At 49.7% G+C, this 280,885-nt stretch overlaps 8 protein-coding genes across 31 annotated transcripts; 4 read left to right on the top strand and 4 right to left on the bottom strand.

The window, feature by feature from the left end:
* Positions 1–6,740: 6,740 nt before the first annotated feature.
* IFNGR2 (interferon gamma receptor 2) lies at positions 6,741–33,141 on the top strand. Of its 2 annotated transcripts, XR_009207576.1 has the most exons (8): positions 6,741–6,897; positions 13,178–13,304; positions 16,122–16,297; positions 21,067–21,215; positions 22,753–22,906; positions 23,589–23,743; positions 30,785–31,020; positions 31,062–33,141. XR_009207576.1 is itself a non-coding variant. In XM_040056232.2 (7 exons), exons 1-7 carry the CDS (start codon positions 6,780–6,782, stop codon positions 30,935–30,937), a joined length of 1,032 nt encoding a protein of 343 aa, XP_039912166.1. In that variant the 5' UTR covers positions 6,741–6,779; the 3' UTR covers positions 30,938–33,141. The 2 variants fall into 2 exon arrangements, 1 of the variants encoding a protein (XP_039912166.1); XM_040056232.2 differs by having other exon boundaries at positions 30,785–33,141.
* Positions 33,142–34,732: 1,591 nt separating this feature from the next.
* Positions 34,733–45,865, bottom strand: TMEM50B (transmembrane protein 50B). 3 transcript variants are annotated; one of them, XM_040056534.2, is made up of 7 exons: positions 45,768–45,865; positions 40,796–41,048; positions 39,960–40,072; positions 39,327–39,394; positions 38,564–38,656; positions 37,097–37,154; positions 34,733–35,453 (listed from the first exon to the last, which is right to left on the bottom strand). In XM_040056534.2, exons 2-7 carry the CDS (start codon positions 40,892–40,894, stop codon positions 35,408–35,410), a joined length of 477 nt encoding a protein of 158 aa, XP_039912468.1. In that variant the 5' UTR covers positions 40,895–41,048; positions 45,768–45,865; the 3' UTR covers positions 34,733–35,407. The 3 variants fall into 3 exon arrangements, with proteins under 3 accessions (XP_039912468.1, XP_039912469.1, XP_039912470.1); XM_040056535.2 differs by lacking the exon at positions 45,768–45,865 and adding an exon at positions 45,537–45,671; XM_040056536.2 differs by lacking the exon at positions 45,768–45,865 and adding an exon at positions 45,533–45,628.
* Positions 45,866–49,189: 3,324 nt separating this feature from the next.
* DNAJC28 (DnaJ heat shock protein family (Hsp40) member C28) lies at positions 49,190–52,604 on the bottom strand. Of its 6 annotated transcripts, none has more exons than XM_040057227.2 (3): positions 52,477–52,604; positions 51,229–51,436; positions 49,190–50,529 (listed from the first exon to the last, which is right to left on the bottom strand). In XM_040057227.2, the coding sequence occupies exon 3, from the start codon at positions 50,477–50,479 to the stop codon at positions 49,382–49,384; it is 1,098 nt and encodes a 365-aa protein (XP_039913161.1). In that variant the 5' UTR covers positions 50,480–50,529; positions 51,229–51,436; positions 52,477–52,604; the 3' UTR covers positions 49,190–49,381. The 6 variants fall into 6 exon arrangements, with proteins under 6 accessions (XP_039913161.1, XP_039913157.1, XP_039913156.1 ...); XM_040057223.2 differs by having other exon boundaries at positions 51,285–51,436; XM_040057222.2 differs by having other exon boundaries at positions 51,285–51,436; positions 52,363–52,483.
* A 5,119-nt stretch (positions 52,605–57,723) lies between these two features.
* On the bottom strand, positions 57,724–171,376 carry ITSN1 (intersectin 1). 4 transcript variants are annotated; one of them, XM_040056773.2, is made up of 40 exons: positions 171,261–171,376; positions 144,850–144,909; positions 143,659–143,751; positions 142,953–143,016; positions 136,242–136,402; positions 134,731–134,907; positions 134,054–134,147; positions 131,093–131,193; positions 130,363–130,426; positions 128,121–128,258; positions 127,194–127,309; positions 124,402–124,664; positions 122,629–122,778; positions 122,310–122,450; positions 117,443–117,530; positions 117,175–117,314; positions 110,559–110,683; positions 109,370–109,590; positions 108,368–108,489; positions 102,183–102,427; positions 100,653–100,812; positions 99,168–99,373; positions 98,391–98,473; positions 96,826–96,992; positions 92,947–92,992; positions 91,245–91,366; positions 89,661–89,775; positions 86,145–86,336; positions 77,703–77,824; positions 76,072–76,178; positions 74,964–75,147; positions 74,046–74,144; positions 72,476–72,559; positions 71,271–71,354; positions 69,197–69,409; positions 65,054–65,175; positions 63,857–63,939; positions 63,674–63,757; positions 63,074–63,247; positions 57,724–62,049 (listed from the first exon to the last, which is right to left on the bottom strand). In XM_040056773.2, the coding sequence occupies exons 2-40, from the start codon at positions 144,875–144,877 to the stop codon at positions 61,901–61,903; spliced, it is 5,127 nt and encodes a 1,708-aa protein (XP_039912707.1). In that variant the 5' UTR covers positions 144,878–144,909; positions 171,261–171,376; the 3' UTR covers positions 57,724–61,900. The 4 variants fall into 4 exon arrangements, with proteins under 4 accessions (XP_039912707.1, XP_039912708.1, XP_039912709.1 ...); XM_040056774.2 differs by lacking the exon at positions 171,261–171,376 and adding an exon at positions 157,090–157,140; XM_040056775.2 differs by lacking the exon at positions 134,731–134,907.
* A 239-nt stretch (positions 171,377–171,615) lies between these two features.
* Positions 171,616–188,571, top strand: CRYZL1 (crystallin zeta like 1). 4 transcript variants are annotated; one of them, XM_040056456.2, is made up of 15 exons: positions 171,616–171,747; positions 172,538–172,613; positions 173,289–173,360; positions 174,196–174,273; positions 174,695–174,767; positions 175,152–175,196; positions 177,011–177,079; positions 178,213–178,346; positions 180,996–181,107; positions 183,962–183,985; positions 184,907–185,005; positions 186,087–186,208; positions 186,438–186,543; positions 187,937–187,982; positions 188,362–188,571. In XM_040056456.2, the coding sequence occupies exons 2-15, from the start codon at positions 172,602–172,604 to the stop codon at positions 188,459–188,461; spliced, it is 1,092 nt and encodes a 363-aa protein (XP_039912390.1). In that variant the 5' UTR covers positions 171,616–171,747; positions 172,538–172,601; the 3' UTR covers positions 188,462–188,571. The 4 variants fall into 4 exon arrangements, with proteins under 4 accessions (XP_039912390.1, XP_039912389.1, XP_039912388.1 ...); XM_040056455.2 differs by lacking the exon at positions 171,616–171,747 and adding an exon at positions 171,971–172,076; XM_040056454.2 differs by lacking the exon at positions 171,616–171,747 and adding an exon at positions 171,992–172,136.
* Positions 188,572–190,288: 1,717 nt separating this feature from the next.
* Positions 190,289–195,220, top strand: DONSON (DNA replication fork stabilization factor DONSON). Its single transcript, XM_040055931.2, has 10 exons — positions 190,289–190,561; positions 190,823–190,903; positions 191,757–191,960; positions 192,044–192,222; positions 192,623–192,801; positions 192,882–193,005; positions 193,107–193,214; positions 193,589–193,787; positions 194,552–194,746; positions 194,920–195,220. Exons 1-10 carry the CDS (start codon positions 190,289–190,291, stop codon positions 195,055–195,057), a joined length of 1,680 nt encoding a protein of 559 aa, XP_039911865.1. The 3' UTR covers positions 195,058–195,220.
* A 1,574-nt stretch (positions 195,221–196,794) lies between these two features.
* On the bottom strand, positions 196,795–233,844 carry SON (SON DNA and RNA binding protein). 3 transcript variants are annotated; one of them, XM_040056464.2, is made up of 12 exons: positions 233,635–233,844; positions 232,129–232,292; positions 217,802–227,092; positions 216,529–216,689; positions 214,953–215,093; positions 213,516–213,707; positions 209,387–209,497; positions 208,773–208,889; positions 201,941–202,088; positions 199,234–199,302; positions 199,044–199,159; positions 196,795–198,366 (listed from the first exon to the last, which is right to left on the bottom strand). In XM_040056464.2, exons 1-12 carry the CDS (start codon positions 233,694–233,696, stop codon positions 198,208–198,210), a joined length of 10,731 nt encoding a protein of 3,576 aa, XP_039912398.1. In that variant the 5' UTR covers positions 233,697–233,844; the 3' UTR covers positions 196,795–198,207. The 3 variants fall into 3 exon arrangements, with proteins under 3 accessions (XP_039912398.1, XP_039912397.1, XP_039912399.1); XM_040056463.2 differs by lacking the exon at positions 233,635–233,844 and adding an exon at positions 232,935–233,084; XM_040056465.2 differs by lacking the exons at positions 196,795–198,366; positions 199,044–199,159; positions 199,234–199,302; positions 233,635–233,844 and adding exons at positions 202,895–202,974; positions 232,935–233,066 and having other exon boundaries at positions 201,946–202,088.
* A 1,672-nt stretch (positions 233,845–235,516) lies between these two features.
* On the top strand, positions 235,517–270,568 carry GART (phosphoribosylglycinamide formyltransferase, phosphoribosylglycinamide synthetase, phosphoribosylaminoimidazole synthetase). 8 transcript variants are annotated; one of them, XM_040054831.2, is made up of 24 exons: positions 235,524–235,619; positions 240,248–240,305; positions 240,476–240,510; positions 244,622–244,770; positions 249,437–249,532; positions 250,151–250,325; positions 250,960–251,071; positions 252,192–252,260; positions 252,995–253,120; positions 253,681–253,768; positions 254,066–254,151; positions 254,707–254,875; positions 255,385–255,616; positions 258,707–258,801; positions 259,715–259,824; positions 260,341–260,539; positions 261,556–261,804; positions 262,113–262,265; positions 263,508–263,711; positions 263,954–264,085; positions 264,639–264,769; positions 266,558–266,699; positions 267,637–267,752; positions 269,390–270,568. In XM_040054831.2, exons 4-24 carry the CDS (start codon positions 244,626–244,628, stop codon positions 269,570–269,572), a joined length of 3,012 nt encoding a protein of 1,003 aa, XP_039910765.1. In that variant the 5' UTR covers positions 235,524–235,619; positions 240,248–240,305; positions 240,476–240,510; positions 244,622–244,625; the 3' UTR covers positions 269,573–270,568. The 8 variants fall into 8 exon arrangements, with proteins under 8 accessions (XP_058275236.1, XP_039910765.1, XP_039910761.1 ...); XM_040054827.2 differs by having other exon boundaries at positions 240,476–240,546; XM_040054828.2 differs by lacking the exon at positions 235,524–235,619 and adding an exon at positions 239,114–239,156 and having other exon boundaries at positions 240,476–240,546.
* The last annotated feature ends 10,317 nt before the right edge of the window (positions 270,569–280,885 follow it).

Here is a 280,885-nt window from a genome sequence, read left to right as displayed (position 1 = left end):
GTGGCCCTCGGGGACGGGCTCTGGGTCACTCTGGGGCTGGGTTTGCTGGTACCAGAACCAGGCTTCAGGCACAGAAGGTGCCCTGGGCACGGTTCCTGCAATTCGTGTTTTCATTTCCTGCTCACTGCCCGGAAAACTCCGCCACCAAAACTGATCCCTGAGGGATCCTGGTCCCGAGGAGCCTCTGGAGCCAGGCTGGGAGAGCTGGGGGTGCTCACCTGGAGAGGAGAAGCTCCAGGGAGAGCTCAGAGCACCTAAAGGGGCTCCAGGAGAGCTGCAGAGGGACTGGGGACAAGGGACAGAGGGACAGGACACCGGGAATGGCTCCCAGTGCCAGAGGGCAGGGCTGGATGGGAGATTGGGAATCAGGAATTGTTCCCTGGCAGTGTAATAGACTATGAACACGAAGAAAAGTTCCAATAGGAATTTATTACATTACAGCAGGCAAAGCAAAGGCAAATACAGTGCTGGACGGCAGGGGAGTCTCGCTCCACCAACTGCCGTGAATTGGCAGGTTTTTCAGTCTTGCTTTTATCTTGCTTCTTTCCTCCGATGATGTATGTGTGACCTGTTGCTGGGAGGGTCTCTTTCTGTCCCTCGGTGGTCGCAGAGATGAAGGCTGTAGTTGTAAGCTGGAATTCCTGAAACTTAAAGCTGATTAAGCAAGTAGAGAAGGAATGGGCAAGGGTCTGTTTGCCTATAAGCTTAGATAGTGACATAGTAACTTCCTGTTATCTTGAGTTATTTGATCTCCAGTGAACAAAAAATAGTTAATGTTTATCACAGGCAGGGTGCTGAGGCCCTGGCACAGGGTGCCCAGAGCAGCTGTGGCTGCCCCTGGATCCCTGGCAGTGCCCAAGGCCAGGTTGGACACTGGGGCAGTGGGAGGTGTCCCTGCCATGGCAGGGGTGGCACCGGCTGGGATTTGGGGTCTCTCCCAGCCCAACCCAGGCTGGGATTCTCCCTAAATGTCTCCATTTGAGGAACCGGCTTCCTTTGGCCGCTGTGATCTCCTTGTTCCTCCGGCTGCTCTCCGCTCTCAGCGCCCCGCCCAGACACCCCAAAGGGAGGATGGATCCCAGCCTCCAAGGCAAAGCTTTTCTCAGAAATCTGACCAGGCAGACGAGTGCATTCCTGCCAGAAGGAGCTGTTTATCTCCCCACAGAGGCAGATCTGTGTTTGCTCTGCTCAGGCACTGCCTGACTGCACTTCCTCTGTCTCGGGGACACTCGATTTCATCACAGATTTACTGTAAGTGAATCACTAAACCCATTTCTTTCTTTCTCTTTTTTTTTTTTTTTTTTTCAGTTGAAGCCTGACCACATGTTGAAATTCACACACACAGCGGCCCAAAGGCTCTAGGAGAGCCTGGCCCAGCTCTGAATTCACCAGCAATCCCCAAATCCTGCTCTAGCTCAGAACACAGAGCATTCAGCACAAGCCAGGGAGGGAGCAGTTGCTTTTTTTCCCTTCCTGATCTCGTTGTGAGCTCTCCCTTTCACAGGCACAAACTGTGTCACCTGAGCCTCACGAAACCCCAGAATCCCAGACTGGGCTGGGCTGGAGAGGACCTTAAAAATCATCCACTGAAACTCCAGTCTTTTCCTGGGGTGACATAATTCCCTTAACCCTCTCTGCCTTCACGTGTGGCACCTTGCAGGGCCTAAAGGGGCTCCAGGAGAGGGGCTGGGGACAAGGGACGGAGGGACAGGACACAGGGGATGGTGTAGGACTGGAAATGGGGACCGGAACGTCTGTATCTGAATTGGAGATGCCTCTTCACACATCTAAATCATTTCCCATCTACCTGCAAGAGGCCCCAGCTGGCACACGAGGGTCCAGAGCATCCCAAACCCTCAGCAGAGCCGCCACGGCCAAGTTTGCCGTGGGAGGTTTGCAGCTGACCAGACCAATTCTGTAGGAATTCTTTTCCTTCTCGTGCCAGGCCACTATCAAACAACTCAGTTCTGTTTCCCCTCCAGGAAGAAGGTCGAAAACCCAAGCAGCAAACACCAGGAGTGGCAAGGAATAAGGTCAGAGCTCGAAGAGCTTTCAGTATCGTGAGTTTGGAATTTGTTTAAGGCTTTCTGAAGTGTAACTTGAATAGGGCAGGGGATCCCTCTTGCTTTTCTTTCTCCTTTCGGTTCCCTGACCGAGTTACCTGTGGCTCTTTGCACTAACAGAGGGACAAATGAGGAACACGAGGCAGGGGCTGATTTCCCTCCCAGACCTCTGTGGTCCTGAAATTGTTCACATCCTGATCTGCCTGATGTGGAACTGCCCCTGGGGCTGGCAATGGATTCATTTCCCCTCTCTCTCGGCGTTATTTTTGGTCACCTTCCTTATCTCTTTGTAGATTCAATTTTTTCTTTCAAGATTCTGTGCCAGAAATTCGGCTGCAGGAAAACCATGGGATCGTTTTTCCCTCACTGTCTGATTCGACATTGACCCTGCCTCTTTCTCCCGGGGCTCAAAGACAAGAATCCAATGCACAGAACTACCCCTGAACTCCTGCAGGTTCTGCAGATTTCCTGGGCTGGTGATATTCTTTTCTTTCTGATTGGATGCTGCAGTAAATCCAGCTCTCTCTTCCCTCTGTCCTCATTAAATCACTTTATTCTCCGTTCTCCCCATTCTCCTCAAGCTCCCAGGTTTAATAAATCACCCCTCATCAACCGATGGTGGAAACCACATCTTCCATGAACCTCTTCTCACTCTCACCTCCCTCCTACCAGGCAGGGCTCCAGGACAGTCATTTCCTGGGCTTTGACTTGTCAGGAAGCTCCAGATAAGACAGAGCTGAGTCGAAAGCTCTGCCTGGGGAGAAACCAAAACCCTGCCCAAGTTTCCCGTCTGGTCTGGCAAAGGGCAAACAGGCATGACAGGTTCTGGGATTTCTGTTAAAAAAACGCATCCTTTAGCAGAAGGGAGGAGGGAAACCCCGCTGCATCAGTCACAAGTGGAGTTTCTTCAATTTTAACTTCCTCCACAGCTCCTTCCTTCTTGGGACCCCGAGAATTTCAGGCTTTCTGTGCTGCCAGGCACCGAGCCCCCAGCAAACCCTGCACTGACCTGAGGCCGTGGAACAGCTCCCAAAATGGAGTGACAGCACTGGGATTGTGGCTGTGCAGCTGGGATAGAAGTGTGTGACAGCACAGGGGGCAAAACTCAGAGCTGAAGGGTTTAGAACACAGGAACAGAGAGAAAGCAAGGTGGAGGATTTAGGGCAGAGGCTGAGTCCTTCTTTTTCACCTTCTTCTCCATGGGCTGGGTGGGATTTTGGAATTGGGTGGAAAAGTCCCCACTGCGGGCCAGGGGTGGTTGGTTATTGGGTTAAAGTCAAAATAATTTAGGTGTCATCTCACAATTGGATAATTCATTCTCTCTTGTAGAGAGACAGAGACAGAGCCATTTTCTACTTTGTTAGCCAGAACTCACAGCTTATATTCTTAATTTATAGATATGAATTAATAAACATATGAGTCCGAACACGAAACATCTCTCAAACATTTAATCCCGGCTCTAACAGAAGAAAATAAGATAAACCCCCCACACTTTGCCAATCAAAATCTCATCAGCTAAGGTGCCCCTCAGACTGAGGTGCCCTCTGAAGGCTCTGTTTTGCTGGTTGATGTTCCCTGCAGAAGCCTGGCGGTGTCACAGCCTGTCCCTGCCCCGGGGCCGGGATTACAGCACCTCTGTGCCAGCACAGGCACCGCTCCAGGGAAATCCCGGAGCCTGAGAGGCTCAGCAGAGCCTTGGGAGAGCTTTCACCTTCCGTGCTGCCTCTCAGGCAGCTCAGGCAGGGTGGCAGCAGACTGTGGCTTTTTTATCTTCTTTTCTTCTGTTAGAGCCGGGATTAAATGCTCTAGAGATGGTGCTTCATGTTGGACTCATTTGTTTATTAATTCTTATCTACAGCACAATCTCACAAGCTGTGAGTTCTGGCTAACAAAGTAGAAAACGTCTCTCTCTCTAAGGCCTTTTAAGGATAAACTCTCCAATTAAGAAATGACACCTAAATTATTTTGACTTTTAACCCAATAACCAACCACCCCTGGCCCACAATGGGGACTTTTCCACCCAATTCCAAAATCCCACCCAGCCCATGGAGAAGAAGGTGAAAAAGAAGGACTCAGCCTCTGCCGTAAATCCTCCACCTTGCTTTCTCTCTGTTCCTGTGTTCTAAACCCTTCAGCTCTGAGTTTTGCCCCCTGTGCTGTCACACACTTCTATCCCAGCTGCACAGCCACAATCCCAGTGCTGTCACTCCATTTTGGGAGCTGTTCCACGGCCTCAGGTCAGTGCAGTGTTTGCTGGGGGCTCGGTGCCTGGCAGCACAGGAACTCTGCAATTCCCAGTGCCCGGGGCTCCAACCCCAGACAGGCTCAGACCATTTTTTATGCTCCCTCCTGGTGTTTGCCCTTTGTGCCAGGGTTAAAGGCTGTGACATTCACCTGCTTTATTGCTGCCCTGCCCTGCCCAGGCTCCGAGAACCCGGGGCCGAGAGAGAGGCAGAAATCTCCCCTGGACCGAGCAGGAGCTGAACCGTGAGCTCCAGGCACTGATCCATGGGGAATCAGAGCTGCCGCGCCCTGCCCCAGGCTCCCAACACGAGCTCCTCTGTTCCTGCCGCTCTCCTTTGGTCAGAAACCCCGCGGCAGCGGTGCTGCCTCTGCTCAGAGACTCCTCAGGCCGTCGGATGTAATTTGTATTAATTAAGAGATATTTGAAGTACCCTGACCTTGCTCGGTTTCCTCTGTTGGCAGTCCTGCCAGCCGCAGTCCTGCTGACATACTACTACTACTACTACTACTACTACTACTACTATTAATATTATTAATAATAATAACGATAATGATAATAATAATAGTAGGCAGCTCTTAATTTAAGGCTCTTAGCCCACCCGATCCCTGCAGGTGAATTGTTCAAACACCATCACTTTGTGTTTTTATGTCCCTTTCCAGTCCTTTGGCAGGGTGCAGCGCCTGCAGCGTTTTCAGTCACAACCTCTGCTGTCACCGTCACCAGGTGATGAGTTTGTGTCACCAGGGGCTGCAGGGGTGTGTCACTGTCACCAGAGGCTCTAGGGGTGCATCACTGTCACCAGGGGCTGCAGGGGTGTGTCACTGTCACCAAGGACTGCAGGGGTGTGTCAGTGTCACCAAGGGCTGCAGGGGTGTGTCACTGTCACCAGAGGCTGTAGGGGTGTGTCACTGTCACCAGAGGCTGCAGGGGTGTGTCACTGTCACCAGAGGCTGCAGGGGTGTGTCACTGTCACCAAGGGCTGCAGGTGTGTGTCACTGTCACCAGGGGCTGCAGGGGTGTGTCACTGTCACCAAGGGCTGTAGGGGTGTGTCACTGTCACCAGGGGCTGCAGGGGTGTGTCACTGTCACCAAGGACTGCAGGGGTGTGTCACTGTCACCAAGGGCTGTAGGGGTGTGTCACTGTCACCAGGGGCTGCAGGTGTGTGTCACTGTCACCAGGGGCTGCAGGGGTGTGTCACTGTCACCAAGGGCTGTAGGGGTGTGTCACTGTCACCAATGGCTGCAGGTGTGTGTCACTGTCACCAGGGCCTGTAGGGGTGTGTCAGTGTCACCAGGGGCTGCAGGGGTGTGTCACTGTCACCAGGGGCTGTAGGGGTGTGTCAGTGTCACCAGGGGCTGCAGGGGTGTGTCACTGTCACCAGGGGCTGTAGGGGTGTGTCAGTGTCACCAGGGGCTGCAGGGGTGTGTCACTGTCACCAGGGGCTGCAGGGGTGTGTCAGTGTCACCAGGGGCTGTAGGGGTGTGTCACTGTCACCAAGGGCTGTAGGGGTGTGTCAGTGTCACCAGGGGCTGTAGGGGTGTGTCAGTGTCACCAGGGGCTGCAGGGGTGTGTCACTGTCACCAGGGGCTGTAGGGGTGTGTCAGTGTCACCAGGGGCTGCAGGGGTGTGTCACTGTCACCAAGGGCTGTAGGGGTGTGTCACTGTCACCAGGGGCTATAGGGGTGTGTCAGTGTCACCAGGGGCTGCAGGGGTGTGTCACTGTCACTAGGGGCTGTAGGGGTGTGTCAGTGTCACCAGGGGCTGCAGGGGTGTGTCAGTGTCACCAAGGGCTGTAGGGGTGTGTCAGTGTCACCAAGGGCTGCAGGTCACTGTCACCAGGGGCTGCAGAGGTGTGTCACTGTCACCAAGGGATGCAGGTCACTGTCACCAAGGGCTGCAGCTGTGCCCACTGCAGCTGGAGAAACTCGGGGCAAGATGTCCTCACATCAACCACAGGGACAGGGACAGGAGAAGGGGCAGGGACCGTGGTGGGGACAGGGACAGGGACAGGGACAGGGACAGGGATAGGGACAGGGACAGGGACAGGGACAGGTACAGGGATGATGGGATAAGGATAGGATCAGGGATAGAGACAAGGGCCGGGGAGGGAGGCGGGGGCAGGAAGGGACAGGGGCAGGTACCCGGACAGGACAGGAGAAGGCTCCGGAGCCGGACAGACACAAGGACAGGGCAGGGAGCAGGACAGGCTCAGGGACCGCAGCACACCCTCCCGAGCGGCGATCTCAGCTCCCCCCGGAGCCTCCAGGGCTCTCCGGGCGGGGCCGGGCCGGGCTCAGCCCCGCGGGGCGGTGACAGAGGCGGTGACACGGGCGGTGACAGAGGCGGTGACAGAGGCGGTGACACACACAGGCGGTGACTGAGGCAGTGGCAGTGCGGGGTCGGAGCGTGCGGCCGCCCCAGCCCGGCCCGGCCCGGCCTCGCTCGGGGGGAGCCGCGGCCGAGCTGGGCCATGCGGGGCCGGGCCCCGCTCCGCTCCCCGCCGCTGCAGCTCCTGCAGCTCCTGCAGCTCCTGCAGCTCCTGCAGCTCCTGCCGCTCCTGCCGGGCTCCGCGCGGGCCGCGGCCGCAGGTGGGTGCGGGCCCGGGGGGACGCGGGGAATGCGGGGTTTGGGGGATGCGGGCTCTGCGTGTTTGCGGGGCTCTGCGTGTTCTTGGGCTCTGGGTGTTTGCGGGGTTAGGGTGTTTCCAGGCTCTGGGTGTTTTTAGGCTCTGTGGTTTTGCGGGGTTATGGTGTTTCCAGGCTTTGGGTGTTTCCAGGCTCAAGGTGTTGTCAGGCTCTGGGTGTTTCCAGGCCCTGGGTGTTTTTAGGCTCGGTGTTTTTGCGGGGTTTTGGTGTTTTCAGGCTCTGTGTGTTTCCAGGCTCTGGGTGTGTGTTCCCAGGCCCTGGGTGTTTTTAGGCTCTGTGTTTTTGCGGGGTTATGGTGTTTCCAGGCTCTGTGTGTTTCCAGGCCCTGGGTGTGTGTTCCCAGGCCCTGGCTGTTTGCGGGGCTCGGTGTTTTTGCGGGGTTTTGGTGTTTTCAGGCTCTGTGTGTTTCCAGGCTCTGGGTGTTTCCAGGCTCTGGGTGTTTCCAGGCCCTGGGTGTGTGTTCCCAGGCCCTGGCTGTTTGCGGGGCTCGCTGCCCGCGGGCTCTGGTGGCCCCGCTCTCGGAGCTCGCCGGGCCCGCTGGTTCCTCTGCCTTTCCCCGCTCGGGTTCCCGGGCCCGGAGCGGCCGCAGCCCCCGGGGCTCAGCCCGTGCCCGTGCCCGGGGCCGGCCCTGCCCAGCCCGGGGATGCTGCTCCCGAAACCCCGCTCTGGGCTGGGCCGGGCCCGCTGGAACCCGTGCTGGGGAGCGGGGCTGGGAGGTGGCGCCGGGTCATTCAGGAAAGGCCGTTTAAATGTCTGCATGGGGTTTAGGCTTGCTGGAAATGCTTTGCTGTTTTTGCTCTGCAGGCTGGGTCTGGGCTGGAGCCCAGTGATCCAGGTGTGTCCCAGGGGAGCCGGGCTGGGAGAGCTGGGGGTGCTCACCTGGAGAGGAGAAGCTCCAGGGAGAGCTCAGAGCACCTAAAGGGGCTCCAGGAGAGCTGCAGAGGGGCTGGGGACAAGGGACAGAGGGACAGGACACAGGGAATGGCTCCCAGTGCCAGAGGGCAGGGCTGGATGGGAGCTTGGGAATCAGGAATTGTTCCCTGGCAGGGTGTTGAGGCCCTGGCACAGGGTGCCCAGAGCAGCTGTGGCTGCCCCTGGATCCCTGGCAGTGCCCAAGGCCAGGCTGGACACTGGGGACAGCCTGGGACAGTGAGAGGTGTCCCTGCCATGGCAGGGGTGGGATGAGATAATATTTAAGATCCCCTCCCAACAGCAACCATTCCACGATTGAATGAGGTGTGCACGGAGCGTGGTGCTCACCCTGGCCCTCAGGTTCTCCATGAGTTCAGCGTGTCCCATTGTCCCATCCATGTCCCGTGTCCTGGTGGTGGCCAGGGCCTGGCTGAGCAGCCTGACGCTGCTCTGATTGTTCCAGACCAGTGTGGCTGGACTGAGGCAAACCAGGGCAGGGCCTTCTGCAGCCAATTTCATCCCATCTGCAGCCTCGGGACTTCCCAGGGAGCTCTTGGGATCCCAGAATGGATTGGACTGGATTGGATTGGGTTGGATTGGGTTGGATTGGGAAGGACTTTGTAGCTGGTCTCACTCCACTCCCTGCCATGGATAGGGATCTTCCACTATCCCAGGTTACAGGATGAGAAGCCACTTTGGTGCACTGCAACAGCAAAAATCCACACAAAATCCCCCAAACCACAGATTCCTCTTTTTGCCGGCGTGGCAGAACGTTTGATTTGGGGCTGATGCAGGGAGAGGGATCGGGAATCCCTGAGGAGCAGCAGGAGCTGGGGCATGGATGGGTCACCCAAGCCAAGCTGCTTTCACTAGCTGTAATTGTGGCTTCACACTCTGCTGTGTGAAAGCTCTGACTTGTGCTGTGAAGCATCAGGAAGTCCCTGCACAGCAGGAAAAAACAATCTGAGCCTTCTTAGGCGGCTTCTCCGAAAGAATCAGCCCAGGTTACAGGTGGAAAGGAAGGAACCAGCCCAGGTTCCGGGTGGAAAATCCCTTCCAGGTGGAAAGGAAGGATGTGACCTCTCTGTCTTTTTCCCTGGCTGATGGAATTTGGGGTTTTGAGGGTACTTGGACCTGTGGGTGCTGTGTTTGAAGAGTTCATTTTGTTATTTTAGGTCACGCAAACTGGGGATCAGTAGGAAGTTGGGGGTGTGATTTCAGCAGTTGCAGTCGCTGCCCTGTGAGGGAGGGATCTGACAGGAATTCCGATTTCCCTCGGTGTTGAGAGAGCAGCTCCTCGGCCTCGTGGCACCCTCGTGGCAGCGCTCAGCTGCGGAGACAGAGGGCTGGTGAGCCCTGCAGAGGCTTTGATAAGCTCTGCAGGGTTTTTGGCAGGGGAAATGACTCATTTCTGAATGCAGAATAAACAGTGTGCAGTCATGGGATCCCAGGCTGGGCTGGAGGGACCTCAGAGCCCACCCAGTGCCACCCCTGCCACGGCAGGGACACCTCCCACTGCCCCAGGCTGCTCCCAGCCCCAGTGTCCAACCTGGCCTTGGGCACTGCCAGGGATCCAGGGGCAGCCACAGCTGCTCTGGGCACCCTGTGCCAGGGCCTCAGCACCCTGCCAGGGAACAATTCCTGCCCAAAATCCTACCTAGCCCTGCCCTTGATTGCTCTTTATTCGCTTCTAAGGTGTGGTGGGAGTTGCTCCTCTGGTGTTTTGTTCTCAGAGCCTCCTGGGGTTGTGCAGGAGGAGTGTGTGACAGAGGTCTGAGGGCACAGATGGTGTGAGATACCTCACCACGTGCCAGACCAGCAGTGAGAGTGCAGCAGAGCATCCCCGTGACTGAAAAGTGAAAATTTCTCACCAGTTTAGAGAAAGCTCCTTCGGGGCCTTCAAGACACCTGGGAGATGAATGGTTTAGGGGGCTGTGAGGAACCTCCCGTGGGTTTGCAAAGCTGAGCAAGCCCCTTGTGGCCTAAGGCAATGTGTGTGTTCAGAGACCGCTGCTGGAGAGCTGAGCCTAGGAAATTAATAACAGGCCTGATTAAAGCTTTGAGAGAAACTCAGACTGGCTGTGGTTGGGAGGGATGTTTGAGGTCACACTGTGCCACCCCCTGCCGTGGGCAGGGACAGCTTCCACTGTCCCAGGCTGCTCTGGCCTGGCCTTGGACACTTCCAGGGATGGGGCAGCCACAGGTTTTCCTGGAAAGCTAGAGCTCCACTCATTATTTGGTATTTTGGACTTAGTGTTTGGTGCAGCTTGTTGTAGAAATCAAAAAACCCCAAACTTTTTAATGTGACCCCCAAATTCCCAAGGAAGCCCGGGCGGGCCGGAATTTGACTCCAGTGCTCGATCTTCGGATCTCACTGATGTAAAAATGAACAAACCGTGTCTTAGGAGAGAGACTCTGTTCTTCAGAGCGAAAAATTACCTGCTGAGATGTGGGATATTTTGCCACAGTTCTTTGCCAGGCCAGGCTGGAAGGTGGAAGGTGGAAAGTGGAAGGTGTCCCTGCCGTGGCAGGAGGTGGCACTGGGTGATCTGTGAACTCCCTTCCAACCCACACCACTCCCTGATTCTCATGGTGGGAGGGAATCGTTCCAGAGAAGCACATGGAGGAAGGAAAACCTTTCTCCCTGCTGGGACAGTGACGCTGGGCAGGTCCCTGGAGGTTCCAGGATGTGTCTGGAGAGATCCCTGAGCAGCCAGGGCTGCTGGATCTCCCTGCTTGCAGCCCGGGCCTTGTCCTCCAGGTTCTGCTGTTCCTCCCTGCCTCCAGCTCCCCTCCCCTCCAGCTGCTCCCTCCCTTCTCCTCAGCCTTTCTTCCTCTCCACAGCCCCCACTTCCCTCCTGGTTCTTTGCCTGTGGCTTGGCTGCCCTCCCTCCCCCCCTCCCTCCCTCCCTCCCTCGCTGCCTGCCCGGACTCGCTCTGTCCCTCCTGGGCCCTGCTCCAGCACCAGCAACTTCCTCCTCCTCCTCCTCCTGCCTGGGCTGTCCCTTTTTTTGTCCCATTTTCTGTCCCTTTTTCGGTCCCTTTTTCTGTCTCTTTTCCCGTCCCTTTTCCTGTCCCTTTCCCTGCCCCTTTTCCCGTCCCTTTTCCTGTCCTTTTCCCATCCCTTTTCCTGCCCCTTTTCCCGTCCCTTTCCCATCCCTTTCCCATCCCTTTTCCCATCCCTTTCCCGTCCCTTTCCCGTCCCTTTCCCATCCCATTCTCATCCTATTCCCGTCCCTTTCCCGTCCCTTTCCCGTCCCTTTCCCATCCCTTTCCCGTCCCTTTTCCCGTCCCTTTCCCGTCCCTTTCCCGTCCCTTTCCCGTCCCTTTCCCGTCCCTTTCCCGTCCCTTTCCCGTCCCTTTCCCGTCCCTTTCCCGTCCCTTTCCCGTCCCTTTCCCGTCCCTTTCCCGTCCCTTTCCCGTCCCTTTCCCGTCCCTTTCCCATCCCTTTCCCGTCCCTTTCCCATCCCATTCTCATCCTTTTCCCGTCCCTTTCCCGTCCCTTTCCCGTCCCTTTCCCGTCCCTTTCCCATCCCTTTCCCGTCCCTTTCCCGTCCCTTTCCCATCCCTTTCCCGTCCCTTTCCCATCCCTTTCCCGTCCCTTTCCCGTCCCTTTCCTGTCCCTTTCCCGTCCCTTTCCCGTCCCTTTCCCATCCCTTTCCCGTCCCTTTCCCATCCCTTTCCCGTCCCTTTCCCGTCCCTTTCCCATCCCTTTCCCGTCCCTTTCCCATCCCTTTCCCGTCCCTTTCCCATCCCTTTCCCGTCCCTTTCCCGTCCCTTTCCCATCCCATTCCCGTCCCTTTCCCGTCCCTTTCCCGTCCCTTTCCCGTCCCTTTCCCGTCCCTTTCCCATCCCTTTCCCGTCCCTTTCCCGTCCCTTTCCCATCCCTTTCCCGTCCCTTTCCCATCCCATTCCCATCCCTTTCCCGTCCCTTTCCCATCCCTTTCCCGTCCCTTTCCTGTCCCTTTCCCGTCCCTTTCCCATCCCTTTCCCATCCCATTCCCGTCCCTTTCCTGTCCCTTTTCCCATCCCTTTCCCATCCCTTTCCCGTCCCTTTCCCTGCCCCTCAGACCCAGCTCTCCCCTCGTGTCCTGTCCCTCGTGTCCTGTCACTGCAGGCCCGCGGTGGCCTGGGCACGGGGCTCCTGCAGGGCCTGGCCCTGGGCACATCCCCACTCACACAGCTTCTCCTGCCTCCTGAAATCATTCCCAAGCCGGCAGAAGGTGAGGTTCTCCAGGGCCACTGCGTGTTCCCGAGGGTTTTTTCCCTCCAGCTGCCCCCTGGAAGGTTTCACCTCAGCGTTCTCGGAGCTGGCAGGAGGCGGATGGGTGGGAGAAAGCGCTCGGCGTTGTGCAGAGGTCAGACGTGAGCTGCAGGTGATTGAGACACATCAGCTGCTGTGGTCGCCTCTGAGAAGGGGCAGGAAAACCTTGGAAGGTCTGGAAAACCTTCCAGAAAAAAAGAATGTCCTGTGAGGAGAGGCTGAGGGAGCTGGGAAGGGGCTGGAGAATTCCTGAGGGAGCTGGGAAGGGGCTGAGCCTGGAGAAAAGGAGGCTCAGGAGGAACCTTGTGGCTCTGCACAAGCCCCTGACAGGAGGGGCAGGGACAGGAGGAGAGGAAATGGCCTCAAATCGCACCAGGGCAGGCTCAGGGTGGAGATTGGGACAGAAAATTTCCCTGTCAGAGTGCTCAGGCCTTGGGCTGAGCTGCCCAGGGAGGTTTGCAGTCACTGTCTGTGGCAGTGCTCAGGAGCAGTCTGGATGTGGCCCTTGGGGACAGGGTTTGGGTGATGCTGGTGGCACTGGGGTGGCACTGGGTGATCCTGAGGGGCTCCTCCAGCCCTGGTGATCCTGGGACCTTCATTTATGGCTGACTGAGTGGGGTTTATGGTTTTGTGCTGAGCTTGGTACTTTCAGCTTTAGTTCGTTATGGAATGAACAAAATCAGGGAGTTGGAATTCATGGATACAGAGAATCCCAGACTGGTTGGGGTTAGAAGGGTTAAATCCCACCCAGTGCCACCCCTGCCATGGCAGGGACACCTCCCACTGCCCCAGGCTGCTCCCAGCCCCAGTGTCCAACCTGGCCTTGGGCACTGCCAGGGATCCACAGCTGCTCTGGGCACCCTGTGCCAGGGCCTCAGCCCCTGAATGTGCCAGAGCTCCTGGAAGCAGAAGGAGAAGGAGGGGAAATGGTTTTACCTGCAAAGCAGTGAAAATTTAATATATGGTGATGGAATTTGGAAACTGAGATTTGGTTACTGTTCACTGAAATGTTTCAATAATTATTTTTTATTCCTCTTCTTCCTTTAGAAGCTTCTCCCCATTTACCAGCACCAGAAAATGTAGAGATTTATTCCTACAACTTCCAGAGTTTGCTGAGGTGGTCTCCTGTTCCAGTGGAGAATGGCTCGGTGTTATACACAGCCCAGTACAAAACGTGAGTAAACAGCTCCAAAACCAGCTCCTTTTCTTCTAATCCAGGATAACAACTGGCTTTAAAAACCCCAGAAACGCTAAAAATGAAAAAGCACAGGATGAAGGGATGTTCTTTATCACAGATGTTTTTCTGTATCTCCAAGAGCAGCCCCTGGTGAGTGGCAGGCCCTTGGCCCATGCTGTGCCCTGGGAGCTGAGGAGAGAGTGAAGCCCCGAGGACAAACAGAAACCCTGCACAGTCCCCTGCAGAATTTTCACCTTTCCTCATTCTCTCTGGCCAGTTCAAAGTGCCCCAGATCTCGAGGGGCTGGGAGGGCCCTGGGGTTGAAGCGTAGAGTAAGGACTTTACAATTAGAAAATTTTTAAGCAGGTATGTTTTATTTCCAGCTAGGACTCACGGGGGGATATCTCCTCCAAACCGTGCATAGCTGGTCAAGACAAGGTCCAGGTTTAAATACACATCCATCCCACAGACCCAGGTTTAAATACACATTGATCCTGCAGACCCAGGTTTAAGTACATCTTGATCCCACAGACCCACACCTCCCAAATTTAAATACACATCCATCCCACAAACCCTGGTTTAAATACACATTGATCCCACAAACCCACACCTCCCAATTGAAATACACATTGATCCCACAAACCCACACCTCCCAAATTTAAATACACATCTGTTACCCTGGTTTTTCTGAGTTTCTTTGTTAGCCTTTTGATTTTCATAAATGGAGTCAGATCTTTCAGTTACTGTACAATATTAAGAGCAGTTTTCTACCTTTCCCACAGAAGTAATATAAACAAATCCTTTGTTTTTCATTCTCTGTCCTTTGTTTGCATATTTCTAACCTGAAAACAATTGTAACTGACAATTGGTCTGGCCACTGAGGCTGAGGGGTGGAAACCCCAAAAAGCCAACTTCTGCTAGACCCACAAATGTATAAAAAGTAAGAAATAAACAAAGGGTCTCTTCTTCTCTCCGCTCTCTCAGCTGGGAGCTGGATCGGAAGGACCTCTGCGAAAATCTCTTGTCTGCGTGTGACTGCTTTGTGTGTCTCGGTGACACACATCGATCCCACAAACCCACACCTCCAAAATTTAAATACACATCAATCCCACAAACCCACACCTCCAAAATTTAAATACACATCGATCCCACAAACCCACACCTCCAAAATTTAAATACACATCGATCCCACAAACCCACACCTCCAAAATTTAAATACACATTGATCCCACAGACCCACACCTCCCAAATTTAAATACACATTGATCCCATAAACCCACACCTCCCAAATTTAAATACACATTGATCCCACAAACCCACACCTCCAAAATTTAAATACACATTGATCCCACAAACCCACACCTCCCAAATTTAAGTACACATTGATCCTAAAGACCCACACCTCCCAAATTTAAATACACATTGATCCCACAAACCCACACCTCCCAAATTTAAATACACATTGATCCCACAAACCCACACCTCCCCACCTTCTCTGGCTTTCTATTCTAATTAGCTGCCACCCCTCCTGGTGCTCCTGAGCTGGGCTCTTGGGAGGAAGGCCGATGTCTTCCTCAGGCTGATCCTTGCTTCTGGGCAGCCACAGCGGAGGTTTGGCTCTTTTTCAGGTCACTTTGCTCTTGCCAAAGATGAGGAGCTTGACTTAGCTGGATTCAAGCCACAAAGTTGTGCTTTATCGATTTTTGACAAATACCCAGGTCCCGCTTTGCTGAGTTTCAACATTATCCCTCTTACCCGTATGACTTCTACTTAGCAACTACCTAACAACCAAACTTAACAGCTAATCTTCCGTGTGCTCTCAGTACAAGCTGTTTCTCTACTTTTATAAAACCACCAGAAGCTGAAAATACACTTCCCTCCAGCCACCCCCCGGCTCTCGCTAGCTCAGTTATTCAGGGGTTTTAGGGAAATATATTTCAGAGAGACAGAACAGAGATTTCAAAAGAGTGGCTCTCACCCCCAGCTTCCGTCCAAGCTTTATTCTCGATGTGATGTTCCAGGAGGCCGAGGAGAGAGAGAGAGAACCAGGAAGAAACAGGGGTATATCTAGTTTTGGGCCAAGGAAAGATATTGGCCCTGAGCCAATAGGGTCAGGAGTAGGTATGACGGGGAAAAAGGGTTGAACTACATAGCACAGGCTTCAGGGGGACTCTGAGGGGAAAAACCATTCCTCAGAGGAGCACGACAAGAAGCTGCTTCTAGGCCGCTGTATTTTTGTAGGCACAAAGGCCCCCGAGCGGGGCTGTGAAGCCAGGGCTGTGTGCCACGTTCGTTTCTGCCCGGGCCCGGGAGGGAGCGCGGCGCTGCAGTGCCATGCCCGTGGGCCGCAGTGCCCTGCCCGTGGGCCCGTGGGCCGCAGCGCCCTGCCCGTGGGCCGCAGCGCCCTGCCCGTGGGCTGCGGCGCCCTGCCCGTGGGCCGCGGTGCCCTGCCCGTGGGCCGCAGTGCCCTGCCCGTGGGCCGCAGCGCCCTGCCCGTGGGCCGCAGCGCCCTGCCCGTGGGCCGCGGCGCCCTGCCCGTGGGCCGCAGTGCCCTGCCCGTGGGCCGCGGCGCCCTGCCCGTGGGCCGCAGCGCCCTGCCCGTGGGCCGCAGTGCCATGCCCGTGGGCCGCAGTGCCATGCCCGTGGGCCGCAGTGCCCTGCCCGTGGGCCGCAGTGCCATGCCCGTGGGCCCGTGGGCCACGGTGCCCTGCCCGTGGGCCCGTGGGCCGCGGTGCCCTGCCCGTGGGCCGCAGTGCCATGCCCGTGGGCCGCGGTGCCCTGCCCGTGGCTGACGCCGTTTGCTGTGCTCCGCAGAGGCTTCTACGACCAGTGGAGCGGCATGGGCTGTGCCCGGACCCCCCTGACGCGGTGCGCGTTCCCCCCCGAGATGAGGAGGCGGCGCTGGAGCTTCCTGCTGCGCCTGAGGGCCGAGCTGGGGCCGCTGGCCTCGGCGTGGGTGCACACCCCTCCCTTCGTGGCGGACACCAACAGTGCGTGCTCCCGGGGCTCTCCTGGGGAAGGGGTTTCCTTTCTGGCTCCCTTGGGTGGGGGGATTGAGCTGTTAACGGCGTCTCGGTTCGGAATGATGTGTGTCTGCCAGGGAAAGCCGGAGCTTCCCTTGGGATGGGGAATGGAAAACCCCCTCCCTGGGAATTGTTAGAATTTTGAAATGAAGGGGCTTTTCAGGAAAAGAGATGGGAAGAGGGGTAACGGTTCTTCGCTAGGGAAATTAAAAATGCAGTAGTACGAAAACAGCAAACAGAAAAAAAATACAAAGACAAATAATTTTTTAAAAATTAAAATAAAATAAAAAATAATAAAAACCAATAAAATAAAAATAAAAACACAGTAACGATAACAATAAAAAATAAAAGAAAAATAATAAAATAATTTTAAAAACCCAGTAACAATAACAATAAAAATAAAATAAAAATAATAAAATAATTTTTAAAAACCAGTAACAATAACAATAAAAATAAAATAAAAATAATAAAATAATTTAAAAAAACCAGTAACAATAACAATAAAAATAATAAAAAAATAAAAATAATAAAATAAAAATAAAGAACCAATGACAATAACCCCAAATCCCGTGCCGGGTGAGAGCGCAGCCGACACGCTGCTGCTCAGGGCGCTGCTCCCAGCCCAGCCCAGCCTCCTGCAGTGACAGATGTGGTTCTGGCAGCAGGGATCCTGCAGCAGGGTGCAGTTTCCCTCTGCAGCTCCCGTGGTGCTGGGATGGCTCCGGGGCTCCTCTGGCAATCCCGTGCACACGGGCTGTGCTGCTGTTCCCAGGCCAGGTGTGATCCAGCCGGGAATGCCGGGCTCCTCCTCTGGCAATCCCGTGCACACGGGCTGTGCTGCTGTTCCCAGGCCAGGTGTGATCCAGCCGGGAATGCCGGGCTCCTCTGGCAATCCCGTGCACACGGGCTGTGCTGCTGTTCCCAGGCCAGGTGTGATCCAGCCGGGAATGCCGGGCTCCTCCCCTGGCAATCCCGTGCACACGGGCTGTGCTGCTGTTCCCAGGCCAGGTGTGATCCAGCCGGGAATGCCGGGCTCCTCTGGCAATCCCGTGCACACGGGCTGTGCTGCTGTTCCCGGGCCAGGTGTGATCCAGCCGGGAATGCCGGGTGTGATCCAGCCGGGAATGCCGGGCTCCTCCTCTGGCAATCCCGTGCACACGGGCTGTGCTGCTGTTCCCAGGGCCGGGTGTGATCCAGCCGGGAATGCCGGGCTCCTCCTCTGGCAATCCCGTGCACACGGGCTGTGCTGCTGTTCCCGGGCCAGGTGTGATCCAGCCGGGAATGCCGGGCTCCTCCCCTGGCAATCCCGTGCACACGGGCTGTGCTGCTGTTCCCGGGCCAGGTGTGATCCAGCCGGGAATGCCGGGTGTGATCCAGCCGGGAATGCCGGGCTCCTCCCCTGGCTGCAGCATCTCCCGAGGGAGGATGGAATTGTCTCAGCCCTGCGGTGAGCCTGGATGGGCCAGGAACAGCAGAGATCCCTGCAGGGAGGAGGGGTCCTGGGAGGGACAAAGAGCGGTGCCACAGCTGGATTCACAGCTGGAAGCGGAACACACACTGCATTGAACCTAAGACATACATCCACAAAGCTCCAAGGGCTCCCCAGGGCTTGGTTCTGCTCTGCTCTCTCAAGTGACCCCAGAGAAACCCCTGGGGTGGTTGAGCCTTCCAAGAGCCACGGTGTCTTCTGCTGGAGGGTTTTCCATGTTCTCATCCCCCCAGTGAGCTCTGCCCACTCACACACACACAAACTCTGGGGTTTGTGGCGGTGTGAGGCAAAACCACCTCTTTCTGCTGGGCAGATCCCTTTTCTGATAAACACAAATTGTCCTGATAAATAGAAATCGTCCTGACAGGCTGTGCTGGTTTTGCATGACGCGGTGCGCGTTCCCCCCCGAGATGAGGAGGCGGCGCTGGAGCTTCCTGCTGCGCCTGAGGGCCGAGCTGGGGGCCGCTGGCCTCGGCCTGGGTGCACACCCCCTCCCTTCGTGGCGGACACCAACAGTGCGTGCTCCGGGGGCTCTCCGGGGGAAGGGGTTTCCTTTCTGGCTCCCTGGGTGGGGGATTGAGCTGTTAACGGCGTCTCGGTTTGGAATGATGTGTGTCTGCCAGGGAAAGCCGGAGGACGCTTCCCTTGGGATGGGAATGGAAAACCCCCTCCCTGGGAATTGTTTAGAATTTTGAAATGAAAGGGCTTTTCAGGAAAAGAGATGGGAAGAGGGGTAACGGTTCTTCGCTAGGGAAATTAAAAATGCAGTAGTACGAAAACAGCAAACAACAAAAAAAATACAAATACAAATAATTTTTTAAAAATAAAATAAAATAAAAAATAATAAAAACCAATAAAATAAAAATAAAAACCCAGTAACGATAACAATAAAAAAGAAAAGAAAAATAATAAAATAATTTTAAAAAGTAACAATAACAATAAAAATAAAATAAAAATAAAAACCCCAGTAACGATAACAATAAAAAATAAAATAAAAATAATAAAATAATTTTTAAAAAACAGTAGCAATAACAATAAAAAAAAAAAAAAAAAAAAAAAACATAAAAAAACCCCAGTAACGATAACAATAAAAAATAAAATAAAAATAATAAAATAAAATAAAAAAACCCCAGTAACGATAACAATAAAAAATAAAAATAAAAATAATAAAATAAAAATAAAAAAACCAGTAACGATAACAATAAAAAATAAAATAAAAATAATAAAATAAAATTTAAAAAACCAGTAACGATAACAATAAAAAGAAAAATAAAAATAATAAAATAATTTTAAAAAACCAGTAACAATAACAATAAAAATAATAAAAAAATAAAAAAAATAAAATAAAAATAAAGAACCAATGACAATAACCCCAAATCCCGTGCCCGGGTGAGAGCGCAGCCGACACGCTGCTGCTCAGGGCGCTGGTCCCAGCCCAGCCCAGTTGCTGGTTTTGCATTGATTGAAGAATGCTGTGGCCAAAACCAGTTAGTGACTGGCTTTGAACACTGACAGCCTGATTAACCAATTAAATATTGGGGATACGCCTCTGGACTGCACAGCTTAAAAATCAGAGGAAATACATAGGTATAAATTGTTAAATATAAATTGTTCAGAGATATATAAAGTGTTTACACCACGGTGTAGAAGTGTGAAGGCCACACTTTAAATCAGCGAATGGATTGGGTTGGGTTGGGTTGGAAGGGACCTTAAATCCCACCCAGTGCCACCCCTGCCATGGCAGGGACACCTCCCACTGTCCCAGGCTGCTCCCAGCCCCAAATCCAACCTTGGCCAGGGATCCAGGGGCAGCCACAGCTTCCCTGGTGTGAGCAAGCGAGCTGCTGCTGTTCTAAGATCTGCTCTTTGCCTTGCTGTGCTTGGTTTTAGGATTAGGGAGAAAAGTCAGTATTCAGGTTAAAAAGCAGCTTTGAAATGGGAACTGAGCAGAGGAGGGGATTTAAGGGGATTTTAGGGGATTTAAGGACTCCTCAGTTCCTGATCTCCCAGAGCTGCTGAGGGGCAGTCGTGGTCCAGGCTCCAGGGTCGGATACTTGCCCTGGTTCTAAATCTGGGTTTTCTCTGGCCGCAGAGCGAGGCAATGCCTGGGTCCCGCAGTGAGCACCGGTGTGTCCGCAGCCTGTGGCGCAGGATTGGCAGCGGGAGCCCCGGGAGGCTGGGACGGCTCCGAGCCCCGGGAGTGTGGGACAAAGCAGAGCCTGGGGCTGCCAGAGGAGGAACATCCTGGGGTCATTCTTGTGTCACTGCCCTGGAGATCAGTTCCCAAAAACCAGCTCCGTGGCTCCTCCTTCCGTGCTTGGATCAGAGCCACGGGGCTGGAGGCACAGTGAGGAACTGGTGCATGCAAGGGGTGATTGCTGCTGTTAGTGAGTGCTTCTGACAGCACCCTGTTGGTATTTTTCGTGATTTACACCTCGCAGCACTTCACAGAAGGAGGTCACCATGCTTCTCCTAATGGACACATGGAGACATCAAAGCAAGGAAGGGATAACTCGTTATTCCTCTTCCCATCCAGGGACCAAACAGTGGGGTTTTGGGGGACATGGAAGGTGTGGCAGGCTGATCAAAGGAAAAGAAAATGATTTTATGGCCAGTGGCTGAAGATACACTGAGACACTTCTGAGCATTGACTGTTGGTTAATATTTACTGATATTCCAGGAAAAGTTAAGCAAATGTTTTAACTGCATGAAGTAGATGAGGAAATGCTTTCCCTTTCTTGAGCAAAAGCTGATGATATTTGGGGTGTTTGCTGAGCGTGTCCAGGGCAGGGAAGGGAGCTGGGAAGGGGCTGAGGGAGCTGGGAAAGGGCTGAGCCTGGAGAAAAGGAGGCTCAGGGGGAACCTTGTGGCTCTGCACAAGCCCCTGACAGGAGGGGACAGCCGGGGGGGGTCGGGCTGTGCTCCCAGGGAACAGGGACAGGAGCAGAGGGAACGGCCTCAGCCTGGGCCAGGGGAGGCTCAGCTCGGACAGCAGCAGGAATTTCCCCATGGAAAGGAGGCTCAGGCCTTGGCAGGGGCTGCCCAGGGAGCTCTGCAGTGCCCATCCCTGCAGGTGGCACCTGGAGGTGGCACTCAGTGCTCTGGGCTGGGGACAAGGTGGGCACGGGGCACAGCTGGCACTGCCTGGGCTGGGAGGGATTTGCCAGCCCCTGGGATTTGGGGGTTATGTAGAGCTGGATCCAGCTGTGCACCCCAGGGTTCCCCTGCTCTCTCTGTTTGCTTGCAGCCACTCTGGGCCCCCCCAGGGTGAACAGTGTGAGGGTCAGCCCTGACTCTCTGCTCCTCAGCCTCAGCCCCCCCTTCACCCCTGAACCCACGGACCTCCTCCAGTACCACGTGTCCTACTGGGAGAACACCACCAGTGCCACAGTAAAAGTAAGATTTCTCTGGGATTTGTTCCCTGTCCTGGGGGCTGAGGGATGGGAGGCAGTGTCTCTTGGCAGCTGGGGACAGGAATTCAGTGTTTTCTGTGTCCTGCAAGGGTCACCACCTGGGCTCTTGGGAAAAAGCCTTCTGGCCTTGGCACAAGGATTGCTGCACTACAAACTTGGAAACTTCCTTCCAAGGAGTTGGAAAGGGATTAAATCCCTCTGCAGATCCGGGGAGAGAATTGGTGCCAAAGGTGACTTTTGATTCCACGGTTTTCTCAGGCAGTTTGGAAAACTCTGGGATCTCCCTGTGCTGGGAGCTGCAGGAGCAGCTGCTGGGGCCTGAGCCCAGGGCAGGGAGAGGAGGAGTTGGCAGGGCCAGCTGTGCTGGGATCAGCTGTTCCTCCTGAGGATGGGGATTAAATGAGGGAGATGCTATTTCTTGTCTGGTCTCAGATGTTTATTATTTCTTATCTATGGCACAGTCTCATGAGCTGTGAGTGCTACTGCACTTCTAGATAACAAAGTAAAAAATGGAGCTTTATCTCTCTAAGGCCTTTTAAGGATAAACTGTCCAGTTAAGAGATGACACTCAAATTATTTTGACTTTTAACCCAATAACCAACCACCCCTGGCCCGCAATGGGGACTTTTCCACCCAGTTCCAAAATCCCACCCAGCCCATGGAGAAGAAGGTGAAAAAGAAGGACTCAGCCTCTGCCCTAAATCCTCCACCTTGCTTTCTCTCTATTCCTGTGTTCTAAACCCTTCAGCTCTGAGTTTTGCCCCCTGTGCTGTCACACACTTCTATCCCAGCTGCACAGCCACAATCCCAGTGCTGTCACTCCATTTTGGGAGCTGTTCCACGGCCTCAGGTCAGTGCAGTGTTTGCTGGGGGCTCGGTGCCTGGCAGCACAGGAACTCTGCAATTCCCAGTGCCCGGGGCTCCAGCAGCTCAGAGCTTTTGGGATCATTTTGTGCTCCTGCTGCTGCTTCCTGGGGCCCTGGGAGTTGTGCTTGCACAGGCCAGAGGTGCAGGGGAGGTATTAAGTCAGACTTAAAAAAACCCCAAACACAAACCACAAAATAAAAAAAAAAAAAAAAAAAAAAAAAAAGAGGAAGAAGCTTGCAAATGACGTCAATCTTAGGTCAAGCAAATAAAAAACAGAAGAAAAAAAAAAAAAAATTTCAAACCTCCTTTTGCTTCAAAGTCCTTGGTAAATTGTCTCCACTTCCTTCCTGCCTTGCAGCAGCGTGTGTTTTTCTCACACACACAACACCTTCAGCTGAGAGCCAGGAAAGGGCTCGGTGTGGTTTCATTTTCCCCTCCCCTTCCCTGGGTTTTGCTCCCTGCAGAAGCTGCAGCAAAACTCCCAGAAAGACTGAAATGTTCCACTGCTCGTATCATTTGGGAAAGCTGAGCGAGGAAAAATAAAACGTGGGCTTCTTGAGGGAGAAACTTAAACGGGGGAGGGATATTTGTGTTGAAAAGCGGGCTGGTTTTTACAGTATCACCTTTTTTTGTCACGTGTGCCTTTTCGACAGAAGCTAAGTGAAAGCAAGACACTATTCCAAATTGGAAATCTGAAGGAATCGACACTTTACTGCTTCAGCGTTCAGGTGCAGTTGAAGATCTACTCGGGTCGCTCGTTACGAGGAGAGCGAAGTGCCCCAGCGTGTCACAGAACTGCCCTCAGTGGTATGGAAGGGGAATGGGATTTCTGTGTGGGCTGGGATGGGCTGGGATGGTCCTGGGCCACCTGAGCTGGTCCCTTCCACACCCAGCTCGTCAGGAATGCTGAGAGCACCACGGGGACTGTGGCATTGGTGCCACAAAAATCCGGAGTTTTCAGCCGGGCTCTGTGCGGTGCCTTCTCCTTTTCCTCCATAATCCGCTGTAAAATGGGAAAATGGAGCTGATCCCAGGGCTGAGAGCTCTGGAGCCGGGCTGGGAGAGCTGGGGGTGCTCACCTGGAGACGAGAAGCTCCAGGGAGAGCTCAGAGCACCTAAAGGGGCTCCAGGAGAGCTGCAGAGGGACTGGGGACGAGGGACAGAGGGACAGGACACAGGGAATGGCTCCCAGTGCCAGAGGGCAGGGCTGGATGGGAGCTTGGGAATCAGGAATTGTTCCCTGGCAGGGTGCTGAGGCCCTGGCACAGGGTGCCCAGAGCAGCTGTGGCTGCCCCTGGATCCCTGGCAGTGCCCAAGGCCAGGTTGGACACTGGGGCTGGGAGCAGCCTGGGACAGTGGGAGGTGTCCCTGCCATGGCTGGGGTGGCACTGGGTGGGATTTAGGGTCCCTCCCAACCCAAACCATTCCAGGATTCCATAAAGATCAACCTTCCATATATATTTGGATTTTTTTTCCCCTTCTTTTCCAGAGGCAACCCGAGCTGGCTTCATCATCCCCCTGTTTGCCTTGGGGTTACTCTTCGTACATCTGGTGACGTTTGCTTTGCTGCTTCTGTGGAAACACCGCAAAAAAGTCAAATTCTGGGCTCAGCCTCCCCTGCAAATCCCCTCACACTTCAGGGAGGTACGTGGGGCTTCTCCTGTGGAAGGGAAACTCGGGGGGGCCATCACCAAAAGCAGCAGCTGCTGAACAGAAATGAACGAGCCATGCCTCAAAATGTGCTTTTTTTTATTTTCTGATTGCCATCTCCCACTTGTTCCCTGTGCCCTGGGGCTCACCGGGGCGCAGAGGTTTTGTGAAGCGGGGTCTGAGCAGGGAAAGGATCTGCAAGAAGCAATTTATATGTTATTTATAAATTATTTATATAATTGATATAATTTATATGATTTTATTAATTTATATAAATTATATAATTTATATAATTTATATAAATGTATTAATTTATATCAATTATTTGTAAATTATTTATCATGTACAACGCCTGCTCGTTTGTTTTGACGCCTCGGGGGGGATGTTCCTGGGCATTTCCTCTTTTTTGCTTCGTTTTGTTTTGTTTTTAGCAGGACTCAGGTGCAAATCTCCCCCTGGGCCATTCTCCTGCTGCAGCTCAGACATTTCTGGGCTCAGCCTCGTGCTTCCCATGCTGCTCTTCTCCCTCTCCTCATCCTCGCAGCCCTTAAGCAGAGCTTTGATTTCCAAGTTCTCCCTCACCATAAAACTCTGATTTTTTCCCAAGCTTTTGTTTGTGTGCAGCTCCTGGAGGTGAATATTTTCCGTCTGGCAGAGCGCCGTCCTGTGGTTCTGGGAGAGAATTCCCAGCTTTTTGTAGCCGTGGGGGTGAAGGAACCCGGAGTAAATAATTCTATTTTTATTTATTTTTTGTCTTTGTGCTGCCTCGGCTGGCGTTCCGTAAGGGTCACTTGACAAGTGAAGTGCAAAAAAAAAAAAAAATCTATATCTATAGCTATAGCTATAGCTATATATCTATATCTATATCTATCTATATCTATAGCTATATATCTATATATCTATATATCTATATCTATATCTACCTATAGCTATATCTATAGCTATATCTATATCTATATCTATATCTACATCTACATCTATATCTATATCTATATCTATATCTATATCTATATCTATATCTATATCTATATCTATATCTATCTATCTATATCTATATCTATATCTATATCTATATCTATATATCTATCTATATCTCTATATCTCTATATCTCTATCTATATCTATATCTATATCTATATCTATATCTATATCTATATCTATATCTATATCTGTATCTCTATCGCTATCTCTATCTCTATCTCTATCTCTATCTCTATCTCTATCTCTATCTCTATATATCTATATCTATATCTATATCTATATCATCTATATCTATATCTATATCTATATCTACATCTACATCTATATCTATATCTCTATCTCTATATCTATATATCTATATCTATATCTATATCTATATCTATATCTATATCTCTATATCTATATCTATATCTATATCTATATCTATATCTATATCTATATCTATATCTGTATCTCTATCTCTATCTCTATCTCTATCTCTATCTCTATATCTATATCTATATCTATATCTATATCTCTATATCTATATCTATATCTATATCTATATCTATATCTATATCTATATCTATATCTATCTCTATCTCTATATCTCTATATCTCTATATCTATATCTATATCTATATCTATATCTCAATATCTATATCTATATCTCTATATCTCTATCTCTATCTCTATCTCTATCTCTATCTCTATCTCTATCTCTATCTCTATCTCTATCTCTATATCTATATCTATATCTATATCTATTTCTATCTCTCTATATCCACATGCGTTGCGTTACAATGGCAAAAAAATCCTCGTGCAGGGTATTGAAATAATTTTTTAAAATCCTCGTACAATGATTTTTAAAAATCCCTGTAATTCTAATAATTCCCTGTAATTATATTAAATAGGAAAATGTCCTTGTACAGAGTATTAAAACAGTAAAAAAAAAAAAATCATAATCCTTGTGCAGGGTATTAAAATAATGGAAAAAATCCTTGTACAATGATTAAAATAGTAAAAAAAAAACCCTTATAATTATATTTAAATAGTACAATATCCTTGTGGAGGGTATGAAACTAGTAAAAGAAAAATCCTTGTTCAGGGTATTAAAATAGTAAAAAGAAATCCTTGTGCAGGGTATTAAAACAGTAAAAAAAGAGTGTAGGGTATTAAAATAATTTAAAACTCCTTGTAGAAGGTATTTAAATAATTAATAAATAATTGTGCAGGGTATTAAGAGTAAAAAAATCCCTCTAAGCATATTAAAATGGTAAAATATCCTTGTACAGGGTATTAAAATAATATTAATAAAAATCTTTCTACAGGCTATTAAAACAGTAAAAAAAAAATTGTGTAGGGTATTAAAATAACTAAAAAATCCTTGTACAAGGTATTAAAAAAATTTAAAAATAATTGTACAGGCTATTAAAAGAGTAAAAAAAAAAAAATCCTTGTATGTTAAAATAGTAAAATATCCTTGTACAGGGTATTAAAATAGTAACCATTCTGTGTACAGGGGATTAAAATAATAATAATTAATGATCCTTGTGCAGGGTGTGAAAATAATAAAAAATCTTTTTACAGAGTATTAATACAGTAAAATATCCTTGTACAGGGTATTAAAATAATAATAATTAATGATCCTTGTGCAGGGTATGAAAATAATAAAAAATCTTTTTACAGAGTATTAATACAGTAAAATAATCCTTGTGCAAGATATTAAAATAGTAAACATCCTGTGTACAGGGGATTAAAATAATAATTAATAATCCTTGTGCAGGGTGTGAAAATAATAAAAAAACTTTTTACAGAGTATTAATACAGTAAAATAATCCTTGTGCAAGATATTAAAATAGTAAACATCCTGTGTACAGGGGATTAAAATAATAATTAATAATCCTTGTGCAGGGTGTGAAAATAAAAAGTCTTTGTTCAGAGAATTAATATAGAAAAATAATCCTTGTACAGGGTATTAACAATAAAATCATCCCTGTACTGGGTATTAAAACAGTAAAATGTTGCTTGTATAGGGTATTAAAATAATAATAGTTTTAAAAATCCTTGTACAAAGTGTTAAAAGAGTAAAAAAATTCTTGTACAGGTTATTAAAATAATAATAATAATATTTTAAAAGTCCTTGTAGAGGGTAATAAAATAGTAAGAATGTCCTCATACAGGGTATTAAAATAGTTAAAAAATAATTGTTCCGGGTTTTAAAATAATCTTAAAAATAACTGTACAGGGTCTGAATAATAAAAATAATCGTGTTTATTTCTGACGGGATCAGCCTGGGCTGGGGCAGGGCACTGCCAGGGGATGGGCAGAGTGTTTGAAATGTGGATTTGTGACAGGATCAGCCTGGGCTGGGGCAGGGCACTGCCAGGGGATGGGCAGAGTGTTTGAAATGTGGATTTGTGACAGGATCAGCCTGGGCTGGGGCAGGGCACTGCCAGGGGATGGGCAGAGTGTTTGAAATGTGGATTTGTGACAGGATCAGCCTGGGCTGGGGCAGGGCACTGCCAGGGGATGGGCAGAGTGTTTGAAATGTGGATTTGTGACAGGATCAGCCTGGGCTGGGGCAGGGCACTGCCAGGGGATGGGCAGAGTGTTTGAAATGTGGATTTGTGAAGGGATCAGCCTGGGCTGGGGCAGGGCACTGCCAGGGGATGGGCAGAGTGTTTGAAATGTGGATTTGTGACAGGATCAGCCTGGGCTGGGGCAGGGCACTGCCAGGGGATGGGCAGAGTGTTTGAAATGTGGATTTGTGACGGGATCAGCCTGGGCTGGGGCAGGGCACTGCCAGGGGATGGGCAGAGTGTTTGAAATGTGGATTTGTGACAGGATCAGCCTGGGCTGGGGCAGGGCACTGCCAGGGGATGGGCAGAGTGTTTGAAATGTGGATTTGTGACAGGATCAGCCTGGGCTGGGGCAGGGCACTGCCAGGGGATGGGCAGAGTGTTTGAAATGTGGATTTGTGACAGGATCAGCCTGGGCTGGGGCAGGGCACTGCCAGGGGATGGGCAGAGTGTTTGAAATGTGGATTTCTGACAGGATCAGCCTGGGCTGGGGCAGGGCACTGCCAGGGGATGGGCAGAGTGTTTGAAATGTGGATTTGTGACAGGATCAGCCTGGGCTGGGGCAGGGCACTGCCAGGGGATGGGCAGAGTGTTTGAAATGTGGATTTGTGACAGGATCAGCCTGGGCTGGGGCAGGGCACTGCCAGGGGATGGGCAGAGTGTTTGAAATGTGGATTTGTGACAGGATCAGCCTGGGCTGGGGCAGGGCACTGCCAGGGGATGGGCAGAGTGTTTGAAATGTGGATTTCTGACAGGATCAGCCTGGGCTGGGGCAGGGCACTGCCAGGGGATGGGCAGAGTGTTTGAAATGTGGATTTGTGACAGGATCAGCCTGGGCTGGGGCAGGGCACTGCCAGGGGATGGGCAGAGTGTTTGAAATGTGGATTTGTGACAGGATCAGCCTGGGCTGGGGCAGGGCACTGCCAGGGGATGGGCAGAGTGTTTGAAATGTGGATTTCTGAAGGGATCAGCCTGGGCTGGGGCAGGGCACTGCCAGGGGATGGGCAGAGTGTTTGAAATGTGGATTTGTGACAGGATCAGCCTGGGCTGGGGCAGGGCACTGCCAGGGGATGGGCAGAGTGTTTGAAATGTGGATTTCTGACAGGATCAGCCTGGGCTGGGGCAGGGCACTGCCAGGGGATGGGCAGAGTGTTTGAAATGTGGATTTGTGACAGGATCAGCCTGGGCTGGGGCAGGGCACTGCCAGGGGATGGGCAGAGTGTTTGAAATGTGGATTTGTGACAGGATCAGCCTGGGCTGGGGCAGGGCACTGCCAGGGGATGGGCAGAGTGTTTGAAATGTGGATTTGTGACAGGATCAGCCTGGGCTGGGGCAGGGCACTGCCAGGGGATGGGCAGAGTGTTTGAAATGTGGATTTGTGACGGGATCAGCCTGGGCTGGGGCAGGGCACTGCCAGGGGATGGGCAGAGTGTTTGAAATGTGGATTTGTGACAGGATCAGCCTGGGCTGGGGCAGGGCACTGCCAGGGGATGGGCAGAGTGTTTGAAATGTGGATTTGTGAAGGGATCAGCCTGGGCTGGGGCAGGGCACTGCCAGGGGATGGGCAGAGTGTTTGAAATGTGGATTTGTGACAGGATCAGCCTGGGCTGGGGCAGGGCACTGCCAGGGGATGGGCAGAGTGTTTGAAATGTGGATTTGTGACAGGATCAGCCTGGGCTGGGGCAGGGCACTGCCAGGGGATGGGCAGAGTGTTTGAAATGTGGATTTGTGACAGGATCAGCCTGGGCTGGGGCAGGGCACTGCCAGGGGATGGGCAGAGTGTTTGAAATGTGGATTTGTGACAGGATCAGCCTGGGCTGGGGCAGGGCACTGCCAGGGGATGGGCAGAGTGTTTGAAATGTGGATTTGTGACAGGATCAGCCTGGGCTGGGGCAGGGCACTGCCAGGGGATGGGCAGAGTGTTTGAAATGTGGATTTGTGACAGGATCAGCCTGGGCTGGGGCAGGGCACTGCCAGGGGATGGGCAGAGTGTTTGAAATGTGGATTTGTGACAGGATCAGCCTGGGCTGGGGCAGGGCACTGCCAGGGGATGGGCAGAGTGTTTGAAATGTGGATTTGTGACAGGATCAGCCTGGGCTGGGGCAGGGCACTGCCAGGGGATGGGCAGAGTGTTTGAAATGTGGATTTGTGACAGGATCAGCCTGGGCTGGGGCAGGGCACTGCCAGGGGATGGGCAGAGTGTTTGAAATGTGGATTTGTGACAGGATCAGCCTGGGCTGGGGCAGGGCACTGCCAGGGGATGGGCAGAGTGTTTGAAATGTGGATTTCTGAAGGGATCAGCCTGGGCTGGGGCAGGGCACTGCCAGGGGATGGGCAGAGTGTTTGAAATGTGGATTTGTGACAGGATCAGCCTGGGCTGGGGCAGGGCACTGCCAGGGGATGGGCAGAGTGTTTGAAATGTGGATTTCTGAAGGGATCAGCCTGGGCTGGGGCAGGGCACTGCCAGGGGATGGGCAGAGTGTTTGAAATGTGGATTTGTGACAGGATCAGCCTGGGCTGGGGCAGGGCACTGCCAGGGGATGGGCAGAGTGTTTGAAATGTGGATTTCTGAAGGGATCAGCCTGGGCTGGGGCAGGGCACTGCCAGGGGATGGGCAGAGTGTTTGAAATGTGGATTTGTGAAGGGATCAGCCTGGGGTCTCTTGTGGAATGCAGAGGCACTGAAGTGCTGTGGGAACTGCTGTGGGTTTGCAGGACAATCCAGAGCTGCCCCCGTTCCCAGCAGGATCTGAGTTCCAGCCAGCAGAAAAGCCATGCTGAGGTTTGCCCGTGCCTGCAATTGGCTGCAGTGGATTTCTTTGGGTTTTTGGAAAAAGTCATCCTTCATTAGCAGAGAAAGTGGAGCCTTAATTGAAACCTCAAATTTAATATATCCCACTTTTCTAAAGCTCCTTGCCTTGAGTGCCATCCTTTATTTGGTTTATTACCATCCTTTATTTGGTTTATTGCCAGCCTTTATTTGATTTATTCTCCTTGGAAAGCTGCTGAGATATTTTTGGAGGGAAGGGGAGCAGAAAGGGGCTCAAGGACAGAACGTCAGGGGGGATTGCTGGTGACTGCAGCTCCCATGGCCTGGCACTGATCAAAGCAGGATCCCAGTTGCTCCAGCTGCTGGATTCTGCTGCTCAGCATCTCCCACCTGGGAGATCAGCAAGTGGTTTGTTCCTAACTCCAAGGAATTTGCTTGAACTGACACGGAAAGATTGGCCAAAATTTATTAAAAAGGAAAACCCCAAACACCCTGCCAGGAACTGCAGCTGCTTTACCTCACTTGAAGGGATATTGGAGGGATAATTTATTTCTTTTTCCCCCACAGTAACAACAATAATGTTTTTTTGATATTCTCCTTTCAAGGAAGCCCAGGTTGGAATATCCAGGTGGCAGCTTCTGCTCTGGATTCTGGGCTGGAGCAATTTGTTGGCTCTGGAATTTCTAGCAGGGACCTAAACTGGTGTTTTGTGGTTTTTTTCCAGTTCCTGAGTGACCCTGGCGTGGAGCAGCTGTACAGTCCTGCTGAGGAGGAGCCCCAGGCTCTGGTGGTTGGAGAAGGAAGTGGCCTGGAGGGTGAGGAACCTTCACCAAACACCTGCAGGGACAGAGGAGCCACTGAGGGGCCACCCCAGTGAGTGTCAGCTCCCCAGGACTGGCCATGGCTGCTGGCAGGAGAATCCTGAACACGGAGCCTGGGGACAGAGGAAAATCCTGAACAGAGAGCCTGGGGTCACAGGAGAATCCTGAACATGCTGAACACGGAGCCTGGGGTCACAGGAAAATCCTGAACACGGAGCCTGGGGTCACAGGAAAATCCTGAACACGGAGCCTGGGGACAGAGGAAAATCCTGAACAGAGAGCCTGGGGTCACAGGAAAATCCTGAACACAGAGCCTGGGGTCACAGGAAAATCCTGAACACGGAGCCTGGGGTCACAGGAAAATCCTGAACATACTGAACACAGAGCCTGGGGTCACAGGAAAATCCTGAACACGGAGCCTGGGGTCACAGGAAAATCCTGAACACGGAGCCTGGGGCCACAGGAAAATCCTGAACACGGAGCCTGGGGACAGGAAAATCCTGAACATGCTGAACACGGAGCTTGGGGTCACAGGAAAATCCTGAACACGGAGCCTGGGGTCACAGGAAAATCCCGAACACAGAGCCTGGGGCCACAGGAAAATCCTGAACATACTGAACACGGAGCTTGGGGTCACAGGAGAATCCTGAACACGGAGCTTGGGGTCACAGGAAGATCCTAAACAGGAACTCCTGAGATCACAGGACAATCCTGAACACAGGCCCTGGGATCACAGGACAATCCTGAACACAGCCCCTGGGATCACAGGACAATCCTGAACAGGAACTCCTGGGATCACAGGACAATCCTGAACACATCCCCTGGGATCACAGGACAATCCTGAACACAGCCCCTGGGATCACAGGACAATCCTGAACACAGCCCCTGGGATCACAGGACAATCCTGAACACAATTCCTGGGATCACAGGACAATCCTGAACACAGCCCCTGGGATCACAGGACAATCCTGAACACAGCCCCTGGGATCACAGGACAATCCTGAACACAGCCCCTGGGATCACAGGACAATCCTGAACAGGAACTCCTGGGATCACAGGACAATCCTGAACACAGCCCCTGGGATCACAGGACAATCCTGAACAGGAACTCCTGGGATCACAGGACAATCCTGAACACAGCCCCTGCTGCTCCAGGGGCCTGTGCCCAGCTCCCCACGCTCCTTGTTCTGCCAGAAGCACTGGGAAGAAGGAACATGGAAGGGAAAGGAAAGGAACACTAAACTGCCTGCAGACAGGTGGATGGAGACAAGGGGTGAATTCCCACCCCAGCGTGGAGGAAGAGCTGCACTTCATTGATGTGGGTGAACCTGGGACTTTGCGGGGAATGAAGAGCTGCAGTGTGAGCTCCACTCAGAGTGGTTTTGTGTCTGTTGGCAATAATACTCCCATTGTACCCACCCCAGTCTGCTTTCCTGAGTCGTTTTAAGTGCAGGACAAACTGAAAAGAAGTTTGTGAGTACTTTCCTCGGGATGAAGCTGTGCCAGGAGCCCCTCCCAAGAGAGGTGTGCTCATACCTGCCTCCTCCCACGCTCCTGGAAGCATTAACCTGCTCCTGCAGCCGCAAAGGAAAGGACCAGAGTTTTGCTCTGAGTTTTTACAAGGTGGGTCAGCCACTGCCAGACACTAAAAGCTCTTGCTGACCACCAGCAGAAGATGACTGAGAGTTCTGGGTTTGGTGCCTTAAAGCAGAAGAGCCCAAGTTAAACCCCACATCAGCCCCTGTGGAGTCTGGAGCATCCAATAAAGCACAAAGAACAAGAGAACCTCCTCTGTACTAAAAAAAAATTGGATTACTTGATTTTTTTTTCCCCTGGGTTTGATATGAATTGTTTTAAAAAGCAATAAGGAATGTGTTATTTGGTGTGAAGTGCCTGGCAGAGCTGAGGTGCCGCTGTCTCAGCCTTTCCAGGAACACCCCAGGCCAGCAGCTGCCAAAAGCTTTGTCAGGTTCCTTGTAGAAGTGATCTAATCCCTTGGGATGACACGGGCTGCTGACACAGGGAGATCCAGGGAAGCCTGACTCGTGTGGGAATTGTCACGTCAGCACCAGCTCTGCTTTAAAGGGGGCAGAGGGGGAGGCACAGCTCACAGAAGGGAACAACCACACTCACCCAGAGGACAGAAATGAGGTTAAATCCCGCTGGGAATACCTGCATGCATTTCTCAGTGAACCCTGCACCGGATTTGTGTTGTTAAATATTTTCACACAAACGATTAAAAAGCATTTACTGGGAGTAACTCCAGGGTTGTTGTGACTGAGCCCTCCCTGTCCCCTTGGCTTGTGCTGGAGCTGCCAGAGGTGTAAAAGTGTCCTGTGGCACTGGGAGCCATTCCCTGTGTCCTGTCCCTCTGTCCCTGGGAGCCATTCCCTGTGCCCTGTCCCTCTGTCCCTGGGAGCCATTCCCTGTGTCCTGTCCCTCTGTCCCTGGGAGCCATTCCCTGTGTCCTGTCCCTCTGTCCCTGGGAGCCATTCCCTGTGTCCTGTCCCTCTGTCCCTGGGAGCCATTCCCTGTGCCCTGTCCCTCTGGCACTGGGAGCCATTCCCTGTGCCCTGTCCCTCTGTCCCTGGGAGCCATTCCCTGTGTCCTGTCCCTCTGTCCCTGGGAGCCATTCCCTGTGTCCTGTCCCTCTGTCCCTGGGAGCCATTCCCTGTGTCCTGTCCCTCTGTCCCTGGGAGCCATTCCCTGTGTCCTGTCCCTGGGAGCCATTCCCTGTGTCCTGTCCCTCTGTCCCTGGGAGCCATTCCCTGTGTCCTGTCCCTCTGTCCCTGGAGCCATTCCCTGTGTCCTGTCCCTCTGTCCCTGGGAGCCATTCCCTGTGTCCTGTCCCTCTGTCCCTGGGAGCCATTCCCTGTGTCCTGTCCCTCTGTCCCTGGGAGCCATTCCCTGTGTCCTGTCCCTCTGTCCCTTGTCCCCAGTCCCTCTGCAGCTCTCCTGGAGCCCCTTTAGGTGCTCTGAGCTCTCCCTGGAGCTTCTCCTCTCCAGGTGAGCACCCCCAGCCCAGCTTGCACGTTCCAAGTTCTGAGTCCACACAAGATCCTGGCACTGGGAGCAGTTGCAGGGATTAATTCCAGGCCACGCTCCTTCCTGACTTCCCAAAGAATCCAAGAAACCTGCCAGGCCTGAAGCCGAAGCCTGGTTTTACTGTGTGGTGCCAGCCCTGTGCCAAGGTGAGTTCCTGCACCAGCACCCTGTGAATTCACGATTTTGAGCTCCGTAAGTTCACTTTTATTGGAATTTCTGGAATTGCAAGCAGGGAGCTGCTGTGGGATGGGGTTACTCCAGCCAGGGTACAAGGGCAGCCCCAGAACTGGCAGCAGTTCCCACCTGGAGCAGGTGACAAACCGTTTCCAGTCTCCAGCGTTTCCTCTCAGCTCTCTGACACCTCTGAGGCAGCAGCTTTGATACGGGGAAGCTGAAAAAGCCTCGGGAGCCAGGGGAGAGGCAAACGCCGTAAAAACCACAGAGAACTCGTGAGAAGGGCTCACCCCCAGCAAATGCATCTACAGGAACGCTCCAGGGAGATGAAACGTCCTCAGCCTCCCTTTCTGTTTCACTCCACTGAGAGATGAAACTGGATTTCAATAAGTCGTTAATGGAAACAGCTGTAAAATCTAAGAGATAAATACATTTTAACTGGGGCAACAGCCGCCCTAAAACTGGCTGTGAGTCACTCCTAGAATTTATTGAAACTTGGAGTTATTTCAAGGTTGGACTGTGAGCAATAAATCCATCCATACCCCGCTTGCAGAGGGAAGAGGTCAGGAAAACTCGTTTATCAGCAAACAGCTTCCCCTGGAGACAATGACACTTGCATGAGTAGCAAGACATTGCTCTGAGTCATTTATTCTTTCTAGCAAGTACAACTGGCATCAGGTTGTTGGAGTTTTTCGTTTGTTGTTTTTTTTTTTATTCTAATATCAGGAAATACATTAAATACCAACTGGGATCTCTTACACTGAGCAGCATGAAATTAATTCCAAGGACTGTGGTGCCAGCAAATGTCCTTTGTGCCAGAGCCATCACAAGTCAGGAATACTTTGCTTTGCCATGCACAACCTGCTGAGTGTAGGGACTTGCTTAAAAACCCATAACCTTTTACCAAAAGAAGGGAAGAAAAGCTACTTTATATTTACCTGAACAATAATATAAAATTCTTAAAATCAGCTCTTATCCCAGCGCTCCGGGGACGGGCTCTGTCCTGTCTGCTCACTAATTGTTCGCTGAAGCCTCGGACACAGGTGGAGCTTTGGAAGGTGATGGAAAGCCATGGATTTGGAGGAGAAAGCCTGGAGATTCCAGCAGGAAAGGCTGGTTTCATTCCCTTTGAAATGCTGGATGCAGTCCTATGTACATATTCACAAGTGTGTCCTGGGGTATAGAGGAGCTTCGGACAGAGCCTGGAATTGTCCCAGTTCCACCAGTTTGGGAAGCAAGCCAAGGACAAAGGACTGTGAATTCTCTACATACAGGAACCACATGGCAACTGTGGAGCAGCAGTGAGCTCAGCCCCACAGCTCTTCTGTTCTCCCAAACTTGTAGATCAGAGTGCTGAGGGGAAGAAAAACAAACACAGGGAATAAAACTCAGGCCACACACGAGGTAATTCTAACAGGATCCTTAAATCTTATCCCGTGCAAATCAACAGCCCGGCCCTGAACCCCTAATCAGAACAGGATTTGGTGTTTATATTCGGTTTCCTGTGCGTGGCTGGAACTGTGGGAAGCTCAAACAAAAACCCACCCAGGTTCACGGCCCTCCAGAAGGAAAAGCCTGGGGTTTATGAAATTCAAGGAGCCCAGATTTACGAAATTCAAGGAGTCCAAGTCTCACTCTGGCACCAGGGAATCAGCTCAACATGACAGGATGTGCTGGGATAAAACCCGAGCAGTTCCACCTTTATTAACAAGACAGGAGGAGTATTTAGCCTGTGGCAGAGACTCAGATCCAGATCCCGGTTTGATTGCCAAAAGTCCACGTGTGGTGGCTGCCCCATCCCTGGCAGTGCCCCAGGCCGGGCTGTGCCGGGTTTGGAGCCACCTGGGGTGGTGGAAGGTGTCACCAGGGAATCAGCTCAACATGACAGGATGTGCTGGGATAAAACCCGAGCAGTTCCACTTTTATTAACAAATCAGGAGGAGTATTTAGCCTGTGGCAGAGACTCAGATCCAGATTCCGGTTTGATTGCCAGAACTCCAAGTGTGGTGGCTGCCCCACCCCTGGCAGTGCCCCAGGCCGGGCTCTGCAGGGTTTGGAGCCACCTGGGGTGGTGGAAGGTGTCCCTGCCCAGGTGGCACCGGATGGCATTTAAGGTCCCTTCCAACCCAAACCTTTTTGGGATGCTAAATAAAGACTAAAAATTTCAGGCACAGGTTCTGCCTTCAGCAGTTCCCCTTCTCAGTCCCAGAGGGGATTTAGGAGCTGCTGTTCCCTGCAGGAATATCCCTCATTTCCCAGAGCCCATCGAGCCAGGTCACTGCAAAGCCCCCGCTGAGGGGCTGGAAGGAAAAGGATCAGCCAGGAATTGAAAGAAGAAAGGAGACGAGATGAAACTTTCAGTGCCTGATCCTGGAAATGACACTGCTTAACACTTTCAGTGCCTTTTATTAATAAAATCCATGGATTGCAGACTGCATTCCACAGCTAAAAGGAGTTATCAGAGACTCCGAATCGATTTTCAGCTGTCACATGATGGATTTAATAATATTGTATGAAATAAATCCAGTGTGCTGGTACAAAGCACACCAGCATGCTCTTACAAAAAGGAATTATCTCACTGGCTAACTGCAAGCTCAGCCCGTGAAAGGAAATCCAGGGAATATCAAGTACCAGAGAATTGAGCCATTGGTGTGAAACAGCCTGGAAAAGGGGAATTGAATCCCTCAGCTGGCTCTGCTGGGAGGGAAGCCAAGGGATTGTAGGACAGAGGTGAATGATTGCCGTTTTCCAAAGACACTGGCAACTCCCTGTGCATCCCTGGCCACCCACGTTCCAGAGCTCTGCGTCCAGGGGGAGCAGAGACCTGGGCCAGCAGGAGTGTGAGGGGGCAAAGAGCCCGGGCAGGGCCAGATCCAACCCTGCTTCTGAGCCCTGCAGCAAAGGGAGTACAAAACACAGCTGCTGTCCCAGGAGCGTCAAGGTATGGGAGCAGGAAAGTCCCTTTGGAAGGAAGGGAATTTGCCCAGGTCACTTACCTGAAAAATATTAATGCATTCTGGAAAAACACTGCTAATCCGGGGTACACGTTGGTGTCTGCAGAGGGGGAACAGAGGAAACAGTTCTTTAGTTCTGGGAGCTGGGCTTAACAGGATATTCCAGGCACTGGGAGCTGGGTTTAACAGGATATTCCAGGCACTGAGAGCTGGGTTTAACAGGATATTCCAGGTACTGAGAGCTGGGTTTAACAGGATATTCCAGGCACTGGGAGCTGGGTTTAACAGGATATTCCAGGCACTGGGAGCTGGGTTTAACAGGATATTCCAGGCACTGGGAGCTGGGTTTAACAGGATATTCCAGGCACTGGGAGCTGGGTTTAACAGGATATTCCAGGCACTGGGAGCTGGGTTTAACAGGATATTCCAGGTATTGGGAGCTGGGTTTAACAGGATATTCCAGGTACTGGGAGCTGGGTTTAACAGGATATTCCAGGTATTGGGAGCTGGGTTTAACAGGATATTCCAGGTACTGGGAGCTGGGTTTAACAGGATATTCCAGGTACTGGGAGCTGGGTTTAACAGGATATTCCAGGTACTGGGAGCTGGGTTTAACAGGATATTCCAGGTATTGGGAGCTGGGTTTAACAGGATATTCCAGGCACTGGGAGCTGGGTTTAACAGGATATTCCAGGTATTGGGAGCTGGGTTTAACAGGATATTCCAGTTATTGGGAGCTGGGTTTAACAGGATATTCCAGGCACTGGGAGCTGGGTTTAACAGGATATTCCAGTTATTGGGAGCTGGGTTTAACAGGATATTCCAGGCACTGGGAGCTGGGTTTAACAGGATATTCCAGGCACTGGGAGCTGGGTTTAACAGGATATTCCAGTTATTGGGAGCTGGGTTTAACAGGATATTCCAGGCACTGGGAGCTGGGTTTAACAGGATATTCCAGTTATTGGGAGCTGGGTTTAACAGGATGTTCCAGGCACTGGGAGCTGGGTTTAACAGGATATTCCAGTTATTGGGAGCTGGGTTTAACAGGATATTCCAGTTATTGGGAGCTGGGTTTAAGAGGATATTCCAGTTATTGGGAGCTGGGTTTAACAGGATATTCCAGGCACTGAGAGCTGGGTTTAACAGGATATTCCAGGCACTGGGAGCTGGGTTTAACAGGATATTCCAGGCACTGGGAGATGGGTTTAACAGGATATTCCAGGCACTGGGAGCTGGGTTTAACAGGATATTCCAGGCACTGGGAGCTGGGTTTAACAGGATATTCCAGTTATTGGGAGCTGGGTTTAACTGGATATTCCAGGTACTGGGAGCTGGGTTTAACAGGATATTCCAGGCACTGAGCTGGGTTTAACAGGATGATCCAGCATCAATCTCAGACCAAAACCTGGATGCCATGGCTCGGATTTTCCAGGCTTCCATCCCTGTGGATTTCCTGCCAAAAGCTGGCAAGAAAAGCACTTTCCTAGAGGAGAAAATGCCCAGACTCACTCTGTGTAACATATGCTCCAAAGAGAATCCACATGGAAGCAATGAGTGAGCCAAACATCAACATGAAGCCGATGAAGAGCCAGATCCGAGCCCCTGCAGGAGAGAGCGAAATGTGGAATTTTATCCACAGGGCCAGGCAATGCAGCTGCTCCTCTGGGAGGATGGAATACATCACCTCACTAAAGGCACCAATGGAAAGGGTTCAACCCAAGGACAAAATCCACCTGCTGGGTCACCGGGAAGGAAAAACCTTCCTGTGCAAAGGTTCTCTGGAGCTGGATCACGAATGACACACAAAAAAAAGCACCACAGGCCACTTCAAATAGCAGTAAATCCCTCCCAATTTACAAATCCCATGGAAAAGGCTGCTGGGATCCATGTGGGAAAGAAAAAGGGAATTATGAATGGAAGCAGAGAGGACAGGGGCACCCACAGCAGTGACACAGAGGAAATGGAAATGTCTGTGACACATCCCTAGGGAATTGCCTGCTCCAGAGCCACCCCCAGGCAGGAACTGATTTCTCCCAGGATTTGCAGGAAAAGTTTAGGAGGCCAAGACATCCAGAAGTTGAATTTCACCAAGTTCCCTTTTTAACAAAGCCAGCACTTATCTCCAAGGGTTAATTCTGTGAAGAAATCAATTCACAGGAGTTCTCTCCTACTCCTTATCTTCTGATTATTTCTTTCACCACCACTTGGAATAAAAACCCAGCAGGTAGATGATCAGTCCTTCACCTGAGCAGGATCTGTGGGGTGAATTTACCTGTTCTTCCTAAGCATCCATCACTGTAGCTGTCTCCTCTCACCTGTGCATTTGATACAGCATTTATCCTGGGAGCAAAGAAAAAAGATGATTCACATCAGATCAGAGAAAACCAATGGAGAGTTTTAAGTCAAACCCCAGCTGTTCTTTTTTTTAAGATGTGACAAATTCTGGGAAAATTCCCTGGCAATCTGTATAGCCACAAAATCCCAAATCCTCCTTTTTTCCCTTGCCAGTATTGGGTGATTCAATAAAAGCTGTTACTTTTATTTACATCTCCATGACAAAAGCCAGGCTATTGTTACCCCTCCCGTTTCAGGAAGTTTTGGGCAAGGAACAGCTGGAAAAATTGTAAAAACGGAGGGAAATGCAGTCAGTTGTTTAATACTGAGTTAAGTGTTGGATTCTCCATCCCTGGCAGTGTCCCAGCCCAGGCTGGACAGGGCTGGGAGCAGCCTGGGGCAGTGGGAGGTGTCCCTGCCATGGCAGGGGTGGCACTGGGGGGGCTCTGAGGTCCCTCCCAAGCCAAAGCATTCCCTGATTCTCTGCTTTATCCATGCAGGACATATTGTCAGCGCGATGGTGCAGCTTCTGGCGGTGATGTGCTGAAGGCTCCCTGTCCCCAAGACTCACATGAAGAAGGCCAGCGTGGAGAAGACGCCGCAGGTGTGGAAGGCGTGGTTCAGCTGCTCCGGCTTGGGATAAACCACGGCAGCATCGATCATGATCCACCAGCCTGTGAAAAACTGGGCACAGGCACAGGGGGTGAGGCTGGGGGGCACAGGACAGCCAGGGGAACCAGGCCACGGCTCTGGACAGCACCGGCTGAACTGGTTTGTGACAGCACCAATTCTCCTGGGAAGCGATTTCAACGCGTCCCATGGGCAATGTCTGCGCAAACCTCAGCGTTCCTGTCCTCAGAGGAGTGTCTGGGAATCAGCCACACCTTCTGTTCAAATTAAGCAGTGGGGTACGGATAAATTCATGCCCAGAGCGGCTGTGGCTGCCCCTGGATCCCTGGCAGTGCCCAAGGCCAGGTTGGACACTGGGGCAGTGGGAGGAGTCCCTGCCGTGGGAGGGGTGGCACTGGGGGGGATCTGAGGTCCCTCCCAACCCAACCCAACCCCTTCTGGGATTCTGTGAAATTCCCTGTGCAATTTCTGTGAAATTCCCTGTTCCTTGTTCCCCTTCAGAACAAGAATCCAGACTCTAAACACACACGGGAGGGAGATGATGCAGAACAGAGCATCTCTAACAGGTCCAGTTCCGCAGGAAATCCACGAGGAATTCCTTTTCAAGAAGAGAGAACAGAAAACGGTTCGCGATCAGCGACGTCACAGGACTGTGAAAACGCCGCCGACAAGCCCACAGCGACCCCTGGAAGGAACAGGCTGGATTTGGGGAAGTGAAGAGGGAGAACTGACAGGACCTGAGGCACAAGGGTGACTCTCTGCGGGTCCCCAACTCACCAGCACCCCGGCCACGATGGAGGCGACGGCGTTGCGGCGCTCGCTCCAGTCGATGCACTCGCACTCGGGCCAGCGGAAATTGTCCAGGAACCCCGCCATGGCCACGGATCACAGTGCCCTGGTACAGCTCAGTGCCCTGGCCACGGCTCACAGCGCCCTGGCCACGGCCCACAGTGCCCTGGCACAGCTCACAGTGCCCCTCTGCCTCGCCGCTCACTCCTGGACTCTTCCATCAGCAGCCCTGCCTGAGTGCCTGAAACACAGCCAAGGGTGAGGTCAGCATTGATGCTTTAAGTTTCATATTTTCTAGAATTCTGCATTGGTCTGTAATTCTGAACTTCGTAGAAAGTGTTAGCCACTTCTCCTCGCAGCTCGGTCAGACAAAATAATCCTTTTCCAGCCCCAGAACCAAAAACACCGCTGCAGCTTCAGGCCCAAAAAGTATAAACAACAGGGAACTGAGGGGAGCAATCTCGGACTTCACAACCTGAAGTTATAATTGGACAATTAACCCCAATATAAATAAATAAACAAAAATTTATAAAAGTGGGAAAACTCATGACTCCTTGTCCATCACGGGTGTAGCCCATGCCAGGCTCTTGTGCTGCCCAAGGTGTATCCTTTGAAGGCCTTTTAATAAATATCTACTTTATTCCTTTAACACTGTCCAATCTCTATTCTAGGGAGCCTCTCAAGGCATCAGGAACATCTCGAGATGTTGGACAATTCTCGTGAGTTACAGTCTGGGGGTTTTTACAGAATTCAGGTTTCTGTAGAGAACCTTCCAGTGGAATTTCCCCTGCCCACGGCAGGAGAGGGAATTGGATTGTTCTAAAGCCCTCCCAACCCAAACCATTCCATGATAAACTCTACTGCTGTATTGAGCTATAACCACAGAACAGCCTCCCCTACACAGAACTATCAAAAGAAAATCACCACACAACCCAAAAGTTCATGGCAAAACTTGATCTTTAAGTCGTGTCAAGGAGTCTCAATTAAATACTAATATTTCCAGTCTCCAATCTAACAGATAATATGATTTAGTGCCTCTTTTAACACTGAGAAAACGAGCCCAACTCAGCAAATCAAATGATTCTGAGGGTAAAGAACTGCTCACTGCACAGACAGAAGGTCACAGGGAACTTCAAATGTGGGAAGAGGAAAGCAAAGTTAATTAACTGAGTCACAAGTGCTCTTAGGACCATTCTAATTCAGTTTAGTGTTGTCAACTTCTGCATCTCCCAGCCTGCCATAATTAATTTCCAGCCACCTGGTAACAACTAACAAAAATGTCCTTCACGACTGTGTGGCAGCACAGACTGATGGGGAACATTTTCAGGTTGGTAACAGCAGTGAGAAGAAGTGGAATAAAAATCAAATCAATAAACAGTTTGTCTATGCTACAAACGCAGGTCAGCTCCTGTGAACAAGATCCAGAAGTTTGTCCTCCAGAGTCCAGTTCCAGAAACCCACACTCGAGATGCCACTCCAAATATCAGAATCAATCGCTCAATTCCAAAGTTATTTTAATTTGTACAGCATCTGGGCTCAGCCATCTGGTTATTCTCTCAATGACACCTTTCCCTGGCAACGGTCAGATCCCACCGCTTTCACAGGGAACCCCGGTGCTGTGCTCCGACAGAATTCCAGGATCAGCAGGGTGGGAAAAGCCCTCTGAGGTCACCCAGTCCCACCCAGCACCACCCCTAAACTGTGTCCCCAAGTGCCACATCCATCTCCTGAGCGCTCCCCAGACAGCGACTCCTCCACCGCTCTGGGCAACTCCTTCCAAGGCCTGAGCACTCTGTGAGGGAAATTTGCTTTTTAATCTGCACCCTGAGCCTCCCCTGGCCCAGGCTGAGGCCGTTCCCTCTGCTCCTGTCCCTGTGCCCTGGGAGCACAGCCCGACCCCCCCGGCTGTCCCCTCCTGTCAGGGGCTTGTGCAGAGCCACAAGGTTCCCCCTGAGCCTCCTTTTCTCCAGGCTCAGCCCTTGCCCAGCTCCCTGGGCTGAATTACAACTGCTCCTAAAGCCCTTCCTCATTTTCCACTCTTAAATGGCTCCAGCTGGAGTTCCTGTGTTCCCCTTCAGACCAGAGCTGTGTCTGTCCCTCTGCTGCAGCAATTCCTGCTCTCCCCTGCCAGCTCCTCACCCACCCTCCCTGGAACTCTGTCACAGTCCCCTGCTGCTGTCCCCACTATGGAGCTGAGAGGCTTTGCCTGGGAGTGGCTGCAGGCAAACAGGGAATCATGGAATGGTTTGGGTTGGGCAGGACTTTAAATCCCCCCCAGTGCCACCCCTGCCATGGCAGGGACACCTCCCACTGCCCCAGGCTGCTCCCAGCCCCAAATCCAACCTGGCCTTGGGCACTGCCAGGGATCCAGGGGCAGCCACAGCTGCTCTGGGCACGCTGAACACAGCACAGGGACAACCCAAAAGGGATGGGCCACTCCTCACAAGGTCTTCAAGAAATCCAGCTAAAAAATCCTGGATTTAATACACCAGTGAAAAGGAATGCATTGACACAGGGGAGGGAAGAGACCCTCCCAAGGGCCCTCAGCAGAACATCCCTGTGGGAACAAAGGGCCATGAGGTGACAATGGGCACGAGCAGTCAGAGAGCCTGAGGTGTCCTGGGCTGGGGAACAAGACTTAGGAAAGGGATTGGGATCAGGGAAGGGACTGGGATCAGGGAAGGGATTGGGGTTGTGCCCCTGTGCCCCCTGGGGTGAGAGCCCAGCTGCAGAGCTGGGATCCAGCACAGGGAGCACCTGGAGCTGCTGCAGAGAGCCCAGAGGAGGCAGCAGGATGGGCAGAGGGATGGAGCAGCTCTGCTGGGAGCAAAGGCTGGCAGAGCTGGCATTGTTCAGCCTGGCCAGGAGAAGCTTTGGGCTGAGCTCAGGGTGGCCTTGCAGGGCCTGAAGGAGCCCCAGGAAAGCTGGAGAGAGACAATTCCCAAGGGCTGCAGGGACAGGACACAGGGAATGGCTTTAACCTGAAGGAAGGCAGGATTAAATGGATCTTGGGAATCAGGAATTGTTCCCTGGCAGGGTGCTGAGGCCCTGGCACAGGGTGCCCAGAGCAGCTGTGGCTGCCCCTGGATCCCTGGCAGTGCCCAAGGCCAGGTTGGACACTGGGGCTGGGAGCAGCCTGGGACAGTGGGAGGTGTCCCTGCCATGGCAGGGGTGGCACCGGGTGGGATTTAAGGTCCCTCCCAACCCAAACATTCCAAGATCCGTAATTCTCAACATCCTCAAAGAAAAAGGAAAAAACCAACAAACTGCATTTAAAAACCATCCCCTCTGCGAAGCTGAGGCTCCACAGACAGCTCAGGAGCCAGGCTGAAGTTTGTCCCCACAGGATTCACAGGGACACAGGGACAGCTGTCAGCACCTCCTGCTGCACACACACCTCTGCTGGAGGCAGATGCTTCCAGCTGGAATTCCCCACCTGGATAAAGGTGCAGAACTCGCTCTCTGGTTTAAACTCTTCCACCCACACAGCTCCCAGGGAGGAAACAAGGAAATCCCTTGGCATTCCTGTCCTTCAACGCCCTTCCCACCATCAGCCTCCTCCCGTTTCCCAAGGGCAGGCAGGAACATTCCTCACTCGTGCCCGGCACACACAAACACATCTGCAGGAACAAACTGGAGACTCTGAACTGGAGCTGTAAAAGCCACCCCTGGCAGACGGCAGCATTGAGACTAAAGCCACCGGTCTGTTATGCATTCAGAAAACACAACAGCGGCTCAACACTTTCACCTGAAAATCAGCTTTTCTCTCCCAGAAGGAGCTGATTTCACTTGAACAAAAAACTGAAAGCTGTTGCAAGGAACTACAAAAAGTCTGCAGAAAGAAAAATGCCTTAACGTGGAATGTCACAGGGTTAGTAAAGAACAGCTTGTTTCCAAAGAAGACAGGAAAAGACAGAAGGAGAAAGGGAAGAAACTAAAAGTCATGAAGAATATTCAAGTTTTCCTTGACGAAGATGCACCTTCCACAAGCAACTCATCAGAATAACCTTTAGGTTACACATTTCCCCACATGCACAGAGGATGAAAAGTGTATCAGGAGCTTATGTGAACGCTTCTGTTACACCCACGGTCATTTTCCCCATTATTTCAGTAATTTCCTGCGGTTTCACTTTCAGTCCTCCCTATTCCACAGCACTGGGCTCTGTCGTCTGATTTTTAAGTATTACAGAAAGAGCAAAGACAGGGAATCTTAAATAAATTTATACAAAACCAGGGCTGTGTGGCCAACTTATTTAAAAAAGTGATATTAATTATATTTAAATTCCTTGTGAGGCCCCTGGATCAAGGCCAGGCTGGACACTGGGGCTGGGAGCAGCCTGGGACAGTGGGAGGTGTCCCTGCCATGGCAGGGGTGGCACTGGGTGGGATTTCAGGTCTCAGGTCCCTCCAAGCCAACCCAATCCATATCCCTTCACAGGAATGTGCTGCTCAGCCCCAGAACTGCCCGCAGCGGGGGTTCTTTAAGGACCTGTTAAAGTCTGATGATTTGAGGAGGCAGGGAACAACATCTCGACCTGGCAATTCTCCAGACGCCTGCACCCAGCGCATCGCTGTGCCTGCGATGGAATCGGGGCATGACGGGGCAGGACGAGCCACGACCCCACGCTGCAGCTAAAGCCCCGCCAGCAATTCCTACGGCCCGACCGAATAAATTGCTATTTAGACAAAACAAGATTTTTTTTTTTTTTTCCCCTTTAACTTCACCTACAGATCCCAACTCTCCGCGGTGCGTCCTGAGGGCCGGACAAGCCGTGGCACACCAGGACGTGCCGGTGTCCCAGGGGACCGGCCTAGGTGTCAGTCCTGGTCCGGGTGCCGGTCGCGCTGCCCATCCCGCTCCCTGTCCATGTCCCCGTCCCGCCCCAGCCCCCGGTGCCGGTGCCGGTGCCGGTGCCGGTGCCGGTGTCGGTGCCGCCCGGCCCGGCGCGGCCGCACGTACCCGCTCCGCGAGCCGCTTCCGCCTGCGGGCACTGAGCCCCCTGACTGACGCATCCTCTGGCCAATCACAACGCAGCGCTGCGCGTCGGCCGAGCGCTGGGTGAGGGCAGAGCGCTGTGATTGGTCAATGCGGAGCCATACGCCATAATCCCACCTATTCCGCTCGGGCGGGGCGGGAAGGGGCGGGGCCAGAGCGCTCCCGCCTTTCCCTGCAGGCCCCGCCCCCTTCCCCTCACGGCAGGAGCCGCTCCCGCCATGGCCGCTCCCGCCATGGCCGCCCCCTCACGGCCGCTCCCGCCATGGCCGCTCCCTCACGGCCGCTCCCGCCATGGCCGCCCCCTCACGGCCGCTCCCGCCATGGCCGCTCCCGCCATGGCCGCCCCCTCACGGCCGCCCCCTCACGGCCGCTCCCGCCATGGCCGCCCCCGCCATGGCCGCTCCCTCACGGCCGCTCCCGCCATGGCCCCTCCCTCACGGCCGCTCCCGCCATGGCCGCCCCCTCACGGCCGCCCCCTCACGGCCGCTCCCGCCATGGCCGCTCCCTCACGGCCGCTCCCGCCATGGCCGCCCCCTCACGGCCGCTCCCGCCATGGCCGCCCCCTCACGGCCGCTCCCGCCATGGCCGCTCCCGCCATGGCCGCCCCCTCACGGCCGCCCCCTCACGGCCGCTCCCGCCATGGCGCCCCCCGCCATGGCCGCTCCCTCACGGCCGCTCCCGCCATGGCCCCTCCCTCACGGCCGCTCCCGCCATGGCCGCCCCCTCACGGCCGCCCCCTCACGGCCGCTCCCGCCATGGCCGCTCCCTCACGGCCGCCCCCTCACGGCCGCCCCCTCACGGCGCCCTCAGAGCCCAGAGCCGCCTCCCACACGGCTGTAAATGACCTCCGCTGCCCCACGGGAACAGCAAAATTATTGTCAGGCAGGTCCCATATTGGAACAGATTAACTTCACCCGTAAATGCTCCTAAACTTCACTCCGGCGTCTGGTTTAATGAAACTAAACGGAATTAAGACACATGGATAACTTCTAATTTGTAGGATCAGTCACGGAATGGTCTGGGTTGGAAGGGAACCTACTGGACAAGCAATAAGGGGGTAACAAACACGTCGATAAATTCATTGTAGAACATACCCCACAACAAATAAGTGACAAAAGGCAGATGTTGAATAAAAGCCCTGGGCAAAGGAAAGAACTGGATTCAAGTCAGCATTTTGAGGATTACAGGGCACATCTCACAGACATGGAATTGAAAGAATCAGATTGCACTCCAAGTCCTCTCTTCTTCCTGTTTTAACCTGAACTTACATGTACACACTGTTCCATCAAGTCCAGAGACACCACACACCGTTCCCTCAGAGGGGCACCTTCTTCCACTAATAATAAAGATTTATCACTTAAGTTTTTTTTTCCAAGATTTCCTGCTCCTGCTTCTCCTTTATTCCTCCTCCTCAGAGCCTTCTCCATATCTCCACCATCATCCCAAGAGGTTACTGCTCTGAAACAGAGAAATCCTCAGCAGGACTCGACATTTGCAGTTCCTAGAGATGGGAAGAATTTCTTCTCAATACTTAGGTTAAATCTCTCTTTCAGTTTCAAGCCATTCCCACTTGTCCTGTTGGGCAAGAAACAGAATCCTCACCCTCAGGAAAACTGATACCTCAAATACTGTATCTTCATACTACATAAAATTATATGTGAATAAAATCTTTTGTCTTCATATTAAGATGTCACTTGAGCCTTTCAAGCCACAAGGCATGTGGTCATTAGACCAACAAAATAGGAATTTTGGAAATAAACAAGATGGCTTTGGATCTGGGGTCAGCAATGATTGCACCCTTTTCCACAGTCATAAAATAAGGTTTATCAAATTCAAATTAACAGTCCAGTGTCAGCCAGAAAAATTCCTTCTGAAGGCCCTTCTCTCCTGGGTTTTCTGTGTGCAGTAGTTGATATTCCTTAGTATTGACTAAACACTGCTCTTAAGGTTTTGTGAGCTCAGAGCAATGCTAGACCAGCACTGAACTCCTCTACACACCTGGTGAAAATAAAAGTGGAAGTTACTTTTTCCATGGTGACTGAAAATGTTGCAGAAGTGGATTTTTGTGCCTGGCATCAGTGCAAGGCTGATTTAAAGTGCCTCGGTCAGGTCACATCTGCCCCATTCAAACCAAAGTGGTTTTAATAAGAACATAAAAATCCCTCAGTCCGCAGATTCGCCCTTTATGGCACCTCTGGTACTGAAAGCGCTGATGTTTCTTTGTGAGCCAAGGTAGGTCCTATTTCCTGCAGCCTGGTTTCTAGTTACCCTTGTGCCATCGATTCCATTTGCTCTTGAAACCTCTCACTTGATTTGTCTGAACGGCAACTCTGGTCCAATTCCCGCAGATCACAACGGGAATCAAAATGTGGGGTTTTCGAGAGGATTACGTCAAAGGGCCTTCGGAAAAGTGTCTTTAATTAACAGCTTTCATGATAAACAAGAATAAACGATGGAAATAAACATTCATACACACAGCTGCTGGAGCCAGGCTGGGAGAGCTGGGGGTGCTCACCTGGAGAGGAGAAGCTCCAGGGAGAGCTCAGAGCACCTAAAGGGGCTCCAGGAGAGCTGCAGAGGGACTGGGGACAAGGGACAGAGGGACAGGACACAGGGAATGGCTCCCAGTGCCAGAGGGCAGGGCTGGGTGGGAGCTTGGGAATCAGGAATTGTTCCCTGGCAGGGTGCTGAGGCCCTGGCACAGGGTGCCCAGAGCAGCTGTGGCTGCCCCTGGATCCCTGGCAGTGCCCAAGGCCAGGTTGGACACTGGGGCTGGGAGCAGCCTGGGACAGTGGGAGGTGTCCCTGCCAGTGGCAAGGAGTGTTTACCAATAAATAAATTTCCAAGACCTCTTTCTGTGTTAAAGATGCAAAAATGGACTTGTACACATGTACAGCCCAAGCCAAGCCATCCAGAACGTTCCATCAGAGCCAATGAATTTAACCTTAAACAGGTGAATGTACTTTTAAAAAAATATGCAGACAACCTGCCAAAAATTCTGTAAGTATTGAAATAAGAGTGCAAAGGTCAAACAAGGCACAGCAAGATGTTTGCCTCCATGTTAATGTGTTTTCCTTGTGCCTCTGTTACCCCTTTGAAGTGATAAGAAACTGCAAAAGTGATTACTGTCTGTGCTGAAGTGAAGCATTAATTTGGATTTTAGCAGAAGGAAAATGCAAGAGAAGAAGTGATTTGTTGCTGCTGTGGTTTAACCCAGCCCGCAGCTGCTCTGGGGTGGGGAGATGTGAAGGGTGCAAAAGGTGCTGTGCAAGCCCTGCCCAGCAATAAAAACACCCTGGAATGGTCTGCACTGCCTCCAGCCCAAACCCAACAGCCAAACTCCGCCCCAAGCTAATGAGGAGAAAAATTAACGCCACCACAACCCAAACTGGCACATTTCATTTAATAACATTTAAAAATAACTCAATTATTTATAATGAAAGTGCTCATCACACAACCAAATTTCCTTCAAGCAGCGTGACAGTGTGGATTTCACATTTTCAGTGAACCTGAAATTTCTCTAGTGCTATCATTAATAAAGTGCATTCAAAACCTTGACGAGAGGAATTAGTGCGAAATTATTTCGGTGCAAGCTTTAACCACTTCAAGAGAGAAGACTTCCACCCAAACCTTTTGCCCTCTTCCCCCTCATTTTCCTTCGTGCCTGAACCAGAAACCTTTTCCACCACAGCCTCGTAAGTCTTTCGCGCTCGCAGGATTTCCTTGTCCGTGCTGAAATGCACCATTTGCCTGCTCAGAATGGGCACCACCAGGTTGAAGTTGTCAACTCTCTTGTTCAGCTTCCTGATGTCTTCTGCGAACTGCTCGCAGACCCGACCCCACTGCTTCTGCTCCGACAGCGTCATCGGCTCCCCCAGCTTCCTCCTGGAGGCCACGATGCTCTTCCTCAGCCGCTCGATGGTCTCCCGGATCTCCTTCTGCAGCAGGATCCACTCGGGCTGGTACCCGTTGTCGATGAGGATCCTGTTCAGGTTGTGGGTCATGGGGTCGATGTGGGGGCTGTCCGAGAACTTCTGCAACGGTTTCCCTTTGCCGCGGAGGTTGTCGAAGTCTCCTTTGGCCATGGACTCCTGGATGAGGTCCTCCACCAGCCGTTCCACCGCCTGAGTTATCTTCACCTTCTTGCTCTGCCGCACGTCCTTGGCCCTGCTGAGGTCGCTGCCGGCGTAGCGGCTCTCGAGCCGCTGCTGCCGGTACTCCAGCACCTGCTCGGTGGCGCGGTCCACGCGGAACTGCATGTACTGCTTCTCCCGCTGGCTCGGCGTGCCGATGCCCACGCCCTCGAAGCTCAGGTAGTGTCTGTGCTGCAGGGACTTGGATTTGAACTGGTCTTCCTCCTCCTCGCCCGGGTCTGACTTCTGTTTGGCTCCCAGGTCGTTGAGCACAACCCTGTAGGCCTCCTCCACCCTTATGAAGGCCTTGGAATCGGCCACGCCGGAGCTGCTGTCCGGGTGGTATTTTTTGGCAAGGCTGTGATAGGAGTTTCTGACGTCATCGAGGGAGCATCCTTCCTCGAGCTCCAGAATCTTGTAAGAGTCCTGGACGTTGTTTTTGGGTTTGTAACCCGACAACATCCTGCAGAGAAACGGCTTCAGCTTCCTTGGAATCATGGCTCCCCGTCCCACGAAACAATGTCCCATGTTGTTGGTCAGCATGACACAAAGCCGCTGGGGATCTCTTCAGATGCAGCTACATTATAAAGAACCTACAGACACATTTGTACAAAAGTCGTGTTAAATATCCTTTTTTCTAAAGAACTTCCAGGGCACAAGTTTTATCTTTAGTCTGATATATATATATGAGAAATCCCTATTAAAATTCATCAGTATTTTTTTCTTTTACAGACGTCTACTGAAATCACAGAATCCCAGACTGAGTTGGGTTGGGAGAGACATTAAATCCCACCCAGAGCCACCCCTGCCATGGCAGGGACACCTCCCGCTGTCCCACGCTGCTCCAAGCCCCAGTGTCCAACCTGGCCTTGGGCACTGCCAGGGATCCAGGGGCAGCCACAGCCGCTCTGGGCACCCTCTGCCAGGGCCTCAGCACCCTGCCAGGGAACAATTCCTGATTCCCAATCTCCCATCCAGCCCTGCCCTCCTTAAGCTTAAAAGTAATCAATTTACATTTCTAATTAATTACTACTGAAGTAGTCGTATTAGAATGTAAATGAAAATTAATTCACAATTTACTTTTTTCCTGGTATGACAAAGGAACACAGGTTTGTTTTGCACTGCAGAATTCCCAAGAAGCATTTGTATTGCCTGTATTTTCTATTATTTATTTTACTGACTCTATTGCCTTTATTGCCTTTCAGCAAACTCATACCAGTGTAAACTGGAAATAAGCTTGATGCTGAGCAGTAACTGCTGAAACAAATCCTTCCCTTCTCCTCTGTACCTACATCCAGCAACAGCTCAACTTCCTACTCCCTTGGATCAATGCCTCAAGCTCTATGACCTGGTACGTTCGCAAAGGAGGTCATCACAGCACGTTTTCGGTATCACGCAGCAACATCTGGATCAGCACTCAGGTTACAGATTCGCTTAGTTCAGCCTTTTTATCCCAGCAGTGGCCAAACTCCTTGGCTGGTATCAGGCAGGGGAGCAAACCTGGAACTCAGAACAGATCAATAGCAGCCGGTATGTCAGCAATTCCAGTGAGTCTGGGTTACATGTCAGCGGTTCCACTGAATCTGGGTTACATGTCAGCAATTCCAGTGAGGCTGGGTTATCTGGGGACACAGCCAGGGCAATACCTCACCAGGTGACAAGGTCAGTCCTTATCTAAAATTAAAGTGGAAGAATATAGCTCTAACTGGAAACACCAGTTACACATCAGCCAACTCCTCTTTATTCACAGAAATCCTTAGGGAAATGCTGAATCAGTGGAGCTAAAGACACAACATCTCCTTTGTGCACTCCATTTTTAAACCAAAAATTAGGTCAAATTAAGGTTAATTAAAGTATAAGCAGCGTTTACGTCTCCTACACATACCACACTGCCCTTGTGCCCGAACCCAGAGAAGGAAAAGGACAAGTACTTGGGACTGGATCAATCCTCAATGTTTTCAGCTGGCTTTGATCTGTGTAAGGTATTAAGTCATCAGCTTGTGATAACGGAGCTCATTAACACCTTGTATTTACGATCCAGTGATTTCCTTCAGTCTGGGTGGTGGACAAAGATAACAACTGATTTTCATACGGCCATAAAACCCCGTGCCGCTACTACTTAAACAGAATGATCAATAAATACACTTCAAAACTTCAATTATTGCTCCGAAAGCGACTTTCTCATAACTTGGTAGCCCCGATTTCAACAAACCTGTTCTTAAAGACCATTACGCAGAACCCTCATCTCCGCGAGGGCGCCGGCTGGGAAAAGGGGGGGGTGTTACTCCCTGGCAGTGCGAACTGAGCGATCCCCGCTGGGATTTGGGAAGCGGGGAAGGACTGCACCCCTCCAGGAGCCGGCCCCGCTGCCGCCCTCCCTGCTCCCTGGGGTCCCACACCTGCGAGCCCTGCCCGCCCCGGCTCACCTGGTGCCGCCGGCCGCAGTGCGGGAACGGGCCCCCCCTCAGGAGCCGGCCCCGCTGCCGCCCTCCCTGCTCCCTGGGGTCCCACACCTGCGAACCCTGCCCGCCCCGGCTCACCTGGTGCCGCCGGCCGCAGTGCGGGAAGGGCCCCGGCAGGAAGAGGAGGGCCGGCAGGAAGAGGAGGGCGCGCTGCGTGACCCCGCGCTCAAGGACGCGGGCAGCGAGAGAGAGGGCAAGGAAAGGGCCTGGACAGAGGCGAGAGGGAGGGGAAGAGAGGGGGCAACAGCGGAGGGTCGGGGGAACTGAGACGTTAGATTTGAAGAATTAGGGATTTTTGGGAAAGTTAAGATAATAAGTTGCTGGATTAGCTGAAGGAGATAGGCAAGCTTTGTTCAAGCCGGATCTTCGATAAGATATCCCGGATTTAGTAACTCATTGCTTGTCAGCTTTATGTTTATGTGGCTGTGCTTGTAATGAAAAACAAAATGTAGTAAATAGGACATAAGGTAGCTGCAGATTTCCTGCTTGAAGGACCCATTGAACACAGGAAACTATAAGTTCTACCAAGGATTCATTTGTCACGATTGCATTGAAAAGGTAGAAAGGTCAGGACGAGGAAGACTCATCTTACTTCCTCGTTTTGGGTGACCCCTCCCCAGAAGAGACCCGCGACTCATTTCAGGAAACAAACTACGCATGCTTAATAGCCTTTTTGCCAATTTGCATACGAAGCGAGGAATGGGAGGTGACAGGGGTATGAATATGTATTTGTATTTTGGATATTCAACACTTTTGTAAATGAAAGGCTTTGTAATTACCTGTGAATTTCGCAGTGCGTATTAGGGAAATATCCCGCCGTGCTGCTCGGCCGTAATAAACAGACACTTTCTAACTTTAAACTGTTAGAGAGTTTTTGTCCGTCACAGTTGGGTATCGATACTAGATGAATACCCATATTTTTTTTAATAAGTCAGAACGAGAAGGGAGAGAGATAGGGAAGTACGGCGGGGAGAGGGAGAGGGGAAAAAGGTGGAGAAGGAAGGGAGGAGAGTGGGAGAAGGTCCGGCTTGTCCCCGCTCTCCTCCGGGGGGCGCCCGAGAGCCGCCGCAGCCGTGAGGGGAGAAGCCGTGAGGGGAAGGAAGAAACTGTGAGGGATGGGAAGAAGCCGTGAGGGGCGGGAGTAAGCCGTGAGGGCTGTGAAGAAGCCGTGAAGGGCAGGAAGAAGCCGTGAGGGGAGGGGCGGGAAGAAGGCGTGAGGGGCAGGAAGAAGCCATGAGGAGAGGGGCGGGAAGAAGCCGTGAGGGGCGGGAAGAAGCCGTGAGGGGAGGGAAGAAGCTGTGAGAGTGGTTCCCTGGTGGGGCTGTGCACCGTCATCACGGCTCAGGTGGGCTGGGAAGCTCTGGATCGAGGCAGCAGGGAGTGGCATAAAAGACAAACTCCTTCCGTTTAACGCTGCGCTCTGCGATCAAAGTATTTTGTGAGAGCGGTGAGAACTTGTGTCATCTGTACTAAGCCGAATAAATTGGCTGCAAAGAGAGGTTTGATATCCAGCAGTTCCTGCTCCAAAATGAATCCTGTTCATCTCATGGCAGCTCAACAGGGCACGGTTTTGCTTCATGTGTGTGAGCCCAGGGACTGACAAAAGCCAGGCTGGTCTGCACGCAGAGCTGCCCCTGTTCTTTCAAACAGGAAAATGTTTCATGAAATCAGGAGGGCGCTAAGTGGTAGTTGTTCCTGTGCTGTCCTTGGGCTATCCCTGTTCCAGAAAACTGCTGCGTGTGCCTTCCTGCTGGAGGTATCTGTCTTCAGTGTCCCACCGGGAAGAGAACGAATAGTAGGAAGATGAAACAAACAGGTGTGCTCAGGGCAGATGACACCGAACTCTCCCCACGGGATAACAAGAGTGCCTTGGAGCTGTCCCAAAGGGAAAATGCCACCAAGCTCTCCCAAGGGGAAAACCAGAGTGACCTGGAGTCATTCCAGGGCCAAGACTACCAAAAGAAAGAGCTGTTCTAAGGAGAGAGTGACAGTGACAAAGAGCTGTCAGAATGGGATAACAGCAGCAACAATAAGCTTTCCCAAGACGAAGGCAAATATGACAAAGATCTGTCTTCAGGGAAGATTGTGATGTGCAAGACATGTCCCTGTGGGACAAAGGGCTCTCCCATTGGGAAGCAGATGAGGACGCAGGGCTCTGCTGAGGGACACAGGACAGTTCCCATGAACTGTCCCAAAGGAAGGCAAACAATGTCCAGGGAGCTGCTGCCTGGCGGGAGGAAGCAGCTCCCTGGATCCATCTGTGCTAGAGGATGATGGAAATAATTGAGAAAGTGGACAAGGAGAAGGGGACGTCCAATTCTCCCTTCTTTCTTGTCCACACCAAAGGAGACTTCTGCAATGGGAGAAGGAATTGTTCAAGGTGGAGCTGCCCTGAGGGGCTCCTGCCCAGAGGAGAGGCCTGGGGGACATCAGCTGTGCTCCCACCCGCAGCTTGGCACTTCCAAGCTGTGTCAGGAGTGGGAAAATTGGCGAGAGAACAGATTATCCAGAACCACACTCCATCTGTCTCCTCTCACCCACCGGACTGGCAGCAGGTTCTGGATAAACGATGCACGGCCAGCCTGTGAAATCAGGAGGAACTCTGATCTCACTCCTTGCGTGCTGCCGTGCAGCCTGGGAAAGGAGAGGTGCTTTTGTGCGCGCCCGAAGCGTGGGAGTCCTCCGGGACTCGCACATCGCTGCTGGAGCCTTGGACCCAGCTGTTGGGTTTTTCCCTCAGGTCCCTCAGTTTTGCTTCAATGCTTCCAAAATATATCAGATCACAGGGAACAAACTTAAAAGTTCAAAAAGGCAAGAACAACGAAGGACAACACCGTTTAAGTTTTCTGTAGCGTAGTTTTGCTTTTCTTAAATCTTTTCTCAGTAGAGGCATCAACTACCGCTTTATGCCTTTGGAGCCACACTTATTTTTGATTATACCTTTCTCGTGTTTGTTATGCCTTTTGAACTCCACGTAAAACAGCCGAGTGCCATCGACAGTACTTTTCTCTCCCAGACAGCCTCAAACACTCGTTTCTTTCTCCCGAGGAGACGGAAGCCCGAGTGTTCCGTGTCCCACGGCACAGCCCCGGCCCCGGTACCTGCACAGGGGATTTGGCGCTGGGGCAGCCGTGTGGCGATGCTGCCGCAGCCGAGCCCATCCCTTCGGGCCGCTGTCCCGGTGCATTCGGAAGGGCACGGACACAGCGTTGAGCGCCGTGTGTCTGTGCTCCGTGTTCGTGCCGCCCTCAGGGGCGGAGCGGGGCTGGCGGGAGCCGCGCTCCCCTCAGAGCCCCTGAGGGCGGCAGCGATGGCGGCGCCGCTCCCTCAGCGCCCGGGCCCGGCCCCGGCGGGCGGGGAGCCCTCACCTTCTAGGTCAGGGATTCGTGTAGCAGTTGTGTAGTAATTAGTGAAATTGACAAAATATTAATATATTAATAAAAATATTCGTAAGTGTTTGACAAAAGTGCTTGGGTATTTTGTGGCTGCTTCGGGTTTTATTGTTGCCTTCATCCCTGAGCATTTACAATTCTCCGGTGTTTCCTTCCCTTACGGGTGGGCGATCACAACACCTTAATAAAAGATGCTGCTTTTTTCAATTGTGCTTGTCTGTGCCTGGTCCACCTCCAGAGGCAAGGCAATTGCTGGCAGCATAAATAATCATGGAATGATGGAATATCCTCAGCTGGAAGGGGCCCGCAGGGACCATCCTGTCCCACCCCAGTCCCTGCCCAGACCCCCAACAATCCCAGCCCGGGCATCCCTGGCAGCGCTGTCCAAAGGCTCCTGGAGCTCTGGCAGCCTCGGGGCCGTGCCCATTCCCTGGGGAGCCTGGGCAGTGCCAGCACCCTCTGGGGAAGAACCTTTCCCTAAAATCCAACCTCAATCCCTCCTGGCACAGCTTCAGGTGCTCCCCAGGTGCTGTCCCTGGGCCAAGAGCAGAGATCCCAGCTTGAGGGAAGAGCGACTCATCTGCAGATTTCCTGACTCCGTCTCCCTCTTCTCCAGCTCTTTTCAGGAATGTGACAGCACACAGGTAAACGTCAAAACCCTTGCATTTATTCCCTTGCACAAGCCCAGTCTCAGCTGTGTCTGACGTTGCACTGCCCCACACTGCACCAGAACCAAACCAGGCCTCGCACAGGGGGACACAGTTTAAGGACTCTTGTTTAGTTACACCTTGTCTTTGAATAGAATTGTTTAACCAGGGGTGACTGAGGAAACAAGGCATTTGCAGCAACTGAACTAAGTTAAAATTGCATTATGAGAAACAGTGCTGCCTGATGTATACCTATTACAAATGCCTTAAAAACCAAAAGGAGGCATCTTCACAGTACAGATATTTTACTCAGGAATAGTTAAATGTGCTGTAAATGAACAATGCAAATTAATTGCATTTCCTTGAAAGAAAGAGTAACTTTTTCTCCTATTGCCAGATGACTTTTTATAATGCCTTCATAACTTTCAGGATCATACAAATGCTAGGGACAGTAGAATTTTTCTCTGGTTTTCTTGAAAGAGAAAAGCGAACTAATCCATACCATTTGTTTGGGGAAAAGCAAAATGTGCACTAAAAAGCCAGGGTGAGATGGGGAAGAGGGAGCAGCACCTCTCCGAGGGTGTTGAGGCGTTGGCACAGGGTGCCCAGAGCAGCTGTGGCTGCCCCTGGATCCCTGGCAGTGCCCAAGGCCAGGTTGGACACTGGGGCTGGGAGCAGCCTGGGACAGTGGGAGGTGTCCCTGCCATGGCAGGGGTGGCACTGGGTGGGATTTAAGGACCCTCAGAGTGATTCCCTGAAGAGCAGGGCTGGAGATGCGGCCAGGCCCCTGGCCCAGCAGTATGTTCCCACACCCAACCTTCTCCTCCTCCTGTGTCACACCACGGTCCCCTTCCCATGGAGCAGCTCCTGGAACGGGGATGGATTTCCCTTCCCATCCATCACCCTTCAGACACCCAGCCGCTTCTGGGGGACAGAGGGAGGGCAGAGCTCCTGCTGCTCACCAAGCTCTGACCTTTTAGGTGTGTCCCTGTTTCTTCTCTCTCTCCTGTGCTCCGGGCAGGGGGCTGGGCTCAGGGGGCTGGCAGGGGCTTGGAGGAACCCCCTGCTCCCTCTGCTTGCACAGCCCTGTCAGACCCCACACAGCTCCCTAAATCCAGGGACAGTGACACTCTGGCAGCTTTACAGGCAGCCAAGGAATTGACCCGTGCTCACAGCAGAGCCTTTGACAACTCTGCCAAGTGATTAGGGCCATTTAACAGACTCTCACTGCAGTTCTTTATTTTTTTAATGAGATCCTAAATATATCCTCCTACATACAGAAAAATAATTTCCTGAGGACACTCCTTTTAAAATATTTAAATGAACAAACAAAACAGGGTGCCTTTGAATGCTTTTCTGTGAGATTTACTCGGTATTTGACAATGACAACAGAGCTGTGTTTGTATACTGTATGTACAATAATCACATATATATATCTATAAGCATTTACTGAATTCTGAACAGCAATGTGCACGTAGGACAGGACTGAAGAGGCTGAACGAAGCCAGGGTAGATGTGGAATGCACACACAGAACCAACCCTCAAAGCAATTCCTCCTGATCCCCAGCTTCCCCCTGTTTCAAGGGCTTTGCTAGATTTGAATGAGCTGAGATCTCACTGTGACAAGCAGAACAGTCTGGAACCAGACACTGCTGTTGGAGTCAGAGTCTGGACTTGTCACATCTCAGTTTTGAGAATGTATGTAGGAAAAAACTCCATTACCCACAACGTTTCCCACTCCAATCCTCCTCACACCTAACAAAAAGTGACTGAACTCTTTCTAAAGGGCAAAAAAATTGTAAAATGAGAATTGAAAAAATTCCCTCAAAAAACCTCAAGTTCAGAAAATACTGAATAATTAAGAAAAAAATAGCATGTAGAAAAAAAACCTGCTGTAATTTCTCAGCTATTTGGCTCAGTGTCAGCTCAGAGCTGGGCTCTGTCCCCTCTCCCAGGTGCCCAAGTCCCTTCCCCAGCTCTGAGCAGCCCCTGCTGCCTTTCCAGCCCAGCTTTCCATCAGCTCTGCCCAGCCAGGCACTCAGCATTTCTGAGCCAAGGCCAGCCTGGGGGTGTTTTTATTTCACAGCACTTCCAAGTGTGTGGCATTGCAGGGGCTGCCCAGGGAGCTCTGCAGTGCCCATCCCTGCAGGTGACACCTGGAGGTGGCACTCAGTGCTCTGGGCTGGGGACAAGGTGGGCACGGGGCACAGCTGGCACTGCCTGGGCTGGGAGGGATTTGCCAGCCCCAGGGATTTGGGGATTCTGTGACTCCAGAAAGCACAGCTGTGTCTGGAAGCCGACAGTGCTGATGTGCCACCGAGCTCCAAGCGAAGTGACGCTGTCACCAGGGCATGGGCACAGCCTGTCCCCGATGCACAGGGACAGGATGAGCTTCCCCTTTAGGACAGGATTTAGGATTATGAGGGATTCACTGGATATCTGTGAGCCAAACTCCAGCCTTTCCTCATCAACCTTTGAGTAACCCCAGCTGGCACAGACAGGAGTTAAACAGTGCAGTGCATCGAGTGGAAGTGGGACATCCCAAGCCCCTTCTGTCACAATTCCCCAAAACGGGGCAATCCTACAGGCTGGTACTGATGCCTTCAGTTTTCTCTTTGCTGTGTTCCATGTTCTGTGCTGCCCAGGCACAGCTCTGAGCTCACACTCAGGCTCACTCAGCTCTCTGCACACAGCAGCCACACAAAACAAATCCTGCTCCTGCTGCACACCAAGGACAACTGGGACAAGTGTTCAGCCCAAAAGCACAAACAGCGGTGGCTGGGAGGAGAAAACAAGAAGGATGGGACTGCAGAACCTGGAGCTGGAATTGGACAATGAAACCCCAAGGTGAAAATGGACCCAAACTTATCAAAGTGTGAGACCTCGTGACTGGGGCTCCATTGTGTGTCCATTTTGTGTCCATTTTGTGTCCATTTTGGGTCCATGTCAGGCGCAGCCCTGCCCAGGCTCTTGTCCTGCCCAAGGTGAATTCTTAAAGGCCTTTTAATAAATCTCTGCTTTATTCTCTGGCTCTGTCCAGTCTCTGTTCCAGCTCAGCCTTCCCAAGGCATCAGTACAGCACTTCCCTGGCAGTGTCCGAGGTTGGATGGGGCCGGGAGCAGCCAGGGGCAGTGGAAGGTGTCCCTGCCCCTGGGCTTTGAGGTCCCTCCAAACTCAAACCATTCTGGGATTCTCTGATGTCCATGACGTGGGCTGCACTCTGATCACACCCCTGGTGAAGAGTCCCCCACTTCCAGCACCAGATGAGCCTCAGGCAGGGGCAGCTCCTTGGGGCTCCCCCCAAAACCCTGCCCAAGGGTCCTGCATTCCAGCCATGAGATTTTTTTGTGCTGTTGGCCACTTCCGCTGTCACTGTAATTGATGCTGGTGAAATGACACTATTAAAAAAGCGATGCTACTTGTGAAACACCGAAATGAATGTTCACCCTGCTGGCAGCACTGAGTAAAATTAGGACAGCAATAAAAGGTTAGACAATGACATTTAATGGTACTCCAGTAATAGATTTTATCACTTTTTTTTATCCTACCACAACAATGTGTATTTTCATATACATTATATTTAATAAAATGTATTGATATGGAATTAGGAAAGCATGGGTTTAGTACTATTTACATATTTTAATTGAAACAATTTTCTTAACAACATTGAAAAATAGAAACTTAAAGTTCTCTTAATCGTGTTTTCAGCCAGTTAGTGGTAAACAAATGCATGCCTAGGAAGTCACACTCCCTCTAAAATGTGGTCAGTTGAAAGTTTCTAACTAAAGTGTGTATCTCTGTTTTGTTTCAAAAAATACATAAGTATGTCTGTCATTTCTGATACAAAATTCTACACTATCTTCAATAAATAAATAATAAAGCGATTCTGAAAAGTATGAAATGTAAACTTTGTTGTCCCTCCAACATACTTTTTTTTTTTATTTTATTTTTTTTCCTTCCCATTGCTTGAAACATTACAGTGGTCTTTTAGGAAATTATAATACACGGACACTTCCCAGCACAGTTTACACTTATTACCATACTGATCTACCTACCTGTTATGGATATATCCTAATTTCCTAATGGAAACCAATAAGACTTGGAGTGCTAGAGAACACCGCCGACACAGGAGAGGTGGGAACCAGTACCGAAAGGACATGCAAGGAACACCAAAACCTAACAACAGCTCCACGAGAACGTTCACATGCGAATGACACGGGCCGGTGCCTCCCATCCGGAGCGAAGTCCTTACAAAAATACCAGCGGATGCGTGGCGGGGCGTGAACAAAAGGAATCCAAGCAGAACGAAGAGGAATTTGACTCTCAGGGATCTTTTTTGCCCCCCGAGTCCAGACTCAGCAGAGCACTCCCACGTGTGCCTGAGGGAAGGCGGACGGCGGCGCCCGCCCGGAGCCGCGAGCTTCGCCAAACTGGGATGTGGGCCTGGACGTCGTTATCCGTGGAGTGAAAGGGGTGGAGAGCCCGGCGTTCCCTCGGATGGCGTTGGGTTCCCCACCCTGCACCACCGCGAGCTCTCGGGTGACACCCAGCACCCGCCCTGGGGGAGCTGCAGGACGGGGCTCACCCAGGCGAGCGCGGCTCAGCTCCCTGCTCTGCACGCCAGCCTCTGCAGGCTGGAACCGAGCCGGAGCCATGAGTGCTTCCTCTTCCCCGCCGCAGTGACGCTCACCCCGGGAGCAGCAGCAGTAAAGGAGCACCGGGAACACCCCACAGCCAGCAGGGCTCTGTGCCTCAGCCTTGGCTTCCCGCCCCAGCGCTTACTGGGGACAACAGCAACTTCCACAGGGGCCGAGGGCTGGACTCTTCTGGAGTGCAATTCTTCTCTGTGCAGAAGGCCTGGACATCTTCCACTTTCAGGGGCAACACGAGTCATGAAGTGGTATGTTAATAGAATCTTCTCTGTTTATAGATATAGACTATTTATTTTCTAAGTCTTTTCAGTACCATCGTGAAGATCTTCAAAAAGACCTTCTTGCTGCAAAACTGCTTCTTCCATTCACTCACATTTACACACCACTCTGCTGAGCAATAGGCACGGAACTGCTGAAGGGGGAAAACCCTCAGAAAGCCTCCAAAACACACCCACACTGCCTCCTCCATGGGAATGAAAGAGCAGGGCAACTGGAGCAAGCACAGCCACCCACGTGGTGTGCCAGCCGCCCGGACTGCAGCACAAGGAACAGCAGGGCCGTTTCACCAGCCCGGGAAACCAACGCCGAGTTCCACACAGAGAGACGGAGGGAGATCTCCTCACTAAATTGGGATTCATGTGTTCAGTGAGAATTATCAAGGCACAGAGATGCTCCTGTTTGCTTTGATAACCCTCTGACGTGTGAAGGGCGAGCAGTAGTTTCACGCCGCACCAGCGAGGACTCGGTGACAGCTTCTGCAGACACCTCCTGCAGTGACCCATGGCTGAATTCCCACATCGGCCCCTCTCTCCTAAGGCTCATCAAACAACTGCAGGTCCAGGCGCACCACGATCTCCCCCGTGGGGACTTCGTGCAGAAGGAGACACTTTGTGACTGGTCCCTTGGAACCCTGGTCCTTCTTGATGTCTGCCACGCGGATCTCTGTCCTGCCCAAAAAGTCTGCAATGCAAAAACACGGCGTGCTCAGGAAAGGGGAGCCAGCGTCTGCAGAAGGACCTGAACTTCCACCCACACACAGCAGAAGAGAAAGCAAGCCTTCGGTCCGGCTCTAGTTGTGCACTGGAAGAGGGCCAAAGGCTGCCAAGCTGCACAGAAGGGGATTTAGCCAGACCACGTTAAACAGCAGCAGCATTAAAACTAAACGGGCCCACGAGTGGAAAAACCCACCATGGAATTCACAGCTGCCCCGCTTCAGGGACTTCTTGATTTTAGGAAATGTTAGCAGAAGGCCAAATGTTGTTGAACAGTTAAAGCTGAGAGCGAACCTGCTGGAGATGACAGAGCCAAGCAGGGCATCAGCCCAGCAAAGAGGTCCATGAGCCACTACCCAAACGCTGCCTGAGAGACTGTGACTCCAAAATACACCCTGGGATGATCACATGTTTATCCCAGCTTATGAAATAAGAATGAGAGAGGCTGTGGGAGCCCCATCCCTGGAAGTGTTCAAGGCCATTCTGGATGGGGCTTGGAGCAACGTGGGATAGTGGAAGAGGTCCCCGCCCATGGAAGGGGTTGGAGCTGGATGATCTTTAAGGTCCTTTCTAAGCGAAACTGCTCCATGATTCTATCGGGTTTGGAATCCTGGGCTCATTTTTTGCTACTGTTATTGCATGTAACAGGAAATCAAAGTTATTTCTTTTCCTCCTCCCTGAGCCCATCTGTGTGCAAGCAGCATCCAGAGCTTTCTGGAGTCTTAGCAGAACTACAAACCACACTTTAGTCGTTGTCAACTGCACAAGGAAAGGAGCTCTCAAACCCCAGAGGGAGCTGCATCCCTTTTGTGCTGATACTGGGGTGGAGCGAGAGGAAGTTGACTCCAAAATATGCAAAGGAGTCAAATCTGTTGTATCTTTAAAGATCATCCCCCAGCCCAGCCCATTCCCTCTGATTTCCCTCAGCAGGAATGCTCCTCCTCAAAAAGGAGCTCTGCAAATGTCCCTGGCGGGGGCAGCCCCGTACGCACCGTCCGGGGAGAACTGGTCCCGCTCGAACACCGTGATGCACAGCACGTCCTGCTCCAGGTCCTTGATGAAGAACTGGCAGTTGGAATTCCACTTGGGGTTGAGGGTGTCCTGGATGGTCTTGGTGATGTGGCACTGAGAGCCCATGGTCACCTCGCAGTAGGGGTTGCTCTTTCCTGGGAAGAACAGAAACCAACGGGGTTTTCAGCTGTGTAATCCTGCTCCTGAGCTTCCTTCTGCTCCACAGCCAAGTGAGCTGGGAAAGACCTTGGCCACCCCAGGCTCTGGCCCCACCTCAGCCTCTGTAATGGGCTACATCAACATCACAGTGAATACTGTGCTCTGCTGGGTGCTGAGCACCCTCCACTCTTCCCCTCAGGACTTTACGGCTTGTGTGGTGGAAACTAAGTCAGTCAGGAACAAAAGCCTCCTGCAGGACAACTGCAGGACCAGGCTCAGCTGCACAAATTCACCTCTGCCTCTTTTGCCTTCATTAAAGCCACGTCAGTCAACAAAACCATGTCTGGGGCAGAGCCCCTGCAGAGTCAGGGTGACAAATGGGAGCGTCTCCCTGACGGAGCAAGGAAAGCCAAGGCACTCACCGTGGGACCTGCAGGGTTTCAGCTCAATGCCTTCCACAACATTCACCATCAGCCTCCCGATGCCTGTTGCTCTCTGAGAGCGAACTGTGGTGGAACAGAAGAGCAGAGAGAAATGTCACCGAGGGATTTTCCTGCCCAGGGGCTTTTCCACAAAAGATGAGACCCCCACATCCTTTGCTGTACCTAAGTAGGCCTTTTCCCTCTTCTTCTTTTCAGTCTCTATGTAAAGTTCTGAAGCAGCTTTGATCTTCTGAACCCAGGCAGTCCTTCAGAAGGAAAGGAGAAAAAAGAGTTGCGAAATGCCATTTCCGTTTTTCCCTGCTGGAGCACAGCAGACAGAACTAAAGCTGTCCCTCCTTCCCAGCTAAGGCTCTGGCCCCATCCCAGCTCTGCCATCCCACAGCTGTCTGCTTGGAAGGATCTTACTGGAATTCACAGCACCCGCAGAATGCAAACATGCCAAGGCAGCAAACCCCACCACACAAAGAAAACTCAAGAGAACCACGAGCAGGAGATGCTTGGTGAGAAAACAAAAGGTCTGAAGAACAGCTTTGCTTTCATCCAGCCCTTTGTTTTCCTGAAATAAACTGAATTCTTTGAGCCAGGAGGTAGAAGAGGTGCTGCTGAGGTGGCCGCTGTCTTTGGTCCCTGGGATTTCTTACCCACTTCTGACTCTCAGGACTTTAAAACCGTAACTTGGGGAGTGCACGGGTGGTGAATGGGCTCCTCTGGGAAATCATTTCATGCTTAAGAATCACAGAACTTCCTGAGTTGGAAGGGACCCACATGGATCACTGAGTCCACTCCTGACCCCAGCAATCGCAGCCCGTGCCTGAAGGAGGCTGAGGGGGAAAGGTGACAGGGATAAAGGGTGGCAGAAGGGCTACTGAGTGACCCCAAGGGCTCAGAAGAACTGCTGTGACATACAAGGGAGCCTGAGTCAAGGAAACATGGGAGAGTCTGGAAGCTGTGGATCAGTTTTGGAAGCCCAGATGAAGAGCTGCTGCTCCACAGGACATCTGTGGTTTGGGTTGGGAGGCATCCTAAAGCTCATCCAGTCCCACTCCCTGCCATGGGCAGGAACACCTTCCACTGTCCCAGGTAACAGCAGAAGATAAAATTGCATCTTTTGGTAATCTTCACATTACTATAAAATGTGAAACGCAGCCTAGACATCCAACCCTGAGCCATTTCATCACCGGTCTGGCTGGAATTCAGGAACATCATTATATCTCCCTCCTTTTCAGATCATCATATTCCCAAGAAGGAATTTTCCAGTCTCATAAAATGACCAGCCTGGAGGGTGCTCTGCAAGCTCCCATCCCAGCCATTCCCATCCTACATTTGCCAGCCCTTTCAAAGGCCCACGGAGGCGCTTACCTTTCATTGATGCTCTCGGCCCGGAGCGTGTAGACTCTGTCAATGTGGGAGATGTGGAAGATGGGCTCGTCTCCAGAAGGGTCTGTGGGTAACTTTACCAGAACCTCGTTTAGGAAAATGGGCTGTAAAACATCAGCAGAGCTGGAGCTGTACTGCAGAGGCTGCACGGGGGCATTCAGCACGCGTCAGCTCTCGGCAGCTTTATTCCACGCCCCAAGTATCTCCCCCCTTTCTGCCTCCCATCTTTCTGCACAAAATTACAAAAGCTGGCAAAGACAGAGGTGCCTGCATGGCCTGGAAACGCTCCTGGAGAGAGCCAAGCACAGCAGAGTTTCCTCCCCCAGAGCGCAGCTCTCCCTCCGCTCCCTCAAACCTCATGGTGAGACATAAACTTTAGAGAATTAAGGATTTTACAGGGGTTAGGATTTTAGTTAGAGATAAGCTTTGCTGAAGTTAACTGAAGGAGATAGGTAGGCTTTGCTGAAATTAAAAGTTAGTAATTAACTAAGAGAAACTGGGTTTGGGACCACTCTTCCATATTAGAATAACTGATCACTTGTCAACTTTATGTTTGGTTAGCTGTGTTTATAATGAAGAATACAGAAACTGATGAACAGCTTTTAGGAACATAAGACAATTGTAGGCCTCCTCTGCACAGAAACCCATTGAACAGTCACAAAGACAGGAAACAGGAGTCCTACCAAGGGTTCATTTATCACATTTGCATTGAAAAGGTAGAAAGGTCAGAACGAGGAAGACTTCTTTACTTCCTCATTTTGGGGACCCTTCCCCAAGAAAAGGACCACTGACCCATTTCAAAGAACAAACTATGCATGCTTAATAGCTTTTGAGCTCATTGGGATGTACCAGGGTGTCCTAGGGTAACTTTATGATGCCTGTATCCCCAATCGTCTGTTCTGTTTGTGCTGTATATTGAGTCCTGTGCCTTTAAGACTGGTTCTAAGAGCAAGGAGAAGCGCGGAGTTTGTTTTGAGAAAACTACCTGACTCCTCCACATTCTTCTGCGGACGGGGTGTCTGGCGGAGGCTTGGAGAGACTGCAGGACAGAGATTTTTTTTTCCTTTGCTTTTAGTTAGTTTCAGCTAGCTAGGGCAGAAAATTTCCCTGGACTGTTTTTTTTCCTTTTCCTTAGAACTGTTTAAACCTGCTCTGGACTGAAAACCCAGGGGAGCACTGGGGGCTGCACCTGCGGCCCACCGGGGCCTGGACCTCAGCATTTTCCAGCAGCGCTGGAGGGACTGGGACTGGAGACGCTGAGAGAGAGAGCCGAGCTACACCCACGGCAAGGACTTTCTCAGTTTGCCATCTCACTTCAGAAGGAGAGGTTTTATTGTTTCATACTATTCATTCTTTATACTTGTATGCACTTCATTTGTTTAGTAAAATAGTTTTTTCCACTTTTCTCCAAAGAGGGTTTTGGTTTTTTTCCGGACCGGTTGGAGGGAAGGGCCACGTGGGTTTGCTTCCTTAGAGGGATCCTATACAGGGGTTTTCTCCCAAATTTGTCCCAAACCAGGACATATTTCTAACTGGCGCCCACTGCGGGGCACGAGAGAGTGGAAAAAACTTGTATTGATTATTATTAACTGCATTTTTTTAGTTGTCCTTTGGGTGGGGATTAAACAGTCAGTGGCCATGTTGCTTCTTGAATTCCTAATGTCTCTTAGAATGGAGTCTTTTCTGCATTTCTGTTCCCTAAGCTTTTTTGAGGTTTTAATACCTTTCTAGTCCCTAAGTTTGTTTTCTTACCCAGAAATAGCTCCAATATTGTCCCTAACATACAGCTTTTACATTAGGAATGCACAAATTAGAATAGCTAGAAAAGTAGAAAAAAACCAACTAGCAGCGTAAGAGAAAACCAATCTGAGCTGCAGATGAGTGGAAAGACATTGCCACTCAGGTAGAGAAGCTCCCTGTCAAAGTCCGTCATGTAAATGCCCATGTCCCCAAAAGTCAAGCTAATAAAGAACACCAAAACAACAAGCAAGTAGATCAAGCTGCTAAGATAAAAGTATCAAAGATAGACTTAGATTAGCAACACAAAAGAAAGTTGTTTCTAGCTCGATAAGCCCATGATGCCTCAAGCCATCAGGGCAGAGATGCCACCTATAAGTGAGCCCGAAACCAAAGAGTAGATCTAACCATAAACAGTATTTCTCAAGTTATCCATGACTGTGAAACGTGTGCTGCCATCAAGCAAGCCAAGCAAATAAAGCCCCTATAGTATAGCAAGCGATAGTCCAAATATAAATACAGAGAAACCTAGCAGATTAACTACATCACCCTTCCCCAAACCCGCCAAGGCAAGCGCTACGTGCTCACAATGGTAGAGGCCACCACAGGATAGCTAGAGACCTACCCTGTGCCTCACGCTACAGCCCGTAACACCATTCTAAGCCTTAAAAAACAAGTTCTTTAAAGACATAGTACCCCCAAGAAAATTAAGTCAGACAATAGAACTCATTTCAAAAACAGCCTCATCAACAACTAAGCTAAAAAACATAGCATTGAGTAAGTGTACCATATCCCCTATCATGCACCAGCTTCAGAGAAAATAAAAAGATATAATAAACTGCTAAAAACCACCCTGAAAACACTGAGTAAGAAATCATTCAAAAACTAAGAGCAGCATCTAGCAAAAGCCACCTAGTTAGTTAACACCCAAAGTTCCACCAACAAAGCAAGCCCTGCCCAATCTAAGTCCCTACATACAGTAAATAAAGAAAAAATCCCAGTAGTACATGTAAGAAGTTTGTTAAAGAAGAGAGTTTAGATCAATTCTGCTTCAAGTACAGAAAATCCCATCTGTAAGATTGTCTTTGCTCAGAGACCAAGCTGCACATAGTAAGTAATGCAGAAAAATGAAACCACACAATGTGTACCCCAAAGAAATTTAATTGTTAAGTGAGAACTGTGTGTAATTATCACTGTGTGCTGAATAGTACTGCCACTGTATGTAGCTGTATATTGCATATTGTTTTTATATAAATGTATGTGTGTGTAGAGCTGGAATATATATTAGTTTTAGTAAATTGACGATATGAGGATACAAGGAGTAGAATGTCCTAGGGTAACTTTATGATGCCTGTATCCCCAATCGTCTGTTCTGTTTGTGCTGTATATTGAGTCCTGTGCCTTTAAGACTGGTTCTAAGAGCAAGGAGAAGCGCGGAGTTTGTTTTGAGAAAACTGCCTGACTCCTCCACATTCTCCTCCGGACGGGGTGTCTGGCGGAGGCTTGGAGAGACTGCAGGACAGAGATTTTTTTTTCCTTTGCTTTTAGTTAGTTTCAGCTAGCTAGGGCAGAAAATTTCCCTGGACTGTTTTTTTTCCTTTTCCTTAGAACTGTTTAAACCTGCTCTGGACTGAAAACCCAGGGGAGCACTGGGGGCTGCACCTGCGGCCCACCGGGGCCTGGACCTCGGCATTTTCCAGCAGCGCCGGAGGGACTGGGACTGGAGACGCTGAGAGAGAGCCGAGCTACACCCACGGCAAGGACTTTCTCAGTTTGCCATCTCACTTCAGAAGGAGAGGTTTTATTGTTTCATACTATTCATTCTTTATACTTGTATGCACTTCATTTGTTTAGTAAAATAGTTTTTTCCACTTTTCTCCAAAGAGGGTTTTGGTTTTTTTCCGGACCGGTTGGAGGGAAGGGCCACGTGGATTTGCTTCCTTAGAGAGATCCTATACAGGGGTTTTCTCCCAAATTTGTCCCAAACCCTGTTATGAATATGCATTTGTGTTTTGGGTATTCAATACTTTTGTAAATAAAAGGACTCTGTCATCACCTGTAAATTGTGGTGTGTATTTGGGAGCCATCCCACACTAATCATAATAAACATAAACTTTCTAACTTTAAACTGTTAGAGAGCTTTTGTCTGCCACAGTTGGGTATCGATACTAGATCAATACCCATATTTTCTTTAATAAGTCAATGGAAGAGTTTTATTCAATCAAAACCTCAAAATCGTCTTTTCTTATCTCACTAGAGCACACAGCCGCCCTTCCTGCCATCAGCCCCCAACCCCAAAGCTTTCAAACCTCTTCTCTAGGAAGTCTCGTGCCCACAGCCCCAGAACGGAGCTCCTGAGCCCCATCCCCGTGCCAGAGCAGCACTTACAGTTTTGTACATTTTGTATTGCAGGTTGGACTTGGGGCTGAAGACCTTGTCTGTGCCCGAAGAGCCAAGAGGTTTTATGATCTGAGTGAGGAGGAGGAAGTCGTTGAAGAGAAAGCCATACAGCTCCTTGTTACTCTTGGCTTTATAGAGCTTCCCGCTGTGCAGGAACTTGCGTGGTCCCAAGCAGTTTGTAACTGAATTAAAAACGAGTTGCTGCGAAAAGTAGAAGAAGAACAACAACGCACTGTATAAAGTGAAACAATCGGGGCTGCCCTGCAAGAGACCAAATAGAGTTTTGAGTCCTGGTTGCCGTCTGTGGCACGGGGATGCCGAGCGATGCCTCGAGCAAGCGGCGCGGGTGGCGGGACGCTCGGTCGGAGTGCCCTCGGAGGCACCCATGGGGCACGGGGGCACGGGCTGGGCGGGGGGGGGAAAGCCACAAGCACTGTGCCCCCTGGGCACACACATGCACCCCCAGGAGTGGGACTGCGCCAGGGGACCTGGAGCAGCAGCTCTGCCAACGGCCTCCCCACAGGCTGAGCTTCCTGAAGGGCTGCATGCGGAACTGTGTTTGAATTTCCCCCCTTCAATCACCCCAAAGGATTCCAGACGGCCACGACACCCCGAGTCAGAGTGCTGACCACTGGGACTGGCACAACCCCAGACCCAGCCGGGGCGTGTTAGGGCTCAGCAGAGTCTTGCCCTTGCCCAAAGTGCCATTTTCAGGTGAATTTTCACCAGGGGATGGCACAGCTCTCACCACCCTGGTGTGGAAGGGCTCCTTCGGCAGGCTGGAAACCCCTTGGACAGGACTCGGGGAGAGGCTGGGCAGCTCCCTGCCGTGGCAGCAGCACCCCAGGCTCTGTCAGGCTGCGGATCTGCTCTTCTGGGGCCGGGCACCACCCACAGAAGATAACAGCAGCCACTCTCCTCCAGGCAGAGGCGGGCAGACAGCTGAACGTGCTGACATTGGCACACACGTCCTTCTCCCAGACTTCCTCGGGTAAAATGCAACTTTTCTACTTGAACTAACCAGTGCTCATTATTTTTTTACCTTCTAGAACGGCGCACAGTTTGAAAATCAAGTTGTGATCTGCCTGCCTCTGTTACCTCCACCAACAGGAAGGCCATCAGAATGTCTTCCCTCCTTTTGGAGGACATACAAACACAATACTTCTAGAAACTTATCATGTGGCCATGAAAAATAACACGGCATGGGAGGCAGGGATTCTCTCTGTAAAGTCTCCAGAGGCTCGATCGGTATTCTTGAGTTTTCTAACGTATCCAAAGCTTTATCACAGAAAATATTCCTAAATATCTGGTTTTTAAAGCACTCCAAAGGGGTCAGGTACAGCTTTGGAGTGGGACACAGCAGTCCCACGAGCACTGTACCACAAAGAACTGGGAAAACTGGGAAGTTGTGGTTGCACATTGCAGCATTGAACCCGGGACCGGTCCGGAGCCAGGCAACCAAGCAGGATTTACCCCGAGCGGGCAGGAACAGGAGCAGCAACCAGGCTGGCGTGCAGGAGGGCAGGGAGCTGGGGCAGTGGGGCAGTGGGGCAGGTGGGACAGGTGGGACAGGGCTGGCTGCTGGGACAGGTAGGACAGGTGGGACAGGTGGGGCAGGTAGGACAGGTGGGGCAGGGCTGGCTGCTGGGGCAGGTGGGGCAGTGGGGCAGGTAGGACAGGTAGGACAGGTGGGGCAGGGCTGGCTGCTGGGGCAGTGGGACAGGTGGGACAGGTGGGGCAGGGCTGGCTGCTGGGACAGGTGGGGCAGTGGGACAGGTGGGGCAGTGGGGCAGTGGTGCAGGTAGGACAGGTAGGACAGGTAGGACAGGTGGGGCAGGTAGGACAGGTGGGGCAGTGGGGCAGTGGTGCAGGTAGGACAGGTAGGACAGGTAGGACAGGTAGGACAGGGCTGGCTGCTGGGACAGGTGGGACAGGTGGGGCAGTGGGGCAGGTAGGACAGGTAGGACAGGTAGGACAGGTGGGGCAGGGCTGGCTGCTGCGGCGCCGCTCCCGTGTCCCCGTTGCGGTGCCGTGCCGGCGCTGCCCCGCCAGCCGCCGTTACCTCGGAGAGCCCCTCGCACTGCACGTGGGCCTGGATCCACTCCAGCCTGTCCGAGTTCTCCTTCTCCCGCACGCCCTCGTTCACCTGTGTCAGAAATAAATACATCTCAGGAAGTGAGAACGGCTCTGGCCTCCTCTGCTCTCTGCCAAGGTCGGGATGGATACACGAGAAATGCAGATTGGAGTTCGCACTTGGGTGTTTATTGTCTCTTCTCCATTCACAGACTCACCAGCCGTGAGCTCCAACTAGCAGCTTGGGGAACAGAGGTAAAATGGATGCCTCTGACTCTTTCCAAGGTTATTTAAGTGATAATTACCCAATAACCAGGTGACACCTCTATTATTTATATTTCTGACCCAATAATGACCACCCAAGGCCCGCAATGGGAACCTCTTCCACCCAGTTACAGAAAACCACCCAAACCCATGAAGAAGGAAGAAGAAGGTGAAGAAGAAGGACCCAGACAACGCCCAGAATCCCCCATATTGCTTCACTTATATTAGTATATAGCAAAATCTTAAAATCTAAGGTTCCAGAATTCCAGCAATAAAGTTGGCTTTTCAGGAATATTGGGATGACTGCTGTATGTATAACATTGGAATAGCTTTGCTGTATGAATATAGCTTTTATTTCTGCTTTAAACAAAACTGAGAAATGGTACTGTGATAAATATATGTATTTCTTAGGCATAATATTAAAATGGAGACTATATGACATTAAAATGCTTTTATCCATGTCACTAACTCAGAGAATGGTGAAGGCAACCAGGTGATTCCTCACACTTGTGGATTACCCTGTCTGGATGAAGATAACAGTGACAGAAACCACAACAAAGGAAGAATTTCTTGACTCTCAATTATCAGGGAGGGTAAAAACAACAGGATGGAACCATGAGGAGAAACAAAATACATTGATTTAACCTAAGGCAAGCCAAAGGTCAAAACCAAGCAAAAGAACATCTAAACTCAAAGAGATGTTTGAATAATGCATAACGCTCTATGAATCCGCAACAGGCTGATGCAACAGAAAAAAAACATTTAAAGGGTGTTTCCAGGACAATAAGTGTGCTCTTGGCTGAATGCCAAGCACCCAGCCGTAATTTATTATTATTGTTTTAAATCCCTTTGCTTTATTTCTGCCTCCTGTTGTCTTTTTGATCAAACCTTTCCAATTCCTGCCCAGCGAGTGACCCTCGTTTTTCACACCTGCGAGCACAGCTCCTCGGCCTTGTCCAGGGCGTGCCTCAGGTGGCTGTGGTCGGGGTGGCTCTCGGGGGTGTTCTCCATGATCTGCACACAGACAAAGGCAGCATCAGGCTCCTGCCAGCTCAGCTCAGCTCAGCTCAGCTCAGCTCCGCTCAGCTCTGCCAGCCCCACGCTCCCAGCAGAGCCCGACGCTGCGGCCCACATTCACTGTGCTCCTTCACGGACGTGAGAAATGGGACATGGGTGCACTGAAACCCCCCTGCCACCACCAGGAAGATGGTTTCTGTATAAGGAAAAGGGTTCTGCCACCACCAGGAAGATGGTTTCTGTATAAGGAAAAGGGTTCTGCCACCACCAGGAAGATGTTTTCTAAATAAGGAAAAGGGTTCTGCCACCACCAGGAAGATGGTTTCTGTATAAGGAAAAGGGTTCTGCCACCACCAGGAAGATGGTTTCTGTATAAGGAAAAGGGTTCTGCCACCACCAGGAAGATGGTTTCTAAATAAGGAAAAGGGTTCTGCCACCACCAGGAAGATGGTTTCTGTATAAGGAAAAGGGTTCCAGTTTCACCGTAGGACTTTGAAGGGAAAAACACCCAAAGTTTCTACGGTCTCCTGACCGTAATTGGCTCGGTGCCAAGGCAAAAAACGCTGATAATTTTCTTTAGCTGTTTCTCAGAAGTGTAGCTATTTTCTACTGAGCTGTTTGCCAAAAATACCCCACCCAAATGGTTCAATATTTAAGGAAGAGCACGAAGCTTCCCTGTGCGTTCTCAGGGTGTTGTAGCAGGTGTGTGGGACCTCTCCCTACACCGTGCACGGCTTCTGTTCTTTTGTTTCGTATTGTTTTCTTCTTAAATTAAAACCTTTTTGCTTTTTCAAGGGGAAAAAAAAACCCCAAAAGGCTCGGTGAGAATTCCAACGGGAGAGCGAGAGTGTTTGGGAACAGCTGGATTGCCTTTGCAGCAGGACACTGCTGGCTCCTCTGCCAGGAGCACACACATTGCAGCCAAAGACAGAAATGCAGCCACCACTGCTGGGGGAATCCCTGAAATGCCAACATCCAATTCACAGCTCCCTGTGAAGGTCTGGGCCATGTTCCACGGCGTTATTTGGGATGGGGAGTGCTAAGCCACACATGGAATGAGGAAAGGGCTGTCAGCGCTCCAGCAGCCTCAGCTGCTCGGGGGAACCTGCAGCGAGCCAGGCTCAGCGTCACCTCCCAGCCCGTGGGGAGGGAATGGCACGGAGGGGAAAGGCAGAGGGGAGCTCAGGGTTGTCTTGCTGCTCCTGTTGTCTGAATTTTAAATTTGCACCCAGCACTCGCTGCCTTCTGGTTCCTTGGGCGCCAGTTCCACCTCTGTTTCAAGTAGAAATATGGAATATTTTCCCCAAAGCCCAAGGAACGCTCCCATTTTTCTGTACTGGAATCGATGTTAAAGGACATCCCACATTCCCCAGCACATCAGAAACCTCACAGTGACAAAGCCTGACACAAATAAGGAGCCAACCCTGTAATTAAGGTGTAAGCAAAGCAGCACCAAACCCCTCATGTGTGCAGAGGAACGTACATTTTTAATTATTAGTGGGTATCTGGTTACCCGTTGCATAGGCTTTAGCAGAAAACTTGATAGTGGCATTCCTTTACAGCGAGGATCCATTGCTAACCTCTGAAACATTAGAGAGGTAAAATCTGGTTAGTCAGGTGGTTTAAACCCTGAAAAATGAGCTCCTCCAAGAAAGGAAAAGGGGAGGCAATAAATGAACACCAGTCCTCAGCTCAATCTGCTCTGAGATCACAACATCAGCAGGAGAACTCCTTGTGGGTTTTACAGCACTTCTTCACCTGCCTTGTCTGGAGAACCCCAGAATCAAGGCTGGAGGAGCCCTCCAGGATCACCCAGTGCCACCCCAGTGCCACCAGCATCACCCAAACCCTGTCCCCAGGGGCCACATCCAGACTGCTCCTGAGCACTGCCACAGACAGTGACTGCAAACCTCCCTGGGCAGCTCAGCCCAAGGCCTGAGCACTCTGACAGGGGAATTTTCTGTCCCAATCTCCACCCTGAGCCTGCCCTGGTGCGATTTGAGGCCATTTCCTCTCCTCCTGTCCCTGCCCCTCCTGTCAGGGGCTTGTGCAGAGCCACAAGGTTCCCCCTGAGCCTCCTTTTCTCCAGGCTCAGCCCTTCCCCAGCTCCCTCAGGAGTTCTCCAGCCCCTTCCCAGCTCCCTCAGGAGTTTTCCAGCCCTTTCCCAGCTCCCTCAGGAGTTCTCCAGCCCCTTCCCAGCTCCCTCAGGAGTTTTCCAGCCCTTTCCCAGCTCCCTCAGGAGTTCTCCAGCTCATTCCCAGCTCTATTCTCTGCCCTGGACACGCTCCAGCCCCTCCAGGTCAGGTGAGTGGCCCAGAAGTGGGCACAGCCCTCGTTTGTTCAGCAGCTTCGGCCACGTGAGAGGATGCCCAGAGCTCCCAAGGGTGGCTGCTTCTCTCACCTTGACAAACTCCTTGAACTCGGGCACTTCGTCCGTCTTCTGCTGGATGAGGGCGGCCCCGTTGAGCTGGCAGCTGCAGAACCTGATGTAGGGCTGCATGTGGGGCAGCTGCGCCGTCAGGATGTCCCCGATCATCTTCACCGGCATCTTCTCCCCAGACATCTTCTTCCTGACGCGCAGGGCCCTGGGCGGGAGCAGGGCACGGGGATGGACAGAGAGCCACTCCTCAGTTATGGAGCACAGGGGGGCTTCTCATTCATCATGGAAACCCAGAGAAGCAGAAATCCATCAGCCACAAGCTTTACTGCGAGGGTACAAGGAGCCAGGCTGCACCCTCGGCCGGCTCCTTCCCCTCTCCTGGGCATCCCGCTGCTGCTCGACTTCAGTGCAGTGCCAGGTCAGAGGCGGGAGGAAGGGGAGGGCAATTTCCCTTTCTGTTGGTTTGGAAAGAGAGCTACTGATGTGGGAGGGAGGGAGGGAAAAACCCCACACCTCTGAGTCGTTAGCCTGGTTTCCTAAGGAAAGCTTCATTGTCATTTGTCCTGTCACCGCCACAACTTTTCAGCCTGTGGGCCACTTTCAAATACATTTTACAAAAATAAAAAAAGAGATGTTACAAGGCTGTAAAATCCCCGAAGGTTCGGTGAAAATTAGCAGCTCGGCAGGGAAAAAAAATAACTTCATTAATGCTTTTGTGTTTATCCAGGTGAAGGTTTAACTGTGCCCCCACTCTGTTTCCCTGCCTCACAGCAGTGATTCGGGGCAGCAGCAACCCCGAGCCTTTGAAGAGGGATGCTCTGGGCACAAATCCTTTGGAACCAGGCAAAGTCCAAGCTCCTGCCCTGTGGGAAGCCCTGCTCCTCAGGGGAGAGGAGGATTCGCCCTCTGAGCACGGGAACAAAGTGAGTGCAAATGGCAGCGAACTGCTGGGTTCACAGCAAACACTGCCCCCAGTCTGCTTTTCCCCACGAGGAGAAACACGCGGCCCTTCTGCTCAGGATTTGGGTAATATCGGGAAATATCTTCATGCAGATAAAAGGAGAAGCAGGGGGAGAGGCCCAGGGTCATGTTTTTGTGAAGTATGGAGGGAAAAAAGAAACCAACTTACTTCAGTAGTTTTATATTGCACATAATCAGCTCCTTCCAATTAACAAAAATCATGGCGACTTCTTTTTCCGTGACCAGCTCGGACTCCATCAGTGGCTTCTGGAAGATCTGGGGAGGCAGAAGCGAGGCCATTTAGAGAGCTCAGGGGAGGTACAGACACTTCCAGCTGCTCCATGTCCAGACATCCATCGTGTTCCCGGGGATGGCTGGGACAGGGGAGACCCTCAGGTCCGAGGGGGTTAACAGGGAATACTCTGAATTTGTAGGGGTGGTGGTGGTGTTAATTCTGATCTGGATAATCTGTTTGAAACCTGGGAATTTTGGCAGAGGTCTCCTGCTAAAGATCCCAGGATTCCTTTGGGTTTTACTTTGGACTCTTATGGAAGACCTGATTTCTCCGAGAGTCCCAGGTTTGCATATCTTGAACTCTTCCTCAGAAAAGGGCTCTGCTTCTCTGTCAAAAGAATTGCCCACAGCTGTCTGCACTAATTCCTTTTTTTTTTCTACCTCTAAAGCCAATCACAGGAAGTGATAACTGAGCCCCACTGTGAGCGTAGGGAATGTGCTTCACTTCAGGACATTGCTTTAAGCTTCACAACAGCTACATGAGAAATCAACACTGAGAGTCAGAGGGAAAAGGGGGTTGCTTAAATGGTGCTTCAAACATCAGCATTTTGGTGATGGGAGCACGAGGGATTGAACCAACCCACATCTGTATCTGTATCTGTATCTGTATCTGTATCTGTATCTGTATCTGTATCTCTATCTCTATCTCTATCTCTATCTCTATCTCTATCTCTATCTCTATCTCTATGTCCCTTTCTCCATCTGTGTCCCTTTCCGTGTCTCTGTCCCTATCCCGTCCCTGTGTCCCTGTGTCCCTTGTGTCCCTGTCCCATCCCTGTTCCTGTGTCCCTGTGTCCCTGTGTCCCTGTCCCTGTCCCTGTCCCCATCCCCATCCCCGTCCCGGTCCCTGTCTCTGTCCCTGTCCCTCTTCCTGTCCCTTTCCCTGTGTCCCTGTGTCCCCGTGTCCCTGCCCCATCCCAGACCCATTCCTGTCCTCATCCCTGTCCCTGTCCCTGTCTGTGTCCCAGCACAGGCTCACGGGCACTGCAGAGCCCCAGTGCAGTGAGCCCCAGTGCAGTGAGCCCCAGTGCATTGAGCCTCAGTGCAGTGAGCCCCAATGCAGCCAGCCCCAGTGCAGTGAGCCACAGTGCAGTGAGCCACAGTGCACTGAGCCCCAATGAAGCCAGCCCCAGTGCATTGAGCCCCAGTGCAGTGAGCCCCAATGCAGCCAGTCCCAGCGCAGTGAGTCCCAATGCAGCCAGCCCCAGTGCAGACAGCCCCAGTGCAGCCAACCCCAGTGCAGTGAGCCCCAATGCAGCAAGCCCCAGTGCAGCAAGCCCCAATGCAGCCAGCCCCAGTGCACTGAGCCCCAATGCAGCAAGCCCCAGTGCAGCAAGCCCCAATGCAGCCAGCCCCAGTGCAGCCAGCCCCAGTGCAGCCAGCCCCAGTGCGTTGAGCCCCAGTGCAGCCAGCCCCAATGCAGCCAGCCCCAATGCAGCCAGCCCCAGTGCAGCAGCGACCCGCAGTGTCCCTGGCCTGCAGGGCCGGGTTGAGGAGCTGTCGCACCTCAGTCACCAGCTGCAGGTCGTTGACGTAGTTCTCCTCGGTGACGATGAGCTCGTGGATGTAGCCCTGCCTCTTCCTCTCCGTGGGGGTCAGCATGTCCAGCAGGTGCAGGTCTGCACACCCTGCAAAACACAACGCAGCCCTGCATTTATTACGGCTCTGTGCGGCGCCGCCGCCCGCTGCGGTCGCTTCGCCTTGACTCTGAGCCTCGCGTTTAGCGCCTTTGGTTCGGCTGTGGCCGAGCTCAAAGCCTCCCCCAGCTCTGCCTGCCCCATCCCCGCCTCGCCCCGGAGCCCCCCGGCCCTTGGGCTGTGTCCTTCCAATCCCACGGATGAAATGTGGGGGGAAAAGCTTCGTGCGCCAGGAGGGAAACGCAGAGAATTCCCAGAGGGAATGGGGGAAGAGCTGCAGCGACCCTAAATGCTCCGAGGGGCACTTTGGGATGATTCCCTCAGCTGATGGATGCTCCATAGTCAAAGTTCACCCTTCTGGTCAAAGAAGTCCTGCTCAAGAAGGGCCTGCAGGATTCCCTTCACTTCTTCACACTTCAGTTAAAAACTGCTCCTCAACATTTGAGGGGCTTGAGCCAGGAAATGCAAAGGTCACTGGAGATCCCCAGGTTCCACTGATTTCGGGGCCAAGCCAAAGGGGTGGATTTCCTTCTCCTTTACATTTAAAAGCACAGGAAAAGGCTGGCACTGAGAGCTTCTCTTCTATCCTTTCTCCCTGTAGATGGGAGGATTTTTATATCAATTCCACAATCTCAACTTTTGTTTTCTACTCTGAATTAGACAGAACACTTAATTCCATTTTTTTTGGTTTTTTCCTTCTGTAGGCTGTTATCTTTCAGCTCAGCTTAAATTAAGTTCTTCTGGGACTGGAACACAAGAGTGTTTTCTTCCAGTTTTTCCTACTTTTCTGCATAAAAATACAATGCATTTCAAAAAGCAAAGTTGATTTCGAGCAGATGGAAAACGTTTGGCTCTAAAAATGAGCTATTTCAACTATTTTCATACGACCGAAATTCCCCAGTTGAATTCTTTCCCTCACCCCTCAGCAAATTCAGTGTATTCCCCACAGAAACAAACTTTCCTTCTGGAAGCATCAGGCCCCAGGTAACTCTTTCAGTTCTTTGCACATAAAGTTAATACTTAGGGAGCATTTCCCGCATTTTTAGCTTCCCGAATGGAGCTCAGACAATGCCACTGGGAAGATCCAGGTGTGCCACCATTATTTCCATGGAATACCAGCAACATCTGCTTTAACTGAGCTGTGCTCCTGAAAGGGGGATGATGGATTTGACTCGAAAATAACAAAAACAAACAAAACCAGAAACGACCCGACAAATAAAAACCCAACCAAAACCAACTGAAACGAACCCAGAAAAGGAGATTCAGAGAGCCAAGGTCGTTTCCTCTCTGACTCTGAAGCTGGGAGGGGTCGGGTTGGGAGCTGGGATCAGGCTGGGAGCAGAGTAACCCTGGTAAGGCTCCCCTGAGACACAGGATGTCACAGCCCTGTGCAAAGTGCCATTGAAACTCAGCTCGGAATAAAAAGCAGATTTGCAGAAACGTCGACTTTACGCCAACGGATTTTGGCCCCTCTCAAAAGCCAGAAGTTTCATGTCTGTTGGATAAATGCCTGCTTTCAGAGCAGTTCCTTTGGTACCAAGGACACCACAGGTCTAAGAAACAGCCCCAGTTCTCCCGGTGCTTCATTAGAAGGGAACCAAGTGTTTAATTACTTTTCCTTGGGGAAGTTCTCGTTCAAAGGTGCGACGACCTTGGCCTGGAGGTGATTTCCAACCAGCAGCCCCTTGGAGAGAGCTCTGACATTTTGAATAATGAACCGTTTTAGCGGCTCCCTTGGCAGCCAGCTGGGCTCTGAACGGGCTGCTCTGAACCACGACAACCACTCTGCTTTGGGACATGAAATATTTGGGGGGAAAAAAGCCCAGATCTGAGCAGAACATCCCAAAGAGATTTTTCTGGTAGGGGATTTTCTTCCTGAGGTGCACAAGCACAGAGATTTTTCTTGTCTTTGTATTAAGAACACCAAAGAAGAACTGGAATCCTTTCCAAGTGGAAATGTCTGGCTCGTTTTTCATGGATGCCAAAGAACTCTGCGGAACTGAATTCCACTGAGCACAGAATCATGGAATGTTTGGGCTGGGAGGGATCTGAAATCCCACCCGGTGCCACCCCTGCCATGGCAGGGACACCTCCCACTGTCCCAGGCTGCTCCCAGCCCCGGTGTCCAACCTGGCCTTGGGCACTGCCAGGGATCCAGGGGCAGCCACAGCTGCTCTGGACAATTCTTTGCTTTAGTCCAGTAAAGGCAGGAAAGGATGGGGAAATGACAATAATTAACTTGGTTTGTTCTCGGGAGAGTGAATCCACGAATTTTGCCATTCTGGCTGGACTTGGAGAACCAAGAGTCAAATGTAACTGCAAATCTGTGCCCTGACCTCTTAGCACCACAGTCCCTGCAGATTAACGGGCTCCAGAAATGCAAAAACTCATTTTGTACAGAGTAAATCTCGTTGTACACAGTAAAGACTTTCTTTCAAAGTCAGCCCTGAAGATCTGGGTCTCCCAAGATAAACACTGAGCCTAAAACAAGATGCTGCTTTTGGGGAAGGGAGGTTGTGCTGTGGAAATCACTGATCCACATCCATGGCCACAGCTGCTGATTTCCTTTTCCTTTGGGGAGGTTTCCTAAGCAGTGCCAGCGCCAGATTTCCCTGCAAGCCTTATGCTGGCCCAGCCTCTGGTGACAAGGTCACAGGAGACAGGAATCTCTCCTGTCAGAGGGAACCAGGAGCAGGAAAAGATGCTGTCACAGTTTTCCTCCAAATCTGTGAGGAGAAGGGAACAGCGCACCAGGAGAGCACCCTTTCACCCAGGTAAATTATTCACAGAATCCCCAAATCCCTGATTCTGGCAAACCCCTCCCAGCCCAGGCAGTCCCAGCTGTGCCCCGTGCCCACCTTGTCCCCAGCCCAGAGCACTGAGTGCCACCTCCAGGTGCCACCTGCAGGGATGGGCACTGCAGAGCTCCCTGGGCAGCCCCTTCCAAGGCCTGAGCCCCCTTTCCATGGGGAAATTCCTGCTGCTGTCCGAGCTGAGCCTCCCCTGGCCCGGGCTGAGGCCGTTCCCTCTGCTCCTGTCCCTGTGCCCTGGGAGCACAGCCCGACCCCCCCGGCTGTCCCCTCCTGTCAGGGGCTTGTGCAGAGCCACAAGGTTCCCCCTGAGCCTCCTTTTCTCCAGGCTCAGCCCTTGCCCAGCTCCCTCAGTCCCTTCCCAGCTCCCCTCCCTGCCCTGGACACGCTCCAGCCCCTCCAGGGCTCTCCTGCAGGAGCCACAACTGGACACAGCCCTGGAGGAGCCTCTTGGTGCTGAGTTTTTTAAACCACAGCACTTCAACATCCAACTTTCCTAGCACTTCTTTCAGATGCAACCAATTCCCCTTAAACCCCCTGGGATGGACCCTCCACTGAGAGGCCATCCCAGGCTTTTGGTGAGGACATTGGGATCAAACAGATCCCAGGCCCACTGAAGGCCCACTCCCATTTCTCAGCTGTTCCCAATGATTTCGGCACATTTGGAATTTCTCAAGCAGAGCAGTGTGTCCATTTGCTGCTGGAGCAGAGCATTCCCTCTGAGGTGCATGGAAGGAGCTGGAAACGAGGCTGGGCAGTTCCACTGGCAAAACCTGAAGCATTATTTCATGGTGGAATGGCCCTAACTTTATTTTTTTTTTTTTATCAAGCACTCCCCAGCATCTCCTTGCACAGGGAATCCCACAAACAAAGGTGCTGTGCAGCCACTTCACTTGGGGCCAGGAACGTGGGGACCAAATGCAGGATTTAAAATGTTCCAATGTTTTATCAAACAACATTTTATTATTTTTTCACTTTCATTTGGCACGGGGACAGCTCCGGGCTCTGCTCCTGGCACAGGGACAGCGCCCAGGGAGCGCCTGCAGCTGGCACAGCAGGGATGGAGCTGGCATTGGAGGGAAAGGTTCTTCCCCAGAGGGTGCTGGCACTGCCCAGGCTCCCCAGGGAATGGGCACGGCCCCGAGGCTGCCAGAGCTCCAGGAGCCTTTGGACAGTGCTGCCAGGGATGCCCGGGCTGGGATTGTTGGGGGTCTGGGCAGGGACAGGAGCTGGATCCATGATCCCTGTGGCTCCCCACAGCTCAGTTCAGGTGCTTTGCTCATTAAAGTCCCCAGGTGGGCAGTGAATTCTCGGTGAAAACCATTTTCATTTTCAACAGCGCCAGGACAATGTCCTGACACCCACAGGTCACCTCAGCACCGTGAGGTTTAGCTAAGGAGAACTTCCTTACTCTGCTGTCCCTGTCAATTCAACTCGTGCTGTAATATTTGAGGATATTTTTCCTGAATCTACTGGAGTTGCCTAAAATAAAGTTAAAAACAAGTCATTTGTCACCTGAATTTACTGCCCAGAAGTTGCCATTTGACAAGTTAAATAGCTGGAGTCAATAACCACAAAGAACTAAAAAGTGCTTTAAAACCAGAATTTCAGTCATTTTGGATATGGGAATAAAATGTGCTCAGTGAGCTCATGGGGACAGAAAGTGAAGCCACTTTAGCTCCAAAAGAATTGAGGTATAAATAAAACTGATCCTGAATATAACGCAAAATGTTCTTGATAAACCCATGTGTCAGACTGAGAATTATCTTGGACAGATTTCAAGTATTGAAAAGAACAAATTCTCGTAAGAACGTCCATGGGAATTCTTTGTCAGCAGCTGAATACAGAGGGAATTCCCACAAGCAGCAAAACCAGCGAAGAATAAAATCCAGCATCTGGAATTCCAGTCTCCTCTCCATCCCTCAAGTGACAATTCCCGTGCAGCAGGAGAAGGCACCTGGCACAGGGAAGTGAACGTAAAGAACCAATTCACAGAATCCCAGGATGATTGGGGTGGGAAGGGATTTTAAGGATCTCCCAATGCCACCCCTGCCATGGCAGGGACACCTCCCACTGCCCCAGGCTGCTCCCAGCCCCAAATCCAGCCTGGCCTTGGGCACTGCCAGGGATCCAGGGGCAGCCACAGCTGCTCTGGGCAGTCACTGTCATCCTCCCTTTCTCATCTATATATTTATATATGTTTATATCCATAAAGGCAAGTAAAGCAGTCACTGCAGTGCCTTGTTCCCTGCAGCTCAGGGAGAATCCCTGGTGAGGAGGAGGAGGATGAAGATGAAACCCTCCCTGCTGAGCTACCAGAGCACCCTTAGGGACTCAGGGAGGAAATAAACATTCCAGGGATTCCAACATCTGTCACTTAAGCCACAAGGGACTGTCTTTGTCTGGGACTCTGTACATGAGATTTATTTTGCTCTTCTGCCTGAGGAGTCCTGCCACAAGCAGCGCCTCGTGCGTGCTCAGCTCGGACAGCAGCAGGAATTTCCCCATGGAAAGGGGGCTCAGGCCTTGGCAGGGGCTGCCCAGGGAGCTCTGCAGTGCCCATCCCTGCAGGTGGCACCTGGAGGTGGCACTCAGTGCTCTGGGCTGGGGACAAGGTGGGCACGGGACGCAGCTGGCACTGCCTGGGCTGGCAGGGATTTGCCAGCCTCGGGGATTCAGGAATTCCCTGAGAGTCACACAGGGACAGCTCCAGGCTGCTCCTCCCAGGTCACTGCAAAGCTGCCCCCAGGAGCTGTCAGGACTCAGCGATTTTGAAAGGCTCCAGTTCAGCCCCTGGCAGACGCAGGAGAATCTCCACCCTGCAGGGCGCTGCAGGAGCTTCGCTTTCCCTCTCACTTGATGTAAAGAGACTGGGAAAAGCAGCACCCGAATCCCCTACAGCTGAAAGATTGCAAATATTTCCCTGCAGATTGAATCTGTAGTTCTGGCCTGAAGTCACAGGACTCACAATGTCCCTGAGTGCCTGTGCTTTTAGTCGAGTCAGTTTTCCAACCCAGCAGCTCAGGATGGGAAAAGGGAGAGATCCCCTTGTTCAAGTCTCAGTTAATGCACAAAATATTGACAGAGTGGAGTCAAACCTGGCCCCAACCCCTCAGAAAGCACTGGAAATCAAAGTGGGGTGTGCTGTTCCATTTCTGCAGATGACAGCAAATGGCCATGATTAGAGAGTTATTTTTCTATGGTAGAAATGAACGATGCATTACTATTTAAATACTGTCCCGAAAAGAAGGAATATCTGTACAGTTGTACATATTTTCAGACTTGAGCATCCCAAATCCAGGCAAATCCATGGCAAACCAAGAAAGAATATTTAATTTATCTATTTAAAAAAAAATCCCACGGATTGGTACCACGCAGAAACCCTGGGTAGGGAATCAGAGCACCACAGAACACCCTGAGCTGGAAGGGTCCCACCAGGAGTCCAAGGACAGCCCAGCAATGCCCACCCCGAGCCAGAGGGGCAAAAGGCTGCAGAAAACCATGTTGAACCTGAATAATTCCAGTGAAAGCACGTTCCAAGAACCCAGGCAAGTGTCCCTGTGAGGGGCAAAGGGCTCCAGGCTGTGCTGCTGGCACATCCCTCGGTGCTCTCAGGGCCCGTGGCGAGCCCGGTGTGACCCAGCAACGAGACAACAAACACGTGTCGGCCTCTTTTGTACGAAGGATTTAATTCTCTATACATGGAACTAATTGGAAAGGCTGTATTACAGTTGTTAAAGCTGCAGGTTGTTTTTTTTTTGTTTGTTTTTTTTGTTTGTTTTGTTTTTTCTTTCTTATATATTTATATAATTTACATTCATAGTGATGAAATACTGAAGTGCAACTGAATAAAGGAGCTTCACTTGTCCTTTGCACCGCAGGACGGGTCGGGAGCAGGGAGCTGGGCTGGGGGGGCTGCCAGCAGGAGCTGGGGGACAGGGGGACACATAACCAGGACGTAACTGAGTGGTAAATGGTTAGTAGCAGGGCTCTCTTGTGCTCGTTGGGGGCACTGGCAGCACCGGGCTTTGCAGCAAGAGCCGGGCGCTAACGCTACAGGCGGACACGGCTCGGCTACGGCGCAGCTACAACTCCACTGAAAGCTCCGTTCCGTATTAATTCGGATAAATTCCACAGTCTAGGTTTTTTTTTTAAAAAAAAAAAAATAATAAATGTAAACATTGGAAATGAATGGCAGGGAGATGGTTCTATACATTCGTTCTTGTCAGGAGGAGGACTGGTTGGGAAGGGTCGGGGGTGGGACACGGGGTGGAACACGGGGCAGGGAAGCAGGGAACGCTCCTCCCATTCCTGCCCCGGGGCTGGGGCAGACCCGGGGACACCACACACACCTGTTTGCTCACTGTTTGCAGCTACAAGTAATGTGCAAAATCAAACCAACGGAGGCGGGTAAAAGAGCGCTCCGCGTTCGCCTCGGGCATTTTCCCCCTCTCCGCAGTGGGTTACACACTCAACGACAACACCTGTTACAAACAGTACAGCAACTACAACAAAACACCTGGAACCGGGCACATTTAAACTTCCTTAAAGTGATTTCAACTCCTTCTGTTCTTTTGTAATTTAAAAAAAGGAAAATTAAAATAATAAAATAATGAAATAAAAGAGACATATTGACAACACCGGACAAGTGAACAATAAAAAAAAAAAAAAGAAAGATACATAAAGTCTCCAATTCATGGACATTTGGAACAATTTTAATAGCACATGCAGCATTCCTTGATAGTGGGTCTTTTTGCACAAACGAAATTGCAATGAAGAAATTTAATTTATACTTTTCCTTTAAAAGGCTAAAATATATCTTTAAAAAATAACTTTTTAAAACTACCAAAAGCACCTGTGCGAAGGTGGAGAAATTAGTTTGGTAACTCTGAAAGCCACAAAAGGACCCACTATCCTCTGATTTATTTATTTTTGTTTTGAGCGTGCGTGCGTGCGTTTTTGCTCTGCGGTTTGTTTGTTTGTTTGTTTGTTTTTTCGTTTTGAATCGAGTTTGATTTTGCCGGTAATTAACTCAACCGTTGCGATTCCATGCAACTAAGTGTCAAATGAGGTAAAACTGCTGTGCAGTGTGTTCTTGACTCAGAAGGCAGTAGATGATCATGCTGGAAGCCACATGATCAAGGCTGCATCTCCCATCATCCCTCTGGGCACTGCTATGGGATAGTGGGTCTCTTTGAGGACTTTCAAGCCTGAGTGGGGGATGGACAACATATGATTCCTAGAAAAAGGAGGAAAACAACACATAAGCAAAACAAAAAAACAATGAGCAAATTCAAGCTAGGGAAAAAAAAAAATAAAATAAAATAAATAAATGAGGCAGGCACGGCGAAGGCATGGAGCGAAAAATGCCGGGGTCGGGAGGGCGGGGGCCGGGGAAGGAGGGATGGGAACCAGAGCAAGCCAACGGAAGCGGGAGGGGACACGAGGTCTTCGGAGAGCCCGGGGGCCGCGCGCGCCCGGCCGCGCCCGCGCGTACTCACACTGCTGGCTCGGGTCCGCGTCCGTGGTCAGCTTCACGTAGTTGGACGGGAAGAGCCCCACGTGGCCGTTGACCTCGCCCTTCCACCAGTCGGGGTCCTCCCTGTTGAGCACGGTGATGATCTGGCCCTTGTTGAAGGCCAGCTCGTCGTCGTTCTGCGCGCTGTAGTCGTACATCCCGATCACCTGGCACACTGCGGGGGACACGCGGCGTCACCCGCGGGCGCCTCCCACCAGGGCGTCCTGCCGGGGAGGGGCCCGGGAGCCCTGATCCGCCCCCGGCCCGCGCAGACCCCCGAATCCCAGCCTGGGCACCCCTGGAGCGCTGGCATTCCCTCTGGGGGAACCACTGCCCACGGCTCAGGACAGCTCCAGGAGCCCGCAGTGACCGGAGCCATCCTGGGGCTCAGCTCAGCGCCCCCAAAGTGACTCCAGGGGGTTAAAAATCCCAAAGAGCTTCATGGAATCCCAAAGGGTTTCATGGAATCCCAAAGGGTTTCATGGAATCCCAAAGAGTTTCATGGAATCCCAAAGAGCTTCATGGAATCCCCAAGGGTTTCATGGAATCCCCAAGGGTTTCATGGAATCCCAAAGGGTTTCATGGAATCCCCAAGGATTTCATGGAATCCCAAAGGGTTTCATGGAATCCCAAAGGGTTTCATGGAATCCCCAAGAGTTTCATGGAATCTCCAAGAGTTTCATGGAATCCCAAAGGGTTTCATGGAATCCCCAAGGATTTAATGGAATCCCAAAGGGTTTTATGGAATCCCCAAGAGCTTCATGGAATCCCCAAGAGCTTCATGGAATCCCCAAGAGCTTCATGGAATCCCCAAGAGTTTCATGGAATCCCAAAGGGTTTCATGGAATCCCAAAGGGTTTCATGGAATCCCCAAGAGTTTCATGGAATCCCCAAGAGTTTCATGGAATCCCCAAGAGTTTCATGGAATCCCCAAGAGCTTCATGGAATCCCAAAGGGTTTCATGGAATCCCAAAGGGTTTCATGGAATCCCCAAGGATTTCATGGAATCCCAAAGAGCTTCATGGAATCCCCAAGAGTTTCATGGAATCCCAAAGGGTTTCATGGAATCCCCAAGAGTTTCATGGAATCCCCAAGAGCTTCATGGAATCCCAAAGGGTTTCATGGAATCCCCAAGAGTTTCATGGAATCCCAAAGGGCTTCATGGAATCCCCAAGAGTTTCATGGAATCCCCAAGAGCTTCATGGAATCCCAAAGGGTTTCATGGAATCCCCAAGAGTTTCATGGAATCCCAAAGGGTTTCATGGAATCCCAAAGGGTTTCATGGAAACCCAAAAAGTTTCACGGAATGCCCAAGAATTTCATGGAATCCCAGCAGGGTTTGGGTTAGAAGGGACCTCACAGCCCACCCAGTGCCACCCCCGCCATGACAGGGACACCTTCCACTGTCCCAGGCTGCTCCAGCCCAGCCTGGAACCCCTCACCGGGACTGGTCAGCAGACAGGAAAATCTGGGACACATCCAAACTTCCACTACTGGAAGCTGCATAATCCAAAAGAAAGCCAATGGTGATGTGCTTGTTGTCCCACTGAGGTTTTCAGAACACAAAAATCATGGAAAATAAGAGAGAAAATTAACAGAACTGGACAAAAAGCAGCCCAGGTCATCCAGGCTGCTCTGCTGGCAGCCCAGGACTGGTTCCAGCAGGGATTTTCTATTTCCTGGCAGTGGAACTCATCCAGTCTCAGGATACAGCTGGTTCTGCTCACTTCTGACAAAGCAGTTCCCTGAATTCTCTGAAGCAGCAGGACTCTTTAGTTAAATAAACAATCCCCTCTGTGTCTCTGCTGTTTTCTCTTTGCCAGGCCACAGGGCTTCTGGTTTTTCCCACCAGACATCAGACTTCTATTAATGAGCCTTGCTGGCAGCTTCTCTCCAGTGGATTCATCCTAAAATTTGCTTTCATTTTCATCCTTGTACCAAGCCAGCAGCTTATTTCAATTTGCCAAACAGCTTCTCTCTCTCTTTTTTTTTTTTAATTACAGTTTAATTAAGATTTTGATGTTCTGCAGGCAATGCAAAAAGCATTAAAAATTCATTCTGTAAAATTTAGCAGGTGCGGAAAGCCCCAGATTGTCAAACCCGAAATAATTCCTAAAATTTATTTTTAAAAATCTCATCCTATTTCCTTGTAAAAGGTTGTGTTACCAACGTAACCCTGAATTCCATGAGGCTTTAGAGAAGGCACTTTGTGGATCTTTGTAACAACCACCAGAGGGGTCGGTCAGCACCAGTTCCACACACACAGCGTGGGGGACTGGCATCTGGAGAGGCCCCTCCAGCCCAGCCACGCTGCGATTCCATGGAAATGTTCACTTCTGGGCCTCCTGTGCTCTCTCATGAAGCCTGAGGGGCAGGAGGAGAACTCCCACCCCATGGGGGTTTGTCCACGGCACCGCAGGAGCCACGGGGGCACCGCAGGAGAGGAGCCCAGCCCTGGATCGTCCCGAGCCTCTCCAGAGGGATGGGATGGGATGGGATGGGATGGGATGGGATGGGATGGGATGGGATGGGATGGGATGGGATGGGATGGGATGGGATGGAATCCATGGGATGGGATGGGATGGAATCCATGGGATGGGATGGGATGGGATGGGATGGGATGGGATGGGATGGGATGGGATGGGATGGGATGGGATGGGATGGGATGGGATGGGATGGGATGGGATGATGGGATAGGATGGGATGGGATGGGATGGGATGGGATGGGATGGGATGGGATGGGATGGGATGGGATGGGATGGGATGGGATGGGATCCATGGGATGGGATGGGATGGGATGGGATGATGGGATAGGATGGGATGGGATGGGATGGGATGGGATGGGATGGGATGGGATGGGATCCATGGGATGGGATCCATGGGATGGGATGGGATGGGATGGGATCCATGGGATGGGATCCATGGGATGGGATGGGATCCATGGGATGGGATGGGATGGGATGATGGGATGGGATGGGATGGGATGGGATGGGATGGGATGGGATGGGATGGGATGGGATGATGGGATAGGATGGGATGGGATGGGATGGGATGGGATGGGATGGGATGGGATGGGATGGGATGGGATGGGATCCATGGGATGGGATGGGATGGGATGGGATGGGATGGGATGGGATGGGATGGGATGGGATGGGATGGGATGGGATGGGATGGGATGGGATGGGATGATGGGATGGGATGGGATGGGATGGGATGGGATGGGATGGGATGGGATGGGATGAGATGAAGATGGGATGATGATGGAATGGGATGGGATGGGATGGGATGGGATGATGATGGGATGGGATGAGATGAAGATGGGATGAAGATGGGATGAAGATGGGATGAAGATGGAATGGAATGAAGATGGAATGGAATGGGATGGTTTGGGGGATGCAGGAACAGCCCAAAGGTGCTGGAGCACCCCACCCCTCCCCGCTGAAGGCCCAGCACAGGCCCAGGGGGCAGGGAAGGGGTGCCAGGGGCAGGCAGGGCTCACCTGAGGGTGCTGCAGGCCTGGGCAGCTCGGTGGGGGTGCTCTTGCTGGTGCCAGGGCTCAGCAGTTTGACGTAGTTGGCCGGGAACCAGCCGATCTGGCGCTTCTTGCCCCGCGCCTGCGGAGACACCGCAGACACTCTGCTCACCCACAGCCTTGGGCACCGGGAGCTCGGCTAACAGGCCAGCTCAGGATGGGAAAATGGATTTGCTGAGGAAAAACTCAGCCTTTCTGTGGCACTAGTTGAATACTCTAATATTAACACATTAATATTCCAAATTAAATGCTCGTTCGTGATGTAAAGAGTTACATCTACGCAGATCCCCACATTGTGACAGTTTAAACAGAGATTAAGAATCTAAATTTCCTCTTTTCTTTCACCAAAACATATCCAAGCTTTTCAATGCCTTGTGTCACCAAAGCAGGAAACCTCATCCTGTTATTTCCCCAACTCCATTGTCCAGTGCAACTCAAATCCATAAAAGTTCCTTACAGTAAGAAAGGTTCTCCCAGAACTTTGAATCCCAGCTTCTAACTCTACATCAAGGATTATTTTAACTGTTTATCCTCTGTTTGTGTTAGAATAAGGTTGGCATTTTGGGCAAGGAGAATTTTGCCTCTTAAAAACAAATTGTTACCTCTGGTGGGGAAAAAGTCAACTAAAGGATTTACTATTCTTCAACTACTTTGTTCCCTGTCTAAATCTTTACTAGAAAAGAAAACACTTGATCTAAAATCTATTTAGATCTTTTAAAATATTTAGAACACTGCATTAAACCAGCAATGTAACGCTTAAAACATTTGCCTTATTTTCCCTTCACTTTGACCCCCGAACATGGAACAGGAGAATAAAAAGAACAGTCAGGGATTGCTAACAAAATAAAACCCAACTGTAAAACCACACGTAAGGCACTAAGGTGTCTAAACTTACACAGGAGTATTTACACAACCAAAATTTAATTGTTTCGGAGCCTCACAGCAGCTGCTCAGTGATAACTGTGGAAGCTCTTGCCCAGAGAAGTCTCTTTTCTGTCTTAAAATACATTTAATGGAGATTCTTTAAAGCTAAAAGTTACCAACAGCATCAAGGCTAGTGAGAGAAAACCCCAAAGGAATCCTGGAAGAGGATTTCTCCACAAAAGATGAAAAAAATATCACAGGAAAGGCAAAAAAGGGCAGGTACAAAGTGTTAAAAATAACTGAATTCGGCCTAGATCTGCAGCGCACAAATAAATCAGTGGCAGTGTTCCATCTCAAATTTCCTGCTAAAAACCCCAAACCACACAGAACCTCCTTTCAGGGGGACCAGACTGTCAGGTTCTACTCTCAGAAACACCTGGGAGGATCCAAAGCAAGCCCTGAACTCCCCTCCTTGCTGAGCTCCTGCTGCTCTCCTGCCTCCCAGCTTATCCCAAAGCCATGGTGTTCTTGGAAAAGTGTTTTATTGGCAACTGCTGCACTGCAGAACGTTGTCAAATTTATTCCTCATCTACAAATTCAGCATTTTGAACTGCTAAAAAACAATCTCTCTTTCTTTTTTTTTTTTTAAATGGAATTTTACTAGGGGGAAAAAAAAAAGGAACTAACTTGGAGCTCTCCTTCCCACCAACCACCTGGGTTCTTCTTTCTGATGAGAATCAACTGGCCAGGAGCAAGAGTCAGCTGTTCTGGGCCTGTTGCTGTGTAAGAGGCAATAACTTGGGCAATTTCTGTTGAAGCAGAGGAGGAAAGAAAAAGGTTAATTTGAAAAAAATCCCAACGCATTTTATCCAACATTAATTCTGCTATAAGGCTGTGTGATTTCTTTCCATAAAACCGTTGTGGTTTTATGTATTTCCACGAATACACGTGGTAATTGTAAAATAAATGAGAGGTTCAGAGCACTGCAGGAATGAGTAAGTAATAAAGCAGAGGTGCAGCAGTTCTATGACCAGAAATGTTTGAAATAGAGAATAACAGAGATCAAACCCTTTGAAATAGAGAATAATAGCAATAACAATAATAGGAACTGCACAGCTCTTAAAATCCAGTGTTTTCCAGCAAATCCATCTTTGCACTGAGCTCCAGAAGAAGCGGAGACACATCAGTGACAAAATAATGAAGTTACACCAAGAATTTGCACCAAATTAAGGCTGGCAGAAAATTTTTCACCACCTGACCCAAAAATGAATCTTTTCCATATGCAGCAAACAGAGTGTCTCTGGAAATCTCTATTCCATGGATGCTCTCACAGAAGTGGTGCTATTTTTTGTGCAGGGAAGATACAAAGAGAATTGAAGCCCAGCATGGAAATGATCAAACGATTGATGTGAAATTTAGAAGGAAAGGACCATTAGGAACATGAAAATTATCAGAGAAGCATTTGAGATACGAATGAGCAGCACGAGGAGGGTGAGGAGCAATGCAAGGACACTGCAAAGAGCACAGGAAGCAGCTGCAGCAGAACCTCCCTCAGGATCTGGCAGCAGGGACAGGGGGAGGCAGGCAGCTGATGGAAAGGCCTGGAGCTGACTTAGAAAGGTGCTTTAAACCTGGATCTGGGATTAGCACACAAATCCATGGAGTCATGGAATGGCCTGGGCTGGAGGGACCTCAAATCCCAGCCAGTGCCACCCCTGCCATGGCACGGACACCTCCCACTGCCCCAGGCTGCTCCAGCCCCAGTGTCCAACCTGGCCTTGGGCACTGCCAGGGATCCAGGGGCAGCCACAGCTGCTCTGGGCACCCTGTGCCAGGGCCTCAGCACCCTGCCAGGGAACAATTCCTGATTCCCAGTCTCCCATGCAGCCCTGCCCTTTCCAGGAGCAGAGCCGTGTTCCCAGCCCAACAACTCCCTGGCTTTGCCCTCACCCAGCACCGACTCTGCTCTTGGTTTTTCTCTGCTTAAACCTTCCACTCTCCCGCCAGCACCTGCTGCATTTAATTAGAAAATCCTCCTCCTTCCTCTCCAAAACCTGGAGAGGGATTTGGGACAAGGGGGAACGGCTCCCTCTGTTGTGCTGAGCAATCCATCAGGAAGTTTACATTCACTTTTGAGCAAGCACATTTTTATTCTCTAGGTACATGTTATTCAGTGATTGACACGCTAGAATGATTAGAGGATGAATTCTTTTATTCCATTATTTATGAACTGCATTTATTCCAGTTATTTTATAATTGCTTTCACCAGTTCAAACTGCTCCAAGATGACCAAGAGCAAGCATACTCTATTTTCATGGAAAAGGTTTTGTTGCCATTGAATTGAACACTTAAGAACAGAGAGAAGGTGCTGTCACAATATTTGACTCACCAGGTTTCTTCCCTAAGCTTCCTGTTTTCCCAGCTGCTCCTGGAGCCTTGAAATGGAGAAGAAGATGCAAGTTTAGCACTCAGGTTTCTTTCTCCAGTACATGAAAATGATTTACAAAGCTTCACTCAACACACTCAACAAGGATGGGAGTCAAAAACTCACAAGGAAATTCTGTTCTTACAGAAATCTTTAATATTTTAGACAGCGATAAACATCTGGGAATAAATACCAAGCATGAAGTGGATGATTTGCAAATGCAGAAGTGCAGACTTTTATTCCCTTTCATGGGCTCCAAATACCGAAGTAGATCCCATTTTTAATCCCAAAATCTAACCCATTGGTAATCCCAAGGTACATCCCATTTGTAATCCCAAAGCAGATCCCATTTGTAATCCCAAAGTAGATCCCATTTTTAATCCCAAAGTCTAACCCATTGGTAATCCCAAGGTAGATCCCATTTGTAATCCCAAAGTCTAACCCATTTGTAATCCCAAGGTAGATCCCATTTGTAATCCCAAATCCATATATCTGCAGAATGGGAATTCTGTGGAAATGAGCTGAAACAACAACAGAAGTTTCCATCCCTCCAAGTAGCTGGATTGCAAATATTCCTGAGAAACTCCCTGCACCAAGACAGGGTGAGGTGAGGGATGGACATCAGCATCCAAGGGACTGGGAAGCAAAGCCTTTGAACAGCCACCAGAAATCCAGCAGAACCTGACATCAGTCCAGTTCCTGCCCCCTAAAGGATTCCTGCAGCTCCCTCCAGGCCCCTGACAGTTCCATGTCCTGCAGTAAAGAGGTCTGAGGGGGATAAAGCAATTTAAATCTAAACTGTACTGTGACCAGAGATGTTGGGGAGCCATCAGTGTCCTCTTGCCTTCAACTCTTCCACCTCCCTCAACTTCACCTTCAGGATCCTCCTTACAAACTTGGAGCCAACACCAGATTGAAGGTTTCCACAGGATTCCAAATGCTCTGTGGAAGAGTTTCCTCCTCCATATTCTATCGACTGATGCTTTGAAAACTCGGGGATTCTGGCAGAAATGAAACTGAGGAGTAACTAAAGAACAGCTCCATGGCCGTTCAAACCCCTGTGCTGGTTCTGAGTCACCTATAAAATGGATTATTGGATACATCAGCGCTCCTTCCCTGCCACTGTCACATTAGTACAGTCACACCCCTCAGGAGCAGCAAATCTTCCTCTCCTCCCTGCGTTCCTTTGACCCTCACCCTTCCCTGCACCCCTGGGAGCTGGGTCACAGAGCAGGGACCCAGGAGAGCCCCCCAGGGGATCAGGGACAAATCCCAGGAGCTCTGGAGGGGATGAACCAAAGGACTGACAGGGAATCCCAGGAATTCCTTGTGCCCTGGGAAGTGTTTCTGGGAGGGGAACACCCTCTGCTCTCCTCAGCAAAGAACAAATGCCTGGACATTCAGGAAATGGGTAATTTCCTGCCAACATCCCTTGGTCAGCGTCCATGCTGCTGGATTAGAAACACATGGATGGACCAAACAGGCTGGGACATTGTTTTTACTGTGAAACAGAGAGATGATTTTAAAATAAAAACTCCAAAACCACCTTGACCAGACTGAATCTGAATTGTCTTTGAGGATTTTCTGAATCCTTGGTGCAAAAGCAGAAGGAACACATGTTAAAGTCCTACAGCACTTCAATAAATCAATGAATTAATAAATAACCTTTAGGATTGTCCCTGTTTCTGGCCCCACTGAGGAGATGGAGAAACATTTCCTATCCTTCTGCTGAGAGAAAACACAGCAGTGAGGACAGAGCCTGTTCTGTCCCCCCGCACACCTGAGGGCATTTTGTCACAAGGGATGAAGTCTCCTGAGCCAGCAGAGCAGAATTTGCTTTGTCAATTTAATAAACCCCAGCAAGGACTCGCCAATTGTCTTGTACCCATCAAATCCCAGCTTGAGCCGTTCAGGGATTATTTTCTCAACCCCTATGCAAAGTTTTCTAATCAGATGTCTCGAAATGGTTGTGTTTCCAAGGCTCCCCTGAGCTCCATCCCCACAGAGGGAATTCTCACCAGTGCCCACAATAAAACCCTGTACCCATCCACCTCCCCCTAAGGAAAACCCTCACAATGGGCCATTGTGCCATTGTTCCTCTGAAGAACAAAGATTTCCCCACTTTTTTAATAAACTCAACCTTGAAGGAACAGGGGATGGTTTATTTTAACCCCCTGAGGTGAATGGGCACAGCCTGGCACAGAAGAACAAATTAAAAAAATTCTTCTGCTGTAGAAACCATTGAGATTTTGAGTCATTTCTAGAAACTGTGCCCTTGCTGCCGAAAGATCACCCCCGCTTTTCTCTGGGCCTGTCACTAGTGCAGAACACATGAGATCATTGCTCTTTTCAGAACATTTTCCAGGCCCAGGCAGCTGTCCAAGCACAGCAGCACATCTGAGTGCCCAGAGAGCCAGGACTGTGAAATCCTCTGCACAAACCGGCTCTGGGGCCAGGCTGGGGAGCAAAACCCAGCCACCCACTTGGAGCCAGAGCCGTGTCCTGCAGGCACAGGAGGAAAACAACATCCCAGGAGCAGGGGCTCCACCAGCTCTCTGCTTTTTCCTCCCTCTCATCAAGAGTTGAGCTGAAGGTGGGATTTCCACCGGCACAAAGGGCACTTGGAGCACCTTTGGGTGAAGAGCAGTGAGCTGGTGCAGCCCCAGCCCAGCTGAGGTGACAGAAACCCCAAACTGAGCAAAGGGGACTCAGAACTCAACACCTGAGCTCTCCACAAGGATTTGCCAAGTGTCCCAAGGCCACCTCTCCAAGGAGATACTGAGCATCACTAGCCACAGGGTTTTTAATCCTGGCCCAGAGGATGCTGTTGGAATTTCCTGTCACTGCAGGAATTTCACTGCAGGTTTTATCCTCTGGCTTTCCCAGCAGCAGGAATGGTTCTAAGGAGTGACCCTGCTCAGGCTCTGTGCTGCAGTCTTTCACGGAGCTCTTGGGCATTACCATCCAGATTTCCACAAAATCCACTGATTTTTATTTATTTACCTTTAACCCCTTTATTCTACATTCTTCTATAACTGAAAAAACCAAACTGTACTAACCCATGACACCCCCCATTATTGCAGAGATTTAAACCAGAATCCTTCTCATCAAGAGATCACTTGTGTACACAACTCTGAATCTAAACTAATTCCTACTGGGTGATAAATGATCCCCTCAATATAAATTATCCACCCATATAAATGAGAGAACATCTCTCTTTAAAATGCCTAAAAAGAAAGAAAAAAACAACCCAAAAATAAAGAAAAAAAACAAAAAAAAATACCCCGAAACAAAACAACAACAACAAACCCAAAAAACCAAACCAAACCAAAACAAAAAAACCACCAAACCACACATTTGATGGAATTATTTCAAGATAAAAAGCGATGAAACAGAACCCCTATTATCCAGTCAAAAACTGTCAAATAAATACAGTAGTTAGCAAGGTTTTGGGGCAAAATTTATTTTCTTGATTGCGAGAAATGGTGGGAAAAAATAGAATAGACTGAAATATTACCGTGTAGATTTTTGTGGGGGTTTTTTAACTAATGGCAGTAATGTACGGCTCAGGCATTAAAAACTTACCAGGGCAATAAAACAATCACGGCTCTTTGATCAGTGTCTAAAAAACTGCCGAGTGCACTGCTGAGCTTGGCATTATCTTAATGGATGATCCCTGAAGTTAATTTTGATTTTAAGTGTTAAAACACAATCATTGTTGCTACTGTAATTATTTTTTTCCTTTCCAGTCTCAGTCAGTCAACCTGCAACGCATTTTTATTTCCCCTACCATGCCCTGGCCTTGCAGCTACCACTACAACCCCGAAGAAAACATTTCTCTACCTCAGAATCTTTGAGTCTCACATAATTAGATGGGAAAACTCCTGATTTATCACCCAGCGTTCCCGTCCACCAGTCACCATCTTTCTTTGTCACCAGGATCAGGTCACCTTGTTGGAAAGTGAGGTCTCCCTGCTCCGAGCTCTCGTAGGTGTACATGGCAATGTACTCTGCAAAAGGGAAACACAGCACATGGAGAACTCCCGGGGAGCCTCTGCAAAGCCTCGCTAACATCAGGCCTAGGCAGAAGGCAAAGTGATTGTTTATTGCTCGTGGAAATGTCAATATTTAGTGAATAAAGTGATATCTACCAGAATGGAATAGGATCTATCAAGAGGATGCCTCAGAGGGGTTTGTATGTAATTTGTTGTTACGGTTTAAATGTACGTGAATCGTTCATTTGGATATTAAACATGTTTCCCAGTGGTTTGTGGTTTGTGCTGATGAGTGGAATATTCAGAGTTTGGGATGCAAAGTCCACACAACTTCTGCACACGAGCTTTGCTTCGACCCTCTCAAGAGAAGATGTTAAATCCCTGCTTTGCTGTTTCTCAAAACCCCGGCTTTTTTGAAGCATTTGAACAAAAGTTGTGATCCTTTTTAACACAAACACAACACCCGAGATATCCCACCTGGAGGACTCTCCATGTTCACAATTCCTCCTCCTCAACTAGGAGGAAAATCAGAACAAGCAGATCCTGAAGGTCCCTTCCAACCCAAACCAGCTGGGATTTTATGGAATAGTTACTGAGCAAGAGCAGCTGGACTTTGAAATAATTGATTATCCCCCTTTTCTCTGCTGTTCCCTCCTTTCAGTTCCTGTGCTGCTCATGCCAGCCACAAATTCATTGTAAATGCCCCTAAAACTGTGGCTGGAACTGCAGTTAGGAAGTTCAGGTGTGCTCTAGGGATGACACACAAACGTTCACCCGTAACCTACATTTAGATTAATTGATTTCCTCTGCCTGGGATTTAATTAACCTACAGCTGACTCTGCACCGGAGGGGATTAAGGGTTCAGGCAGCTCATGTGGGGACATGCCCCTGCAGCTGAAGGGTGGCAAGAGCCAGGAATTACCCATTTAAAACCCTGCAGAAAAACATCTGTGAATTCTGTGGCTGAATTCTGGAGCCCCAGGCTCCACCTCTAACATGGAGCTGACCACGAAGATCCCAGAGTTCTCTAAGTGACTGGCACCGCCTTCATGAAGAGCTTTAATGAAACATTGGGGGAAATGAAAATATTTCCTGATTCCTGACACCGTGGACAGAAGTGCTTATTGGGCCCTGCGTGAAAACCCATTCTAGATCAGAAAATGTCCCCAAAAGAACGGCAAAAAAATAACAGAAATACTGGAAAAAAGCACAAATTCGTGACACGCGAAACGATTCCTCCTCTGTACGCAACACACACGAACTGTTACTCTAATAACACAAACTCTGAATTGTTCTAGAGGCAAACCGATGGGCACTGGGGTTTTAACAGCCCTGGAAGAGCTGATTTTGGCAAAAAGCAGAGTTCTTGTGTTCAGTGGCAGCGAGAGGCCGCCAGGGCCAGCCGGGACTCACCTTCCCCTGCCATCGCTGCCTTGGCTGCTGGGGATGCTACTCTTTTCAGACTAGCAGGACTTTCTGAGGAACCAGAATCCATGCTTTAGAAGAAAAGAACGGTTATTTGAGAAATTCAATCCCTTCAGAGAAAGCATCGTCACGGTTCAAACTCGAAAACGCACGCGCAAGCCCCGAGCAACTCCCTGGGTTCTAAAAGGAGAGAAAGTAAATGTGCAAAAGAAAGCTTTGATTCTAGCGGCCTGTCGTGGTCACTTTTAAGCAACTGCCTTAAATACAGCATTTTCTGCATCTCCTCTTTTTCCTCAGGGAAAAAAAAAATCATCTAAAATCATTCTCATTTGTATTCCTAATGCTAATGTTGCCTCCACATTACAAAAAATGAGATTTTAAATGTTTAATCCTCCAAGAATAATGATGAGAAGTGATTTAGATTTGAGGACTACCTTTTAATTTTGGGCAGACAGGAGCTCTGATTTACACAGCTGTACTTCAGAAAGTCTAATAAACTCCTTTTTCAATTGCAAGTCACATCAAATTAAGAAGGTTAATTAATATTTTGTTGGTGAGGTATGACCCAAGGAGAACTGAGGTCAGTTTTCTGATTGCTGACACAAACTTTCAGGATTGGAAGTCAAAAGCCTCCAGATTAAAAAAAAAACCCAAAAACCAAGGGCCCTTTTATAAGGCAGAACTTTAAAATTCAAGCGTGCAGCTCCTCCTATTTCCTCCCACCCCAGCACAGAAGTAAAGGACGAGGAGAAACCAACAAAATACCTGGTGGATTTCCTAATGGGGCCTGAAATGAGCTTGACGTAGGATTTGGGAAACCAGCCCTTGTGTCCCTGCACCTCCCCAAACCACCACATGTCCTGCTGCTCCAGCACGGTGATCACGTCGTTCTTGTTGAAGTTCAGGTGGTTGTCTTTCTTTGCTCTCCAAGGATACAGAGCCTGTGCTTGAAGCCCTTCCACTTTCTCACCCTTCAGAAAGAAACAGAGAGGAGTCAGTCGTGCTCCACCTAGGCAGAAAAAGTGTTCAGGCAGAAGTTGTGCTTCTTTTTACTATGAACACAACACTTCAGCGTAAGGAATTATCCGTGGGCTGCTTAGACAGCAACAAACACAGACTCTCTCGCAGCCAAAGCATCAGTTAAACTTCCCAAGTAATTCCAGAAATGTTTACAGTCCTCCTGCACTTCTGTCTGTTAACACATCATCAATGCAAGGCAAGATTTAATTAATTACTTTGCTTAAAACACACAGGAAATAAACCCTCATGAAGCTGCTGCAGGACTGACAGTCCGTTTTAGGGAAAATGATGATTTGCTGCACGTTGTTCACGGCACATTCCAATTTCTTTTTGCTCTGAGGTAGATATTTAGCAATTCCCAGAACACATGAGCTCCCAAGAAGAGTTTGTTGTTCCACTGAGGAAAAGGAAATGCCTGCACAGAGGGACAGACCCCAGCTGGGAAGCTCTGCCATTGCTATTCCACTTATCCCACCTGGGAGCGAAGGTTGTCATGGGAGTCAAGAGAGCCCCAAGGAAGTGACCCAAACCTGGACCACCAAAATCTAAAAAAGCCAGACCAGCAAACCAGAAAGTGCTCTGTGTTAAATCCTGCCCCAGGTTGCCAATGGATAAAAGATCATGGAATGGCCTGGGTAAGGAGGGACCTCAAATCCCACCCAGAGCCACCCCTGCCATGGCAGGGACACCTCCCACTGCCCCAGGCTGCTCCAAGCACCAGTCCTTGGGCACTGCCAGGGATCCAGGGGCAGCCACAGCTGCTCTGAGCACCCTGTGCCAGGGCCTCAGCACCCTCACAGGGAGGAAATTTTCCCTAATATCTGATCTAAACCTGTCATTTTTCAGTTTGAGGCCATTCCCTGTGCCCTGTCCCTGCAGCCCTTGGGAATTGTCTCTCTCCAGCTTTCCTGGGGCTCCTTCAGGCCCTGCAAGGCCACCCTGAGCTCAGCCCAAAGCTTCTCCTGGCCAGGCTGAACAATGCCAGCTCTGCCAGCCTTTGCTCCCAGCAGAGCTGCTCCATCCCTCTGCTCATCCTGCTGCCTCCTCTGGGCTCTCTGCAGCAGCTCCAGGTGCTCCCTGTGCTGGCTCCCAGCTGGGACCATCCCTGTCACCCCGCTGGAGGTGCTCACCCACGGCGGGTGAGTGTTCAACTGCACAGACAAGGTTCACACTTTGCTCTCCGAGCCTTTGTGCTGGCTCAGCAGCTTTGGGTGAAGGCCAGGAGCTCACCTGGCCCAGGACAGGGGAGGGGGACGAGCCTGTGACAGTGGCAGGGGTGAAGGCCGAGCGCTGCCGGAGCTGCCCCGCGCTGGGCACGGTCAGGGACGGCTGAGCTGCCCAGGCGTCCCAGTTATCACTCTCTGGCTTCTCACTGCTGTTCGTTGGCCAGCTGGAAAGGAAAAGAAGAGAAGGATGTAATTCCCACAGTTTTTAACAGCAGGAATAAAAAAACCTCATGCAGAACAAATATTTCAACAATAATGTCTAAATTAATTTCTTTTCTGCGAGCACCTTCACTCCAGGGGCAGCAGTGCAATTGCACGTGGGTTAACCACAGCTTCACCTTCCAAGGCAACCCCCAAACTGAGCTCCTTGTCCTTGCCACTGAAGGACAGGTTTTTATGTCAATTCTTAGCTGTGTCCCAACAAAGAGAAATTCAAGCAGTGCAGGCTGCATTACGTATGGGGACAGAGAAGTAAAAATAGTTTTTTCCAAAACTCGTTTGAAATCTTCCTCCCTGCACATCACCTGACCTCTCACATTCCTTTCCTTTAGACACAGAATCATGGAATGGTTTGGGTTTGGACCTTAAAATCCCCCCCAGTGCCACCCCTGCCATGGCAGGGACACCTCCCACTGTCCCAGTGTCCAACCTGGCCTTGGGCACTGCCAGGGATCCAGGGGCAGCCACAGCTGCTCTGGGCACCCTGTGCCAGGGCCTCCTATTGAGATATCAGCTTATAAACATGGATTTCATGGCCAGAGGATAAGGAATTGCAGCTGATGGAAGTGCCCAGGGAACTGAGGTAACACATCCAGGGAAGGGCACGTGTTCAATCCCATCACTTTTATTAATGCTGTGATCAGGAATTAAATCTCCTTTCCATGTCATTTCTGTATTATCCATAACAATAAGCAAGTTGGAAGCCTTCAATAAGGCTTGGTGGTAAGTAATGAAGGAAGAAGGGATTCAGGAGGTTGCAGAATCTGAAGGGGCTCCAGGAGAGCTGAGAGGGATTGTTCATTAGGAGGAGGAATGGCAGGGCAAGGGGGAATGGGTTCCCTCTGAAGGAGTGGAAATTAAGTGGGAGATTGGGAACCAGGAATTGTTCCCTGGCAGGGTGCTGAGGCCCTGGCACAGGGTGCCCAGAGCAGCTGTGGCTGCCCCTGGATCCCTGGCAGTGCCCAAGGCCAGGTTGGACAGTGGAAGGTGTTCCTGGCAACCCAAACCATTCCATGGATGGGATTTGAGGTCCCCCCCAGCCCCCCAGTCTGGCATTCTGTGACTCCAAGGGAAGTGCACTCCCGTGGGATTTCCCCCTTGCCACAGCCTCCCTTTGGGACATCTCCTGCTCACGCTGTGATTTCAGCCAGGCACGTGTGATGGCAGCAGCCTCAAATCCCACAGGGCTGCAACTTGAACTGCTTCCTACAGACAGCATCTTTCACCTCACAGGAGGGACTCTCACTTTGCACTCTGGCCCCTGAGCTCAGTGCCAGTTCCACGCACCCAGGGGCTCAGCAGCACCCAAACCTACGTGGAGCTGAAGTCTGCCCAGTTGTTGGCAGCTGCAGGAGGCTCTGGAGGGGCAGGGGCTCCCAGGGGAGCGGAGGATTCCTGCACAGACACTTTGGGAGCAGCAGAGGGCTCGGCCACGGGCTTGGCAGAGGCTGGAACTTCACTGTCCGGAATTTTCTCGGCATAGTTTGCAGGGAACCATCCAGTTTTCCCCTTGAGTTCTCCACCGAGCCACCCTGGCTCTCCAGTCTGGCTTTCATCCACCTGCAGACACAGGAAGTCAGAGAGTTAACAAACACACCCTGCAAACGGAAACTTTACTGAAAACAGCCCATCTCCTCCACAGTAATGAACTTTTTGCAATGCAAGAGGGCTTGACAGTTGTTCCTTTTGTTTGTTTGTTTGTTTGTTTTGGTTTTCCATACAGAAATCACAGAACCATGGAATGGTTTGGGTCAGAAGGGATCCTAAAACCTGTCCTGCTCCAGCCCTGCCATGGCAGGGACACCTCCCACTGTTCCAGGCTGCTCCAAGCCCCAGTGTCCAGCCTGGCCTTGGGCACTGCCAGGGATCCAGGGGCAGCCACAGCTGCTCTGGGCACCCTGTGCCAGGGCCTCAGCACCCTCACAGGGAGGAAATTTTGCCCAAAATCCCATCTAAACCTGTCATTTTTCACTTTGAGGCCATTCCCTGTGTCCTGTCCCTGCAGCCCTTGGGAATTGTCTCTCTCCAGCTTTCCTGGGGCTCCTTCAGGCCCTGCAAGGCCACCCTGAGCTCAGCCCAAAGCTTCTCCTGGCCAGGCTGAACAATGCCAGCTCTGCCAGCCTTTGCTCCCAGCAGAGCTGCTCCATCCCTCTGCTCATCCTGCTGCCTCCTCTGGGCTCTCTCCAGCAGCTCCAGGTGCTCCCTGTGCTGGATCCCAGCTCTGCAGCTGGGCTCTCACCTCAGGGGGCACAGGGGCACAACCCCAATCCCTTCTCTGATCCCAGTCCCTTCCCTGATCCCAATCCCTTCCCTGATCCCAATCCCTTCCCTGATCCCAGTCCCTTTCCTGATCCCAATCCCTTCCCTGATCCCAGTCCCTTTCCTGATCCCAATCCCTTTCCTGATCCCAATCCCTTTCCTGATCCCAATCCCTTCCCTGATCCCAATCCCTTTCCTGATCCCAATCCCTTCCCTGATCCCAATCCCTTTCCTGATCCCAATCCCTTCTCTGATCCCAGTCCCTTCCCTGATCCCAATCCCTTCCCTGATCCCAATCCCTTCCCTGATCCCAGTCCCTTTCCTGATCCCAATCCCTTCCCTGATCCCAGTCCCTTTCCTGATCCCAATCCCTTTCCTGATCCCAATCCCTTTCCTGATCCCAATCCCTTCCCTGATCCCAATCCCTTTCCTGATCCCAATCCCTTCCCTGATCCCAATCCCTTTCCTGATCCCAATCCCTTCCCTGATCCCAATCCCTTTCCTGATCCCAATCCCTTCCCTGATCCCAATCCCTTTCCTGATACCAATCCCTTTCCTGATCCCAATCCCTTCCCTGATCCCAGTCCCTTCCCTGATCCCAATCCCTTCCCTGATCCCAATCCCTTCCCTGATCCAAATCCCTTCCCTGATCCCAATCCCTTTCCCGATCCCAATCCCTTCCCTGATCCCAGTCCCTTCCCTGATCCCAATCCCTTCCCTGATCCCAATCCCTTCCCTGATCCCAATCCCTTCCCTGATCCCAATCCCTTCCCTGACCCCCTAGCTGTGCTTTCAGCCCAGGGCAGGGATGGATCCCTGTCCTTGGACTCCTCAGAGGAGCTGCTGACAAATTCCTTTGCCTCAGGCCATTTGTTGTCTCTGTGCCTCCCACTGGAATTTGCTTCCACCCTCCCCTTCTGGTGCAAACCAATCCCTTATTCCTGCATTTTTGGGTCCTCCACCTTGTCTCTCACCCCGAGGTAATCCCAGAAATAAAAGCACTTTGTGCTTGACTGCTTCCAGGCACTTTTCCTGCAGCGCAGAGCAAAATTTCCACTGCAGCAGAGATGGGAAAGCAGCAGGACGGGAGAGGGAAGGGCACAGCTGAGGGTGACTGTGGGAAAAAGGGATTACAGCACCCAGGCTGAATCACCCACACAGGGATCAGTCAGCACACACAGAGGAAACAAACAGCGCTGGAAAGGCAAATTTGGCTTGTGGAGATGCTCTAGAAAAGGGCAACGTTGAGGTGAGCCACAGGCTAACAGCAACCACTGGGATCCTTCAGACACAGGGAGGGAAAAAAACAGCCAGAAGGTTTTAGAGCCACCAATTAATGCTCCTTCAGGAGAGGAATTGAAGCTGCAATAATTCTAAAGCTGCCTCTGAGGATACTCAGATCCCTGCTTATTCAACCCAATTAAGTTCTCTCTGCACACTCATGAAAAGAACTTTAAGGGCTAATTTAAACTTCATCATTCGTATCAGCTCTGGTTTCTTCTTCACCTAAAAGACAAGTCACATCTGGTTTTGCAGTACCAAAAATTTGAAATTCTAAATAAATTCCTTTGAATATTTTTAAAGCTACTTTGTTTCAATTTCCTTAAATTTTTCCACCCACCATCCAAAAGTCCCAACAACAACCCCAGATGTTTTTTTTCCAAAATACAACCAGACTTTAAATGTACACCTGAACAGTGAATTACAGCGTGTGGGAGGTTGGGTTTATTTATTCAACTGTACTTTAGAGCCACAGCTGACAACTCCTAAATTCTCTGGATCACAAAGAAGATTGGTTCCAGCTCCAACAATCAGTAACTAAGAAAACTGATGAGAGACTGTCATTAGAATTCGTTGTGGATTTTTCAGGGAAGGATATCTGTTCCCACACAAAAGCTTGGCTGAGCTACAGCCAGGACTAGAATTGATCTAAACTAGCAGTGGAAGAAATTTAAAGTACATTGAAAGGATAAGATAATTAAAAAGCCTGAGTAATTGTGGAATGCATGGCACCAGATCCAGCGGTGCCACAGGCTTCTCCCAGCAGTCAGGCAGAGCTGAGCCCTCCCCAAATCCTCTTCCTTCCTGGATAAATCCTCCTCCTCCCTGGTCCCCTCAGCCAGGCTCTGAGTTCATGAAGGATTTACACCTTTGGAAAAATCATCCCCAAGCTCTGGGAAAGGCCCAGCTCCTGTGACAGGATGAGCTCTGCAACCCCATTCCAGGATCCCAGCCAGGATTCCAGGATCCCAGCCAGGATTCCAGGATCCCAGCCCAGGATCCCAGCCAGGATTCCAGGATCCCAGCCCCAGATCCCAGCCCAGGATCCCAGCCCAGGATTCCAGGATCCTAGCCCCAGATCCCAGCCCAGGATTCCAGGATCCCAGCCCCAGATCCCAGCCCAGGATTCCAGGATCCCAGCCAGGATTCCAGGATCCCAGCCAGGATTCCAGGATCCCAGCCCCAGATCCCAGCCCAGGATCCCAGCCCAGGATTCCAGGATCCCAGCCCAGGATTCCAGGATCCTAGCCCCAGATCCCAGCCCAGGATTCCAGGATCCCGGCCCAGGATTCCAGGATCTCAGCCCAGGATTCCAGGATCCCAGCCAGGATTCCAGGATCCCAGCCCCAGATCCCAGCCCCAGATCCCAGCCCAGGATTCCAGGATCCCGGCCCAGGATTCCAGGATCCCGGCCCAGGATTCCAGGATCCCAGCCCAGGATTCCAGGATCCCAGCCAGGATTCCAGGATCCCAGCCCCAGATCCCAGCCCAGGATCCCAGCCCCAGATCCCAGCCCAGGATCCCGGCCCAGGATTCCAGGATCTCAGCCCAGGATTCCAGGATCCCAGCCAGGATTCCAGGATCCCAGCCCCAGATCCCAGCCCAGGATCCCAGCCCCAGATCCCAGCCCAGGATTCCAGGATCCCAGCCAGGATTCCAGGATCCCAGCCCCAGATCCCAGCCCAGGATTCCAGGATCCCAGCCAGGATTCCAGGATCCCAGCCCCAGATCCCAGCCCAGGATTCCAGGATCCCAGCCCAGGATTCCAGCCCAGGATTTCCAGTCCAGGATCCCAGCCCAGGATTCCAGGATCCCAGCCCAGGATCCCAGCCCAGGATTTCCAGTCCAGGATCCCAGCCCAGGATTCCAACCCAGGATCCCAGCCCAGGATTCCAACCCAGGATCCCAGCCCAGGATTCCAGGATCCCAGCCCAGGATTCCCAGCCCAGGATCCCAGCCCAGGATCCCAGCTCAGGATCCCAGCCCAGGATCCCAGCTCAGGATCCCAGCCCAGGATTCCAACCCAGGATCCCAGCCCAGAATTCCAGGATTCCCAGCCCAGGATCCCAGCTCAGGATCCCAGGATTCCCAGCCCAGGATCCCAGCCCAGGATTTCTATCCTTTGAATATTTTTTAAGCTATTTTGTTCCAATTTCCTTACATTTTTACACCCACCACCACAAGTCCCAACAACAACCCCAGCTGATTTTCTCCCAAATTCCAACCAGACTTTAAATGTACACCTGAACAGTGAATTACAGCGTGTGGGAGGTTGGGTTTTTTACCTCCTGCCCGCTGCAGGACAGGAGCCCTGGTCCAAAACGGGTCAGAATTTGAGTTCCATTTGTGTGAGGACAGTTCTCCAAGGGATTTGGTGGGACAGGGAGCTCCCAGCTGGAGTTCAGCTGCACTGATGTCACCAGTCAGCCTCACTTCCACGCTCAGCTTGGGTCTGGCACCACTGGGATCTTTGGAACCACAGGACAAACACAGGGAGGGCAGAGGGAGGAGCCGAAGGCAGCATCAAAAGCAAACCCCGGCGCTTTTGATACCGAGCTGGGGTTTGTTCATTTGACCCCTGGTGGGCTCAGACCCCAGGAACTGCAGGAGAACCAAGTGTGGTGATGCCCTGGAGCCCCTGCAGAGCCTCCCTGCAGCACTTACCCACTCCCTTTTCACCTCCAGGGCAAGCAGGGACGCAAAGCAAGACACAGCAAGGTCATGGCTCAGCGCTGAGCAGAGAGCAGCCCTCCAAACCCCCCTGCAGGGCAGCAGAGCCCCCAGGAACCCGCTTGAATTCCGGCCCAAATCACTTCAATTAAGGCAAGGGAGAGGAGTTACCCTGCTGGGGCTGGGAGGGTTCAAATCGAGCCATAACAAGACTCAGACGGTCTCAAAGTCTCTGTTTGAAATATGTGCAGAGCTCCTCAGCATCACATATTTTGGGGGGAAATCTCATTTCCCTGCAAATCTCTCTTTAAAAATTATCGCAGCGCTCTTTAGAATTGCGTGGTTTGGGGAAAGATGTTATTTCCCTGCGAATGTCTATTTTAAAATGATTTCAGCGCTCCTTAGAATCACGTATTCGAGGAGAAATGTAATTTTCCCTGCTTTAACAGGGATAAATATGTGCAGAACTGGCTAGGACCACATATTTTGAGGAAAAAAAAAAAAAGTTATTTTCACTGCAAATCTCTATTTAAAAATGTATGAAATGATTCTTAAAATCACAGTTTTCCCCCAAAAGGTGTGATTTTCACCTATTGCCCAGGAAAATAAAGCATGCCAGCATTTCCCAGCAGCCTGCAGAGTCTCCTCTCCTGCAGCAGCTTTGTAACCTGTTGTACCCTCGCTCCGAGTCCTCGGCAGTGACACCGAGCCAGGATTCACTTGGGATTTTCCAGAATTCCATTCCAAGGTCACAAACACCCAATCAGTAAAAAGCCAAACCAACCCCAGAAGGTTCAATTTCCCAGCACGGTTTTTTTTGTTTGTTTGTTTGTTTTTAAATAATGACAATTACAATTTAGGGGAGTCCAGCAAGTGTATTGTTCCAAAACCCACTGTTACTAAACTGAGCCGAAACGTAAAAGCACTTCAAATCCATTTTGCTCACTCTCGGGAATACGCTGCCCCCAGTGAACAATATTTAAGAATTCCCCCAGGGATTTTCATTCTGCATGTTAAGAACTAATGATTAATTAGTATCAATATCCACTTAATCCCTGCAGCCACTAACCAGGGAATTATAACTTAGGGAGACAAAAGCAAACCTTGCTTCATTCAGTGCTTGACACAACACACTGACCACACCCCTGAAAAATGGAAAATCATTCTCTAGCAACACACCTGCAAGCAAATTTTTGGGATGTGAAGTTTCCATTCTTGCCAGGTAAATTTTAAATCACCCATGGCAGAAGGTGAAGGATTCTCCCAAGGGAAATCCCAATCCCTGCTTACCATGACGATGTCTCCAGGCTGGATGGTGATCTCATCGTGGCTTCTGGATTCAAAAGGATACAGAGCTCTATAATACACTATTTTTACATCCTCCTGAGCAGAAATGGTTAGAGGAGCTTTCTCTGAGCAAAGGAAACAAACACACAGATACAGAGAGAAGAAATCAAACCACCTGATTTTTGAACACTTGGAAAATGGGGTGGAAGTGGAGACAAGAATCACCAAACCTGGCAGGGTCTGCAGAAGTACCTTATGCCCTTTTTACACAAGGGAAATATAAAAATTGATTATTTAAATACAATTTTCTTATGATTTTCTCCTCTAAACAACACAAACAGAGAATGGCCTGGGTTGGGAGGGACCTTAAGGCCCTTCCAGTGTCCCAGGCTGCTCCCAGCCCCAGTGTCCAACCTGGCCTTGGGCACTGCCAGAACTGGGCAGGATTTAGTCATAAAAGTGATGCAATCCTTTGGACAAATATTTAAACCAATTTTACATCCCCAAATAGGTCTTGTGTGCATTCCAGGCCACTCGAGAGGGAAGCAGGATTCCCAGTACAGGCAAAAATCAGGACACAGTGCACAGAAAAGGCTCTCAGCTCAAAGTGACTGTGTGGGGAGCAGAAAAAGGGGGATTCAATCTTAAATTTCAGGTCCAGTGGACAAAGGAAGGCAGGAAAGGAAAAGGGTGACTAAATGACACATTGTTCCTGCTCTGAAAAATCCCAAGGCACGTATCCCACACCAAAACAAAACCGACAGAAACAGTTTTTGACATTTTGCACCTCTTCAGCCCCTTCCAGCTGAGATTGCCCTTCCCTTGCCCTGCTGTGATGCATTCTGATGATAACAGAACCATTTTTGGAGTGTGGAGCTCAAGCCTTGCATTATTTTCCTGAACAAGACTCCCAGCCCAGCCCTGAACACCACCTTGTTCTATGTTCAGTGGGAAAAGAAAAGAGAGCTGAGCTGTCCCAGAGCATTCCCTGCCGCTGGACCCTACCTGCGTTGGACCACGGAGCCTGGCCAGGCTTGTTGGGCTCCTGGTGGGGCTGGAAGAGTTTACTCAGCTTCTCCTGCATTTCCTGTTTCCCCTTATCCTCACTTTCCTTCTTCTTGGGTGGTTCTTCCCTTTTTTGCTTGTCATCTTCCTGGATTTTTTTTTGCCACTGGGGTTCTTCCTCCGGCTGTCCCCGCTCCGGGCGCGGTTTGTCCTGGATCCGCCTGCGGGGCAACGAGGGGTGGGAGCCACTCACACCAAAGCCACCAAAGCTTTTGGGTCATCTCCAGGAGTGAGGGTCCTCTTTAGGGCCTTTCCATGCCCTAACTTTATTTTTATTTATCAAGCACTCCCCAGCATCTCCTTGCACTGGGAATGATTCCCAGAAATCACAAACCCATGGAATGGTTTGGGTTGGAAGGGACTTAAAGTTCCAAGCCAAGGTAAGACTCCAAAGAGCCAGATCAGGAGGAGAAAAGCAGGAATCAGAACACATCATCCTTATCCTCGTGTTGAGGGGCAAGGAGGAGAAGTATTTGCAAGTTTTACACAGCACTCCAGAGAATTATTTGGAATATTCCCCACTCCCAACCGCCGGAGTTAAAAAGTCCTCCCCTTCCACCAGAGGACAAGACATCAAGAAATGAATAAATATTCTCAGCTGGAAACAATTTGCCCCAGTAAAGATAAGCCTGAAGATCTGAAGGATGTTCAGATTGCTGCAGTCTGTTCCATGAATTTCTGCAGAATTACAGACAATGAGAAGCAGCTGCTCCTCACACACTCGGTGTGCTACAAAGAGCAGACTTTGTCCAAGGACAACATGAATTCCTGATCAAAAACAGTGTGAGGAAAAAAAAAAAAAAACCTAATTCACAGAATCCCAGGGGCTGGCAAACCCCTCCCAGCCCGGGCAGTGCCAGCTGTGCCCCGTGCCCACCTTGTCCCCAGCCCAGAGCACTGAGTGCCACCTCCAGGTGCCACCTGCAGGGATGGGCACTGCAGAGCTCCCTGGGCAGCCCCTGCCAAGGCCTGAGCCCCCTTTCCATGGGGAAATTCCTGCTGCTGTCCAACCAATCCACTTGGGTGGCACTAGAGGACACGACCCTCAGCTGCATCCCTGGAAGTTTTGGGCAGACAGGAATATTTTCCAGGAGATGCCAGGGGAGGTGTTGTTAAAGCAGTTTGTTACCTCTGAGCTTCTTTTTGCTTTTCCAGCTCCACTGTCTTCCTTTCCTGTTCCTTCTGTTTCAACCTCTCAGCTTCCAAGCTCTTCTGCTTCTGGAGCTGCTGTTTGTTATGGATTTCTCTCAGCTCCTGGATTAAAGAAAGGCAAACATGTAAACATCAGAACTGACGGCCCCAAAGAGTTCCCTGCGAGGGGACAGCACCTGGCAGTGGTTGGGGATCTCCCAAACTCACACTCCTGCCAAATGCAGATATTTCAGGTTCATGCCCAGGGTCTTTGCACCACCTAGCGTTCTCCTATTTTTATCCATTAAAGGGTGAGGAAACCAGAAAACTTTTAAATGGGACTCTGAAAAACGGCCAAAGCCTGATCTGAACGGTCACTTCTGTTTTACTTTGTTGGTTGGTTTGTGGAAATCACTTATTAAATTCCATACACAAATCTGCCCTCTGAGCTCTCTCAACAGCAACTCTTAATCAGTTTCATTTGCTAATTAATGGTGACTTACTAAAGGGCTGGTTTATACGCAGGAGACTGAAATCCTGAAGGAATGTCTTTGGGATGAATCACGCTACAGAGAGTATTCATTCATATATAAGTCAGTTTTTCTTCAATTGCCCCCCAAAAATAGACTATAAATAATACCATAATATTTCCCTCAAAATTTGCTCTCTCTTTTAACACCTATTAACAAAATCCAGCTTTTAACTGGAATTTCTTTGCAAAACCTGGGATTTTGCATCTGAACTCCTCAGCACTACAGTAGAAAAAGGGAAAAATTACCTATGACCACTGAGGATTTTCACTGAAAATAATTCACTTCAAAAATTGGTCTCTTTTGATGAAAATATGGTACAGGTGAAATCGAAACAGTTAATCTTGGAAGTATTTGGATGGTTTGCCAGAAATTCACAGTTTACAAACCACAGGAAGTTTTTTCACGTGAAACTCTTCATGCACTGACCCAAATGAGAAAATTGCATTAAGAGACAAAAAATAAATGGAAGTGATTCAAAGCCATTGGATACAGGGATGAAAGTTTCAAAAGGGAAGCTGCTCCTTGTGGCCCAGGTCTCAGTTTTATTTCATTAATGCTCCTCCATTTGAAATTCAATAAAAACCGAGCTCAGCATCATCGAAGAGAGAATCAGTTCTCAGGGAAGTTGGATTAAAGAGACCTTTGGATAATCATTTCAGTTTTCCACAGACATTTCAACACAGCCAAGCTGCTGTGCTGGGGCCGTGTTCTGTGAAAGGATTTTGCTGTGACAGAACTGTGTGTTAAGAAAATCAAACCCAGTTTACAGTGCTGGCACCAGATGGAGCATTTCTGGAGATGAAAAAATCCCCATCTACCTCCTTTTTGGGTCAGCCAGGAGGAAACAAAGATGTGCTGGGCATCTCATGCAACAGAGATGCTCCACTGCTCTGCCAAAGGAGGATGGGGGAGGAAGAGCCAGCATCTCCCACAGCTCTACTGGAAATTCTGAGAACACTTCAAGAGCCCTGCACTCATCCTGCAGAGGCACAGCTCGCAGCTGGACATGTCCCACTCCTGTCCTGAAATTCCAGAGACACCCCAAGGCTTTGCTCGTTCCTGGGGTGCAGGACAAGGAATGCCTTACCTTAAAAGCAGAGAAATTGTTACCCTGGCATTTAAATGCAAACAGAGCAACAAGGAGGATCTGAGGTGTTACAACAGCCACATTCAGAGTACTGAATAGGAATTACAGCATTTCATAGAGCAGAGCAATATTCACTGTATACAGCCCAGTCATTTGCTACAAAAACATTCATGGCAGAGATGGAGTTGTTCTGGCCCAGACTGTGCCTTTTTGACAGAAATACAACAGCACTTGGGATATTCAGGGATTACAGTCCAAGGTTTCCATCAGATCTTCTCCCCTTGAGACAAGCAGATCATTTGATCCCAGAGGTTTTGTGCTCCCTGAGGCTTTTCCAGAGCTTCTCTGCCCCACTCCCCAGCTCCCAGAGCCTCTGCTTTGGCCTTGGCAGAAAATTCTCCCTTCACCCCATCCTGGGGGGATTGGGCAAAGGAAGGAAGCTGCCACCTCTCTCCTACCTGGAATCACAGGTTACAGTGATGTGTAGGGATGCTTCCCATCCAAGTGCTTGCTTTTTAAAGATTCTGAAAATCACGACCAAAAAGGGCAATTTACTTAAACTCTCGAAACTCCAGATAAGCAAAAGGCAAAAAATAACTCCCTAGGACTGTGCCCAAGCTGCAATTCAAGGCACACTCCTGACACAGGCACATAAGGATTAGATAAAAACCTAATGCTGAACTCTTCTCTCTGGTTTGGTTCTGGTGCTGGCACCCCTCAGCAAAGCCTGACTCGGTGAAACGCTGCACACTCATCTGCTTAGGGAAAGTGAAGCACATAACTGGAGGAGGCTCCTGACTCAGAGAGAGCTGGGTCCTGCCTGAGCAGGGCATGGAGACCTTTGGGAAGGAGTGTAAGTGCTGGATGCAGCCCAGGAGGAGTGCCAGGCACTGCAGCATTGCCTCTTCCACTGCCACTGACTGGAAGAAAGAAATGCTGAGATGTAAAGAGGAGCAGGAGCGCCCTGCTCACACTGACACACAGGCACTGACAGGCACAGGACACACACACAGCACTGGGACAGCCTCAGCCCACGGGGGGGTCACTGCTGCTGCCAGCACCGGGAGAAACGGCAGCAGAACCAGGTCAGAAACGTGAGCTCGTTGCTCGCGTGCTCTCGGGCAGGAGCAGCAGCGAGAACTTCTGGATTTTGCCATGTTATAGGAAATGGCTGCTTGGTGCTTGGAGACTGCAGGCACACGGAGCCTCCAGCTTGGAGGGTCAGTTTAGGTCCAGGGATATTGGGAAGGAATTCTTTATCCTGAGGGTGCCACAGGGTGCCCAGAGCAGCTGTGGCTGCCCCTGGATCCCTGGCCAAGGCTGGACACTGGGGCTGGGAGCAGCCTGGGACGGTGGAAGGTGTCCCTGCCATGGCAGGGCTGGGACAGGACGAGTTTTAATGTCCCTTCCAGCCCAAACAGTTCCACAATCATAAATAAACAAGTGACCAATTCCATTTCATTGATACCTGTGTCAATATTAATTATGAAATCTCTAGGCTGAGATTTTTAAAGAGCCCAGAAGCTTCACTCCTTCAACCCCAAGACATAAAGAAGTGGCCAAACTTTTAACCTTGTAACAAACTCTTTATAGTCAAATACAGCCCAATCCACAAGATTGTCAAATTATATCATAAAATGCCCCAAATATGATTTGAAAAGATACCTGAGCAGCCAACCAAGCACCAACAATCTCCTGAAACCAAGTGGTTCTACCTAAAGATATCCAACACTACAACTCAAATGACCTGATTTGAAATATTAGTAACATTTTCTAAGCCTGAAAAGCTGTGGGTAGAAATGTACCAAATTCTATTGAACACTTGAATATTTCCAACTCCAAAGGATTCATCAGAAGGAATTGAAATCAGTTGTTTTGGAGAGATGACAGAAAGATCCAACAGGGAAAAAAAAAATCTTGTTTTTCTCCCTAATCACTTCTATGATATTAGGACACACAAAGATGATGTAATTTAACACTTGTACAAAGAATTCACTTACTACAGAACACAAAAACATGGAGACAAATCCAGAGTATCCTGTAAGCTGCTGTGGTTTGGAGAAGCTGCCTGGTAAACTAAAATTGCCTTGATTAAAGGTAATTTGTCATTTCTTTGTTTGATAAAAATGTATTTTAAAAAGGAAGATTTCCATCTTTCCCACCTTGACCTACTGTCCCTTAATTTACAGGAAACCTTTATCATATTTAGAGCTCAGATGTGCTGGAACTGCTGAGACACAATTTGACAAATTTCCCATTTCATTGTGAGCATTATCCAGCTGCCTGAAAAATCACACAGATGGCACCACAGGACACAGCCAGGAACTGAGAACTCAACAAGAAATTCTTCTGCTATTCAGGGAAATTATCCCTTTAGCATTATTTACAAGCCAATTTCTACCTGTTGGCAATGTCAGTCACTTTTCCACTGGTGGTTCCTAAAAGTTGTCGCAGATATTTGATTTTTTAGGTAGCAGTATGTGAGAATGATGGAAATTCATCATGACCTGCTTTCAGTGATACGATCACCTAAGAGAGAGGTGTGTTCTCTCTGTGGGTGGAGAATTCCCACTTCACACAAATCCCAGTAAATCCAGGATTCCAGGAAAGCCTTGGGCATAAAATCCCAGGGTGCTGGGCACTGCCCAGGGAATGGGCACGGCCCCGAGGCTGCCAGAGCTGCAGGAGCCTTGGGACAGCGCTGCCAGGGATGCCCAGGGGGGATTGTTGGGGGTCTGGGCAGGGACAGGGTGGGACTGGATGGTCCCTGTGGGTCCCACTCAGGATATTCCATCATTCCATGAAGAACAGCCATGAAATCACCGCTGCACTCAGCAGCTTTTGAGTTGTTCCTCTACCCCTCTGAGCCCACAAAAAGGTCCAGGTGCCTTTTTAGAGATTTAAATCCAGTTATAAAATCCCCCAAAATACGCCTTGCACATCTTGAGAGACTACAGAAGGGAGAAATCTCTGAATTCAGCTCCCACTGCTCAGTGTCCATAGCACAGCTGGGGCTGGAGCGTGTCCAGGGCAGGGAGGGGAGCTGGGGAAGGGGCTGAGGGAGCTGGGAAGGGGCTGAGGGAGCTGGGAAAGGGCTGAGCCTGGAGAAAAGGAGGCTCAGGGGGAACCTTGTGGCTCTGCACAAGCCCCTGACAGGAGGGGACAGCCGGGGGGGTCGGGCTGTGCTCCCAGGGCACAGGGACAGGAGCAGAGGGAACGGCCTCAGCCTGGGCCAGGGGAGGCTCAGCTCGGACAGCAGCAGGAATTTCCCCGTGGAAAGGGGGCTCAGGAGAGGTTTGGTGTCCCTGTGTCTGGATGTGGCCCCTGGGGACAGGGTTGGGGTCCTGCTGGAGCTCCCTTGCCACGCTGACACTCTGGGATTCTGTGCCTGCCCCTGCTGGACTCGGCCCTGCCAAGGAAGGGAGGCAAGCTCAGAAATCCCCAGAGGCAGCAGTGACCTGCTCCCCCTGGCAGATAAATCCCCTCCAGCCAGAGGAGACTTCCTGCTCCTCCCAAGGAAGTGTCTCCACACCTCCTCATCAACGGACTGAAACCAATTTTCCTGGTAAACTGTAAAATCATTTACCTTTAGCCATGGCATTCCTGGATTCCTGGCACATGCTGATAAATCTGTGCTTAATGGGCAACTTCTATTTTTAACTATTGCCAGCTTGTTATCTGTGAAGTGCAATACTTCAGTATTTAAAAGATTGAATTTTGGGAGATTGGTTTGTTGCTTTTGGGTTTGTTTTTTTCTGCTGCTGTCACAATACCAAGACTGCTCACCCCTTTCTCATTTATGATCAAACCAAATACAGGCACTAATTCTAGAATTAATGTCCTTTGGTCCAGTTTATCACTTTTAAAGGACTCCATTAAAAAAAAATAATACCAAAGCACAACATGCTAAGGTGTATCCAAAAACCACAAATGAAGGAAAATTAAGTGAGGTTTAAACCTCAAGGATTCATTAAGCAAGGATTAAACTATTCTATTTTCTTTTAAATATAAATTGTGCCCATTTTGTTTGCTTTGTGTCTGACTCTGCAGAGATTCTCCTCTTCCATCCTCCCCGTCTCAGCCTGGGAGAGTCATCTTCAAAAGTGAGGGCCTTGCTTTTAATTTTTCCTATAATTATTAATAAATCCAATTTAAACAAGCTACTTGTTGCTTAAATTCAACCCCACCTTCCATCCTAAATTGTTTGGTTTGATCCCAGTTGATCAACTTTCATAACAACTCCACTGATGCCTGTGGATTTTCCACGGTGATTTTTTCTGCTGAATACTTGTAGCACCATTTGTGACACCTTGCAGGAAACTGAGAATTTCTGGTCAGCTCTCAGGAGAACCCACCAGTGGAATCAGCAGATAAAGTACTTGAGCACTGAAATATTTCATGAAGAAATGAGTGCTATTAGAAGTTTGTAACCACAGACTGATTTCCAGCTTCTCTGCAGAGCCCTGACATTGCTGGTGCAGAAATGCACAAAAAAATCAGAGTTTTAACAACGACTGAGCAGCAAAAGCATGAAACCACAAACCACAGGCAGCTACACTCAGGGACAAGCACGAGCACACAGAGAGCAGATAACAATTCTGGGTGGCAGAAGAAAATTGAGTCTCTTTTATTCAAGATTTCAACTTGAACTCCTGATTCCACCAGGTTTGCTGACCTTGTCCTGCACTTCTTGGATGCAAAAAGCACAGAAACTGGTAATTTCGTTTTTTGCAATCATAGATTCGGAATCAGGGCTCAAATTTCCTCCTGAAGAGACTCTGTAGAATAAATAGTTTCAAACCCTGAATTTGAAAGCTGAGCAGCATTTTCTTAAAAAGAAAATAAAAATGAAATAAACTCCTCAACAGACAGATTTGAGAATGCTCCCCAAACTGACATTCTTAATCATTTCAGTTCATTTTCCCCCCCACCACAATCAGGTTAGAAAATAATTAACTGAACATTCAGAAAGGCTTTAAGGAGTGCTGGGTTACCTTCAGCTGATTATTGAAAATATCAATTTCCTGCAGTTTGGATCTGGTTTCTTTCTCCACCTCATCCAGCTGCTCCCGGAGCTGCTGCCGTGCCAGTTCCTTGGCTTCCAAGGCTCTTTTGATGGTGAGAAGGGAATCCCCTGGTTTGGAACACATTGGCAAGTCACTGTTTCCTTCTGTGGAACAGTTCAGGTCACAGAAAGCAGCGTTTCCCCATCTGCACCTCGTAACACGCCATGGGAAGGTGTCAGCCCCCAAATCTACTCACTGTGCAAACTGTTCTGCTGGACTTGCTTGAGCTGATCGTTCAGCAGCTGCTTCTCGGGAATCAGCCTGCCCAGCGTCTGCTGGGACTCCTGGAGCGCAGACAGGGAAAACAAGAACAGAAACAGGCACAAGGCTGAGTCAGGGATCTCTCGTTTTCATTTCTGGTTTATTTTTTCTCTCACTGAATGATGTGTTACTGTTTATTTCCTGCCCCTGTGTTATTGCTTTTATCCAAGCACTGTCTGTGTGACATCCCCACAGATCCCAGAGGAGTGGATGTATCAAACTGCTTTGATTCTCAATGAATATTGAATTACCTGAAACTGAGGGCAGAGAGACGAGGCTAAATGTGAGGAAATGTTCAAACAAGCATTTACTAATTAATTCTGATTTTAATAAACGAAACACAGAGTCCCAATATCCCTGAGGCTGGCAAATCCCTCCCAGCCCAGGCAGTGCCAGCTGTGCCCCGTGCCCACCTTGTGCCCAGCCCAGAGCTCTGAGTGCCACCTCCAGGTGCCACCTGCAGGGATGGGCACTGCAGAGCTCCCTGGGCAGCCCCTGCCAAGGCCTGAGCCCCCTTTCCATGGGGAAATTCCTGCTGCTGTCCGAGCTGAGCCTCCCCTGGCCCAGGCTGAGGCCGTTCCTTCTGCTCCTGTCCCTGTTCCCTGGGAGCACAGCCCGACCCCCCCAGGCTGCGCCCTCCACTAATAGTTAATTAAAAATATTAATAACATTGCTAATGATTAGTAACCTAGGTCAGGAATAGAAAGACAAATATTAACAGGAAGAGAAAATCAAGACTTTCCTTTTAGAGGAATATAATCTGGCCAAAAGCCATGAAACACAAGCCCTGTGGGATGAGAGTCCCTCAATCCTCAATCTCAGAGCTCTTGGAAGAGGATTCTGGCCTCTCTCAAACTCAGCACGTGGCTGGAAGGTTGTGAACTGCTGTGTTACAGGGGACCCTGCAGAAGATCCTCTCCCTTTGGATATGAATATATTTCCTGTAGAACTCTGGCCCTTTCCAGAGTATGAAGTGCCACCTCACACATTTTTCTGAAGCCCTGAGTTGTCAAAATACCTTCAGCAGCACGAGGTGAAACAGCACCTGAGTATCACCATCCCATCTTTTCCACAAACCCTGTGACTACTCCAAGCAGTTCTCTGGAATTGAAGGCTTTTGAGGAATCAAGCAGCTGACAGCTTCAATTTGCCACGGAGGATTACAAATGACATCACTCCATGCTAAGAATAAATATCCCCTGATCCCTGAACACCAGAGCGAGCCCCAGGCGTGTCGTGGACTCCTCATCCCTGGCAGTGCCCAAGGCCAGGCTGGACACTGGGGCTGGGAGCAGCCTGGGACAGTGGGAGGTGTCCCTGCCATGGCAGGGCTGGCACTGGCTGGGATTTAAAGTCCATCCCAACACAAGCTCTGATCCCACAATGCCACAAAAAGTTTTCATTTTGGTTCCAAGAAGCCAGGATTGACTGCACTGCCATGGCTTTGGGCTGTCCCACTTTCCTCCTGCCAGACCTTGATGGGGCTCTGCAGTGCCCAGCTCAGCTCTGACCATTATGCAACAACTGCAGCCTGCTGGGAGCTCCTTATGTTCCACAAAACACCCCGAGACACCACGCACAGCACAGGCAAGGACTTTAGGAACTTGCAAGCAGCCAAGCAGCAAAATTCAGATAAACTACAGATTGGATTATGAGGAGCTGCATGTGTCCCTCCTGCTGCAGGGCCTGACACAGCAGAGCTTTCCCAGAGAGAAATCTCTCCCCCTCAGAGAGATCCCAAGTGCTGGATGCTCAAATCCTACCCTGCACTGGGGCAGCCTCACCTCCAGCGCCGGGGCAGCTCTGGGTGTCTCAATAAAAGATCAGAAGCTGTTGGGAAGTGCCCAGAGCAGGGACACGGGGATGGGGAAGGGTCTGGAGGGGCCCCACGAGGTCACTGGGTCACTTGAGGCCGGAGGAGGCTGAGGTCAGAGCTGCCCGGGGCTGCAGCTCCTCCCGAGGGGCAGCGCAGGGACAGCTCCGGGCTCTGCTCCTGGCACAGGGACAGCGCCCAGGGAGCGCCTGCAGCTGGCACAGCAGGGATGGAGCTGGCATTGGAGGGAAAGGTTCTTCCCCAGAGGGTGCTGGCACTGCCCAGGCTCCCCAGGGAATGGGCACGGCCCCGAGGCTGCCAGAGCTCCAGGAGCCTTTGGACAGCGCTGCCAGGGATGCCCGGGCTGGGATTGTTGGGGGTCTGGGCAGGGACAGGAGCTGGATCCATGATCCATGTGGCTCCCTACAGCTCAGGATATTCCATGACTGCCATCCTGGGATTATCATCTGCCTGGAACAAATGGGAAACAGCAATATGCACAATGTATAACTGTTGGAGCCCCGGGCACAGGGAATTGCAGAGTCCCTGTGCTGCCAGGCACCGAGCCCCCAGCAAACACTGCACTGACCTGAGGCCAGGGAACAGCTCCCAAAATGGAGTGACAGCACTGGGATTGTGGCTGTGCAGCTGGGATAGAAGTGTGTGACAGCACAGGGGGCAAAACTCAGAGCTGAAGGGTTTAGAACACAGGAATAGAGAGAAAGCAAGGTGGAGGATTTAGGGCAGAGGCTGAGTCCTTCTCTTTCACCTTCTTCTCCATGGGCTGGGTGGGATTTTGGAACTGGGTGGAAAAGTCCCCATTGCGGGCCAGGGGTGGTTGGTTATTGGGTTAAAAGTCAAAATAATTCAGGTGTCATCTTGTTGTTGGATAGTTTATGCTTAGAAGACTTTGGAAAGAGTTAGACGCATCCATTTTCTACTTTGTTAGTTAGAGCTCACAGCTCGTGAGACTGTGCTATAGGTAAGAATTAACGAACATCTGAGTCCAAACATGAAACCTGTGTCTCCTGTGCTTTAATTTCGGCTCTAACAGAAGAAGAGAAGATAAAACCCCCACATTTTAATGGTGCCCCGTGTGAGGATCAAAGTCACACATTTCAGCTATAACCTTGCTCTGGTGGGAGGTTCCCTGCCCGTGGCAGGGGCTGGAGGAGCTTTAAGGCCCCTTCCAAACCCGACCACTCTGTGCTTTTGTGATTCTGAGAATGCTGCAGAGCAAACAAGCAGCAGAGTGGATGTCAATATGAAACAGAAATTCTCCTTCTCCAAGAACAAAAAAAGCACCACAGGAAAGCATTTGAGGGTGGAATGTGATCACAACATCAGCTGCTTTGTTTGTAAAGGCCAGGACGCTTCCAAACATCCCGGATTGCTCAGTGCACCGAATAGTTTGGGGGATGTGTAAGGACAGAGAATGCCAAGGGATCCTGAAGGTCAAGTCCTGTTTCCTGAAAGCACAGACAACCATGGAATAAGCATCTAGCCAAGAACACCCACCACATGGATTCCACATCCCTTCCTCACACCGAATAAACAGATGAAAGAAATTAACAGCATCAGAAACTGGAAATTCGTGCCCCAAGAAACGGCCGAGAGTTGAGTCACATCGTGGCAGGGGAAATCAAATCCCAGCTCCTGCCCCAGGGACAAGGGAAAATTCCCTTCAAGTCAAAGTGTTCACCAAGGAGGTAAATGATGCCTGCAGGCACTGAGCAAGGCACAGAGGTGTGTCAAACACAGCCCAGGTGTGTGGAGAGCAGGATCCTTCTGAGCAGAGAACGTCCTTGATTAACTGGGACAAACGTCTTCCACGAGCTTAATGAAACTGCGTCTTGGAAGTAATTAATAGGCTGAAGAATAATTACTCCTCTGAGTGAACTCATCTTCCCATAGGAAGTGTCAGATGTATTAAATGAAACTACTTCCAATGAAGATACCTCACCCTACAAAGATAATGACAATATTGACTTTTTAACCTGTTTCAGAATTTAGAGGAGATTTAGAAAATCTCCCTTTTAAAAACTCTTTTACATCTTTAGTCTGTCCTCTACAGATGAGACAGGAAAATTTACAGGATATTTGAAAAAAAAAATATTTTTTTTTCAAGAAATAAGCTTTAAGGTTCTCCCCAGACAAAATGTGGCCTTTTCTCCTAAATAGTGACATTTTCTGGGATTACAATTGGGATAAAAACATCTCAAGTGACACTAAGAGAAGTATCAGGGGTGCAGATCAATGAGAGCAGGCATCACCACACAGCCACAGCTACTGCTGCCAAAGCACCTCAAAACCCAACAGAGAACTGCCAGGGAAAGCAGGAGTGAAGCTGGGATGGAACAGCAGGATTAGGATTAAACCAGGTTTTACACCTCAGCTCTCTAAGTGTGAGATTCTCTGTAGTGGTACAAACACACTGAGAGCGCCCATGACCAGCCAAGAATTAATTTCAAGCCTTATGGAGTATTTAATAAAGAGGAAAATTCGTAAATCAAATACTACAGCCCATTGAGAAACCCTTACAAACTACAAAGAATATTCTTTCACTACAGGCAGACACCTACTCAGCTCCAGTTCTAATGTGACAGAGAATTTTACATCTAGGAAGAATTTTACATTTAGTAAGGAAGGCAAATGCCAGGCTTAGATCAACAACTCCCTGTTTCACTGGGAACTTCCACTTTGAAAGTTCATTATTGGTTGTAATTAAATAACCATCATCAAGCCACTTCACTGCAGCGAGTTCTTTGCCCCAGCACCAGGAGGGTGAAGGGATAATCCCAGACATCTTCATGTGTAGGAAGCAGTTCCTCGACACCTCTGAAGGACATTAACTTACAGCAATGACAAATAATCCACAGTGATGCTTAAAGAGTGAGGATCAGCCCATTCCAGGTTTGCTCAGGACATTGATGCTTTTGAGGAGGTCAAAAATCAAGGCTGAGAGTAAAATTAGAGAATGCCTTCTCACCTGTAGCTGCTGCTGCAAATGGGTGATTTCTGCAATTCTCAGCTCTCTGGATTTATTTGTACTTTCGATTTCTTGTCTTTGGGTCGACAGCCGACACCTGATATCCTGAAGCTTCCCCTCCAGCTGGTTTCTTTTATCATTCTTTGAAAGAAAAATAAAACAAAATAGATGTTTTTCTTTTGCGTTTTGTCATGCACGTCTGGATCTAAAACCTGCTTTTATTCCATATTTAAAACAGAAATTAGAGAAAACAAGCACGGCCAGGGCACGGTCAGCACCAAGACGTGCTTTGAGCCGCCCCACCACCACCAGCACTCACGAGAGCTTCCAGCTCGAATTCCAGCGTTTTCTTCTTTGCCTTCAGCACCACGATGTCCTCCTGCTCCTTGTTCCTCTGGTTCAGCAGCTCCTGCCGCCGGTTGCGCTCCCACTCCAGCTGCCTCTGCCTCTCCAGCTCCCGTTTGGCAGCCTGCAGGCCCCAAAAGAAACACCTGCCACCGGGGATGTGGATACTGGGATATTCCCTGGCTGCTCTGGCCTCTGCACACGCACATTGCTCAGTGGCTGCAAGGCTCCCTGCACAGCGGAGGTGCCTGAATGGAAAAGTTCTGTTTCCCTGTTTCCCAGTTTCCCAAGATGCAGTTTGCTGGTTGTTTAATGCTGGGAGAACTCTCCAGGACATTTTCAAATCTCTTTTCTACCTCCAATATTAGACATTCCGTAGCTTTGCTTTGTTTCTGTGCTGAACCTATCATGGTTTGGCAGTGGGAGAAAAAAGGAGATTTTTGGGTTAAGCAGGGTGTGTTTCCTCTAATTAAAGGCCAGGTTGGACGGTGCCACCTGCTCTGGTGAATGTTATCCCTGCCCATGGCAGAGGAATGGAACTGTAGGATATTTAAGATCCCTTCCAACAAAAATCATTTTGGGACTCTGAAATGAACTCATCCCTGGAAAATCATGAATGCTAGAAGTTTCTCATCATTCATTCAAGCACTTCTTAACATCAAATATAATAATCATAATCATAATCAGTTATAATTATTATAATAACAATAATGTTGTAAAAGAATATAATATGCAATATAATAATGTGTAACATAATAATATGCAATAAAATAATAAAATATGGTCATAATAATCAATAGTAATGATAATATTAATCAAAAATAACAAGGATACTACAATAATTATTATTAAAGAAGTGAGAAGTCAGGAGCATGTTGTCCTAGATGTCAATGTCTCATCCATTCATTTCACAGCCAAATGAAGCAAAATCGGCCCCTTCCTTGCCTTGAACACCCCAGAAATTTTAGTTCCTGCTTTAAAAGTTTGCTCCCCACCCTGGCAGCAGCACACCTGGATCCCCCCAAGCTGGGGCACAACCCCTCCCTGCGCTCCCTTGGTCTTGGAGCCCCGGGCACTGAGAATTGCAGAGTTCCTGTGCTGCCAGGCACCGAGCCCCCAGCAAACACTGCACTGACCTGAGGCCGTGGAACAGCTCCCAAAATGGAGTGACAGCACTGGGATTGTGGCTGTGCAGCTGGGATAGAAGTGTGTGACAGCACAGGGGGCAAAACTCAGAGCTGAAGGGTTTAGAACACAGGAACAGAGAGAAAGCAAGGTGGGGGATTTAGGGCAGAGGCTGAGTCCTTCTCTTTCACCTTCTTCTCCATGGGCTGGGTGGGATTTTGGAATTGGGTGGAAAAGTCCCCATTGCGGGCCAGGGGTGGTTGGTTATTGGGTTAAAAGTCAAAATAATTTAGGTGTCATCTCTTAATTGGACAGTTTATCCTTAAAAGGCCTTGTAGAGAGACAGAGCCAGAGCCATTTTCTACTTTGTTAGCCAGAACTCACAGCTTATGAGACTGTAACATAGATAAGAATTAATAAACATCTGAGTCCAACACGAAACACCGTCCCTCTAGCATTTAATCCCGACTCTGACAGCAAAGACGATAAAAAAGCCACCCTGGATGGTGCCTCGTGTGAGGAACGAGCTCACAGCCTTCAGAGCACGGCACTGCTGCCCGCTGGCACCAGCACAGCGCACACCTGGATGCCCCGGCCGGCCCCCAGCCCCTCCCTGCGTCACCTCTCTCCTCTCGATCTCTTTCCTCCTCTCCTCCTCGCGCTGCCGCTCCAGCTCCCGCTGCTTCTCCAGCTGCTTCTCCAGCTCCAGCTGCCGCTTGCGCTCCTGCTCCTGCCGCTCGCGCTCCTTCCGCTCCTGCTCGGCCCTCTCCAGCTGCGCCAGCCGCTCCTGCTCCTTGCGCTGCTGCTCCAGCAGCGCCTGCCGCCGCTTCTCCAGCTCCAGGTTGCCGCGCTCAAAGTTCTCCCGCTTCTTGTCCTCAAACGTCACTTGGCGCATGGGCACGCGGGGAGAAAACGGAGTGAAACTCGGAGTGAAACCCTTGAGTTAAACTCAGAGTTAAACCCTTGAGTTAAACCCAGAGTTAAACCCTTGAGTTAAACCCAGAGTTAAACTCAGAGTTAAACTTAGAGCTAAACTCAGAGTTAAACCCTTGAGTTAAACCCGGAGTTAAACTCAGAGTTAAACCCAGAGTTAAACTCAGAGCTAAACTCAGAGTTAAACCCTTGAGTTAAACCCAGAGTTAAACTCAGAGTTAAACCCTTGAGTTAAACCCTTGAGTTAAACTCAGAGTCAAACTCTTGAGTTAAACACTTGAGTTAAACTCAGAGTTAAACCCTTGAGTTAAATGCTTGAGTTAAATGCTTGAGTTAAATGCTTGAGTTAAATGCTTGAGTTAAACCCTTGAGTCAAACACTTGAGTTAAACCCTTGAGTTAAACTCAGAGTTAAACCCTTGAGTTAAACACTTGAGTTAAACTCAGAGTTAAACCCTTGAGTTAAACACTTGAGTTAAACTCAGAGTTAAACCCTTGAGTTAAATGCTTGAGTTAAATGCTTGAGTTAAACCCTTGAGTCAAACCCTTGAGTTAAACCCTTGAGTTAAATGCTTGAGTTAAACCCTTGAATCAAACCCCTGAGTTAAACCCAGAGTTAAATTCAGAGTCAAACCCTTGAGTTAAATGCTTGAGTTAAACCCTTGAGTCAAACCCTTGAGTTAAACCCTTGAGTTAAATGCCTAAGTTAAACCCTTGAGTCAAACTCTTGAGTTAAACTCAGAGTTAAACCCTTGAGTGAAACCCTTGAGTTAAACCCTTGAGTTAAATGCTTGAGTTAAACCCTTGAGTCAAACCCTTGAGTTAAATTCTGAGTTAAACTCTTGAGTTAAATTCTGAGTTAAACTCTTGAGTTAAACGCTGCCACTGATTTAACAATGATCCATAGAGACCCAAAGGAATCCCCAGCAAAGAGAATCAATTCCAGCAGGAGGGGATGGATGGCTTGGAACTGCAGGATCTTTAAGGTCCCTTCCAACCCAAACCATTCTGGGACTCTGTGAAATGAACTCATCCCCAGAAAATCATGAATGCTGGATGTTCTTCCTTCATTCATTCGAGCACCTCTTACCATCAAATATAATCAACTGAATTTATTTTTATAAAATAAAAATAACATAATAATAATCAAGAGCCATAATAATCAATAATAACAATTATAACAATTATTATTGTAATAATTTTGTATAATAACGCAATACGTAATATAATAATAATGGAATAGATTAAAACCCAAAGAAATAAAAGAATAAATCCTAAGGAGTCCCAGCAAAGTGAATCAGTTCCAGCAGGAGGGAATCCCCTGCAGGGATAACAGCTCCACAGGCCAGCCTGGGGCTCAGCATCAGCACTGACATTGCCGATCCCCCCAAAGCCACGCCCTCAGCAAAGCGAGGAGGGAATTGCCATTCCCATTCCAGCTTTCTCCACAAAGCTCAGCGAGTGGGGATAATTCAGATAAAGCATTCTGCAGCTGATCCTCCACGAGAACACGGATCTGGAATTCCCCTGCACATCGGATAATTGCAGCAGTCCAACACTTCCATTAGTGCAGAGCAAAGAATTCAGCTGCTGCCATCACCAAAAAGGCCATTATGCAAATGACCAGAACTTATTGAAAGTTGCTGTTCTCGTTAGATTACTCACTATCGTCAGGAAAGGAAATGGTTTGGGTTCTTGAGCAGCTGAGCCCAGGAAGTCTGGATTCCTGCAGATCCACCTACTGTCCTAAAAGAACAGCCTCACTTCCAGCACAGCTCCCCTGCCATCCCATCCCTCTGCAGTCCCAGGGACTCCTTCCTTCCCCTCCCTCCAAACGATCCTTTCACTTCACCTCCTGTTCCTTTTCACACCCTCCTGTCCCATTCCCAGAGCCCAAGGTGCAGATTTCTCTCCCCTGTATGGCCAGCATGGACATTTTTGGGATGCAAGGCCAGGGAGAGCCCACACTGCCTTCCAGGGGGTTGGACACATCATCCCAGCACCTGCTGAAGCAGCTGAATTCTCATCTGTTCATGTTTGTGCCCCTTTCCAGCTGCCAATTCCCTCTTCCTTTAGCTCTTTTCCTGGAGCTGCTGCAATCTGTACTAAGCCCCACACCGTGACACAGACTCCAAGGAAACGGGACTCCGTGGGAATACTGGGATCTTCACAGAGCACCTCAGCCAAGCTTTGCTCCAGCTAAGCCAGAGGACGAAGGCAGCAGGAATTTTCCTTGCAATCCTGTGCCAGGGCTGCAAAGGAGAGCAGGAGATGAGGAGCCTGAAGGCTCTTCCCATCTCCAGCACCACCAAGCCCAAGGATCAGGCACAGGAATGAGCTGGACTCAGCAATGTCTTGGTTGTGCCTCTGACCTGTCCCAAACTGCTCTGCAAAGACATTTCTCAGTCAGCCCATGGAACCTCCCAGGCTGATCCCTGCTCTGGGAACAGCACACTAAAGATCCCCGTTTTCTCTTGCTCACCTGGTAATTTCTTTTCCAGTTGCTGCTGTTCTTCTTCCAGTGCTGGTTCTTCTGGTAACCTTTGGTCTACAGACACTGAGCTGGCAGCAGAAATCCCGCTGCCAGAGCGGACTCTTCTGCCAAGGAAACAGGAATTGCAGGTGCTTAACAGAACCCAGGCCTAGCCAAATGATTTATGATTGAATGATGAGATCCAATTAAATGCAATGATGTAATGTTTAATGGTACTCGGTGTTCATTAAGTGTTGCCCAGAGGGTCTCACTCAGGCATTGCCTCAGGAGAACAGGATTTTCCAGGATCCCTGGATCACCAGCAGTTCACTGGTGAGCTGAGAACCCCAGTCCCAAGTTCTGCTTCCAGATGGGTTCAACCCTGTCCCCAAGACCCCTCACTTGGGGGGAGATTTTTCCCCAACCAGTCTGGGCTTGGGGAAATACTGACTTAAACTACAGCAAAAAGAGCAGAGATGGAGGAAGAGCTCACTAGAGTCAAGCTAAAAGCAAGATACACAAAACTTGGGAATCTTTAGGAGGATACCTAAAGAACACGGTATAAAAACACTGATTTCCACTGCTGTTACTGTCTTCTCATCTATTTCTCCACAAAGAAGTGAAATGGAACAAGAGAAGTGATGAGTGACCCCACTGCTCCCAAAGCCAGCTGTACCAAAAGAGGCCCGGATGTGGTGCAGTGCAAATCCGTACTGGAATTCCAACACGTTCCAACTGCTCCACAGGAGTATAAAATTTAAATCTAGATTTCTATGGCTAGACTGAGCAAGTTTGGAAGGTGTGTCAGCAGAAACACCCACCCAAACCCTGCTCTTGCAGGGCAGAAGGTGAGGGGTCACTGCTCAGTGTCTTGTACTCACAGAACCACCCCAAATGAAATACAAAAGTCAGCAGTGAGTTTTCATGAGCAGTTACCTGAAGGAAGGTGGGATGTACTCTGGGGGCAGTGCAGGTGGCAGTGGCTGACCAGACATTGCTACATCAATGAGGTGCATAGCCAGGATAAACTCCTCAGCTGTCAGCTTCCCATCTTGATCAATGTCGGAGAGATTCCTTGTTAAAGGGAAAGGACAAAGCAAGGAAATTATCAAATATTAAAAATCACTGTTCAAAGGCGTTGTTTCAACATACACAGTTCCAAATTCATTCCATTTTTGCACTGTTTTTTCCATACTACTCTGCTTTTTCAAAACAAATGAAAAGCAAACCCCAAATGCTTCCCTATTTCCCTCATTTCTCGTGCCTGGCTGCCTGAAATGCAGCCTTGCAGCCACAGCTTCTCCTTCTCCTGCTCTGAGTGCTGCCTGGAGCCCGTGCCAGAGAAGGAACTTCAACCAGAGCAGTTCTCCTGAACACCTTGTGAGCACCCAAAAGAACCAGCTCAGGTGTCTGGCAGAACTTTTAGGCTTGGTCTCCTTCCTCCCTGGAGGCTCCTGTCTCACATTCCAGGGCACCCACTGGCAGTGAAATCAAAGCCATTGCTCTTCTAGTCCTGACAGGCACCAACCCACCCTGGCATGATGCACATATTAACGATTATTCAGTAATGTCTCTGGGTGGCCCCAAAGCAGAGCTGCAACAGAGGCACAAAATGCTTTTACTCCTGTTTAAGTGGTGCTGGACAAAATGAACAGGCAGGGACAGCACCCAGGAAGCAGCTGGAGCTGTGCCAGGAGGGATTGAGCTTGGATTGGAGGGAAAGGTTCTTCCCCAGAGGGTGCTGGCACTGCCCAGGCTCCCCAGGGAATGGGCACGGCCCCGAGGCTGCCAGAGCTCCAGGAGCCTTTGGACAGCGCTGCCAGGGATGCCCAGGCTGGGATTGTTGGGGGTCTGGATGATCCCTGTGGGTCCCTCCCAGCTCAGGATTTGCTTCTCCAGCATGCTGCACTCTAATCATGCAGGAAAATCTTCCATAATACCATGAAAATCAAAGGGAAGTAAGTGATCAATTCTTTTGATGTCCCAAGGCACAGGACTTTGCTGATGGGATCTAAATTCAGGAGACGATCACAGCCTCACTCCACCCACAGCTGTGACACTGAACTCCTGAGGCTGGAGCACAGGAACGAGCCAGGGGACTGGGAATGCACCAGGCACAGCAATGAGTGACCATACCTGGCTTAGGACTGCCAGGACAGCCCAGGGGCTGAGCAGCAACTCTTCCCTTGGAGTGTCTGAGTGAGGGACTGCAGCCCCAGCACAGGCTGACAAACCCCACCCCAGAGCAGGGCTCAGGAAAGGACCAGCAGGAGCTGGAAGATCCCTTCCTTTTCTCAGTGCACTGGCAGCTGTGAATGTCCCCAGCTGAGTGATCCTGCTTGCAGCTCCTGGAGCGAGCTGGTGGCAGCTGCCTGCCCACACAAGCACTCCGAGGCTGGCAAAAGCAGAGCATTTCTTGGTCAGTCATCTGCTGGGGGACTGGGCTGATTTGTTTTTAGCCCTTTCTTAGGAAACAGGGAAGGAAAGAGCGGTTTTTAACTTATAACACAACTCCCGGTGCTTTGCAAAGAGAACAAGTGCAGCTGAATGGCTTTGTCAGAGTGACTGCAGCACTGCCATCCTCACACTGAGCCCCTGGGCCAGCTCCAGTGCTCCTCAAGCAAACACTCCTAAAGGACAGAAGTTAATTAGGAACAACTTTCCACGGGGCAATAAAAACATAATAAAGTTCAGCAAACAACAAGTTGGAAGGCAAAAGGGAAGCCGAGACAAATCCTTTTAGAATCCATTATTGTAAAGGTCTGTAAGCCCAGCCCCTGGGAAATCAGCCCTCCCAAGCTCATGGAAAAGGCAGAGAGAGCCCACACAAAGTGTGGTTTGGGTGAAGCTTCCTGTTCCACCACCTGTGCAAAGGTAAATGTTTCCCTGTGCTCTCCCAGGGAATGTGGAAGGCACAGGACGCTGAACATCTGCTCTGCCTAAAAACCCAGCACTGAACCCCAACTTCCAAAACATCACACAAAAGATGCTCCTGGTGCTCTTGTGGAATGATATTAATAAAGGCAATGAAGTGCAGGTTTTGTTTATAAAGTTACACGTGACAAAGAACAACATGCGATTTATCAGTGAGACTGAAAATGGAGAAAACCCCCCAGGCTCCAGTGCAGAGGTTTCAGAAGAGATTGTGTTTTGATGGAAACGGAAACATTTCTTTTACCATATTGTAGCCAGCTGAGCCTGGGGTAAACTTGACTGCATGAGAATCGTTCTTGCCTGGGGACCTAAAAGGAAAACAAATATTAACAAAATAAGCGAGACATGTGACCAGCAGGAACTTAGCTCCCCCAAATAACTAAGAAATAATATTTCCCTTCTGCCAAACAACCACAGAATCCCAGACTGGTTTGGGCTAGGAAGGATCTGAAATCCCACCCAGTGCCATGGCAGGGACACCTCCCACTGTCCCAGGCTGCTCCAAGCCCCAGGGTCCAACCTGGCCTTGGGCACTGCCAGGGATCCAGGGGCAGCCACAGCTGCTCTGGGCACCCACATCACTCAGATCAAAACCCAAGAGAGCTCCAAAGCACAAAGACATGCACCAGAACAGGTAAAATCAAGCCAGGGACCAGTCTAGTCTCTCCCTGGAACTGGACACTGCTCTCAGCAGTGAACCAAGCACTGCAATTGGCTGCACAAGTTTTCACAGAAGCCACTGTGCCCTTTTCTGGAAACATTTCCCAGGGCCAACTTTGCAGGAAATAAAGAAAAGATGATGATAAAATGATGCCAGCTGCATGGAATATTTGCTTCTAAACAAGAGCATTAAGCACTTGGGAGATTCAAACAGAAAAACACTGCAGAGTCTCTTCTATGTTAACAACACCTTCAGTGGCATTAAATTGGCTCTTATAGCTGAAACAAGGAGACAAGAGAAGCTGTGCCAGTACCTGTCAAGTGTCCACTCATGGTTTTGTCGTGGCTGTTGAAGAGCTGCCGGTACTTGAGGCGTGAGGACTGAGGCACGGCCCACTCTGCCACGGCAGGAGAGCTGCAAGGACAGCAGGGAGAATTGGGGATTTCAGCTCATGAAGGTAATGGCAATAATCACAGTCATAAATCACAGAAGGGTTTGGGATGAAGGGTCCTTAAATCCCACCCAGTGCCATGGCAGGGACACCTCCCACTGTCCCAGGCTGCTCCAAGCCCCAGTGTCCAACCTGGCCTTGGGCACTGCCAGGGATCCAGGGGCAGCCACAGCTGCTCCGGGCACCCTGTGCCAGGGCCTCAGCACCCTGCCAGGGAACAATTCCTGATTCCCAATCTCCCACTTAATTTCCTCTCCTTCAGTGGGAACCCATTCCCCCTTGCCCTGCCATTCCTCCTCCTAATGAACAATCCCTCTCAGCTCTCCTGGAGCCCCTTCAGATTCTGCAACCTCCTGAATCCCTTTTTCCTTCATTACTTACCACCAAGCCTTATTGAAGGCTTCCAACTTGCTTATTGTTATGGATAATACAGAAATGACATGGAAAGGAGATTTAATTCCTGATCACAGCATTAATAAAAGTGATGGGATTGAACACGTGCCCTTCCCTGGATGTGTTACCTCAGTTCCCTGGGCACTTCCATCAGCTGCAATTCCTTATCCTCTGGCCATGAAATCCATGTTTATAAGCTGATATCTCAATAGGAGGCCCTGGCACAGGGTGCCCAGAGCAGCTGGGGCTGCCCCTGGATCCCTGGCAGTGCCCAAGGCCAGGTTGGACCCTGGGGCAGTGGGAGGTGTCCCTGCCATGGCAGGGGTGGCACTGGGGGGAATTTCAGGTCCCTCCCAACCCAAACATTCCATCATTCCAGGATCCAGTATTCCCTCCTACTCCTGCAACCACCACAGGTTTGACCTCTGGTTTGCAAACATTTATCACAATTCAGTCTCTCTTGGAAGATGATTTTTTCCTAAGAGTTTTGCCTTTTTTCTTTACTGGCAGAGAATGAAGGAACTAAAATTGTTCAGAGGAGCTACAAGATTTTACCTCAACATGTAACAGGATATGCAAGAATAACATTTTACTCTGTCTTTAACTGTTTCACTTAGCCAAATAAAGCAGGTGAAGGAAAACAAATGTAAAATATACTGGAAATGGAGGAAAAAAGGTGTGAAAAAGCCACATTTGAACATAAAGTTTCTCATAATGGAACTCGAGCGAGGAATGTAATATTCCCAGTTTTAATTCATTCCCTTTGCAGGCTGAGTTGATCTGCAGCTCTAATTTCCCAGGCTTGAAGGCTGAGATGTCTTAATTCTGAGTTTTTCTGCCTTTAGGCACATTTAAACCCTGTCCTTTTTTTGACCTTATAAACCATTCTCACATGACAAGACACAAACCAGTATCTCTATTTCTATTTTTGATTTTCAATCTCTTGAGCTTTATTAATACCCTTTCATGGGAACCAAGCAAAAACAAGCTTCTCTTTCAATAAAAAAAAAAAAAAAGAAAAAAGGCTAAATATTTATTTTTTACCCACAGGAATTCTTCCACGGTTTTGCTGGATTTGGGGGTTCCCCACATTTTCACTTCTGTGTTACTCATAAATTATATCAGAGCATCCCTATTCTGTTTCTGCCCAGTTTAGATTACAGAAAGAAAATTAATTGCTTTGAAAGACTTTTAATTATTTGCCAATAGTGAGTAGTGTCACTTATCTAACAGCAGGGCAATAGACAAGCCTGCAGAAGTAAATGAAAATAAAACCAGATAATTTAATTGTGTCCTAAGTAATTTTCCTCTTGCAAAAAACCTGTGCCGTAGATCTGGGACACAGATGATTTATAAGGAGTTTGGGAAATCCCTCTTTTACCTCCTCCTCTAAGGAAGTTTATTTTGTTAGATCCATTTTTTAAACCAGAGTAAAACCCTTTTTGCCCAGCCACACGTTTCTCTAGACCTTGGAATAACCTAAAAGCTCTTTAAATGATTTTTCACACAGAACTTGAAGAATATAGAAGAAACAGCGATGTGGAGTGCATTTAAAATATGGGGCTATTAAATATTTTGCTTTTAGAAATTACCCTGGAGTTGCTCATTTTAAATAATGTATTACTTGTCTTGTTTTCACAGTACCAGTAGCGTCTGTGCACGATGCAGGTTTTGTTAATAGAAGCAAATGTTGTTCTAAAACCCAAGTGAAGATAATGTCAGCACTGTTAATTCTTTTATTTCCATGATTCCCTGCTCCTGGGGCATTCCCTGTAAAGCCACAGCACCCCATGGATTTATTTCCATTTTATTTCCATGATTCCCTGCTCCTGGGGCATTCCCTGTAAAGCCACAGCACCCCATGGATCTATTTCCACGATTCCCTGCTCCTGGGGCATTCCCTGTAAAGCCACAGCACCCCATGGATTTATTTCCATTTTATTTCCATGATTCCCTGCTCCTGGGGCATTCCCTGTAAAGCCACAGCACGCCATGGATTTATTTCCACGATTCCCTGCTCCTGGGGCATTCCCTGTAAAGCCACAGCACCCCATGGATTTATTTCCATGATTCCCTGCTCCTGGGGCATTCTCTGCAAAGCCACAGCACCCCATGGATTTATTTCCATGATTCCCTGCTCCTGGGGCATCCCCTGTAAAACCACAGCACCCCATGGATTTATTTCCATTTTATTTCCATGATTCCCTGCTCCTGGGGCATTCCCTGTAAAGCCACAGCACCCCATGGCTTTATTTCCATTTTATTTCCATGATTCCCTGCTCCTGGGGCATCCCTGTAAAGCCACAGAAGCGGCAGCTCTGCAGGAAGCAGATTTCTGTCAGAACTATTGTTTCAGACAACCACTTTGGGAAAGGGAAGGAGTTCTCCCAGCCCAGGGGACCCAAAGCCCCCTCCCTGCCCCAGCCCCACCTGGCCACGTCGAAGGATTGTGCCTTTTGCAGCTTGGCATTGAGCTGAGCTCCCGGCCCGGAGCGGCTGAAGGAAGAACTCTTTGGCAAAGTGGCTGGGAAGAGAGAAAACAGGGATTTCTTGCTATTCACAGCGAACTAGGCAATTCCCATGACATTCATTCTGCCCCTACGTCAAGTACGAGCACCGTGGGTCTGATGGGAGCTTTTCAACGATACAAAGATCAGAGAGTCCAGCAGGACGAGGGAAACACAAGGGCACTCCTCCGGTATCTTTTTACTTCCACAGCTTTAGGGAAAGCCTGTCCATACCAAATTATATTTTGGCACACGTTAGAAACCACGTGGAGCTCAGTATTAAAGTCACCCTGTCCAACAGCAGTAGCTGTAGTTACAGCTTCAGTAACAGTAGGGAGACAGGAGAGGCCCAATTTCCAGGCAACGCTTTCCTGCCGAGCCCATCTCTCCGAGCGCTGGGTTATTTCCTCACCGCCAGGGACTCCTGCGGGAGGCCACGTCCACACTCCTCCTTTCAGCTCTCCTCCGAGCGTGCCAAGCGGGCTGAAGCAAAGCCCAGTCCTCCCCCAAAGGCACCACCGCGAGCGGCTAACCCCGGGCGTCCCGAGGAAACGCAGGGCAGCCGTTAGGAGCGCGAGACGGAGAGTGAGAGCGGCGTACCGGGGTGAGCGAAAGCAGGCAGGGGCTGGATGACGGCAGGAGCTCCGTTAGCCAGGGGAGGGACGGCGGCGGGGACAGAGGACACCAGCGGAGGGGACATCCCCACGACCGGGATGGACGCCATGGGCACCGGCGCCACGCCGCCGAGGGCCGGCACGTTGGCGATGCCCCCGAGACCTAGGGGCGAGAAAAGCACAGGTTGGTTCCGACGGCGCCCGCGGGGGCACGGGCGCCTCCCGAGCCCTGGCACGGCCTCCCAGGCCAGGGCAGCGCTGCGGGGACACGAAGGGGACGGCGCTGCCCCAGAGCGCCCAGCGGCAGCTGTGAGGAAGGAACTGTGCGCCCCGAAGGGAGCGAGGAGCGAAGGCCCAGGATGACGCAGAGCTGCGGGGTTAGTGCTGGGATGAGCCAGGGAAAGCTCACGGGACAGCACAGCGATGAGAGGCTCAGGGGTGAGCACGGCTGCAGGGACAGGGAGGTGAAGGAGGGCCAGGGCTGTGCAAACAGCTCACATCGATCTACAGGGAGTGAGAAGAGGGGAATCATGCATTTGGCTGGGGTTTGTGGGGGCTCGCTTCATTTTGCCTTTTCCCACTTAACCCTGCATTTGCTCTGCCCAGTTTCACTGTTTTCTTCCGAAGAATTTTATTTCTGACTGTGAAACATGTGGGGGTTACGGTGGATCAAACCACACTGCTGCAAGCAGTTTATCAAAGGCACTGTTCCAGGACATTTAGATGGGAGATTGGGAATCAGGAATTGTTCCCTGGCAGGGTGTTGAGGCCCTGGCACAGGGTGCCCAGAGAGGCTGTGGCTGCCCCTGGATCCCTGGCAGTGCCCAAGGCCAGGTTGGGACAATGGAAGGTGTCCCTGCCATGGCAGGGGTGGCACTGGATGGGATTTAATCCATTCCAACCCAAATCATTCCATGATTCCCAGGCACCAATAACCCCAAGCCGCAGCAAAGACTAAAGCGGAAAGGAAAAGAACCTCTCACGACAGGATCAAGGTGCCAGAGATTCAGCTTTATTTCGTTGTTTTCCTTTCCCCATCCCACCTTCCCTACTCTTTTCCTAGAAATGATGGTGACTTTGGCAATACTTCACCCCAGCAGCTGTACAGCTCCTACCAGAGCAGCCCTGCTCATCAAAGCAGAAGGTGCAGGGATTGCAAAAAAACCTCAAGAACAGCAGAGCAGATCTTGCCAAAGCTGGAGACCCAGTAATGCCAACAGTTTAAACCACAACTCCAGCCCTTTGGAATGCAGTAGCCCTGCTACCTGAGCCACGCTTTATTTGGAGCAGTGCAAACCTGAAGCAAGCAGGAGCTCAGCTCAGCAAAAAGCCCAGTGCAATTTGTCTCAGCGCACGTGCAACAGCAGGGTTTGAGTCCATGTGCACTCAGAAGCACTTTTTCCTAAAATTCTCCAGGAGAAACTGCAAAGTGCACTTGCTGCAGTGCCAGGTAACAATGAGGTAAATGAGGAAAAGAGAGGAAAACAGGCATCTTACCAAATCCTGGGGCACCGGGCAGGGCGAGGGGCGGCTGCTTCATGACGGGCGGCAGCGCGGCCGGGAGCTGGTAACCCTGGAGCTTCAGCTTGATGAGTTTCATAGCTATGGAAAACTCCAAGGGATCCATCCTCCCATCATTGTTCATGTCAGCTAGAGCCCTGCAAAACACAGCGTTTGCACAGTGACACTCTGCAATATGGAACTTCGGGCCCTGCCCCCGGAGCAGGCTCACACAGGAATATCACACAGGGAATTCCAGGCTGATGAAGGGGCTGGAGCCCTGGAGGGGCTGAGGGAGCTGGGAGAGGGCTGAGCCTGGAGAAAAGGAGGCTCAGGGGGAACCTTGTGGCTCTGCACAAGCCCCTGACAGGAGGGGACAGCCGGGGGGGTCGGGCTGTGCTCCCAGGAAACAGGGACAGGAGCAGAGGGAACGGCCTCAGCCTGGGCCAGGGGAGGCTCAGCTCGGACAGCAGCAGGAATTTCCCCATGGAAAGGGGGCTCAGGCCTTGGCAGGGGCTGCCCAGGGAGCTCTGCAGTGCCCATCCCTGCAGGTGGCACCTGGAGGTGGCACTCAGTGCTCTGGGCTGGGGACAAGGTGGGCACGGGGCACAGCTGGCACTGCCTGGGCTGGGAGGGATTTGCCAACCTCAGGGATTCAAGGATTCTCACTCATTTCCACCCAAAATTACGCCAGGCTAAAAATAAGACACTATTTAAACTTAAGAGCGCCTTGATTTTTTCCTGGGGTGATTAATAAATAATTTTCAAGTTGCTTCTCAACTCTTGGAGGAATTACAACGAAGCACCCAGAACAAACGTAGCTGTAACAAGAATTTTGCAAAATCACACCAATGAAAGCACGGGGTGCTCAAACAGCAGCACAAGAGAAGCAAACCACTGAGTCTGCAAATCTGTACTTTAGCTCCCCTTACAATAAAACATACTTTAAATCTGTGACTCCTCTCAGCACTGCTCCATCTGCGAGTGTGCAAATGTGTTTTCAATTAAACAATAGCACTCAAGATGAAACATTGAGCCTAGGCCTTGAATAGGCTTTCAGGGAAAGGAGTCTGACTTAAACAGTCTGCTTTTTGTTCCTTCCCTTGCTAGTTAAGAAAACCCAGCTCAGCAGGGAATAGGGGTGGGAGCCTGGGGGGAGAGAAGCAGGAAGAAGAGTGTCAGTGCAGCTTCTGTCACTGCACACCAAAAAAACCCCAGTAAATGCACATCAATAACAGACCCGGCTGTAAACTTACTTTTAAACACCGTGCTTATTTCTTTGCATTAGTTTGAAGAATAAATTACAGCTTTCAGCACCGGAATAATACAGATTTTGAAGTTCATTAATTTATTTCTATGTCATGGGTGTGGTCCTGGGCAGTGTGGTGGAACCAGAGCTTCATTTCTGATCAAATTCCTCTCAAAGAGAGGTTTTGGGCAACTAGGTGGAAAGTTATCCCAAAATCACCCCAGTGAACTGACAGCAATTTATAACTGATACACAAGGAGACAGCCAGGTAAAGGCAGTGGCAAAATGGAAATCCTCCCAGTCCAAAAAAACCCCAAAAAACAACCAAGCAAAACTTGAAAACTCCCATGGAGAGGCAGATCCCAGCAGGGACTGGCACAGGTTTAGATCCCTAGCAGCATCAGAGACACTCCAAACCTCTCAGCACTCCTAAAAAACGATGTTCAGTGGTGTAGCTGCCTTAATCCATCAGTTCTGATGTTATGGGGCTAAATAACAGAAATTCAAGTCTGGGAGCAACATTTAAAGCAAGTCTGGAGAGGACACTGAGACTCAGATGCTGATATCACTAAAAATCATCGGCTGTGCCTGGAAGATGCTGAGTCCCAGAACCCCACACTGGGCTGGGCTGGGAGGCACCTTAAAACCCATCCATGGAATGGTTTGGGTTGCCAGGGCCACCTCCCACTGCCCCAGGCTGCTCCAGCCCCAGTGTCCAGCCTGGCCTTGGGCACTGCCAGGGATCCAGGGGCAGCCACAGCTGCTCTGGGCACCCTGTGCCAGGGCCTCAGCACCCTGCCAGGGAACAATTCCTGATTCCCAAGCTCCCATCCAGCCCTGCCCTCTGGCACTGGGAGCCATTCCCTGTGTCCTGTCCCTCTGTCCCTTGTCCCCAGTCCCTCTGCAGCTCTCCTGGAGCCCCTTTAGGTGCTCTGAGCTCTCCCTGGAGCTTCTCCTCTCCAGGTGAGCACCCCCAGCTCTTGCAGCCTGTCTTACCAGTGGCTTCTACACCTGAAAATACCTTGATTTATAAGATATAAACCCTTCTATTAACAAGCACAGACAGACCCTCACTGGGTTCTAGCCCTGGCCAGGAAAATGCAGGAAGAGTAAAGATCACCCTGTAGGAACCTCAACTCTTCAGGCATCATTTCCTGCTGGGACACAGCAAATCTTTGCATCCTGCATGGGAAAACATTCACTGCCCAGCAGTCAGAAACTCTGATGTGCACCAGTGTCATTGCTCTCATCGAACTCCAATTCACAGCAGCAGCTGTAGCTTTTCATTCAACATCTGACCTTCTGTGAACTCCTTTTACTCTACACCAACAGCTTCATTATTGTAATTACCAGCACAAAAATATCAGTGCAGAGAGTTCTCTGCACCCCCCAGAATCTCTCCAGCTTTACAGAGTGAGAAGAAAAAGCAGCTTTTCTCTGATGAACTCCTCCTGCAAAAATAGGACACATTTTCATTCCTAGTTGCAGAAGTTGGTGTCAGGCTGCTGGATTTGACTGTGCTGCTCTGGAATAAGCAGCACCTGAAATGCAGGGAGGGCCTGTCAGCAACCACCACCTAATTCCACTAATTTCCTCTCCTAATGAAATTGGGACAATGTGGTGCCCTGGCATTTGTGGTCTGGCTGGAAGCAGTGCAGAGTAACTGGATTAAACACTGACTAAATATCACATTCTGGAGGCCAGGCCTGTGTTTGTATCTCATGACAAGAGCTGCAGCGGGTTCAGAACCACCCCAGGGCTCGGGTGATGACAAATCCTTCCCCACTGACCTTTTCCTCCTCCTTTCTCCCATCTTTTCTGCAGAATGAAAAGCCACCTTGATCACTTCTGCATTTATGAAGTGCAAAAACCAAACACGAGCAGTTTTCCCATCAAATACGCTGTAATTAGCACACAAACCATCTACCCATGAAACCAGCACTGTGCCAAACCAAGGATCACTGTGCAGATCCCAAACCTGGACTGATTTAGCTGGACATTGCTGTAGGAACCCTGGGCACTGAGAATTGCAGAGTTCCTGTGCTGCCAGGCACCGAGCCCCCAGCAAACCCTGCACTGACCTGAGGCCGTGGAACAGCTCCCAAAATGGAGTGACAGCACTGGGATTGTGGCTGTGCAGCTGGGATAGAAGTGTGTGACAGCACAGGGGGCAAAACTCAGAGCTGAAGGGTTTAGAACACAGGAATAGAGAGAAAGTGAGGTGGAGGATTTAGGGCAGAGGCTGAGTCCTTCTTTTTCACCTTCTTCTCCATGGGCTGGGTGGGATTTTGGAATGGGGTGGAAAAGTCCCCACTGCGGGCCAGAGGTGGTTGGTTATTGGGTTAAAAGTCAAAATAATTTAGGTGTCATCTTGTTGTTGGATAATTTATGCTTAAAAGACCTTGGAAAGAGTTAGAGACAGAGCCATTTCCTACTTTGTTATCTAGAACTCACAGCTTGTGAGCCTGTGCCATAGATAAGAATTAACAAACATCTGAGTCCAAACACAAAAACTGCTTCTCCCGTGCTTTAATCCCAGCTCTAACAGAAGAAAAGGAGATTAAAAACTCCACACCTTGCCACACTGGATTGCACAGTCCCAGATGTTTACAGGCTGAGCCATGAGCAGTACTCAGGTCCCTGACCCCAGTCACCCCATGGGTGCCTGTGCAGGAAGTCCCAGCTCCCAGCGTTACCCCACTTTGCCCACCCTTGCACACAGATTCAGGAAGGCTGGGAGGGAAGCAGATGTCAGGAACGGGGAAGGCACCCAGCGACCCTGCCCTGACAAAATAACTAACTCCAAATGCAGGGAGAACACCTGGCATTGATCATTTCAGTTCTCCTCTCATTCCAAGGGAACAGGCCACACAGGAGATGCTCTGACTCCTCAGAGCTCTAAAGAAAGGCAGATTATTCTGCCCAAGCCACTGCAGGCTCAGCTCAAAGCCCAATTAAAGGCTTCTTAATTGATCAGCAGCCTGGAGGAGTCTGGAGCTGCTGAAGGGTAGAACAGCACAGAAGCTGCCCTGGCAGACCATAATACTTCACTCCTTTGCCCACTGAGGTCCCAGAGACTTCTGTTTCCTTGAATGAGGAGTATGAGGGACACAGGAACTCTCAATGCTAATAAAAGCCAGGGAGCTGCTGTTTTGAAGGGCTGTGGGTTCTGGGGAAGCTTTCATGGGCCCAAGAAAGAGGGATCGATCAGATTTCTTCCTCCAGCTGTGAGGAATCCTTTAGGAAACACAGGCCAGGCTTTTCTCACATTATTACAAACTGTGGTAAGATGAGTAGAATGATCAAGAATAGGAAAACACTTCCAAAACACCCAGACAGACACATCCTAAAGGACTCCCCTGGATCCCTGGCAGTGCCCAAGGCCAGGCTGGACACTGGGGCTGGGAGCAGCCTGGGACAGTGGGAGGTGTCCCTGCCATGGCAGGGGTGGCACTGGGGGGGATTCGAGGTCCTTCCCAACCCAAACCATCCTGGGATTTCTCAGATCAGAAAGTCAATTCCAGACTTTTACAAGCTGTTGTAACTCAGAATTAGAACTTGCCTTCCTTGAGGACTCCTGTTCCTCCCCTTCTCTCCAGTAACAACCAAATGCTCCCTACAAATCCCCAACCCAGCAAATGCTGATGGAAGAACGCTCTTCTGCAGCTCCCATCTCTCAGAGACTTTGGGCTCATTACTCCAGAACTCCCCCTCTAAAGCGCTCAAGGATCTATATAAAGATTTGTTTCTTAAATATTTACTTCTCCTAATTCAGAGATGATAGAAAAAAAAAAAGAGAGACAGAGAGAAATGAATGTCCACGAGCTGCTTTATGATTTAGAAAGGCAGCTTGAATAAGTTTTAGTTCAGCTTCATTAACAAAAATGTGCAGGTCTTGTCTCTATGACAACTCCAGAGGGAGTGGAATGATTCCCTTCCTCTCAAGAGCCTGAAAAACTGAATAATTCAGAGAGGAAGAGATCCTTAGTCAGACTATTTACAACTGTTTGGTTTTGTTAACACCTATTTAAAGCCAATGCCTATGGAAGGTTTTTGGAGAAAGGATGTCTTGTTTAAGACAAAACTTCTTTCCTTGTTTAATTCAGAGGCAAGAGAAGTTCCAAAGGGACGTCTGAACACTCACTGAGGCTTCAGCAAATAAGACAACCAGTCCAGCTTTGGTATTTTTAAGATGAAGATAATCAGAAAAGAAAACAAGCTCTTTATTTAAAAGCCACGTAGATCTGGTTGTGCAGATTTCCAAAGCAATAAAATAATTCTCTTCTTTGTCAGAGAAAAATTCTGCCTTTAACAGCTGTTAGTGCACCAAGAAGTTTTTGTAGTGGCAATAAACTCCTTCTCAAATATTTCAGTGAGGAAAAGGGAACAGATTTCTCCAGAGTTCTCCATCCCTCTGCTCCTTTTACCCAATCTAGAATGAAAACCAGTTTGAATTCTCTCTGTTTAGCACCAAAATCTGTGCTGGTAATAATATTATTAATGCAAACCGCGAATAATTGTAGAATCAAAGAATGGTTTGGGTTGGAGGGACTTTAAATCCCAGCCAGTGCCACCCCTGCCATGGCAGGGACACCTCCCACTGTCCCAGGCTGCTCCCAGCCCCAGTGTCCAACCTGGCCTTGGGCACTGCCAGGGATCCAGGGGCAGCCACAGCTGCTCTGGGAATTCCAGCCCAGCCCCTCCCCACCCTGCCAGGGAACAATTCCTGCCCAGGATCCCATGCAGCCCTGCCCTCTGGGGAAACATTCCCTGTGTCCGGGCACTCCACACACAGGTACAGGTCTGGCAGGGTCACAGAATTGGAGCAGAGACATCTTCATTCCTGCAGGAAAATCTGGCAGTGTAGGAATGTCCGTGCTGTGTAATGGGCAGCAGATTTGGATCAGGCTGAACTCACCAAGGAGTGACAAAAATTTCCAGTTTCAACCTTTGACTCCAATGGAAACAGTCTATGTAAATCTTCATTTTTGTAACAAATACTCCAGGTCTTGCCTAGGCTCTCCCATTGGCAGATTTTGAATACTAATTACTGTGCTTAGCAATTGTATTAGATCAATTTTAACAGAGCTGACGGCATTTAGCAATTTGAAAGGAGGGCTTGAAACTGCCAACTTCCAAGCTGCCATTTGCTGGGACAGCGCAGGGCCATCGGCCTCCTGGGGACACCTGGGGACACCTGGGGACACCCCTGGGGCCTTTCCCAGCTCCCCAGCCCCTCTGCCCCAGGACTGCAGCGTTCCATGGGGTTGTGGTGACCCCAGGCAGGGCTCAGCCTGCCCGGATCCCCCTGCCCTGGGGCACAGCCAGCCTGGCACTGCCCGAGGGAGCTGTGGGTGCAGATCCCCCCAGAGCACCCTGAGCAGCCCAGGAGAGCCAGCCCCACCCCACAGCCACCCCAGGGTGCCCCACAACCAGCCCCGTGCCCACCCCACACTCACCATATCTGTGCTAGCACTGGCTGAGGTAACCCAGATTGGAAAAAAAAGTTCCTGGCTTGATCACCTGTAAGAGAAATAGGATGTGGCTTCAGCTCCAGCTCCTGGCAGAGGGCATGGGAATCAGCAGGAAAAACACCTGCAACAGAAGCCAAACCTCTTCCATGACTGATGGTCATTTACACAGCACTAAGAAAATTCAGTGTTTTTTTCCCTGTTGCCTCTGAGACCAAAGTCTGATGAAAATTTATCAGGATCAGTGCAATTCCTTGATTTGGAGCTTTGCTTCCCGCTGCTTCAATCAGTTTTGCATTTAGATCATTTCAAGAGGTCAACAATGCTGATGTCAGTGCTGTAGAAATTGAATTTCTAAATTGAATTTCTAAACCCGGTTTCAGTTAAATTGACACACCTTTATTAAATCAGACCTTTTATTCATCACAATATCAGTGTGGTGGGCTGACCCCAGGCACAGGCAAAGAACCCAGTCACTCCCCTTCCACAGCAGGATGGAGAAAACGTCAAAAAATGACAGAAAAGCTGAGGCTGATGTGGCAAGACATTTCCACAATGGGATATAAAATAAGAAATACCTGTTCAGATTTTCTAATTGTTCTGTCCATATGTCTCCCAGGCAGTTCTGTACACATTTCTGCTGGCTAGTTAAGGTTTAACTAAACCCAATGACAAGTGGAAGCTGTTTGTTTACCAGTGATAAATCCAGCAGTCGGTTTCAGGCTATGGAACTGTTGATCATGTTTCGCTCTCTCCTCCACGGTAATAGCCCAGATATCCAGGTTGCCTGGTTCAAAAGAAACGGAGAAATGACATGAAAAATAAAAACCACCCTCCTTTATTTCTGAGTGCAATTACCTCACAGCACTCTGGGCCTCTGCAAACAGCCCAAGGGTGGGAGGTGATTTCCCCCCAGAGCACACAGAGCTGAATTCCAGTTCCTTTACCTGCAAAGGCACCTCTTCCTCCCCAGTATCCCAGCTGAGCCTGCCCAGAGAAAACCTCAACAGATGCAACCTTTAAGGGCAACCAGAGCAGTTTGTGTGTCTCAGCACTGATGCTTCTCTCTGTAATCCTTCTGCAGATCAGCTGCAAAACTCAACTCCCAAGTGGATTCCCAGGATCTGAAGGGGCCTACGAGGAAGAGGGACTGTTCATCAGGAACTGAGTGACAGGACAGGAAGGGATGGGCTCAGGCTCAGAGGGGAAATTTGGGTGAGTTCTACAGAAGGAATTGTTCCCTGGCAGGGTGCTGAGGCCCTGGCACAGGGTGCCCAGAGCAGCTGTGGCCGCCCCTGGATCCCTGGCAGTGCCCAAGGCCAGGTTGGAGCAGCCTGGGACAGTGGGAGGTGTCCCTGCCATGGCAGGGGTGGGATGGGATGAGCATCCCAACCCAAAATCTCTGTGTGGGATTCTGTGATTTCATGTGAATAGCAAAAATCCTGTCCCTACTGCACTGCCAAGGCTCATCCTGGATTTTTCACTGCATTTTCCAGATGCTGCAACTTCCCCTGTTGCAAAAGAAGAGCTAAAAATGCACCCAAAGGCATCTGCTGGACCTTTAGGACCTAATAAGTCCAGGAACCCTGAAAGGAAAAAGCATCTGCACTCCTCCAGTCCAAGTGGAGCAGGATGGGGTGATGCCCCATGCCTGGGCGTCCTGGCTGTGCCCTGCAGGGACAGAGCGGGGCTGGGAGGGATCGAGGCAGCACACGGGGCTCTGCTCCTGGCTGGAAGGTGTCTGCAAAGCCTTCACAAGAAACTCTCAGCTCAGAGAGATGCACTCTGCACAAACACTCCCCTAGAGAAAACTCTGGGAAAGGAACGTGTTCGTGCCAAGTTTTTGCAGACAGGAACAGTTCAGAACACACCAGAAGCCACTTACCCCCAAAAGGTGTTGGAAACTGAGCCATGGTTCTGTCACTTTTAGCTTGTTAATAGATGCCTGGAAAAGAAAAAAAAAATATAGATATTCAACACAGTGCCTTCTATTTTCCATATATTTCCTGTATGATTAATTACTACAACAACAAAAAAAGGCAGTGAAGAAGGAGGATTGTATCAATACTTCCCACACTAGCTGGGACTCACAAAACTCAGTGTCTCATTTTTGCACTTCCCTGTGCATCTCTGGGCATCTTCCTACCAGCAAACAGCTACATTTCAATTCTGCTCCAAGAATGGCCTCCGAACCAGCCTTTATTTATAACAAGTATTTATTTATAAGCAGCCAGAGATGGAGTGAGGGCAGAGCTCAGAGAGATCCCAGGGATGCTGCTCCAGGCAGCTCCATGACTTTCCTGAGTGTCACAACCCCTGCTCCAGCTCAGGAGAGAAATTGGCTCCATTTCCAACTGCTGAAACCCAACACCAGTGATCTGGTTTTTATTCCTGACAGAAAATGCCCTGCTCTGCTCAGGGTCCCTTTGTTTTAAACCATACACAGGATAAGGATTCATCTCCATGTCCAGGCTGCTTTGTGCCCAGCCCAGCCCCAGATCTGAGGAGCTCCAAGGGCCGAAGGTGCTGCTGGAAGCCGGAGCCTCCAGGAGAGCACCGCTGCCTCTGGGAACAAAGCAACCACACAGGCTCCAAATTTCATCTGGACACAGAAAAGGAAAACCATTTTTCTTGCTGCACACAAAGGCTGACATGAGCTGCCTGAGCCGAGGGACAATGACCAGCACCGGAGCAGCACGACAATGAGCGAGGGCCTCTTGTCCTGCGAGATTCCACTCGTGTCTTCCAGGCAACAGCAGAAAGGCAAAGGGGAACAGAAGCAGGAGAATAATTTAGGCTGCTTGAACAGCAGCAGAAATTTATCAATATCCCTAAGAAAAGGCATTCACTTGCACCAACAATTTCCTTTTGTGTGAATTCCTGTTTGCTCCCCTCCCCATCCCCCTTTCACACTTCCCACATTCCCTTCTGGCTCCCAACCTGGGAACCTCCTCTGTCTCCCCTCCCCAGATGTCCCAGCACAAACCCCTGGCACTTTTGCCAGCCAGGCTCCCCAGCAGTGGGAATTTAGGGAATGATGAACACAATCCCGACTCTTTCCTCACAATTTGGCCAAGCATGTGATTCCAAACCCTTGTGCCCAAGGCCAGTGATGGCAGCTGATGCCTCGTGCACAGCAAGCGTTACCCCAAAAGTTTCAAATTCCAGCTGCACAGATCCAAGAGCTCGCAACGAGCTCCCCGAGGCGTGGGGCTCTCCCAAAAGCATTCCTGAAGTGCTGAAAGATCAGCACTTTTATCTTTGCCTCTGTTTTCTTATTGTCCTCTGCTGTGGGAAAGAACTCAGCGATGCTGCTGGGGTTTGTGACTGCAAGGAAACCCTGAGGAAAAAATAAAAGGGAAAAAAAAAAAAAAAAAAAAGGGGGTGTGGAGGGAAAGGACAAGGAAAGAAAGAAGGAAAAAGTAAAAACAAAACAAAACAAACAAAAACAAAACAAAAAACAAACAAACAAACAAAAAAAACAAAAGGCAGGAAAACGTAAAAGCAGAAGTCCCTGAAGTCCCCCCTCTCACAGCCCGGGCAGTTTCCATATTATCTGTTCCTTTGCAGCACAAGGCGAAGCAGCAGAGCATTTACAGTGCTCAGCCCTTCAGGGAAGAGCCTCCTCCACAGACTGCCAGGATTCCAAAGGATTTGACTCCACTTTACCTAGAACACGGGAGGAAGAGGAGAGGGAGTGGGAAATCTGAACACCAGCACCGTGCAAGATGCCAAGGAAAGCAGAAACTATTCCAAAGAACTTCCAGAGGGGAAAAAAAAGAGAAGGAAGGGAGAAAAAACCAAAGCCAGATGAAATAACGATGGGGGGATGGAGAGAAGGAGCTGAGAACTGTGTTTAAATGTGAGAGGCTGAAACACAAACCGAAGTTGACTGCAGACAAAGAGACAAGGAAGCAAACTGAGGGAAAAACAAATCTCTCCCTTCCTGGAACATGCTGGAATTTGCAGTTTATTGCTGATGGATCACCCAAGCTCCATAACCACAGGTTTGCTTGTGCATGACTGAGGTGACACCAGGGGCCCCAATTCTCTCTCCCAAAGGCTGGACCAGATTTTCTTTCAAGGTCCATCCTGACCCAAGTTGCTCTGAGATTCTGTTTTTGGGGTTGAGGGGCCCAGGGATGGAGAACAGGGATTATTTATCCCCCAAAACCCCTGGCACAGTTGTTATAATATAAAATATCATATATATGTAAAATATTATATAGCAATAAAAACAGCACAGAATCCCTGATTCTGGCAAACCCCTCCCAGCCCAGGCAGTGCCAGCTGTGCCCCGTGCCCACCTTGTCCCCAGCCCAGAGCACTGAGTGCCACCTCCAGGTGCCACCTGCAGGGATGGGCACTGCAGAGCTCCCTGGGCAGCCCCTGCCAAGGCCTGAGCCCCCTTTCCATGGGGAAATTCCTGCTGCTGTCCGAGCCGAGCCTCCCCTGGCCCAGGCTGAGGCCGTTCCCTCTGCTCCTGTCCCTGTTCCCTGGGAGCACAGCCCGACCCCCCCAGCTGTCCCCTCCTGTCAGGGGCTTGTGCAGAGCCACAAGGTTCCCCCTGAGCCTCCTTTTCTCCAGGCTCAGCCCTTGCCCAGCTCCCTCAGCCCCTTCCCTGCCCTGGACACGCTCCAGCCCCTCCAGGGCTCTATTGCAGTGCGGGCCAGAACTGACATCTCAATTTCCACCCTTATTTTCAATTAGTAACCAGTTGTTTAGATGTGCTTTCCCCTTTCTCCAGTCTCTATCGGTTCCACAGCAGCACTGACTCCATCCTCCGCCTTCCCTGTCTCTCCCAGCATCCTCAAGAAAGAACCCACAGTGGGATAAAACAAAAATCATGAAGGAGCCCAATGCCCGTGGAGCTGCCAGAAATTTGGGCCGGATAAGCTGAGCTCTGTGCCATCCCTTCCCTTCAGGAAAGCTGTGATTTCACTCCAACTACTGATATTTGCAACAACTTGGCTATCTCAGCAATTCTTTGAACTCTGCTAAATCCAGTTGACGTTGAGCAATGAGTCCAGGAATGATTCAAACAGGAAGCAGGGGAGACGATGAGGGGAAGCACAAGCGCACCGTCAGTCGATGGCACACAGCTCCCTTGGGAAGCCAGCCCACAGCTCCCACATCAGCAAAACCACGCCAGAAATGAAACGTGACCAACAGCCCCCCAAAGGGTGCACTCTGCACAAGAGGCAGAGGGTACAGCAGATACTTCATCCTTCTTTTAGAGTGAACAAGGAACTTTGAGCTACTCACCTTTGCCTGTAACAGAAGAGCTTAAGCCACCGCTGCACTGGGATTTGCCAAACCAGTCCAACATTAAACACCTCCTTCCAAGCTAAATCCCTTCATCCCTGAACAACTGAGATCCACATCTCATCCACGGAGAACCACTGAACACTGGGGTCAGTCACGAGTTCTGTGCTTCCCAACCCTCCAGAAAAGGCAAAGATTGCAGCTTTCCAACTCCCAGTGTGGTGCCACAGCAGCCATCCCACAGCCCCTCTGCCCACCACGGATCCCAGAGATCCCTGAGGCTGGCAAATCCCTCCCAGCCCAGGCAGTGCCAGCCGTGCCCCGTGCCCACCTTGTCCCCAGCCCAGAGCACTGAGTGCCACCTCCAGGTGCCACCTGCAGGGATGGGCACTGCAGAGCTCCCTGGGCAGCCCCTGCCAAGGCCTGAGCCCCCTTTCCATGGGGAAATTCCTGCTGCTGCCCGAGCTGAGCCTCCCCTGGCCCAGGCTGAGGCCGTTCCCTCTGCTCCTGTCAGGTCTGTGGGACACTGGAGCGTGCTGGTGCCCCCAGGGCAGGGAGAGCAGTGACAGAGCAATGACATTCCAGGAGATCAAGAATTTGAAATGCCCACAGGACCACTGCACAGCTGCTCTCTGGGACTCCCCCAGCTCAGGGTTATCGTCCTGTGCTGCTGTGGGCAGGCAGAAATGCCCCTGGCTGTGAGAGCTGTTCCACTGAACATCTCCGGGGTTCTGGGGCTTGACCTCTGTGTCACCTGGGAGGGGGAAAGCCCAACAAGTCTGAGAGTAAAATCACACAATCATAGAATGGTTTGGGTTGGGAGGGACCTTAAAGCCCATCCAGTGCCACCCCTTGGCACAGACAGGGACACCTTCCACTAGAGGAACCTCCACGACCTCCCCATGCATGGTTTCCATGGGGCTCAGAGCACAGGGAGCCTTTCCCCATGCCCAGGGATGTGCCCCTGGCACAAGATGGGAAGTGTAAAACACCAGGAACCAGGCATTCCAACAGCACCAGGTTTATATCAGGTACAACTGGCACTTCTATCAGCCATGCAATTCTCTTTAGAGATACTAATGAGAAATGTTCCTTACCCCCAGCTCAGAGTGAGGGAGACAAGGCCCTGCCCAGCCAGCTCAGCTGTCAGGGCTCTCTCTGCCACCCTACACCGCTCTAGCTAAGCTCAGAAATACTCAAATTCTTGATTCTCCCTCCAAATTATTTCTTCTCATAAACCTATAATCTCATATACAAACAGTGTTTATATATATATAAAAATAAATATATAATATATATATAACCTAACCTAATAGAAGTTACCCGCACCCATAAAGGTAAAAGTGAACCATATAGAGACCAACTCCATATATATAAAATCCCAGATCATATCTAAATTTAAGTATTGATGTTTTTTTAGAAAAAAGAGCAGGTTGAAAATAACTCCAGTAAAAATATTTATTCACAGGAGTCAGACATGCATAAAAATTCTTTTCACAGTGTATTATATATGGACTTAAAAAACACGGCTCAGACCTTTATTAGTTTCTATTTAAAGTTATCTGTGCTCTGCTGAGGCCATGTTTACAGAGAAAACTGCAATAAAGCCACAGGAGGTATAAATTAAGAATAATTGAGCTATTTCAGTCCTGTGTGTCTTTACACAGACACGTTTCACACGAATAAGATCCTGTTTTTGTTTTCTCTAAAATGCAACACAGCGTTTCCATTCCTAAACAATTCCTCGTGAGATAATTCTTGATCTGAATGCCAAAACTAATTCCCGAGGCCACTTATCAGCCACCTTCCTCCTCCTACAGGGGAAAAAAAAGAAACAAACCCAACCAGATAAAGTCCTCACATCCTCCAAGAATTCCAAATGACAACAAAATCCCCCCAAGCAGGACATCAGAGCAGAGTGTCCCAGGCTGCCAGCAGGGTTTGGGGTTTGCAGATGTTCCATGGGAAAGCCTCTAGACCAGGATCAGTCAAGGGACTCAGAGAGTTTTAGCAAAGGCTGCTAATTTTGGATCAATGTTGGAAAACAAAAGCATTTTGAGGCATTCAGGGATGTCTCAGATCCTTGCTCTTTGGAGATCAGATTTTAACTCAGTCACTACTCCGTAAAACTTTCCAGGGTTTTTGCTCCTTAAAGGAACGACTGGGAAAGTAAAAAACCTTCACAAATGTCAAGTCCCGCCACTTCTTCTATTTTGTGCCAAGCACCCAGCAGAGATTAACAGAGCACCTCCCCACTGCAGATGCTTTTCAACACCTGTGGCAAGGATCAAACTGCTGAGAAGTCACTTCTGTATTCCAGAATCATGGAATGGGCAGGGAAGGACCTTAAAGATTGTCTGCCTGACAGGAGGGGACAGCCAGGGAACAGGGACAGGAGCAGAGGGAACGGCCTCAGCCTGGGCCAGGGGAGGCTCAGCTCGGACAGCAGCAGGAATTTCCCCATGGAAAGGGGGCTCAGGCCTTGGCAGGGGCTGCCCAGGGAGCTCTGCAGTGCCCATCCCTGCAGGTGGCACCTGGAGGTGGCACTCGGTGCTCTGGGCTGGGGACAAGGTGGGCACGGGGCACAGCTGGCACTGCCCGGGCTGGGAGGGATTTGCCAAACCCAGGGATCCTGGTTTAATCCTGACTGCATGGCCCCAGTAATTCCAGTCCCAACTGAACTGTGACTGGATTACAGCACCCTTTTCAAGAGGTGACTGACTCTTAGTTGAAAAGATTTAACACAATGAAAAGCAAGCGCTTTTAGAAAGTGAGTGTTTTAGCTCAGTGTTTAGAAACACTCAACTGTTTCTAAACCCCTTAATAAGAAATAAAATAACTATCTTGTTTAATTTTGAGGTTGATAGCTGCTGGCTTCATTCAGAACCACCAGACCCTGTAATGCAAGGATTTCAAGACTTTCTTAGTGCTACAATTTGTCTATTTTTTATGTTGCCTTTAGTCACACAGGTGCAGCAGTGACCTGTTTGCTCATTTTGTTTGTTTGGGGGAGTGTGTTAAAAACCCTCATTAACACAACGGCAGTGGGCAATTTCTGACTCTTCCTTCAAAACAAGTACTGAACCCAAAAATCTGAAAGACAAGAATTAGGAAGTTGGGAGTACTTGCACACCTACAACAACCCTTAAAGGCAGCCTGACGTTAACTTCAAGAATGATCTAGAAAGCAGCACAAGGAAATGCCGGATGTGGGTGCTGGGCGCATTTGGATCTCCAAGTTTGTTTTGTTTGAAATACCTGGAGCTCCCAGAGCACATCCAGCAGAGCTGAGGGAGGGCCTGGAGCATCTCCATGCCCAGGAAAGGCTGAGGGAGCTGGGGCTGCTCAGCCTGGACAGGAGCTCAGCTGGGAGGGGCCTCAGCCCTGGCTGTCCCTGGGCGTCTGTCCCTGTCTGTCTGTCTGTGTGTCCCTGTGTGCAGGGAGGGGCAGAGCAGGGCCCAGGCTCTGCTCCAGGCCCAGCAATGGCCCCAGAGCCACGGGCAGGGACTGAGCCCAGCAATTCCCCTGCACAGGAGGCACAGCTTCTGCCCTGGGCAGGGAGCAGAGAGGGGCTGGAGCCTGCTCCCTGGGGATAGTGCTGTGCCCTGAGCTCTGGGATGGCCCTGCTGGAGCAGGGAAGTGGCACCAGAGACCCACTGTGCTCCCTCCCAACCTCACCCATCAGGTGACTCCATGAACACCAAGAGAAGCAGGTAAAGCAGACGGGTTCTGGTATTTCCCTCCCATAAACTGAAGAGAGTCAGGTTTTATTTCCAAGTTGTTCATCCAGCTGTGTCCATGGCTCTAGGATCCCTAAGCAGTGGCACTCAGGAGACACTCTTGGAGTCCAGCCTTGGCTGAGTCTGAGTGCTCTGTAACCTCTCAGTGCCAGTTTTACCCTGATTTTATGGGATAATTAACATTATTCTAAGAGGAGTCCGACAGTCACACCACACCTTTAACCTGGCCACCCTTAACTCTTTAACCCCAGCTCTCAGAGAGCAGAGCCCAGCTGCTTTCAAAGCCCAGTGCCACCCTGGGTCACTTCTGTGGGCATTTTCCCCTTACCACATTTCTGATCTCTCCAGTCCTCACCACAAACAACCTTGTTCCTTCTGGGCTTCTGCCAGAACCAGCCCAAATGGGTTAGAGAAGAAATAATGACGTGGCTTTTTGGAGATTATCCCTTCCCTTATTCCTGCATCAACTCTCACACCTATTCCACCCACCCCAGGCCACCTCCTGTAGTGGGGGGACACTGCTGCAGCACATCCAAGTCAAGATCATGGAAATATTCCAGAAAGTGGCTGATAAACTTCTCCCTTCCCTTTCCTACAGATACCCATGACACAACTCTGCAGGAACTCCCATGTTTCAATCCAGCTCAATGTTTTTAAAGGATTTAAGGCAGCCAAAGGAATAGGTCAGAGCTGTCAAGTCTGGCTTGGACAGCAGTGGTGCCTTCCAGCCCAGGATTTAATTGCTTGTAGGCTTGACCTAATCCCACGTAGCTATGCTGTGAAAATCCACGTGCTTGTCTCAAGTTTAGAGCTGATCCTCTGAAATAGGGACAATGAAAGAAAAAAAAGAAAATCGGCTATTCTTGAGTTGTTTCACTTCACCTTCTCCATCTCTGCCACTAAGTAACAGCTCTGCTGGGGGAAGGGTAGGAAGGAAGAAAAAGCCCCGAGTCAGCACAAGTGTTGAGTCAGGGAGTTCAGGATGTGCACGTCCATTCCCTTTCCCTTTCCCCTCCTCCAAGGCAAATCCAGCAGATAAAAGGTCTGGCAGGGCAGGGAGAGGCCGCAGCTGGTGATGAAAGCAAAGGCTCCGTCCTCTGAAGGACTCATGGAGGTCACTCTGTCCCCTGCAAGCAGCTGCTCTCCTGATTCTCCCCCTTATGTAAGTGCAGGGCTCTGCTGGTGCAGATTTGGGAAGCAGATTTTCAAACCAGCCATTTAATAGGAGAATTATTCAGCGTCTACCAAGCCTTATCAGCATCTCCGTAGCTGTGTCAGCCCACATCACCACTGCCTGAGGCAGCTCCTCTCTCTCACCCAAGGACATTTTGCTCTGAATTTCTTCCAAGCTCCGTCTTCTCAACTTCTGCAGGACACGAGGAGCTCTTCAGATGCACGAACAAACTTTAATTGTGGCATTTACATCATTCACCTTCCTGCTGGTCACACTCTGCCCTGCTGCTCCCTAACGCTGGTTAATCACAGGTGGCCAAGAAGAGAGTGTCCGGCAGACAAGAAACAGCAGCTTTAGAGGGAAGAAATGTAAATGTTGGAGGAACAGACAGCGAACCTTCTTGGGCTGTTTCTGACAGGGACAGGACATTTGGGCATTTGTAAAATCAAGGGATTTCCTTCCACTGCAAAGGTGGCTGAGCAGGCACCAGTTCATGGGGAGGGTCAGGGACTCTCACACTGTCAAGCATGCAGAGGCTGCATAAAGCCCAAACAAGGAATTAAACAAGGTAAAGTCCCATTGCTGGAACTCCTGTCTCCTGTTTAAAATATCCTTAAGCACATTCTAAGGAAATGAAGCCGAAAGGGCTTCGCTGCATGAGACAGGGAATATCCCAAAGCAAGGGTTTCCTGCTTCCATGGGATCAATTCCCTTCAAAATGCATAGAGCCAGTTTTCACACAAGAGCAAAACCATCCCGGGTGTGACCACAAAACCAGGCGAGTGATACATGCGATGGGATAAGGGAAAGGACAAACAGCTTGCAAGATGAAATGCAAACTGCAGGTACATCTAGAACATATGTAATTATACACATACATTTTAAAAGGCACAATCCAACTTAAAAATTCTATTTCTATATTAAATAAATTATTAATTGACTGCAAGTACATTCAAATGGCACAAAAAATAAAACTGTGTACGGGCACGTGCCAAGCTCTCTTTCCAAATGACAACTCTGCTTTCCCATCATTTGCACACAAACCAAGCTCCTGCATCTCAACATCAACTGGAAAAATTTCAGCCCTTGGCTGCTGTAAAGGAATCACTGAATGTTTTGGATTGGGAGGGATCCTAAAGCTCATCCCATTGCCCCTGGGCAGGGACACCTTCCACTGTCCCAGTGTCCATCCAACCTGGCCTTGGGCACTGCCAGGGATCCAGGGGCAGCCCCAGCTGCTCTGGGCACCCTGTGCCAGGGCCTCAACACCCTCACACAGAAGGATTTCTCCCCAGTATCCCATCCAGCCCTGCTCTCTTCTAATACTGAGGTTCAAGGCAAGAAATAATCCTGCTGTGTACATCACCAGTGGTAACGACAACTTCAGACACAGCAAAAAAAATGAGCAAAACAGACAAAACAAGGGAAGATTTTCCATGTATTTCACTGAACTTCAGGGGTGAGGATTTATGGAACAAGGCCTCCCCAAAGCAAACAGAGAGTGAGGTTCAGGTTTGTCTCTACACAAAGGTCAAGGCAAGAGTTTCTTGGCAGAACAGCCGGATTTCAGCTCTGGCTCTGCCCCACAGCAGCATCACTGAACCACTGAGGGAGCAACAGGATCGCTCCAAGTGACCCCAAGTTCCAGCTACTCTGCATTTCTGCCAAGGGCTGGGAATCATTTCAGGCCGTGCAGGGGAGAACAAGGATACACACACAAAGCCAAGAACTCCAAGGAAAAATCTAGATTTGGAAGACAGGGTCTTTTTTTTTTTTGAGATCCATGTATCAAACAGTTAGGGAAGAGATGCTCATCCTCGCTGTATAAGTACTTGGAGCCGTTCTGAAGGATGCAGGTTGTGGAGGAGACAGCACATACGTGAATATTTTCCAAGCTGGCTCTGGAAAACTTTGTTATGGTCCTTCTCTAAATGACCCAGGAAGTCTGGACAGTTAATAACACTGCAAAGAGTAATTTTCCTGTCCTGAAACGCTTTAATACGTCTTTCCAGGATAAAAATTCCTTTCCTGCAAGAGGATAAGAACATTAAGGCTGTTGTTAGTGCTAATGGTTTATTTACTGTAAGTCACAAATCTGTGGCGTGGGGAGGTTTGTTTACTGTAGCTCACAAATTTCTCCCCTGTGGGTACTTCAGAAGCCGACTGGTTTGCAGCTCCCTGTAATCAGGAAAATTTGCTACAAGGTTGTGGGGCAGCCTTGGACTGGGAAAAAAAAAAATCCAGTTGCAAAACAGTAACATGATGCTGATTTCCCAACAAAAGAGATCTACAAAACCTTTCAAGTTTGATTCAAGAAGAAAGCCAAAGCAGCTGTGAAAACAAACCTCCTCCTTAAAACCCCTCACATTTGCAAGTTTTTAACATGCTGACTGATAATCAGTGCCCAAGTACACCCACAAATTGTTCTGGGATGTCACAGCCTGATCCTTGCTCACTGATGCTGTGTGCTGGCAGCAGCTTGGTTCCTACAGAGCCACCCTGAACTCTGCATCCTCAAGAGAGAATCCCAAATCCTCGAGACTGGCAAATCCCTCCCAGCCCAGGCAGTGCCAGCCGTGCCCCGTGCCCACCTTGTCCCCAGTCCGGAGCACTGAGTGCCACCTCCAGGTGCCACCTGCAGGGATGGGCACTGCAGAGCTCCCTGGGCAGCCCCTGCCAAGGCCTGAGCCCCCTTTCCATGGGGAAATTCCTGCTGCTGTCCGAGCTGAGCCTCCCCTGGCCCAGGCTGAGGCCGTTCCCTCTGCTCCTGTCCCTGTGCCCTGGGAGCACAGCCCGACCCCCCCGGCTGTCCCCTCCTGTCAGGGGCTTGTGCAGAGCCACAAGGTTCCCCCTGAGCCTCCTCTTCTCCAGGCTCAGCCCTTTCCCAGCTCCCTCAGCCCCTCCTGGGGCTCCAGCCCTTTCCCAGTTCCCCTCCATGCCCTGGACACGATCCAGCCCCTCCAGGGCTCTCCTGCAGGAGCCACAACTGGACACAGCCCTGGAGGTGTCTCACAGTGCCAGCACAGGGGACAGTCTCTGCCTGGGTCCTGCTGGACACACTGGGGCTGATCCAAGCCAGGATGTTCCCTCAGCAAAGGCAGGGACAGAAACGAGGTAAGTGAAGTGATAAAACATGGCAAAGAGAGGTCAGGGAGAGGAGGGCCAAGGAATGATGGAGAGCAAGAAGGGCAGGATACAGCAACTCCATGGTATAAACACAACTCCTCCCTTTCCTCCCTCCAACTCCGACAGCTCTCACAGCTCTCCAGTCAAACCTCCCAAAGACTGAGCTTTCCTGGGTTCACACCTCCAGGCAGAGGTCAAACCTGCTCAGAAATTGGTGCTACACCCACCACAGAACAAAGACCTGAAGACAGAAGTTTCCTTTAAAGTCTGACTTGCCTTGAAAGCCCCTTTGAGACAACCTTTTCCTGACCTCGAGCCCAGACCTCCCTGAGACAGCTCGAGCTGTTCCCTCAGGTGCTGTCCCTGCTCACAGGGAGCAGAGAGCAGTGCCTGACAGGTATGAAAGGTTTGTACAATTTATAGCACAGGAGGAACAAGTTGCACAACTGATAGCTCATACCTGCAGCAGTGAATTAAGTGTGATTTCAGAAGCTGCTGTCACCCCTGAGTGTGGATCAGGATTCCTTTATTTCTCCATCTGGCTTGTTAAAAATAGGGGCAATTGGTCTTGGCAGCAGAGTCTTGTGACTCCAGCAGGAGATGGCTCGAGGGCCACTTGCTGCAGCACCAAACCAAGTCCCCAGCAGGGCCTGGGGACAGCTGGGGAGGCAGCAGGAGGAGCAGAGGCTGTCCCAGCTGGCACTGCAGGCAGCAGGAACCGCTCCTGGCTCCAGCACAGCGCAGCATTCTCCGTGAGCTGGCAACTGCCAACATCTCCAAAATAAACTCTGCACGCTAAAAATACATTCCTGCTTATTTACCTTTGGAGTTGAGACCTCAAAATGAAAACTGGCATCCTAATGATGAATCCACAACTTCAGCAATCATTACCTTCTGAAACAGCAAGCAAGAGTTCATGGCAGTCACTTGGCTGTAACCTAAAGATATTTTACAGGAAAAATGAAGTTGTCAGTATTTCAACTGTTCTAAACCACCCTGAAGCACTCAAAAATCAAACCTTCATCAGTCCAAAAAGCCTTTCTCAAAATCAGCAGTGAAGTTTTCAGTTCTCCTGAAAAATACCACAGGCATTTACTGGGGCTTGAAATGAAAGAGAAAACCCAAAATGAACTCACTGTGGTGAAGAGCTGGCTACTCGTAGAGGAAGGAATCTGAAGTTTTGGCTCAAAATTAACTTGTCCCCCTTTGGAGAAAGGAAAGGGTAGTAACCACCATTGACACCAGGAAAATGAATACATAGAACCAGAGAACAGTTTGGAAAGGACCTTAAGCTCATCCTCTGCCATGGCAGGGACACCTCCCACTGTCCCAGGCTGCTCCCAGCCCCAGGGTCCAACCTGGCCTTGGGCACTGCCAGGGATCCAGGGGCAGCCACAGCTGCTCTGGGCACCCTGTGCCAGCGCCTCAACACCCTCACACGGAGGAAATTTTGCCCAAAATCTCATCTAAACCTGTCATTTTTCAGTCTCAAGCCATTCCCTGTGTCCTGTCCCTGCAGCCCTTGGGAATTGTCTCTCTCCAGCTTTCCTGGGGCTCCTCCAGGCCCTGCAAGGCCACCCTGAGCTCAGCCCAAAGCTTCTCCTGGCCAGGCTGAACAATGCCAGCTCTGCCAGCCTTTGCTCCCAGCAGAGCTGCTCCATCCCTCTGCTCATCCTGCTGCCTCCCCTGGGCTCTCTCCAGCAGCTCCAGGTGCTCCCTGTGCTGGGTCCCAGCTCTGCAGCTGGGCTCTCACCTCAGGGGGCACAGGGGCACAACCCCAATCCCTTTCCTGATCCCAATCCCTTTCCTGCTGCCCACACTGGGCAGGGGGGGCTCTGGGCTGGGGCAGCTCCAGCTCTCCCAGGCTGCTCCATCTGCTCCTCCCAGCCTGGATTGATCCCAGGGGCTGCCCCAACCCACGTGCAGCACTTTGTACTTTCCTAATGCAGAACCAGCGGAGGCACTGAACGTGCCAAGGATGATCCACAGCATTTTCCAGGTAATATGCTCAGTTCCCAAGCTGTGACCAGCCAGACCAGGCCCCACGGAGCACTTATTACATCAAATCCACTTTGCTTTCTCACAGAAATGAATAATTAAGCACCTGTAGAGATAAAACTACATGAACATGCCTCAGTTCTCATCTGATTAAATACTGCTGCTGACAGTTTGAGAACCCAAGCACTCAGCACTCCTCCAAATGTTCAGCTGGACTGGTGCAACTTCCAAGCAGGAAACTCCAAATTACACAAGGAAAAAAAAAAAAAAATCCAGTAAAAAAAAAAGCCACTTCATGTGTTTAAAAGAGAAAGCAGCAGCAACAAATAATCCTCAATTAAGGCCCCCAGCAAGAGATGGCCTCACACTACACTAAAGAGGCATTTACTCACACAATTGTGTTCTTTTCCCTTTTTATTTGTAGTTCTCCAGCAAACATTATCCATGACAACTTTCAAGCTACAGAAGCTCTATATGGCAACAGCTCATGGCTTCCAACCCTGCTGAAGAATCTTAGTAATTATTTCAACTCTTGGTATTGAAAGGAGGACAAATGAAGGAATAACACAAGTATTGGGTATATATTTGTCTGTGGCTCTTTTAATCATTGCTTGGACAGCTGGGAATTGGAATGCTCAAGGAGTAGAAAAAAAGGGGGAAAAAAAAAAAAAACCCAAACCCAAGCAGCACCTCCTGTTCCTTCAGGACATGAACAAAGGAGAAAGAATTTTGAACTGGGCCCAGCAGAAAAATCAGCATCTTCCAATCCTGAGATCATTCCCTCAGCTTTCTGAGAGGTTCCTGTTTAAGAGCCCCAAACAAGGGCTTGCAAGGGCCTCCCAAATCCCGGCTGCCAGCAGCCTGGACAGTGTCAGAGCACTGCTAAAATCCGCCAGGAACTGGAGGTGCCAACTGGGAAAATCAGGCTGGAATGAGGCAAAGAAACTGTGCAACAGAGCAACTCCTGTGGGCTGAGGAGAAAATGCAACACCTCGGGACAACGTGCACTAGAACCTGTCAGGGTTGACAACCACCATGGAAAAGGGAGGCAAACATTCCTGAAACACAGATTGGCAGGGCAGAGCTGAAGCCAGAAATCATGGAATCCCAGAAGGACTGTGTTGGGAGGGACCCTAAAACTCATCTCAATCCACCCCTGCCCTGGCAGGGACACCTCCCACTGTCCCAGGCTGCTCCAAGCCCCAGTGTCCAGCCTGGCCTTGGGCACTGCCAGGGATCCAGGGGCAGCCACAGCTGCTCTGGGCACCCTGTGTCCTGCAGCCCAAATCAGGCTACACAGAGGACTATGTTTTGTGTTTTTCTTGCCTGCTTCAAAATTTGGAGAGCCTTCTGTGAGTCTTTCTTTGAAATTGATTTCATTGCTGACAGTTCAGGAAGCTGTTAGACCACTTCTAAATAAAACATGCAGGATATTAAAACACATCCAAACACACCTGCCTGAACAGGCAAACACCGCACGTGGCTTCCCCCAAACCCTGGAGAGAACATTCCTAATAAATCCTGCAGGGAAACAGGATGAAGGGCATGAAGCACCCTGCCCACACCCTGTGTTTCAGGCTGGTTTCCCTAAATACTAAAAAAGCTTTGATTAGGTAGGTAAAAGCTTTAGATCTGATATTCCACATGGGAATTCAATGGAACCCTGGAAAGCAGTCTGTGTGACCGAAGAATTGATCTGCTTTGGAAAACAGCACTTGCAGAGCATCAAGCCCCAGCAACACACAGAGATCATGTGTGAATTAAGCACTATGAAAAAAGAAAAACATAGAGGAAAAACCCCAAAAGCCTGAGGGGGAATCATAGATTTTCCAAGCGGGATCTCACAGTTGCAAGTGAGATTTAATTTGGTTTCAATGCAAAGCTTAGTGTTTGAGACTCATAACAAACTCAGAAAAACCTCATTTTTCGAATGCTTCTCCCTAGACTGAACAGATACACAGAGCTCTAAGGAGACAAAAAAAAAAAAAAAAAAAAAAAAGGAGAAAAAGCCATAACATTAAAATGTAACAGCCTGGCCAAAAATATGAGTAACCAGATCCACAGTGCCAGAGGTCAGAGATCCACCAGCACTGCTCCTGCCAGCCATTGAAAACCAGGAATAAAGAAGTCCTGCAAGGAGGCACTAAGCCAGCACCGTCCCCAGGGATAAAGAACTTCACACATTTTTGTTCAGTTACCTTGCCAATAACTTCCCCACTGTATCCAACACTAACCATTGAATCTGGAAGGAATATAGTGATTCTATAGCAACCAGCTGTGGAGGTATTTTTCAAACAGAACAAATTGGATACAAACGCCAAATACTTTCCCAACAAATTTAGCCTGTTCCTAGTGGGAGGAGAAAACTCTGCTCACTGCTGTGATCCAAAACACAGCACAAATCTGAATTCTGTACAGACCTCAAGCAGTTTAAAACAAATCTGATAAGCAGGAGCAGATAAACAGACATCCCAGGTATGCACCTTTTGTTACTCTGCCAGGACATCGCGCCAGCAGCCTCTCCTCTGGAACAGCACTTCCATGAGACTTTTCCACACTGGTTACACTTCCCTCACCAACTTTACTAATATTTACATAAAGTAAATTTGCTTTATAAATATATTTTAAAATTACTAATATTTAATAAAGGCCAACTTTACTAATATTTCCATGTCCCTTGGAAAAGGTTATCAGGGAATCTTGTGGGGAGGTGAAGCAGGCACAGAACACATCAGCTCTACAGCAGCACCTGCACATGAGTCACAGCAGGAGAGCCCTGGAGGGGCTGGAGCATGTCCAGGGCAGGGAAGGGAGCTGGGAAGGGGCTGGAGCCCCAGGAGGGGCTGAGGGAGCTGGGAAAGGGCTGAGCCTGGAGAAGAGGAGGCTCAGGGGGAACCTTGTGGCTCTGCACAAGCCCCTGACAGGAGGGGACAGCCGGGGGGGTCGGGCTGTGCTCCCAGGGAACAGGGACAGGAGCAGAGGGAACGGCCTCAGCCTGGGCCAGGGGAGGCTCAGCTTGGACAGCAGCAGGAATTTCCCCATGGAAAGGGGGCTCAGGCCTTGGCAGGGGCTGCCCAGGGAGCTCTGCAGTGCCCATCCCTGCAGGTGGCACCTGGAGGTGGCACTCAGTGCTCTGGGCTGGGGACAAGGTGGGCACGGGGCACAGCTGGAGCTCCATGACCTTGGAAATCTTTTCCAGCCTCAGGGATCCTGGAATTCTCTAATCTGGGTCCTGTAAACTCTCAGAACAATGCAGTGATCTGGCTGTCACCATGTTCAGATGAAGCTCTAGGTTTCCTGGTGCGCAGAGCCATGAAAAGATCCAACCTCCCTCCTGCAGGCCAACAAACACCTCAGCTGAAGCATTTTTCTCAGCAAAACAAGACCGAGACACCCTGAGAATTCATGTGGGTGCTTTCCCCCAGCTCAAATACACAGCAGGACACCTCCAGGTAACTTGCAAAAATAATGAAAATCAAGGCTAATATTAGGTTCGTGTACATCAGCCCAAGTGCACGTCCCCACAATGTTTATTTTAGAAGTCTACAAATCAAAACAGAAGTGGAAACCACCGAACTAGGTAACAGCTCTGCTTCCTTCTATCACAACAAGGCTTTGTTTCTATTTAAATCTTCACAGAACAAAGTCTTTAATCTTTAATGAGAGACAAAGCCATGCTAATGCAAGATGGAATTATTGGTAGAAGGCATTCACCTGGTTTCATAACACTGTACAGGGATAACAAGAGAACTCAACAGGCAAATGTTCAAAATCACAGGATGGTTTGGGTTGAAAGGGACCTTAAAGCTCATCCACTCTCCCAGGCTGCTCCAAGCCCCAATGTTTACTCCCTTTCCAAACCTCTCCAATAAAAGGTATCTCAGATGGAGAGGAATTGCACACAAGGGTCTCTGGGGAGGATTCAAGGAACTTTTGTTTAATAAGAATTTATTTATTTCTCCCCTTTCTCTTTTTTCCCCCTCCCTTCTGAAGCTGGGAAAGGATAGTAAAGCACAATAAACCTGCCCACAAAAGGAAATGAAGTGTCACCAGAATTTCAGTGCTCAAGTTCCCCGGGTCCCATTTCAGTGCACAAAGCTGGACTGAGTCAGCAATTTCCATTCATAACGCTGCCAGGATTTCGAAGGGGGTGTTTTAAACATGAGGACTCAGTTTCTGTCACTGCTCTGAACTTCCCAAGCAGAATGTCTCACGTTAACATAAGAATCGAAGAGATTCAGCACAATGATATTCCCTGCACGTAGTTGCTGCCCTGCCCCAGCTGGATTGTGCTTTCCCTAACAAACCCCAGGTGCTTTAATCCAGGATTGCATCAAGGTAATCCAGGGAAAGCCGGAACTTGGTATTATCGTAACAGATTCTAGAAACTCTAGGAACTGAGCAACTCCAGCAGGACAGCCTGATTTCCTTGGAGCTACAGAGTAACATTCTCCTGGTGGAAGCACCCAGAGCAGGAAAAAATGCAACATTATTATTTCCGACGCTTCACGTGATTCCCGATTGCAGCAACTTCATCACCCATCAAAAAATCCTCCCTGCCACTTAATTCCACAGAAATCCTTAAAACCCCCCAAGACACAACGGGCACAAGGTTTATTATGCAGCCATCAGCAGAGCCCACCCAGCACCCAGGAACAACTGCAGCCGAACAGAGCGCAGCCTGTGAGGCCGAGGTCCCAGCTAAGGCGTCATCCCTGGAACGCGCTCAGCTCCGCCAGCCAGGACGCCGAAAGGTCAGAGCTCCAGTTCTCCTACCCTGCCTGCAAGCAAGTGGGGAGCCCAGCGAGGAAAAAGTCATCCTGCATATCCCTACTCTTTTCTGTCCTGCAGTTGTTCTCCTCTCTCACCAAGGACTCCAAAGTCTGTCACGAGAGACAAGGAATAGAGTGAAACCAGTTTGCTCAGATCCCACCAGTTCACCTGAGAAATTCTGAATTCTCCAACTGAAACCTCAAGAGTTTGGCTCCAGCTTGGCCCAGAAGCACAGCACAAACACATCAGCGTTGGAAAGAGCTGCCCAGGGAGCTTTGCAGTGCCCATCCCTGCAGGTGGCACCTGGAGGTGGCACTCAGTGCTCTGGGCTGGGGACAAGGTGGGCACGGGGCACGGCTGGCACTGCCTGGGCTGGGAGGGATTTGCCAGAATCAGGGATTTGGGGATTCTGTGAAATGGTGATGTTTAAAGGCTCAGAGACCCCACATCACATTTTGCAATACAAAGACTGTGTTCAAGTTAAAAGTGTGATTAACAGAAAACTTTGCCAGATTTCCTAAAATCACAGAATCACAGAATATCCTGAGCTGTAGGGACTCATGGGACCATCCTGTCCCACCCCTGCCCTGCCCAGACCCCCAACAATCCCAGCCCGGGCATCCCTGGCCAAAGGCTCCTGGAGCTCTGGCAGCCTCGGGGCCGTGCCCATTCCCTGGGGAGCCTGGGCAGTGCCAGCACCCTCTGGGGGAAGAACCTTTCCCTAAAATCCAACCTCAATCCCTCCTGGCACAGCTGCAGGTGCTCCCTGGGTGCTGTCCCTGTGCCAGGAGCAGAGAGAACAGCAATGGGCACCACATGTTCATGGAGAGCTGGGGGAACAGGAGAGGCACTTGGGGGTTTGGTTTTAAATTCTAAAACTCTTGGGGTTAAATATCCCCAGTAGTTAATAGAGATAAAGTGATTTTTTGAGCCGTACAATAGCATTTGTCAGCAGCTCAGAGTAGCATTGAGAGCACTTGACTCTAAAGGATGCAGCTTTCTCCCTCCTCACAAAGCAAAATTGTTCTGCTTGCATCACCCGCAGACAGCACGAGTTCGAAGCAATGCCCTCAGATTTAGATGCTGAGTTGAAAGAGCAGCACCAAACAATCTATGCCAGACAATCCTGCCAGACTGCAGCTGGAGAACTTCCTATTCCTGTGTCACAAGAGCTTTCCAGTCACCGCGCAGAGCTCTGGGATTTACGGTCATCCTTAACTTCTGACTCTGCAAAAAGGATGACTAAACAACCTAAAAAAGCATGGAGCTGGTAAAGTGAAAATGCTGCACAAGCTTCAGCTCCATTCAGCTTGCTCTGAGAAGAGCTGTGATAAGGAAGCACATTCTGAGCATGGATAACACAGCAGGCTGGGGTCAGAGACCAGCAGGCACCTAACAGGAGGATCCATCTGGTTCAGTCCCAGGCCAGTTCAGGATCTCCTCCTCACAAGCCCAACATCCCGTTTGTCCCACCAAAGCCATCTGAAGGGCTCTGAGCCCACGGGAATTTCCAGCCCTGAGACAGACACCCTGATCCCAAGGAAGACAGAGATTCCTGAGCACAGGCAGCTGGAGCTGATCAGTAACACCAACACCCAGTGCTACACCACCCAAAAAATGAACAACATTTGCCTCCTTCCTCTGGCCATGTCATCGTTATTTGACAACGTTTCCTTGAAGCAATCTCATTTCTCAGCAGCGAATAGCCACAAAAGCTATGTGATTGTGGTCACATTTCTTAAAATCCATGCATCATGCTAAACAGCAGGTTGCTGTTTGATCTTTAATCAGCAGGTTATATTTGTGTGGTTTGAAGTAGAATGAGAGCAGAACACGCACAAGTTTTCAAGGAGGATAACGGCTGTTTCCAAACTTTGCCCTTTAACACTTCAAAAATCCACAATGCCATGAATTTTAATTATAGATGACCTTATGTGAAAACATATTTTAACACCTTTAGGCTTTGAACTCTTCCTCTGAATAGAACTTTTACAAACCAGAGCTTTTTAAAAAATTATAAAAGACAACTCTAAGGAGCAGTTGGAAAAGAATAGGGGAAAACCTTGTTACACGTCTGCTTTTTTAAATTTAGTATTTCCCTGAACACCTGCAGTAACTTCATGCCACGCTATTTAATTCCACAAAATAAACCTGCCCTCTTCTCTTTGATGCTCATTCTGTTGTTTGCAATTTGAGCCCACGCTGAAGAATAGAGGCATTAACAAGGCAGAAAACTTTTAAAGCTATTTCAGATCTCTCTACAACCGAATTCCAGTTACAAAGTTTTTCCTGGTTGGGGTTGGCTCTTACAATCACCAACAGAACAAAACCCACGAACGTCAAGATGCAAAGGGTAAGAGGGGGAGAACACCTGCCAGCTTTCAGATAATGCTGAAACTCAAGAGACCATTAAAATGAAGGAATACAGATGCAGGACAAAAGGAAGGAGAAAAAAGAATTGACAGGTAAGAATGGGGATGGCTGCAGGCAGGGAGCTGGGAAAGCAAGCACAGGCACAGGCAGCAGCTGCAGCAAAGATGCAGGGCAGAGGACTGCCTCTAAAAAAATCGAATTACACCCAATGTCCGTGCAAAACAGCCAACCACCAAGGCCAGGCCTGAGCATCACAGGAGCCTGGCTGTCTGTGAGCTCCAGAGAACTGGGTTCATCCAGCTGGGGCTCACATGTGACTCTAAGGAAAATGTCAGGATTTTTGCTCAAGAAATGCAATGATTACATCATCCCATTTGGTACATGACCAGATTACTGGCATTTTATTGCAAAACACAGCTCTCAAGTTGTCAGCTTTTATGATTCTCTGTAAGAATTAACTGTACTTCCCCAAAATGCCCTGAAGATTTATGAAGTTATTAGAAGTTGCACTGGGTAACTGAGCTCCTGGTCGCACCAAAAGCACAGGAATCCTCACAGAATCAGTCCACACCTGAAAGCCACGTGCAAAATTTATTTAAAAACCATTAAATACTGCACCTTGCAGTTCACAGACCAGCCCATAACCTGGTGCCTGGGAATCTGAAATTGTAATATAAATAAAAAACATATTTTTACAGTTAGAATAAGAGGCTTTATCCCCATAAGGACACGATGATTAACATAGTTCTGTGTTTAATTTGTGATTACCACAAAATCGGCTCGACTGTATCTTCAGTTTTCAGATCAGTTTTGTGAACACTGAAGAAACAAGCAGTAAGTTTCCAACACACGAGCAGAGGTGTTAAATTGTACCGCAATATAAAGATTGGCATCGAGTGAGCCCTCCCAAACTCACCCTGACCTTTGGAAGCTGAATGTGCAGCTGCCTTTCTCCAGCCTCAGCTCTCTGGGCAGCTGAGGCTGTTCAGGCTGTACAGACACAGCTGAATTCCCTGCCCAGCAGCCAAGGTTGGATCTCCCCAGTTCAGCTGGGAGGGCAAGGAACAAAAAGTCCATGTGTGCTTGGCAGGAGGAGCATCAGGCCGAAAACAAGAGAGGCCTCTTCTCCTTCCCCCAAGATGGGTGGGGGCTCTTGTGCAAACACACAGCCAGATATCATTCAAACATTGCTCTCATAGCCTGGTTCGAAGGACTCAGAGACCTAAAGGTGCTGTCAGAAAACACTGCAAGTTGTTGTTTCCCCCAAGCAGCTCTGCCATGGGCACCCTGTGGGTGTCAGCAGCCCTGCAGGATCCCAGAGGCTGGAAAAGGCAGACTACCACTGCCAGCAGGTGTAATCCTAATACAGGAAGGGTTGGGCTGGGAGGGACCTCAAAGTCCGTGGCAGGGACACCTCCCACTGCCCCAGGCTGCTCCCAGCCCCAGGGTCCAAGCTGGCCTTGGGCACTGCCAGGGATCCAGGGGCAGCCACAGCTGCTCTGGGCACCCTGTGCCAGGGCCTCAGCACCCTGCCAGGGAACAATTCCTGATTCCCAAGCTCCCATCCAGCCCTGCCCTCTGGTATTATTTCACAGGAATATTTAAATGCAGTAAATATTTAGAGTTCTATATGAAAATACAAGAAACCCCACATGCTCCAGAGGAGATTCATTCTGAGTCCTGCAGAGAGGTGTCAACCATTCCAAGTAGCTCCATAGGAATCGTCCTTCAGGAATTCCAGGTTTAAATCCAGGTGTTCTGTGTATTTTGAAAGTGTATTAATAACTATTTCTGTAACTACAAACTGTGCATTTCCGTGGAGCAAGCGAACCTGTACCTTAAGACGATGCAAAGCTAAACCCCTGCCCAGTCATTTACAGCCAATTAGTCATGCCCAGGGCTAGAGCCTCCAAAGATATTGAGGGAGAGAATCCCCAAGGAAATCTGAAGGATCAAAACACGAAGGAAAACTTGAACTTTTGAGACAATGGGTCTTCAGTGGAATTATTTTAATAGTGCCATTAGGGTTTGTTAATCTACACTATTAGCAGCAGTATATTTATCAGTAATACGGAATTTACCATCAGGCCCTTGATTTCCCAGGACTGCCACCCCACAAAACCTTACTCTTACAAACTCCTAGGGTGGAGAGGTCAGCTCTCACAACTGTGGGCACACACAGCCACGAGGGACAAGGCAGGGAAAGGGGATTGGAAACTGCTGCGGAAGAGAAACACAGCAGAGACTGAGGTTTCACACACTCACGATGATTTCACAATTCCACACACACATTTTACCACACAACTTGTTGAAAAGCAGAGCTCGCAGAGAAAAGATGTCCACTTGGACACTGACACTAATTAATTCATTTACCTTAAAAACAATGCATGAAAAAGTAAAATATAATATGCAACACATGCGAGTTTGATAAGAAAAAGCCAAACCGTGGATGTACTATGTCAGTTAAGTTTTCTGTGTTTTGACTGATTACAATTAAGGGAATGCTGTAAAAACGCACCTTTTGCATCAAAAATAGAATAACCTCTCTTCCTGGGAATGCCCAGGGATACCTCTCTTCATTCCTTCCCACTCAAAATTATTTAATTTCTATTAAATAGAAATTTTCTATTCTGCTCAAGAAGCTGATCCTCTGGAGGGGACAGACAATGCCCTGTTTGCATAGGAGAGATTAGTTTCTAATTACTATCAGTAATTAGCGCTTTCCTGCAGCTAAAGCTGGAATTCCTCTGTCAGGAACCTGCCACACACAGAGCTCCAGAGAGAGATTCATTCCAGACAGGTGGATCCACCAGACACCTCCGTTGGTGCCCTCCCAAACCTCACAGCTCATGTTTGCCGTACGAGGGGCTGGCAAACACTGTTATAAATCCTTCCATCTGCAATTAAAATCCCAACACGTGCCTATGGTGACAACGCCAGCCAAAAACAACCGCTGCAGTCCAGCACATTCTTTTTAAACTCTACAAAGTGCACTTTGAAAAGAGGGGAACTCCTCGCGCCACAGATCCCACAGAGGTTTTAGCACCTCACAGTGAGGTTTCCTGTGCACGAGTCATTCATCACCAGATCTCAGTCTGGACCCTGTTTCTGATTGTCCAACATCCCCCCCGCTCCAATTTCATGCTTGGCAAGTAAAAACAAAACCAAGTTGCTGTGGAGGGGGCATCCCAAGTTCAGCAGCCGTGTCCAACACAACAGCAACGAGCACTGAAAGCTCCCAGCACACAACAGCGGCTGAGGCAGCCCTTGGGTTGTTTTATGGTAAAAAGAAAGCAAAACCCCTCACATCTCTTGGGTTCCAAGTAGGTCAACTCTGAGCCACCCTGAGTTGAAATGCGCCCCTCGAACCAATCTGCTGATGGCTCATTCTGCTCTGGTACTGCACACAGCACAGGGAAACACTCGTGGCTGGTAACTCCTGATGACACAATCCCAGAATGGTTTGGGATGGGAGGGAACCTAAAACTCATCTCAATCCACTCCCCGTCATGGCAGGGACACCTCCCACTGTCCCAGGCTGCTCCAAGCCCCAGTGTCCAACCTGGCCTTGGGCACTGCCAGGGATCCAGGGGCAGCCACAGCTGCTCTGGGCACCCTGTGCCAGTGCCTCAACACCCTCACAGGGAAGGGTTTCTTACAGAAAACTTCCACCACACTGATCTCTCCATTGCTCGACCCATTGCTTGTGTTTTCCTTAACTTCTTCTTTATTCTTCTATTCCTCTTTCCCCGGTGTTATCCTACTAAAAGCTAAAATCACAATCCCTGATTACAGCACAAAGACACCCCATAAAAGGCTATCCAATGTCATGACTTAGAAATGTTTCATTGCTAGATTCACATTCTTTCCTGAATCCAAATCTCTCCTAATTAGAGGCATTCAGGAAAGGCCACCAAACAGCAGTGAAAGACAGAATAGGCACTGCAGGTCATGGCTCTGAGACCCTGATTCTCAAAACCAGGACATAAAGGAAAATGAACAAGCAAACACAGCTACTCTGCAAAGGATCTTATGTGGAACGATAGACAGTGGGATGTCACAGAGGGAACAGAGGAGCTGAAAGAATGGAGTGTGGTTTGTGAAGCAGCAAGCGCAGGGTGCAGCCCACTCAGCTCCGGGGAAGCCTGAGCCTCAGACACTGGAGAAACTGTTCGGAAACCGCTCGTCTGCACGAAACATGACCCCTGTCAGGCTGCCAAAATCAGGGAGAGCACAGCAGGGCTGAGCACGCAGGCTGGGCTGCCTCAGCCTGCCGGGATTTACAGCGATGGCTGCAGCCCGAGCTCTGAGGGAACAGAAAATGCAGCTCTTTTCTCTGCCTGAGCTTGGGAATGCAGTCAGCACCTCCGCTCAGCATCCAGAGGATGAGCAGCTGGGATTGGGCACGAAGACAGGCAAGACTCCTCCTCCCACACCTCGGACACCCCTCTGGGATGCGCTGGGAAAATTGTAACAGAGAGGAGAATTTTGTATCAATTCACTGCTATAAACTATCACAGAATATCCAGAGTGGGAAAGAGCTACAGGGACCATCCCATCCCACCCGGTCCCTGCTTAGACCCCCCAGCAATCCCAGCCCTTGCATCCCTGGCAGCGCTGTCCAAAGGCTCCTGGAGCTCTGGCAGCCTCGGGGCCGTGCCCATTCCCTGGGGAGCCTGGGCAGTGCCAGCACCCTCTGGGGGAAGAACCTTTCCCTAAAATCCAACCTCCATCCCTGCTGGCCCAGCTCCCGCTGCTCCCTGGATCCTAAGGAAGTTTTCTGTGTGAGAACATCACCAGGTCATATCCAGCAAAGAAGGTTACAGGTGACTACAGCAAAAGGTGAATGACAGAAGGAAAGACCTTGTGGAGTAACACCCTCCAGAGCCACCAGCAGCCAAAATACAGTGTGGCTTTTTCATTTAAGAAAATGTATCCAACCAGAGCTTGAATCCGACACATCTTCAGTTAATATCCACAGCTATTGCCTTAAATATCTATTGCCATATAAGCTCTAAACAAAAAGCACTTTGGAACTGGCAGTGGGGAGAGGTGGGGGAGGACCGACTGTTTCTTATTGTAACGACGGCCACACTATCCCACTTGCAATGCCAGTTGGTTTACTAATAAGAATTATTTACTAAACAATACTCTCTGATGAGCCATGGCAGTGTTTTCCCTTCATGCGGCAGAGAAAGGTAGAATTCACAGAAAACGTTGTTTTTTTACAAGCAAACCCTACATTTCACCCCAAATAAAGCAGCAGCTGAACCAGAACAAAAGATATCCACAGGGAATATCATCCACAACCTTGTCTGCTCATCCGAGGCAGGGACACACACACAGGGACACAATCCCAACCACGGACCGGCTTCCTTTTCCTGACAACATTCCCTCGTTCCGCTGGTGTCCTTTGCCGAGCCGTAAGGGACGGCACTCCCAAGGGATGGCGTTCCTAGGGAATGGCATTCCCAACGGAGGGCACACCCCGGGGGTGCATTCCCAATGGATGGCTCTCCTCCATTCCCTCGCTCAGGGCGCAGCGGGTGCGGGGAGCAGCGGTCGGAGGCAGCGGGACCAAGGTGATTTCAGCCGGAGAATCCCCGCGGCGGTACCGCCGCACGTTACGGTAACAGGAGCAGGACAAGGCAGCCGGCCCCAGCATCACTCAGCGCCCGCCGCGGCTACCGAGGGAGGCGAGGAGGAGGAGAACGCGGGCCCTGGCACCGCGACACGCCCGGGCACCAAGAGGGGCTGAGGCGGCGCTGCCCCCCCGCCGGCCTGGGCTGAACCGCCGCCGCCGCTCGCAGCCCGCGCCCCCCGCTGCCCCCGTCCCGCTGGGCCGTACCTCATGTCTGTGCGGGCCCTACTCACAGCCCCGGCCGCGGCCAGGGGACCGAGGGGCCGGAGGGGCCGGAGCGGCGCCCGCAGCCGCCTCCGCCGGACGCGCCATCGCCGCCCTCGCCCCGTCTGAGGGGAGGGGGGAGGAGCCCCTCGCGGCCGCCGTACTGACGCGCGGCGGCGGCGGCTCTCGCGTGATCGACAAGGAGTATCACCAATCAGAACCCGGGAAAGCGGAGGTGCCCCGCCCCCCATGGCCAATCAGAGCTCTGACAGCCCCGCACTGACGCGCGGCCTCCACCCGCCCCCCGCGTGACGAGCAGGAGGTTCCACCAATCAGAGGACGGGACAGCGGCAGGACCCCGCCTACCCGACCAATCACGCTCTGTCAGCCTGAGGGGATCAGCGTTCAGGGAGCGGTGAGGGGTGGTCGCGCTCCCTCCTCGCCGCCCGCGGGAGGGGCCTGTGTTGTGCATACGATATTAACCCATGAGGTAATTGCACGTGGCGTCTCCTCCCTCTCCCCGGGGATGTCCCAGAGGTCGCGCCGGGCGCCGTAGCCTCCCTCCTCGCCTCATGAATGAGTGACATCCGCGGAGGCCAATCACACCTGGGCTTCCATGATGCATGGCGGCCAATGCCACCAATCGCGAGCGCTCACGGTGCTGCCGGAGGCTGTGATTGGCTGTAGTGAGGGGGGCGGTGCTTCAGGACGAGGCGGAATTGCGGGAGTGTCATGGCAACCGCGGTCGCGTCGCGACGCTCGGGAGACCCGCGGAGCCGGAGCCCCTGAGGGCCGGCCCGGGCCTGCTGGAGCCTCTCGGTGCGGGCTGGGTTCGCTCGGAGCCCCTGAGGGCCGGCCCGGGCCTGCTGGAGCCTCTCGGTGCGGGCTGGTTTCGCTCGGAGCCCCTGAGGGCCGGTTCGGGGCTGCTGGAGCCTCTCGGTGCGGGCTGGGTTCGCTCGGAGCCCCTGAGGGCCGGCCCGGGGCTGCTGGAGCCTCTGGGTGCGGGCTGGGTTCACTCGGAGCCCCTGAGGGCCGGCCCGGGGCTGCTGGAGCTTCTCGGTGCGGGCTGGGTTCGCTCGGAGCCCTTGAAGGGCTCCCCGGGGATGACGGGGCGGGCACGGGCCCGACGTGCGGAGGGGACTCGAGGTGGTCCCTCAGGGATTAGAGCTGCAGTAATGGTCGTGTGATTTCCTGCCTCTCTATTCCCTGCTTTTCTTTTCCCTTGTTCACTCAAATTTATTTGGTTTGTTATTTTTTCTTTTTTTTTTTTTTTCTAAAAGGTTCGTTGAGGACAACACGGGCTGAGTCGGGAGAGCAGAGCAGAAACCCAAGTGGTGATTTTTGATGAAATCACACGTAAGTTTTGCTGTATTCCTGCACGGGAATTCCCTGTGTTCCCTTTGCAGTGCCCCTGTCTGAATTGTGTGGGACACACAAATCCTGTGTCCTTCAGTGCCTTTTGTGCTGTACCTACATCAGTACCTGAAGGGATTCTCCAGGAGAGCTGCAGAGGGACTGGGGACAAGGGCTGGAGGGCCAGGACACAGGGAATGGCTCCCAGTGCCAGAGGGCAGGGCTGGATGGGAGATTGGGAATCAGGAATTGTTCCCTGGCAGGGTGCTGAGGCCCTGGCACAGGGTGCCCAGAGCAGCTGTGGCTGCCCCTGGATCCCTGGCAGTGCCCAAGGCCAGGCTGGACACTGGGGCTGGGAGCAGCCTGGGACAGTGGGAGGTGTCCCTGCCCTGGCTGGCGTGGCATTGGGTAGGATTTAAGGTCCCTTTCCACCCAAATCATTCTGGGATTCTGTGATCCTCAGTCCTGTGGATTTTCTCTGTTATGGGCAACTAAACCTGTTGGTCTGGGTTAGAGCTTCTGTATCACACAGACTCAAATTGCCTGCAAACAATGGCTGTGTTTCCTATGGAATGGTTTATTTAATTTAATTTAACTTAATTTAATTTAGCAGGGCTTTAATGCCTCGATTGCCCAGAGACACTGCAGGTGTCACAGTTTTGTTGCTGTGTTTTTCAGGTCACTATGAAGGCCCTGTATGGTCAGCAGAATTCTCCTGGAGAGGAAATGACATTTGTGTTCCAGGAAAGAGTGAGTTCCCGTCAGAGCAGCTCTGGCCATCTGGCAGTGGGAGGGGAGAGTTTGGCTGAGTGCCACGGGGGAATTGAGGCACAGAAATTTTGTGCAGGCTTGGGAAAGGACTGGTAGGATCCTTGCACACACAGGCAGGGGAAGGAAGGTAGGGGAGGTGCATTTTGTCATTGGGCAGCACTTGCCAAGACCTCTGCTGGATTTCCCTGCAGTTTTGGTATTCAGACTTTACAAACAAGCTTTGCAGGCATGAAAAATGAGCCCTGGATCCACATTTCCTGGCTGAATTTTCTAGTCCCTGAAAAAGTAGAAACAGAGCTTGAGTAATTTATCAGGTTTGGGGTGAGAAGACCGGGTTCTTACTGGGGTTGTTTCTTTGACATCATTTGGACTTCATTTTGGACCTGAATATTGACCTCAGCGGGTTTGTCAGGATTGGTGCCTCAGATCAAGTGAAAAAAAACCTCAACAGAAAAATAATGTCAGTGTCTGATGAGGTTTAGTAAGGTCAGTTTGCAATAATAATAATAATAATAATAATAATAATAATAATAATAATATCATAATATAGTAACAAAATGATCATGATAATGATAAGTAAGGTCTAGTGACCAGTTTGCAATAATAATATAATCATATAATGCTAATGCTGTTGCTAATAACATTAATAATAATGTACATGTACTCGAAATGGTGTTATAAAGCCATTTTCATTGCAAAACCTGCCTGCTCTCCCTACAAAACCATCTGAGAAGTGGAGAAGTGCTTTTGGGAGCTGGAGGAGCTCCTGTGGGCACATCCATTGTCTAACAGAGCAACTGTAAATCTGTCCTAGGAGAACCTTCCTGCCACCAGAGCCCACGATGTGAAGGTGCAGGTCAGAGCCTGTGCTCTCAGCTGGGTGGACACAAAGGTATTTGCTGGTGTTTTGTAAAGCTGGGGGTGTCTGTGCTTTCCTTGGCTGGTGACTGGCACAAGCTGAGGACTGGTCTGGGCTTCTTGCACAGCTCTGACTAAAAAGCAGCTGGAATTTGGTTCCTAATTTGTGATCAGTTGTCAGCTGTGAGATCTCTTACAGTAAATCCCTTTTATCTTCATCTGCACTCTAAGTCATAGGTTGGCTTGGCTGGTAACAACTCCCTGCTTTTATTTTTTAATGTGTTTCTAAATTTAAATACAGGATTCAGTGCCGTGGTTCAATATTGACTGAGGAATGTGTGCGCTTTTTATCCCTTTGATAATGGCCCAGCCTTTCTGTGATGATCCAACACTGTAAGATGATAATAAATATGTAACTGTGGAGCAAGAATGTTGTAAGCATTGTTTCCATTTAGCTCCTGTCAGAAATTAAACTGAAGAAGGAACTCGTGCCTGTTGGGCGAGAAATTTCGGGAGTTGTGCTGGAAGGTGAGTGAGTGGCAGTGCCCAGGGAGGGGAGGGAGCAGGGATTCCAGTCAGAACAAAGAACTTTGCAGCAGGAACTCTTTGTTTGCTTGATTGCTGTGCCAGTGCTGTCATCACTCCCCTGAGGTGGTGTGTCCAGCCTGGCTCTCAGACACCGCCTGGGTGTTCCTGCATGGAACTCCTTGTGGCTGAGGTGCTGAAGTTTAGGGAATTCAACATTTGGGCTTGGCACCTGTGTAATCAATAGAATCATGTTTTTTCATTAGGAATGTGTATCTTTAGTTTTGTGAGTTAGTGATAACCAGTGCTTCCAAATGCACATGCCATTCCAGCTATAAATATTTATCCTCTTCCCTTCTTTCCTCCTTTCCACCCCTCCGTGGTGAGTTGGAAGCAAGGTGACCTTTTTCCAGCCAGATGATGAAGTGGTGGGTAAGTTAATGCTTGTTTGCCTCAACTGACACCATCAGTCATCTTTTTATAATGAATGACCGAGGTTAGAATCATTGCTAAAGCTAAATTGACCATTTATTTTCAAAACTAACCTGCTGTCACATGCATAAACTTATAAATGGGAATTCTGTTCTAAGAATGTTCCCTTGGGATTTGAAATATGATGTTGTATTAACCACCAAATTGTGACTGATGCCTTAGGAAAGAGGGGTTATTTCTGCCCCATGTGTTTATGTTTTGTGTGCTGAGTCAAAGGATTAGAGGATGACTGGAGTTCTGAAAGCGGGACAGAGTGGAGGGTGATGTGGGGAGAGTGTGATTTTGGACATTGTGGTCCTTGCATTATCCCCTCATTGCACAAGAGCTGCTCTGGGCAGCTCCTAGAGACTGAGTATTCCCTGGATAAACCCTGAATAAACAGGCACATTTCTAATGGGAACTGTGAAGGACTGGACACAGCAGTCACATTTACAAGGCAAAGCACTTTGGTCTAAATGGAGTGTGAGATTTATGGGGGGTGGGAAGAAAAGGATGGTTTTCCCTGGGATGGAGGGGACATTAATTCAGGAGCTGGAGCAGGAGCCAGAACCTCCTGTTCAGGAGAGTTCTGTGGTCAATAAAGGTAAAAAGCTCAGTTATGACTAAAACAGAGGAGGTTTTCTGCCTACTCTGCTTTTGCTTTCTCTGCCTTCCCTGGGTAATTTGGTTTTCCTGCATTTCCTTTTTCCTATTCCTGCTTTTTAGCACTTCCACATTCCTGTGTGTTCTTCCTCTGCTTCTTCCTGTGCCTTTGTTGCTGCCTTTGCAAACCACCCGTTCAGGAACTGGGACAGGAGAGGAGAGGGGCTCTGGGGTGGCTGCTCCGTGCCTCAGATCCCTCCTCTGTGATCCATGGCCTGGAGGGGCACGGGAACACTTAGGGTTTGGAATGAGAGCAGACATCAGCAGCTGGTGAAACCCCGGGCACTGGGAATTGCAGAGTTCCTGTGCTGCCAGGCACCGACCCCCCAGCAAACACTGCACTGACCTGAGGCCGTGGAACAGCTCCCAAAATGGAGTGACAGCACTGGGATTGTGGCTGTGCAGCTGGGATAGAAGTGTGTGACAGCACAGGGGGCAAAACTCAGAGCTGAAGGGTTTAGAGCACAGGAATAGAGAGAAAGCAAGGTGGAGGATTTAGGGCAGAGGCTGAGTCCTTCTTTTTCACCTTCTTCTCCATGGGCTGGGTGGGATTTTGGAATTGGGTGGAAAAGTCCCCACTGCGGGCCAGGGGTGGTTGGTTATTGGGTTAAAAGTCAAAATAATTTAGATGTCCTTTGTCAGTTGGACAATTTGGTCTTAAAAGACCTTGGAAAGAGTTACAGACAGAGCCATTTTCCACCTTGTTAGCTAGAGCTCACCGCTTGTGAGACTGCTGTAGGTAAGAATTAATAAACATCTGAGTCTGAACAAGAAACAATGTCTCTAGAGCGTTTAATCCCAGCTTTAACAGAAAAAAAGAAGATGAAAACCCACAACCAGACAAAAATGAGACCTGGCAGTACCAAGCAGCACTCAGTAGTGTCCCTATTCTTTCTCCCTCAATCCCAAAATGCTGTAGAAGCCCCTCTGGAACGGCCTCACGCCCACAGACACCCGAGGCTGGGACCTGGCCAAGGTCTCTGACCTGTCCTAAACCTGCCAAGAGAGGACTGAACCCAGACCAAGTGTGACCAGGGAATTCCTTGGGAGAATGCTTTGGTTGGAATGATTGCTTGTATGAAATTCAAGGTCTGTGTTCCTTATTTTTTCAGGAATTTTGCCCCTGGATTCTGAGGAGTCTGGTGTCTGTGAAGTTATCCTGGTTCACGAGCATTATTTGGGTTTGTAGATTATACATTTTGCTATGATTTTTTTTTTTCTTTTTTGCTTTATCTGTAGACTTTGTTTTTTAAGCTGTTTAGACTTTGTTTAGGAAGCCCATTACCCTGGAGCTCTGGGCTCCTTCTATTCCAACATTCCAAAATTCCAGCTGTCACAGAAGTTTGAACACTCAGTGCTTTCAAGGGTTTTTTTCTTTGCTGTCACCATTTCACAGTTCATGATGGCCTAAAACACACAAGCTGACTCTGGTTTTTTCTTTTCTTTTTTTTTTTTTTTTTCCTTACTTCCCATTTTGCTGCTTCATTGTTATACTTTTTCCTAACTTGTCAAAAAATTTAATGAGAAGAAATTTGCTTTTTTCTTCCCTTTGACTCAGTCCATTAATATCACTTGGGACCAGACTAACAGAAAGGGTGAAACAAGCAGACTGGAACTGGAGAAAGGAATTTTCAGGGATGAGGGTCAGGGAAAGCCTAGTATTGAAACATGGTTTTCAATTATTGTGAGTTTCCAGTTTTCCCTTTCTGGGCATAGATTGCTTTAATGAGTACAATGCTCAGTGTGGGAGTCCTTCTTCCAACAGTTTGTTACCTTGAGCAAGCTATTCTTTTGTTCAAATTTTTTTCTTCCCAGAGCAGCTGTGGCTGCCCCTGGATCCCTGGCAGTGCCCAAGGCCAGGTTGGACACTGGGGCTGGGAGCAGCCTGGGGCAGTGGGAGGTGTCCCTGCCATGGCAGGGGTGGGATGGGATGGAATTTTAGGTTCCTTTCCACCCAAATCATTCTGGGAATTCTAAAAATCTAAATTTGGCTTGTGTTTTTTTCTGTGACTGCCCTTGAATTCCAGCTGTATGGTTATGGGGTGGCTCCCTTCCACTTGGTTATACCAAAATTGAACCACTAATTTAATTGTGTAAAATATGGCAAAATATCCTCTCCATGGCTTCTTGATATGAGAGGGAAATGGGAGTCAGTGATGTTGACCTGTTTGCTTCCTGACTCACTGTGACAAATTTGGCTATATAAGCCCCAGGGATTTTCCTGAGGTTTTTACCATCTCTTTTGTGTGTTTGCTTGTGTTTGTTTGTGTTTGTTTGTGTTTGTTTGTGTTTGTTTGTGGTTGTTCCCCCTCAGTTCACAAGCCAGAGAAGGTCTGTTGGGCGGAGGCTGCCGGGACGGTCCGGGACGGGCTCCGCGCGTACACGGCCCTGCACTACCTGTCCCAGGTGTCCCCCGGCAGGAGTGTCCTCGTCCTGGATGGAGCCAGTGTGGGTAACAGCTTCCCTCTGCACAGATCTCCCATAGGACATGACGCCTTCAGTTTTCTCTTTGCTGTATTTCCTGTTCTGTGCTGCCCAGGCGCAGCTCTGAGCTCACACTCAGGCTCACTCAGCTCTCTGCACACAGCAGCCACACAAAACAAATCCTGCTCCTGCTGCACACCAAGGACAGCTGGGACAAGTGTTCAGCCCAAAAGCACAAACAACGGTGGCTGAGGGGAGAAAAAAAGAAGGATGGGACTGCAGAACCTGGAGCTGGAATTGGACAATGAAACCCCAGTGTGCAAATGGACCAAAACTTATAAAATTCTGAGACCTCATGACTGGGGCTCCATTTTGTGACCCTGCTGAGTGACACTGAATGTGAGCTCAGAGCTGCACCTCTGGGCAGCACAGAACCTGAAATACAGCAAAGATAAAACTTAAGGCATCACTGTCTCTGCTTTTTACCTTTTCTTGGATATAAGTAACTTGATTTGCATCCCTGCAGTTCTTAGTGCTGATGAAGATGTGGGGTTCCCTCAGCCGAGGTTCTGTAATGTAAACATGGCCGGGGCTTTTTCCTTGGAGCTTTTTTCCCTCCAGGCTCCAAGTCCCAACTGCATTGAAGGTGGCTGTGGTAATTCAAGTGGAATCTGAGCTATTTTGTTGAAGACAAGAACCAGTTACTGACCAAAAGTTCATTCAGTGCTTCCCAGTCACTGAAGAGTTGTTTTGGCCTGACTTAGGACAGAAGCTGGTCTGTGAATATTCAGTTCTTGGTTCAGCTGTGTTTTGTTGCAGGAGTAAGTTTATTTTTGGGTACTCTCCTGAGTGGCCTTTGCAATATAATTGTTCTTAAACAACATCAAATTGTTGATGTAAATAAATATAGTAAGCCACGAAAAGAAGGATAGCTCTTGCCTCCCTGTTCTCAGGAGGGAGGTTTTGAAGGAATCTGAAAATAGCCATATTTGCAAAGCAGAGTGCAAACAAAACAACTTAGTGCCTTATATATAGCTGGTCCCTGCACAAGCTTAGGAAAAGACAGAAAAGGAATGTGCTAAAAGAATGCTTAGAAGCTAAAATCCAAAAAAGGTGTTTTTACCACAACATTGTTAAAAACAAACAAAACCCCCCATGGGGTTAAATCGGATGCTGTGCTTATGTTTATTAGCATTGCTTGCTTTTACTAGCACAGCCTGGCCTGTGCACAACCCAAAAGAAATGTTTGGGTAACTCTGGCTAATGTAACCAAACAAGATACCTTATGCATCCCCAGAAAATCCATCTTCAACCTGTCTTGCCATTAAATGGCTGGCCAATTCCAAAAAATACCAAAAGCATTGTGCAGAGCTCAAACCCCGTTGATACATGGGATCAGTGGACCCCTTACCTTCCTAGAACACCCTTGGAGCCGCAAGAATTAGAACTCCTGTGTTCTGTGAAAATGGATTTTTGTGTTAATTTTAATTACACGGGTAAAAATCAGTCTAAAACTTGGGATGTTTTCCCCTCTCATCCCGTGCGTAAGAATGAGACCTTTTGGTGCAATCACACTCCTGGCAGCCCTTGTAAATGCAGTAACTCCTCCCCGTGGCTGCCACCGGGAATGTTTCTGGTTTGTGGAGATCAGGCCCGGGCTGCCATCCCTTCGCAGGTAAAGGGAGCTCCCTGCAGTCTGACACCTAATGCATCCGTGATTTTACAGCACAAATATCCCAGAACGAGGCGCAGTTTGCATGCATTTGATGGGTACTGCGATGGGCAATTGTCTTTGTGGTCTGAGAGCCAGATGAATTGGGCCAGGACTGGCTGCAAAAAAGGCCTTAAGTCAGTTAAATAAGGTAGCTTGCTGGCTGGCCAAACAGACAAATGCCAGATTTATTAACAGATGTTGGCAGTGTAAGGCACGCTACTTTGCAAAACAGGGCTGTGGTTGACTTCTTGCTCCTAGCTCAAGGATGTGAAGATTTTAATAGAATGTGTAGTCTGAACCTTCCTGCTCACTCAGAATCTATCCACAGAAGCACACAGCAGCTAAAGGATAGTGTCTTTAAACGAAGAGTAGAACGCAGATCTTAGCTAGATAACCTCTTCAGTGGCTGGGGTTTAGCACCTCGGCTGAAGGATTTTTTCAGGGTAGGTATGCAAGTCATGATTTTAATAATAATTGTATTAATCGTGATACCTTGCTTGCTTCAATGTGTGCAGAGATTAATTAATTAGGAATTAATAAGGAACATTAAAACAATGCTCTTAATTAGTACAGATGGGGGCAATATTAAAGTACACAGGACAGAGAGCACTACAGATTTAATTATCATAGCCAGTTTGATAACCAAGATGCCTTGGCAAGAACAAACAGGGCTGGGAAGATTGCACAAAGATTAGATTAAGTCTGGTTACAGGAAAAGAAGATTGAATCAACTTCTACAAGCAAGAGATGTTGTAAAATGTCTAAGTTTGTCTGTGTGATGTTTAAACTAATCATTGTAGTAAAAAATTACCAGCCTTCCTGGCATAGTATATAAGCATTTGGAAATCACAGTAAAAACGGATTCTGACCACTGAATCAGTCTTTCCCATCTCTCTATCAGTCATTGATAAATAAATGAATTAATAAATTAATCAATGAGCCTGCTTTTCCCTTCTCAGCCCTTCGGTACCATCGCGATTCAGTTGGCTCGACACAGAGGGGCCAAAGTCATCTCCACTGCTCACAGCCTGGAGGACAAGCAGTACCTGGAGAGGCTCAGACCTGCTGGGGGTGAGTTTGAAATTAAATTAAATTAAATTAAATTAAACCTTCAGTGCTAAAGTTTGTCCTAAAGAATGTCTCAAAATATCTTTTTTATGTCAGGTCTAGAGACTTACTTCTGTAGAAAGTAAATACAAACTGAAAAATAGTCTAATTAAATAGTTTTCAGGTGTTTAATTTCTGGTTTGGGTGTACTTAATGGCATTTTTCCTCTCCATTTCAGTTGTAATGACTGGCAGTACTTTCCAGCAGTGCTGAGTGCTGGCTTTTGGCCTAAGTGCTCAGGAAAATCTTTCCACGTGACGAAGTGATTGCTGTGGAAGGAAGGATCGCTGAGTCCCCAGTACCCCAGTGTGTGCCAGAGCTCACACACCTGACACCAGCACTCAGGTTACTCCTAGCAGTGTTTTATCAAGGGTCAGGTACTGCCACAGCTGGAGCTGGGCCTGCACAGGCTCTGCCTTCTCCTGCTTTCTGAAGGAGCTTGGCCTCACACACAACACTTGCATCCTTCCCTGGCTTCTTCTCTTTGATATTTCAAGTTTGGGTTTTTTTTTTTTCCTCTGAACATAACGCGAGAAAATACTCTGTGTAGGAGCTCCTGGCATCTTTTCTGATCAAAGTTTTGATGGTGTTTTGTGGAGGAAAGTGGAATATTCCTTTATTCAGATAGTTTTAAAACAAAGGGTGGATTGTCAAGTCTGGCTGGAGTGCAGCAAAATGTTAAAACCGGTGCCTGCTACATCCTCCTGCAAATACCAAGTGTAATCCCCAGGTTAATTTTTCAGAGTATGATTTTTTGTTGGCATTCACTGAAGTTACAGAGCAGCAGCTGTAAAATGCCTTTGGGGAGAGCTTTGTGCAGCCACATCTGTGTGGTTACATCTGCACCCACGCAGCACCCTGGGCCGGGGGAGATCAGCACTGCAGCACCTCCAGACTGATTTCTCTAGCTTGATTGTGACACTTTTTTTTTGCAATTTGTTCCAAAACCCCCTATTTTTTACGTATTTCAGCAGCCTTTTTTATTGAGTCTGTGTTTCTATATTTTACTGCACTGGCAGTTGTGACAGACATCAGAACTGCAAGATTTTTGGGAATGCTGTTGCCATGCAGAGCTTTGTTGCACCAGCTGTTAGAGGGCCAAAGAGGAAATAATGAAGACCTAAAACTTCCTTTTGTAACATTTTATGGGTATATTTTGCTAATTATATGAAAAAATAATGAGCTGGGAAAGGATTTGCCAATTTATTTCCACAGTCCTGAGTTACTTTTTACAGCATTTTTAAGTTCTTTGAATGTTAATATCAAGTAAATCCTAAGTAACCCAAGCTCTAAGTGAATTCTTGTGTCTGTGGGTGGAGAATTTTCAGTTTTGTGCTTGCTCAGTGGGTTTTTGCTTAGTTTTTGGCAGTTTTCAGTGAGCAGCAGTTTGTGTTATCATTGCTGAGCATACCAAGCTGCTTCCTGGAATGGCTGAGGGGGAAAAATGATAACTGCAACTTTATTTCAAATAAAGAAATAGAACCTGGGTAGAGCATTAAAGAGAGAAACAGTTTGAGTACAGAAGGAAAAAGCTTTTAAAAGTGTTCAGACTTTCTGATTTGTTAATTAATGTGATTCCAGGGCCTGAAGTAGAAGTTCCTGGTAATGTTTCAGGATTTGTATTTAGACCAACAAGATGGGGCTTTTTTTGGCTTCAGTAATCTCTGGAGTAAAAATTATAATGGAATGAAGGGAGGGCATTTTAACAAATATTGACATTTTAATGCCTGTGTTTCAGGCTGGAGACAGAATATTCCATTAACAATGGGATGAATTTCTGTTAGAGAACCATGGAAAAGTATCTGTGCATACACAGATATCTCCTCCGCTGCCAAGGGCACCTCCTGCTTTTCTTTTACTTTGGTTTGTGTGGTTTTATTCTGTGCTGAGCTCCTGGGGGATGTCTCTGCTTAGAACCCCCCAGAGGTGTCCTGGCTCTCCCGAGCACGGTCCCTAAACACATCCTTGGGGTGACAGGGTTTAAACTCTGCAGCTGAACTTGCCAGGGAGGGCAAACTCTGGGAACAGGCTGTGGAATCCTGGAGTTTCTGTCCCTCCCAGCAGTGGAGGGCGAGAGGAACTGAAGTTTTGCCAGTCAGAAGTTACTTTGGAAGTTGTGCAAGTCAGGCAGGAGAAACTGAACTAATTTACCAATATTTTGTGAGAAATACACAAATGATAAAGGGTTATGGAAAATTATGTTACAGTTTGTTACTTGGTCTTTTCTGCAATGGTGAGAATTTTTCCAACATTTTTTAGGAAGGAAGTTGACCAGGATTTTGACAAGTACTGTTTGAACTATTGTACTGAGTTAAGGAACAAAACTGGATGGTTTTTCTCTGCAGAAATCAGAAAATAGTCAAACTGGTGGAGCTCTGGCCTTTTTTTTTTTTTTTTTTGATTGCCAGGCTTTGGGTGTATGAAACCAGAATAATTTTCAAAAAGTGAAATCATTTGCAGAAATAATACCACATCAGATTGCCCTATAAGGAAAACCTTTTAACTTCTTGACTGAAGGAAACCAAGAAGAAAAGGATATTATGGGGGTTTATATTTGCATATGGGGAATGTGGCTATCATAATAATTAATTATTATCCCATCCCATAAATTTTGACCGTGAAATCTCCAGTGAAACCATTTGACTTCAATGAGAAAAAAAGAGGGAATGACTTAGGATTTGAATGCATCCTATGATGTGATTTGGGATTCGAAGGGACACAAAGAATCAAACCCAAGGCATTTATTGGTGATTTGTTAATATCCTTAATGATCATCTCCTTGCATTTTTTCTTCCTTCCCTCCCTGCTCACATTCCAGAAGGAGCCCGGCAGCCTTTGGTGGGTGAGTGCAGACTGGAGCTCAGGCCAGGAGCCTCTGGAAATTGGCCTCCAAATCTGTTTGATGTTCTTTCAGTTCTCATTTTCCTGTGAAGTCTTTGACCTGTTTTGTTTCTAAATGTTTCTTCTACCTCGTAATGATGAAACAAAACCTGTAGCTGCTCCTTCTCTTCCCCTGAGTTATTGTTATGATATTAAAAATGGCTTTTACCTGAAGGAGGACAGGGTTGGATGGGAGATTGGGAATCAGGAATTGTTCCCTGGCAGGGTGTTGAGGGCCTGGCACAGGGTGCCCAGAGCAGCTGTGGCTGCCCCTGGATCCCTGTCCAAGGTTGGACACTGGGGCTGGGAGCAGCCTGGGATAGTGGGAGGTGTCCCTGTCATGGCAGGGAATGGGATGCCATGATCCTTAAGGTCTCTTCCCACACAAATTCTGGGATTCTCCCATTCCTGATTCTATGGTTCATCTTTATAACCAACCATAAACAGAGCATCATGGATACATGACAGGAAAATGTTTTGGTGGCTTTCAGTTCAGCAATATTTCAAGAGCAGATGTAAATCCCTTCATCTAAACATTTAATAGATGACCCAGAGAGCCAGGACTTGGAGGAGAACAGCAAAGAATGAACTTAGAGAAGGATTTCTAATCTTAGAGTGCCACATTTTGTCCTTTTGGGCCAACAAATTTACGTGTTGAACTTCTGCATTCATACTTTTTGGTGCTGATTTTGCACTGTGATGAAAGTGAAGATAAAAGACGTGCCAGGGTTTTTTTGGGTGCAGGTGCTAACCCGTTAGTCTGTGATACCTGCAGAGAGCAGAAACTGTGTGTGCTGCTCGGGATCTGAGCGCTCAGTTTTGAGAACCTAAACTCCATTTTCATGGACCTGAGGTTGTTTTTGTTGGTGTCCTGCCCTGGCAGCCCGAGTGATCGACGTGTCCCACGGGAAGATTGACGTGGCCGAGAGCTGCCTGGAGGAGACGGGCGGGCTGGGCGTGGACATCGTCCTGGATGCTGGAGGTACTCCTGGGGTTCTGCTTCCCGGGAATTCCATCTGCTTTCCTGCACAGAGCTCCTCTACCACCCACTGCTGCCAGCACCTCCCAGTCAGCTGCTGAACGGGGCTCAAGTATTCCTCTGCTTCAAACGGAAAGTTCAAAAATGCCTTTAAAGGGTAGAGCTGTGACATGGCTGTTTATGCTGCCTTGTGTGAATAGAGGAATTAACCCTAATTAACAGCACTGTCAACCTCTGTCGGAAACCAGCTCTAATAGCTGAAACCTCTGAAGTTATTATTCAGAGTAAAAGAAATAAAAATATATAAATAAAAGATTACTACCGTTATTATGTACTATTTATTATATGCATTTATTGCTATTGTTATATATTGTTATATATTGTTATATATTTTATAGACAACCTATTGCTGATATTTTATATAATAGTAGATAAATACATAGTACATAGATGTATAATTTATGTATTTAATTTACATTTCATATAGATTATATTTTATAGTGTGTTACGTATTGACTCTTATATATTATACATTATGTTATATATACTATATATTATATATGTATACATTTTACATATTATCTTTTATATAATAGTAGATAAATACACAGTAGTACATAGATGTATAATTTATATCTTTAAATTACATATTATAAAGACAATATTTTATAGTGCATTATATGTTGTATTTTATGAATTATACACTATGTTATATATACTATATATTATATATATTTATATATTTTACATATATACACACTGTATTATGTATAATATATATACTATTATGTTATATACTATATAATATAGGCTATATTACAGTCTGTTATTACTATATAGTAGTATGAATATAATCAAACTATAACTCTGAATAGTAACTTCAGAGCTATCATAAAATATTATTCTGAATAAAGCATATAAAATACTCAGGGCATAAATAAAATAATAAATTCAGAGTTTTCAATGATTTTTAGCTGAAACAACCAAAGAACTTAGAACATTTCCAGTGAAATGTGTGGAAATAAATCCACACTGAATTCTCCATGTTTCCTTCTGAGCTCAGAGGAATTTATTTTTTCCCCAGTGAGGTTATACAGTGCTGAAGATGAAGCAGCTTCCAAATCCCAGCTGCTGCCTCACAAGCACGACATCATCACTCTGCTTGGGGTCGGGGGACACTGGATAACGACGGAAAAGGACCTGCAGGTAAAGATGCCCGTGGCAGGCAGTAGTTTGTCCCACAGAAAATAGAGATACAGACACATAAAACTGTTGTTTCAACCTGTCAGTGATACAAGTTTCCTTACTTTTAACAGTGGGCAAGGTGTGGGTTTTTTTGTTTGGTTTAACCATCTCGATAAAATAACCGTTTAACCTTTCTTTTTGTACGGGGAAGATGTAACTAAATGACATTTTTTTCTTCGATTTGCTTCAGCTGGATCCTCCAGACAGCCATTCCTTGTTCCTTAAGGGAGCCACAGTGTCCTTCCTGAATGATGAGATCTGGAACCTGTCCAATGTGCAGCAGGGGAAGTATCTCGATATCCTTTGGTGGTCCTGTGGGATTCTCACTGCTCAAAGGAGTGAAAATCCAACCGGGAAATCCCTCTGAGGGGTTCTCCTCTGCACAGAGCTGCAGCCCAGCTGAAAGTGGAGCTAAAGTGTGAGAGACACTCAGGTTTTAAGGTATTTTCTGCATTCCTTTTCAATACATCGTGGAATCCCAGACTGGTTTGGTGGGAAGGAGCTTAAAGCTCATCCCACCCCTGCTATGACAGGGACATCTTCCACCATCCCAGGGTGCTCCAAGCCCCAGTGTCCAACCTGGCCTTGAAAATGTCTCTGCAAGCTTTGTTAACAGTAAAGCTACAAAACACCCATTTTGGGGGGGGGAAATGCAGCATTTTGGTTCACTGTGGAACCAATTAATTGAAGATTTGATTCTATATGTTTTTATTTTATGCAAGTGACATTTTTGATTTTTTTTTTTTTTTTTTGGTTGTTAGGCTTCTGAGCATTAGATGCATCACCTGTAAACTTAATGCACTCATGTTCACTGCAAAAGTGGAAGTGTTTTGGCTTCCTAATTTGTCCTTTATTTGCAATGCACAGAAATACCATGTACATAAAATGTACTTATTTGGTTTGTACCTAAAATTTATGGAGGGACAATGTGGGTTAGGAAAAAGAAAAGGAATATCTCCTACATTTGGGTTGATTCAGCTGGGCTGAGCTTCCTGGGCAGGATCTTTTCAGCCCTGGAAAATTTGGGTGCTTTTGACTTTAGGGACTTGTTATGTTGTGAAATTCTGGAGCATCTGGCCTTACTGTCACCTGAAGAAATCACAAATTGATCACTTTTTAAAGGAACTTGAGCTTGGAATATCAGCCTGATTGCCCTTGAAATGAAGGATGAACCTTACTTGAGTTTCATACAAAGACTGAATACAGCCCCCTGTGCTGGTGGTCATTAACTCACAGACCCCTCACGTGGCATTGTGCTCCAAGAATTTCCAGACTCTGCTGTGTTCCCAACTTCATTTTGGCTTTTTATCAGGTGCCTGTATGACCAGTCACAACAGCTCCCTGGTCCCAAAATTTGTTTCCTTCATTCTGCACAAAAAATGCCATTGATTAATGATTGATTGATGTGGTACTAGTGCAGCTGCACTTGTATTTCATATTGAAATACTCAATATTTTCATATTGAAGTAACTGAACTATTCCATATTTCATTTTTGCATCCTATTTCAGGAAAGGAGGTTTCTGATACAGAAACAAGTGCAAATATCTGATCTAAAGCCTGGAATTGAGGTTCATTTTCATTTGCTTTGACCTTGCTGAACTTGTATCAATACAGGGCTGTGACCAGCACATGTGATTGTAAAGAGATTTCTCTCAGCTCTATTGTTCCTTAACAGTGCTCTTGGATACCTATCCTGGAAGATATCATGGAGAAATTATCAAAAAGCATTTTCAGGTGAGAGATGTGGAGGTTTCTGTGGGTTTTTAAATTCAGCATTAGAAGCAGAAAACTCTTGCTAGCACTAACCCTCCTGAGCAGAGCTTCAGGAGGTAGGAAGACTCCCATAACAAGGTGAGAGTGGAAGATCCCTTCCCTTAAAGCGGGAACTCTGCCCACCACAGCCTTTTTTTTCCCCCTGCAAGAAGGATCTCTCTTCATTCACTTGTGCCTCTTGTTTGCTTTGGGGCTTTTCCCTTCTGTGCCCTGGAGCAAAGCTATAAAGCTGTTGTTTTGTTTAGGGGAAGGGGATTGACACAGTGAAAGTAAAATCTGTCCTGTGATACTTCTGTTGCTCTGAGTGTGCTCACCAGCACTTTTTACTGTTTCATTTTAGGCCTCAGCTGGATGAACCGATCCCATTGTACGAAGCCAAGGTTTCTATGGAAATAGTTCAGAAGAATCAAGCAAGGAAGAGACAAGTCATCCAGTTCTGACACACAACCTCTGATTTCTCAGCCTGGCGCAGATAAGGAAATGTATTTGTGGAGTAAATTGGTGTACACTTGCAGGCAGTAAACTGAATTTAAACATTCTTTGTACCTCAGCACAAATGGTCTCTGAAGCTTCCATGACTTCAGGGTTTTTTAATCCCCTTGGGCAGAAGGTTCCCATCAGCAGCTTCTAAAGAAGCAGCCTTGCAATAAAAATCTTGTCTGCCCTGCCACAATTACAAGTATCAGAAACATCTAGAGGCAAACTCAGTCGCTGTTGGTTTCCAACACTAAGAAATCAAAAAGGAAAAAAAGAGATGTTTTAGTCTTTTTGGCTCCAACCCCTTCCAGTAGTTATGTTTATAGTTACCTTTTGCTTTTGACTGCACTGAGACTGAATGCTACATTTTGAGATCTTAATCCACATTTAAAATTGTTATTCAAGTGAAGGACAGGCAAAACTATAGAGGTTGGCAAGGGTGCCAGATGAGAAGGACGTGGTACTGACAGCAGGAGTTTGCCCAGCTCTTTCCCTTCATTTCAGCATTAAGGCAGTAAACCTGGTAAATCCAGAGTCCCCAAGCTGGTAGAATTGCGTGAGTCAGATATTTGAGACACTTTGTGAAGCCTGTTACCTTTGATATCTCCCTGTGCTGTGCACTTTGTTTTCCCCTCTTCTAACCTCAGCACAGCTCAGATCTGTCTCTCCAGCATCATCCCTAAGTGTGACCCATCTGAAAGTCAGCAGTGCAGGAACTGCATTTTGCTTTCCTCAAAGCATGCGCCTTCCTCCATGCTCTGATTCGAGAGCAAAAATACTTTTTCAGCCGTGTTGCTCATTTTCACCGTGGATCACCCAAACCATGGACATGGACACTTCAAAGACGTGTAAGTGGGAAAATTGGCGAGAGAACAGATTATCCAGAACCACGCTCCATCTGTATCCTCTCACCCACCGGACTGGCAGCAGGTTCTGGATAAACGATGCACGGCCAGCCTGTGAAATCAGGAGGAACTCTGATCTCACTCCTTGCGTGCTGCCGTGCAGCCTGGGAAAGGAGAGGTGCTTTTGTGCGTGCCCGAAGCGTGGGAGTCCTCCGGGACTCGCACATCGCTGCTGGAGCCTTGGACCCAGCTGCTGGGTTTTTCCCTCAGGTCCCTCAGTTTTGCTTCAGTGTTTCCAAAATACAGCAGATGAAATAAGAAATTAACAAGTTGAAAAAAACAAGCACAAAGAGTGACAATAGTGCAGATTAAAGATCTTTTAATAGTATAGTTGGGGTTTTTTATTATTATTCTTTTGTCGGTAGAGATGTTGCTACTAACTACCTCTATGACATTTGAACCACATGTATCTCTAATTATACCTTTCTCGTGTTTGTTATGCCTTTTGAACTCCACGTCAAACAGCCGAGTGCCATCGACAGTACTTTTCTCTCCCAGACAGCCTCAAACGCTCGTTTCTTTCTCCCGAGGAGACGGAAGCCCGAGTGTTCCGTGTCCCACGGCACAGCCCCGGCCCCGGTACCTGCACAGGGGATTTGGCGCTGGGGCAGCCGTGTGGCGATGCTGCCGCAGCCGAGCCCATCCCTTCGGGCCGCTGTCCCGGTGCATGTGGAAGGGCACGGACACAGCGTTGAGCGCCGTGTGTCTGTGCTCCGTGTTCGTGCTGCCCTCAGGGGCGGAGCGGGGCTGGCGGGAGCCGCGCTCCCCTCAGAGCCCCTGAGGGCGGCAGCGATGGCGGCGCCGCTCCCTCAGCACCGCCCCGGGGCGGAGCGGCCGCCCTTTGGCGCCAAGACGGGACCGGAGCTCCTCCTGGCCCCGCTCTCCATGGCCGCCCCCGCCGAGCCCGGGCACTCGCCCGGCTTCAAGAAGCCGCCGGCGCTGCTGCGGCTGAAGCGCAAACGTCCCGGGCGGAGGAGCGACGCCGCCACCGCCGCGGGAGCTGCCGCTGCCCCGGCCCCGCGGGGCCCCTCTGCGGCCGCCCGCCGCCGCAACCCCTTCTCCAGCCTGGACAACGCTCCGCGGCGGGCGGCGGCCGCCCCTCAGCCTCCGGCAGCGGCCCCGGCGGGCGGGGATCCATCGGCAGCGCCTTTCTGGCAGGTAGGACCGAGCCCCGGCAGCGGGGTCCTCAGCTCTCGGCCCTCAGCCATCGCCATAAGCGCTTTCGGTGCAGCCCGGGCTCCTCCCAGGCCCTGCCGGGCGCCTCGCTCGGCGCTGGGTGCGGATCTTGTGCTCGGACCCAGCGGGGTTGGTTTGCAGCCCGGGCTGCTGGGGATCACTCGGGAAGTGTCGCTGAATGGGCAAATTTTAAAATGGTCAGCCCGGCGCATCCTTCGTGCTGTGCCTTATGCTGCTCTTTAGTTTTTAGAGCCGGCCTGTGAAGAGAAGCCCTCCAGCAGAGCGGAGCCTGCTGAAAGTTCCGACATCCTCGCCCTAAGCAAGGTATGGAACAGCACACACTGCTGAAAAAGTTCCAGCTGTTCTCGGAGCACACAGAAAGCTGAAACTGGTTCACTTGGTATTTGGTGGCCCGTGTGCATAAAAGAATGTATTGAAATATTCAAGGAAATTTCTTACACTGATGTTTCCTGTTCTGGTGACGGTCTTTTAAACCCAACCTTCTGCCTGAGCTCACTGCTGTTGTAGTTCCATGGACTGAGGTTGTTGTCTTTCAGTTTTATTAACGTGTTGACTATAATTTTATTTTTTGTTAGTTTTTTTTATGTAGTTGAGATGAGGATGTTTTTCACCAGATAGATCTCTTTCAGTTTGGTTCTCAGTTACAGAAACGGAGCACTTCATCAGGCACATAAGAAAGCAAGAATTCCTGAAAACCAGCCCTTGAAATTGAAACAGAGTTTCAAAACATTCTCTAATGTTGTTTTAGGTCCAGAAACTTAAGTTCAAACTAAATTAGAAGTATGGAAAAAAGAGAACAAACTGTCTTGGAGGGGCCCAGGGCTTTTTGCGGCATGTGACCTTACAGTCACCAGGAGAGGATGAAATGAAACGAAATAATCATTTTAGCATGGAAATTCTTGTCTTCATAAACATCAGGCTCAGGGCTTTTTTTTAATTTTAATAATTTATCCTTACATTTGTTCCTAGCTTATACTGATGGAAGGCCTCGTGAGTACAAGCCCTCTCATGTGGTTTTATAGGCAATAGAAGGGAGTGTTTCTATTAGAATCTGGTACTGAGTAAAATAGTCAAAAGAATAAGCTGTGCCTTTGGTTCAGCCCGCGAACAGGTTTAATTTTCTGCGAGTTAACTGACACCGTTTCCGTTTGCTCAGGACCTTCATTCACCTCTGGCTGTACCCAGAGCTCCCTCCTCGCCACGACAGGAATTCCCTGCAGACTGGAGCATTAAAACACGGGCTCTCTTCGTGTCCTCCCAACCCTTCAGCTGGGCAGAGCATCTGAAAGCACAGGAGGAAGCGCAGGGCTTTGCTCAGCACTGCAGAGCTACAGAGACCACCTTGCCCCGGAGCGTGCAGGTGAGAGGCGGGCGGGCGGCCGGAGCCGCAGCTTTTGTTCCTGGCGGCTTCGCTGTGCCCCTCAAACCCTGTGGGATCTGCAGGAGCCGCGGCTGTGCACGGAGCTGCGCTGCGCCTTCCAGCAGAGCCTGGTCTACTGGCTGCACCCCTCGCTGCCCTGGCTGCCGCTCTTCCCCCGCCTCGGGGCAGACAGGAGGATGGCTGGGAAGGCCTGTCCTTGGGCACAGGACGAGGCCCTGCAGCAAGTGCTCATGAGTGACTGGTAAGGGCAGCCTAGTTACTGATGGGGAGGGAGACAAGGAGATCTTAATTCATCACAGAATCGTGGGATGGCGTGGGTTGGAAGGGACCTTAGGGGTCATAGCATTCCCACCCCTGCCGTGGCAGGGACACCTCCCACTGTCCCAGGCTGCTCCAAGCCCCAGGGTCCAACCTGGCCTTCGGCACTGCCAGGGATCCAGGGGCAGCCACAGCTGTGCCAGGGCCTCAACACCCTGCCAGGGAACAATTCCTGATTCCCAGTCTCCCATCCAGCCCTGCCCTCTGGCACTGGAAGCCATTCCCTGTGCCCTGCCCCTCCCTGCCTTGTCCAAGCTCCCTCTCCAGTGCGTCAGCAGCGGCTATCTCCCTGCCGTGACAGCGCTGTTTATCCCCGCTGCCAGGTCGGTGAGCTTCACCTCTCTGTACAACCTGCTGCGGGCGCGGCTCTGTCCCTATTTCTACGTGTGCGCGGCGCAGTTCTCGGTGCTGTTCCGCGCCGCGGGGCTGGCGGGCAGCGCCGTGCCCACCGCCGCCGTCGTCCCCACCACGCGCGGCCTCCGCGACGCCATGAGGAGCGAGGGTAAGGAAGGGCTGCGGGGCTGAGCCGCACGGGGCAGGGCTGGGACACAGCCCTTCACAGCCCCCGTTCCTCCGCCCCAGGCATAGAGTTCTCCTTGCCTTTGCTGGAGGAGAGTAGAGCCAGGAAACAGAAAAACTCTGGGGAGAGTTTGGGAGCAGGAACCGCTGACGGCCTGGGAGGGGGCAGCAGTGTGGAGGATGCAGGGTAAGTAATGATGTTGTGCTGTGCTGCAGTTCATCTCCAGGCTCCTGCACAGTCTGTTCCTCAGAGGCACTGCCCTCCTAACGCTGATCCTGTGTCTCCAGGGAACCAACTCCCAGCGACGACGATGATGATGATGGAAGTTTCTCTTGGCTTGAGGAGATGGGAGTCCAAGACGAAGTGAAGAAACCAGACACTCTTTCCATCCAACTGTATCCTTCCTTTGATCTTCCACGTGTGACTCCAGGAAACCCTGCAGCTGTTACGGTGCTCTGGTACACATTTAAGTTCTGTAGAAGTTTTTGAGAACTGTTTTCCAAATACGAATCCTCACATTCCTGCTTGCTAAGAGATACTGCATTTTTTTTTTTTTTTAGCTACTTTGCAAGTATTTCTAGGATTTGAAGCCAGGATTAAGATGCTACTTAACATTTGAAGAACAGATCTGGACGATTGCACAGCTTGGTGGGGTTTGGTTTTGGCGATTTTGGTCAGATGGGGTGTGGGGGCGGTTCACCACTCCAGCTTTTTTGGCACACGGATGCTTCCCACTGCCCCGTGGTTTTCCCTTGACCCGGCTCCCCAGGCGCAAGGAGAAGCACGAGGTGCAGGTGGATCACAGGCCCGAGTCGCTGGTGCTGGTGAGCGGCAGCAACACCTTCACCCTGCTGAACTTCCTGATCAGCTGCCGCAGCCTGGTGGCCGTGGCGGGGCCGCAGGCGGGGCTGCCCCCGACGCTGCTGTCCCCGGTGGCTTTCCGGGGCGGGACCATGCAGACGCTCAAGGTGAGGGACACGGCTGGCTCTAGGAAGGGGAAGGAGGTTTCTTTACCCAGAGGGTCAGACACTGACCTGGTGGCGTTTCCCTCAGGCACCGCAGTGGGATTTTTGTGGCTAAAGCATTTCCTCTGCAGGCACAGCCTGTCCCGAAATCCCTGCTGGCATCCCAGCGTTCCCTTTCCTCACCTCCTGAGAAGCAAGAGGCTGAGCAGAACTGCACAGAGGGAAAAATGGTTATTAAGATTCTCCCCAGATCTTGTGGGCCCTCAGACTATCCCAGCCCCTTGCATGAGGAGTTCCTGAGCCACAGCTCACCAGCTGTTCCTGCAAGGAAAGGGACTGGGAGGGACCTTCAGGGTCATCCCCATCCCAACCCCTGCCATGGGCAGGGACACCTTGCACTATCCAGGGTGTTCCAAGCCTCACTCAGGCTGGCCTTGGACACTTCCAGGGATCCAGGGGCAGCCACAGCCGTGCCAGGGCTTCCCCACCCTACAGCCAAGAATTCTTTCCCTAGATCTAACCCAAATTTCTTCCCAGGTAGAACAGGATGAGCTACTTGTTCCACCAGAGAAGTTCTGCGCTTCCCAATCCCTACAGCAGTCCAGGGGGCGCATTTCAGGAGTTGTTGCAGGGACAGTAAAACCCCATGCCTTGCACGGGGAGTTGGCAGTGTTGAGCAGTGTTTATTTTCAGCGTGCCTGTGGCACTGCAGCATCAGAGCTGCTGAGAACCGGCGCTCGGCGCTAACGGCGCTGTTCCGCCCTCAGGCTCGGACCGTCAGCGGCCGCGCCCGGGTGCAGGGCGGCTTCGAGGACGCCTTCAGCCTGGAGGTGCTGGGGCCCATCCTGCCGCACGCCCTGCACGCCCTGACGCTGGTGCTGGGCCCGGCGCAGCGCGGCGCCTTCCGCGCCCTGCTCAGCCCCCACGAGCCCAGCGCCGCCTTCAACGCCCGCCCGGCACAGGTGAGGACGCAGCCCGGGCCCTGCCCCGGGGCCGGGAGCTTCCCTTCCCCTGCAGGCCCGGGATCAGCACCTGCGGCCCCCGGGGCGGTGGGGAACGGGGAGCTGTGAGTGCCGGAGGCACGGGTGCTCCCGCAGAAACGCTCATTCCGTGTATGTGTGTGTGCCCTTCACAGGAAGATGGGCACCAGGAACTCCCTGCCTGCGGGCTGCATGCCAAGACTTTGGATCAGCTGAGGCAGAGCCCCACTCTGGGAAAATCGTCCATCCGCCTGCTGGAGATGAAGGATTACGCCTACACCTGGAAGGTTTAGGAATGCTGCTCCGTGGAGCGGGATCTCCCTCCCAGGGGTGAAGGTGCTGAGCTTGGGGCAGAGAGGGAGGAACACACCCCGCACATGAACGCTCCCAAGGGCTTTGAAAGGACGGAGCACAAAGGCCTGGGATATCTCCTTTTTCACTGTTTTTTTAAATAAAACATGGTTTTGTAGGATTGGTTTGCCCCTGGCAGGTCGGTGTTCCCTATGCACGCACACCTCCTGTTCCAAGCATGGAATTTCTGCTCCTGCTTGGGGCAGGAACTCGTAACCAGGTTGGAACTAGAACCCTCCCCAGGGCAGGGTGTAGGAACCAGATGAGCTTTAAGGTCCCTTCCAGCCCAAACCTGGGATGCTATGGATGGGTGGGTGGAATGCTTGGCAAAGCCCCTTCTCAGACTGTTCACAGCCCCCTGCCACCCTCGGTAGCTGCACCTTGGTGTGTGGCACCTCTTGGGCTGGGGTCATCTCTGCACTACAGAGGGCAGAGGGCCCCAGAGCTGCTCCCACACCCACCCCGGGCTTCCAGGGAGCCCTTTGTACAAACCCCAGCCTGAGGGGGAACGAGCGGAGGAGGAATTGAATTAAATGGCTGCAGCACCTGAGCACGAGGAAAAGGGTGCTCGGGCCTTGGCAGGGGCTGCCCAGGGAAGCTTGGGGTGCCCATCCATGCAGGTGGCACTCAGTGCTCTGGGCTGGGACAAGGTGGGCACGGGGCACAGCTGGGAGGGATTTTCCAGCCCCGGGGATGCTGGGATCACAGAGACAGAGAAAGGAGCTGCTGTGTGCTCCCAGCAGGGGCCCCGAGTGTTTCCCTGCAGGTAGAGGGGTCACAGGGGAGTGTGCCACTCCTCCACAGCTGTGGGGTGAGCTCATTCCTGCAGCAGGCAACGCCAGAGCTCAGTGGGAAGCAGAACCCAATTCATGCTTGCGCTCTCCAGCCGAATTTCTGATCTGGCATTTCTTACTGGAAACGAAGCCAGGGCAGCAAAGCTCAGCTCTCCCTGCTGGTGCCCCTCAGGGTCCGGGATCACCGAGCAAACCCCTGTGAACTGAACACGGGCACGGAGCAGCCCCTGAGCCTGGGCCAGCAAAAGCTTCCTCTGCCTCCAGATCCTTTTTGTCCGCAGCAGGGGCAGTGTCCTGCCCCAGGGATCCGGCAGGGATGCGGTTCTGCTGGAATTCCTGGTCACTGATGGCGGCTTTACAGAGCTGCTGTGCCCTGTCTGCTCCAGGAGCAAACCCCAGCTGCTCCCAGCTCCGGGATGAGGCTGTTCCTGAAGGATGTGTGACTCCAGGGAACACACAGACCCCCACTCTGAAGCATGAAATCCAGACCTTTCCTAATAGTTCTTTTTCAAATGGAAACTTTAGTGGGACTGGATTTCTCTGCTGCTAGGAGAGAACTCAGGTTTTTACCTTACACACAGGAGACAGGGATACAGAAAAAGGAACAAAACAAGTGCAGGGGGTTCTACATTCCCAAATTTGATCGTGTCTGGCTGTGAATTCTGAGCTGCCGTGGAGAGCAGGGATTGAAGAGAATCCTCAGTAGCTCTGGGGTTTGAGCTCTGCCAAGCCACCGAGTGGGGTCGGGAGCTGCTCCCAGCCCCAGCGTGGAGCCAGACAAGCCCCAGCACTCCGAGCGTGTCCCCACATTTCCTGGGGATTTCACACCTCCCGAGCAGTTTGCAGGACAAGCTCCACACATTTAGTCAGAGACCGAAGGCGAGATGCCAAAGGGAAAAAAGTTTAATTCAAGACAACAACGTCCATGAAATGAAGATCAACCGAAGCATTTCCAGAGCGCTTGGACAGACTCCGAGGGGCTTTTTCTGTCTCCAAACCAACCCCAATTCTCTGCTGCACAGGAAAACACCAACCATTGTCCCTGCAGAGCAAGGGGACTCCGTGATCCGTGACACTGACGGGATCCACACGGCTCCAGGTACCGGGAATTCCTCAGCTCCATGGCCCCAGGGTCCCTCACGGGAGGCCTGAGGAGCCTGGCTGGGTTTGCTCTTTCCCCAGACCCAGCTCAGGTTCACACCTCACAGAGAACTGTCTGCGACTGAACGACCCCAGTGCAGAAATCCTGGCAACCTGCTCCTAACTCAGATCCATCGGGGGGGGTGCGCTGCCCCTTCCAATCCCACGTGCACGCAGATCAAAGAATGCTTCTTAAATAAAACAGAAAATAAAAAGCAGGAAAAGCTTTCTACATCCTCTCCGCTGTTCAACTGCCCAAGCTCTGGACAGGGCTCCTTGAGGGCCGAGGATCCTTACTGGAAACATTTAATCCCAAGGAGTTATTTTGTAAAAGTTCAAAGCGACCAAAAATAACCAGACCTGCTCCTGCCGTCCCACGGGCTGTCGAGAAGCCTCACAAAGCCACTTCTGTGTCGTGGGTGTCTCTTGCAGAAGGCATTTTGGCGTGTTTAAATTCCCGTCTCCAGGCTCGGCATCCGTCGGAATTACTCTTTACCGACCAGGGGTGAAGATTATGAACTTGTGCTGCTTTATTGACCAAGTTGGGTACAACAACTGAAGCGTCATTCTAACCCCCTCCCTCCCCCCAAATCCAGTTGTAGATTTGTTAAAGAGTTTAAAATTCACATGAACCACAAATCCGAACAATCAGCATCAGGCAGTGGATTCACTGGTTGGGAAGAGCGGCTCCGGGCACGGAGGCCGTGCCGGGCGGTGTCCGAACCTCCGCGGCCTCCTGGCCCAGGTTCCGGTCCGGGGCACGGCTGGCACCGAGGGCAGAGCCTGGGCACGGCCCAGCACCTCCCCGAGCCCAGGGAATTCTGCAGCCGCTACAAAACTGTATCAAAGGGTCAACGTTCCGGCAGGAGAGGAACTGCAGGAGCTTCGGCCAAGGGTCTGGATTTTCTGATGCCTCCAGAGTCTGTCGTCCGATTTAGTCGTTTAAGAAATAATTACATCACTAATGTAAACAATATAAACATACCAAAAACTAAGTATGATTTAAATACATTTGGATGGTACAAAAGAAAAACCTGCGGGTGTCTGTACAGTTTTTACAAGGTGGGAATCGCCGATGTATTTACAACATGAGAGGGGTAAATACCATTTCTTGTGCAGAGTAAAACGCTCAGAACCAGTGTCCCAGTAAAGCCAAGCTTAGCGGTGTGAGGCACTCCTGAACATGGTGGTATTGACCATGCTTTCCTTTGGTACGAGTCCCATGGCCTGCAGCGCCGCCGTGGCCGCCGTGGCTTTCGCGTGCTTCTTGTTAAGGCTGGCAAAGGTGGGCCTGTACTCGTTGCCATTGACTCTCACCTGGCACGGGGGAACCGGGGGTTAGCGAGAGCAAACCCTGGGCACTTCCTCCTCAGGGACACACAGAACCCACGGCTGCCCGTCAGCACGGCCATTCCCTGCGATCCCACCCTGGTTTGGGGTTGGGAGGGACCTTAAAGCTCATCCCATCCCACCCAGTGCCACGGCAGGGACACCTCCCACTGTCCCAGGCTGCTCCAACCCGGCCTTGGGCACTGCCAGGGATCCAGGGGCAGCCACAGCTGCTCTGGGCACCCTGTGCCAGGGCCTCAGCACCCTGCCAGGGAACAATTCCTGATTCCCAATCTCCCATCCAGCCATGCCCTCTGGCACTGGGAGCCATTCCCTGTGCCCTGTCCCTCTGTCCCTTGTCCCCAGCCCCTCTGCAGCTCTCCTGGAGCCCCTTTAGGTGCTCTGAGCTCTCCCTGGAGCTTCTCCTCTCCAGCTCTCCCAGCCTGGCTCCAGAGGGGCTCCAGCCCTGGGGTTGAGTCTCCCCAGCTCCCAGATTCAAGTGCTCCAGGGACCCGATTTGGCCTCTGCAGGAACAGGACTTGCACATTCCAGCACCGAGACGGCTCCGCCATCCTCAGGCAGCCCCGTGAGGAGTTTCTATCAAACAGAAACAGGGATTTCGTCCCCGGCACGGGGGGAGCAGCACGGGCGCGGCTCAGACCCACCTTGAAGATGAAATGTTTGCGGTGATCAGGCCCACTGTCGTCCACCAGCACGAACTCGGGGGGCGTCCACCTCCTCTTGTTGCAGATCTCCATCAGCGCAGACACCGGGTGCTTCCCTGGCACACAGACATTCCAGGGTCAGCATCCAAGCAGGCACCGGGAATCGCGTCATTCGCGCCAAGAACCTCACCTGAAAGATCCTTCATCACCACGTAATGGCCGGACCTCTTCTGGGCCTTCTCTCCCACAGCAACGAGCCCTGCAAACAACACAGGCGCGCTGACATTCCCCGTTCCCACCGCTCCCTGTGTCCATCCGCACAGCACCAACACGCAGCACGGGGGACCTCCAGCCTCCACCCAGCTCCCAGACCTCCGCCTTCTGCCCTGCGTTCCACTCATCACGTTCTTCCCAAAGGCTCCAGGAAGATTGTGAACTAGCCAGGAGGGGAAAACTCTGAGCGGTCCTCCACAAGCCGGAGAACACCTGGTATTCCATGGAAACCTGGCTTTCCGTGCCCTCTTCGGAGAAACAACCAACGGAGAAAGTGGAGAGCGTTCTGCTGCTGCTCTGTGCAGCCCAGAGTCACCCCAGCCTTCAGTGTGGCTCAGACTCAGGGAGCACAGGAAGCACTCCCATTATCCAGGAGTGTCCCTGGGTCCCCTCCTGGCAGGAATGAATTTACCAGTGCTCCAAGAGCCACCTCCATCCCGCCTGGGAACAAAGCAGCAGAGCGTGCAACAGCCCCAAAGGGATGCAGAGAGCACAGGCTCTCCTGGAGTCACTGGCACACACCAGAGCTCAACACTGTTCTTCTCAAAGTCTTCCAAGACCAAGAAATAAACTCAAGAATTGCCAGAAATGTCTGAAATCCCAGTGACAATCCATGAGAGAAACTCGAATTTCTCCCCATGGATTTTGCCACTCTCAGATTTCAACCTTTCGATATTCCTTTGTTTCTTACCTCAAGTTTTCCTGTGGCTTTGGTGAATAAAGACAGGGAGATACTGAAATTGCTCCCAGTGTCTCTTCCTGTTCCTTCAGCTTTTTTGGGTGGCATTTATGCTTCTTTTGCTTTACAGGAAAATCTTTCCCTCCTTGTCAGATACTGATCCCAATATTCCTGCAACCCCAAAGCAGGGACTCTCCAAGGGGCACGAAGCCATCAGAGACAATCCCTGAAGGAAAGGCTGAGGTTTTTCCCCCCTTACAGAATTTTAAACCCAGACCTAACCAGGGATTCTCATCCTCCTCACTGAACCCTCTCCCTTGTTGCTGAGTCACTGACACTCCACTCCACCTCCTGTCTCTGGGACCTCAGCTGGGAATTTCAAACAAGCTGCAGCCTCCTGAGTCCCCTCCTGGGACCTGGACTTGTATTTTATTGGGGGAGGGAAATTGAAAAATGTCTAATAAATCCCTTACAAAACAAACCTGGCTGGTGGGTTAATAAGAGCCTTCCTGCCAAACAGTGGTGGACTTTAAAACTCTACACAGAAGTTAAAAAAAAAAAAAAAGTATGTTTTATCCATTTAATCACCCAAGAATATGGATGCCTGAAAAACTACTCATCCTCAATATATTACCCCTAAATATAAATCATATCTATATAGTATATAATCATGTTTCCTGCTGCTCTGTGAGCAGGACACCTCCTGCCCCTTTGTCTCCCTGTGCCAATGACCTGGGTGGCCCAAGAGCAGAGGGAATTCTGCATCCAGGCACAACTCCTGTGGGAGTGATCAGCTAAGGTTGCACATGAGCATAAACATTTCATAAGCAGGAAATCCAAAGCAAAGGCCAGCTGTCTGAAGGCTCCCCCTGGTTCCAGGTGGCTCTCACAGGCCAGGAGGAACCCTTGGCAATCACTGTCACCAGCCACCTTTCGGGTTTCATTTCTTTCTTTACACAGAAAGGTTGTAAAGAAGAACACGGGAGGAGTTTGGCCATTCCGAGCTGAATTCTGAGCAGTGAATCCCTGAAATCCCAGAAGGGTTTGGGTGGGAAGGGACCTGAAATCCCACCCAGTGCCACCCCTGCCGTGCCAGGGACACCTCCCACTGTCCCAGGCTGCTCCAATGGCCTTGAAGTGAAAATTGTGAGTATTTTCATGCTTTGCTTTGAGATGGGATTGAAGGTTTCCAGTGCAGAAGAAATCTTTAGGGTAGTAGGAATCTGTGCCACAGCCAATGTGGAGTTGTTGTTTTGTTCCATGCACAGAAGAACAATTCAGTTAGAAACCCTGATGGTGCTGAATTGTGCATCTTGGATTTAAAGCAGTCAGAACCTGGTTTGCTCATGGTTTCAGATGGAAAATCTCCATCAGCACTCGGCACACGAACCACAGTGGCCAAGCTGAAGGAGCAGCACAGTGCCTGGGCCTCACTGGATGCTTCCGCTGCACCAAGTGAGCTCTCTGTGAAACCATGGAAATCAGGGGAGGTTTCCAGGGAAAGTGGAGGCTAAAGCTGCCCCTGGAACCAGCCCTGAGGATGAGCAGAGCTGCCTTCAGCAGGATCAGACTGGAGATGAACAGCAGGGAAACGAGGAACAGAACAAAGGACCAGAATCCACAGGGAAGCCTCAAAGCCCTGAGTGTGAGTCACAGAGCTCAGCTTTGGGGGCTCTCAGCTCTGTCCTCACCCCAGTGTAAAACTGACCCCACTATTCCACCTCCTACCCCTGTTCCTGCTCCAGCTGCTTCCCCCAGAACAACCACCGCAGCTTTTCCATGAGGACAAAGCTTTGGAGTGAGCTCCGGCCTCGGCATAAATCCCAGAATCTGTTCATGAGCCAGTGAAGCCAGAAAACACCTCCTGCCTCTCCAAGGGCCTCTGCCACCTCCAGGCAGGCGTGGGAGGTGAGAAGCCACGAGGCATTTGGGAGGCAGGACTCACCTTTTCGATCTGTCTTAAAATCCACCATGATGGGCTCGACGCTGCCTTCCTTGTTCTTCCCAAGCCCTTCTCCTTCTCTCCAGCCCATTTTCCTCATCAGCTGAGCTCCCATTCCTCCAGTTACAGGGGCTGCTCTTAAGAACTGATCCTATCCAGAAAAAGAGAAGTAAAACAAGGCCTGAAGTTAGCGCCGGGATTTTAAAGAAGAAGCGGGAACTTCCAAAAAAAAAACCAAAAAACCAAAAAAAAGTTTCTAACAACTTTTCACAGACTCAATTAAAAAAAAAAGAAAATAATAATAATAAAATTAAAAAAAAAATCCACCTGAGAGCTCTGTGGATTTTTAGCCCAAACCAGTGCGTGGAACCCGGAACTCACGCGGACACACGAGACACAAATCAATGTTTGGCCAAAAAAAGAACAACTTAGGAAAAGTCTAAGGTGATCCCAAAGTGGCACAGTGACCCTTTGCAGACAGATGCGTTTAAATCAAGCGACAACCGTCCGGTTTCTAAACACTCTGCTCTGATCCCAGAGATCTCCTCGGCTCGGGAAGTGGGAACTGATCCCGGCACGGCCGTGCCAGGGGCACCTCCTCGTCCGACAGAACACAAGCACATTTAGTCATGACATTCACAGGCTGTTTAGGAGTATTTAAATCTAAAAACAAAAAACAAAACAAAACCTCTCCCCACCTGATTTCCTTACACGGCAGTTGCACGTTTCAAGTTCTACTCTGAAATTCCACGTGGAACAAACAGGTTTTGCTTTCCCCTCTCTTTTATTTTAATGGAAAAAAAAGGCGCTTGGCCCCCCGGCTTAGCAGCAGCAGTCGTTCACATTCTTTCAAATGAGCATTAACAAAAGTTGTTAAACGGTGAAAGCTTATCAACAGAAACTTTAAACATCCGCTTTGATGTAAAGAACTGTAAAAACTCCTTAAATGTTACGTACCTAGGCCTCGCTGGCCGCAGTGTTGTGAATAGTAGGGCTGGCACTGACCGTGGCAAGAAGGCGGCTACAAGGATTTGACCCTGAAACAAGTTTCCATATAGAGGGGTGAAAGTTCACAGGTTATTCTGTGAACTATCATCTCTCGTGCCCCCCCGCTGACCCCATAAGCAAGTCAAGCATTTCCATCACAGCAGAACCTTGCTTGCCTTCCCGCACACGCGGCTGGAGCCCGGCCCCGGGCAGGGTGCCTCACTGCCCAGGCGCTTCCACACAACACTCGGGGCTTCCGCTTCCTTCGGGCTCTGCCGGAGCTCACGGAACGGCCGCGGCCGGAGCCGGGGGCGCCACGGGCTCCGACCCAAGGATCCCGGCCCGGGCACCCCTGGAGCTCAGCACGGGCAGGGCTGACACGTCCCTGCCCTCCCAGGTGCCCGGTTCGCGTTGCGGGTAGCGAAGGCGCGGGCGGAGCGCGCGCGTTCCGGGGATTTCCGACGCGCGGCCGCGGCCGGCCCCCGCGCCGGAGGCCGCCAGGAGGGTGACGGGAGAGCCTCGCTGGAGGCCGTGCCAGGAACGCTCCCGACCTCTGCCTGCGCCCAGGAGATAGATCCCCGCGCGGATCCACGCGGATCCACGCGGCCGGAGGAGCGCGGCTCGGACGCAGCACCCACAGCTGCCCGCAGCCCTTCCCTCGCTTCCCGCTCCCTCCTCCCCGCTCGGCCAGGACACCCCGTGAGAGAGGCGGCCCCGGGCTCTGGGGCTGGGCTGGCTCCTGCTGGGAGGGCAGGATTCGGGCTCCCCGGCTGTTCCAGCACCACGGCGTGTGTTCAGTTCACAAAGGACACAGCGCAAGCTCCTGCTGAGGTCACTGCGGGCTCACTCGGCTTTCCCAAACACCCGGACGTGTCCTGGCTCAGGGCTGGAGCAAGGACAGGACAGAACCAAAATATCCTGGTCCTGGTCAAAAACCCGAGCCCTGAGCTCCTACAGAGGAATTACCAGAGCCTGAACAAACTCCAGAAACTGGAAACAGGAAGGTGTAAGTTCCAAAGGGCCGTTTGTTGAAGCACCCCTTCCATGGGTGAATTCAGGATCCTGGCGAGGAACTGCAGCAGGAGTTTTGTGCTGACTCTTCAGAGTGACCAACAGAACCAGGACAACAATGAGTTACTAATTTATTATTATTATTAACAATAATTATTATTATTAATAATAATAATTTAATTCCAGAGTACAGAAATACTTGTGCATCCCACTAATAGGCTAGAGGGAGGAATTCTGGTACCAGTGAGTAAGGAGCCAGGAGAAGCCCAACTTGCTCCCAGGTCACTGAGGAAGCAAAGGTCTGCAGCAAGGAAAAGGTTCTCGCATTTTGCTTTGGCTTTTTTAACAATGTAAACCTCTAATGCCACCTGTACATTGTATTTTTTTGTAGTTTATTAACAACTTCCCTCAGCCCATGATTTAATGGGTGGGGGTGGAACTGCTGCTGGGTTTGGAACTCACTGGAAACCAGAGAAGTAACAGAAATGTTCACAAAAGCAGGGACGCAAGAGCCACAATTCTTCTCATTTTAAAAACCATCCACGGGTGAGGCTCCCAAAAACTCCAGAGCAGCCCTGGACCTTTGCAGACATAAATTAAAGGGGATGGAATCCAAGAACCTCCAAGTTTCTGGTTATTGCTGTCAGAACTAGCTCGTTATTTACCAAAGCATTTCTCTTTCACTCACTAATCTTCATTGAGGAAACCTGCAGGACAATTTGAGACATTTTTCCTTACATTTTGAGCTCTAAATTCCGTGAAATCCCACTTCCATTCCGCCAACACGCCGAGACGCTAAAGAGCCACATTCACGTGTCAGCGGTTTAAAGAGAAGGTAAAACCTGATTCCTTCAGAGGGTTTAGAGCAGTTTTAATTAACTTTCTTGCTGATCCTTCAGGCTGATTCTTTGGAGCAACAGTTTCGGAGGCAAAGACAAGAAAAGCCTTGAAGGCAGGGGGTGGCAGCTCAGGTACAGCACAGGGCTGGACTAAAGGCTCAACTCCAAGGTGAAGTTCAAGTTCCAGGAACAAGCATCACTTTGGGAGAACTTGTGCCAGGCAGCAGAATTTCTCACCAAATCCCAGCATCTCCTGCGTGGGAAGGGACCCACGAGGAACATCCAAGTCCAGCTCCTGGCCCTGCACAGCCCAACAATCCCAGCCTGGGCATCCCTGGGAGCGCTGCCCGAACGCTCCTGGAGCTCTAACGGAGATCTGCTCCCTGTGGCACCTTGCAGGGATCCTGAGGAAGGGAACTTGGGTTGGGTGCTGAGCTGGAAGATGCTCTGGCTCTTTCAGCAGCAGCCCCAGTCCTTGCCACAGGCAGGAGCAGGAATCCCTTGCTGAAGAAGCCCAGCAGATGCCTCATAAGCCCTGCAGGTGCTGCTCACCGCTTTTGAAAACAGCAGGGAAAAAGGAATGGCCGGGAAAAACAGCAGAGGACTGGGGGGGAGCCAGTCCAAGAGAACTCACCTACCATGGAATCGTGGAATCCCAGACTGGTTTGGGTCAGGAGGGACCTTAAGGATCCCCCCCAGTGCCACCCCTGCCACGGGCAGCGACACCTTCCACTACCTCCAATGTCCAAGCTGGCCTTGGGCACTGCCAGGGCTGCGCTGGGCACCCTGTGCCAGGGCCTGCCCACCCTCCCAGGGAGGAATTCCATGCCAATACCCAGCAGCTGGTGAGCACAGAGCTGCTCTGCTTTGCCAGGCTCCCAAGGAAAGCTCCTTGCAGCCAGCAGAACAGCAGGTCTGGCTCAGGGAAGCTCAGCTGTGCTGCAAGGGGCAGCCACGAGGCTCAGCTTTACTTTTCACCCTAGAGGAGCTCTGCTCTGCTGTGCCTGCAAGAAGGGGAGGGAGGGAGGGAGGCTTGCACTTTCCAGAACTTTCTGCACCCCAGGGATCAGCACAAGTGAGTGACCCAGCAGCTCCCCAGGGCCACCCCTGAGCACAACTCTGGGTTTGGGGAGCGAGTTCAGGCTCCAGAATTGAGCTGATAAATCCAGAACCGAGTGGTGAGTCTGGGAAAGGGGGAGTAAATAGACCTCAACAGAATTTGCTTGGAGAAACAAAAAATGTTTGACCACTTGCTCTGACATTTCTTCAGCAGCACAGTGTGTTTGGAGGGAAAAAGGGAATAAAAATAGAAGCAACCTTCAGAAAAGAGTCACATTTGTGAACTGATTACACTGATGGTGACATACTGAAACAGAAGCCACTTTTTCAAAGGGAAAGGTGAGACTGCTCATTAATTTTTTATACCTAGCACCGCATCGCTCTTTTATGGACCCTGCTCAGGCCCCTGCACATAAACACCACAAATTAGTCCAGGAACTGAAAACATAAACCTTACTCTTACTCAGTGTCCCCAGCCCAGTGCTCCACATGAACCCCTGGAGAATCTAATTCCCAAACTGAGATTCCAGGCAGAGTCTGGTTTGAGTGCACATTACCTCTCCAGAAGCACTGGGAAAGGACAAAAAAAAGGTGAAATCCACGAAATGCAAAGTGAAGAGAGAGCTCAGCAAACAAATTCCCCCAGTCCCCTCCTGCCCTCCGGAGTCACTCTCCTGTCCCACCTCCCTGGTGTTGTGGTGACCTCTGTCACACCCAGTGTCTGTGACTGCTCTAATTCCTTCTCTCCTGAGACACAAATGAAGCGGCTGCCACGGGCTCAGCCTGTGCTGGATGGTCACAGCTCCTCCCATGGCGAATTCCCAAGGGAAACGCCATCAGCAAACAGCCCCAGCCAGAAAAGTGCATTAATGCACAGACACAGCATCCCCCAGGAAACTCCACAGCCCTGCTTGCAGATAAAACCACAGAAACACACAATGTCCCGAACTGGAAGTGACCCATCAGGATCCAACTCCTGACCTGAGTGAAAAATATTCTTTTTAACGTGAAGATGCAATTTTTTGGCCAAAAAGGGAGCACAAGCCTGACTCCTTGGTGCTACACTCAGTAACTGAGAACTGCCACGCAATTTCAGGTGTCCAAACAACACACAACCAGTACTTTGCATTTCATGGGTGGTTTGCACTCCTGTCCCTGAGAAAGATAACGTGGATTCAGAACCACATCCCTACTCCTTCCTGTGAAATCCTGCTGCAGCCACAGGAGGACTCCACATGAAGCTGGGTGAGGCTTCCCCAGGCCCCACCATTCCTGAAGCTCCAGGGCACTTCCAGGCAGCTGCGGGCCCTCTGAGAGGAGGAACCTGAGAGCAGGGAGAGGACTTTGGCCTCGCCTCCCGCACCCACCAACTCCTCCTGTTCCCAGCAGGAGCCTCCTCTGTGCCCAGCCCCAGAGCCCGCACTGCAACCACAGCCCCATTCCCAGCTCTGGGCAGGGCAGGAGAGCTGCTGCTGCCTCACTGATGCCCAGATCCAACAAAATGCTCCAAACACTGCTCTGCTCCTCGCAGCACAGACCAAGCTCCTCTGTGGAGCCTCCTCACGCCGTCTTCTCACCGTGAAGCGTTTTGTTGGGTCTGTGTTTGGTTTTTTTTTTTTGGTTGTTGTTTTAGTTTGGTTGGGCTGCTTTAAAGCAGATCCCAGAGGTGAAGCTGGAGGACAGGAAAACACACCTGGCCCTTTCCACTTCACCCTTGTGAGCAGCCCCTCCTGTCACTGCCATCACAGGAGAGCCCAGCGAGGAGGTTTGGGAAAGAGCTGCTCCCTTTCCCTTGGGAACCCGTTCCAGGTGCTGCAGGCGGGGACAACCCTCCCCTCACAGCCCTGCTGATCTCCTTCCCAAAGCTCCTTCCTCACCAACACAGCCCTGTGCTTTCCAGTTCCCTCTGCCAGGAACAAGGATTCTTTCAAAGGCAGCGTTTTTGCTCCAATCTCAGATGTTCACAATTGTTAAAATCAGACTGTATCGTGCACATTCTGCATTAACGCTGACAAGATCCCAGAAGATTCCCATCTGGCCAGTGACTCAAATCTGTGTTCCCTGGCTCTCTGCGCTGCTTGGCCATGTGAGGTGGAAAAACAAGTTAGTGAATCCTGGCAAAAAATGTTTCTATTTTCAGGACACAATTCCAGACTTCTGTGTTCAGCTGACACCAACTTTTACGGAAAATTCCACCGAAGCCTCAAATGTGACCTCCCAGCTTGGAGGGTGTCCTAACCCAAGCTGATACACACTCAACTGCAGCACCTGCCAGACTGAGCAGCTTAACTCCTTACTCGTTGTGCCCGCAAGGTGGATGTTGCTTGAATTCCTCAGTTCTCCTTCCTGACAGAGCACCAGATCGGTGTTCAGTGGCAAAGATGCAGCTCGAGGAACTAAACGCATAAAACACACGGATGGAGGACGCACCACACCCCAAAACCAGCCAGTGATAACCCCCAGCCAGAGGGAACTACTGCACTGGATCTCAACAGTATCAGAGTGAGAGCAACCAATTAACTGCAACTCCTGCGTTAGTCCTCCACATCTCTGGCTCCCAGAAAACCCCGGTGATCCAGAGAGAGGCAAAGGAGCAACCAGACAGAACCAAGGCGAACACCAGGGCAGTGTGGGACTTGGTTCTCTGAAGCTGACGCCAAAAGCAGCTGATTTCAAGAGCAGCAGGAACAAACCCTGCCTGCTGTGTCCCAGTGAGGCAGTGAGTGATCAGCCACTGCCAGCACCAGCAGTGTCCTGTCAGTGGCAGGCCGTGTCTCGGTGGTCACAGCCCCAGGGACACCGAGGGACAGGGACTGAGCCCAGCCTGCTGCACTGGGCACATCTCTGCCACAGGGTAAAAGGCACTTGGTCTTGCATTTTGCAATCCTTGAGTGCTGTAAAGTGTGCTGCTGAGACAGCAGTGTCTGTGTCACTTCTACCTTTCGAATCCACGCCTGGGGCCCGCTGTTGGTGAGCTCGTCCGAGGACAGGATCTGTGCTCCGGTGCTGCCCGTGAACTGCCCGGGGATGGAGTTGGACTGAGCCCAGGCGTCGATCTGCAACGGCAAAACCCTGAGTTAGACCAACATGAACATCCCCACACCGCTCCTGGCAATCCTCTCTGTCTCTCAGGAATTTTCAGGTGATGGCGTTGATATTTGGTGCGTTCACCAACACTCGGATGAAAAGCAGGTGCTCCCAAAATCTGAGCATCTGAAGGGTCACCCCGAAACCTGAGCTAAACTCCAGGGCCTCCTCGCCCCCAAAACTGCCGAATCCACTGTCTGCAAAGAATTACCGACATCTGTGCTGCTGAACTACAATAAAACTTAAGGACAAATAAATTTGAAACTCTGTTTCAGAATGACATGGGTGAAAACACGCAACACACACAGGAGCTCATCAAAACTCAGCGTTATGAAGTGCAAAACCAGGAACTTCGAAACGCTGGCCCACAACCGGATTCCCAAAGAAAGAAAAATCAGCTGCCACGAAAGGGCGACGTTGATTTTCCTCAAGCTCCCCAAAATGCTGCTGGAAGGCGCCAGCTCACCTGCTCCTGTGCCCGGTTCAACATGCACATGGCCTCCAGGTCAAAGGAGTTCTCATTGAGCCTTTTCTGGGCCATGGCTCTGTCGTTCATGGCTGTGGTTATGTCCACGCACTAGGAGGAAAGAGAGCACTTGTAAAAACACAGCAGAGCACAGCAATGTCCACTCGAGCTGGAAAAAGCTGCTGGAGAGTCAATGCTGCCAAGTGGGGTTACACAGAGAAGGGGTGGTTTGACAAAGAAACAGGATGGAAATCCTGGGACTCTACTTAAAGCCACACAAGATGGGCTTTGCTGAACAAAGACAAACCTGAATTTAAACTGTAACAGCCTGGTAATTTAAAATCATCTGTACACACAAAATACCCTGTGACTTATTTTCTAAGAACTATCTGTCACAAAAAATTCCGGTGTGTAATAAATAGAGAAGCATTTTACTGTTCAATGAGACCTTCTCAACCAACAGAATTAAATGCAATTTAACTAAAAAATCATGCAGAGTTCCTCACGTGAGCACTGTATTAAAGTCACACTAAAGCTTGTCTGTATAAAATAACTCCAGTGTGAATCAGATGCATTCCACAATCTTGACTTTAGTGTCTCTAAATTTCATCTTCAGCCTAAACCAGAAGGGAATGAAGATGGGCAAGGGGCTGGAGCCCCAGGAGGGGCTGAGGGAGCTGGGGAAGGGCTGAGCCTGGAGAAAAGGAGGCTCAGGGGGAACCTTGTGGCTCTGCACAAGCCCCTGACAGGAGGGGACAGCCGGGGGGGTCGGGCTGTGCTCCCAGGGACCAGGGACAGGAGCAGAGGGAACGGCCTCAGCCTGGGCCAGGGGAGGCTCAGCTCGGACAGCAGCAGGAATTTCCCCATGGAAAGGGGGCTCAGGCCTTGGCAGGGGCTGCCCAGGGAGCTCTGCAGTGCCCATCCCTGCAGGTGGCACCTGGAGGTGGCACTCAGTGCTCTGGGCTGGGGACAAGGTGGGCACGGGGCACGGCTGGCACTGCCTGGGCTGGGAGGGATTTGCCAGAATCAGGGGTTCTGTAAAACCAGGCTGTGAGTTCATAGAATCCACTGCTTCGGAAAAAAACGATCTCCATCTGTGCTGCTGAACTACAGTAAAACATACAGAGAAATAAATCTGAAGCGATGTTGTGGAGTGACCTGGTGAAAACACAAAATACAGGAAGGAGCTCACTGCAAACCTTCACTCTGGGCAAAGCCATGGGGAGAGAAATCCACAACATTTGGGGCTCTAAAAATGTAAAAATGTAACACATTCTGGCTGGTGTGCAGCTTTCTATAAAATCCTCATGCTCTGCTCCTCAAAGGATGTGCATTTTATGGCTCGTTCTGCTTGGAAAGCAGAAAGGGAAGAGGGTGCAAAGACAAATGGAATTTCTTCAGATGAGACAGCAGCTGGCACACACACACACATATCAAGGTCATGGGTTAATCTGAACTTCATTTTCATTTGCTTTGTAAAAGCCTTGCCTCTTTTGTTGTCACTATCTCCACCACAATCTCTCACACATTTTGTACTGAAGGGCCACCAGGAGAAACTGAAACTCCTTTAAAATTGACTCAGCTGAACAAAACAAACACTGTTAAAACACAAACCCTGTCCCAGGAACCCGGTCAAGAATTTAGTAAATATTGAAAGGAAGAGACAGATATGAACATGTACAATGGCATCAAACACAGGATTTGCTTTTGTGTTCTATTAAATCTGATTTTATGACGGGTTTTTTTTGCTGTTGTTTCGGACGAAGGTGAAGATCACTGCTGGTATCCGGCACTGAACAAAACAGAGCTAAAAATCCCCCAAGTCCCAGGTGTCTATGGACTGAATTTAGTGCTTATTTCTTGTCACACAGAACATAAAAAAAGGCACAAGAAGAATTAAAATACTCTCTAACAATCCCCTCACACAACAGCATGGAGGTAAAAATCTCTGTTTCAAATGCACGCTGTTTACAAGAGTTTACAAGCTTCTCTCATGTACTTAAAATAATTCTTTGATTTTCTGTTTGTCAAACTGGTCCAGGAGATAAATAAAAAGTTCTTCTACTCACCAAAAGTTTCAATCCAGCAATACACAAAGGCATGGAAGCAGTCCATGAAACCACAGGGGACCACTGCCCATGCTAAACAGGTCTATTAGTGCTTTACCGGACTGGGGCCTAGCAACATTCCCTGCCGGGTTAATTCCCAAACACTTCTCCATTTTGGAGACCATCAGGGCTCTGTGTTATGTCAAGACACTCGATGGCAGCTTTGGATCTTGAAAAAGAACAAAAACCATCTCTGCTTGAGGTATAAGAAGTTGTTGTTACTCCTGAGTCAAGGAAAACACGTGGAAGTGAGGCGCTGTTCTCTCCCACAGCTCTCCTGGCTGTTCCCCTTTCTCAAGACTTTTCCCCCACAAATCACAAACACTGAAGCAAACAAAAAGGAGGTTTTACACACTCTGCAGCTCCATGAATGCTTTTGCTCCATCCTTAGATCCCAACAGCATCTCTGCACGAAAATCACCTGGGGTAACCCAAACCGTCAACTCTACACTTCCAAACATCCCTTCCTCCAAAGCTACTTTAAGGCATCGGGGTTTATGAAAACGAGCTGTAATGTATTAGCAGGGTCATTCCAGACTGAGCCCATAATTAATATGTGAATTAAAGCACAGCAACAAAACCACTTGTGTGGGGTTTAATGGGAAGACTCGCATCAGAACTGTCACAGTACTGCAAAATCACCAGCAATGAATGGAGGTCAATTCTAGGTGAAACTTCCTGAAGCTGCAAGCACCCCCAGCTCTCTACTCCCCCAGCAAGGGAGCTGACTTGCCTCACGTTGCTCCAAGGGAGCCATTTCCACCACAGAGTCCTCCTGAACACTGAAGAACGAAGCAGAGAAGCACTGTGTTACCTGTCAGACTCCCTGGAGGAACACACAGCAATCCTGCACCTGCACTTCCCAAACCCCAGAGGATGGAACAGCCTGCTGCGAGCTAAACGCCCCTGAAATCACCCTTAACACAAACCAAGTTAAGGTAAAGGCAAATAAAAATATTTATTTACAAAATATAAAAACAGACAACATAGTTACAGGCATTTATAAAGGTACACACAACAGGAAGGAAAGGAAGTTATGTTAAAATATATTGACTGCAATGAAAAGTGGGAACGACATTCTGCACAAACATCTCGGGGTTTTACTGGAGCACGAGCCCAAAGTGCAGCTCCCACCTGTGCTGAGGGAACAAGGAACTGGGTGCCCAACCATCAAATTCTGAGGGATTCAATGAAAATGCTGGCTAAGTTACAGCCTCTGTGCTTTCGGTGCTGTAAGAGGCCCAGAAGAAAATTCCATCTGTGCCTCAGGGAGCGAACTGATCAGCAAAGTCTTGAGAAACAAAACGCACCAAGTGCTGAGATCAGAAATTTGTCAGAAATTGATGGGGAGGCTTTGGGGCTTTGGAAGGTGTGAGGACAAGGCTTCAGGTGCACTGAGGCAACATCCACTTAAAAATATTAACATCTCTCTTAAATATTTAATTTACATTTAATTTAATTTAATTACAAAGGCCCCCATAAATGTTCTTTGAAAGAAATTTCCAGGAGAAAAACACTTGCTTTGTTATTTTTTTTTTTTTAGCCATACAATTAGATTCTCCTTTGGAAGGCCACGTGCAACACAGTCATGGGAGAAAAAGTGACTGGAAAGCTAAAAAAAAAAAAAAATCAATACATCCAGAGGAAGCGACTTACAATTTTTAATGGATTACATTCCAGCGTGACGCTCTTGCTCTAAAACTGGTGGGACAATTTTAATTAACACTATATACATTACTGTGCAAATCTCCAGGTATTATTAATAAATCTCCGCAGGAAACTGATCTGGGAAGTTTTTTTTCATCTTCCAGCTACAGTTTAAATTCTGCTGAGCCCAAGAAGTCACCACTTCCCATGCGAGCATCCCCACGTGCAGAGCTCCTCAGCTTAGTGCAATGCTAGGCACTGCCTTTTGAAGTGCCTTTCTTTTTTTTCCCCTTCCCAGGCTGCAATTTGGTAGCAGACTGCCCAGGGGATGGTTTTGCTTTTCTTATATGATATGCTGTCCTTGCCTTCCTTACCTCAATGGCCGGCTTGGGGAAAACATCGTCCTTGCCGTCGTCTTTGCCGTTTTTGTCCACGGGAACCCACTCTCCGTACACGCTGTCTGCCTCCTTCTTCCTATGCTGAGACCCAGAGGAAACAGGGAATTCCTTGGACAGGATCACCTGGTTTTTTGGTTGGGGTGGTGGTGCTGGCTTTATGCTGGGAGTCTGAGAGAAAGAAAAGGAGAAGTTAAGACTTGAAAACGCCCAAGAGCTAGGAGGTGGTTTTGTTGCGAACGCCTGGGATTTGGTTTTGACGGAACACTCATTCTTACTCCAGACTAATAAGCCTTTGTAATTAATCATTTTGGCACAGCCCTAAAAACACACAAGTGACCCACAAATTGTGGTATCAAAGATGAAAAACCCCTTAAAACAACTTCAGCAACCCAAAATCCCTGACCCTGCTCTCCCAACCGACCCCATTCACATGGAGAACAACCTCCACCTGCCACACAGGTGTATTGTATGGAAAGCCCCAAGATAAAAATCCTGGGAAGCAAAACATTGCCTGCCTGTGATCAAAAGCTCCCCATGAGTGGAGAGAAAGCAGCTCTCAGCATTTGGGTTTCTAATTCTGCTCCTATTTTTAGCAGCAGCCTGAGTCTCCGAGCAGATGATGTCTATGGCCTTGTTCTGCTTGGTGTTGTTATTATATTAGAAACCTGCAGAAATCTCTGCCAGGTTCCCTTCCAAGAGGCAAACACAGCTGGCAGCACTGGATAATACTGGATAAACTCCTAGGAGTATGGATGGGAATGGTTTTAGTGGAAAGAACAAAACTAAAAGGGTCAAAAACAAGACCAGGATGCAGAGCAGCCCACAACCACTACAGAACACTCCTCCTCAGAGCCTGGAAGAATTCCAAGGTTGCTCGAGTTTCCTTGTAGCCTTTTCTAACAATAAAATACAAAATCTAAATCCATTTCTACGTTACACCTTATGTAAATGTGCACTGCTGCTTATTTTATGTACACCACAAGTTATATATATTTATACACAAACCAGGAACTTTATTTCTGTTTTTGCTGAGCGTATTAAAGCTTTTTTAGTGCTTTATATCCTGCAGAATTAGAGCAGACTTTCATGGGCACAACCCCCCAACCCAAATATAACTGAAAAAACCCCCACCCACCACCCCCAAAAACCTCAACAAAATTTACACAAATTCTAATCCACACGCTTCAAAGCATTTGCTTTCCAGACACATTTAAAGAAACGCTCACAATTTTACCACGATTATCAATTTAATCTTGATGGAATCGGGAGCGTTTCTTTAAATTGATTAAAAAAATACTCCCAGTTTCACCAAGACTATGAACCCCTGACAAATTTCTCTAGAATTCCTGATTTAAATTCGTGATTTAAAAAGAACCAAGGATTTAAAGCATTGAAAATATAAGTAGCACTCACACTTAAGTTGAAGAAAATAGGTTTGGGTTCGCTCAGCTTAAAAGGATGGTTGTAGAAAGGACGTTCTTCCTCCTCTTCATCAGACACGTGAGGCTTGTTCACTATCACATCATCAGTGCTCTGAGCAATCTTCTTGCATTTCTGAAAAATAAAACAGGGAAATGTCAGCTCCAAGTAAACCTGAACTTTCAAGCCAAACTCACAAAGAATGTTTCTATCAAAAAAGTGGTTTTCTTTACTAAAGCCAGGAGGTGGAAAAATCTTTTAGCGACAGCACTTTGGATGTTTTACACAAATTATCCAACACCACCGTGCCTTTCCTTGGTCACTGACTCAGCTCCCTGGCAGTGCAGGGACTTTGTCAGAAGCGACGGCTCCAGAAGAGCTCAGATCCTTCTGGAATACTGCGGTGTTGCTATGCAAGACACTGGTGTGCAACAGGACTAGAACACAGAGGTGTTATGGGGATACCAGAGTCAAACTGGGAGGAGCCTCCACGGGGGGAAATGAAAAGAGAGGAAGAAAAGGACCAAAGACAAAAAAGACCTTCTCGAGAGGCCAGAATTTTATGGTTAAAATGTCTTTACTGATTTCCTACCACCTGCACTGCTTCTGTGGACAGTTTTGAGTCAAAAGAACAGAAACACCACTCAACAGATCTCCAAAGTTGGAAAGGAAGTGCAGATTTGGGGCCTGCAGATCAGCACAAGCTATGCTGGATCTTGTTCAGGGTGCGTGAAAAACCACCCAGGATGTCACCACAGGGCACCTGCACCACCTCAGCTCCTGGTCAGTACTTCTGCTCCCCCCAGCCCAGGGACAACTGCACATTATCTCTGCACCTGGACATCGCTTCATCTCAGATTATTTCTATAAACATGATTTCAGAACTGTCACACTCATTATGTAATTAAAAAAAAATAATTAAGGCCCTTTTTTATTCCAGATTTTCTCTGTTCTGAGGGAAGTCCAAGGCCAGCCTGGACAGGGTCTGGAGCAACCTGGGACAGAGGAAGGTGCTCCTACCCTCGGCAGGGGGTGGACAGGCTGAGCTTTGAAGTTCCTTCCAACTCACAGCATAACTAACACCACTAGAACAGAAATCAGGAGTGAAAGCTTTGAATTTCACCAACAGAACTGCAGGGACAACTACCTATTTGTACAAAATTAGAACAGAACCAAAACTAAAAATAAGGAAAAGCAAAATACTTTGATTTCATGTATTTAAATGGAATTAAAAATACCAGTCTTGATGACTTAAAAAAAAAAACCTGTGTGGAGAATAAGGGCTCAAAAGGGTGCTCAGGCCTTGGCAGGGGCTGCCCAGGGAGCTTTGCAGTGCCCATCCCTGCAGGTGGCACCTGGAGGTGGCACTCAGTGCTCCGGGCTGGGGACAAGGTGGGCACGGGGCACGGCTGGCACTGCCTGGGCTGGGGGGGATTGCCAGCCTCAGGGATTTTGGGATTCTGAACACAAGGCAGCTCCCAGGTGACAGCAGCACTCAGTGACAGCCTCCCACAGGTCACCAACCCCCAGTGTGGTCATTTCCAGGCTTGCTGCTGCTGTTCTCCCTCACCTCAGTGAGCTCCTTCAGGGTGTCCCTCGAGGACTTCTGGTTGGCTTTGTCATCCTTCTTCTGGGACAGCAGAGGCATCAGGCTCGGGGGTAAGGGCACGCCGGACTTGGCGCACATGGCCGCTGCGTTGGCTTTGGCGATTTCAAGTAGCTGGGCCTTGTCTGAAAAGGTTGGGTTTTTTTTTAAAGAGAAGTTATTATTTTTGTGCACAGCAGTTCCAACTGCAACATCCTCACAGCCCTCCCAAGTTCTGATGTCTCTTACTTCACAGACTCATCCCTGTCTTGGCAATACTGAGTCCTTCCTACACAACATAAAGTCCAGAGTTTCCTCGTTATCTGTCTCTGAAAAGCTCTCAAACCTCTGGAGGAAGTCTCATCTTCCCGAATCTAGCCCAAAAGCTACTTACAACCACCAAACAGAAAAACAAGCTCTGAGTAAAACGTGCTCTTGCTTAAATTACAATTAGATGCAAAACTGTTAACAGAACAGTATTTTGCTTTAATAAGGAGAAAAAGGACAGCCCTACCATAGAAATAGGAAATTAAATTAAATGAAGCCTTCTGCCAGTTTGCAAATAACTCCCTAACTGGAAGGCTTCAATGGTAACTGTGAGGCAGGACTGGAAGGTTCAGCACCTCAAGTCCACCACAGGTTTCCTCACACACACTGTACAAGAGCTCATCTCCCAGTTCAAACCTTCTTTCTCCTTATTAACTCACTACCCAAGGAAACAGCACAGCCTCTCTTCCTACAAGCACACAGGAAAGATGCAGCTCCTAAGATTTTATTTTATTTTCCCATCTGATGGGTCTAGGATTATTTTCAGAAACAAGCCTCTCTTTCCTTAAAGTTCTTACCACGGGAAAGAGGCAATTCAGAGTCCTGGAACAGCTGACAACAGAGCCTGGGACTCTGCAACTGGCACCTGAATGACCTTTGCTCTCAGGAGTAGAAATTCTGAATTTTCTTACATACAAGTACTCGGTCTCTACTTGGCCATGTAGAAGGTTCCTGGAGACTGCAACTCGCTATTTTTGTTCAAGAGCTCTAGAACCAAGGTAAAACTGGCTCTGAGGAGGCTTTCATTCAAATGCTCAGCGTTGATTCCGCTCCAAAGTGAAAGTTCTTGCTGGAAGTTACTGCCTAAAACTACTGCACGGAGTGACTGCCAAGAAATCCCTCATGAATGCTCCAGAGCTGAAATCAGACTATGCAAATCCCCCCGCTACCACCTCACCGTGGAACTAGTGACAACGAAGCACTCACTTACCCAGGTCTGTAAGACGTTTGGGTGATCTGCTGGAGAAGTCCGAGGACCTGGACCTGCGGCGGTCGGGGGATCTGCTGTAGCGCCTCCTCCCCGAGGACCGGGAGCGCCGCAGCCGGATCGGGGATCTGCTGGAGCTCCGTCTCCTTCCCCTGGATCGCGACCGCCTCTGGCGAAGAGGGGTCCGGCTCCTGCTCCGCAATCGGAGCGATATCCTACGGTCTCTGGAGTCGGATCTTCTCCTCCTTCTGTCAGTAGACCTCGACCTGTTCCTCTGCGACCTCTTGCGCCTGTCTCTGGATAAGGAACGCCGCCTTCGTGATGCCGACCTCGACCTGCTTCTCCTCCTGTGCCTGGAACGTGACAACGAGCTGGACCGAGATCTGGACGCTCTTCTCCGCGTTGCTGACCTGGAGCGATTCCGTCTGGAGCGCGAGTCTGTGTCGTATCTCTTGGACCTGCGCTGGGAGGACCTGGAGCGTCGGCTTCTGGACCGGCGCGACGACTCCTTGTCTGCTGCTTTCTCCACAGATTTGGACTGGCTCCTCTGGCGAGCAGCGGACCGGGAGCGTCTCCGCCTGGACCTGCGTGAGGACTCCTTGTCTACGGTTTTCTCTACAGATGTCGACTGGCTCCTCTGGTGAGCCGAGGACCTGGAGCATCTCCGTCTGTACCTCCGCACGGACTCTTTGTCCGCTGGTTTTTCTACGGATGTGGATCGACTCTTCTGGCGAGCAGGAGACTTTGAGTGTCTGCTTACGGATCTCTGCGGGGACTCTTTGTCAGATGCTTTATCGACAGATTTGGATCTGGATTTTTCACGTTCGGAAGACTCAGAACGTCTGCTTTCAGGGACTAAGGAAGAGTCCTGTTCCTCCGACTGCTCAAGAGGCATGGAATCCTGCTTTTCCTCATCTGCCAAAGAGGGCTCCGCATCGTCTCCCTCCTCTTCACCACTGGAAGACTCCGACTCATGCTCATCTGACGATGTGGACTCTCTTTGTTCAGCTGTCAAGGAGGGCTCTGCATCCTCTCCTTCTTCTTCAGCAGTGGTAGACCTCGATTCAGCCCCATCAGGGGATGCGGAACGTCTGTGTTCAGCTGTCAGAGGCTCCACATCCTCAGCTTCTTCACCGGCAGTAGACCTCGACTCTTGCTCATCTGATGAGGTGGAATCTCTCTGCTCAGCTGCCGAGGAGGGCTCCACATCCTCTGCATCTTCACCAGCAGTAGACCTCGACTCCTGTTCATCTGAAGATGTGGAATGTCTACGCTCAGCTGTCAAAGAGAGCTCCTGGTCCTCTGCTTCCTCACCAACGGTTGACCTTGACTCACGTCCATCAGGAGACACAGAGCGATGTTCAGCTGTCAAATCCTCTGCTTCTTCATCAGCTGTAGACCTCGACTCACGGTCATCAGAAGATGTGGAGTGTCTACGTTCAGTGGTCGAGGGCTCCCCATCTTCTACATCTTCCCCTGCAGCAGACTCACGGTCGTCAGAGGATATGGAGTCTCTTCTTTCAGCTGCCAAGGAGGTCTCTGCATCCTCTGCCTCTTCTCCAGTGGTTGACCTTGACTCGTGCTCATCAGAGGACTCAGAGCTCCGACGTTCTGTTGTCAAAGGCTGCTCCAGTTCCTCTGCTTCTTCACTAGATCTTGACTCGTGCTCGTCAGGGGAAGTGGAACGCCTCTCCAGGTCATCAGTTTCTTCATCTGCAATAGATTTCTGGTCATGGTCCTCAGGAGACACGGATCGTCTATGTTCTGAAGTCACAGAGGACTCCAGACCCTCCTCCTCCATGGGAGACTTTGGCTCATGACCTTCCTGATAGGAGGATGTGGAGTATCTACGCTCAGATCTCGAAGAGCGCTCCAGATCCCCCGTTTCTTCACCAGGGCCCGATCTCACACTGCAGTTATCAGGAGACACCGGGCGCTCTTCAGGCATGAAAGAAGGCATCGCATGATCCAGTTTTTCAACCGGGATGGATTTCAAGTCACTGTCATCAGGGGACATCGAGGCTCTGTCATTCAGTGCCAAAGGTTCAACACAGTCTACTCTTCCAACAGTGGTAAATGTTAACTCCTGCCCGTCAGGGGATGCTCCATGTTCATTTTCAGGTGTTGGAGAATGGTCCCGCACATCTGCTTTCTGAACAGAGGTGAAACTCACCTCCTGGCTCTCAAAAAGGAGATGGTCATGTTCAGCTGTCAAAGCAGAATCCACACCCTCTGTTTTCTCAGCACGTGCCAATCTTGACCTGTACTCTTCAGGTGACAGAGCATGTTCAGATGTCAGAGAAGGTTCCCTGGCTACTACTCTTTCAGCAGGGCTGGACTGCAGCTCCTGACCTTCAGGGGTCATGGGACATTCACCTTCAGAGGACAACTCCTGTACCTCTGGTTTTCCAGCAACAGCAGACTGCACCTCCTGGCTATCGGTGGATATTGAACTTTCACTTTCAGATGCTTCAGAATGTTCCTCCAAGTCTTCCTTCTCAACAGGACTGGATCCCAAATGATGCCTTTCGGGGGATGCATCGTACTCGTTTTCAGACAGCAAAGAACACTCCTGCACCTCCGCTTTTTCAGTGTAAGCACAGAGCAGCTCCTGCCCCTTGGGAGATGAGGCGTATTGGTTGTCTGGGACCAGCACTGGCTCCTGTACTGCTATGCTTTCAGTGAGGCCAGACTGCAGTACTTGGCCTTGACGGAAGATGGAATATTCACTGCCAGGTGTTGGAGAAGGCTCCTGCACCTCCTTCTCAGCAGGGCTGGCCATCACCTCCTGGCCCTCAGAAGACTCAGCATGTTCATTTTCAGGCAGCAGAGAACACTCCTGCACTTCTGGTCTTCCAGCCAAGAAAGACGACAATCTGTGATCTCCAGAAGACACAGCACTGTCAGGAACCACAGCCTCTTCCTGCATCTCTGCCTTCTCAGAAGAGCTGCAACTCACCTCCTGGCCTACCCAGGACACGGCATGGTCATTTTCAGACAACAGAGCAGGCTGTTGCACCTGCGTCTTTTCAGCAGAGGGTGATCGCAGGTCCCGGCCCTCGATGGACTCCATACATCTTTCTTCAGGCATCTGATAAAGCTTCCGCAGCTCCGCTTTTTCAGCAGGGGTCGATGTCAACTCCGGGCCATCAAGTCCTATCGTGTACTCATTTTCAGACACTTGAGAAGGCTCCTGAGCTCTTTCAAGAGGGGTGGATGCCAACTCATGACCATCGGAGGCCACAGAACACCTGCCTTCCAGTATCAGAAAGGGCTCGTGCACCTGTGTTTCTTCACTGTAGGCAGATCTCAGCTTGTAGCCATCAGGGGATGCCAGGTGTTTCAGTTCAGATGAATTCAGCACCTCTGCTTTTTCCGCAGGGATGGGCCTCAGTTCGTGATTGTCGGGCAACAGCAGAATCCCACCTTCTGATGCCACAGCCGTCACTGGGGGCTGTAGTTTTTCAGGTGTGCTCACCGAGTCACAACCATCAGCAGACACGGAGAAGCCACTTTCCAGTGAGAGAGGAGGCTTCTGGATCTCCACTTTTTCAGCTGCAGCAGATGTCAATTTATAGCCCTCAGGGAAGATGGAACACCGCAGCTCAGATGCCACCGACAGCTCTGCACTCTCTGTTTGCTCAAAGGAATTGTACTTTGTTTTGTGGCCATCGTGGCATATGGGGATCCCACTTTTAGACATCACCAAAGATCCTGCACCGTCTATTTTTCCAGTTAGGTACCTTGATTCGTGCATTTCCGAAGACCTGGAGCAGTCAACCTCAAGCACTTGTGGAAGTGTTGGACCATCTAAACCTTTGTCAACAGATGATCTGGACTCATGAACTTCAAAAGAAGACACTGAAATGAGGTCAGCAGACACCTCAACAGAACCACACACAGATGTCAGGGAAACATCTGGAGTCTTGACTTTTTCAACTGATAAAAATCTTTGTTCGTTTCCATGTGGTGACTTAAAGGACTCGCCTGCAGACAATGGATGCTCCTCTATTGGTGCAGCAAAGCTGGATCCTGATCCATGTCCATCAGGAGACATGAAGCGTCCACTGTCAGAAGCCAGAGAAGGCTCCTGCATCTGGCCTGACTCATAGCCATCAGGGATGACAGGGCGGATCATTTCAGGTGGCAGGAAAGGCCTCTGAGCTTCCACTGCTCCAGGGCTGTCAGCCAGCTGGGAAGGCTCATGTTCAGGGATATGCCGTGATTCGTGACCATCAGACAAGTTGGAGACCCCATCTTCAGACAGGCGAGAAGATGACTGAACTTCCATGTCTCTTTTCAGTCCTGGAGGAAGCTCTGGACCTTCTACTTCTTTGAGAGGTGCAGTTCGAGACTCATCTTCACGGGATGCAGAGAGATGGAATTCTGCTACTGAAGAAGTTTCTAGATCTCCCCTTTTTTCAACAGATGAGGATCTTGATTTGGATGTGGAGTATGGAAGTTCAGGCAGCAGTGAAGACTCCAGAGCTGCTGCTTTTTCAGTTGATCCATTTTCAGATGTTACAGGCAGCTCTGAATCCTGTGTTTTTTCCACAGATGTGGATCTCAATTCCTGGTCATCTGGGGTTTCGGAGGCATCAAATTCAGATGTGGCAGAATGCTGCAGATCCGCTTTTTCAGCAGACGAGGAGCTTTCCTCAAGGTTCTCTGAAGTTTTGGAAAATCCACCTCCAAATGATGGTGGCAGCACTGGGCCATTTACTCCTTCATCAGACAAAGCAGCTGATGTAGGACCATTAGAGGATTTATCTTCACTTCCAAAAGAAGATTGAGGAACATCTTTATCAAGACCTTTGGCTGACTCCTGAAGTTCAGAAGACTCCACGTGCTTGCTGCTGGACTTTGCTGAGGATAATTTATCTTTTTTTTCTACAGATTTGGACCTTGACTTAACGCTGTCAGAGGACTTGGAACGTTTCCGTTTGGATTTTTTTGAAGACTCCTTGCGCTTTTTTTCGACAGACCTAGATCTAGACTTGTAACGTTCAGAAGACTTTGAGCGTCGACGTTTGGATTTTCGTGAGGATTCCTTCTTTTTTTCCACTGATTTGGATCTAGACTTGTACCGGTCAGAGGACTTGGAGCGCTGACGTTTAGACTTCCGCGATGATTGCTTTCGATCTCTTTTTTCTACTGACCTGGACCGAGACTTGTAGCGATCTGAGGACTTTGAGCGCTGACGTTTGGACCTCCGTACAGATGCCTTCCGACCTCTTTTCTCAACAGATCTTGACCTGGATTTTGAACGATCAGAGGAACCAGACCGATGTCTGAACCTCCAGGAGTATTCTTTGCCTCCTCCCTTTTCTGAAGACCTGGATCTAGATTTTGAACGGTCAGAGGACCTGGAATGTCTGCGGCGGGATCGCCAGGAGGACAATCTCTTTTCCACTGACCGTGACTTAGACCTGTAGCGGTCGGACGACCTGGAACGTCTGCGCCCGGACCTTCGGGAGGACAATCGCTTCTCCGCTGACCTGGACTTGGATCTGTAGCGATCAGATGACCTGGAACGTCTGCGCCCGGACCTTCGGGACGACAATCGCTTCTCTGCTGACCTGGACTTGGATCTGTAGCGATCAGACGACCTGGAACGTCTGCGCCCGGACCTTCGGGAGGACAATCGCTTATCTGCTGACCTGGACTTGGATCTGTAGCGGTCAGAAGACCTGGAACGTCTGCGCCCGGACCTTCGGGAGGACAGCCGCTTTTCCGCTGACCTGGACTTGGATCTGTAGTGGTCTGATGACCTGGAACGTCTGCGTCTAGACCTTCGGGAGGACAGTCGCTTCTCCACAGACCTGGATTTAGACCTGTAGTGGTCAGAAGACCTGGAACGTCTCCGTCTGGACAATCTCTTTTCTGCTGATCTGGATTTAGACCTGTACCGGTCAGATGACCTAGAACGTCTGCGCCTGGACCGCCTGGAAGACACCCTTCTCTCTCTCTTCTCCACAGATCGGGACCTAGATTTGGAATGCTTTTTTCTGGAAACTGAATAGTTTCTGCTCCTAGAACGTGCTCTTTTAGAGGTCAAGCGCCTGGAAGTAGAACGTGACCTTGATTTTTTCTTCCGCTTCCTAGACCTGGACTGAGACTTGGAACGGCTTCTTTTCTGTTTCTTTGAATCATGTTTTTTCTCACTGGTTCTATGACTACTTTTTTCAATTACATTCTCAAGCCTCATAAGAGTCTCCTTCATTCGTGCCGCCACATCAGGTTGTACATCAGATGTTTCTGAGTCTCTTTTCTCTGAGTCCTCTTCTGGAGTTGCTTCTTTGACATCCTCAGCTTCTGGAGTGTCTTCCAGCTGGCCTTCCTCTATAGGTTCTGGACCTGCTTCTGCATCAGTATCAGGTACTGGAGCTGCTTCCAAATCTTTTGTCTCTGCCTCCAACCCTACTGCTGCTTCTGCTTCTTTTCGCTCTACATCAGTTCGAGGAGCTGTTTCCAAATCTTGTGTTTCTGCTACAGAAGTCCCTGCTGCAACTTCTTCCTCTGTAGCATGTGAAGAACTAAAAACTGTTTCTGCTGCCAAAGGCTCAGATGTTTGAGCCTGCTCCACATCTTCCTTCTCAATCACCATATCCTCCACCTGTTGACTCTGTACTCCTTCTGCATAATGTACCTCGGCTGTCACTTCACGTTCCAGTGTGGTTTCCAGGCCTTTTACATCCCCTGGTTTTGGAACTGCTTCAGCAGGTTTTATTTCAGAAGCACCCAAGATTTCTGGAGCCTCTTCAGAACTCTTCCATTCTGCAGCAGTTTTTGCTTCTAGAACAACCTGAAGCTCTTGTTGCTTTTCAGCGTGCAAGTATTCTGGAACAGCTGCTGAAGCATCACCCATGGGTACCTCAAGCTCTTCACCTGTTCCAGAACCTTTCACCTCTACTGCTGCAGACTCTTTTGTGCTCTCCAACCACCTCACTCCTCCAGCTTCTGATGTTGGCTCCAGACACTTTGCTTTCTCCATTTCTGAGGGCTCATTTATTTGTGTGCTGGTCCTCCTTGCTGCAATTTCACGTTCTACAGCAGATCCCTGAGTTTGCACATCCGTCAATTCTGCTGGTACTCCTGATGTCATACTGTTTTCTTCCACTCTAGGCAAAGACTCCAATACTGCTGCTGAATGACCTACTATTTGCTCCTGAATAGATTTTGAACTGATTTCTGAAGTTTGCACAGGTTCTAGGATTGCTTCTCTGCTCCTTGTCTCTGCTTCCGGAGCGTGTTCTGAATCCTTTCTCTCCCTCAGCACCTCAGTTTGTGAGGTTCCTGTGTGTGTCGTGACCTGTGCCTGTGCGATGACGGAACTCTCTGTTTGGCTTGCACAGAGGGGTTCTCTCTCTGCTGTGGCTTGCCATGGCATCACCCCTGCCGACGCCTCAGCCGCTCTAACTGGTTCCACGCTTTCACATGCAACCATAGGTTCAGGAGTCCTTTCTAAGGCAGGAAGTCTTGGACTTGCAACAGTCCCACAATGCATAGCTTCTTCTGAAGCTTTCACACCTTCCACCTGCAAGGACACTGAAGCTGTTGCAAAAGTTTTTGCTTCCACCACAGCCACTGGTCTCAGGTCTCCTCCTGGACCTTGTGTGTTTTCCTTCTGCAAAGGCAGGGCAGGTGCCAAACCTCTTACGTGTGATTCACCCTCAGGTCTTGATTCTCTCAGCAATGACGTACCTTCTGAATCTTTTGCTCGTGGACTTCTAAAACCCTCTGCCATCTGGACTTCTGAAGCTGCTTGGGGAACGAAGGTCTGTACAACTGGGGTGGGTTCTGAAGTCGCCCTTAATCCTTTTGCCTCTGCAACCACATTCACACCTGTCAATCCTGCTGAAAGTGCAGATCCCTGGGTTCTGTCCACACTCCTTGTTTCTGTCAAGACTCCATGTAGGTGGAACATTCCTGATGCACCCAGCGCTGTTGCAGAACTGGTGGTACTTTCCACATTTTTGCCTTGCAGACTTTCATGAGCTGCTGTGACATCTTTTGCTACAACACCCACAGGTTCCATGGCTGTTTCCAAAGCTTTCACAGTTCCCATGGCTGGTTCCATAGCCTTCATTTTTCCAACAGCTCCTGGTCCTGGAGGTGTTTTGGCACTTTGCATTTCCACGTGCATTTCCACAGGGGTGGCTGCAGATACTGTCAAAGGATGCTGCAAAGGTACATCTGCTTTCAGAACACTGCAAGCCTCCACGGGGCTGCCCTGTGTCACGCTCACACTCCCAGATATAACTGAGGGTTGCAGGGATGACTCCAAAGTTCTGCTCACGCCCCCCAGTTCTGAATATCTCTCCACACTTCTCACATTTTCCATGTGCACAGATTTTTCAGTTGTTTCTGGAATTTTCACTTCTTGCCCAGCCACAGCCACGTGAGCTACAGTCACAGCACTTGGATGAGCCCAATTTGCAGGTGTAGTTGTTGTCACACCACTTGCCAAGGACACGCATTCTGAAGCTGTTTCCAACCCCTGTGCTGCCCTCTGAGACACAGACTGATAAGATGCTTCTGAATAAGTCAGCACCTCCATGGTCTCAGGCTCAAGAGCTGCATCTGAAGCTTTTATTTCCCCAATGCCTTGAGATTTCAGTGTGACTTCTGTACCTCTTAGTGATTCTACTGGATCTTTTTGAATCTCAGATTTACTGGCAATTCCAGATGGGATGCTGGACCAAGTATAATTTCCAGTATCAACAACACTGGCATTAACAGCTACAGGATAAATATTTTCATGGGACTGCTGAATTTGTTCTTCGCTAGTGCAAATTCTAGTTTGATCTAGACTAGTATTTTCTGGGATATTAGACTGGATGCTTTCTAAATTGAATGGAGGATTTGTTGCACACAAAGTCCCCTCCCCACTTCCAAGATTTTCTGTAGATTGCTGAGAATCAGTCACTGAATGGGAAACGAGTCCTAAAGCTTGATTATCAAGCCCCTCGGTTGGTTTTGAGCACAGTTCTGGCTGCACCTGGCCAGCCAGGTTTGCATCTGCAAACACTCCATGCTGTACATTCAGTTGGGAGCTGGACTGCTCTGGCATCAAATGAGGAGCTGGCTGCACGCCTGCAGGTGCACTCAACTTGGATTCCTTTGGTTGCTTTTTATGCTTTTTCTCTTTCTTCCTTTTCTTCTTCTTTTTCTTCTTCTTCTTGCTTTTGTGCTTCTTGTTTTTCTTTGCTTTTTTCCTAGGAATTTCATCTTCACCAGTAGAGCTCCTTTTTGTAGACTGAGTACTATTTTTCACAGTATTTTTGTCTACATCTAGAAAAAAATGACATTTACCTTGTAAACATTTATAAGACAGCATTTAAGAAATTCTTTCCAAGTAGTTGTGAAGTACACGGACAGAGGTAGAAAACAAACTTGCAAACCATGCCCTATTCACTACTACCACACATACACAGCACACACTCCCTTTTCCAGCTCTCTTTCCTTCCTCTCAGAGCTCCTTTAAGTAATAAAACAACACTACTTTCAAAAAATTTCCCCAATCTCGTTAGTCAGGACAGAGGTCTAGTGGGAACACAGCTCTTTCCAAGTAGCATCATAGTCATGGAATGGTTTGGGCTGGGATGGACCTGAAAGCTCATTGTGTTCCATCCCCTGCCATGGCAGGGACACCTCCCACTGCCCCAGGCTGCTCCAAGCCCCAGAGTCCAACCTGGCCTTGGGCACTGCCAGGGATCCAGGGGCAGCCACAGCTGCCCTGAGCAACTTGAGCCAAGGCCTCCTCACTCTAATGGGGAAGAATCTCCTCCTGATACACGATCTAACCTTGTCCTCTGGCAGTGAAATTCTATTCCTTTGAAGAAGGGAAGAGCGGATGATTCTGGGAATTACCACCCTGCAGCTTCACCTCTCTGCTGGGAGTATCATGGAACAGATCCTCCTACAAGCTCTGCTAAGGCACATGGAGGACAGGGATGTAATTTGAGACAACCAGCACAGCTTCACAAAGGGAAAATCCTATCTGACTTTCTGTGGTGGACTGACTACATCAGCGTGGACTGACTACATCAGTGTGTAAGAGCTACAGAGTACTTACCCGGACTTCTGTAAAGATTTGACACAGCAGCAAAGTGTCAAGTTTGGAGTGAACAATTTGACAGGTGCACTGTGAGGTGCATTAGCAGTTGTTTGGATGGTCACATCCAGAGCGGAGTGATCAAAAGCTCAGAGTCCTGATGGACATCAGTGACCAGTGGTGTCCCCCAGGAGTCTGTATTAGGACCAGTGTTACTTAATAGCTTCATTAATGAACCAGTGTTACTTAATATCTTCATTAATGACAGAAGGATCAAGTGCACCCTCGGCCGGTTTGCAGGTGACACTTCTAAAGGAGAGGGCTATCCAGAGGGATCTGGACAATCTCAAGAAGTGCCCTGTGGGAATCTCAGGAGGTTCAACAAGGCCAAGTGCAGCACGTGAGTCAGCACAACCCCCAGGATCAATCCAGGCTGGGAGGAGCAGATGGAGCAGGCCTGGGAGAGCTGGAGCTGCCCCAGCCCAGAGCCCCCCGTGCCTGGGCTGAGCCCCCAGAATGGGGATCAGGAAAGGCATTGGGATTGTGTCCCCTCAGGTGAGAGCCCACCTGCAAAGCTGCCCCAGCCCTGGGGTTCCGAGCACAGGGAGGACGTGGAGCTGCTGGAGAGAGCCCAGAGGAGGCAGCAGGAGGAGCAGAGGGATGGAGCAGCTCTGCTGGGAGGAAAGGCTGGCAGAGCTGGCATTGTTCAACCTGAAGAGACTTTAGGTGACCTAACTACGATCTTCCAGTACCTGGAAGTACAATAAAGGTGGTGGAAGACTATTGCCAAGAGCCTGGAGTGACAGGACAAGGGACAGGGGTTTCAAAATGAGGGAGAGTAGGGTTAGATCAGATCTTAGGATAAAGGAAAACTTCTCCCCTGTGAGAGACGTGAGGCCCTGGGACAGGTTTGCCCAGGGAAACTGTCCCGTCCCCGGAAGTCTTCAAGATCAGGCTTCACAGGGCTTGGAACAACCCAAGATAGTGGAAGGTGTCCCTGCTCACATCAAGGGGTTTGGAACGAGATGATCTACAAGGTCCCCTTCCAACCCAAACCCTTCTGACTCCCCTGTGTCCTGTCACTCCATTCCTTGGAAATTGTCTCTCCCCACGTTTCCTGCAGCTACTTCAGGCCCTGCAAGGCCACAGTGAGGTCACCCCAACCAAGCTGAACAATGCCAGCTCTGCCAGCCTTTCCTCCCAGCAGAGCTGCTCCATCCCTCTGCTCATCCTGCTGCCTCCTCTGGGCTCTCTCCAGCAGCTCCATGTCCTCCCTGTGCTGGGCCCAGGGCTGGGGCAGCTCTGCAGTGGGGAAGGTCTCACCTGAGCAGGGCAGACAGACTGGATGTCCCTCCACCCACACTCTGTGGGGCAACACATTCTAAAATGAAGCCAGAGACCTGCTTTCAAACCCCCAATGCTGCACATGGGAGGTAAACAAGAATTTCCATTTTCCAAACAAATTACCAAAATGGGGATTGATGCCACAAGACCTGACCAGCCACTTTCCCCTGCTGTGCTTCAACCCCCAAGTAAGTCCAGTGTTGCCGCTGTGTTAGAAATTCTCAGTGTATTTACTGACCAAGTTACTCACTAGGGTTGAACAAATTTGGGAAAAGAGCATCTATGTTCCCAATCCCAAACCCACTTCAAGGCACTGCAAGCTGGAACAGGCAGGACTGCAGCTGCCAAGAACCACTGCAAAGCTGCACGTTCCTCTTAGAGCATTTGCTTCCAACAGGAAACTAACAAATTCAGATAAGTATGGGAACAAGCAAATCACTGATGGGGAAGGAAAAAAGACTGGAGTTTCCATCACCACCTTTTAATTCTGTGCCTCATTTCCCTCTAGTTTTAACCTTCGTTAGGTTCGTGCCCTTCTGGAGACCTAGCGCCATGTTTGCAGGAGAAAGGCACTTCATTAAAGGCAACTTGCTGGGATTTCTGTGAAATATGAGCTGTATGTTAGAGTCTACTTGCATGTTCCTTTCAATGATTCTATTTATATAGGCCAGGGCAGCCACACAGACCCTCCAATTAGAATCTGTGATCCCAAAGCTCACTATTTTCCAGTGGACACTCCAAAATCTTGCAAAAGCTTTTGGTAATTGCAATACTGTTAAATAAATGTGACTTGGGATTCCGTAGCAAGTACCTCAGGTACATTTTGATGGAATAAGCAACTTAGAAATAGTCATTCAACAGCAACCAACATTGCTGTGAGTGCGTTGAGACAGAACAGTGAAGCAGAGTCAAATTAAGCACAAAATGTCCAGCCCACAGCTGGAGAACTGCCTTACTCAGTGGGTGAGCAACTGGCCCACGGGTTGGGCACAAAGGATGACAGTGACTGGTGACACCGGGCTGACACCAGTCACTAGCGGCGTTCTGCAGGGCTCCATTCTCAGCCCAGTTCTCTTCAACATCTTCACTAACAACCTGGACACAGGACTCAAAGGGACAATTAGTCTGCTGAGGACATTAAACTGGGAGAAGCTGTTGACTCCCTTGAGGGCAGAGAAGCCCTGCAGAAAGACCTCAACAAATCAGAGATTGGCAAACCCCAGCCCATGGGGAACTTAACAAGGAAGTGCTGGATTCTGCACCTGGATGGGCAACCCTGACTGTGTGGATGGAGCAGCCGTGGGAAGGGCCCTGGGGGTCCTGGTCCCTGACCAGCTGGAGCTGAGTCAGCAGTGCCTTGGCAGCCACAAGGGACATGGGGATGGGGAAGGGTCTGGAGGGGCCCCACGAGGTCACTTGAGGCCGGAGGAGGCTGAGGTCAGAGCTGCCCGGGGCTGCAGCTCCTCCCGAGGGGCAGCGCAGGGACAGCTCCGGGCTCTGCTCCTGGCACAGGGACAGCGCCCAGGGAGCGCCTGCAGCTGGCACAGCAGGGATGGAGCTGGCATTGGAGGGAAAGGTTCTTCCCCAGAGGGTGCTGGCACTGCCCAGGCTCCCCAGGGAATGGGCACGGCCCCGAGGCTGCCAGAGCTCCAGAAGCCTTTGGACAGCACTGCCAGGGATGCCCGGGCTGGGATTGTTGGGGGTCTGGGCAGGGACAGGAGCTGGATCCATGATCCCTGTGGGTCCCTACAGCTCAGGATATTCTGTGATTCTATAAAATTAACTTTTCTGCAAAGATAATTCATTAGATTCAGATAATCAGATAATGCCCCTTGTCTAACTCCTTTTTAAATATGGGCAGTAGGAAGGTTTGCCATAGGGTAAGTTTATTAACTGCCAAGTTGACGCGTCTCACTTCTTTATTGCCATGTGACCTTGCCTCAGTCCTCCAGAAAAGAACAAAACAAAAAATAAACAAACAAAAATAAAAAAATCACATCACCAAAAAAAACCACCAACCAATCAAAACCCTGCCCAAACCCCCTCAATGTCAGCCTGAAGTGCTGCTCGTACAGCACAAATTAAAAACTTGAAAATGCTCAAGGTACAAAAACCACTGAGCAAAAACCCCCAAAGCAAATTCCAAACTCCCTCAAGCAGAAGCTCTGAATTTTCTGTGCTGCCTCTGGACTTGTACTCACCCAGCACACTGCAGCCACCTGTTTCAACTCCCAAAAATGAGAAATGCAGTAATTACAGCCCTCATCACCTCACTAACCCTCCACAGTCAGAAATTTTACAGCAAGGACCAGTCCTTGAGGGGACACTTAGATCTGCCTTTTTAGCATTAAAAAAAATCTAATAATTTATTCAAGATCTGAGATTGACACATCACAATCCCTTAACTTTTGCAAGGCTGCAATGTAATATCTACACTTTAAAACAGGAAATCATCTTTTGACTGAACAGTTCATCACAGATCTGTTTTGTAATAAATGCTCTTTCGAAATAATCTTGAAAACCAACTCAAAGCAGAAACTCTTCTATCACCATCATCTTTGGTACTAAGGACAGCTAAGTGGCCCTGGAGTAGATCCATGTAAAATAATGCAGAATTTATAGACATACATTTGTATAAATATGGAAAATATTTATCTGTTTCAGCACTGGAAAGAAAAAATTCCACCTTCTGCACGTACCGATGCTTACATAAAACAAGCAGCTCAGTTTTTAAATTATGTATTTCTCTGGCCACCTCTGGGTGTAAAATCACAGTAGAGAAAATATTTAACCAATTCACAGCAAACACACGACTTGTCAGAGGAGCAGCTCCAAGAAGCGCATTTTCATCCCTATAAAACTGATTCCATTTTAGGTACATTCACAACCTTCTTACCGAGAACAGATTTGCCAGAGGGAGTTTTATTACCTGGGTTGCACTGCAGTTCTGTCCCGAGGGCTCCGGAGAGCACTTCCTCTACTTTCTGCACTATCTGATCACTCTGACAACTCCCAGCAGCTCCAGAGGCTTCGGAAGGCCCGGCTTGCTCAGCTGGGATCGTGTCACCATTGGGCTGGCCTTCCACCTTTGCACTAATTTAAAAAAAAAAAAAAAAAAAAAAAAAAAAAAAATCAACTTAATACAAGCCATTTTGAGCTTTTTTTTGGACATTTTTTGTTTTCCACACACATTTCTTAGATCCAGCCCTTAAGACCGGAATTCCAGCCTCCTGAAAAAGCTGTGCTCTTAGGGAAAAGTCTGCCTTTGGATTAATTTTCACTTATTCAGTCCGGACACTCTGTGACTGCTGAGGTCGAGACGCAAGGGAAAAAAAAAACACATTCTGGAATGTGCCACATCCACCGTGCTCATACGACCTGATAGAAGTTTCCTCCACAGAAAAAAATACACACAATGCGCTCTCTTCCAGCTTTTCCTTGCTCTTTCCAAGGTTTTCCTTGTTTCACGAGGTAAACCCGGCAAATTTGGCCGTAAATCAGACAAACCATACAGGCGCCCTCCCCGACGTGAGGACAGCACCGAAACCGGAGGGACAGAGGGTGGGCGCGTCCCCCCACCGACTTCTCTCGGCTCCCGGGCCGTGTCTCCCTCCGGGCGCCCGCACGGCCGCGACCCCCCCGGCCCCGCCATGTTGCCGCCGACACGACCCTCAGGCCGCGGCCCGTCTCTCTGCACCCCGCGCCCTTCCCCGCCGCTCCCCACCGCCCCGTTACCCGCCGTGCTGCTGCTGCTGCTGCTCCTCCTGGATCTCCCGGAATTTGCTGACCACAAAGGACCGAAGGATCTCCTCGATATTCGTCGCCATGACACCCCCCTTCCTTCCTGCCCCGACGCGAAGCCTCCAGCATCCCACAATGCACCGCGGCCCCGGGCGCGCGCTGACGTCCCCGCTTTAAACCCCCTCGCCATTGGCTGCGTTCGATGTAAGTCCTCTCGCCATTGGCCGAGGCGGCGTGTGGCTGCGAACGGCCGCTCTAGCGCGGCGCACGGGCCATAGAGCAGCGGCGGGTTCCGGCGGGGGGGGGGGAGGAAGGTCTCGTGTCCCCTCAGCCGCCGCCGCCATGTTGTGGCGCTCCCGCCGCCCCCCCCGCACTCCTTGCCTGCCGCCGCCGCCACCGGCAAAACGGCTCCGAGCGTGTCCCCGTCCCCCGGTGAAAGCATTAAACCAGTGCCCGGCGCTCCGCGCCCACACCGCCGCCTCGCGCAGACCCCTTCCCCACACAGACACACCGCCCCGCCGCCACCGCCGGTCGCGGCCCCTCTCGCGCCCCGTACGCGGCGTCCGAGCCCCCGCGGCCCCGCGGAGGGCAGGAAAAGGCACCCGCGGCGGCCGTGACCGCCGCTCCCGTCCCCCCGCGCTCCCGCCCACCCTCCCCCGGCGCCGCTGAAGGCCCCGCGGCGGCCGCTGCTTACCCGTCTGAGGCCATGGCGGGCTGAGGCGCGGCGCCGGCGGCTGCGACCGGGAGCGATTCCATCGGTGCCCATGGAGCGGGGCCGAGCCCCGCGTGTGCTCCGGGCGGGCGGCGGCTCTCAGGGGGCTCTGCCCGCACACGGGCGGTGCTGCTGCTGCTGCTGCATCACCACGGGGCCCTCAGCCCCGGCTCCATGCGAGAGGCGCCCGCCCGCGCTCCCTCCCTCCCCCTCCGCCCGGCGGTGACACGCACATGTGCTCCGGGGGCTGGCGGCGGGGCCGCGAAAATTAAAGGAACAAAGGGGGGGAAACCAAAGGGAGGTGGATAAATAGAGTGCGTCTTTTGCCCGCCTGGATAGCCAGAGCTTTTCTGGCAGTGATGGAACGCACCGAAATGAGTTTGTCCAGAGCACAGCCACCCCGGGGACCCCCTCAGTGCTCCCCCTGATGCCCTAATCAAATCAAATTTTAATTATATGGTTGTTCAAACAGGCTGTAAAGCCGAATAATCCTACGACTGGAAGACTCTTACCACACACAGTTTCTGCAGTAGTAACTTAGGGGAGTTAGTTGACCTGAAATAAACTTAAAGTATCTTCAAATCTGATCTGGTGAGTGGCATCCTTCCTCATGGTAATCACTAAATGGTCTTTAAGGTCCCTTCAAACCCAAACCGTCCTGGGATTCTATGAAAACCGAGGTAAAACTGTTTAATTACTGCTGAGGTCTAAAAATTTTCGACATCAATGCTGTTTAATAATCACTTGCAAGACCCCTTAAAAGCAGCATCATTCTTCACTCTATCCTGCTGATCTGCCTTAATATTGACTTTGGAGAATAAAATGAATCAGAGACTTGGCTCAATTTGCTTACTTTTATGTCACACTTGATTTATTCCATTTAAAATATAAAGTAGTTACAGTTAAGAAGTCCTTTTACCTGTTCATGCCATACTCGTATTAATATGTGTTAGATTTACTCGTAGAACACTTTGTAATTTTTGATAGCAAAGTTAAGACTGAAAATGCTTCACTTGAACAATTTCAGACATATTTAAATTCAGCTGATGCAAATGGTCTTGTATTGACCAGGCATGTCGAAAAACATGAAGAAAGGTGCCCCAAAAAAGCCGGAGGACTTTAGTGTGTGCTTCAGGTTTCCATCTGACTCCTTATAAACAAAAGTAATGTGATAATTACAGAAAGTTCCTCCTCATACACATGAGGATCAACAGCCCTACAGGAAAATAACCGTTCTTGCTCTCTCCATCTCTTCTTGCTGAATAAACTCCCTTTATTTAGACACTTTTATTCAGTTTCAGTGTTAGGTAGTTTTCAGATTAATTAAGTATTTTACTTTCTTCTTGTCAAGACCAGTGATTTCTGCTGGTAATGTTCAGTTAGTAACATTATGGTACTTTAGCAGTAGTAGCTCTGCTACAATCATCAGTACTACTTAGAGCACTTATTATTTCCTAAGGTATTTTACACAGAACAGTGATGTTTTCACATTATAGCTCTTGAAGGGAGGAAAACTGTGGATCAAATTTTGTTTTATTAACAGTATTGTAGCACAGTTGTAATGCTAAATTAGACTAAACGTTGCCCAGCACTCTGGTTTCACAAAGCAGAAAGCTCAAATGTGGGACAAACTAAGGAGTTTCTCCTATGTGGTATTTCAAAGGACGTAGAGACAAAATCCACGTTTGCAGAGCGCTCACAGACCACCTCCCTCAGCCCCTCAGACACAGTAAAAACAACCTCCGCATCCTTAAGGGCTTTCGGCCGCCCCTCCCCCTTTCCCCACCAGCCTCAGAGTCCTAGACTTGAGAAATTTCTGTGCCAAAGAGAACTCCGGCCGCCCCTGTCGCGACATTGTGACACGCTCCCGTCCCGCCTCCCGCGCCGGTGCCGCGGTGCTGGCTGGGTGCTGTAGTTCCGGGCCCGGCGGAGGGTTCTTCCCGCTCTCGACTCCCCCTTGGAGCACAGTAAGTCACCGAGCCGCGCTGGAACCGCGCAGGGGCCGCGGCTCGCTCGGGGTGTGTGGGTGCCGGTGCCCCCGCGCTGCCCGCGCCGGGCTGGGGCCGCGGGGGGCGGCCCGGGGCCATGTGCGCCCGTGCCCGCGCCGCAACATGGCGGGGCACCCCTCACGGCATCCCGCGCTTCTGGGCAAATTCCCGCATGGCTTGGCCCTCGCGGCACCCTCCTCATGGCATCCTTGTCATGGCTTGGCCCTCACAGCAGTACCCTCAGGGTATGGCCCTCACGGCATCCCCGCTCTTCAGGGCAAATTCCCTCATGGCTTGGCTCTGGCAGCACCTCCCTCATGGCACCCCCCTCATGGCAATCCCCCCATGGCTTGGCCCTCACAGCATAGCCCTCACAGCAGTAGCCTCAGGACATGGCCCTTATGGCATCCCCTTCATGACAAATGCCCTCACGGCATCCCCTTCATGGCAAATGCTCTCACAGCATCCTCTTCAAGGCAAATGCCCTCACGGCTTCACCCTCATGGCACCTCCCTCATAGCATTCCACTGATGGCAGTCCCCTCATGGCTTGGCCCTCACTGCATAGCCCTCATAGCAGTAGCCTCAGGACATGGCCCTCACGGCATCCCCATCATGGCAAATCCTCTCCTGGCATGGCCCTCAAGGCCTGGCCTTCACGGCATCCCCTTCATGGCAAATCCTCTCCTGGCATGGCCCTCACGGCATCCCCATCATGACAAATCCTCTCCTGGCATGGCCTTCACGGCATCCCCATCATGGCAGATCCTCTCCTGGCATGGCCCTCACGGCATCCCCTTCGTGACAGATCCTCTCCTGGCATGGCCCTCAAGGCCTGGCCTTCATGGCATCCCCTTCATGGCAAATCCTCTCCTGGCATGGCCTTCACGGCATCCCCATCATGGCAAATCCTCTCCTGATATGGCCTTCACGGCATCCCCATTGTAAAAAACGCCAACCACCTGTTTTTAAAATTTTGGAAGTTTAATAGTAAATAAGATGGTTATAAAAATAGAATTAGAGTAAAAAAATTGAACAATTAGGGTTAGGACAATACGAGACAATAAAAACAAAGTTACAGACGTCTGGGTGCCTCCCCGAGCAAAAAAGCTCCGGAGAAGGATCCCTGTTAACAAAGGATTATCTCTTAAAAGCAACAGCCTGTTGAATATTCATACATTTCATACATGATGCATAAATTCCATTCAAACAAAGAACTGTCTCTGGTTAGTATCACTTTTTTCCTTTAATCTCTATGGCGTCCTCAGGGCTGAGCAAGGCAGGAGAAGTTGGTCTCTTCTGATAAGGAAGTAGTAAATTCTTTTTTCTCTGAAAGATTTATGTTTTCCTGTGGTTGGTACATAAAAACTGCATTCTAACTACAAAACTACATTTACCATATTGTCAAACTATTAATACAACATTAACAATCAATACAACATAATACCTAGAGTAAATACCTTGCGTAGAGCCACATAATATGCACTTTTCACACCGTCATGTCAGATCCTCTCCTGGCATGGCCCTCACGGCATCCCCATCATGGCAGATCCTCTCCTGGCATGGCCCTCACGGCATCCCCATCATGGCTTGGCCCTCATAGCAATCCCCTCACAGCTTGGCCTTCACGGCCAAAGTGGTGAAATATTTGCTCGAAGTAAATATTAAACTACAGACCTCTCTGGTTTTGGACTTTGATTCACTTGGATTCTTTCCCTGCTCTTTGCAAAGTTGGGGCTTTACCAACTTTTTAAGCGTTTCTTTAATTTACCCAGTAGATATTGGAATTAATGAGCAGAGTTAATACTTATTCTGCTTTTTTGTGTTTATAACTGAAAGGGTAACACAGAAAGTGCATTTCAAGGGTATTTCTCCCCCTTATGATGGTACAAAACACTGAGTACTTCCAGCACCCTACATCACTTGAAGTGTCAAATTTAGTACTGTGGGGGTGGTTGTAAAAGTTTATGTTCCTATTTATTTTTAGCAGCAAAACTTGAGGGAATGTTTTGCCCAGAAAAAATGCCAAATCCAGCTGTTTGGAGGATCATACCTGGACACAAGGGGCCTGTCTTGCAGAGCTTCAACTTGGGCCATGAAAGACGCATACAATAATGAATTTTCTTCTTTTATTTTGTTTTCTACTGGCAGGCTGAATGGCAGGAGGTGAAACGAGATGATCTTTAAGCTCCCTTCCAACCCAAATGTTTCATGATTCTATATGGCTGGGTGAGAGCCAGGAATTTGTCCTAAATGAGCAGAAAAAAGCTTATTTAACCCAAAACTCTAACTAAAAATTGTAATTGCCACCAGATCTGGAGGCCTCCAAGCTACTTAGGCAGCTCTTCATGTATTGACATCTGAGGAAGTGAAAAGTTTTCTAAGGCTGTAGTTTTTTCTTTCCTTCAGGATGAGACTAATCCTGCCCCAACCTAAACTTGCAGTTCCCTCATGGGATTCTGGCCATTTTGCAGGTTTGGTTGCCATGGCTGTTTTTTGTGGTGCCTCAGAGCTGCCTGCACACTTGGCACCGTGAATGCCCTCTGGAAACTGAGCCACACAGGAAAAAAATGCAGAGAGAGGTGGATGTCTTCCCCTCCCGAGCCCCTGGTTCCTTGGTGCGTCTCTCCCTGGGACCAGGAGCAGGAGGTGGGAATGGGGATTCAAACTTGCAGCCACCGAGCGTGTCCTGGTCACTCCATCCATCGGGATGATCCGAGGGCACGGCTGGGTTTGCCCTCTTCACCCTCCCTGGCTGCCTTGTGCTGCTGCTTCCTTCCCTTATCCTCGCTGTGGTGATCCTTCATCCCCCAGGGAGTTAGCCCAGCTCGCTAAGCTGGGAGCGTTTCCTTTATATATCCATACAGACATATTTACTTTGCTGCGCTGCTTACCATCGTGGTGTCAGCTTTCCAGCATTGTTTTCCTGCTCCAAGTGGCCGCGCTCCCCTGGCACGGGCGGGAGGGAGAGGGAAGGAGAGCCTGGAGGGGGAGAGGTTGGTGGGACCAATGGGGAGCTGGCCCAGGCGAGGGCAGCTGAGCCCCGTGCGCGCCCGCAGTCGCTGAACCTGCAGCTTGCGCATCCCGAGCCTGAACGGGGGCCAGCAGCTGGCAGAGGTTCCCTGGGAAGGCTGGCTCGGAACTCCCCTCCTGCGTGCCGAGCTCTGCCAGCACTCAGAACGGGCGGTGGCCTCCTAAGGAGAGAGGGAATTAACCCATGGGTTAATTCAGAGAGCACGAGAGCTGGCTTCAGCCAGCGGGGGTGTGGGGCCACACGGCCTGGCTGGGGGTCAGTTTGGGAGCTGAGTAAAGCATGGCAGGGTGGATCCTAGGAGGGAATTGAAGCTGAGAGGAGAAAGTTTTGGCTTCTTCTACAATCCCTTCTTTTGATTTTTTTATCGCATAACAGATCTAGGAAAAAAACCCTGAAACTCAGACTGCTGGGGTCAGAAACACACAGCCTTCAGTGGGATGGGGACTGTACAGCCTTCCCAATTTGGGCTTTTTCATGACTCCTGTGAGTGTCACCCTGGTTTTTCTGAGTTTTTTAAAGCCTTTTGATTGTTCATAAAATGGAGTCAGACTTTTTAGCTACTGTACAATATTAGGAGCAGTTTCTGCTTTTTCTCACACATGTAACATAAACAAATCCTTTGTTTTTCATTCTCTGTCCTTTGTTTGCATATTTCTAACCTGAAAACAATTGTAACTGACAGCTGGTCTGGCCATTCGGCTGGGAGGTGAAAACTCCAGAAGCCAATCCACAGCCAGACCCACAAATGTATAAAAAGTAAGAAATAAACAGGCAGAGGGGCTCTGGGCTTGGCTCAGCCTTGGGCTCTCTCGGAGGAACAACTCTGCCCTGCAAATCTCTCGTCTCCGTGTGATTGCTTTGCATGTCCCGATCACATGTGAGAATTCTTTTTCATCTTCTTCTGCCTGACTGCAAGAGAAGGAATGAACCTTGTCCTTTAGTCCAAAGCCAAGTGATGCGAGCTCCTCTCCGGGGACCGGGGTTTGTAGATTTGAACCTTTGCAGTGTCACTGGGCTTGGGTCTGTAATGTTTGGGAAAGTGCTGTCAGTGCTGGGCCATTTTTCAGACTCAGCTCTAAGAAGGGTAGGAGCTCATTGCATCCCTGGGTGGTTTGGTTTGGAAGGGACCTCAGAGCTCATCCAGTTCCAGCTCCTTGCTCTTTTGAGGGACACCCTCTACTACACCAGGTTGCTCCAAGCCCTGTCCAACCTGGCCCTGAATTAAGACATTCTGGGTACTCTGTCTTTGAACTAAAGAAACTTGAATGCCTGCATCAGTGTTGGGAAGCAAAGACACAGGAGCACAGAGGAAACCAACAGCACTGGAGCTTAATTAAAAAAAAAGAAAAAAAAATTACACTGTCTGAAGCAATGAGCTTCAGTCAGAGCCTTTGCTGTTTGTGCTGGAGTGCAAAGATCTGATTGTTTGTAGTTGCACCTTTCCTGCTGTAGTTTGAGGTGAGGTGATAAGGGACTGCCTTTTTAAAATACTCCACCCGGCTGAGATTGAGTATTTAGGTACCTTGCATCACACTTGAGAATTAATTGCTTAAAGAGTTTGTGTTTTCTTACAGAGCTCTGTTCATAAATGCAGCCGAGGAGCTGAGTGTAGCCCCCAGGTGTGTGCACAGGGTAAGTTTGGGAAGTGGCTCCTGTCCCTGGGAAGGGACAGCACCTGAGTAGCCTCATGTCACTGCTCCCTGTGTTTGGAGGCTCCCCACGCCCTGTGCAGGAATCAGGACGGGGAAGGCTCTCAGGACTGGGGGGTTTGCCTCCCTCACTTGATTTTCTCTGCTCCGCAGGCCCTGGCCGTGAGGAAGAGTTCCCTGGTTTGCTGGTGAGCCCCAGCTGCCTTCCTGCAGTGAGGATAAAGGTCTCTGGGCTGCTGCTCCTCCCTGCTGACTTTGTCCTGGCATCCTCGGGGATAAGCTCTGGGAATCTCCTTGTCTTCACTCTGTCCTTGCCTCCTCTCCTGGATACACGGAGTGATTAACTCATTTCTTCTTTCCTGTTCTAACTTCATATAAGGATCTAACAACAGGCCCTCTCCTGAAATGTCCTTTATCTTCATTTTAAAGCATCTTTTAAACAAATATCTCCTTCTTTACCAAAGCAGACAATGGTTGCAGAAGGTAATGACATTCTGTGGTTCGGAATCTTTAAGGATTTCACGTGTTGCTTCCAAAAATCCTGGGGGTGTTGTAATCCTCACAGAGTAAATGTCTACCTTGTGAATGACTTCAGGTCTTTTGAGAACAGATTTTTTACTGCTAGATTAGTGACAAAAATAAAAAGGAATGTTGCTGCTTGGGATCTTCATTTTTAAAGTGAGGTCCTGCTGGGCAGCAGAGGGGCCTCCTTGACATCTCTGAGTGTCTGTGAAACAGAGGCTGCCATGGCTACATCTGAGCCTCCTAAACTGGCACTGCCATCACAAGTCCTTCTCAAGCCACATCCCTAAATAAAAGTTGCTAGGATACCGTAATGGGATGCACAAATAACACTGAGCTTCAAAACAAATGTGTGAAACTTCATTTTCACTCACATTTTGATATAAAATGATTAAATATCAGACATGGCTTGTTCTACTTACTGCTCCCATAGAAAGCTTTGTCCTGTGTGTGATGAGTTCTTTCAGCTGACAGTAGTACCAAAATATGTTCCCTCAGGGAAGAAAAGAAGCTGAGTTGCTGTCATGGTGAGTCCCTTGAGGTGGCCCCAGTATCAATGCATCTTTGGGCTGTGCTGATCAGCAGTGTGAGCTTAGCAGAGTGTGAATTTCTTACAGGCCTTAGGCTGAAGGAGGGCAGGGCTGGGTGGGAGATTGGGAATCAGGAATTGTTCCCTGGCAGGGTGCTGAGGCCCTGGCACAGGGTGCCCAGAGCAGCTGTGGCTGCCCCTGGATCCCTGGCAGTGCCCAAGGCCAGGTTGGACACTGGGGCTGGGAGCAGCCTGGGACAGTGGGAGGTGTCCCTGCCATGGCAGGGGTGGGATGGGATGAGATTTAAGGTCTCTCCCAGCCCAAACCATTCCATGATAATTTGCATCAAACCCCTTATTTATCGTACTGTTGATGACATAGGCTAATTTTTGTCTATTGCAAAACTGCACATCCCGATTTTAGATATAGAGAGAATGTTCGCAAGCTGAATAATGAACATTTTTTTAACAGAAAAAAATACCCCAAAAACCTGGGATGGGACAGAATTAATTTTGCTGTTCAGAAACAGCAGGATCAAGCTTCTCCCGTCCTGCAAAGCTTCTGCCTCACTCCTAGAGCATTTGTAGGGAAGCTTTGTCCCCTGTTGCCAGCTGGGATGGCCAGAGTTCCCCGTCCATTGGCTGGCTGCAGGGTCATCAGTGGGGCGGGAGTGTTGGGGCAGGGACATTTTAACCAGGGGCTGCCAACCTCTGGTCTCTTTGTGCCTCTGAGCTCCTGAGCGCTGCTCTCCTCAGCCTGGTACACATAGCACAGAGTGAGTAGGGGTTCTCTTGGGTTTAAATCATCCTGGTGTAAAGTTTTAACCCTGTTAAATTTAAATTTTGTAACATTTTAACAGTTAAAAGTTTTAAATGTTTCTTTTAGAAGATCATGTTGTGTATAGCTCAATTTATATTGATAAAATTTGCCTTTAAAATACTGTTTAGTGACCACTGGCTCTGGACACCACTGGCAATGCTCATTTAACTTCAAGGAGACAGCTGCCTGCTGTGTGATAAATGTTCTGCTACCTTATTATGATATTACTGTCTTTATCTAATTCACCCCTTCGTTGTAGCCCTCATTCTTCTGTCTTTTCTTCTTGCTTGAGTTGTAATATAAAAGAGTTGAGCATAATGTGGTTTCCCAAACATCTATACCATAACTGATCATTTTTAGCTTAACCTGAGCTTTTTTTTATTGCAAGTGATCATGGAGTTTTATAATTAAAACATGTCTGTAACTTTGCAATGTCTATATTTGGCCAAACACTGCATTAGAAACCTGTTGGTCTCCCCCAGCATGAAACTACCTTCGATGTTAGCTCTGGTGTGTTTAGTTGGTAGCAAACCACTCTGTTAATTTTCTGTATTTTATCCTTCTATCACGTTTATTTTTATTGATTCTGTCGGGATGTTTTTCCTAATCCAGATATTTTGCCTCATCAGGGCAGCTTTAGTCAAGTCAGGCTGTGGCAGCTGATGTGAGGGAAAGGCACATCCCTGCCTTATCTGAAAATCTGCCTTGGATCATTTTTGCTTTTCCCTGGGAAATCCGCTTGGTTTAGTTTTGGGTTTGTTTTTTTTTTTTCCTTATTCTAAGCTGTATTTTGTGTTGTCATCCTCTCCTGTCCTCCTGCAGAGGTGGGGCTCTGAGCTCCCCTGGGGCACTGGACACGTGGGGGTCAGTGACCGGCTGTGTGAGGAGCGTGCCCCTGGCTGTGCGTTGTGTGTGCTGGGATTACGTCAGGGACACTCCTTTTGTCCTAAACGCTTCTCTGGGCTCTGTTCCTCCCCCCAGCAATGGGAGAATGGAAGGTGATCCCTACAGTCTCTGCTCAGGAGCCGGGCTGGGAGAGCTGGGGGTGCTCACCTGGAGAGGAGAAGCTCCAGGGAGAGCTCAGAGCACCTAAAGGGGCTCCAGGAGAGCTGCAGAGGGACTGGGGACAAGGGACAGAGGGACAGGACACCGGGAATGGCTCCCAGTGCCAGAGGGCAGGGCTGGATGGGAGCTTGGGAATCAGGAATTGTTCCCTGGCAGGGTGCTGAGGCCCTGGCACAGGGTGCCCAGAGCAGCTGTGGCTGCCCCTGGATCCCTGGCAGTGCCCAAGGCCAGGTTGGACACTGGGGCTGGAGCAGCCTGGGACAGTGGGAGGTGTCCCTGCCATGGCAGGGGGGTTGGAATGGGATGAGCTTTAAGGTCTCTCCTAACCCAAACCAAACTATTATTTTAGCTCCAAATGAGGACATACATCATTCATTTATCAATTATGTCCTTCCTCCCTTTCTCTAGTGTTTTCTGAATTCTGGTGGCTTTTGTCAGTGCGAGTGAACTCTTCCATCAGTAAATATGTGGAGAGTACACACTGCAGTGAATCTCAGAGAGCAGAGGCTTCCAGAGGTGCTCAGAGAACACGTTGTACTTTTGCCGCCAGCCCCACGTGCGTAAGCTGTGTGTGCACACCCCGGTGATGACGTGCTCATCCCTGCGCCCGCTCCCGCTGGCCAGCAGAAAATGTCCACGTGTTTTTCCAAACCTCACTGCCATGGGAGAGTGGAGTGGATGCCCTAAGTCTAAGTGAACTCCTTTATTAATTCCACCTGTTGCTGGTCTTGTGGTTCTCTCCAAGGAAAGCCAGAGCTGGAAGTTACTTCCTTGTCTCATTGCTCGAGCTCTCCTTTCCATGAGGTGTTCAGAGCTTTTCAGTCATTGCTTCTAAAATTTCTTAAATGGCCCCATCCAGCTCCAAACATTCTGTGTTCAAATGGTGGGTGCATCAGGGCTTTGACTTTCACATGCTTGGATTCTCCAAGGAATTGTTTTTCAGAGAGGCTGTGGACTCCCCATCCCTGTCCAAGGCCAGGTTGGACACTGGGGCTTGGAGCAGCCTGGGACAGTGAAAGGTGTCCTTGCCATGGCAGGGGTGGCACTGGAGGGGCTTTAAGATCCCTTCCAACCAAACCCTTCTGGGAGTCTGTGATTCTCTAGGCTGCAAATCCCAACCTGCTCACTCCTCAGGGTTTCTCCTCACTCCCAGATTTCTGTACAAGTGGGAGCAGTTTCCAATCAAACCCAGGGTGATTTTCCTGCCAGGTTCCTGCCATGCTCTGGGGCGGCTCAGCCTCGGAGGTTTAGCGTGTATCACATCTGATGAAGTTCTCCAGCACTTCATGATCCTTGAAGCTCTTGCTTTCCCCACCTTCCCCAGCTAATTCCAGCTGTTTTCCTTTGTCCTGGTTTCCTGCAGAGCCATGGCTGAGCGGGTGCTGGTCATCGGCAGCGGAGGCAGGGAGCACGCCCTGGCATGGAAGTTGGCCCAGTCCCCACAGGTCAAACACGTGTTTGTGGCTCCAGGAAACGCAGGGACAGCTGACAACGGAAAAATCTCCAATTCAGGTAAAACTAAAAAAAACAAAACAAAAAAAAAGCCATTTTTAAATTTGATAATTCAACCAGGATGATGTTGAGCTGAAATCACAGCTGGTGGTGTGAAAGGATGATGATGATAATGAAAAAATGATGATAATGATGGATTACCATTTTTTAAGGGTTTTGGCTTGTGAAATAGATTTTAGATGCAGTTAAGAAGGAAAAAAAAAAAAAATCTGAGCAAAGCCTTGCATAAGTTGCGTCATTAATTTTATAAAATCTCAGCTGTGAAATCTCATTCTTTACGTTTGGGTTTGCAGTGTTCAGCCAGAGCTGTTCCTCTGGGAATGCAGCTCAGGATAGTTGCTGTGGTTGCCACCTAAATTCCTTCTTGTGCTCTCAGAAGTGTGTTGAAACCCCATGATCCCCACAACCTGTGACAAGAACACTCTGTCACTGTGAACATAAATTCATTCCTTTGTCTCGGTGACCTTAAGAAATCAAGGTTATCTTCAAATATTTCTCTCTGTGTACTGACTGCTTGGTTGGAGCTCTTGGTATGTACGAAGCTCTGACTGGCTGTAATTGAAGCTTTTCATGGTTATTAGTTTTGAGAAATCAAGCTTCAGATGTTGCAAATTGAGCATCTAAAATCTGGAGCAAAAAAGCCTGGTCTGGGGAGCTGGCACCCAGGGAATCAGTCCAGACCACAGAGATTCCCATGTCCTTTATATTACAGATCCTCATTTAGGGTCTTTAACCCACCTAAGACTTCAGTTTCCCCTTTGGAACGTGTGATCAGACATGGAATTCAAGTTAACACAGGGTGCACATGGATGTGGATCAGACACATCCATTTTCTGCACTTGTCTTGGTGTGGCAGGAGCTTCGTGCGTTGTTGTTTCATGTGGAAACGTGAGTGCTGCCGGGTTCTTGTAGAGCAGGTAATTGTTGAATAGAATTCCGTTGGAATGCTTAATTACAGGCTTTTGAAACCACTTTGTCCTTAATTTCTTTGACCAGTCACAGCATCATGAGTGAGCTCCTCACTCCAGGTTTTTGCTCTGTTTGGCCTCTGAGGAGAGGCCTGGAAGGAAGAACTTGACAAGACCAGAAAGTCAAAAAACCTCTTTACCCTTGTGCTAAATGGGGTCAGTGCCAGGCTGCAGGGCCTGTGGAATGGGAATTCCAGCATTTTTTTTCAAGCTGTGCCTTTTTAAAATCCCCCTGTTTTTTTTCTCTCTTTCATTCCACAAAAAAACATCGCACCAGTAGTGAAAAATGCTTGATCTCAAGCCAGGTTCTTGGAGTCTCCCATGTGGAATAAATTATTTTGTTCTGCACATGAGCTCACCTGTGCTTTGGGAGAGAAATCTTCACCACCCCAGGAAGAACCTAGAATTTATGAAGAGTTTGGCTTATGTAGGTTTATAAGGAAAGAATTTGTCTCACCTGTTCAGGGATTCCAGCGCTGTCACTGGGGTCTTGATTTAACACAGGGTGGAAAATGGGGAGCAGCTTTACAGGAGCACATGAGCCCTGTTAGGTTGTGTGGGCAGCAATACCTGGGATATCTGGGAATATCTGGGAAACTCCTTCCCTGGTTTCTGGGGTTTTTTTGGTATAATCAAAATTTGGCTCTGAAAGTTTGTCCTCCCTTCGTGGGTCATGGAATTGCCTTTAATTAGGATTGCAGCTCTGGGTCTTGGGTGATTACTGAAGCATGAAAAAGTGAGCTGAAAATTATAAATAACCTTAAATCTTTCAAACTTTGTCCATATTAAAGTAAGGAAAAAAAAATGTTGTTAATCTGAGTTGGTAATTGTCTCCAGCAATAAAGTGGGATTTAGGCTGGGTGCCTAATTACAGGTTTATATTTAATTTAGGTGGATTATCAGGGCAGTTTTGGTGCTGAATGAATATGTGGGTCTGTGAATGGAGTTCACCATCCTGACACCTCCTTCTGCCACTTTTTACCTCTCTGTGTAACTTGTGCTCTTAAATTTAAGCTCTACCCTTGAAAGCCTTGCTCCAGTGTCCTCCTGTCTGGTTCCAAGGGAATGTTCAGCTGTTGTTCTAAGCAGTCAAACACAGCTACAGAAACGTCCCCTTTCAGTCAACAACCCGAGAAAAATGATATTTGGGAGGAAAGTTAAAATCATGGAGAAACAACATGATTTGTTCCTTCTTGTTTGTTGTTAGGGCATTTCTCCATGCTGTAAATCTTGTGCCACGCTCGCTGTTCATATCATGAGATCAGACCTGCAGCAAGGAATCTGGGGTGAATTCCAGGCTCTCTCCTTTCCCTGCTTGGAGGAGGACTTGGAGGAGTGTCTGGAGTGCCAGGGCAAGGGGGAATGGCTTCCCACTGCCAGAGGGCAGGGTTGGATGGGATGCTGGGAAGGAATCTGTGAGGGGAGACACCCTGTTGGTGGAACAAAATAATTGGGCTGTTAAAGAGGCACCACAGAGGTGATTTTTATTTGTGTTCTGTCTTGGGTGTTCCCCCACCCCACCTGAACTGGGGACATCTATGACCAAAATGTAGATTCTGTTGTGGAATCAGGACATTTTATGGGCAGGAATTGTTCCCTGTGAGGGTGTTGAGGCCCTGGCACAGGGTGCCCAGAGCAGCTGTGGCTGCCCCTGGATCCCTGGCAGTGCCCAAGGCCAGGTTGGACACTGGGGCTGGGAGCAGCCTGGGACAGTGGGAGGTGTCCCTGCCATGGCAGGGGTGGCACTGGGTGGGATTTGAGGTCCCTCCCAATCCAAACAAGTCTGGGGTTCATAAAATCTAGATGATTTTATGAATTTATTCATCCAGGGTAGGGGGAACACAGTGGGCAGTGACCAAAGTCCTGTCATCTCCTTCCTCTCTCATCACTCCCCAGAAACTGGCTGGAGGAGACCATCAGCTCCCAGTGTATTGCCAGTCTTCTGCCATGTCCCAAGGGAAAGGGCAAGAGAAAATGCACCAGGGGAGGGTCAGATTCGAGACTGGAAACAATTTTTCCCTGCCAGAGTGGTCAGGCCTTGGAAAGGGTTGCTCAGGGAGCGGTGGAGTCACTGTCTCTAGAAGTGTCCTAAAGATGTCTGGATGTGGCCCTTGGGGACAGGGTTTGGGGTGATGCTGGCGCTGCTGGGTGGCACTGGGTGATCCTGGCGAGCTCTTCCAGCCCTGGTGATCCTGGGATTCTGTGCTCCCTTTGCCAACACTGTGCCCTGGTGTGTGCAGTCCCCTCCCTGCACAAGCAGCCAATCCACACTGGGCTCATCTCGTTTTTGGCTCTCTGGAGCCGTGTTCCCATCCTCTGCAGACCTTGGCTTTATTTATTCATGATAAAAGCCGCAGAATTGCAGGGCCTTTGCGTAACTTTTGGATCATGAGATTGACATTATTGTCTTTGGTGCAGGACGTTTCTTTCGTTTGCGCAGTTTGGGGCATTCCAAGTGTCATCACATTGAATGTTTGTTTTTGGAAAGATAATGGTTGTAACAGCCCGAGCCCACATATCCTCAGCCATAATGACAGCACAGTGTCATTGAGCTCACCGAAATGTAAAGAAAAAGTTCTGATTCCCCTTGCTTTCACAGCGCTCAGTTTAGTGCAATTTTTAGGTGGCACTACAGAAAGAAAGGAAAAAAGAAAAAAGATGAGTTGGAATTCTGCCACCAGCTGTTTGTTTCATCCCCAACACCCTCCTGGCACCAAGATCATAAAATCACAGGGTGGAATTCTATGAATGGAATCATGGAATGGTTTTGGTCGGAAGGGAGCTTAAAGCCCACCCAGTGCCACCCCTGCCATGGGCAGGGACAACTTCCACTGTCCCAGGCTGCTCCCAGCCCCATCCAGCCTGGTCTTACATCTGTAAAGCTCCATGGTGACCCTCCTCAGGGAGGAGAATCTCTGGAAAGAAAGTTGTTTTTCTTTTCCTTGAGAGTTTTTTATTTTCTTGGATTCTTTGCGATGCTGCTTGTGCTGGCAAACGGGGTGTTCTAGGGGTCAGGCCAGTTTGCTGACTGGCAATCCCAGAGCTGTTTTTTCTCACCTTCAAGAGCAAGGTGGCTTGACAGGGCTGTGAAGGTGGGGAAGGGTCTGGAGGGGCCCCACGAGGTCACTTGAGGCCGGAGGAGGCTGAGGTCAGAGCTGCCCGGGGCTGCAGCTCCTCCCGAGGGGCAGCGCAGGGACAGCTCCGGGCTCTGCTCCTGGCACAGGGACAGCGCCCAGGGAGCGCCTGCAGCTGGCACAGCAGGGATGGAGCTGGCATTGGAGGGAAAGGTTCTTCCCCAGAGGGTGCTGGCACTGCCCAGGCTCCCCAGGGAATGGGCACGGCCCCGAGGCTGCCAGAGCTCCAGGAGCCTTTGGACAGCGCTGCCAGGGATGCACGGGCTGGGATTGTTGGGGGTCTGGGCAGGGACAGGAGCTGGATCCATGATCCCTGTGGGTCCCTACAGCTCAGGATATTCTGTGATTCTGTCATTCATGACTCTGGCAGTGGATGTCCAACCAGAGGCTTTGCCCGGGGTTTGGGGCTGTGTTTTGGGTGAGTCTCTGTCAGTGTGGGCCTCACTCCTCCAGGTTCCCAGTGACCTGGCAGCCCAGAGGGTGAGGCTGGGGAGTGCTCTGGGGTAACTCAGTGCTGAGGAGCACCCCTGGATGGGATCTTTCCCTGTTTTGTGTCTCCAACAGCTGTTTCAGTCAGTGACCACGCTGCTGTTGCCCAGTTCTGCAGGGACCAGGACATCAGGCTGGTGGTGGTCGGTCCCGAGGTTCCTCTTGCTGCTGGTAAGAGACACGAGCTGGAAATCACAGCCTTCAGCATTTAGGAAGAAAAGTAAATTTTAGTCCTCATCTGTGCATCACTCAGCAGCATCTCCAGTCGGAATGGAAACAGATCCTCTGGAGCAGCTTCCCTGAAATCCAGGGTTGTGCCAAAGTGAAAAGGAATTTCTGAAGGGTAGTGTGTGAGCAAGAAAGCCAGTTTTGGTTTTCCTATTATTTCATGGGTTGAAATAATTATAATTTGTTAATTATTATCTTGGTAAAAAAAAAAAATTAAATTATAAAAAACATTATTAAAACATATTATAAACATAAAAAAAATAATGATGCTGGGAGATTTTCTGCTTAAACCTTTTGGCATCTTCATGAAAGACTCATGTTGACCTTTTAGCTCAAAAGTATCATAAACCAAAGAGGGATTGTGGTCCCTTCCCAAACCCAGCACATCCTGCAGTGGTGCAGAGTTACCTGCTCCTGGTTCCAGTGAGGAAAGCAGGCACTGCAGACACAGATGATTTCTTATTCCTGGCATTCTTGCTCCAAGGAATCGGTGCAGCCCTGGACTTGGCTGGCCTGAGTGCCGTAAATCACCTGGAGATTTATACCGTGCTTTGTGTTTAGGAATTGTGGATGACTTGACAGCAGCTGGCATCAGGTGTTTTGGCCCCACAGCGAAGGCAGCTCAGCTGGAGTCCAGTAAGAGCTTTAGCAAAGCCTTTCTGGATCGTCACGAGATCCCCACTGCCCGATGGAAATCCTTCACTGATCCCAAAGCAGCCTGTGCCTTCATCAACAGGTACAGTCCTTGGCATTTCAGACACATTCTCACTGCCAGTGTGCTGGATAGCCAAACCAACCCAGTGATTGCTCACGTGGGGATACCTTTGGGACAGAACATCTACAAAGGTTTCAGAGGATCACCTACCACGACTCCCTCAAACTGCAGCAAGTCTGGGAAAAATGGTTCCTCCTGCTCTAAAATGAAATGAAAGTTCAGTGTTCACTTCACAGGAGAATGTAGGACAAGCTGTTATTTTTCTGTCAGCCTGCCTGCTGGGGAAAGGCAGGGAGCAGCCCGGAGCCATCTGTCCTGGCTTCTTATCCCTTTTCTCTATGACAAAACACTCCGGAGAGTTACTCAGCAACTGATGATCTGCTCATGACAGGACAACCCAGGTGTCCCCAGATGGTACAAGAGTGAATTCCCAAATGGAAAGCAGTAATGAACAGTCAGGAAATTCCCTGGTGGGGAAAAGAAGCAGGAACTTTTCTCAGGCAGAGCATGACGAGAGGAGCCTGGTGTGATTTGTGTGTTATTCAATAAGGTTGCCATGAAAACTGAGGAGTACTTTGATCTTTCAACTCTTGAAACGTTCATAATGTCCTTGCAAGGGCTGTTTGTGTTGAATGTCTGTCCTGTGCCTTGGCAGTGCCACCTTCCCTGCGTTGGTTGTCAAAGCCAGCGGCCTGGCAGCTGGCAAAGGAGTCATCGTGGCTTCCACCAAGGAAGAGGCCTGCAAAGCTGTCACTGAAATCATGCAGGTGAGGAGGAATGTCTCACACAAAACCAGCTCCTCACCACCTCAGAGCATCCCAGATAGTCCTTATTTCATCTAACAGGAACTTGGCTGTAAACATCAAACCTTCTACCCTTTCATTTGGCCAGCTGTGAAACTCTTGTATTTATTGCTTGAGGTGCAGTCCCTGTAGGCTGAAATAAAACCATTCTCCATGAAAACCCACTCTTATTTCACTTATTTATGTAGATCCCACAGTGCAGGAACGGGAACTCAGGGATTGAGGTGGATCTTTACAAGCACCATTAGGACCAAGCACAGCACCTCAATTTAGTAGTTAGATTCTGCTTTCAAATGAAGTTCACATTGAGGAAGGATATTCCACAAATGTATTTGGAACATCAAATGGCTTGAAGTGAGGCCAAATGAAGCAATTTTATCTGCCCAGTGAAGAGCACAGAGCTGAGGCTCCCAGGTCAGGCCCTCAGCTGGTGTCAGCAGCACAGCATCCTAAAATTCCATGGAGCTCTGCTGCTCCATGGGAGACGTTATCTGACACACGTGTGCTTCAAGAGTCAGAGCATGGGTGCTGCAGTCACATTTTGGATCATCTGTGGTCACTGGACAATTCCTGTCTGATCAGGGCCCAATGTTTGTACAAAACACCTGCAAGTTTCTAGACACCCCCCAAAATCCCCTTGGCAGTGTGGGCTGGTTGTTCTTAATTTCTTAACTACCCAGAATATGCAGTCAGTGTTCAAACGTTGGACTGGGATATCAGAATCTTGCTCCCTTCCCATGTGTGGTATGAAATTGCACTTTTTTTTTTTAATGCAGTGAGAGTGCAGACTGGAGACCTGGCTGTCACTGCTGTTGGGGTGAATTTCAGAGCACAGAGCATGAGGAATTGCTCAGTAATCACAAATATCCTCTGCCACTGGAAAACATTCAGTAATAAACCCTGCAATTATGTAAGAATAAACAGAAAAGAGAACTAGGGATTTCACCACTGCTGACATCCTTGGGGGGAGAGTGGATTCATCATCTCAAACCTGTGCTGCATTTTTGGCTGTATTAAAAATAGGTATTTCTTGTTGTGTTTTCAGTAGTAGAAAGAGAACTGAAGAGATTTTGTTTCACTGTAGGATAAGAGTTTTGGCACAGCTGGGGAAACTGTTGTTGTTGAAGAGCTTCTTGAAGGAGAAGAAATTTCTGTAAGTGCATCTCACTGTAGCACTGGTTCTGCCTGTTCTAAATGGTTTGGGATTCACTAAGTGCCTTCACCTACAGAGTGGAGGATTTTATCAGTTAAATTAAAACCATGCCCTGCTGATAAATCAAATTGTATTGGTTCGAGACAGGCTTACTTTGGATCCTTGCTGGTTTCATAATTAGCATTGTAAAATGGTTTTGAGTACTGCTCCCATTAGTCCAGACAGGGAACATTACCCAGTCGGAGTGCACAACATCATCCACTTCCAGAAGATGCCGCAGGCTTGTTATTCTGGAGATGCTGAGGATAAAAACAACTGCTGTACAAATAATTTATGAATATTTCACAAGCAAATAGCTTTATCAGCAAGGAAAAGGAAGTCTTGAAAGGAATGTAATGCCTTCCTTCCGGGGCAGGGGCTGGGAGGGGAAAGGAAGAAGTCATTTCCATCATGCAGTATTTAAATTATGTTTTTTAAAACCTTTTGAGTGGTTCTTTTCAGTGTAACTGCCGATGGTATCATTTTTCTAGGTTTTACTAATTTCTAAAGGAAGGTCAGACAAAACGAGTCCCCGCTTCCTACTTTGAGCCCCATCATTTATTTTATCGGGGGGGGGGGGCAGAGCTTTATCCTCTTAAACATCCCTTTGTCACGCTGCAAATCCACTCTCTTTGCACCAATTGCACTTCCATTTTCAACATCCCCGGGAATTTTACCTCTCGTCCTTGTTTCAGTGCCTGTGTTTCAGTGATGGTGTCACCATTGCTCCCATGCCCCCGGCCCAGGACCACAAGAGGCTGAGGGATGGAGATGAAGGCCCCAACACAGGAGGGATGGGAGCTTACTCCCCAGCTCCTCAGGTGAGAAAGGATTGATAAGGCAGGGGAAAATGCACTGATAGGGAAGGGAGAAGGGACTGAAGAGGGGATGTTTCGCTCCAGCTGTCACTGAAGGCCTGTGGGAACGTTTCATTCCGGCACGAGGAGCAGGAGGCAGTGGGCTCTGCTGGGTGGAAAGAGCTGCCTGAAGCACACATGGCCAAGTGAAGTCCCCAGCTCCACTAAAGGGGAGGATATCCCCACTGAATTACTCGGAATTAGGAAGGGGGAAGGGTTACTCCTGCAACCTTCTATTTGATTGGGATTGAAGTGTTAGGGAATGCTGCTCATTAGAAGCAAGGGCTTAAACCCACGGTTTTATCTCGTGCCAAACAAAGCTGATGGTGAATTTTGGCTGTGGCTTAAGGTGGTTTGGGGTCTGTTTGATAGGGAACTTCTGCTGGCAGAAATAGAAAGAAAAACAGTCTTAGCTTTCCTTTGGAGTGAGCAAGAGACCATCCAAGAATTCTGCTTGGCTCTTAAAAACACAAAGCCAAGCCCTCCCTTTTTACAAACTCTGGTTTCTAATCCTTTTTTATTAGATTTCTAAAGACATGCTGCAGAAGATAAGAGAGACTGTTCTTCAGAAGACTGTTGATGGCATGAGGAAAGAAGGTGTCCCCTATCTGGGTACGTACAAAACCTTGGGATTTTTAATTATGAGGAGAACAACCTTTTATTTCAGAGTCCATGGAAATCGACAGAGGTCATTGCATCAACAGGGCAAAATTCCTCAAGAGAGGAGGAACAGAAAGGAAAATGTTCAAAAATAAGCTGTAAAACCGTGACAACTATTTCTGCCTGATTTCTTTTTACCGTTTCTCAAATTCACTGAGCACAGGTGGCAGCCTTTTAAACCCAGTGCTCAACAGCTTCAAAATAAGTGAGTTCCTGAGAGATCTTTTTGTATCATTTTTTTTGTTCTAGGTGTGCTTTATGCTGGATTAATGCTCACCAAAGATGGGCCTAAAGTTCTGGAATTTAACTGCAGGTTTGGTGACCCGGAGTGTCAGGTGAGTTATTTTGTACAATTTGGCATTGAGGCAGAAGTAAAATCTGTGACCATCTACCACTGTTGTCAATCAGATTTGGGGTGAAAAATCAGCTAATTGCACCGAGATTTAAAACATTTGGGTTGTGTGTTCAAGGTAGAAGGTCTGTTAGGAAATTGTTCCGTTCCAGAGAGGATTGCAGTAGGCTGGACTCAAATCTGGGCTTTGCAAGGGTCAGCTTGAGAAGAGCTCAGCACTTCCCTGTCTTTTCTGGAAAGGACTCTGGATTTTTCCTTGCTCCCTGTTGACAAGTGGAACAAAACTCTCAATTTCTCTTCTCCAGAACAAATTATGTTCTTTGTCCTCACCCTTTCCTGTCCGTATGTAACAATTCTCTTAACCCACAGAAATTCCCTTCAAGGACGAGTATTTTCTCAGATTCCACACTGTGCCTACGATGTGTGCAAGCACAATATGTGGACATGTTTAATGCTGGTTTTACAGCTGCACTGGTGTCTTTTCAAGGCCAGGGAAGACAGTGCAGGATTGGTGATTTGCTGCTGTGTGTTCCTGCAGGTGATTCTGCCCCTGCTGAGGAGCGACCTGTACGAGGTTATGCAGGCAGTCATCAACAGGAGGTTGGCCAGCTCCATGCCAGTCTGGAAGGAGGACAGTGCAGCTGTGACTGTGGTCATGGCTAGTCAAGGCTACCCAGGGCCATATCCCAAGGGCTTGGAAATAACAGGTAAACGGAGCAGGAGAAGCTGCAGGAGGCTCATTCCCCCCCTGGCCTCTCCCCGTTCTCTCCTGCTACATGAATCACTGGGACTGAGAATCACAGAAACCCTGGTTCTGGGTCAGCAGGAGCAGCTGAATTTTCACACTCCTCAGTTTATTCTGGTGTGTTTTCAGTTCTCCACACTGCTGTTATGTGATACTGGCACATTGATATCTAATACCTGCTGCAGTCAGGGGGTTCTGATCAGGGTTCTTGGGTCACACCGATGCTGATGTTTTGTGCTCTGGGCATAAAAACCCAGCTGGAATCAGACGTTGTGTGCCAGCTAAATGCCTCTCCCACGTCCCTGAGCACACAGGCAGACTTGTCTCCCCTCCAGAGGCATTTTTGACAGATTTATTCCCATTCCCCAGCAGGATCACCCTGACTCTCTGGTTTTCGGACACGAAGCTCTCAAAATCCCTTTCCCTGAGAACATGCTAACCGACAGCTGATCTTTCCCACCATACCCACAGGGCTTGCTAAGGCCAGGCAGCTGGGGCTGGAGGTGTTCCACGCAGGCACAGCCCTGAAGGACGGCAGGGTGGTGACCAGCGGGGGCAGAGTGCTCACGGTCACGGCCATCAAGGAGGACCTGCCCGCCGCGCTGCGGGAGGCCAACCTGGGCGTGGCTGCCATCCACTTCCAGGGGGCCATCTACAGGAGGGACATTGGCTACCGGGCCATAGCCTTCCTCAGGCAATCCAGGTAGATATTCCTGATCCCTGAAGCGGGAATGAGTGGTGTGGAAAGGATCTAAGCACGTCCCTGGTTGATATTAATAACCGGTGTTGATGTTCTGTGTAACTCTTGGTAGGTTTTAACCCCATCCTTGTGCTCAGCCTCAGCAAGATCAGCCAAAGGAGGAATATTTTGAATGCTTGATCCGTGTTCTTACTCTCCTGAATAATCTGGCTTAAACTACAGTGAGAAGCACACAGGAATGATCTGTGTTGCTGCAGTTGGCAGGCCTGGTTTAGCGAAGGTCAGCTTCTGCTTCTTGGATTTTAGATGGCAGCTTTTGCTCCGGGTTTGTCTTGGGCAGAAGTCTGATATTTAATATCATGAAATGTGGTCACAGCTCCAACCTGCCAGAGCTCCAGGAGAGTTTGGACAGCGCTCCCAGGGATGCCCAGGGTGGGATTTTTGGGGGGGTCTGTGCAGGGACAGGGGTGGGACTGGATGATCCCTGTGGATCCCTCCCAGCTCAGGAGAGTCTGTGATTTTATATATGAACAAAGTTCAAGCTGGTTTAGTGGTTCTTTTTAGCTTTTAGAAGTGGTTAAAATTACCTTGAACCCCCTACCTTGCTGGGATTTACATTTTTCTGGGATAGCTGCCTAACAGCAGCGTAGGATGCTTCCCTTCTTTCCATTCTCATTCCTTTAATTAGCACAGTATTTACTGTAAGACTCTGGAGATCATATGGGTGTGGGTTGTTTTGGTGTTTTTTTTATAGCAGGGAGTCCTGTTGTCTCTTTAATGTTCCTGAAAGCTTCTTGCAGTTTTTAAACTCATTTTTACCTAATCAGAAACTGCTCTGCTCCCATGAGCTCCTCACATACCTTTTCCCAAGGGGTGATTTTGTAGGCTGGCAAGCACATCAGTGACAGCTCTGTTGCTGCTGGCAGCGTATCCTGATCAGTATTTTGTAAAATTATCATCAATAAACTTCCGTAAAGAACAAGGGCGTTGGTATTTAGTCTTCTTTCTCTCTCAAGTGCTCTGCACCTGTTGATGAATTGATGTGAAAAGGTGGATTTGGGAGAAAAACCCCGAGGTCAGTGAGGAAAGAGGAGGCACTTTGCCACCCCCAGCTCCTGGGCCACAGCCAGCAGGGTTCCTGCCTGGGAGGATCCCTGGCTGCACAGGGAGGCTCCTGGGGGCTCTTTGCAGCCCTGGAGGCTGCTCCAAGTTCTGCTCCTGAAAGGGCACAACAGTGGGGGTGCTTCAGTCCCAGGATCCCCAGGATGGGTTGGAAAGGACCTTCAAGCTCCTCCTGTTCCTGCCAAGGGCGGGGACACCTTCCACTGTCCCAGGGTGCTCCGAGCCCCGTCCCTTTGGACTCTGTGGAGGAAGGGGAATGGCTCTGCAAGTTAGGATTCACCTCCTCCTGGCAGCCTGGCAGCATTCAGTCCTGAGGCATTTCACCTCAGGAAAATAGCCAGGACGCTTAGTAAAAAATACTCCAGAAAATGTAAAGAATGAAAGATTTATTTAAAGGATGAAAGCAGATAGGGAAAAAAAAAAAAATTAACAAATTTGAAATGCTCTTAAAAACATGGTGAAAATCTGGTGGACATTTATCATCCTCAGACTGAAAGGGGCTGACTTTGATCTCTGGTTGTTGCAGGCCAATATTTCCTTGAGCCTTATTCACAGCCTGAACAGCTGCCTGTGGCAATTCTTGTCTTCTTGCCAGTTTTTGGACAGGGATATGCTGTGAGTGCAGACACCTTTGGATTTTCCTGGTAGCGCTGCTCCTGGGCCAGTTCTTCTGGCATCCGAAGTCTTATCAATTCCAGATATTCCAGCAATGATCTTCACAACAGAAATACCTTTGATCCTAAAAAAACCCCCTCCATCTTAAAATAAGATTTAATAGGCAGAGTACAAAAATCTTTACTGCATTTAGTGCAGCTGTAGGCATTTGTGTCTGTCTCTTGACTTTTTCAGTGTTTGCTGAATTCTTCACCTGGTTCCCGAAATGGTTTTTGTGGATTAACTGAATTTTTTATGCAGCTGAATCAATTTTAATTGAGTTTCAGTTGTTTTGTTGTATCTGTCCTTGTTAATCAAGAATTTAAACTCCAGGCTGAATCCCATCAATAGGAGAGAGAAAACAGGGATGGATCTAAAATAGGGATGCGCCTGGTTCGTGCCATTAGCAGCCTGGGAATAACAACTGCTCAACTGGCACGAGCTGTGTTTGCTGGAGTGAAAAGTCATTAAAGTCCCTCTCTCCAAAATGGAAAGGTCCCTCTGTCGATGTGAGCTGGTGCTTCGTGTCCCCGGGGAGCTGTGGGGACACACAGGTGACACCAGCTTGTACCAGCGTGTTGATCTTACCTAAACCCCCCCAGAGCTCTCAGACATCTCCTGCTAGATTCCTGAGCCCCACCTCAGGAACCTGGCTCTTTCAAAGGAAATATAAAATACATTCTTTAATAGAAAGCCCATTGAAGTAAGAAAGAGGCGTGGCTGCCTCTGTGGTGGGATCACTCCAGTGAGAAGGAGCCTTTAAGCTACAGCTGTAAAACTCTGGAAGTGTCCTGGGGGTCGCTGATTCACCTGAGACTTTGTGGGTGGAACAGTGACTTGAGCTTAGCCCTGCTCTGACCCAGCTGTGCACTTTTGTGCTTTTTGGTTTGCTTTGGTTTTGGTTTGGAGCTTCCCCACTGACACCTCAAGGCCTGGAGGTGGCACTCAGAGCTCTGGGCTGGGGACAAGGTGGGGATCAGTCTCAGCTGGGACTCCATGAGCTGGGAGGGCTTTTCTGGGATTCTGTGTCCACACCAGGGATTCAAACCTTGCAAAATCGGGTCCATGCTGCCTGTTTTACTTTGTTGTCAGGGGTTTGGTTGTTGGTTTTATTTTGGGATTTGACTGTATGATCCCAATGCTCCGATATCATCTTCAGAACTCTGGAGTTATCCACGTCCTGCTCCTGGCAGCCCCTCCTCGGAGAGCAGGATGGGATTCTGCGCAGTTAATCCACTCAGGGACGTAAAGGAGTAAATATTATTTGAAAACACGTTCAGTAATCAGCTGCCATCCCATTTTTCCCCACTCTTCCAGAGGCCTGACTTACAAGAACAGTGGGGTGGACATTGAAGCAGGGAACACTCTGGTGCAGAAGATCAAGCCCTTTGCTGCAGCCACATCAAGGTCAGGTAAGACAAGAACCTCCTGCTCCTGCTTTGGTCACTTCCTGGCAATGAGGTTTATCAGTCGATCTTGATTAAAAAGCTCATATTTTTGTGTCCTGCCTGTTTCTAGATGACACAAGAAAGTCTGTGGTAAGCAAATGCCTGTGATTTTATTCCAAATGCACGGTTTTTAATCCCCAAATGGCTGTGAACTCCATCTCCAGGGTGCCAGGAGTGTTAGAGAGCACAGTGTAGCACTGTATAAGGATAAATGCAAGGAGCAATCCCACCATTCAGTGCTGAGTTTGATTGCATGAATTATTTTTTCTTGCCCAGTGAACTCTGTCGTTTGGGGGGATGAACACTTAGGAAGGTTATGAGATGTAGAATTCTTGAGATAGATGTGGAACACACATCTTTTGCTTGGTTAAATCAGCGCTGATTCATCCTTGTTTTTGGGGTTCAGGCACATCTTGCTCTAGCAAGTCCTTGTGACTCTTCAGACAGATTTAAAATACTCATTTATGAAACAGGCCTGCTATTTCAAATTAACTGAGAACCTTCTAATGATGTCAGATATACACAGAGGACAAAATACAGATTTTCCCACACCAGTACAACAATCTTACCACAAGCCCTTCCTGTGTTTCAGAGAAACACTCAGTGCGAGGGGGAAATCTGTCAGTCACAGGAATTACTGGCTGCTCAGTCACCAAGCTGGGGATTTTTAAGCTTAGTCTAACGATGAATTAAAAAAACAAAGCCAACCTAAGCAGATTAGGATCTCCTCAGTGAAGAGGTTCGAAATGGCAGAGAAAAGCTTCCTGGTGACAAAGCAAAGTTGTGTTGACAAACCTTGGAGAGAATTGGTGGTGGAGATGCTGGAGAAGGCCCTGGAAGTAAAGCTGGGCTGTTTCTCCTGTTTCCTGGCTGGCAGGCTGCAATGCAGAGCTGGGAGGCTTTGCTGGGCTCTTTGACCTCAAGGCAGCCGGTTACAGAGATCCCATCCTGGTGTCCGGAACCGACGGCGTCGGCACAAAGCTCAAGGTAAGCTGCAAATCCACGCCAAAGAAGGAAAAACAGCGCAGGAGGGAAAATGTTCGATCAGAAAATAGCAGTTGTCTCGTAAAAATACCTAAAAAAGGGGATGGCAACCGAAATTGCTCTTCTTCAGGCGAAAGAATTAAATTCCTGTAAATAGCCAGAAGTTGGTATGATGCCTGGCTTTTAAATATTAAGGATACAATCAGGAAAGGCAGAATCTCCCCCCTCAAAAAGGATTACTTGATGGGGAAAAGCATTTAATCCCAGGTTTGCTGTTGTGTTTGGGCTGCAAGGAAACCCTTTTGCAGCACAGCTTCCTTCTCAGTGCCTTTTGGATTTGCCAGCAGAGACGGGAATAATTCCTGAAGAGAATTAGGAGACGATAATAAACAAAGCTGCTCCTCCAAGAACACCTGGAGGGGTTTTGGTCCGTTTCTCGTGATTTTGGTCCCTTCCAGACCCTGGCTGACGTTCCAGGGGCCTCGGAGCTGGTGCCAGGGCTCTCCCCGTGTCTTGCAGATTGCACAGGAGTGCCAGAAACACGACACCATCGGGCAGGACCTGGTGGCCATGTGCGTCAATGACATCCTGGCCCAGGGGGCTGAGCCCCTCTTCTTCCTGGACTATTTTGCCTGTGGCAAGCTCGACGTGGATGTGGCTCAGGGCGTCATTGCAGGAATTGCTGAGGCTTGCAGGAAGGCTGGATGTGCTCTTTTGGGTAGGAACGCTTCTCTGAAAAAATCTTCTGGTTGGTTTTAACGTAGTTGGTTTCCTGCTCTGTGGAAGAATCTGGGAGGAGTGAAAAAAGCAAAGTGTTTCGTCTCTTTGCTTTCAGGGAACTTAATCTGAATCACAGTGGAAGGAGACGGTACTTGAAAAACTTAGGTTAAACTTAGATTAGATTTAGGTACAGATTTAGGTTGGATGTTGGGAAAAGTTTCTGTCCTTTTTTCCAATTTTTTAGGGAAGTTAGGAACACAAATCCTTTCTCAGTGGGTGTCGTTTTGGGGCTGTTTTTAAGCTTTAAACAAGAGGCTCTTTATGCCATGGTTTACTTTTTTTCCTGCATGAACTGTTGGTCAGCTTTATGTTTGTTTTAAGGTGTTCTCTGCATTTACCGAATATAATCACCCCATTCACGCTGCTGCAAGGTCTGTGCTGGGTGAGACCTTCTGATGAAACCACCAAAATGTCAAAATTTTATTTCCAGTTCAAGACTTTCAAACTCCACAGGCCGTTGTGCAAGAGCTGAACCTCCAGCTCAACAAATTTACCTCATCCTCATACCCTGCTGATTGTGAGGGGGTGAGGGCTCACCTCCTGCCTGGTTTTGCACAATTAACCGTGGATTTAAATGTTGGATGGCCAAGCACTTCTCCCCATTTTGTCCCTTGGTTTCTCCATCCTCCATTTGATCCAGTCCTTATTAAATACAGCTGAAACCCCAGGACTGAACAAAGCTGAAGCTGGAGCACAGGGCAGGGAGTGAAAAGTGGGAAGAGGAGAGCAAAGGGCAGGAATTTGCCCAGAGCAGCTGTGGCTGCCCCTGGATCCCTGGCAGTGCCCAAGGCCAGGCTGGACACTGGGGCTTGGAGCAGCCTGGGACAGTGGAGGGTATCCCTGACCATGGAATGAGATGAGCTTTAAAATCCCTCCCAACCCAAACCATTCTGGGTTTCCATGGTTTAAAGAAAGGCTTTTTCAACACCTCTTTGCTGTGTTTGTGGTCCCCAGGAGGAGAAACGGCCGAGATGCCGGGGATGTATCCGCCCGGGGAGTACGACCTGGCCGGCTTCGCCGTGGGCGCCGTGGAGCGAGGGCAGATGCTGCCCCAGCTGGACAGGATCGCTGAGGGGGATGTGATCATTGGGGTGGCATCTTCTGGGGTCCACAGCAACGGCTTCAGCCTCGTCAGGAAGATCGTGGAGAAGTCCTCCCTGGATTTCTCCTCCCGCGTCGGCGTCTCCGGGGATCAGACGCTGGGTACTGCTTCCTCCCGTGTTTTCCAACACCTGGCACAATTGTTTTGTCTGGCCCTTTGAAACTTTTCTCAGGCACCCCCCAAAAAAAAATCATTCCATCTCTAGCATATTTTCATCTTCCTCTTTTCCTGGGAGTCACGTGCGCAGGGAAGAAATTAAGGGAGGGAGGGTAAATTTAAAAAAAGGTAGATGTTTGTGTTTCTCCCTTAATACGATGCTCATTGCAATCCAAACTGCTCTTTTGAGAGCTCCCTGATTTTATATTGATTCCTGTTCCTCTCTGTGCTTTTCCCCCTCTCCCCTGGGCAGGAGAACTCCTGTTAACCCCAACCAAACTCTACAGCAAGACTCTGCTGCCCGTGCTGCGCTCGGGCCACGTCAAAGCCTACGCCCACATCACTGGAGGGGGCCTGCTGGAAAACATTCCCAGAGTTCTCCCAGAGTCCTGTGGTGTCGTTTTAGGTGAGGAAAGCTGTGGAAAAATCCTCGTGCTAATGTGGATTGCTGTGGAAGCCTGTGGACATGGGGCCACAGCAGCTGATTTGTGCTGTAGGAGCTGGATTTGTCTGTCCAGAAATGTTTGAGTTTTTCCTTGTACCTGAAACGAGAGCCAGTCAAAAAACTCCTTGTGGTGGAAAGACTGCTCCCCATTGAGTTCCCTCCCCTGGTGGTGGTTGGGATTGGATTTCTTAGGACACTTGCAAAAAGGAAAAAAACCTTACCGGCAACCCCAAGTCAGCTGTCACCATTTGCAGTTCTCTACATAATTATTGCTAATTAAATGCTACTCGTGAAGTTTTCAGTTAGCATTCAGAGGTGGTTGTGAGCTCAGGGACAGCTCCTCCTGTTTGGCTTCGTTCATCCTCTGCACCCTCCCCTCAGGTGTGCTGGAAGGGGATTTCACTGCTGGGGGAGGCGAGGCGTGGAAAGGGAAATGGCTGGCACAGGTTGTGGGAGCTCACGGGGTTGTACAGTAAAATAAGGAATTACTAGTGAATTATGAACTCAGGAGCTGCACATACATCATTTCCCACTTGTCCACTGATAAATATTTATGTGTATATGCACCTCTGCTCTGGAGCCAGGCTGGGAGAGTTGGGAATGTTCAACTGGAGAGGAGAAGCTCCAGGGAGAGCTCAGAGCACCTAAAGGGGCTCCAGGAGAGCTGCAGAGGGACTGGGGACAAGGGACAGAGGGACAGGACACAGGGAATGGCTCCCAGTGCCAGAGGGCAGGGCTGGATGGGAGATTGGGAATCAGGAATTGTTCCCTGGCAGGGTGCTGAGGCCCTGGCACAGGGTGCCCAGAGCAGCTGTGGCTGCCCCTGGATCCCTGGCAGTGCCCAAGGCCAGGGCTGGGAGCAGCCTGGGACACTGGGAGGTGTCCCTGCCATGGCAGGGGTGGGACTGGGGGGGATTTAAGGTCCCTCCCAACCCAAACCCTGCTGTGATTCCATGAATCTGTAGAAAGTGGGATAGAACCATTTTAAAAGAGAACATGACCAAAAAGAAATTTTCTATCCTTGGAATTCCTTTCCAGTGTTTTGTCCAAAAGCATTTTTGTGCTGCTGTAAATCATCCTCAGCTGGTTGGAATTGGGGCAGTGGAGGATTTTTGTGACAGAGTTTGCCTCTTAATACCCCAACAACTGTAGTCCATTGGTAGCAGTTTCCACTCTTGAGCTGTCATTTTCAATTCTCTTCAGATGCTCTCACCTGGAAGATCCCTGAAATCTTCTGCTGGCTCCACAAGGAAGGGAACCTCTCTGAGGAGGAGATGGCTCGGACCTTCAACTGTGGGGTTGGAGCGGTGCTGGTGGTGCAGAAGGAGATGGCCCAGCAGGTCCTCAAGGACATCCAGGGGCACGAGACCGCCTGGCTCATCGGCAAAGTGGTGTCCCTACAAAAAGGTCACTGCACTTGGATTTTCCTTGGGAGGGGAGATGATCAGAAAGAAAAAGCAGAGGGAAATTCCCTTGTTGTGAGTCTTCATGAGGTGAAAACCTCTTCGCTGGCACCTCCCTGACATTTCTGGGGGTATTGAACTGACAGTTCAGTTTGTTCATCTCTTCCTGCTTTCTCCTCTCTCTGTTTCTTCCTTTACTGACACTTTGTTTTGCTGGTTTTGGGGTTTTTCCTTGTACCTGCTCAGGCTCTGACAACGTTAAAGTCCTCAATCTCCATCGGGCCCTGCAAGCAAACAGGTCCCTGTGTGTGCACAGCCACATCCAGGGCAAGATCCAGGCTGGCAAGGTGAAGGTCGCTGTCCTCATCTCTGGAACAGGTGAGAGTTCTGCTCTTTGCTGCGCTGGAAACCAGGCTGTGGAGAAGGGAACTTCAGCTTGGGTTTAAAATCCCTGCAGTTCTCCGTGGGCACCCTGACAGGCAGGCAGGAGAGGTTTTTGTGCTTGATGTCGGTCACAAACCTCTTTTTAACCTCTGCTGCAAACTGTGAATTGCACCTGTGTTCAGTTTATCTCCGAACCTCTGCACGTGTCCAGATTCAGGCTCCCACTCTGGTGCCCTGTAGGAACAGCAGCAGCATTTCAGTGATAGATCAGAATTTCTTCTTGCCATGTAGGCACTCCAACTATTCCCAGTATTCCCAATTACTAAGGCCATCAATCCAGTGCTATAAATTACAGTTTCCAAGTGCAGCTGCCAGGAAAGGCCTTCAGCTGTCTGAATCAGCTCCCAGCAAGATCAATTAAAGAAGGATTACTGTTTCATCAGAGCTGTTTGGTTTGGTCTCCCCCACAGTGCTGCCTATTTAAAGCCTCTTCCAGCTGTTCCCTGTGTTTATTCTCAGTATCCCTGAGTTGTTTTCTCTCCCCCAGGCACAAACCTGGAAGCCCTCATCAACAGCACCAAGAAAGACACCAGCTATGCACAGATAGTTCTGGTTATCTCCAACAAAGCTGGTGTGGAGGGGCTGAGGAAAGCTGAGCGAGCTGGGATTCCTACCAGGGTGAGCATTTCCTTTTTGTAATTAGCCACCATTAGCTGGGACTCCAGCAGGAAGGTGCTAATGAGTTTTTTGGGGTAACACATGGGCTGACAGGGAGCCTTGGCTTTTCTGTTCTGGTCTGTTGTGAACTTGTGCTCAGGGGCAAAGTACCTGACAGCGAAGTCCTTCCTTTTTTCCTTCTCTGCCAGCATTCCTGATGCTTTGGGGACAGTTGTTACATTTAACCAGCGCAAAACTTTCAGTTACAGCTTAAACTTTGTCAATTGTTTGACTGTAGGGCATTGACACTGAAGTACCAACCTATTTTAGTTTGGAATAGATCTGATTTTTATTTCAAATTGACCTGGTGGTTCATTTGAATGGAATAGAAAGGGGGGGAATAGTCAGTGGGATGTTCCACTGACTCCCTGGATGTTGCCTCAGGCACTCCAGGAATCATTCCAGGTGCTCCCTGAGCTTCCATGGATTTTGTGTGCCTTGCCTTTGTATCGCAGATCTGAAATGGTGCTGTTGTTACTTAGAAACCTTTTAGAGTCACTTTTCAGTGCTCAATACAGACACAGAGAAATTGGGGCCCAAAGCTTTGCTCCTTTAATTGTGCTGGGATCTTTCCTGGTGCTCCAGCTCCTCCTTGGGAGGACACAAAGGGCACGAGGGAATTGTGGTGTGAAGAACACAGAACCACAGGCACAGACTGGCTTGGCTGGGGAAGGACCTTAAAGCCCACCCAGTTCCAAGCCCAAGGTTTTTATCAGGGGGAAGGAAGAAACCAGTGTGGAAGAGCTGATGGTCCTGGGGGTTCAGCTGTGGAGGGAAAGGTGCCACAGGCACAGGGCAGAGGCTGGTTCAGCCCAGGGCTGGGCTCTGTTCCCAGTGCCTGCTGTCCCTGCCACCTGAGCAGCCCTGGCTTTTCCCAAACCACCTCCTGCTGGCCATTCACAGGTGCTTCTACTTCAGACTGGATGCTCTAAGTGAGGTAGTGCTGCCTTCTTCCTGCTTGGATTAGCGGATAAATCCTGGATGGAAACCACATGACTCAGGCTGGGAGAGCTGGGGGTGCTCACCGAGAGAAAGGAAAGCTCCAGAGCCTCTGGCAGGGCCTAAAGGGGCTCCAGGAGAGCTGCAGAGGGACTGGGGACAAGGGACAGAGGGACAGGACACAGGGAATGGCTCCCAGTGCCAGAGGGCAGGGCTGGATGGGAGATTGGGAATCAGGAATTGTTCCCTGGCAGGGTGCTGAGGCCCTGGCACAGGGTGCCCAGAGCAGCTGTGGCTGCCCCTGGATCCCTGGCAGTGCCCAAGGCCAGGTTGGACACTGGGGCTGGGAGCAGCCTGGGACAGTGGGAGGTGTCCCTGCCATGGCAGGGGTGGCACTGGGTAGGCTCTGAGGTCCCTCCCAGCCCAAACCAGTCTGGGATTCTGGGATTCCATGATTATGGAGTAGGGGCTGGTTTAGGAGTTTGTGATCTGCCTTTTTTTCCAAGCTTTTCTGGTATAGTTTTTGCCAAGATTCAACTGCTTACGACTGCCAGAGGCTTCAAAATGGGTGAAATCTTTGGGAGACTTCAGGATGGCTCAAAGCCCTGCATTTGTAGGCTGTTCCACGGTGTCCAAGTGCTGGGACCCAGAGCCGTGGGCTCATCAAGCCAAACTTGTTCATGGCAATGTCCATTCTCTGTGTGAGGAGGAGCCCAGGCTCCGCTCTGTCTGTCAGCTCTGCATTAAGGAGCTGCTCTTCCTGCCGCAATTCCCACCACATCCATCTCCCTGTGCTTTGGGCTGCCCCAGGTGATTGAGCACACGAGGTTCCAGAGCCGCGCCGAGTTCGACAGCGCCGTGGACAAAGTCCTGGAGGAGTTCTCCGTGGAGCTGATCTGCCTGGCCGGGTTCATGCGCATCCTCTCGGGTCCTTTCGTCAAGAAATGGGAAGGTGAGCGCTGCTGGGGGGGCTGGGAACGGACACAAAGGCACTTCAGAGCTCGGCCCCAGGAAAATGAGAGAGGGCACCAGGTTAAACACCGTGATCTTCAAGGTTCACTCCCAACCCAGCCCATCCTGGGGCTCTGTGAAATGAGACTCATCTCACAAGGAAAAGGATGAGAGGGAAAGGCAGAGCACTCGTGCAGAGGCTGGAGGAAGCCAAGGGCAAGCACAGCTCTGGTAGTCTTTGATTTCTTAGAAAATGTTGCCAGGAAGAGAGAAGAGTAGAATGGAAATACCAGAAAGAATTACATAAATAAAATAATGGTCATAGAAACCCTGGAGAAAAGGAGGCTCAGGGGGAACCTTGTGGCTCTGCACAAGCCCCTGACAGGAGGGGACAGCCGGAGGGGTCGGGCTGTGCTCCCAGGGAACAGGGACAGGAGCAGAGGGAACGGCCTCAGCCTGGGCCAGGGGAGGCTCAGCTCGGACAGCAGCAGGAATTTCCCCATGGAAAGGGGGCTCAGGCCTTGGCAGGGGCTGCCCAGGGAGCTCTGCAGTGCCCATCCCTGCAGGTGGCACCTGGAGGTGGCACTCAGTGCTCTGGGCTGGGGACAAGGTGGGCACGGGGCACGGCTGGGACTGCCTGGGCTGGGAGGGATTTTCCAACCTAAATGATTTTGTGATCAAAGGACAAGGTGCTGAGGGAAGAAACAGCTACATCAGCCAATTAGTCATTATTAATCCCTGGAGAAATGCGTTTAGCCATTAATTGTAACTGCACTCTCTGGTATTTCAGACACTGCAGCACCTGGGGCTGGCTGCTGGTGTCTTCCAAAACTTGTGAAAAATCCTATTCACAAATGCTTTTGTTCCTGTGTTGGTTATGGCCCTTTGAACTGCCTGGTCAGTGCTAACAGCCAATAACCCCAGCTCTGCTTTCCCAGGGAAAATCCTCAACATCCACCCGTCGCTGCTGCCGTCCTTCAAGGGAGCGCACGCGCACAGGCTGGTGCTGCAGGCCGGGGTCAGGGTCACGGGCTGCACCGTGCACTTCGTGGCTGTGAGTACCTCCTGCAGCTCTGTCACCCTCCCTTTGGAACATTCCCACCTCCCTGGCTCTCTGTGATCCTTCAGGCTGAGCGTTTTCACCTCAGAGCCCGCTGGGAATGCCCTAAACCCTTGTGTTCGGTCACCTCCCCTCTGTGTTCAGAACTTTGTATCTAGAGGTGATGGAGATTTTTATTGTCACCACACTGTGCTTGAGTTTGCTGAGTCTGGAGAAGGGATGGAATTGAATAATCTGTCCAGGAGTTCAAGCTTTCCTTAAGGGAACTTCTTCCCTAAGCATCCCACTGCTGCCTTCCACCCACTGGAGTGGGGGAATAACTAATGTAAGGCCTTGGCTATGCCAAAGGCTTTGTTAAGGCTTTGGCCCAGCTTCCTGGATTTCATCCTACAACCTGCCTTGTTTCTTCTTTCATGAAAAAGAAAAAACAGGAACAAACAAGCAAAAAAGAAAAACCCAAAAAACACCCCCCCCCAAAAAACTCACCACAAACAAAAAACCACTGGAAATGACACAGGATTTGTTAAACAACCCACGATGTTTGTGGGACCAGAGAAAAACTTGACAATTTATGCTGGTCAGACCCTAAGTAAAGAAAGGGCAGAGATCTCAGCTTCAGAGCCACAGTTTTCTGGCCAGGGATCACTGGTTCCTTTTTGGCCACTTCTCAGGGTTCAAAGATCTCTCCTCTGGCTCTCCTCTCCCTCTGCTGCTGGAATCTGTCTCAGGATTTTTGCCTTCTCTTGGAAAAAGAGAGTGGAATCATTTTTCTGGATAGAAAACCGCATTCTTCTCTCTCTGCCATGACTTGGGGTTTCTATCTGTGCCAACTCCTGTGAACAACCCCTGGCCAGCAGGGATCTGCCCCAGCAATGTTCAGGGAAGATCTGCTGGATCCCTGTCCCTGCTCTGTGCAGCCTTTGGCTCATTCCCCCTCTGCACTCCATGTCCTCACCCTGCCTCTGGCTGATGGGGTTTTCTGGAACACCTGTTGCTCCCTGGTGTTCTGCCTCCCTCCTGTGTTCTCCTCTGAACCCTTCCCAGGCCACAGCCAGTCCTGGTACCTGCTCTCCCTGCTCCCAGCAGCCCAAATCCCAGATCTGCCACCCCACACATCCCTGAGGCACCGGGTGCTCCCGGGGCCCTTCCCTCCTCTGCCCCCCCTGTGGCACTTTGACACGGGCCAGTGATTTTTCAAGAAGTTATAGCTAAATCAGTCCGTGGCTAGTTTCAAAACTGACAGCTAATGTAGCCACTAAAGAAAGACTGTTCCTTATAACAGCATTTCCATACGAATTCTAATAAAAACTCCTCTCCCTAACAATTAACAAAAAGATCATATTTAAACAGTAAAACTAACTAAAGATCTAAGCCCCGTGATTTTTATGCTGTTAGTAATAAACTGAACACTTGTTTGGGGAGGAGTAGTATTTTGAAAGTTTCGTTTTCCTTCTTTTCTTTGAACATACGCTAACAAGTCTAAAATTTAAACCTGCTTGACTTTTCCCCTAACCCTATCTCAACAACGGACTCCTAACAAACGCTCCCACCGCTCCGCTACGTCCAGCAAACGAAATTCAGCGAGCGCAGAACCGCTCCGTCCCCCTGACCCGTTGCCGTTTCCTTTCCAGGAGGAGGTGGATGCCGGGGCCATCATCTTCCAGGAGGCCGTGCCAGTGAAGCCGGGGGACACGGAGGCCACGCTGGCCGAGCGGGTGAAGGAGGCCGAGCACCGCGCCTTCCCCGCCGCCCTGCAGCTGGTGGCCAGCGGCGCCGTGCGCGTGGGAGAGGCGGGCAAGATCTACTGGAAGTAGAGCCGGGGTTTCGGGCTGGCCTGGGGTTGTGCCCTTCATCTGCCTCGCGGGGCTCAGAGGTTCCAAATCCCAGGGAAGCCACCAAGGGGAATTTCGGGGCCGTTCCCAGAGGGAGCAGCAATGGCTCCTCTAAGTGCTTCTGGATTTTTAATCGCTTCCTCGGCCAACAGTTTGGTTCTCCATCGTTTTCTTGACGACCCAAATCCAGCCAGGTGGATCTCAGCAGCCCTAGGGGGGGACTTGGGGCCATCAGGGCTGTTCCCTAAGGAGGACTCTCCTTGTGCTGGGAAGTGCTGCTGAGGGAAACTACAATGGAAGAAACAGACAAAGGCAGAAACCTCCACTCTAAAAACCTCATCAAAGCAGGAAAAACTGGCCTCCCAAAGCACCAATTATTGGATTTTTCTCCATTTGCTCCCTGGTTTGATGGTGGTGGATCTTGTCCGGCCCAGACCCTTGACATACCCTTGTCATTTCCAAACCTGAACCCGCTGTCCATCAGATGTCAGCAGCATTCGGTGTCTGCTGCCCCTTTTTTCCTCAGCATTCTCATGTGAATTCCCATGAATTCCCCTCAGATTTGGGGTTTCTGTTTTTTTAAGTGAGCGAAAAGACCCGACACAAAACATGTCCTTGGCTTGTGAGCCATTCCTCAGGAATTCTGAAGTGCCTTTATTCTTGGACCAGTGTTTGCACCTGGAATAACGCTGAGGGACACCCAGGAATTATGAACATTTGGAAAACAATTGGGGTTTTTGTACAGCTCAACACTTGTGGTTGTCTTTTAATATTTTAATATAGTTATAAAACTGCTTTAGTGTTGTTACTGAAAGGATCAGGTTTCCCACACACAAAGCAGAGGAGGCGGTTTAGAGCTCCCCTTTAACACAGAGAAAGCTGATTTTATTCTGGGCTCTGATGTCCTGATGGTACTCTAATGTTGGCATAATCATCTCCTTTGGGATTTGAAATAAAGCCTAATAAAGTTAAAAAAAAAAAAAAAAATCAATCTACGGCTCTTTCCTTGGAATTGATTTCCCAGGGCTGTAGGGGCAGGAGGGAAGGGGCTGGACATGGTGTGGGGGCTGTGGGTCAGTGGGGAGGTCACACAGCTCCAGCCAGGAAAAGCAGAGGAAATAAAGACTTGGAGGGGTGAAACCACTGTCTGTGCAGGGAATCAATATCACATTATTGATCAGAGCAGTTGGGTCACTGCCAGAGAGAGCAGCAGAGGGAGATCTGTCCCAAATCCAATACCCATCTTCATCACAGGCCCCTTCATCCCAACTCTGATACTTTGCCATGTGAGGCTGATGTGAAATGGGATTTCACAGAGTCACACAGGGTTAGGGCTGGGAGGGACCTTAAAGCTCATCCCATCCCAACCCCCCTGCCATGGCAGGGACACCTCCCACTGTCCCAGGCTGCTCCCAGCCCCAGTGTCCATCCTGGCCTTGGGCACTGCCAGGGATCCAGGGGCAGCCACAGCTGCTCTGGACACCCTGTGCCAGGGCCTCAGCACCCTGCCAGGGAACAATTCCTGATTCCCAATCTCCCATCCAGCCCTGCCCTCTGGCACTGGGAGCCATTCCCTGTGTCCTGTCCCTCTGTCCCTTGTCCCCAGTCCCTCTGCAGCTCTCCTGGAGCCCCTTTAGGTGCTCTGAGCTCTCCCTGGAGCTTCTCCTCTCCAGGTGAGCACCCCCAGCTCTCCCAGCCTGGCTCCAGAGGGGCTCCAGCCCTGGAGCAGCTCCATGGCTCCTCTGGGCTCTCTCCAGCAGCTCCAGGACTTTGTTGTCCCACTCCTGCAGCAGCAAATCCTGTCTGGGGTTACTCTGGGAAGCTCCTGCTGCTCTGCCACTGAAATGGATCCCTTGGAAGGATGAATTCCCCTTTGAGAAAGATAAAGATTTTAACAAAGGGTCCAGGCCATTAGTTATTAGCAGTTAGTAGTTAGTTGTGGGTATCCTCTGTTCTATGTATCAATGTTATCTGTTAGTTATCTGTTTAATGTACTGTTGTACCCTAAAACCCAATCGTAAATGCACTGATTCTGTGGTTCGAATGTTACATTCATCCCGTCCCGTACTTTCCCTGCACCCCTACCTTAGTCTGTAAGCCCTGCTGCTCTCCGAGACACCGCCCACATACCAGCCTGCCCATCAACTTGGGGGCCTCGCCCACTCCTCGCCTGCTCTGGGCCTGTCACCGCCTTTATGCAAATCGAGTATAGCCGGAAGTGAGTTTAGAACCAAAGAACCGCTCAGAACAGCGAGCCCGATCAAGACCCGGAGAGACGGAATGCAGCACTGAGTGGGGAAAGAGCCAAGGTAGCTGCCAGTATCATCTATAAACACCGAAGAGGGGTCGCCATAACCTCTGAAGTCCCTGCTAAGAGTCACCCCCCCTAGACATTCGAGCCATCAGTGAGCCTAGGGACTCCCGTGAGGCGTGGCTTCCGGCTCTGCGACGACAGCGACGCAGATCCGACGAGACCTCCTCCTCGGCGGTGTCCGGCTGGTGCAGCGTGGGCAAGGGCATCCCTACCCCGAGCCGTCCCTCTGCTGAAATCACTAATAAAGGCATTAAAAGGAGATAACATCGACTCCTGCCTATTTATAACAATTTTGGGGGCTCGTCCGGGATCGCCACGCCCAGAAGAGGACGAAGAAGGGAAGGCGCCGCCCATCTTCGAACTCCTGGGACAGCTGGCGAACATTGGACCCCAGCAACAAGGGACGCAGCATCGAGGAAGACAGCGCCGAGGAGCGCCGGCTGGTAAGTATAGCCGGTGGCGGGAGTGGAGGCGAGCGAGTGTGGTGTGAATGAGACGGGGGCCGGCAGCTCGGACCTCCGAAGCGAGTGTGGACCCCTTAGTACCGCGGTTCCGGGACTCCCGCGAGGGGGCCGGCCGGGAACAGGGGGAAGCGAGTGGAGCCTGAGCGAGTGAGGCGCCTCCAGGGGCATAGTGGGCCCCCCTCCGAACGGGCGGAGGAAACTTAGGGTGTGAGTGGCCCGTGTGAGGTTGATAGGCAACTGGTAGGAGGCCCCACTAGGGATCCCCCCCCACAAGGGTAGTGGCTGGGCCCTGAGGGCGGGTCAACAGGCTACCCGGGGTAGTGGCTGAGGCCCTGAGGGCGGGTCGGCAGGCTACCCAGCGAGCAAGGGCGGTAGGAAGCCCGTAGCGCGGCGGCTGGGGTCCTAAGGGCGGACCTACGGGCCGGCAACGAGGGGGTGCGCCGCTAATCCGGCGTAGTACGGTGGGACCAAGAGTGCGAGCCTTACACTGGGCGGGGGTAGCTCAAAGGGGAGTTATGCTACCGGGTGTAAGGGACCTGCCCTGGCGGGGGTAGACGTGCAAACCGGACGGGAGTGTTGGGCGGAGGTACCACTAGGGTACGCTACCGGACACGTTGGGACCGTTGGGCGGAGGCGTCTATGCTATCCGGGGGCAGCCCACCGGCGGGCGGACAGGACGCTGTCCCGGGTGGGGGTGTGTGTGGTTAGGGAATTACTGAGGTGCGAGTAGTTCAAAGCTAGGGACAGAGTGAGTGTCGCACCGCGACGCACTAATCCTGGCTGCAGGCGGTGCCTGATACCTTGGGCCCCGGTCCACCGGCCGTCTGCGGGGATTAGTTTAGTGTGGCGTCGTGAGTAAGAGAGGGACAGTGGCTGGGCCCTGAGGGCGGGCCAACAGGCTGTCTGAGAGAGTGAAAGAGGGATAGTGGCCAGGACCTAAGGGCGTGCCAGTAAGCTATCCAGAGTGAATGAAATTTTAGATTTTAGTTGCCCGTCTTTAAAATTTCCGTTTGAGTAGGGGCACCTTATAAGATTTTAGTTCAAGAAAGGTCGCTTTTCTAGTTTGCGTTGTCCTGTCGTAAGATTTCCTTTGGGTAAGGACACAGTAGAGTATTTTCATTTGACCAAGTAAGAATGGGTGTGTGTGGAAGTAAGATCAGGAAGGAGAGAAAAGCGGGAAAAGGGAAGGTAGCTAACATCCCTTTTGATAGCCCACTAGGGAGAATGTTAGACCAGTGGGAGAACAATGAGAAAACTAAGAATTTAAACAAAGTGAAAATGATTCACTATTGCGTGGAAGTATGGCCAACCCTCAATCTACCCGGGGAATGGCCATGGTACGGTACCACCGACTCTTGGATGAGCTCACAGTTAAACCAATATTTGAGAGCCCAAGAGGAAGTAGACACAGAGCAGCTAAGGTATGCTGCTTGCTGGATGCATGTAAGATCAGGTACCGAGACAGTAAAAATTTGCAAGATGCAGGAAAAGGAAGGGAAAAATAAAGATAAGAAAGAAGAGAAGGGTCCTGTATGGGACCCCCTTGAGCACTTACCCCCTCCTCCTATTTACCCTGATCTACCCCAAGTCAGTCCTCAGACCCCTTCCTCACCAGTTTCCTCCCCTGTACCTAATTCCCCTTCCCCTAATTTTTCGGTAGATACGTCCCCGATGGGGACTAATTTTTCTATGAATGCACCTCTGGTAGGTGCTGTGAATTTTTCTGGGAATACACCCCTAACAGTAACATCTCATAGCTCTAGTAAAAACCCCTTTTATAGCTTTGTAGCTTCTCCTACTCCTCCTTCAGTCTCGCAGCCAGTCTCTCCAAACTCCATACATTCTCCATCGCCATCTAAACTTCCTGTTCCACCTCGTAGTTGGGAGCTAGACCTTAACACCCCGAATACGGACCCCTCTCACAGTACCAACCTCATAGGGGCAACTGAAGTCCCAGAGGGACATAACTATAACACCCGGTCCAGAACTAAACTTTTCCCCTTAAGGGAAGTCCCGATGGGTGGAGTTGCAGGAGGGGTCGGTTTTGTAAATGCTCCACTAACAGCTTCAGAGGTGAGGAATTTCAAGAAAGAACTAGGAAACCTGGTAGAGGACCCTGTAGGCATATCGAATCAAGTTGATCAATTTTTGGGCCCCAATACCTACACGTGGGGAGAGATGAATTCGATTCTGAAGATTTTATTTAGCCCAGAAGAGATTAGAATGATTAGGACCGCCGGGATGAAAACTTGGGAGAAAGAAAACAGAACGGGTCCGCCAGGGGATTACAAATTACCAGTCGTAGATCCGAGGTGGGATCCGAACAGGGAGGAAGACCGGAGAAGTATGGACGACTATCGGAGTCTAATAGTTAAAGGTATAAAGGAATCAGTACCCCGAAGCAATAATACCAGATTAGCATTTGATAATATGCAGGGGAAAGACGAGACTCCCGCAACCTGGTTAAACAGGTTAAAGAGGAATTTTCAACTTTATTCAAGTATAGACCCCGATAGTCCCGAGGGTCAGGTGTTGTTAAAGACACAGTTCGTCACCAAGTCCTGGCCCGATATTAGGAGGAAATTAGAAAAAATAGAAGACTGGCAAGAAAAAGATGTAAATGAGTTGTTAAGAGAGGCTTTAAAGGTCTATCTAAGAAGGGAGGAGGAGAAAACCAAGACGAAAGCAAAGATAATGGTGGCTGTAGCAAGAGAAGCGATACAAGATCAAAACCCTCCCAATCGGAGAAGTACCAAGTCAGGGGGAGGAAGGGCCTTACCACCTTGGAAGACTCCTGGGAGGCCAGGAGAGGACAGAAAATGCTTCTATTGTGGGGAGGTTGGACACATAAGAAGAGAGTGTCAGAAATTATCCTTTGATGAAGCCATCACAAAAGAACAGGATGCCTTAGAGAAGCTATTAAAGGGCGAAAACAACGAGGATTAGGGGTGTCATGGGCTCTATGCACTAGGGGACCCGATGTACCACCGAGGTGAGCCCATAGTAAATTTTGAAGTGGGTCCCCAACACGAGGAATATGAATTTTTAGTAGACACTGGAGCAGACCGATCCAGTATTAGGAAGCTTCCAGTGGGAGTTAAGGTCGGAACTAGAACATGTGAGGTCGTAGGGGCGGAGGGGAAACCATTCACAGCCTCAATTATAGAAGGAATAGAGGTCAAAGGGAATTCCAAACAAATAAGAGCGGATTTTATTTATTTACCGGACCTAGAGAGCAACCTATTGGGACGCGATTTGCAAGTACTATTAGGAATAGGAGTTATCCCCGAAGGCGGCCAAATGAAAGTAAAGATTATGAAATTAACTGCCGGAGACATAGAGGAAATAAACCCAGAGGTATGGGCAGAAGGAGGGAAGAGCGGCCTCCTGAATATACCACCTATAGAAGTTAAAATGCAACCAGGAACTCCTCCCATCAGGATAAAACAGTATCCAATGTCTTTGGAAGGAAAGAAAGGGTTGATCCCCATTATTGAACAACTGTTAAAAGAAGGCATCCTGGAACCATGCATGTCCCCACATAACACACCCATCTTAGCTGTGAAGAAAGCGGAAGGGAAATATCGATTGGTTCAGGATTTACGGGAGATTAATAAGAGGACTATCACCAAACACCCTGTAGTCCCTAATCCATACAATCTCCTGAGCCAGATTCCCCAAGAGCATGCCTGGTTCACCACCATAGATTTGAAAGATGCATTTTGGGCATGTCCACTAGCAGAGGAGAGCAGAGACTGGTTTGCGTTCGAATGGGACCATCCTGAAACAAAGAGGAGACAGCAGCTAAGATGGACACGCCTACCCCAAGGGTTCACTGAGTCACCAAATTTATTTGGGCAAGCTTTGGAAAGGCTGCTAGAGCAATTCACCCCAGAAGGACAGGTGCAAATCCTCCAGTATGTAGATGATTTACTGATTTCAGGAGAAAACCAACTTGAAGTGAGAACCACCAGCATTAAACTCCTGAATTTTCTGGGGGAAAAAGGGCTGAAAGTATCAAAAAGGAAATTACACCCAAAATGTGAGATTCCTTTATGATAAATTGGTAAGTCCAGAGCCCATAGAGTGGACACAAGAGGATGAAAAACAATTGGAAAAACTAAAAAACAAATTGTCCACTGCACCTGTCCTGAGCCTGCCCGATCTGAAGAAAGAATTCGATCTATTTGTGAACACCGAAGGAGGAGTGGCCTATGGTGTGTTAGCTCAGGAGTGGGGAGGGTGCAAAAAGCCAATTGCTTTCCTTTCCAAAATATTAGATCCTGTAGCCCGAGGGTGGCCAGCCTGTCTGCAAGCTGTAGCCGCCACCGCAGTGTTGGTTGAGGAGTCCCAAAAGCTCACATTAAATGGAAAAATTCAAATTCATACACCTCATGATATCAAAACAGTTTTGAGCCGAGAAGCCCCGGGGTGGGTAACCGATTCCCGGATCCTGAAATATGAGATCACTTTAATAAACTCGGAGAACTTGAGGTTAACAGTTTCCAAAAACCTGAACCCTGCACAGTTCCTCTCTGGGGAACCACCTCCAGACTTGGAGCATGATTGTCTGGAACTTATGAGTCTCCAGACGAAGGTAAGGGAAGATTTGGAAAGTACTCCCTTACCTTATGGAAAAAGGTTATTCACTGATGGATCATCACGAGTTCTAGAGGGGAAAAGGGTTTCAGGGTATGCAGTGGTAGAAGGATCCACCATAGAAGACATTCAAGTTCGAGAAACGGGAAAGTTACCCTCGAGTTGGTCTGCCCAACTCTGCGAAATTTATGCTGTAAAAAGGGGACTAGACCTATTAGGAGGAGACCGGGGAACTATTTACACCGATTCGAAGTACGCTTTTGGGATAGTCCATACCTTCGGAAAGATCTGGGAGGAACGGGGATATCTCAATTCAAAAGGGAAAGACCTAGTGCATAAGGAAATGATAAGATCAGTTTTAACGTCCTTGTTAAAACCCATTGAGATTGCTGTGGTACATGTAAAAGGACATCAAAAAGAAACCACATTTGAAGGGAAAGGGAACCAACTAGCAGACAAAGAAGCAAAAAGAGCAGCTCAAGACCCCAAAGGATCAATTAGAATATTAGCCTTAAATGAAACATCAGAGGAAGAGGGAGGGGAAGAGAAACCGAAGTATGATAGAACAGAATTAAAAGCGATCAAGGACCTAGGAATGAGGAAGGGAGAGCATGGGGAATGGTTGACTCCGGATGGCAGGAAGTTTTTGAATAAACCCCTAGCCAGAAGGATTTTAACCGAAATTCACGAACTAACCCACTGGGGAACCCAGGGATTATGTGATCATTTCTTAAAAGAAAACTTTTGCATAGGAATATACAGCATAGCAAAAGCCATAACGCAAGGGTGTACGATCTGCCAAAAAGTCAACCAACGGATAGCGAGGAAAGCCATACCTGGAGGGAGGGAACTAGCTCTGAGACCATTCCAGAGTATTCAGATTGACTTCACTGAGATGCCTCAAATCCAAGGGTACAAACATCTATTGGTCATGGTCGACCACCTTACTCATTGGATAGAGGCGTTCCCGACCAAAAAGGAAACAGCGGAAGTAGTGGCAAAAATACTCCTAGAGCACATAATCCCTCGGTATGGGTTAGTAAATAATATTGATTCAGACAGGGGAACTCATTTTACTGCTAAAATTCTGCGCCAAACTGTTAAAGAATTAGGCATAAATTGGAGATTGCACACCCCCTGGCACCCCCAGAGCTCAGGGAGGGTGGAAAGAATGAACCAGACCCTTAAAAACGTATTAACAAAATTAATCGAAGAAACACAGTTAAATTGGTTAAAGTGTCTACCCCTAGCTCTCCTGAGAATCAGAACTAGGCCAAGATCGGATATAGGGGCTTCCCCCTATGAGATGATGTTCGGGCTCCCCTTTCTTTTAACAACCCACAGCACCGGGGAATATATAGAAGGTGATACAGCCGCCCGAAAGTATCTACAGACCATCGGTAAAACACTAGAAAACCTCAGAATAAAAGGGTATATTCCTCAGACTTCCCCACTCGACGCTAACATACATCAAATAAATCCTGGGGATTGGGTTTTAATTAAATCTTGGAGCACTACCCCATTGACCCCAAAATTTGAAGGTCCTTTCCAGGTACTCCTAACCACTCATACCGCGGTACGCACTAAAGAAAGAGGCTGGACCCACATCACTAGAGTAAAAGGACCTGTGTCACCCCCAAGTGAACCCCCAGACCTAAACCAACCAGCTGACTCTTCCGATTGGACGGTAACCCCGCAACTGGACCCACTAAAACTGACGTTTAAAAGGAAAACAAAAACTCAGTAGAAGACTGGAGCAACTCAGTTGAGCCCCAGAGACTGTTAAAGAACTGTGATTAAGAAATTAATTCAAGCGAAAGAAAGTTATTATAAATCACTTGCTGTTGTATTAAGTTTGAAAATTGTTAACATTGTTGTAATAAAGTTCAGTTAATGTTAAAAGCAGTTAAGCAAATAGATAAGTAAATTAGAACATATATTCAAATTTCTCTCCTAGAGCAATCTTTAGAAGGGCGAAGTAACCAAATTAACCTCCGAGTGGAAGGAAAGATAACTACAGAACCCTAAGGACAGAACGCGGAGAGCCCCTAAGTCCCAAGAGGCAAGCCCAGGTGAGACCAAAACAATCATGGTTCATACTGGACTCTTGGGGAAGCTGATAGGACTGATACTAGTCCTAGCGATGAATAAACATACGGAAGGGGCCGCTTGCACAAAGTGCTATTCACCCATCTATGATGGGGAGGATGTACAGCAGTTGATAAGGGTTCATACGGATGTAAACCCCACTTGTTTTGAGGCTGGACAACTTACCTCCTGCCAAGAGGAAGGTAAGAAATATTGGGTTGCTAAAAATATAGCCAATTATAGGCAGCGTCTGACTGGAGAATGCCCTATGAGAGAATGGTTCTGCTTAGAAAAGATAGACAATCAGGAAGGAGCCTCAGACCTAGTGAAAGAAAAACCCTTAACCATCAGAAAAGATGAATTAAGTGAACTCCCCAACGAAAATTTATTCATTGATCTAATTGAGAGGATTAGCCACGAATTGAACTTAACTAACTGCTGGATATGTGGGAGTACTCAAGTAGCAGACGTATGGCCTTGGGAAGGGATCAGTTTATCACCATTAGACATACTAAAATGGAAAATGATGAAGCCAGAACCACCATACATAGGGGAAAGAGAAATAGAGCAATGGGATTTGAAAACTAAAGTAGTCGGAGAAGAATGCATTAAAAGAACAGGCAAACGATACAAGACCCCAGTGGGGAGAATGGCCTGTAAAAGAACCCTCATTATCAGGGACTTCATCCAAAAGTGGATTCCCAGAGAACCGTACACCTACTGGGCAACTAGGAAAACGGAAACAGGATGTATCTATAATGAGGTGTATGACTTGTACCAATGCACTGACCGGGGAATTAACCCCTTTTGGGGAATTGAAGAAATCTCGAAATACTGGGAATCTCCATTTATTACCCAAAATACGTTCTGGAACGCCCCCGAACATCTCTTTTGGATTTGTGGGGACAAAGCGTATACACATCTTCCCAGGGATTGGGCAGGGAGCTGCACTATAGGAATTATAAAACCAGCTTTCTTTCTGTTGCCACGCCAATCTGGAAACACCCTGGGAGTACCATTATATGACAACCTAAAGAGGCAAAAACGAACCGTAATCAATATGGGCAGCTCCCAGGATTGGAAAGGAGAAGTTTGGACTCCTGAAAAAATTATACAAACATATGGACCAGCAACCTGGGCGCAAGACGGGTCGTGGGGGTATCGAACTCCCGTTTATATGTTAAACCGAATTATTAGGCTGCAGGCAGTCTTAGAAGTAATATCAAATAACACTGCCCTAGCATTAGACCATATCAGCCAGCAGTTATCCCAAACTAGGACAGTGGTATATCAAATAAGACTAGCGGTGGATTACCTGTTAGCCGATGAGGGTGGCATATGCGGGAAGTTTAATACCTCTGAGTGCTGCCTTGAGATTGACGATAAGAGTGAGGTCATTAGAAACATCTCGAAAGAAATCAGGAGAGTCGCCTACGTGGGAAACCAGGAGTGGACCCCAATACTAAACATTGACTGGTGGGACAGATTTTGGTCATCCAAGGGGGCGTGGTGGAAGAAAGTAAGTTTTATAGCTCTGAGTGCATTAGTAAGCCTCATACTCATCCCATGCTTACTACCCTGCCTAATCCGAATTATTACATCAGCAGTGCAAGCAAGCCTCCAAGTATCCCAAGGTAATACACAAAAGCTCCCACATATGTTGAGTTTAACATCAGAAATAAAGGAACTAAGTACAGCAGAAGAAATTTACAATCAATACCAAGAACTCAAAAGAATTGATGCGAGTTAAACTCGATCAAAGAAAAAGAGGGGGGATTGAGAAAGATAAAGATTTTAACAAAGGGTCCAGGCCATTAGTTATTAGCAGTT

This window comes from Hirundo rustica, chromosome 2 (assembly GCF_015227805.2).
Source record: "Hirundo rustica isolate bHirRus1 chromosome 2, bHirRus1.pri.v3, whole genome shotgun sequence".
NCBI lineage: Eukaryota > Metazoa > Chordata > Aves > Passeriformes > Hirundinidae > Hirundo > Hirundo rustica.
This window is presented reverse-complemented; position numbering and strand designations above follow the sequence as displayed.

Excerpts from the sequence above, each read along its gene's own strand:
- SON (XM_040056463.2), bottom strand. The coding sequence starts at position 233,026 with ATGGCGACGAATATCGAGGAGATCCTTCGGTCCTTTGTGGTCAGCAAA. Across the intron at positions 227,093-232,128 it reads AGAACTGCAGTGCAACCCAG|ATGTAGACAAAAATACTGTG; the intron begins GTAATAAAACTC and ends ATTTTTTTCTAG. Across the intron at positions 216,690-217,801 it reads CAAACGTCTTACAGACCTGG|ACAAGGCCCAGCTACTTGAA; the intron begins GTAAGTGAGTGC and ends CAACCTTTTCAG.
- IFNGR2 (XM_040056232.2), top strand. The coding sequence starts at position 6,780 with ATGCGGGGCCGGGCCCCGCTCCGCTCCCCGCCGCTGCAGCTCCTGCAG. Across the intron at positions 16,298-21,066 it reads CTTCGTGGCGGACACCAACA|CCACTCTGGGCCCCCCCAGG; the intron begins GTGCGTGCTCCC and ends GTTTGCTTGCAG. Across the intron at positions 23,744-30,784 it reads TCCCCTCACACTTCAGGGAG|TTCCTGAGTGACCCTGGCGT; the intron begins GTACGTGGGGCT and ends GTTTTTTTCCAG.
- TMEM50B (XM_040056534.2), bottom strand. The coding sequence starts at position 40,894 with ATGGCGGGGTTCCTGGACAATTTCCGCTGGCCCGAGTGCGAGTGCATC. Across the intron at positions 38,657-39,326 it reads TGGATGCTTAGGAAGAACAG|GGGCTCGGATCTGGCTCTTC; the intron begins GTAAATTCACCC and ends TCTCTCCTGCAG. Across the intron at positions 37,155-38,563 it reads TGGAGCATATGTTACACAGA|ACACCAACGTGTACCCCGGA; the intron begins GTGAGTCTGGGC and ends CCCCCTCTGCAG.
- GART (XM_040054831.2), top strand. The coding sequence starts at position 244,626 with ATGGCTGAGCGGGTGCTGGTCATCGGCAGCGGAGGCAGGGAGCACGCC. Across the intron at positions 262,266-263,507 it reads GTCCTGTGGTGTCGTTTTAG|ATGCTCTCACCTGGAAGATC; the intron begins GTGAGGAAAGCT and ends AATTCTCTTCAG. Across the intron at positions 264,086-264,638 it reads TGTCCTCATCTCTGGAACAG|GCACAAACCTGGAAGCCCTC; the intron begins GTGAGAGTTCTG and ends TCTCTCCCCCAG.
- DNAJC28 (XM_040057227.2), bottom strand. The coding sequence starts at position 50,479 with ATGCTGACCAACAACATGGGACATTGTTTCGTGGGACGGGGAGCCATG.
- DONSON (XM_040055931.2), top strand. The coding sequence starts at position 190,289 with ATGGCCGCCCCCGCCGAGCCCGGGCACTCGCCCGGCTTCAAGAAGCCG. Across the intron at positions 192,223-192,622 it reads CAAGTGCTCATGAGTGACTG|GTCGGTGAGCTTCACCTCTC; the intron begins GTAAGGGCAGCC and ends CCCCGCTGCCAG. Across the intron at positions 193,215-193,588 it reads GACACTCTTTCCATCCAACT|GCGCAAGGAGAAGCACGAGG; the intron begins GTATCCTTCCTT and ends CCGGCTCCCCAG.
- CRYZL1 (XM_040056456.2), top strand. Across the intron at positions 174,274-174,694 it reads TCAGCTGGGTGGACACAAAG|CTCCTGTCAGAAATTAAACT; the intron begins GTATTTGCTGGT and ends GTTTCCATTTAG. Across the intron at positions 174,768-175,151 it reads TTCGGGAGTTGTGCTGGAAG|TTGGAAGCAAGGTGACCTTT; the intron begins GTGAGTGAGTGG and ends CTCCGTGGTGAG.
- ITSN1 (XM_040056773.2), bottom strand. The coding sequence starts at position 144,877 with ATGGCTCAGTTTCCAACACCTTTTGGGG. Across the intron at positions 122,451-122,628 it reads AATTCGAGCTGGAAGCTCTC|AATGATAAAAGAAACCAGCT; the intron begins GTGAGTGCTGGT and ends TTTCTTTCAAAG. Across the intron at positions 72,560-74,045 it reads ACCCACTAATAATTAAAAAT|ATCATGGAGAACACCCCCGA; the intron begins GTACGTTCCTCT and ends GTCTGTGTGCAG.